Source organism: Toxorhynchites rutilus, chromosome 3, assembly GCF_029784135.1.
Source record: "Toxorhynchites rutilus septentrionalis strain SRP chromosome 3, ASM2978413v1, whole genome shotgun sequence".
Lineage (NCBI taxonomy): Eukaryota > Metazoa > Arthropoda > Insecta > Diptera > Culicidae > Toxorhynchites > Toxorhynchites rutilus.
Window position 1 is genome coordinate 195,767,857 of NC_073746.1, and position 227,833 is coordinate 195,995,689.

The 227,833-nt window shown below is 39.3% G+C and overlaps 2 protein-coding genes and 3 pseudogenes across 6 annotated transcripts; 3 read left to right on the plus strand and 2 right to left on the minus strand.

Moving 5' to 3' along the window:
- The first annotated feature begins 33,230 nt into the window (after positions 1-33,230).
- On the plus strand, positions 33,231-34,737 carry LOC129779529 (uncharacterized; annotated as a pseudogene).
- LOC129773797 (uncharacterized) lies at positions 34,340-36,036 on the minus strand. The gene is made up of 2 exons (XM_055777447.1): positions 35,965-36,036; positions 34,340-35,688 (listed from the first exon to the last, which is right to left on the minus strand). Exons 1-2 carry the CDS (start codon positions 36,034-36,036, stop codon positions 34,630-34,632), a joined length of 1,131 nt encoding a protein of 376 aa, XP_055633422.1. The 3' UTR covers positions 34,340-34,629.
- Positions 36,037-46,510: 10,474 nt separating this feature from the next.
- On the minus strand, positions 46,511-211,903 carry LOC129779525 (calcineurin-binding protein cabin-1-like). Of its 5 annotated transcripts, XM_055787058.1 has the most exons (22): positions 211,607-211,902; positions 211,443-211,556; positions 210,745-211,368; positions 207,667-207,805; positions 139,256-139,381; positions 127,862-128,042; positions 120,868-121,030; positions 120,514-120,767; positions 120,296-120,461; positions 119,942-120,238; positions 115,966-116,122; positions 114,901-115,045; positions 96,488-96,619; positions 87,381-87,659; positions 86,971-87,318; positions 82,621-82,779; positions 63,049-63,742; positions 62,794-62,931; positions 62,483-62,731; positions 62,261-62,424; positions 50,998-51,403; positions 46,512-47,111 (listed from the first exon to the last, which is right to left on the minus strand). In XM_055787058.1, exons 1-22 carry the CDS (start codon positions 211,691-211,693, stop codon positions 46,722-46,724), a joined length of 5,412 nt encoding a protein of 1,803 aa, XP_055643033.1. In that variant the 5' UTR covers positions 211,694-211,902; the 3' UTR covers positions 46,512-46,721. The 5 variants fall into 5 exon arrangements, with proteins under 5 accessions (XP_055643037.1, XP_055643033.1, XP_055643036.1 ...); XM_055787062.1 differs by lacking the exon at positions 87,381-87,659 and having other exon boundaries at positions 46,511-47,111; positions 211,607-211,903; XM_055787061.1 differs by lacking the exon at positions 96,488-96,619.
- Positions 191,089-191,217, plus strand: LOC129780801 (U4 spliceosomal RNA; annotated as a pseudogene).
- LOC129780802 (U4 spliceosomal RNA) lies at positions 197,006-197,134 on the plus strand (annotated as a pseudogene).
- Positions 211,904-227,833: the final 15,930 nt, after the last annotated feature.

Sequence of the window (227,833 nt, forward strand, 5' to 3'; positions counted from 1 at the left end):
GAGCCTGATTATCAAATACACTTCGAATACACTTCACGCTGGAAACGGAATGAATCGTATCTGCGATGACAACGATACGGTGTCGACATCTGGATACGAGATTAGTTTCCCACTGAACTCATCATTATAATATCAAATCATCTTCAGATGAAATTTTTATATGAGATTATGATATCACATGAAGAAAACAAAGTTTTCCACTCACATTGAATACCAGTTTGATACGAAGAAGTTAATTTTCATTAATAATTAATTTGCTTTATTATAGAGATTTTCAGCCGTGGGCTGGTTCATCTCTTTATTCTTACAGTTTTGGTTCTATTGATTGTTTGTAACGTTGTCTGTTCATGCTTCTAGCTTCTTTTCCCAGCTATTTCAGATGTGGTGGAAGAGACCTGCGTCCTTGAGGAAGCAGATTAATGTTGCTGATGAAGATTTGTCATCTTGGAGTACATCGGGGATGGGGCTTGATATTGATTGGACTGCCCCACGTGAAATGATGGCCGTTGACGTCGCCAAGGAGCACCACAGGTTTTTCGATAGAATCAATAATTTGCAAAAGTTGATTCCGGAGGTTGGGTATTCTCCCACAGGGTAAATAGATGCTGACGATCGACATTGGAAATGGCGATTCGATTCTGACTGCAACGATAGGTAGGTCACCACGGATGTCTATGGGAGTATATGGTATTGGTAGCAGGATACCGATGGCTACCGAGTGGTACACATTTTCGTTACACTTGTATATCCAGCGGTATCTCCCCGATAGCGATTTGTTAAGATGGTCGACGGTAGTTTTATGTATTTCTTGTAACACCAGTGCAATAGGGGGATTATCTCCAAGCAGTATTTCTAGATCAGTGACATTTCTATGGAAGCCATTTATATTCCACTGGATAATGCGGTTGAAATCGTCACTGGTGACGTTGTTCGCTGATCTTGGCTCATTATTCGTTCTATTTGGTCTGCGGGTGTTCGACGATCCTTCGCCAGATGAACTTGGTTGAGATGATGCTGGGTGTGGATGGAAAGCGGCAGAGTTTGTAGAGGATGAGATAAAGTTATTACTAACCTGTGAGACAACTTGTCCCACAGTGTCAACCGCTGTCGTATTGATTGTGCTGTTTCTTTGAATAAGTTCGACTGCGGTCGACACTGGGGAAAGGCTGTGTCTGATTCTGCTGTTGAGTATTGTGGTTCTTCGCTGTTGTTCACTGGTGTGAGTATTTGTGTTGAAACACGCTGATGTGAGGTCGGGTGTTGCTGTCGGTGAGTTGAGTGATTCGCGGTTCGATCGACGGTCGGCTGCACAGGAGGTTTCACCATCAACGGGTTGGGATATGACGTCCCGGATAGCTTCACCATCCTGCTGCGCTTCTTCTAGAAGTGAGGGGGGTACTACACTTTCCCACCCCTCAAACCGACGATTTGTGTTGTTGTTCAGCATTTTGTTGTAGTAGGTAGGGTGAGAATTGGACTGTGGTGTGCGGTTGTTATTGCTTTGCAGGTTCATTATGGGTCATTTTAGGCGGCTTGGAAACATCTGAGTCATGTTCGGAGTCTGTTAGGTCTACCTCTTCGTATGAAGGTTGGTTTGTGGTTCTTCTAGTTTTGATCGGACTTCTTGCGTTGGAAATTTATTTTGGCGGTGGTGACATATCTGACGGTTGATTAGAATGCGTTTGGTGATATTGGCCTGTTCCTCATTTTGTTTTTTTCCTACTTGTTTCCGGTTCTGTTTCGCTGGTCATTGAATTCGATCGTGTTCTAATCTGTGTGGCTTCAATATATTTCTTCATTTTCTGGTTTTGCGCCTCAAGCTTTGTAAGTTTTGCATCTTGATCTTGGATCAGTTTTAAAAGTTCGTTAATTCTGTCTTTCTGTTTGTTTTGCTCAATGATTATGTTCAGTTTCTCTTCAATTGCTTGTTTTCGTTGGATTTCCTTTGTGAGTTTTGTTATTTCATTATCTTTCTCCGCAACCTGATTTGATAATGCCGTCAACCTGACATGATCAATACGAGGTTGTGCAGCTTCCTGTGCGTAACTACCGCTTCCAATTGCGACCCGTTTCCTTGCGTCTACATATGACAGATTAAAATCTATTTTTGTGCGGATTACAGCGACTTCTGTTTTGTAGATTTCGCATTGTCGACTGCTAGGCCTATGATTCCCTTTACAATTACGGCAAAATGGTTCTTCCTCGCACGCGTCTCTTTCTTCGTATTCGTTGGAACAATTATAACATCGTTTGGGGTTTGGGCAGTTAATTCTTGGGTGACCGTACTCGTAACACTTGAAACACAGCATCGGATTTGGATAGTAAGGTCGTGTTCTTACACGTAGAACGCCGACTTTGACTGTTTCCGGATATATGCTTTTGTTGAAAGTTAACACTATAGCTGGGGTTTTCTCCTTATTGCTCTTCAGAATTCGTCTTGCTTTCATAACACCTTGTTGCGCTAGATGGTCTTCGATCTCCACCTCGCTCAGTTCCAACAAATCAAAAGAGGATATCACGCATCGACTAATGTTGAGCGTTGGATGTAATTCAATTGATATCTCTGTCCCATCATACAGCTGAGTCATTTCCAATAGTTTCTCCACCTGGGAGGCTTTTCGAGTTTTTAACACGTACCGGGTGCACTTCGCTTCACTTTTCGCATGCTCGATCGGCCCAGCAAAATCTTCAAGACTTTTCCCGATCAAAAACGGGTTTTGAGGTAAATTATTACCATTTCTTCCAGTTAGGAGAAGAGTGGTAACAGCTCCAAACTCATTTCTTGGATCCATATATCTCGGAACCCTCCTCCCGAATGACCCCCCAGGGTCATTCCCACACGTGGACACCATGTAGTACACACGAAAGTTAAACGCTAATTTTGAATACTTTCTCACTCAGTTGTCAAAACTACTCTTTTCTGCTATCAAGTTCGTCACTTTTACTTAATTGGGGTACGTAGAATTTATGGAGCAACTGGGTTTTTCTCTAACACTTTTCGAATTTTTAAATCAGGTGGAGACGCCTGTCACCCTATATTTAAATTTTTGATTTTGATGGAGACGTTAGGAACTGGTTTAGCTCTTTCTCGTTCATGTACCCTAGTACACCGATGCGTGCTTGAAACCGGAATTAATGACTTCACCCGCGACTACGTAACAATCGTGCGGAAAAAAGGTAGGGCCGGTGGCAGAACACCATACTGGATGTTCTGGGTGGGGTAGTTTCACTTTTAAGCCAAGAACGATATATAACTTGGGTTTAGAGAAACTCAGTAAAGCGACCAATTGCTCTCGATGCTCTACGCGAACTGTAATTTTCATTAATGATTCATTAATCCTTCATGATGGTTGTACTCAGAATTATGGTTTTCATTATCATATGAACAATTTTAATTTCGACTAACCCTAACTTTTATCGAAGAATCGTAGCTCTAAATGTAAAAGTCTAATTGAAATATAAAATGCGGCAAAGTTGTTGAAAAATCAACAATTCAACTTTGCCGCAAATCAACAACAGTTCATATGAACTGTATACTCAGTTCAGAACGAACTGACGGCTGACTGAACTGTGTATACAGTTCAGTTCAGAACGAACCGTGTACGGTGAACGATGAACTGTGTATGCAGTTCAGAACCAGTTCAGAACGAACTGTGTACGATGACCGCTGGCGGAACTGTATATACAGTTCAGAACGAACTAACCGCTGGCTGATCTATGCATACAGTTCAGAACGAACTGTGTGGGGTGATCGGTGTATAAGGCTAAGGTTACTTTGGATAGGAGTACGCATGAAAATTTGATTGTACGAATAGAAACAAACAATTTTGTTCGATAGAACGAGTGATAGATGAATGGTGCTGCAAGGTAAATAGTCCTCAAATTAACGAAGGGAAACAAACGATAGCCCCATGAAGCAATAAAAGACGGGTGGGTAATGTCGGGGACATAACCGGAGTGACGTAGGACTATACAAAGGGGACAGCTTTTGTTAAATATATATTTCAAATATATTGTTTTATTTTCTTCTCCTACGTGAATACCTACCTATCTACCTGAAAAATGGATTAGTTTACTGTTTAATCACTCGATATCCCCATCTTGTTCGGTTAAACCTTCCTGTTTAGCTTTTGCGTTTGCCACTCGCCACAGCTTTCACAGTTGGAAAATTTCTTCCCATCCAGCTTGTGACATGTTGGTCAGCAGTCTTCCATGTTTCACAAAAAACACTGCGTCCGGAATAAACATGTCCACGCTGCTGTTCACAGTTTTGTGTTTGAGTACAAACATGATTTTTTCGTACCTATGTTAGAAAATGTGACATGTTTGTATTCGTGGTATGTTTGGACATACGATGTTTAATCCCAATGTTTCACATGATGTTCGAACATGGTGTACAGTTTCTCTTGCATTTTCACCCCAAGCACCGGCAGTGCGTAGAGTAGAAGAAGCGAATCGGACACCACACCACCACCAATCAACGCGTGGTGTGTTGGTATGTTGACATGGAAAAAATGCTTTCCTTTCATGACAATGGGTGCTTCATCAAAAATATTGGGCAAATAAAATAAACCTCTTTTTCTGTTCTGAACAAAATAAACATCGATTGATATGAGAGTTTTTCACATTTGATATCATTATTTAGTGCACGCATCAATTTATATATTGAATTCATGTAACATTCGCTATTATTAGCCATTTGAACAAGTACTAAAATTGAATTATTCAGCAGTGACATGTTAGGCGTGACGCTAACCACTCGACCACGGGAGCAACTATTTTGGCTGGATCTTTGAATACAAATGGCCAATACTGCTTGTTCGCGACGATCGCGACCCGAGCTATAAAACGAGCGGAGAAGAGGAGAAGAAAGGATGATGCAATCGCATGCACACATAGCATATGTAGTGCAGCGTAAGTGTAGCTTTTAGTTTTTTCCTTCATTCAGTTTGTGATAACATCGAGAAATTAATGGTGTGTTTTAGCCGCTGAAATTTCTCTGCTGGTTCTACTGTGTGCCGCTGAAGGCATCTAAAACAAATTTTTGGGTAATTTTTTTTTTTTTTGGTCAGCATTTGTACGACGTCGCCCGCTATGCAGTCGGCTCCTCAGACTTTAATTGCCAACATGCACGCAAAAAAAATAGAAAGCTTAGAAAGAAGAGAATGTTGATGATTCAACAAGAGCCAAAGGTTGTACCGCTCATGACAACTCTACACGAGCTGATGATTGCGCCGGCTAGTGATCATTCTATCCTGGATTCCTCGAGTCGAAAAAAACGCACCACGCTAGATATGGGGTGCAGACTAGGGGGGCGTTGCTGATTAACGGTCAGCTGCATCCCAATAGGAAGTATCCCATGTCGGGCACACGTACAGAGCACTGAAGACTGCAACATCCCAATTATGAGAACACGGAAGACTGTTGGTCAGTAAATTAAATTTAATGCGACGTGCCGGAGAAACACTCAGTGTCACATTTGAGGCGATTTAAACCTGTAATTGAACATTTCCGATGACAGTGGTACAGTGTCGACTTTCAATGTGGGGTCATAATTTGGACCCCGAACTCTATGTTTACAAAAATGTCGCATTACAGATCCATCCAATTAGCTCAATGTCGAGCTAAATATAAATTACTGTACTTTCAATCTAGAAGCAAATTAAGAATTGGTGAAAATTGGATAATCGGGAAAGTCCCCAACCATCAATAAGCTCAGAACAACTGCCAAATTCACATACTCATCATATACTGGCAAACAAATTATAAAAAAATCAATTTGTGTTTTATTATTATTTTGGATATTATTTTAGAATGCATTGAACTGTATTCCGTAAACTCTTTTTTGAAAGGTTTAAAGGCCCTGATAAGCGCCGTGTTTTATGGAATGGTTCCAATTTAGAAAACTTAGTACTCGTGGTTTAAAAAAAACCATTTCGAACGCCCTCGATGCCGCCTTGTTCTAGATTTGCCGCCAAAGCAGTTTGTATAAAGAACAAACTTTTTTCTTCTGCTACCTGATGCCGTTTTGCGATTGCGTTTGCCACTCGCCACTCGCTGCAACTGCCTGTTGTCTTGATGTCCACCGAACCGAATGTGTTCTGTTCCGAATGCAGGTTTTCTTATCGTCGCGAGCAGCTTTGTCAGCTAACTCGATCACTCCGGCGGCCGAAACTATATAACGCCGGCTAGGTGGACTGGTACACAGGCACTAACGCGCTCGGCCTAGCTACCCTTCCGGTGCAATTGGCGGATACACTTACGGGAAATTGCAGACCACCACGGTTCGAGCGGGATTTTGCCTTTCCCTTCTCTTTTCCTCCTTTGTTGAGTACACGATGCCGATGCCGTACAACCACACGGGTTTACGGTTTGAAAGAAAATAAGATATTTTTTTGGGGTCCGCGTGTTTTATACTCTAGCGGTACACACTCACAGGATAGAGACAAATCGGCAGAGTCAGCCAAAGGGGCGAGTCCAACGAGACGAACGAATGAGCGTTAAAAGGGAGCGATGGCAAAAAAATACATTCATTACGATTTGTTCGCTCGTTGGATTCACATACAGGCTAAAAAGGGTCCTTTTCAGGATCACAAAAAGTCTAAAGAGTTTATTGTTTTGTTATCACTCGATATCCCCATCTTGTTCGGTTAAACCTTCCTGTTTAGCGATTTGTTGCCACAATCCACAGCTTTCACAGTTGGAAAATTTCTTCCCATCCAGCTTTGTGACATGTTGTACAGTAAATTACATTCAATGCGACGTGCCGAAGCGCCACTCAGTGTCGCATTGGAGGTAATTTTAACCTGTAATTGAACATTTGCGATGACAGTGGTACAGTCGACTTTCAATGTGGGGTCATAATTTGGATCTCTATGTTTACAAAAATGTCCAACTAAATAAGTCGCATTGCATGTCAGTCCAATTAGCTAAATGTCGAACTAATTGTAAATTACTGTACTTTCAATCTGGAAACAATTTAAGAATTGGTGAAAATTGAATAATCAGGAAAGTCCCCAACTATCAATAAGCTCAGAACAACTGCCAAATTCACATACTCATCAGATCCTGGCAAACAAATTATGAAAACATCAATTTGTGTTTTATTATTATTTTGGATAACGTTTTAGAAAGCATTGAACTTTATTTCCTAAACTCTTTTTTGGAAGGTTTAATGGCCCTGAAAAGCGCCTTGTTTTATGGAATGGTTCCAATTTAGAAAACTTAGTACTCGTGGTTTTGAAAAAAACCATTTCGAACGCCCTCGATGCCGCCTTGTTCTGGATTTGCCACCAAAACAGTTTGTATAAAGAACAAACTTTTTTCTTCTGCTACCTGATGCCGTTTTGCGATTGCGTTTGCCACTCGCCACTCGCTGCAACTGCCTGTTGTCTTGATGTCCACCGAACCGAATGTGTTCTGTTCCGAATGCAGGTTTTCTTATCGTCGCGAGCAGCTTTGCCAGCTAACTCGATCACTTCGGCGGCCGAAGCTATATAACGCCGGCTAGGTGGACTGGTACACTGGTACTAACGCGCTCGGCCTAGCTACCCTTGCGGGGAACTCCAGATCAACACGGTTCGAGCGGGATTTTGCCTTTCCCTTCACTTTTCCTCCTTTACCATGTCCAGGCATGGCTGCTTGGGTTGGTTTGTTGATGTGTTGTGATGCGAACCGATGTGGTGTACGGTTTGGATGAGAATGATCGTTACGGCAGCGGAGCGGGGATTTTTAAGCTGACTGGCTGGCTCGAGAATTACGCGACCAATGTTTCCCTCATTTTTTTCTTTTTCCTTTCCAATCGTGCTTCATTCTATTTCGCTGCTGCTCTGGTTGCCCGTTTTGGTCGGTACGATTTGAGGAGCACAAAATGGACCAATCAAAAATGGGCACATAGTGTATTTGGACAATGCTTGATATTTCACAATTATTCAATTATTTATCTCAAGAAAAATGAAATGTTATTCGTTATGATAGATGCGTAGATATATTTCCTATCAATTGATGCAAAAACCTTTGCGATCTATTGATAAATGCTCGAGTTATAAGCGTTCCAAATCTTGCATTTTTTCCTACTTGTTCAGTGCCTAGATTTCCATTTCACCCCCTATATCTTCCGGTTAGACGTAGTTTTCATAATAAAACGCAGCATTTCAGGATACGATGGTTTTTAAATTCAATTGTTTGATTATTGATCAAACAAAATTATAATTTCATATTTTTAAGTTGAGAGTAAATATTTCAGTAAGATGATATGTAAATCGACCTCACCAAGAAAATACAGTCGAAAACGAAATGTTCCAAACAGTCTTGTTAAACAGTAATTGAATATCGGGTCGCTGATATGAAACATTTTTTCTATCATATAATATTGTGCTCCATAATTTTGAGATAAGCGTTCGCGTTTTGGTATAGTTTTACTTTAGCAGTTATTGCCAAACATCGTAAGAAGAGCACGCAAAGCTAGTTTGTGCTGGAAAAAGTAAATCAAGGTTCAAACTAAATCAAAATTTCAATATCAAAGTTTGATTTGAGATATTTTTCACAAAATTCGGACGAATAATTATTTGCTAATAAATATCGTTTTATGAATGAACAGAACAGTCCTACATAACATCCCACACTTTTGTATACTTGCTTTGACATATCCCTCTACTGTGCGAAAGAGTGAGTGAACTGCTCAAAAGAACTAGTTCTTTTAAGTGAACGGTTGGTCAGTGAACGGTTCATTAAAGTGAACCGTTTTGCCCACCTCTAGTTTCGAACCCTCGAATCCATGATCCCCACGCATTTCGAATTTCCGATTGTGGCAAATGCTTGTATTTAAAATGTGGTAAGTTGTATGAGGCGGGACTGAAGACCGATAGGTTTTGTTGGATTATCGAAGTGTTAGTTGCACCTTCGATCAGTTCTGGATCATCCATGTTGACTGTATCTGCCAATAATATATACAAAATATTTTTAATTGAGAGCATTTGCTTTTTCTCACATGAAATCCAAAGATACATATTTAAGTTTATTTATTTATTCATTTATTATATATTTCGGTTCAGAATCTACTCGGCATAATCCAATAAACCCTTTTATTCTGTAACTTGCCATAGGTAATATTAGTAATTCATTAGAAATCATAAACACAGTCATACCTGTTATTTATTGCAGCATTTAAGACCATACACCTTGTCCTTTCAACGATCAACAATCATTCATTTCATCATTCTCGCTACATCCAAGAGCAATTATGGATTATTCAAATAAAATTCCAGTGGCCGACACATTTGTGCCTTTGTTCTTTGAATTTATTTCAAATACATCTTTTAAATTTACAACAACATAATTCATAACTCCATATTGATTTTAATTCCCTTTTTCGCAACATCCAAGATCGCCATACATACACTTAGTGATCCCCGATTTTTGAAATTAATCGTTCATCAGCTAATCGAATACTTTTCAGCAGTTTGTTATTCGATACGATTAATCACCCCAAATAATCGATTAATCGAATAATCGTCACACTGAGAGAAATAATTACTGATATTTCTCATTTGCTAGAAAGCTATCTGGAATCAAAAAAGGGTTCATACGACCTGAAAATCAATTATTATCTTTCTTCTTCTTCTTCTTCTTCAATGGCACTAACGTTCCTAGAGGAACTTCGCCGTCTCAGCGTAGTATTACTTGCGTCATTTTTTATTAGTACTTAGTTGAGATTTCTATGCCAAATAACACGCCTTGAATGCACTCTGAATGGCAAGCTCTAGAACACGCGTGATCACAGTGCAAGTCGGAGGAAATTTCTTTGACGAAAAATTCCCCCGACCAGAACGGGAATCGAACCTGAACACCCGGCATGTTAGTTATGACGCTAACCACTCGGCCACGGGAGCACGATTATTATCTTTTACGCTCCCCAAAACTCGTAAACGAAACTCAATTCGCGTTAACGGCATTGAGATAATGATTGATTTTCAGGATGAAATTGCAGCGGCCGTACGTTTTTCTTCTCTGGATTTGGATCGATTAATCGACGTAAATTATTCGTTCGCTTCGATTATTGGTTGCGCAGTATTCGTTCGATTAATAATCGATTTTGGTAGGAAGTATTCGATTAATCGATTAATCGAACGATTATCGGGGATCACTACATACACTCTTGTGTGTATGTATGTACCATTTATTCACATAACAACCTTATTTCTTATTCCTATCGGTATCGATCCATAAGTGTGAAAAAAAAATTATATTTTTTTTCCAATCAATCACATTCGAATACCATTTGGTAAAGGGTATGTCACATCAAATTGCATCACGGAAAAAACGCTGTAGAAATTTGCCCAGTAGACCGATCCTTTTGAAAATTTTAGACAGTAAAATAAAAACTATTAAACAACTTTTGGCATTTTCTTTTTATTCATATTTCGAGCCCAAGCCCGTATGCTCGCACCTTCCTCTTTACCCCGTCCATAAGGTTCTGTACAACGTCAGGTTGTAGTTTTTTGACGTAGGACTACGTCTAACCGGAAGAAATAGGGGGTGAAATGGAAATCTAGGCACTGAACAAGTAGGAAAAAATGCAAGATTTGGAACGCTTATAACTCGAGCATTTCTCAATAGATCGCAAAGGTTTTTGCATCAATTGATAGGAAATATATCTACGCATCTATCATAACGAATAACATTTCATTTTTCTTGAGATAAATAATTGAATAATTGTGAAGTATCAAGCATTGTCAAAATGCACTATGTGCCCATTTTTGATTGGTCCATTTTGTGCTCCTCAAATCGTACCGACCAAAACGGGCAACCAGAGCAGCAGCGAAATACAATGAAGCACGATTGGAAAGGAAAAAGAAAAAATAAACGAAACATTGGTCGCAGTCTCACACATGAGTAATTCTCGAGCCAGCCAGTCAGCTTAAAAATCCCCGCTCCGCTGCCGTAACGACCATTCTCATTCAAACCGTACACCACATCGGTTCGCATCACAACACATCAACAAACCAACCCAAGCACCCATGTCTGGACATGGTAAAGGAGGAAAAGTGAAGGGAAAGGCAAAATCCCGCTCGAACCGTGTTGATATGGAGTTCCCCGCAAGGGTAGCTAGGCCGAGCGCGTTAGTACCAGTGTACCAGTCCACCTAGCCGCCGTTATATAGTTTCGGCCGCCGAAGTGATCGAGTTGGCTGGTAAAGCTGCTCGCGACGATAAGAAAAACCGCATTCAGAACAAAACACATCAAGACAACAACAGGCAGTTGCAGCGAGTGGCGAGTGGCAAACGCAATCGCAAAACGGTAGCAGGTAGCAGAAGAAAAAAGTTTGTTCTTTTTACAATCTGCTTTGGTGGCAAATCTAGAACAAGGCGGCATCGAGGGCGTTCGAAATGGTTTTTTTTTCAAAACCACGAGTACTAAGTTTTCTAAATTGGAACCATTCCATAAAACAAGGCGCTTTTCAGGGCCATTAAACCTTCCAAAAAAGAGTTTAGGAAATAAAGTTCAATGCGTTCTAAAACATTATCCAAAATAATAATAAAACACAAATTGATGTTTTCATAATTTGTTTGCCAGGATCTGATGAGTATGTGAATTTGGCAGTAGTTCTGAGCTTATTGATAGTTGGGGACTTTCAAGATTATTCAATTTTCACCAACTCTTAAATTGTTTCCAGATTGAAAGTACAGTAATTTACAATTAGTTCGACATTTAGCTAGTTGGACGGACATGTAATGCGACTTATTTAGTTGGACATTTTTGTAAACATAGAGATCCAAATTATGACCGCACATTGAAAGTCGACACTGTACCACTGTCATCGCAAATGTTCAATTACAGGTTAAAATGGCCTCCAATGCGACACTGAGTGGCGCTTCGGTACGTTGCATTGAATGTAATTTACTGTAAAATATGTCACAAGCTGGATGGGAAGAAATTTTCCAACTGTGAAAGCTGTGACGAGTGGCAAACGCAATAGCTAAACAGGAAGGTTTAACCGAACAAGATGGGAATATCGAGTGATAACAAAAACACAACACCAAAGGTTCTTTTCAACCCTCAACATATTCATAAAGAGTAAACAGTAAACTAATCCATTTTTCAGGTAGATAGGTAGGTATTAAAGTAGGAGAAGAAAATAAAACAATATATTTAAAATATATATTTAACAAAAGCTGTCCCCTTTGTATAGTCCTACGTCACTCCGGTTATGTCCCCGACATTACCCACCCGTCTTTTTTTTGCAGGACTCGAGCCTGCCTTCCTCTTCTTCTTGCTCATCACACACTACGCTAAGCGTCCAATTTATGACGCGGAAAACAAAACACACGATACGAATAACGCGAAAAACGAACAGAAAAACCAAACGACAATATCCAAGTTGGATTACTACTGGTGGGGTCCAATCATAGATCGAGGCGCAGCGAAAGCAAAGTGAACTGGATTGCTCAACAGTCCGATGCCGAATGAAAGTTTGCCTCAGCGAAATCCACTGTTTATACTGTAGGCAAGTATTCCCCTTCATTCTTCTACCTTTTCCTTTGTTCACGGAGACTTTCAATCCTACGATTTCGCCTCCGTCGGTCGTCGATAAGTTGCTCGTTATTGACAGCTCTGTTCGGGAAAGCACACAAATGGCAGAACAAATGTATGAGAAAATGGAAACGCTTAAAGTTTTCATGAATTTCAACCATCTACAAACCAGAGGATTCTAATGTATAGCGTATTAAACAAATCTTACGGAATTTCCGATTCGTTTAGTATGTAAATCTCCAAAATCCGTTCCCGACAAAAATAGTTATTAACGTTATTAACTTTATTTCATAAAAACGTGACCTGTTTTCTGATTTGGCCCCCTAATGAAAGACGTAGTTCTACGTCAAAAATACACAGTAGCAATATTACATAGAAGTTCAACTTTCATTCTGTGACACCTTGCGATAGAAAACGAGTTATGATTTTGCGCGCGAGTACAAGAGGGTCAACCAAAGATCGAATGCATTCATCCAATCGAGGTCAATTGAGCTTGGAAACCGTAGAAGTTGACGGACACATATCTCGTACGGCTCTGTACATGTTTCAGTGACTGAATCATGCTCATTTGCGTTTTCTTGCCTTCCTTGCTGACTTGTCGTCTGTAGACGTTGGCGCAGAAGATTTCGTATGCTTGGAGGACTGGCAATGCTTCAGCACTTAAATGGAGGAGTTTTACCGTCTGTTGCTGTTGGTTTTAATTGATTGTTTCTTGATCTACCAAACCGCCTGAACTGAAGCTGAATAATTCTTCTCCATCAACGCCACATCATTCTTCAAGTTTAACAGGCCCTGGCATTCGGTCATCAAACCATATATATATATATTCGTATCGGATGTATTGGAGCTTCGATACGATATCAGTGTCTGTCGTCGTCGGCGCTGCAGATGGACACCAGGATCTTGAAGTGTTTCTGCAGCTCAAATGCCTCGTCATTCAGTATTCCGCCATCCTGCCTGAAGAGGTTTCGTATTTTGAAAGCCAATGGTCGAACGTAAATATATTTCCTGGTTCGGAGTGAAACTCCATTATAGCAGTGGAAAAAGATACAATAATGTATTTTTTGAACAGAAATCCATTTTCTCTTGAAGTCCGCCTCCAATTTGACAACTTTTGGGTTCTTCCGGAGGGCCTGCTTCATAAACGCCCAATATTCCTCTATTGGGCGAAGCTCCGGCGCGTTGGGCGGGTTCATTTCCTTTGGCACGAAGGTGACCCCGTTGGCTTCGTACCACTCCAACACGTCCTTTGAATAGTGGCACGAAGCGAGATCCGGCCAGAAGATGGCCGGGCCCTCGTGTTGCTTCAATAGTGGTAGTAAGCGCTTCTGTAGGCACTCCTTAAGGTAAACCTGCCCGTTTACCGCGCCGGTCATCACGAAGGGGGCGCTCCGCTTTCCGCAAGAGCAGATCGCTTGCCACACCATGTACTTTTTGGCAAACTTGGATGGTTTCTGCTTGCGAATCTCCTCCGGAACGCTGAATTTGTCCTCTGCGGAGAAGAACAACAGGCCCGGCAGCTGACGAAAATCCGCTTTGACGTAGGTTTAGTCGTCCATTACCAGGCAATGCGGCTTCGTCAGCATTTCGGTGTACAGCTTCCGGGCTCGCGTCTTCCCCACCATGTTTTGCCTTTCGTCGCGGTTAGGAGCCTTCTGAACCTTGTATGTACGCAGGCCCTCCTGCTTCTTGGTCCGCTGGACGAATGAACTTGACAAATTCAGCTTATTGGCGACATCCCGGACCGAACTTCTCGGATCACGTCTAAACTGCTTAACTACGCGCTTGTGATCTTTTTCACTGACGGAGCATCCATTTTTGCCGTTCTTCACCTTCCGGTCGATGGTTAGGTTCTCGAAGTATCGTTTTAGTACTCTGCTGACCGTGGATTGGACGATTCCCAGCATCTTACCGATGTCCCGATGTGACAACTCCGGATTCTCGAAATGAGTGCGCAGGATTAATTCACGACGCTCTTTTTCGTTCGACGACATTTTTCCAAATTTACGAAAAATTGACAGTGAAGCATGGCCAACGTGATCTATACACTCTTATCTGATTATAAGCGAAAGCTGAAGATATAATACCTAAAAATTAAATTTCTACAGCGTTTTTTCCGTGATGCAATTTGTTGTGACACACCCTTCATCTTCATTCCAATTGTTTTTTTTTTCCACTCAACTGATTTCACCTTTTGTACTACATATGTGCTTAATGGGAGGCGATCTGGCGTAGTGGTAACATCCATACCTCTCACGCAGAGATCACGAGTTCAATTCTCACTCCCGACATTCTTCCAAAAATGGAAGTAAAAGTGACGAACCAGCCGAAATGTGTTGAAAGTCACTATAATAAAGAAAAAAAAAAAAAAAAAAAAATATGTGCTTAATTTACTGTTGCAGTCCATTGAACTCACTTTCATGTACCCGTGCCCATGACCGTGGTTCCAAAGTTCACGCATGAAACTTTCTCACACAAACACAAAGCAGTCTAGCGATCCTGCTTTCACGCTGGCAATATTTTCTTCGGCAATCACACGCCTACATACTAAGCTAGGTCGCTATACACTAGAGATGGGCAAACCGTTCACGAACGGTACGAAAGAACTAGTTCGCATAAAAGAGCGATCGTTCTTTGAAAAAGAACGATAGTTCTCCCCAGGAACTGATTGCGAGCGAACCGTTTGTGAACGAACTGATTCCGTAAGAACGGTTTGCGAGTGAACTGTTTGAGAGTGAACTGTTGAAGAGTGAACTGTTTGTGAACGAACTGTTGGCGAGTGAACTGTATGGAAAGAACTGATTGAGAGTGAACTGTTTTGGAACGAACTGTTTGAGAAAGAAGTGTTTGCGGGCAATTTGTTTGCGAACGAACGAGTGCAGCTGAACTGATTTGCGCTGGGCGGAATGGATAAATATAACGAAAACGCTTGTAAGGAAATAAAACGATTTGTCATTACCCCTCCTGTACTCGCGTGCAAAATCATAACACATATACTCGCACACGGTGTCACAGACCGAAAATTAAACTTCTCTGTAATGTTGCCATTGTGTATTTTTCAGGCTTTATTGGCATTTATTTGAAGAAGAGGGTATGATTGAATGAAAAAACTCCAAAAACTATGTTTTCGTCTTTATTATGTTTCAATAGTCATCTAATTCAGCCTCAAAACAGAGTAATTTTTGATACTCCAACACAAATATCGAAATTCGAATTTTTCACTGTTATTATAAAAAAGTAAGCAACTGAATATAATTCATGGAAGTATAAAGAGCTATAAAATAACATAAAAACGTATTAATCGATTGTGGTTTCATTGGAGTAAGAAACAGAACGTAGCATAACTACATGCTCGGAACAAACATATTTTTTACATTTCATGCAGTTGTTGCGTGTTTTTCGGGTTTTTTTTATCAAAGAGAAGAATGTATAACGTATTCTAGATAATTACCAGATGATAAAGGTTCTGGAATATAAAATTTGCATATTTATAATATTCTTTGTCTCTGTATTCTTGGTAAACTAAGATATAATGCCTTTTTTAGATGAGGCATAAAAAGATTATATAGAAGGATTTCTAGGAACTTCCTTTTCTTTTTCTTGTTTTCTTATATCCTTATATAAATCCCATACGTACACTATCCAATCCAACGATATCAATTAATAGCTGTCTATTGATGTTGGGTTCCAGCCAACATTCTATGTTATTCTTAATATCGCTGAACGAAAGAGCGAAAGAACGGTTCAAAAGAACTGATTCACTTAGATGAACGGTTAGTGAGTGAACTGTTCAACAAAGTGAACTGTTTTGCCCATCTCTACTATATACTATGAGTGAAGGAAGCAGTTTGTTATAAATATTTACGACGATCGTGCAGTGTTCTGAGCAGGGTGTTAATGCTCTTGCTCTCACATGTATCTGGTTGAGTAAGAGAGAGGAGATTATTTCTCCCCCCCATGTTCTCTTACACGTACACGTATATATATATATATATATATATATATATATATATATATATATATATATATATATATATATATATATATATATATATATATATATTCATGCTCGGCCTACCTCGTCGGAGCTTCCGCAAATACAATTTCACCACCTCAGCATTTCAATAAATAGAAGAATTATGGATTATGATATGAATATATGTATCGGTTTGAGCACACAACATCAATACGAGCAGAATTTGTGTAGAAAATATTAGTATGTAAAAGCAAAATACATTTGTGCACAAACTATAAACACTCCGCACACGAGAGCGAGATTATTATTTAAATTGTAGATAACGTAGCGTTTCCTTCATCAGACCGTAATTGATCCACTACCAGGCACGGCATCCCTATATCACATTGTCAAAATATTGAGAGAAGAATGACATACCTTTAATCCATAGAACCCAACTTGGACCTTACAGCTTGCTAATCCATCATGCCTCACATCAACAAACACACTCTCACTATTTTGACGTAGGATTACGTCTTTCGGGAACATATTGGGGTACAAATTGAAAAATGAAAATCGATCGCATCGTTAAAAATGTCCAATTTCAAACGCTTGTTACTCATTCATTTCATGATGGATTGATGATATTTTTGCATCAAACGATTACGGCACTCCATAACAATTTTTCACATTGAATAAAATAGTATATATCATATAACTAACTATCGAACAATTGAAAAAATTCAACCCCTATCCAAACAGAGATACCCAGTCCTGATTGGTTGAAATTGACGTCATTTCTTTTTCGCGCCCGCTTCGTTCTCTCACCGGCAAGCTGCATTGCAATCGAGTAGGAGGCGCCTACTTCACACATACCAAATGATATAAAAGGAAGGAGCATTCGTGGATCTCATTCATTCTTACAACGGACGTGGAACGGACAACAACAAGTGGAGAGCAGCAGCAGTGAAAGCGGCTAATATATAGGCGAGCTTAGAAGTTGAGCGGTCAAAATGCGAGCTGTGTCTCACATCGAGCTTCTATGGCAGCATAAGCAGCGGCAAACAGTAGCAACGGTTGTTGAAACCGATCTACTACTAGTGGCAGCAGCAAGCATCACGAGCGGATCGTTTCAGGAACGCTCTCTCCGTCAGAAGTGCGAGAACGTTTCTTGGCATCGTGAAAGTGCAGTATCGAATCTGAGCGGCCAACAATTGAGCTGTGTCTCACATAAGTGGCAGTAGCAGCAACAGCGGCGGTAAACATCGAGGCTGAACCTCGATGCTGTGTCTCGCATCGGTCCACTACTGTTGGCAACAACAAACATCATGAGTAGAGAGTTTCAGGCATGCTGTTTCTCTACTGCTGCTGCTGCTGCTGCTGCTACTCAGTCAGATTTCTCATTCTTGTTGGACGCTCAGATCGATAAACATATGTACTTCTAGTGTGCATTGCTGGTACTCCTGTTCACATCAACCAATACAATTGGATGCGGTTATGGAGGTAAAGGAGACAAAGGATCCGGTTGAGGAAGAGTGTATCGCAAAGTTCCACATGACAACATCCAGTGTATCAAAACCGCTATCCGTTGTTTAGCTCACCGTGATGTTGTCAACGAAACCCTTGCAAACCGATGCACAGAAGCCGAAGATGCCAAAACCAAGGAAAGCAGCAGCGACTCCAAAAAAACTACCGCTGCCAAAAAGTTAACAACTGCTACCGACTGAAACCTCACACTAGCACGCAGCAGATTCCGTTCCATTTAACCAACCCATTTAACCATTCCAGTCCTTTTCAGGACTTTCGATATTGCTTTGAAACGAAAGAGTTTAATTTATTGTTTTCCACTTAGCACAAAAATGATATAAAACTACGATCAAAAATACTGTTTACTTTTATATTTTCTTTGATCATGTGCAACTAACAGGAAACTTATCACGTCAGAAACATACTTTCCATCAACCAACCTGACTGGATGCGGTAAGGGAGGCGAATGACATATGTATGCATGTATATATATATATATATATATATATATATATATATATATATAAATATATATATATATATATACATATATATACATATATATACATATAGCGAAACGGCTCCGGTCATGCCTCAAGGAATTTTCTAAAATAATATTTTGCCGATGTCTTTGCGCGAACTACACGGGCGAGTAGCAACATAATAGCAATTCAAATGCCGAAATTCGTGATATGGGTGCGTTCATCGCTGTTCGGTTCGGCGTCGGTTTAACCCTTTCATTACGGCAGTGTGCTCCGCCGAAGTGCTACCCTTGTACGGAGCACTGCGCCGAACAGTATGCACATCGCGCTGGTGTCATCGAAGAGCAGTATGAATTTCATGTCGTCTAAAGACGACGCTCGTACACACAGCTCGTCGCGCGGATGTCGTCTTTAGACGACGCTCGTAACGGAAGGGTTAACCATCAATAACTACGCTTGGCAACATTGACATCTGGCAATTTTCATATAAGATTTTTTCCTCGCATGTTAAAAGTGGTTTTTTATGTACATAAAAGCGCAGCGTAGTATGTCAGCTGCTTCCCGGTTAGAAAATAAATGAACGACCCGTCCAATTTCAAACGTTTATTGCTCATTCATTTCATGATGGATTGATGAGATGTTTGCATCATACGTTGTCGGCATGATTTTGCACATTGAATAAAATAATATATATCATGCAACTAACAATCGAACAATTAAAAAATCTCAACCACTATCCAAACAGAAGATACCTAGGCCAGATTGATCGAAATTGACGTCATTTCTTTTTCGCGCCTGATTCGTTCGTTCACCGGCAAGCTGCATGACAATCGAGTAGGAGGCGTCTACTTCACACATACCAAATGATATAAAAGGATGGAGCGTTCGTGGATTTTATTCATTTTCAGTATTCATTCTCTGCTAGCGTGTTGAGCAGTACAGTTCGTGAAAAAGTGAAAGTAAAGATAAAGTTGAATTTTAGTCCGTGCTGGAAGTTGACGTATCTATTAACCCTACTATGGATAAATCGCGCTCTGATTCGAGCGCCAGTTCATCCGGGAAGCGATCCCGATCGATCAACGATGTCGATTTGGTAAACCCTCCCGCCGACCCGTCAGCAAAAAGGGTGCTGGCCAACAATCGTTTTGCCGTTTTGGACAAAGGTGCTGAGCCGAATAAACTAGAAAAAAAGGAGAAACTCCCGCCGTTTTTCGTGAAAGGGTTCCCTGATGAACTTCGGGAAAAAATCATATTCTTCATAGCGAAAGGCTTGAAGTGTATCATCCGTTACTGCTCTGAGGGGTACAAGTTTATGGTTCCTTCTAGGAACCATTACAACGCCGTCAAAGAAATCCTAAAACAACAGGGCTGTGAATATTACAGCCACGACATCGAAGCTGACAAACCTTTCAAGGTAGTGCTGCGTGGACTCCCTGACATGGATGTGGAAATTCTGTTGGAGGAGCTTACGCAAAATGGTCTCAAGCCGGTCCAGATATATAAAATGAAGCGACATGACACATCCCGTACATATAGAGATCAACTATATTTGGTCCATCTAGAAAAATATTCAACATCACTGAAGGATCTGCAGACCATTCGGGTGCTCTCGCACACTTCGATTCAGTGGGACCGCTACAAGCCGGTTCACCGGGAGGTTACACAGTGTATGAAATGCTACAAATTCGGGCATGGAGCAAAAAACTGCCATATGGCTAAGCGCTGTATCCAGTGTGGCAAAACCCATGAGAAAAATGCATGTGATCTAATCGAAACCGCTGATCCCGTCTACGTAAACTGTGGAGCCGCACACAAAGCTACCAGCAAAGCATGTCCAAAACGTGCCGAATTCCGGAAAAGAGAGATCCGGAAAAGAGCAGCTGTCAGTCATCAACGTGGTCGAAATCGCACCATGCGTCCACCAGACTTTTCGGAATTCAACTTCCCATCGCTCCCTTCACGGCCAGTGGTCCCTAACCTGGCTCCTCTTCCTCTGAATCATCGAGTCCGTAGCAATGGTGCTGTATCTTTGGTAACCAATCAAGCTAGCTCCAGCAGTACTGCATCTCAGCAGCAGGACTCCTCTCCTCCTCCGGGCTTCTGGGGAAACCAGCACGGTCCCATCCCGCCTAACCAGTCAACGGAAGGTATGTCGCAGATCATCGTCCATCTAACAACGCTTGTTACCGACATGCAAAAAATGATGGTGCAAATGATGCACTTCATGACAAACTTCAGCGTTCATCATCAACGTTCTTAACTGGAATGCCCACTCTGTGGGTAAAAAACAGCTTGAAGTCATCGATTTCCTGCGACACCATGATATTCCCATTGCGTTTTTGACTGAGACACACCTCAAGCCGGAGAAATCCTTTAGCCTGCCCGATCACACATTCATTAGACTCGACCGAGTGCAACAAGGTGGTGGCGTTGCCATTGCTGTCAAGCGAGGTCTGGTGTATAGGATGCTGCCTGACTTCCGCCTAACACTTGTGGAAGCCGTCGGAGTGGAACTGGAGTCATCCAATGGTCCCATCACTTTGATCGCCATCTACTGTCCAGTGCAGTGTAAACAGACGAACGGTACAGCTGCGCTTCTTAAACGAGACATTCAGAAACTCACTCGTCGGGAGGGAAAGTTCATTCTTGCCGGTGATCTCAACGCACGCCACTCTCTTTGGGGTAACCCAAGGAGAAACGTGAATGGAGCGGTGCTGGCCGAGGACCTCCAGGCTGGCCACTACGTGATCCTCAATCCAGAATCGCATACATTCTACTCACCCGTTGGAGCTGGATCTATTCTTGACATTGTACTCACTAACATGGCGGATGTTTGCTCTGCACTACGTGTTATCACCGACATGTCCTCTGACCATATACCAGTAGTGTTCTCACTGGATGATGCAATCGATCAGGGCCACTTGTATCGACGACGAAACTATCACCGTGCGAACTGGCCCCAACTTCAGCGGTTTGTAGAGGACCGTATAAGCGAAAATCCTGTGCTGATAACTACAGATGACATTGATGTTGTGCTGCAAGCCCTCTGCGATGACATCGGCGAAGCTGAACAGCGGTTCATTCCGGCGACCCCGATATTACGTAAGTTTTCCAATCTTGACGACGAAACCAAACAAATGATTTCCCTCAGGAATTGCATTAGACGACAGTTTCAAAGAACCCAGAACATAGGAAGGAAGATTCTTTATAAACAATTGAATAAAATTATTGCCGCCAGGGTGGAAAATTTAAAAAATATTCAGTTTTCGAGAGATATTGGAAAGCTACCAAATTATTCCAGGCCCTTCTGGCGACTATCAAAAGTGCTCAAAAATAAACCTAAGCCCATCCCTCCTCTTCGGGTAATGAACGAGATTCATATCACACCTGTTGAGAAGGCGAATTGCATATTACACCATTTATGGCTTCGCACAATTTGGGTGGGGATATTGTCAGTCCGTTGGAGGACGAAGTTTTTGAGAACATCATTCAGCTTGCTGCAGAACCTATCGAGTTACAAAATAGCTGCAAAATAACAGTGGATGAGCTGGTAAACGCCATCAAATCAACTAGCAACATGAAGGCACCAGGCTTCGACGGTCTATTCAACATCGTCCTTAAAACTTGGGGCCGAAATCGTACACCTTCTTGGCGAGCACCTTCAACCGTTGCCTAGAGCTCGGTTACTTCCCCACCGCTTGGAAACGATCCAAGGTAGTACCGATACTGAAGCCGGGTAAGGATCCCACCAACCCGTCAAGCTATCGTCCGATTAGCTTGCTCTCGTCGCTCAGCAAGCTCTTTGAGAAACTGATATACACTAGACTCCTAGAACACACCGTATCGAACAACATCATCCTTGAGGTACAATTTGGTTTCCGCCGAGGTCACTCCACGGTGGATCAGCTCAAACGGATCACGAACTTAATTAAACGGGCCAAATCAACCTCGAAGACAACGGCTATGGTATTTTTAGACATAGAGAAGGCGTTCGATAACGTTTGGCATGACGGGTTGGTGCACAAACTTCGCAGATTCCACTTTCCTAACTACCTGGTGAAAATAATCTCGGATTATCTGGACGTGAGGTCGTCCCAAGTGTGTATAGGCAGTGCACTCTCCGAGTCGTATGCAGTTCCTGCTGGAGTTCCCCAAGGTAGCATCCTGGGCCCGTTACTCTATAATTTATACACATCAGACATCCCGCCTCTGCCGCACGGTGGAACACTCTCGCTGTTTGCTGATGACTCAGCAATCAGTTATCAAGGACGAGTCATGCGGCCACTTGTGTCAAAACTTCAGATCGGTCTGGACGCCTACATCGATTATCTCACCGATTGGAAAATTTGCGTGAACGCGGGCGAAACCCAAACTATCATATTCCCACACCGCAACACATTCCGGCTCAGACCCACATCAAACATCACGGTTTCGAATACACAAATCGAGTAGTCTAGCGAAGTTCGCTATCTGGGTCTGGTCCTAGACAACAAACTCCTTTTTCGTTCTCATATAGAAGACCGCATAAATAAAGGCATCGTAATGCTGAAGCGTCTATACCCGATTATTAATCGCAGATCGAAAGCGTCCACTGTCAACAAACTGGCTGTTTACAGACAGGTTGTTACGCCTATGCTGGAGTATGGGTCCCCGGTATGGCACGAATGCGCTCGAACACATCGTAGGAAGCTACAAGTTCTACAGAATAAATACTTAAAGATGATTTTCAACCTACCAACACGCACCTCGACAGCTCAAGTTCATCGGCTGGCAAATCTTGACCTGATCGATACCAGACTGCTTTCGCTCGCTAATCGGCATGAAACTAGGGCTCAAATTTCAGAGCACGAACATATTAGAAACCTTTACCCATAATTTTTGTATTTAGTAGGTTTAGATAGTTTGTAGGTAGTTAGGTAGTTAACGAATTTTTAATTGAATTCATCATGAGCAGAAAGTTTCAGGCATGTTCTCTCTTTCTGCTGATGCTGCTGCTCAGTCAGATTTCTCATTTTGTTCGATGCTCAGATCGGTAAACACATATGTTTTTAGTGTTTTAAGTGTGGTCACATCAGATCAACATCAACCAACATGACTTCATGCGGCAAGGAAGGCAAAGGAAGATCGAAGCGTATCGCAAGGTTCTACATGACAATATCCAGTGTATCAAACTCGCTATTCGCCCTTTAGCTCGACGTGATGGTGTCAACGAAAACAACCAAAATGAAAACAGAAATAAGCAGCAGCGGCTCCGAAAAAGCTACCGCTACCAAAAAAAAACAACAGAAGTGAATTGTTGTTTTTGTTGCTCCATAAAGTTTTACGCGAGTAAATATGTCGGAATATATGTTACGCAATATGAGCGCCAATCTCGTAAACGTGCCTCGGAGCTGAAATAACTTTCTATCACTGATACCGAAAGCTCGATTGTAACACTGGTGAAATGAACAAAAAATACCCAACAACCAAACCAAACGGCCCTTTTCAGGGCCATCAGATCATTATCAAAGAGTTTGACAATTTATTTTTTCAAACATCCAAAATCAGCCTGCGACAGATAGCCTAACGTAATCCTACGTCAACTATGCGGTCGTGTCTCGGACACAACCTTCTGTGACTTTTTTTTCCAAACACACTATAATTTCCGCTCTCGATATTTTGGATTAAATACACACGCGCGCACACTCAATCGTTCTCTTTCAACTCTGGCACACTCCCATAAATTTCACCAAACTTCCCAATATGGCGCCTCCAACGGCATCTCTGCACCTCCACGGTATAACACGTGTTCTATTTGGTAGCCAAAAATCAATCTTTTGGCACTTTTCTGCATATATTGCATATCTAAAATTGCACTAGCACAGCTCTTCGATATAAAAGTAAACAGCACGTTCCCTTAATTATTTCTATTAAGCTTTTTTTTATTGAACTATTTGCTTCTGCCGGGGTAGATTCTGAGAACACTTTTTTCCATTTTTTTTTACCTGAATATTTCACATCACTGCAGTTTTACCTTTTTTTCTAATTAAAACCAAAAATTCCACTGCTTATATTTCTTTTGTTATTCTTTTGACGTAGGACTACGTCTAACCGGAAGATATAGGGGGTGAAATGAAAATCTAGGCACTGAACAAGTAGGAAAAAATGCAAGATTTGGAACGCTTATAACTCGAGCATTTCTCAATAGATCGCAAAGGTTTTTGCATCAATTGATAGGAAATATATCTACGCATCTATCATAACGAATAACATTTCATTTTTCTTGAGATAAATAATTGAATAATTGTGAAATATCAAGCATTGTCCAAATGCACTATGTGCCCATTTTTGATAGGTCCATTTTGTGCTCCTCAAATCGTACCGACCAAAACGGTCAACCAGAGCAGCAGCGAAATACAATGAAGCACGATTGGAAAGGAAAAAGAAAAAATATGAACGAAACATTGGTCGTAGTCTCACACATGCGTAATTCTCGAGCCAGCCAGTCAGCTTAAAAATCCCCGCTCCGCTGCTGTAGCGATCATTCTTTGTGTGGACACCGACTGGACAACATCGTTGCTGGACGAGCTGGATGGCTAGGGATCGAGTGCCTCAAGGCAATGGGGGCGGAGGTGTAATGAAGGAGTTAGAGTAGAGTTTTAAGGGCCTTTCTCAAGGCTAGAGACGAATGAACTAAAAAGTTTAAAGTCTCTATAATACAAAACCACCACCACCACCACCGTAACGATCATTCTCATCTGAACCGTACACCACATCGTTTCGCATGACATCACATCAACAAACCAACACAAGCAGCCATGGTTGGATATGGCAAAGGAGGAAAAGTGAAGGGAAAGGCAAAATCCCGCCCGAACCGTGTTAGTCTGGAGTTCCACGCAAGGGTAGCTAGGCCGAGCGCGTTAGTACCAGTGAATCAGTCCACCTAGCCGGCGTTATATAGTTTCGGCCGCCGAAGTGAAAAAGCTGCTCGCGACGATAAGAAAACCCGCATTCAGAACAGACCACATTCGGTTCGGTGGACATCAAGACAACACAACAGGCAGTTGCAGCGAGTGGCGAGTGGCAAACGCAATCGCAAAACGGCATCAGGTAGCAGAAGAAAAAAGTTTGTTCTTTATACAATCTGCTTTGGTGGCAAAACCAGAACAAGGCGGCATCGAGGGCGTTCGAAATGGTTTTTTTCAAAACCACGAGTACTAAGTTTTCTAAATTGGAACCATTCCAAAAAACACGGCGCTTATCAGGGCCATTAAACCTTTCAAAAAAGAGTTTACGAAATACAGTTCAATGCTTTCTAAAACAATATCCAAAATAATAATAAAACACAAATTGATTTTTTCATAATTTGTTTGCCAGGATATGATGAGTATGTGAATTTGGAAGTTGTTCTGAGCTTATTGATGGTTGGGGACTTTCCCGATTATTCAATTTTCATCAATTCTTAAATTGCTTCTAGATTGAAAGTACAGTAATTTATATTTAGCTCGACATTGAGCTAATTGGATGGATCTGTAATGCGACATTTTTGTAAACATAGAGTTCGGGGTCCAAATTATGACCCCACATTGAAAGTCGACACTGTACCACTGTCATCGGAAATGTTCAATTACAGGTTTCAATTGCCTCAAATACGACACTGAGTGTTTCTCCGGCACGTCGCATTAAATGTAATTTACTGAACAACATGTCACAAGCAGGATGGGCAGAAATTTTCCAACTGTGAAAGCTGTGGCGAGTGGCAAACGCAAAAGCTAAACAGGAAGGTTTAACCGAACAAGATGGGAATATCGAGTGATTAAACAGTAAACTAATCCATTTTTCAGGTAGATAGGTAGGTATTCACGTAGGAGAAGAAAATAAAACAATATATTTAAAATATATATTTAACAAAAGCTGTCCCCTTTGTATAGTCCTACGTCACTCCGGTTATGTCCCCGACATAACTCACCCGTCTTTTTATATTTGATATGTGATCGAAATTACTGAGGGTTCACATCTCTCATCGCCATCTTGTAGTAATCAATAACTTGCACACGCGATTGCTAGAAGCCGAAAGATCGGACCGATCACAATGACCGACTGAGTGAGTCTGACTTTGCTATGACGAGAGAGCATAGCGAGAGCCGACGCATATGATGGACATTCATGTATGTGTGAATCATTCTAGCACAAGTACTACCCCACAAAGTGTGATGAGCGTTGACATCACAGCCGATGTTGAAGTATTTGTTGATTTCTCTGCAATCATTTACAAACGCGTTATTTACGCTATTAATATAAAGAAGCGCGTAATTTTTATAACTATTTCCCTAAAATAATTATTCAAACAAAGCTCAATCTTGTCGATCCATATAAATCCCGTGCAGCGATCATTTTTGCCTGCCCAACAGATTACTAACACATAACAGTTCGGCTGAAAAATTTATAAGGTAACACAGTTAAACTATTTTTTTTTTTGCAAAATTCAATTTTATTATTCAGCAGTCAGTTTGGAATTAAACCAGTTTCAAAAATGAATTCTCTGAGTTGCTGCATGCACACAAGGGACCATACGACAGACATACATTTACATGCTCACTCACCTTTGAATCCGATGCGTGATGCTCTATGAGTGACTCCGTAAGCGCTCTTTTTTTCTGTCAAACCTTTTCTTCCAGCCTCTCTGGCTTTTCCTCTCTGCAATCGCAAGGAAATGTACGATCTACCCAAGCTGAAGCTCAATTTCTTATTCTACGTTCAAACAATTTCTCTAAAATTATAATCTCCGTACGTTGTACCATTAAATATTCATTCATTCCATTCCTTTTTCATTTAATTCTGACTCGTTTATTGTGATGACTTTTTTTTACCATCTATGGATACATTATTCGGGCTAATAGTTGAAAATGCATTCAAGTACATTTTTGGAACCTCAGACACTGATATCGAGCTCCCGAAACCACCTGATAAATTTGATTTACTTGGTGAAAATGCTGAGGTTAATCCATGGCATGTACTACTCGATGCAGATATTTCCGCTTGAATCACATTTAATACGTTAACAGGTGTAATTGTTAATCCAGGCAAAGAAGATGAAACAATTGTTGAAGGACCTGTAGGCACATATTTCGAATAGGACGTTGGAGCCGCAATCTCCGGCGTTAAAATAGTTGGCGTTGATGGTTGATGTTTGTTCACATTTACCTTGCCTGATTTAGTTAATCCTGGAATATAAGACTGAGAAATTTTGATATTAAAGGGTGTGTCACATCAAATTGCATCACGGAAAAAACGCTGTAGAAATTTAATTTTTAGGAATTATATCTTCAGCTTTCGCTTATAATCAGATAAGAGTGTATAGATCACGTTGGCCATGCTTCACTGTCAATTTTTCGTAAATTTGGAAAAATGTCGTCGAACGAAAAAGAGCGTCGTGAATTAATCCTGCGCACTCATTTCGAGAATCCGGAGTTGTCACATCGGGACATCGGTAAGATGCTGGGAATCGTCCAATCGACGGTCAGCAGAGTACTAAAACGATACTTCGAGAACCTAACCATCGACCGAAAGGTGAAGAACGGCAAAAATGGATGCTCCGTCAGTGAAAAAGATTACAAGCGCGTAGTTAAGCAGTTTAGACGTGATCCGAGAAGTTCGGTCCGGGATGTCGCCAATAAGCTGAATTTGTCAAGTTCATTCGTCCAGCGGACCAAGCAACGGGAGAGCCTGCGTACATACAAGGTTCAGAAGGCTCCTAACCGCGACGAAAGGCAAAACATGGTGGGGAAGACGCGAGCCCGGAAGCTGTACACCGAAATGCTGACGAAGCCGCATTGCCTGGTAATGGACGACGAAACCTACGTCAAAGCGGACTTTCGTCAGCTGCCGGGCCTGTTGTTCTTCTCCGCAGAGGACAAATTCAGCGTTCCGGAGGAGATTCGCAAGCAGAAACTATCCAAGTTTGCCAAAAAGTACATGGTGTGGCAAGCGATCTGCTCTTGCGGAAAGCGGAGCGCCCCCTTCGTGATGACCGGCACGGTAAACGGGCAGGTTTACCTTAAGGAGTGCCTACAGAAGCGCTTACTACCACTATTGAAGCAGCACGAGGGCCCGACCATCTTCTGGCCGGATCTCGCTTCGTGCCACTATTGAAAGAACGTGTTGGAGTGGTACGAAGCCAACGGGGTCACCTTCGTGCCAAAGGAAATGAACGCGCCCAACGCGCCGGAGCTTCGCCCAATAGAGAAATATTGGGCGATTATGAAGCAGGCCCTCCGGAAGAACCCAAAAGTTGTCAAATCGGAGGCGGACTTCAAGAGAAAATGGATTTCTGTTCAAAAAAAACTACAACCTGACGTTGTACAGAACCTTATGGAAGGGGTAAAGAGGAAGGTGCGAGCATACGGGCTTGGACTCGAAGTATGAATAAAAAGAAAATGCCAAAATTTGTTTAATAGTTTTTATTTTACTGTCTAAAATTTTCAAAAGGATCGGTCTACTGGGCAAATTTCTACAGCGTTTTTTCCGTGATGCAATTTGATGTGACACACCCTTTAGTCAACAAAGCGTATATATTTTGAAACCAAATTTTAGGAGATCCGCCCAAAAATAAATTCGGTTTATATTCCCCTTATTCCGCGCGGCTAATGAGGTGAGATGACAAAGTTTCTCGGTTTATTCTGTAAGTCACCTTACTCCTAGCTCTAATTTGATACCAGACTTGATAAAATATGAACAATTCGAATCTAGCCTCTCATAAACTATAGTCACCCCATTCGCTTTCGGGAACACCGTGACTTGAGACATCTCACGTCATTCGCCACGTAGAATAGGGGGAATTATCTTGTAGAGTCGAAAGAGAGATGTGACCATGCTAACAATTTGGTCGATTGGACTCAGAGAAGACCATCATTTTCGAATTTATTATCAAAAAGATGCTTATAGTTTGACCTCTGCTTTTCTCTTTTGGCCGAGTAGTTAGCGGCACACATATCATTACTTCAAATACAATTACAACGGTACCCTTCTACGGTGCACCCGTGGCCTAGTGGTTAGAGTCACACCTGACATGCCGGGGGTTCGGGTTCGATTCCCGTTCTGGTCGGGGGAATTTTTCGTCAATGGAATTTCCTCTCATTGCACTGTGGTCACGCGTATTCTAGAGCTTGCCCTCAGAAAGCATTCAAGGCGTGCTATTTGGCATAAAAATCTCTACAAAGTACTAATAAAAAATGACGCAAGTCATTTACTACGTTGAGACGGCGAAGTTCTTATAGGTACGTTGGTGCTATTTAAGATGAAGAAGAACCATCTACGAGTCTGGGAGATCAACACAGCTTGAAACGGAATGCCAACGGACATATTAGGATCGAGACTAGTGAGATTCTAATTACGACATACTTAAGGCGTCGTGCACAAATTACGTAACGCTAAAAATCCGGATTTTGGACACACTCCCCCCCCTACGTAACGCAATTTCCTATCTCTAATACACAGAAAGTAACGCAACCTCGACCCCCCTCCCCCCTCATGTTACGTAATTTGTGCACGACGCCTAACAAGGCCATACGATTTGGAATGATTTGGAAAAGACACTACAGGAATGTGAGCCGTATTATTCCGTTATGCCAGTAGAGCAGTGTGACTCCTGAAACGGCTAGCGGGTTAATGATGCGACTGCCCCCGTCCCGGTAAAACTCTGGCAGGCTTCCAGGTACGTTCAAAACTCGTTAATCATGAAGGCTCTGATGTAGCATTCCCAATTAACGTTGATCAGGTTGATCTGCTGAAACAATCATCAGCAATAAAAACATGTAGTAATACCTCCCCCAAGGAGCTTGCAGCAGCTGTACGGGAACAGCAGTTTTGTAGCAAGTTGGAACTTGGAACAGCAGTCTTGGAAAGCAAGAGCAGAAAAGGTGGAGACTGCATTGTAAGAGGCTGTACGCAGTAAGCCAAAAGAAGTGATTTCAACACCAACAGGAGGCTCAACTCCGTTAACAGTAAAGAGGAGAAAACAAACTACAGAGAAACAGAAAGAGGGCTGTGAAAGTATTAGAGATGAAAATAAGCAACACCATGATGAACCAATGAGTGGCAAAAGGGTCGCAAGAATTAAGGTAAGGAAGCGAAAGACAGGCCAAAATTCCTGAAGAAGAGGCTGAAATCAGATGCTCTGATCATGTCCACATCCGGGCATTACGACCTATACCGATATTTTAAGGATTAAAAATGATTCGTCCCTGGAACATCTCGGAGAGAATGTAGTGAAAATAAGGCGCACTCAGAACGGCGAAGTGTTGTTTGAACTAAAAAAAACGACGATAAAGAGTTTAACGAGATATTGTTTGGGGAAGCAACGCAAAACTATGTCCCAAGAGACAGTGATCGAATGCAGGAATATGGATGATCACGATAGAGGAGGAACTGAGAAAAGCCTTAAACGAATAGTTTCAGCAGAGAGATGTCGCGTCGAACATTCAACTAGAGAAAGCGTTCGGAGACACGCAAACTGCATTAATAAGACTGTAGAAAATATAGCTGCTCGAGACAGGGAATATAAAAATAGGATGGGCGGTATGCCCTGAGAGTTACCCGAAAATTAGTAAGGTGCTTTAAGTATATGGATTTTGGCCACCGAGCTAAGGTTTGCATGAGATTGGATATATCAGGCCGCTGTATAAGATGTGGTAATAAGGGATATATGGCAAAAGATTGCATCAAGCTGCCGAGATGCATGCTCTGCCTAACAGAGTCAGAAAGTGATCAAACTTCAGGATGCCCGAGATGCCCGGTCTTTAGAAGGGCGCTAGCTGCAATGACTAAATGGAGGTAACGCAGATAAACCTTAACCACTCGTGTCGTAGTTGCAGCACAACAATTTCTAGGGCCGGCTACAACAGAAACAAAGCGATCATAGCAGAGCCGTACCAAGTCCCGTTGAACGATGGAGATTGGCTGGTCGATAAAGCCAGGATAGCCGCATTGGTAACAATGGTATCCCATATAAGGAATGATATCCAATGCATACGAAGGTTTCGTGGTTGCCAAAATCAACGGAATCTTCGTGTTCAGTTGGTATGCATCCCCGAGAGCAATTCGACCGAATGCTAAACAATTTGACAGAACAGCTCATCGGACGGAAGCCTGTTGTCATCGGTGGGGACTTCAACGCCTGTACACTGGAGTGGGGGAGTAGACTAACCAACGTTCAGGTTCAGTTCACTTGAAGCTTTGGCAAAGTTGAGTTCCAGCAGTATCACCATGAATTAGGGAGTCTGCGATAGTTATACATACAGTGACCACCAAGCGATTCACTACACCATTTGTATTCGGATCCCACCAATAAGGCGAGGGACGAGGGTAGACGACCGGAAGTGGAAGACAAAGTTGTTTGATAAAAATCTTCTCGTGGAAGCACTCCAAATGGAACGACCAATAACTTTATTGCAAGCTCATTGACAGATATTATTGTCAGAGCATGTGACATCAGCATATCACGAAAAGTAACAACGAAGAACGAACGGAGCCCAGTCTTTTGGTGGAACGAAGAAATTAATTCACTTCGGAAAAGTTGTATCCGAGCCTCCGAGTGCAATCAAACAGAAGAAACAGCAGACCATGTGGTCTTCGACTATCCTCGATTTGCTCGGCAGAAAAGAGAAATGAACCTACGGGTTGCGGAAAACATTGTAGAGAAAATGGGCGAGAACTGTTGAAATGCAGTGAATAGAGATATAATCGAAATAATGACGGAACTCCAACGAAGGTGGAAAGTAAATCAAAGAGAAAACATAAGACACATTGAGTAAGGAGTGCATAAACCCAACCTCCTCTCCGAAGTAATAATAAACAGTGGTTCCTCAGACCAGACAAGAAGCATAAGGGGGTGGTTTCATGAATAAAAATTTCACACTACGCTGTCAACAAAATGTCTGTCACCTTCTTCCCAAAAAACAGAGATATACAATTGAGATGTTGGCACTTTCAGAGCAATGTCAATACCCTGAGTATAATGGACCCTATTATGTAAGTCGAATCGAGCGATCCATACGATCCCTATCGCCATCACACCGACCCAAATATTGTAAGTCGAGATTATCTTATCGAATCGAGTTCATGCTCGAACTTCATGTGTTGCGAATTGCATATTTTAAAGCGTTTCTCTGAATTGTTTCCCAAAGCAAAATATCTGGGGTATAAACCAAACAGCTGGCAAAAATTATAGCCGACAGCTTTTACTCAGAATATTTATAATAGCAAAATAAAGCTAAAACGTTAAATTCTGCTCGACTCAGATTACAAAATGCAATCATCATTACTCCGAAAATTTCGCTGATATCGCTTTCGAAATTTACTCTGAATAATAGTATCGGCCATCCGGAGAAAAATTGGAAGCGAACATCGTTCGTTTGACTAACGAAGTTCCATAGTTTCTAGATGCATGGTAGTCCTTCTTTCAAGCATGAAAAACGGCAATTATTTTTGATTACTCTCAAATTTTGCTTTTAAGCAACGGAATTAAGATTTTTTTAATCAAAACTCATGCAGCTAAAAAAACGTAGCAAAATCTTCTTTTTACACTATGAATGTTTATGCGAAATGCTCATCTGTTGACATTTATTGATCTTGTACAATAAAAAGACGACTACCACAAACAAAACAACCTGCATGGATTGGTGCACCATGGTTAGTTGTTTACCTCAACGTTATTGTTGTTGTTTACGTTTTCGTTGTTTCACCTCGTTGTGGTAAATAAAAAAAAATGCTTGAAGAACATTAATCCTCCAGTTCCAGTTTAACATGGATAATAACAAGGACAAGTAAGTAACAAACTATTAAAAAAATAGGATGATCTTCAACAGAATTGAACTATTTGCAGCTACGACGGAATAGAGTTCCTGGAGCAGGAAACAGCGGGATCTCCGGTGGCTGGATCGTCGGGAACTTTCAGATTCTCGAAATCCTTGTTGGATACGACCCAGGTCTCTGACGATGGGAACTCGAGGAATGTCGAATTCTCATTGTTGCCCGATAATACGACGGAGGAAGCTGAAAACGAAGAAAGTGGTGCATCCGAGGAAAATGATGTGACTTTGTTGCCAGATGATGCTGCGAAGAGTTTGGAATTCTTCTTTAAAGGGACCTTTCTTCGACGACTTTTTCGCAGTCAAATGCGCCCTCGAGAAATCGGAACCATGAATGTCGGTGGAGATACAGTGCCGGAAGTGATCGGATTCATGTGGAAACTTGCAAAGAAACACGTATCTCGGCAAGTTGATTTTGACAATGACGTTCCGACATGGTCTGAGAAGCAAATGCCAGATGAAGAAGACATTGAACGATTCATCATGACACGACCAAAAGGAAGACCTACAATGTTTCTGCCATCACTCCACGAATCCTTGCTACATGGAAGGATAAAAACATCAAAGTTTTTGTGCATCCATATGCGACCAACGTGGAGACGCATGCCCAGCACCAAATGGTACTGAAGACGCTCATTACGCCAACAAACTCAGACCGAGCCGGAGCCCACTCGACCCGTGATTGTGCTGCTTTGGCTAAAGAGCTTAAGGAAACTCACTTGGATTTAGAGGGACATCAAAGCTCGTGGATGTTGTGGGCCAACTTCATCCACTCTTCGCCTGCTCACAAGCAAGAGCAATTGAAAATTGATCCCGCACCGCCTTTGGAGCTCGCCAAATACTTCCGATGGACAAATGTGTCAGAAGCAGCCCGCCTGCAGTCAGTACATCGGGGTGTCACAGTGGCTCATACTGTGAATGCTGGTTGGGTGAAAGAAGCGGCTGAAATAAGGGAAGAAATTTCAGCAGCACTTGGAATACTTAACAACGTTTCCCGCAAGCTCGAAGCAATGATAACAAAAGGATTAGCCGCTGTAGATTTTATCACCGCAGTGCAATCAGCAATCCGACCAGAAGAGTCCGAAGTGAGCCAAGTGTTGGCGGAGAAAGTAACTGATTGTCCCGATGTTGATCACTCTTAAAGTGTTTTTCTTGTTTTGATTTTACGGTTTTGAATAAATAAAATAAGTTTTATTTGCAATAGTTTCACGGTCTTCATGAGTTTTATTTATTTGTTTCAGATAGTTCATTATTGTTAACAGTAAACGTTTCAAAACTTGCTCTTATATTAATTGGGAACAATATTCAAATCGACCTCATTTGGATCTTGCGTTAAGCCTTTCTCAGGGCTGAAAAATCCTCCAGGGAAGTATCCACAGTGTTCAAACAGTTTCTGGCAAGTATAAACTTTGAAGTAGTTCATAGCTTCACATACTTCAGCCAGAATTTGTTCACCTTCCCGGTGTACTCTCTGAAGACGTTTTTTCACGAGGCCAAAGATCACCTCGATGGGATTGAAAAAGGGGCAGTACGCCGGAAGGAATATGGGTATGATCCCAATGGATCGAAGATAGCGAATGAGATTAGCGTCGCAATGAATCCTCGCACCGTCCATGATCCATACTGAATGGAATCCTGGATATCTTTGAACCTTAGGATTCCGCAAGGCAAACTCTCGGCAGCATTCGAAAAACTTTAGCCTGTTAAAAGTGCCTTCAGTCCAGAAACTATCCAGGATTCCATCAGCGCCAAGGAAACATAAGAACGATGAACGAGCACGGCGACAAAATTCTCCTCTGAAAATTAACTTTTTTCCTACGACACCATATCCCTTCTGACGTAACGTGCCCCTATTGTCAATACTCACCTCATCGAGGAAAACTAAATTGAAAATATCCCATGGTATGGCGAGGAGCTCATTCACAAACCGCACTATTTCTTCCATACGAATTTGAATAGCACTTCTCTCAATGGTTTTCCACGACAGGCCTGCCTCGTGCAGAATAGTACAGACGGATGAAGTACTTATTGTCATCTGGAAATGTGCCTGGAACATCTCCTTGGCTTCGTCCAAAAATAAAAGAGGATGCTTGCAATAAAGCTCCACCAACCATTGTCGCATTTCCGACTGGAACTTTTTGAAGACCTGAGCTCGTTTTTTCCTTCGGTAAAGTCCCTCGCTTTCAAACTTTTGAATCCAACCATAAATAGTGGACAGGCTTTTTCCGTAAATGATCGCCAAATTCTTTTGGGAAATACCCAAAAAGTAGTGTCCATAAAGGGCGTGGTATACGGTTCCAGGACTGGCCTGTTGTTGGCGAACGGAATGAATGATTTCAGCATTCAACTAAGCAGACAAATTTTACCTTCAATTACGTCTTCAATAATGACTTTTGGAACAGATTGTAGAGCAAAACTAACCGAAAATGCTTCTAATCGCAAACTACTTCGAAATATTTTGCTTTTTTAGAAAGTAAACAAAAACAAACTGAATATCAGCACATCGACTGGCCTGCTGCTCATGACATCGGTTGGTTATTTGACATGTCGTTCGTTGGAAATTTCGTTCGTTGAACTGACGAACGAATTCCAAGATAGTGCTGTGGCGACAATAATAACTTACCGCCGGTATGGGTTGCATAGGTGTAACGATTGTTGTGGCTGTTTCTACCGTTGCTGGGATGCATTTGTTCATACTACTTATTTTCTCTGTTGTTTTTCGATAATTTATTTCGTATGTACATAATTTTATAGCCAAGTCTAGGATGTTTGCATTATTTGGTAATTCGGCTTTACCCTGGTTTTATACAAATGTACTAGAATAGTTGAGAACATTCGTTCCTAGATTTGCATGTGCTTGATAGTTTTTCTATAAGCCTTGAAAATGCTAACCATTAGGTTTAACATTTCATTGTCATCATTATTCTGTACATTTTTTCCCAACATTTGCTGATAAACTTCAATACAACAAGAAACTGCTACTTCAAATAATTTCTCACGGTCAGTGTCGTTCAGATATTTCCTATAACACAAAATATTTACTGAAATGATGGGCCTGATTATCAAATACACTTCGAATACACTTCACGCTGGAAACGGAATGAATCGTATCTGCGATGACAACGATACGGTGTCGACATCTGGATACGAGATTAGTTTCCCACAGAACTCATCATTATAATATCAAATCATCTTCAGATGAAATTTTTATATGAGATTATGATATCACATGAAGAAAACAAAGTTTTCCACTCACATTGAATACCAGTTTGATACGAAGAAGTTAATTTTCATTAATGATTTTTCATTTGAAAAGTGCTCATTTTGCCTGAAAACTCATTACTATCTACGACACTTCACTAACTCGTAAAACGTAGTTCAATGGCGTACCGTTCATTTCGTTTCCACCGTGAAGTGTATTCGAGAATCAGACCCGATATCACAGATTATATATATAGCAATTCCACGCCGAATTCAGCCGGTCGCTGCTTGGATCCTCCATGATGGTTGTACTCAGAATTATTGTTTTCATTATCATATGAACAATTTTAATTTCGACTAACCCTAACTTTTATCGAAGAATCGTAGCTCTAAATGTAGAAGTCTAATTGAAATATAAAATGCGGCAAAGTTGTTGAAAAATCAACAATTCAACTTTGCCGCAAATCAACAACAGTTCATATGAACTGTATACCCAGTTCAGAACGAACTGACGGCTGACTGAACTGTGTATACAGTTCAGTTCAGAACGAACCGTGTACGGTGAACGATGAACTGTGTATGCAGTTCAGAACCAGTTCAGAACGAACTGTGTACGATGATCGCTGGCGGAACTGTATATACAGTTCAGAACGAACTAACCGCTGGCTGATCTATGCATACAGTTCAGAACGAACTGTGTGGGGTGATCGGTGTATTGGCGATCTAACGCAAAACGTAAACGATCGGTGAGACATCTGGATTTTGTTTTTGAACTAAGAAAATGATGCTAATGTAACCTAAAACTCAAAAACAAATCACGTATATTTTACTTCCGGACTTTCCAACGTAGTTCTCACCTGCAGGAATCGTACATTTTTCCACTTGTGTTTGATTGTACTCACGAATTTCCTTCTTTAATTCAACCATTGTCAACATTTTTATAGTTTTCACTACTGAAAGAGGTAAATAAATAACATGTTATATATAAAATTGCGCAGAATTAAATTTCTTACAAACTCATCGCAATCGAATAATCTTTTATGATTATATGTAATTTATGGAAAGAACTACAAACCTTCCATAAGCTCACATGGCAAAATTTAAAACAATCATCATATTCACCGCAGCGCCGCCTAGGTGTAGATTTGTACGTTAGATCGCCAATAAGAGGAAGAAAACGAACGAGTGATAGATGAATGGTGCTGCAAGGTAAATAGTCCTCAAATTAACGAAGGGAAACAAACGATAGCCCCATGAAGCAATAAAAATAAGATATCGGTATTGTCGTTTTCATAATAAAACGCAGCATTTCAGGATACGATGGTTTTTAAATTTAATTGTTTGATTATTGATCAAACAAAATTATAATTTCATATTTTTAAGTTGAGAGTAAATATTTCAGTAAGATGATATGTAAATCGACCTCACCAAGAAAATACAGTCGAAAACGAAATGTTCCAAACAGTCTTGTTAAACAGTAATTGAATATCGGGTCGCTGATATGAAACATTTTTACTATCATATAATATTGTGCTCCATAATTTTGAGATAGGCGTTCGCGTTTTGGTATAGTTTTACTATAGCAAAACTATATTGCCAAACATCGTAAGAAGAGCACGCAAAGCTAGTTTGTGCTGAAAAAAGTAAATCAAGGTTCAAACTAAATCAAAATTTCAAAATCAAAGTTTGATTTGAGATATTTTTCACAAAATTCGGACGAATAATTATTTGCTAATAAATATCATTTTATGAATGAACAGAACAGTCCTACATAACATCCCACACTTTTTCATACTTGCTTTGACATATCCCTCTACTGTGCGAAAGAGTGAGTGAACTGCTCAAAAGAACTAGTTCTTTTAAGTGAACGGTTGGTCAGTGAACGGTTCATTAAAGTTAACCGTTTTGCCCACCTCTAGTTTCGAACCCTCGAATCCATGATCCCCACGCATTTCGAATTTCCGATTGTGGCAAATGCTTGTATTTAAAATGTGGTAAGTTGTATGAGGCGGGACTGAAGACCGATAGGTTTTGTTGGATTATCGAAGTGTTAGTTGCACCTTCGATCAGTTCTGGATCATCCATGTTGACTGTATCTGCCAATAATATATACAAAATATTTCTAATTGAGAGCATTTGCTTTTTCTCACATGAAATCCAAAGATACATATTTAAGTTTATTTATTTATTCATTTATTATATATTTCGGTTCAGAATCTACTCGGCATAATCCAATAGACCCTTTTATTCTGTAACTTGCCATAGATAATATTAGTAATTCATTAGAAATCATAAACACAGTCATACCTGTTATTTATTGCAGCATTTAAGAGCATACACCTTGTCCTTTCAACGATCAACAATCATCATTTCATCATTCTCGCTACATCCAAGAGCAATTATGGATTATTCAAATAAAATTCCAGTGGCCGACACTTTTGTGCCTTTGTTCTTTGAATTTATTTCAAATACATCTTTTAAATTTACAACAACATAATTCATAACTCCATATTGATTTTAATTCCCTTTTTCGCAACATCCAAGAGCGCCATACATACACTCTTGTGTGTATGTATGTACCATTTATTCACATAACAACCTTATTTCTTATTCCTATCGGTATCGATCCATAAGTGTGAAAAAAAATAATAATTTTTTTCCCATCAATCACATTCGAATACCATTTGGTAAAGGGTGTGTCACATCAAATTGCATCACGGAAAAAACGCTGTAGAAATTCGCCCAGTAGACCGATCCTTTTGAAAATTTTAGACAGTAAAATAAAAACTATTAAACAACTTTTGGCATTTTCTTTTTATTCATACTTCGAGCCCAAGCCCGTATGCTCGCACCTTCCTCTTTACCCCGTCCATAAGGTTCTGTACAACGTCAGGTTGTAGTTTTTTTTTGAACAGAAATCCATTTTCTCTTGAAGTCCGCCTCCGATTTGACAACATTAGGGTTCTTCCGGAGGGCCTGCTTCATAAACGCTCAATATTCCTCTATTGGGCGAAGCTCCGGTGCGTTGGGCGGGTTCATTTCCTTTGGCACGAAGGTGACCCCGTTGGCTTCGTACCACTCCAACACGTCCTTTGAATAGTGGCACGAAGCGAGATCCGGCCAGAAGATGGTCGGGCCCTCGTGCTGCTTCAATAGTGGTAGTAAGCGCTTCTGTAGGTACTCCTTAAGGTAAACCTGCCCATTTACCGCGCCGGTCATCACGAAGGGGGCGCTCCGCTTTCCGCAAGAGCAGATCGCTTGCCACACCATGTACTTTTTGGCAAACTTGGATAGTTTCTGCTTGCGAATCTCCTCCGGAACGCTGAATTTGTCCTCTGCGGAGAAGAACAACAGGCCCGGCAGCTGACGAAAGTCCGCTTTCACGTAGGTTTCGTCGTCCATTACCAGTCAATGCGGCTTTGTCAGCATTTCGGTGTACAGCTTCCGGGCTCGCGTCTTCCCCACCATGTTTTGCCTTTCGTCGCGGTTAGGAGCCTTCTGAACCTTGTATGTACGCAGGCCCTCCTGCTGCTTGGTCCGCTGGACGAATGAACTTGACAAATTCAGCTTATTGGCGACATCCCTGACCGAACTTCTCGGATCACGTCTAAACTGCTTAACTACGCGCTTGTGATCTTTTTCACTGACGGAGCATCCATTTTTGCCGTTCTTCACCTTCCGGTCGATGGTTAGGTTCTCGAAGTATCGTTTTAGTACTCTGCTGACCGTGGATTGGACGATTCCCAGCATCTTACCGATGTCCCGATGTGACAACTCCGGATTCTCGAAATGAGTGCGCAGGATTAATTCACGACGCTCTTTTTCGTTCGACATTTTTCCAAATTTACGAAAAATTGACAGTGAAGCATGGCCAACGTGATCTATACACTCTTATCTGATTATAAGCGAAAGCTGAAGATATAATTCCTAAAAATTAAATTTCTACAGCGTTTTTTCCGTGATGCAATTTGATGTGACACACCCTTTATCTTCATTCCAATTGATTTTTTTTTCCACTCAACTGATTTCACCTTTTGTACTACATATGTGCTTAATTTACTGTTGCAGTCCATTGAACTCACTTTCATGTACCCGTGACCATGACCGTGGTTCCAAAGTTCACGCATGAAACTTTCTCACACAAACACAAAGCAGTCTAGCGATCCTGCTTCCACGCTGGCAATATTTTCTTCGGCAATCACACGCCTACATACTAAGCTAGGTCGCTATATACTAGAGATGGGCAAACAGTTCACGAACGGTACGAAAGAACTAGTTCGCATAAAAGAGCGATCGTTCTTTGAAAAAGAACGATAGTCCTCCCCACGAACTGATTGCGAGCGAACGGTTTGTAAACGAACTGATTCCGTAAGAACGGTTTGCGAGTGAACTGTTTGAGAGTGAACTGTTGAAGAGTGAACTGTTTGCGAGTGAACTGTATGGGAAAGAACTGATTGAGAGTGAACTGTTTTGGAACGAACTGTTTGAGAAAGAAGTGTTTGCGGGCAATTTGTTTGCGAACGAACGAGTGCAGCTGAACTGATTTGCGCTGGGCGGAATGGATAAATATAACGAAAACGCTTGTAAGGAAAATAAAACGATTTGTCATTACCCCTCCTGTACTCGCGTGCAAAATCATAACACGTATACTCGCACACGGTGTCACAGACCGAAAATTAAACTTCTCTGTAATGTTGCCATTGTGTATTTTTCAGGCTTTATTGGCATTTATTTGAAGAAGAGGGTATGATTGAATGAAAAAACTCCAAAAACTATGTTTTCTTCGTCTTTATTATGTTTTAATAGTCATCTAATTCAGCCTCCTCAAAACAGAATAATTTTTGATACTCCAACACAAATATCGAAATTCGAATTTTTCACTGTTATTAATTAAAAGTAAGCAACTGAATATAATTCATGGAAGTATAAAGAGCTATAAAATAACATAAAAACGTATTAATCGATTGTGGTTTCATTAGAGTAAGAACCAGAACGTAGCATAACTACATGCTCGGAACAAACATATTTTTTACATTTCATGCAGTTGTTGCGTGTTTTTCGGTTTTTTTTGACGTAGGACTACGTCTAACCGGAAGATATAGGGGGTGAAATGGAAATCTAGGCACTGAACAAGTAGGAAAAAATGCAAGATTTGGAACGCTTATAACTCGAGCATTTCTCAATAGATCGCAAAGGTTTTTGCATCAATTGATAGGAAATATATCTACGCATCTGTCATAACGAATAACATTTCATTTTTCTTGAGATAAATAATTGAATAATTGTGAAGTATCAAGCATTGTCAAAATGCACTATGTGCCCATTTTTGATTGGTCCATTTTGTGCTCCTCAAATCGTACCGACCAAAACGGGCAACCAGAGCAGCAGCGAAATAGAATGAAGCACGATTGGAAAGGAAAAAGAAAAAAATGAACGAAACGTTGGTCGCAGTCTCACACATGCGTAATTCTCGAGCCAGCCAGTCAGCTTAAAAATCCCCGCTCCGCTGCCGTAACGATCATTCTCATTCAAACCGTACACCACATCGGTTCGCATCACAACACATCAACAAACCAACCCAAGCAGCCATGTCTGGACATGGTAAAGGAGGAAAAGTGAAGGGAAAGGCAAAATCCCGCTCGAACCGTGTTGATTTGGAGTTCCCCGCAAGGGTAGCTAGGCCGAGCGCGTTAGTACCAGTGCACCAGTCCATCTAGCCTGCGTTATATAGTTTCGGCCGCCGAAGTGATCGAGTTAGCTGGCAAAGCTGCTCGCGACGATAAGAAAATCCGCATTCGGAACAGAACACATTCGGTTCGGTGGACATTAAGACAACAGGCAGTTGCAGCGAGTGGCGAGTGGCAAACGCAATCGCAAAACGGCATCAGGTAGCAGAAGAAAAAAGTTTGTTCTTTATACAAACTGCTTTGGTGGCAAATCCAGAACAAGGCGGCAACGAGGGCGTTCGAAAATGGTTTTTTTCAAAACCACGAGTACTAAGTTTTCTAAATTTGAACCATTCCATAAAACAAGGCGCTTTTCAGGGCCATTAAACCTTCCAAAAAAGAGTTTAGGAAATACAGTTCAATGCTTTCTAAAACATTATCCAAAATAATAATAAAACACAAATTGATTTTTTCATAATTTGTTTGCCAGGATCTGATGAGTATGTGAATTTGGCAGTTGTTCTGAGCTTATTGATAGTTGGGGACTTTCCTGATTATTCAATTTTCACCAATTCTTAAATTGTTTCCAGATTGAGAGTACAGTAATTTACAATTAGTTCGAAATTTAGCTAATTGGACGGACATGTAATGCGACTTATTTAGTTGGACATTTTTGTAAACATAGAGATCCAAATTATGACCCCACATTGAAAGTCGACACTGTACCACTGTCATCGCAAATGTTCAATTACAGATTAAAATCGCCTCCAATGCGATACTGAGTGGCGCTTCGGCACGTCGCATTGAATGTAATTTACTGTACAACATGTCACTAAGCTGGATGGGAAGAAATTTTCCAACTGTGAAAGCTGTGGCGAGTGGCAAACGCAATAGCCAAACAGGAAGGTTTAACCGAACAAGATGGGAATATCGAGTGATAACAAAAACACAACACCAAAGGTTCTTCTCAGAACCATCAACATATTCATAAAGAGTAAACAGTAAACTAATCCATTTTTCAGGTAGATAGGTAGGTATTCACGTAGGAGAAGAAAATAAAACAATATATTTAAAATATATATTTAACAAAAGCTGTCCCCTTTGTATAGTCCTACGTCACTCCGGTTATGTCCCCGACATTACCCACCCGTCTTTTATCAAAGAGAAGAATGTATAACGTATTCTAGATAATTACCAGATGATAAAGGTTCTGGAATATAAAATTTGCATATTTATAATATTCTTTGTCTCTGTATTCTTGGTAAACTAAGATATAATGCCTTTTTTAGATGAGGCATAAAAAGATTATATAGAAGGATTTCTAGGAACTTCCTTTTCTTTTTCTTGTTTTCTTGTAGATAATGTCCATTATAAAAAAAATATCCTCGAAACTGTAACTGATAAAAATTACAATAAGACCGATTAGTTTATAATGTACTGTTTACAATTCTTCCACAAGTTAAATTCTTTCACAAGTGTGTATATTTATGACCATTATATTTTGCGAATAACTCTACGAAAGTCAAACATTCATATTTTGCTTTTGAACGTATGAATCTAACGACGAATATATCGACGAATAGTTAATATATGGATCCGTTCAATCCAATTACAAAAGGGACTGAAATGAAATAGAATAGTCCGGTAATGATCTTATGCAATATATTCAATAAATATTCCACGCCGCTAACATAATTTTATACATTTCATTCAACAATATTCTAGAATATGAAAAATGGCACTTGTCCAAACAAGTTACTCCTATACTCGCGTCGGTGTGTCAGACCGAAAGTGTTAAAAAAGTGGCACACGTCCCTTTTGTACCAACACATGCGATACGCTAAACGATGACGAATGACGAATAACGAAGCTAGAGAGAATCGCAAAGTCGTAGTGTTGATATTTTCTGAGAAATGAACGAATTATTGATTTCTCGGTCTGACAGACCAATGCGCGAGTATAGGAGTGTTAATGAGCAAAATGCATGTAACGCAGGGTTTATTTTGTTAAAGTATTCTCAATTTTGGGTTAAAAATTAAATTACATTTTCGTAGTTTTAAAAGCAAAACTTCATATACATATCATATACTTTCTGATTATCAGAAAAAATCTAGGGGATTAGGTAAATATAAAATTTTATAGTGAGGGCGTGTTGAGAAAAAAGTTTTTTCGTTGCTTTCAATTCATTGTTTGGCCTATTGCGTGTACGTGTTATCGTGATTATTTGTATGACTGATTGTTAGTGAAAATTGCTGCTGATTTTTTTCCCTGAATGAACATTATGAAATATGATCTTACATGGAACCTGTGTGTTGTCCAAAAAGAGAATATGAAAAATTGCACATATTTTTGGCACATCAAATTATTACATAAACTTTTGTCGACCGATATACATATTTTCACATGCAGTTTGCGACTTTCAATGAAGCAGCTTATCTTTCCCCACTAAATTTCAAAAATATAAATCCCATACGTACACTATCCATTCCAACGATATCAATTAATAGCTGTCTATTGATGTTGGGTTCCAGCCAACATTCTATGTTGTTCTTAATATCGCTGAACGAAAGAGCGAAAGAACGGTTCAAGAGAACTGATTCACTTTAATGAACGGTTAGTGAGTGAACTGTTCAACAAAGTGAACTGTTTTGCCCATCTCTACTATATACTATGAGTGAAGGAAGCAGTTTGTTATAAATATTTACGACGATCGTGCAGTGTTCTGAGCAGGGTGTTAATGCTCTTGCTCTCACATGTATCTGGTTGAGTAAGAGAGAGGAGATTATTTCTCCCCCCATGTTCTCTTACACGTACTGTTATTCATGCTCGGCCTACCTCGTCGGAGCTTTCACAAATACAATTTCACCACCTCAGCATTTCAATAAATAGAAGAATTATGGATTATGATATGAATATATGTATCGGTTTGAGCACACAACATCAATACGAGCAGAATTTGTGTAGAAAATATTAGTATGTAAAAGCAAAATACATTTGTGCACAAACTATAAACACTCCAGCTCCGCACACGAGAGCGAGATTATTATTGAAATTGTAGATAACGTAGCGTTTCCTTCATCAGACCGTAATTGATCCACTACCAGGCACGGCATCCCTATATCACATTGTCAAAATATTGAGAAAAGAATGACATACCTTTAATCCATAGAACCCAACTTGGACTTTACAGCTTGCTAATCCATCATGCCTCACATCACAAACACACTCTCACTATTTTTTTTTCCAAACACTCTATAATTTCCGCTCTCGATATTTTGGATTAAATACACACGCGCACACACTCAATCGTTCTCTTTCAACTCTGGCACACTCCCATAAATTTCACCAAACTTCCCAATATGGCGCCTCCAACGGCATCTCTGCACCTCCACGGTATAACACGTGTTCTATTTGGTAGCCAAAAATCAATCTTTTGGCACTTTTCTGCATATATTGCATATCTAAAATTGCACTAGCACAGCTCTTCGATATAAAAGTAAACAGCACGTTCCCTTAATTATTTCTATTAAGCTTTTTTTTTTTATTGAACTATTTGCTTCTGCCGGGGTAGATTCTGAGAACACTTTTTTCCATTTTTTTTACCTGAATATTTCACATCACTGCAGTTTTACCTTTTTTTCTAATTAAACCAAAAATTCCACTGCTTATATTTCTTTTATTATTCTTTTTATATTTGATATGTGATCGAAATTACTGAGGGTTCACATCTCTCATCGCCATCTTGTAGTAATCAATAACTTGCACACGCGATTGCTAGAAGCCGAAAGATCGGACCGATCACAATGACCGACTGAGTGAGTCTGACTTTGCTATGACGAGAGAGCATAGCGAGAGCCGACGCATATGATGGACATTCATGTATGTGTGAATCATTCTAGCACAAGTACTACCCCACAAAGTGTGATGAGCGTTGACATCACAGCCGATGTTGAAGTATTTGTTGATTTCTCTGCAATCATTTACAAACGCGTTATTTACGCTATTAATATAAAGAAGCGCGTAATTTTTATAACTATTTCCCTAAAATAATTATTCAAACAAAGCTCAATCTTGTCGATCCATATAAATCCTGTGCAGCGATCATTTTTGCCTGCCCAACAGATTACTAACACATAACACATTTGCAAAATACAATTTTATTATTCAGCAGTCAGTTTGGAATTAAACCAGTTTCAAAAATGAATTCTCTGAGTTGCTGCATGCACACAAGGGACCATACGACACACATACATTTACATGCTCACTCACCTTTGAATCCGATGCGTGATGCTCTATGAGTGACTCCGTAAGCGCTCTTTTTTTCTGTCAAACCTTTTCTTCCAGCCTCTCTGGCTTTTCCTCTCTGCAATCGCAAGGAAATGTACGATCTACCCAAGCTGAAGCTCAATTTCTTATTCTACGTTCAAACAATTTCTCTAAAATTATAATCTCCGTACGTTGTACCATTAAACATTCATTCATTCCATTCCTTTTTCATTTAATTCTGACTCATTTATTGTGATGACTTTTTTTTACCATCTATGGATACATTATTCGGGCTAATAGTTGAAAATGCATTCAAGTACATTTTTGGAATCTCAGACACTGATATCGAGCTCCCGAAACCACCTGATAAATTTGATTTACTTGGTGAAAATGCTGAGGTTAATCCATGGCATGTACTACTCGATGCAGATATTTCCGCTTGAATCACATTTAATACGTTAACAGGTGTAATTGTTAATCCAGGCAAAGAAGATGAAACAATTGTTGAAGGACCTGTAGGCACATATTTCGAATAGGACGTTGGAGCCGCAATCTCCGGCGTTAAAATAGTTGGCGTTGATGGTTGATGTTTGTTCACATTTACCTTGCGTGATTTAGTTAATCCTGGAATATAAGACTGAGAAATTTTGATATTAGTCAACAAAGCGTATATATTTTGAAAACCAAATTTTAGGAGATCCGCCCAAAAATAAATTCGGTTTATATTCCCCTTATTCCGCGCGGCTAATGAGGTGAGATGACAAAGTTTCTCGGTTTATTCTGTAAGTCACCTTACTCCTAGCTCTAATTTGATACCAGACTTGATAAAATATGAACAATTCGAATCTAGCCTCTCATAAACTATAGTCACCCCATTCGCTTTCGGGAACACCGTGACTTGAGACATCTCACGTCATTCGCCACGTAGAATAGGGGGAATTATCTTGTAGAGTCGAAAGAGAGATGTGACCATGCTAACAATTTGGTCGGTTGGACTCAGAGAAGACCATCATTTTCGAATATATTATCAAAAAGTTATAGTTTGACCTCTGCTTTTCTCTTTTGGCCGAGTAGTTAGCGGCACACATATCATTACTTCAATTACAATTACAACGGTAACCTTCTACGGTGCACCCGTGGCCTAGTGATTAGAGTCACACCTGACATGCCGGGGGTTCGGGTTCGATTCCCGTTCTGGTCGGGGGAATTTTTCGTCAATGGAATTTCCTCTCATTGCACTGTGGTCACGCGTATTCTAGAGCTTGCCCTCAGAAAGCATTCAAGGCGTGCTATTTGGCATAAAAACCTCTACAAAGTACTAATAAAAAATGACGCAAGTCATTTACTACGTTGAGACGGCGAAGTTCTTATAGGTACGTTGGTGCTATTTAAGATGAAGAAGAACCATCTACGAGTCTGGGAGATCAACACAGCTTGAAACGGAATGCCAACGGACATATTAGGATCGAGACTAGTGAGATTCTAATTACGACATACTTAAGGCGTCGTGCAAAAAATAACGTAACGCTAAAAATCCGGATTTTGGACACACTCCCCCCCCCCCCTACGTAACGCAATTTCCTATCTCTAATACACAGAAAGTAACGCAACCTCGACCCCCCTCCCCCCTCATGTTACGTAATTTGTGCACGACGCCTAACAAGGCCATACGATTTGGAATGATTTGGAAAAGACACTACAGGAATGTGAGCCGTATTATTCCGTTATGCCAGTAGAGCAGTGTGACTCCTGAAACGGCTAGCGGATTAATGATGCGACTGCCCCCGTCCCGGTAAAACTCTGGCAGGCTTCCAGGTACGTTCAAAACTCGTTAATCATGAAGGCTCTGATGTAGCATTCCCAATTAACGTTGATCAGGTTGATCTGCTGAAACAATCATCAGCAATAAAAACATGTAGTAATACCTCCCCCAAGGAGCTTGCAGCAGCTGTACGGGAACAGCAGTTTTGTAGCAAGTTGGAACTTGGAACAGCAGTCTTGGAAAGCAAGAGCAGAAAAGGTGGAGACTGCATTGTAAGAGGCTGTACGCAGTAAGCCAAAAGAAGTGATTTCAACACCAACAGGAGGCTCAACTCCGTTAACAGTAAAGAGGAGAAAACAAACTACAGAGAAACAGAAAGAGGGCTGTGAAAGTATTAGAGATGAAAATAAGCAACACCATGATGAACCAATGAGTGGCAAAAGGGTCGCAAGAATTAAGGTAAGGAAGCGAAAGACAGGCCAAAATTCCTGAAGAAGAGGCTGAAATCAGATGCTCTGATCATGTCCACATCCGGGCATTACGACCTATACCGATATTTTAAGGATTAAAAATGATTCGTCCCTGGAACATCTCGGAGAGAATGTAGTGAAAATAAGGCGCACTCAGAGCGGCGAAGTGTTGTTTGAACTAAAAAAAACGACGATAAAGAGTTTAACGAGATATTGTTTGGGGAAGCAACGCAAAACTATGTCCCAAGAGACAGTGATCGAATGCAGGAATATGGATGATCACGATAGAGGAGGAATTGAGAAAAGAAAAGGTTTAACATTTCATATGGATGATCACGATAGAGGAGGAATTGAGAAAAGCCTTAAACGAATAGTTTCAGCAGAGAGATGTCGCGTCGAACATTCAACTAGAGAAAGCGTTCGGAGACACGAATACTGCATTAATAAGACTGTAGAAAATATAGCTGCTCGAGACAGGGAATATAAAAATAGGATGGGCGGTGTGCCCCCTGAGAGTTACCCGACAATTAGTAAGGTGCTTTAAGTATATGGATTTTGGCCACCGAGCTAAGGTTTGCATGAGATTGGATATATCAGGCCGCTATATAAGATGTGGTAATAAGGGATATATGGCAAAAGATTGCATCAAGCTGCCGAGATGCATGCTCTGCCTAACAGAGTCAGAAAGTGATCAAACTTCAGGATGCCCGAGATGCCCGGTCTTTAGAAGGGCGCTAGCTGCAATGACTAAATGGAGGTAACGCAGATAAACCTTAACCACTCGTAGTTGCAGCACAACAATTTCTAGGGCCGGCTACAACAGAAACAAAGCGATCATAGCAGAGCCGTACCAAGTCCCGTTGAACGATGGAGATTGGCTGGTCGATAAAGCCAGGATAGCCGCATTGGTGACAATGGTATCCCATACAAGGAATGATGTCCAATGCATACGAAGGTTTCGTGGTTGCCAAAATCAACGGAATCTTCGTGTTCAGTTGGTATGCATCCCCGAGAGCAATTCGACCGAATGCTAAACAATTTGACAGAACAGCTCATCGGACGGAAGCCTGTTGTCATCGGTGGGGACTTCAACGCCTGTACACTGGAGTGGGGGAGTAGACTAACCAACGTTCAGGTTCAGTTCACTTGAAGCTTTGGCAAAGTTGAGTTCCAGCAGTATCACCATGAATTAGGGAGTCTGCGATAGTTATACATACAGTGACCACCAAGCGATTCACTACACCATTTATGTTCGGATCCCACCAATAAGGCGAGGGACGAGGATAGACGACCGGAAGTGTTGTTTTATAAAAATCTTCTCGTGGAAGCACTACAAATGGAACGACCAATAACTTTATTGCAAGCTCATTGACAGATATTATTGTCAGAGCATGTGACATCAGCATATCACGAAAAGTAACAACGAAGAACGAACGGAGTCCAGTCTTTTGGTGGAACGAAGAAATTAATTCACTTCGGAAAAGTTGTATCCGAGCCTCCGAGTGCAATCAAACAGAAGAAACAGCAGACCATGTGGTCTTCGACTATCCTCGATTTGCTCGGCAGAAAAGAGAAATGAACCTACGGGGTGCGGAAAACATTGTAGAGAAAATGGGCGAGAACTGTTGAAATGCAGTGAATAGAGATATAATCGAAATAATGACGGAACTCCAACGAAGGTGGAAAGTAAATCAAAGAGAAAACATAAGACACATTGAGTAAGGAGTGCATAAACCCAACCTCCTCTCCGAAGTAATAATAAACAGTGGTTCCTCAGACCAGACAAGAAGCATAAGGGGGTGGTTTAATGAATAAAAATTTCACACTACGCTGTCAACAAAATGTCTGTCACCTTCTTCCCAAAAAACAGAGATATACAATTGAGATGTTGGCACTTTCAGAGCAATGTCAATACCCTGAGTATAATGGACCCTATTATGTAAGTCGAATCGAGCGATCCATACGATCCCTATCGCCATCACACCGACCTAAATATTGTAAGTCGAGATTATCTTATCGAATCGAGTTCATGCTCGAACTTCATGTGTTGCGAATTGCATATTTTAAAGCGTTTCTCTGAATTGTTTCCCAAAGCAAAATATCTGGGGTATAAACCAAACAGCTGGCAAAAATTATAGCCGACAGCTTTTACTCAGAATATTTATAATAGCAAAATAAAGCTAAAACGTTAAATTCTGCTCGACTCAGATTACAAAATGCAATCATCATTACTCCGAAAATTTCGCTGATATCGCTTTCGAAATTTACTCTGAATAATAGTAATAACTTACCGCCGATATGGGTTGCATAGGTGTAACGATTGTTGTGGCTGTTTCTACCGTTGCTGGGATGCATTTGTTCATACTACTTATTTTCTCTGTTGTTTTTCGATAATTTATTTCGTATGTACATAATTTTATAGCCAAGTCTAGGATGTTTGCGTTATTTGGTAATTCGGCTTTACCCTGGATGTACGTTTTATACAAATGTACTAGAATAGTTGAGAACATTCGTTCCTTGATTTGCATGTGCTTGATAGTTTTTCTATAAGCCTTGAAAATGCTAACCATTAGGTTTAACATTTCATTGTCATCATTATTCTGTACATTTTTTTCCAACATTTGCTGATAAACTTCAATACAACAAGAAACTGCTACTTCAAATAATTTCTCACGGTCAGCGTCGTTCAGATATTTCCTAAAACACATAATATTTAATGAAATGATGGGCCTGATTATCAAATACACTTAGAATACACTTCACGCTGGAAACGGAATGAATCGTATCTGCGATGACAACGATACGGTGTCGACATCTGGATACGAGATTAGTTTCCCACTAAACTCATCATTATAATATCAAATCATCTTCAGATGAAATTTTTATATGAGATTATGATATCACATGAAGAAAACAAAGTTTTCCACTCACATTGAATACCAGTTTGATACGAAGAAGTTAATTTTCATTAATGATTTTTCATTTGAAAAGTGCTCATTTTGCCTGAAAACTCATTACTATCTTCGACACTTCACTAACTCGTAAAACGTAGTTCAATGGCGTACCGTTCATTTCGTTTCCACCGTGAAGTGTATTCGAGAATCAGGCCCGATATCACAGATTATATATATAGCAATTCCACGCCGAATTCAGCCGGTCGCTGCTTGGATCCTCCATGATGGTTGTACTCAGAATTATGGTTTTCATTATCATATGAACAATTTTAATTTCGACTAACCCTAACTTTTATCGAAGAATCGTAGCTCTAAATGTAGAAGTCTAATTGAAATATAAAATGCGGCAAAGTTGTTGGAAAATCAATGAATTTGTAGGAAAAATAAAATTTTAGACGTAAACCAATTTTTTTATACTTTTGTATAAATTGTATAATTTCTATACGATGTCGGAACCTCAGTTGTAATGTTCAACAAACACATGCATTTTCTTTTATCTCAAGAACGCGTTTTTTTTTATTTTTTCATTAGGTTGTCCATTTCCATTTACCAAAAGTGGTTTTTTTTTCAAAAAAACATAACTTTTGATCTACTTAATCGATATAGATGATAGATGATGAATTAAAGCCAATTAGCTATTTTTTCGAAAAATACTACTATTGCAAAAAAAATGTTTGTATTTGTTGTTTACTCTTTATATGGCTTTGGAGTAGAGGGAGCTATATTAATTTATATTTCTTCTTGGAAGTTGCGTTTTTTTTACATAACATATTCAAAAATCAGAGAGGTTTTTTTTCTCGTTATGATTATGATTATGATTTTTCGAAGTATATCGGTGAACCGGAAAATCATTTTTAATTTCTTTTCAAGTGGCTCGGAACACAATGGTACCCAACTAACAAGTGTAACGTTTTTATGATAGTTTTGCTTAAGCACTATGCTTGAAAACCCTGAACTATTTGTCATAAAAACCTCTATTCAGCCCTTAGTCACGCAAGTTATGAGAAATTACTGAGCTGTAGCTCATATTGTTCGTTGAATGCAATTCGAAGTCAATTAGAAAACGTTCATTCAACTACCGTTCTGAATCACACGGACACTCTTTAAAATGCTTGATGCCCTGATGATATACTATAAAATTAATATCACAATTGATTCTTTAGAGTAACCCTTTAGTTATATCATCAGGGCACTAAGCATTTCAAGTTATTATTACAACGTGCCCTAAATATGAAGCTATCCGAGATATGATTCAGAACGGTATAAGGTGTTGTGGAAACGAATATTCGATCGTATTTTGATTTGTATAGCTCTACTTAGACTGCACTATCAAAGAAGATGAACTTTGTCTGACTGCATTATTTTCATTTACCAAATTTCCATAAAAAGAATTAACTTTTTAGCACTTTGACAGACCCTTGCTAGATTATTTTACAGCTAATAGGTTAATAGGTAGAACGATTATCCTTTATCGAATTATATGCTCCGTTAGACCAAATGTAATGCCATCAGGCTTCTTGAGTTTCAAATGCTTGCAGCAAATGCTCATTTAAGAAGCCCGTAAGGTGTTATAGAGAAGCTGCTTTGCAGTTGAAAAAACATTTTCAAAACTTTTCTCTGGCATATTATTCAGGCAAATATCAATGGTTGAAAACAGATTCAATCCGGTCTAAATAATCTTTCATACAACGTATAGCTTAGCATATCATTTTTTCTTTTTTTTTACAGCTAATGCTCGTGCTGGTTAGGCAGAGAATCAATTGTCTTTTCAAGAGTCATGGGCAAATGTTTCACTGACGTATTATCCATTTTTTTGGTTGAACAAAAAATTCAATCTAGCCAGAATAATCTTTTTTAGGGGAAGGGTGGTAAAGACGGACACGCTAAGTAAAAGTAGTTTTTCTCTTCTTTTATAATAGAATTTTAAAATAAAATTTGTCATTGAGGCAGAAATTTCGCGAAATTAATGTAACCGGCATTTTTGAAAAAAAAAATAGATTGAGTCGGGAAAGACGGACACTTGGCAGGAAAGATGGACACTAACTGGAAATTCTGGTACTCGATAAGTTTTGGAGGTCTTCAAATATATCTTAAAAATGATTAGGCTGAAAAAGGCTAGGCTGAAATCACCTAGAAGCTTGTATTTTTTCTCATTTTTCCATGTCTAAAGCGGCTTCCAGCATTCGGAATGACAAATTCGAATTAAAAAATTCGTTTTTAAATCCGCTCTACTGATTTGTCCATGATATGTGGTTGCACTTGCAAACGTAGTTAGTGGGCATCTGTTAATAAAAGAAGGAAATAATCAAATTGTTTTCAAAACAAAATGTTAGCCTTTTGTCGGTGGAGTATCCGTCTTACCCGACTTGATTAGTATTTTATTTTCGTCATTATTTCGGGAGTAAAAATGAGAAAACTTCACAGCTTCTTCGACAAACTGGAAGAGGAGTGATGGTAAAATATTCACGTAACGAAAACTACCTCGAAAAATTACACGATTGCAATGAGAACCTTTTTTTCTGCAGACGAAACTCTACATCGAGCTACTCTTTGTAGATTTCTTTATGTTTTTATTTGCAATTTCAACATAAACCCAGCTAGGTGTACTATGTACACAGATAGTGTCAAAGATATTGATACACTGTATTGCAAGTTTATACGTCATTAAAATTTAAAATAAAAAAATAATTTATCAATTATACAGGGGTGTCCGTCTTTCCTACCCTGTCCGTCTTTCCCGACTTTCCCCTACAACGTACAGTTCAGTAAATCGTTTTATGAAACACTCAATGCTATTGTTCGGTCATTATTCAGCTGACTAGTTTAATAACAGCTAATGGTTTTTTGTTTGGTTATTCAAATGGATGCTGAATTGGAATAGGCAAAAATCCTATATTTTAACTGAACAGTCAAATGGCCGAATATATCGGCATAACTGAGAGACATGAATACCAACATAACGTCTAACAAAAAAAACCAAAAATGCAATATACAGTCATTCCATGCCAATGCGATAAAGTGGTTCTCAGATTTCCAAGAAAATTGCTTTTCTTCCTTATCGCCAAATATTAGACTAGTATTTTTTTATTTTATCATTCCATTTTAGGGTTGTCCGAAGAATCAATTTTTTATCATTTTTTCCACAGTTGTCTTTGTTCAAAAATTCATAACTTTTGAGCTATTAGACCGATTCAGAGAGCGGTTAATGAACTAGATGTAGAGTGAGGATTTCTATCAGTGTACAAGTAATAAACGCACCCCTAAAGATAATAGAAAATGCAACTAGTGAAAGGCACAGTCAGTCTAAGCCAATCCCTTGTACAACCAAGAAGCAAATAAATGTTTTCCAGAATATAAGAGTAAACGGATCACTCTTGTTAATTCCGGGCTGGATTCTCGAATACATTACACTAGACTTCTTTGAAAAAAATATTACAGTTGCAAAAAAACTGGATATTGTTTTCGTAATTATTGATTGTGTCTGTTTTTTTGTATACTTTACTCGGTTTAAGATAGAGGGCGCTATATATTTTATATTTTTTCTTGAAAGCTGGAGTTTTTTACATGACATATCCAAAAATCAGAGACGGTTTTTTTCGCTTTTGAGTTATGAATTTTCAAAGTTTACCGATGGTTTGTTTTCCCCTTTTTCCACTTTATCCAAGAATGCTTTTTTCAAATTCTTATCTTTTGAACTACTGAGCCGATTGAGATGATTGACATATCAAATTGAAGCTTCATTTTTAGTCCATTACAGGGCGGACTCGATTATATTGCGGATTTATTTTCACTGTATATGGTCGGGGTTCTGCCAAAACGAATCAAGCGCCTTTTTTTTCAATTGAGTTACTTACACCATTGGATGCAGAAAATTAAAATTTATGAACTGTAAAATGACCATGCCATTCGGACAATTGACAACAGCTCCAAAAGAAAAATCCTGTGTAGCAAACTGTAAAAAAAAGAAATTGCTTTCACCCAAAGCATAAACCCACAATATGGCATCGGACGATAGTGATCGTTTTCTCCAAGAAGGCAGATCCGAATCTTTAACAGATTTTTTTTGTTTCGGACAGCTCCTGGGATCAGATGTCGTCGAGATCTTGTGAGTAAGACAGCCTAAGGGCTGAAGTGTAGAAGCGAACCAAGTATAATGCATTCCTCAATCAATTTGTTTTCATCTATTAAGATATCATTTTGTAAAAAATAACCAAAAGTGAGTCAATATATATACCATTCATGAAATTAGTCAAGAGCCGTTGCAAAATACTGATATGTTGTGTCATGATATTATGTTATTTGTTAACATGTGCTTGGTTCACTCTGGCTGCAAAGAGAACGATGTTTTGCGTGTCAAGCAGAAACATAGTTTTGTTTTTGACGTAGGACTACGTCTTTCATTTCTATACCGGGGTGTAAAACCAAAGTTTCGAGAACGAAAGCGTTACGCTGGAGACCGAGATTTTGAGCGTTAATAGCTCTTAAACAACTGAACGAAATGGTATGATAAACACTTCATTTGAAAGATAAAATGTCTACGCGTCATATAATTGTTACTTTTTCATCCAAAAACTTGTTTCAATAGTCTTAAAATTGCTTTCAAAACAGGCTATTGAAATCAAAAATCGGTATATAAGCGAGCGCCGCTCGTAAACCCACTCAGTTATGATTGAACAGCGATTGGAGCATGTTGTCGCTGTTGTTGTGAAGCTAATTTCGTTTATCATGAAAGCGCTGATGAACGGTGTCACCAAGAGCCTGTTTGTGCACCTAAGGCCAAAAGGGAATCCATCAGGAGGAGAGTGATGCCACGGTTCCGCTTGAAACATCGGAGCAGCCGCCACACACACACACACATACACACGCGGAATTCTCGTTGCTATCATCGTTGCTGAAAAATAATCTGCCAGTTCCCCTGGGAATTGAAAAATACATTCATGCGAAATAGTTTATTTTAATGTTTTCTATCCATATAACACTGCAACCAAATACATTTGGTTTTGTTATTTTTCAATCAATCGCAATTAACAGGAAAGCTTCTGAATATTTTTTTCCCCATCAGTGGAAATTTTCGTATCCAATATTGGATGCATAACATGAAAAACGGAAAATGTTTCACATCGCGAAAATCAAGTCATTTTCGAGCGATTATTTGTTTTCTACTCATATAATGCTTCGACCAAATACATTTCGTTTTGGATTTTTTCAATCAAGTGCGATCAACGTAAGACCACGTCTTTCGGCAATTTATTAGAGGTGCAATGAATCTTTAGGAATTCCCGCTCTACGCGCACTGGCAAACAATGTTTACTCAACAATTTCTCAAACTAGAAATGGGTGTTGTGAGAAAGGATTAGCGAACGCGAAAACGACAAACGGGAGAAAGATACGTTTGGAGGTTGAAGGAAATTGGCAGAAAACTTCTTCATTCTATCATTCAAATAATGTGATTCATACCACATCGTTTTGCCAGAAAGAGATTATTAATGCTCAAAGGAGGAATCGAGTCCTCCGAGGAAATTACCCAGCGCAAATTAGAGTCGACTATCGATTGCGGCATTCGTACACAAATAATTTTATAATGCAGTTTCACCAAAGTGATTTCTTCGGATATATTCACTACATCATGTCATGTATTTCATATTCTTCATAAGGAAATCCATATCCATGGCACCTATCGGTAACGAATTATAATCGAAACCACGATTTTCGCTAAATGCTCCTTTCAGTTCGGCCTGTAAAAAACTTTTCTGCACTCTAATCCATCAAATTTGGAGCCCTGAAAAGGGCCGTTGATTATATGCTAAGCTAATATAGCACGCTCTCCTCGGATACGATGGGCCAGCTGGATGTCCTTGGGCATGTTGTGACGCGTTTTGCATGGATAGCACACAAATTGGTATCTTCGAATAAGCCTCCTGCAGCGCCATAACCGCGGAACTTTGGAAGCGCAAGTCGGTTTTGAAGTCCTGAGCAATTCCACGAACCAAATGCTGCAAAGGTAGCTTGCGGATCAGCAATTCGGTCGATATCTGATAGCGACGAATTTCATGCGAAGTTCCCGGTCGATAGCGATGTGGCTTCTCCACCTATCCTGCTACTGGTGCGCTTATCCGAGCTGACTTCGTGTGCCTTACCACCGAATGACTAACGAGCTGTCTGCGAAAGACTAACGAGCTCGAGTCCTCACGGTGCGAGAGTAGAGTAAGAAATGAACGAAAGCAAAGGAAGCGTCATTTTATAAACCATAAAAGTATAGAATCTTAATCCCACCCTTATTATATTCGTGAGTATACAGTAAGCTTATACAATAAAGAGGGTGGGGTTTACATTCGATTCTTTTACACTTCCCTTGCTTTCGTTCATTTCTTACTCTACTCTCGCACCGTGAGGACTCGTTTCATCGGGACTAAGCAGACAGCTCGTTAATCTTTCGGTGGTAAGGCACCACGAAAGCAGCTCGGATAAGCGCATCAGCCGCAGGAAGCGTGAAGAAGCCACATCGATATCGACCGGGAACTTCGCATGGAATTCGTCGCTATCAGAAGTCGACCGAATTGCTGATCCGCAAGCTACCTTTGCAGCATTTGGTTCGTGGAATTGCTCAGGACTTCAAAACCGACTTGCGCTTCCAAAGTTCCGCGGTTATGACGCTGCAGGAGGCTTATTAGAAGATACCAATTTGTGTGCTATACATGCAAAACGCGTCACATCATGCCCAAAGACATCCAGCTGGCCCATCGTATCCTAGGAGAGCGTGCTATATTAGCTTAGCATATAATCAACAGCCCTTTTCAGGGCTCCAAATTTGATGGATTAGAGTTCAGAAAAGTTTTTTACAGGCCGAACTGAAAGGAGCATTTAGCGTGGTGTCGATGATAATTCGATACCGATAGGTGCCATGGATATGCATTTCATAATGAAAAATATGAAATATATGACATGATGTAGTGAATATATCCCCATATCGAAGAAATCACTTTGATGAAACTGTTTACCGTTTGTCGTTTTTAATTGTTGGGAAAGGGCATTATTTCTGCTGACTAAATTCCAAGAAAAAATCCATTCCTTCTTTAAGCGTGATTCATTCTGCTTCGGATCAACGGAACAGTATGATAATCATTTCATACAAAAGATAAAATGTCCAAGAGTTATATGATTGCTATTTATTGAGTCGAAAAATTGTTTCAATAGCTTAACACTACAGACTTTTTTTCTCCGTACTGATTAAGAAGCCGACCGAACTATCGGTCGACAAGTCAGTCTGCAGTCGGCGGGGGCTCTTAATTTCGTTTTTGCAGGCCGAACCGAAAAAATTTCAGTCGAGTTAACTCTTTTTTACAGTAATGCTTTTGAATCCGGACACTTTGCATTACATTCAATATCATACCACAGCCATAACATTTTTTTCATGTTGAATTTATGCGATTAATAGTTGCTAATATAGTTACTGATAGTTTCTTGATAGTTACTTATCAATCGCATTAATTCAACATGCAGAAAATGTTGTGGCTGCGGTAATACCATACTGTAAATAAATGTAACGCAAAGTGTCCGGATTCAAATACATTACTGTATACTTACTTCGATGTTATTCGTTTCTCTCTCAGGGTAAGCAACGAATATAATAAGGGTGGGGTTTAGATTCTATACTTTTATGGTTTATAAAATGACGCTTCCTTTGCTTTCGTTCATTTCTTACTCTACTCTCGCACCGTGACGACTCGTTTGTTTGGGACCAAGCAGATAGCTAGTTAGTCTTTCAGTGGTAAGGCACACGAAAGCAGCTCGGATAAGCGCACCAGCCGCAGGATAGGTGAAGAAGCCACATCGCTATTGACCGGGAACTTTGCGTGAAATTCATCGCTATCGGAAGTCGACCAAATTGCTGATCCGATGATCCGATTAGAGTTTAGAAAAGTTTTTTGCAGGCCAAACTGAAACGAGAATTTTCGTTTGGATGCCATACAGCATCGAGAAAATTCCGGAAAGATCTAATTGTTGCTGAAAAATAATCTGCCAGTTCCCTGGGAATTGAAGAATACATCCATGCGAAAGAGTTTATTTTAATGTTTTCTAATTATATGGCGAAAACAGCGACCAACTACATTTGATTTCGTAATTTTTCAATCAAGTGTAATTAGCTGGAAAGCTTCTGAAGATTATTCTTTCCCATCAGTAGGATATTTTCGTATCCAATATTGGATGCATAACATGAAAAACGGAAAATGTTTCGTATCGCGAAAATTATATAATTTTCAATCGATTATTGCTCAGTCGCCGAAATTTTCATACTCAGAGAGTTCATTCTCCTCTAGTTTGTCTTCCAAATTGCCATCGTAAACCACACCTTCTCTCGATTCAATCACGCACGAAAAGCATACTGAAATGATATTCTGGTGGTGAAACCGATTCATTTTTCGTGAGGCGTCGTGCACAAATTACGTAACGCGATAAGGGGGGAGGGGGTAGATGTTGCGTTACTTTCTGTTTATTAGAGATAGGAAATTGCGTTACGAAAGGGGGGGGGAGAGGTGGTTCAAAATTCGGATTTTTAGCGTTACGTAATTTGTGCACGACACCTGAGGACATCGACAAGACAACATCGTTACTGAACGAGCTGAACGGCGAGGGATCGAGGGATTCATTACCTGGCCTGACCTGACCTGAAATGCAATCAGTTTGTTTTAACTGTGAGGGAGCGCAGAAAAGCCGATGCTGATACTCTCGTGACCAAGAGAGTATCAGCATCGAAATACGGTTCCTCGGGAAGACATAGAAGCAGCCGCCACACACACACATACACGCGCGCAACTCTTTTCGTTTGCTGGTTATCGAGAGGAAACCTGGAAAGAAATGATCGTTGCTGAAAAATAATCTGCCAGTTCCCCTTGGAATTGAAAATTACATTCAAGCGAGTTTATTTTAATGTTTTCTATCCATATAATACTGCGACCACATACATTTGGTTTTGTGATTTGTCAATCAAGTGCAGTTAGCAGGAAAGCTTCTGAAGATTATTCTTCAGAACAAGGTTTTTTGTATCCAATATTGGATGCATAAAACCTTGAGTCTCCAACGTAACACTCTCGTTTTTGAAGTCACCCAAATATTTATTTATTCATTCATTCAGGATGGATTTAGATTCAACTTCAAACAAATGATCTCTAAATCAACGATAGTCCTACGTCACCCTTGCGGTTATACCATAGATATAACCCACTTCCTGTTTTTTTCATATTTCTAAAGGTTCTGAATCAGAAATTGGCAACGATGTATGCTTACAGCATGAAAAGAAGTATTATGTTTGACATCCTGTTTGTAGCACGTGAGCGATGAAATGATAGCTTTGATCCGACAAAGTGGGAGCCCAAACTTCAAATTATGTTTTTGGCGCTTGGTTCGTTTTGGCAGAACTCCGAATTACACAATATCATTACACATTACAATCGAGTCAAAAAAATATATTTTAAATCGTTTTTTATGCATATATTTTTTGTTTTTTGAATATAAAAGAAAAATTCAATTTTTGATTCATCCCCTAAAGTCATAAAATACTTTTCTCATATATAAAAATCCTAAGTCTTTCAGGAGGTGATACAGGATCATATTTGATGAAAAAATCCTTTTACGCATAAGTTCGAATTTCAACAATTACAGAGTTATTGAATTTTTTGTTTGTTTCGGACTCTGTTTCCTCAAACTGGCGATACATAAAAAAGTACGCTGCAGAAGACAATTCTGTTGATTCCATTAGAAAGATGAGAAAATTTAGCACAGTATTTGTTCTTTGACACCCAACTTCTATCTATCTTAATTTCTCTGTAAATCGCTATATACAATTCCTGGTGAAAATTCAAGCAAAATCTTCCAAAATCAAAATTTTGACCCCAATGTACATATAAAAGTCACATAAATTTTACCTTAACGTTGAAAGGCAATTTTTGTTTTGTGAGATAAGTCATATTTAATATATGAAAGAAAAAAAATTCTTTTCAAACTGTATATAATCGAGTCCAAAATTTTATATATTCGACACATATAATCGAATCCGACCTGTATTTAATCGAGTGAGACCTGTATTGCGTTACCCGCGATTTTCGTTATTCGCGGTGACCTTGCCTGACTATTCCGCGGATAATCAGGGTTGTATTTGAAATGCTTTTTTAACCCTTTCATAACGGCAGTTTGCTCCGCCGAAGTGCTATCCCTGTACGAAGTACTGCGCCGAAAAGTATGCACATCGCGCTGGTGTGATCGAAGAGCAGTATGAATTTCATGTCGTCTAACGACATGTCGACGACGCTCGAACACACAGCTCGTCGAGCGGATGTCGTCTATAAACGACACTCGTACACACAGGACGTCGCGCGGATGTCGTCTATAGACGACGCTCGTAACGAAAGGGTTAAGAATGTTTCCATGATTTATCAACAGTTTAGTCGATCGAGCGATTTCCTGGAAAAAAGGTCAATGATTTTGACGTCCTCCTTATAAAAAAAAACTGTTCTATTTGAAATTGCCCATATGATAATGAAAATAAAAAAAAACAGGGAGAGTCGCATCATAATCTGCGTGGAATTGCTCTATAGATACTTACTTATCAACGTCAGGTGATCGATAGAGTTGTAGTGATAGCTCCAGAAGAGTTTCATGCTCATAGGATAATTTTAATACATCAATAAGGACAATCACACATTTTGAAAGATGTGATGCAAAACTACCAGGTCTATCTATGTCTGGAGATGGAATCCTCCAGATCCCCTGAAATGAGACAGATGTTACTAAATTGCGAAACATCAATGTAGAGGTGTACTATTACATTGAAGAAGTTATTATTTTTTCGTTCTGTAAACAATCCATTTATCTGGTTACCCAACGTCGTTTTATAAACACCCAAGAGTAGTTCACGGCAGCGCTCAATGGACTTGTGCGAACCAGAAGTATTTAAATAATGATACGCTAGACGATAAACGGATTTATAGTGCTCGGGAAACCTAGTTATACATTCTTCTAAGTTTTTTATGCAGTCTTTGAACATCAAGTCACGATCATCAGATGATAGTGGACCCTGGAAAACACAATTATATACTGTAAAAATAAAACGATCTAAGTTGCATACAAACACTTTACTTCATCATCAGTCGTGCTCTCAGTTTCAGAATCAGAGCTAAAATCCAGAGCAGAATTTGGAGAGTCAGAATCGGATGAAACAGAGCTTGTTCCAATACTAATGGTCGCAGTAGTCGTGTTACTCAATGGAGTGTCTTCCTAAAAGCAACGATTATTTATATAAAGAACAAAAAATCACCAGGTCCGCTTATTGTAAAAATATTATGTTTGTTTTTATGTATAATAAAACATGGAAATTCTTTGGATTACAATTACCTGTGATATCCTTCTAGTTAAGCATTTTTCGTCATTTCTGTGACACTCAACATTGATTTCCATCATATTATCGAAATTATCAAAAGCAATTGATTCCTTTTCATTCTTAGTATGTGAATTTCTGTCCGCTTTGCCTTTTTCTTCTTTTTCTTTCTCGAGATGACCAGTGTTATTTTTGGTTTGTTTATCGACGACTATATCATTATTTTGTTCTGTTAATTTACGTTTGAATGCGGCATCATTGATTTTTGCTCGATTAAAAGCAAATGGACACGTTGCTAGCTCTTTCAATATTTTCTTCAATAATCCTGCTATTTGATTGCAAACCGATGGATGCTGTTCAAGATACTTTATGATAGCAGCGTTTGTTCGGTAAAACAATTCTAATGCTTCTATTGAAAGATGTGAAGGATTACTATGGTTTACTTTTATAGGATATGTGGCATTACAATCATATAAAAATTTGGCTGACTTCAAATAATGTGTCAAATAAATAACTGGCTGTTCCTTTTTTTTCTCTGCTATTTTCCCCAGCATATAATGATACAGCCATTTTTCATCCTCATGGATTCCAGCATCTCCACGTCCAAAATGGTCTTCTTTTAAAATTCCGTTAGTGGGCTCGATGTTCACTTTATTGAAGCTTTCAAATGCTATATTCAAATAGTCATTCCGCTGTATCTCGATAGAGTTACTGTAAATAAAAAATACATAAATATTTTATTTATTTCATTGATCGTATAAAATAAAGCGTTGAAGTTTCGAAAACGAAAACATAAAACACAATAGAAAAATAGTTGAGTAAAGGTCTGGGCTTCGTGTTTTATGTATTCAAGTGTCATCAAGTAATACATTTCATTCACATTTTAGCTATTTGAAATTGGCTTCGGGCCTGCTGTACTGATAAAGAATAAGTTGCTGCACAGACACGAATCCAAACTGCTCTTCTCTTCAATATGCCGATCGAAGTTCCCACATTTGCTCGATGTACAACTCGGTTTTTCCCAGGATAGATTCGGCCCATGTGGCCGCGTGTTTCACAGATTCAGGATCTCATCGATCTGACCTGAATGTCACGTATTATGTCGTGTATGATGGGAATCAACGAGATCAAGGTGCATTAAAAAATATCGAATTGGCGATAAAAAAAAACATCAAAATATAATTCAATGAGCAGTAATCAATCCCGCGTACGGCGAATGGTCTGGTCGGAGTAACTCGGGGGCGTTGCCGAGTCTAACACCAACTAGGACGACACCTTCCTTGCTGACTTTCGGTTACAACCACTTCAATGGTGACGATGTAGGAATGCGGTCTCCGGAGATAATATTGGACATTTCTTCTGGAAAAGATTCGCGCTGGGCTAGCCGACAAAAGGCGATGTTTGCTTCACGGAGGTCGTCAGTTGTTAATGACTTGAATGGTTCGACGATGGTCTTCTTGAAGGCGGCTTTCAGGGCACGCATTTCACGCTTTCGCATCCAGTATGCAATAGATCGACGAAGTTTGCTGAAGCAGAAGTATCGGCTGAATAATTTGTCGGAAAAGTTGGACTTGAGTGTGGCTGTAACCATGATAGCCACACTCAAGTCCAACTTTTCCGACAAATTATTCAGTTGGTTTTGCCATGATAGCCACACTCAAGTCCAACTTTTCCGACAAATTATTCAGTTGGTTTTGGTCTCCGACAACCAATGTGGATAAAGGGATGGCATTTCGTTAACAGGCCACTCGGATGGTGGCAGGGATAACCAGTTCGGACCGTTCCACAAAATGGGATGTTGCTTGAGGTCGATTGGATTGACGCCACAAGAGAGAGAGAGGATCAGCTGAATTGGATGTTCCGGAAACATGGTTCCAGTGGCAGGATTCTGTAGCTTTTTGAATCATAGCCACCTGATTAGCTACAAAAGTTTTCCATTTGGACGGCGAAGACTCCAACCAAAACAGTTGACGAATCTGTTCAACAGAAGACTTCAGCAGATTTCGGAATGGAATGGGCCACCTCCTGACGTGCGATGCTTTGTTGTTTAACCAACGGCGCAACTTTGGATTTTGGACTTTGGACAGAACCCCAGCGGATTCTGAGCGAACATAACAATTGTATGAGGCATCGGAAATTGAGTTGGAATAAGGTTGCGTTTCCCAGTCCCTTACCGCTCACATTACGATCTGCTGCATCGGTAATTGGTGCTAATTCTAACACAGCAATGGAAGCCTCATATCAGCAGTCCCGTTGTGAACAGTCCAACTGTGAACATTCGAACAATAGGAATATTCTAACGCCGAAAAAGGCGGCATGTGTTGTGTATCGATAGAAATGGAATACTCGGCATGTGTTGTGTATCGATAGAATTGGAATATTCTTAGGCCTAAACAGCTACTGTGTTATACATAAAAAAAACAAATGTTTATCGATGGATAGGAATCTTAAGCCTAAATAATATACAACAATAGTTATCTTAACATAAAAATGTATACGAATAAATTCGGCTCTGTGACAGCTGAATTGCTAAATGAGCCTAATAAACGGATGGGATAAAAAAAAAGGTTGCGTTTGCTACGGATACACGACGTGGTATTCGAAGACATGTGATTGTACCTAACGTTTCGTGGAACTCCTTCCACTTTGATCGCAAACGTAGAGGAAGAGGACGATCCCACTCATAGGAATCTCCAGCTTCGGTTTTCAATGCCCATAGACGCTGCATGAAGATTTTAGCGATGACTATGATTGGTCCCACCAGGCCATGTGGGTCAAACATCTGCGCACGTACGACATAATCTTCCGCTTAGTTAGAACAGATGCTGACAGTGAATGTTGAACCTTGAAATTCATCATGTCGATTCTCGGTTCCCAGATGAGTCCGAGTGTGGAAACGGATTGATCGTCCTGGAGATCGGTGCAAAGGCTAGGTCTTCTTCGGGGATAGCAACAAGAATTTCTAGTGAGTTTGAAGCCCATTTCTTCAACGGGAAACCTGTTGCTGAAAGCATGGCAGTCATTTCTTGGCGTATTTGGATAGCGGATTCAAAGGTGTCGGCACCAGACAGGAAATCATCCACGTAGAAATTTTCCTGGGCTACCACGGATGCGGTCCAATCTCTACAAAAAGGTGGCCCATTCCATTCCGAAACATGCTGAAGTTGATGAACAGATTCGTCAACTGTTTTGGTTGGAGTCTTCGCCGTCCAGATGGAAAACATTCGAGCTAATCGGTTGACTATGATAGATATCACTTGCGTGCTGCGCGATTATCTGGTGGGTGCGTGTAGCTAAGAATGATGATGACGCGAAAACGTACGTTACAGTGTTCAGTCAGTTCGTGCGTTGCAATTGGCTGATTCAGACTGGGCGCCAAAGGATGAGCTGATATCGACGAAACGGCTGATGCAATAGGATCTGTCGATACATATTTTCGACGTCGACGACGAATGCAAATGGATGGATGCGGAATCGGATGTGTATCAGCAGTAGATTTTCTTGAATGACAGGTCCAACTAGTTGCAGGTTCACGATAATCCAGGAGACGTCTTGTAGATGCATCGAACACAACTCGAACCTTCGTAGTGGCGCTGATTCCTTGAATACCGGGTGGGTGGGAGAAAACAGTGTGGCTTGGTTTCACGATCCACGATCCTTCTTCATGTGGTTTAGGCGTTCGTATTCCTCCATGAAGCAGCAGTAGGCAGCTTTGGTGATTGGATCTCGCTCAAGTCGTTTTTCAAGGTTCAAAAAGCTTTGATTTTCTTCTGGAAGTTTCTTCACGGAAAAATAATGGCATCCGACTTCTCTGGATTTCCAAGCGAATCTATCCTCATAGCCTACTTGCAGTTACAATATTTGAAAAACGAAAAATTCATGGCATACTTCAACATGTAGTATTCAAAGAAAATTTGGTCCATTACCGTGTAGTTTTTTTTCATCGTCACCCCAATTTGTCTATTTTTCAATGCATACGTAAAAATCATTCCAGAAGTATGTGCGTTTGATCTTGACCGAGGAAAAATCCTCAATGTTTACATTTCCAAAAGATTGATCGTGAAGCAAAAAAATCTTATTGGAAGAACATTAATTACTGTGGCTAGGCTCTTTTCTCCGATGGCTTCCAGAATTAAAGATCTGTTTACACCCAATTACGTATGCGAAAGCCTGCTTTCTAGTAAAAATCTGATACCTCCAATTGGACGTCTTACTCTTCTGTGTCGACGCTTTCGAAATAGTCGTCGACATAATGTTTACTTTTGATTGCTGCTGCCGCCGCTTCAGGGAATGCTTCAGGAAATTCTCCATTGTGTTCCGGTTTTTCACGTATTGTGTCTGTGCCGAAGAACATGTTGCTTCAAAGATGCCCAGACTCGCTTTTTATAATTATATTTATTTATTTATTAATTTATCAACAAGATGACATTTAAGCCTAATGTTACAAGCTTCTTATTTATTGTCTTAATCTAATTTTAATTGAGGTTGGGTTGTCTGAAACGACATTTGATGGTTTTTCTGAATATATGAAAGTGTATGCGCTGCAGTAATTGACGGTTAAATATTCGAGCCATGCTAGCAACAGATACATGATATACAAAATTAGTGTGCGCAATTGAAAGGCGGAGAAAATCGTGATTTCGCAGATTCTGACGTTGAAGTGACAACGCTTAGTAATTAAGAGCAATCGAGGTTGGCTTGGATGAGATCGTATACGAACATTGCTTTAGCTGTATCACGTTGTTCGCCTAGTCGATCCAACACCAGAAGCATTCATCGATCTTCATACATAGAACCTCCCCACTATCTGTATGCTGTTCTGATACTATGGAGCTCAAACAACCAAAGAATACTCCAAAATCGAGCGAACACAAGAGAACAGTACAGCACTTTAAGACACTATATGTCGGTGAAGTATTTGGTTGTGCGAAATATGAGTTCAAGAGCTTTAGAAGCTTCTGAAACTGTGTATGCCACACATTCGCTGAAGGTGAGCTTGGAATTTTACCTATGTCATGGAATGGTTTATTTGGAAGACGTCAACAAATTGGCGAATTATGGAAGACGAACAATAACGAGCTTCGATCGCTCTTCCTAATACCCACTTGCAGGAACATTTCTTGAATATCGCCGAAAAAGGCAACTTCTCTTTCGCGAAATTTAAGCCTTACCTGAAGCTATTGTGTAAACAGGTCAGTAATCTTGGAAAGCATACTATGCGCCCACATCCCAGATGACCTTCTCCAGGTTTGTTCAGATTAAATTTACACTTAACGCAAAGTACCAGATGCGTCGCGGATCGAATCCTGTCTTTTCCTTTGTCTTTACTTCGTGGATGTAGCCTTTCGATACTATAACAGTTCGGCTGAAAAGTTCATAAGGTTGACGTCTAGATGGCGCCTCTTGCAAAAATCTACTTGATTATCACAAAGCACCATCTTTATGGATACGTGTCAAAATTTGACAGCAATTGGTTCGTGAGTTACAGCGTTGAGAGTGAAGCAACTTTTGTTATTGTGAAAAAAAAATGGAAAAATGTATTGAGGAGGATTGCTTTTTGATGGAAAAAATACAGTACAAGCCAAAGCATGGCTAGACAAACGTTATCCGCACTCTGCTCCAGCAGACACGGACTTCAAAATTAATGTTCTGGGGGAATCCACTATGCAAATACAAGCAATCAGGGGTATTTTTCTTCCCACCGAAATGTGTTTCCCTAGGATGGAAAAATGCTTGGTGGAATCCGCATTGCGAATATATGCAAGCTGCCGGAATATGTTTCCCTAAAACGTACTTCTAAACTGAGAAGCCTGAGAAAATCTTAATTTCAGAATGAATGAACTTTCGTGGTTCGAGAACTATGTTAACATGAGAGATGCAATAATTTCAGAGGGAAATGTAAAATACAATCATCGTTTTACAATTCTTCCGTTCACATACTTTCGTAGTTCTGGGCATCATATCAAACGTAAAAGGACGGTCATCAAATTTACTTGTAACGAAGAACATAATCTATTACAATGGATGAATCGATATTACATGGCAACTGTTCAAACTTTCTACTTACAAAGCAAATATGTTGAATTCAATTGAATTCGAAAATTGTTTCTTTCAATAGATTATTGATTCAATTCAATACAAATGTTTTTGAGACAACGGTATTCCCACGTCCAAATTGCGGTTATATCATAGATATAACCCACCCATTTTTTTCAAAATTAAATTAACATTAACTCATTACTCGATTTCATTAACACTTTTATTATATATTTTTGAACCGACCAATTACGCTTTGCCTTGAACACACGACAAGCTTTAGAGGGTAGTCTTTCTTTGTAAACCCTACTGTAAGGATCTGAAAGATAAACTCTAGCAAACCATGGCAATTGGGGTACTGTTTAGAGTTTCATGACTATCAAACGTAAGGAACGTAATTGCGATCCATTCAAAATGTTTTCGCATAACAGTCGATTTCGTTATCATGTTCATTTGCCACTTCGTTGAAACTGTCTCAAAAGGTGTCGTGAGCTTCGCGTATCAGGTTTAAATAAGATTCGTCTCGTTTACATCGTTTAATTTGATTTGTGTCGAAGTAAGTGTACCCTCTCTCAGATTATCACTCTGAAGACAGTTTTTTAATCTAGAATGAAAATAATTGACTGATGTTCTTTGCTTGTTTGAATTCACATTACTTACTCTAACTCGACTAGTATTAAATTATATTGAAATGATTAATGAAAAATAAATGAAATAAATGAGCTTGAGCTTGGGAAGACTGCACAATTTCATAGTTGCTCTCCGTAATTGAAGTGGCAAATCATTCTCATTGTGCAAGTTTCGGTGATTCGAACATTAAATAGTCAATAACGACGCCGGCCACGTCATTACAGTCACCAGAGGAAGGGAAGGAATGTTAGTATGATATTCACCGCCCGAAGAGTCGCCTCTATAGCATGGTTCCCTAGCGATTATCATCGCTACCATCCCGCCATGATCGATTATATCGAATATCTTTGAAAACATCTTGAAACAATAGGAAAAGACATTTTCTAGTTCAAAAACATGTTTAAGGACAATTCATATTGATAAGTGGATTAATTCAATATTTCACAACGATTCTGAATTTCCATCGTGGAATCGAGATGTTGGTGAACTCACCATAGTTCACCGACTTCGGTGAACGTGAACGTGAAAACAGTGGTGAATATATACGTCAAAATACTTCCCCGTTTATGTTCACGTTCGAATGTCCCAAGGCATTCTGAAAAATTATTTCACCGTGAACTGTAAAAGGATATGTTTAGCAATTATCAAGTTTTCAATGAAAATTTCAACTTCGTTGCTTCGGGTTGATTCGTGAACAACTGTATATTTTATCCGAACTACTTTATTGAAGATGGACGCTTATTTACTTCACGTTTACTGCCGAACTTTTAATTTGAACGTGAACAAAATCATTCTATTTACCATGATTTTTTGAGTTGTTTGTTCGCAATGTAGTTCACCGTGAAATGATCGTACTATTCCACCACCTGTTCAAGTCCACATTCACAGGAACTCTAAACCACGCTTTCAAAGGTAAAGTGCTGCAACAAAATATCAAATACTTTTACTAGCAGTACTTTGCAGAAAATGATGGATGGTATCACACGTAAAGTTCAAAAACAACATCAACAGCCGATCATCGGGATGGGAGGTTTTCAAGTTAGCCGGCACTAGCTGCATCATCATGGCAAAGAGGTATAACTTTCGGACAGTTCGATTTCCGACATACCGCACCTCCTAGACAAATATTTCGGTTCCAGACAACATCAGGAGAAACACCATCCCATTGACCTTGAGGCAAAGTTTAATTCTTCTATTGACAAACGACTCACTTGGAAATTCCGAAATACACCACACTCCTCCTCATCACACGCTAATCCATCGACCCCGTTTGACTCTACATACAAACTCAGCGCTAACAGCGCTGTATTATCAGAACGTATGTGGCCTCCGCACCAAAACAAATGAGTTATTTTTTGCCATGTTCTACAGTGATAGCGACGTCATTGCGTTCACTGAAACCTGACTAAATAGTATTACACTAAATTCAGAGCTGGTCACAACAACTACACGATCTATCGCTGCGATAGAAAACCAAGCACCAGCAGTTTTCTGCGTGGTGGAGTATTGATCGGTGTGAGAAACGAATAAATAACTCAACAACGATCAATCAACTGTCTCCGCTGTCCGGTGGTCCAACTGGATAATGGAAGAACAGAAAGAATACTCTTACGCCTAAATGGCTACTGTGTGAATGTACCATATGTATACTGGCGAATGACAACTGTGTAATGTGCTAATTATAGATATGATAACCATGTGACATGTACACGATTAAAAATTCAGCTCTGTTACATCTAAAATGCTAATGAGCCTTAAATAAATAAATGGGATAAAAAAAAGACGGGTGGGTAATGTCGGGGACATAACCGGAGTGACGGGACTACACAAAGGGGACAGCTTTTGCTAAATATATATTTCAAATATATTGTTTTATTTTCTTCTCCTACGTGAATACCTACCTATCTACCTGAAAAATGGATTAGTTTACTGTACTGTACTCGTTATGAACATGTTGAGGGTTCTGAAAAGAACATTTTGTGTTGTGTTTTTGCGTTTTTTTTTACAAACTTGATTCTTGATTTTTTTCTGAAGGCTTTGTACTTATTAAATGTTCAACGCCGGGCACCAAGTATGGTTTTGTGAAAACTGAATGATCAATTTAAAAGACCTCAGCCACCAATAAGCTCAAGAACAAGCATAAACAAAATAAATCGATTTATATTATATGTCATATTATGTCACTTTAGAATGCACTGTGAAATGTATTGTGTAAAACTTTTAATAACTCTTCTTTGAAAGGTTTAATGGCCCTGAAAAGCGCCGTGTTTTACGGTGGCTGGATTTGCCACCAAAGCGGTCTGTATAAACAAACTTTTTCCTTCTTCTACCTGCTGCCGTTTTGCTATTGCGTTTGCCTCTCGCTGAAACTAGTTGTTGCCACCAAACCGAATGTGCTCTGTTCTGTTGGCGGGTTTTCTTATTGTCGTGAGCAGCTTTGCAAGCCAACTCAATCACTTCGGCGGCCGAAACTATATAACGCCGGCTAGGTGGACTGGTGCACTGGTACTAACGCGCTCGGCCTAGCTACCTTTGCGGAGCAATTGGCGAATACACCTACGGGGAATTGCGAACCAACACGGTTCGAGCGAGATTTTGCCTTTCCCTTCACTTTTCCTCCTTTGCCATGTCCAGACATGGCTGCTTGGGTTGGCTTGGGCTTGGGTTGGTTTTCAGGACCACAAAATCATCTTTAATCTAAAGAGTTTATTGTTTTGTTGTCACTCGATATACCCATCTTGTTCAGCTAAACCTTCCTGCTTAGCGATTGCGTTTGCCACTCGCCACAGGATTCACAGTTGGAAAATTTCTTCCCATCCAGCTTCGGACATGTTGGGTCATAACTTGGACCCCGAACTCTATGTTTACAAAAATTACAGGTCCGTCCAATTAGCTAAATGTCGAACTAAATGTAAATTACTGTACTTTCAATCTGTAAGCAATTTAAGAATTGGTGAAAATTGAATAATCGAGAAAGTCCCCAACCATCAATAAGCTCAGCACAACTGCCAAATTCTCATACTCATCATATCCTGGTAAACAAATTATGAAAAAATCAATTTGTGTTTTATTATTATTTTGGATAATATTTAAGAATGCATTGAACTGTATTTCGTAAACTCTTTTTTGAAAGATTTAATGACCCTGAACAGCGCCGTGTTTTATGGAATGGTTCCAATTTAGAAAACTTTGTACTCGTGGTTTTGAAAAAAACCATTTCAAACGCCCTCGATGTCGCCTTGTTCAGGATTTGCCACCAAAGCCGTTTGTATAAAGAACAAACTCTTTTCTTCTGCTACCTGCTGCCGTTTTGCGATTGCGTTTGCCACTCGCCACTCGCTGCAACTGCCTGTTGTTGTCTTGATGTCCACCGAATCGAATGTGGTCTGTTCTGAATGCGGCTTTTCTTATCGTCGCGAGCAGCTTTGCCAGCCAACTCAATCACTTCGGCGGCCGAAACTATATAACGCCGGCTAGGTGGACTGGTGCACTGGTACTAACGCGCTCGGCCTAGCTACCTTTGCGGAGCAATTGGCGAATACACCTACGGGGAATTGCGAACCAACACGGTTCGAGCGAGATTTTGCCTTTCCCTTCACTTTTCCTCTATTGCCATGTCCAGACATGGCTGCTTGGGTTGGTTTGTTGATGTGTTGTGATGCGTACTGATGTGGTGTACGGTTTGAATGAGAATGATCGTTACAGAAGGAAGGTAAGGAAGGTCTTGTATTATAGAGACTTTAAACTTTTGCAGTTCATTCGTCTCTAGCCTTGAGGAAGGCCCTTTGAAAACTCTACTCTACTTTTACTCCAGCGCTACCACCTCCACCCTCTTGCCTTGAGAAAGGCACTCGATCCCTCGCCGTCCAGCTCGTCCAGCAACGATGTTGTCCAGTCGGTGTCCACACAAAGAATGATCGTTACGGCAGCGGAGCGGGGATTTTTAAGCTGACTGGCTGGCTCGAGATTACGCATGTGTGAGACTGCGACCAATGTTTCGTTTATTTTATTTCTTTTTCCTTTCCAATCGTGCTTCATTCTATTTCGCTGCTGCTCTGGTTGCCCGTTTTGGTCGGTACGATTTGAGGAGCACAAAATGGACCAATCAAAAATGGGCACATAGTGCATTTGGGCAATGCTTGATATTTAACAAATATTTAATTATTTATCTCAAGAAAAATGAAATGTTATTCGTTATGATAGATGCGTAGATATATTTCCTATCAATTGATGCAAAAACCTTTGCGATCTATTGAGAAATCCTCGAGTTATAAGCGTTCCAAATCTTGCATTTTTTCCTACTTGTTCAGTGCCTAGATTTCCATTTCACCCCCTATATCTTCGGTTAGACGTAGTCCTACGTCAAAAAAAAAGTACGACACCCATGCCCAAATTTAATACGACCGCAAAGGGTTAAAGCATATTTTTTCCCATTTGGAAAACTCTTGCGTCTATTTATGCGGACAATCAATCGTTTCAATGAACATTTGTTCGCATAGCTAGACGTTATCACCAGGTTGCTCTGTCTGTAGCGTTAGTATTTACATTTCCGATAATAATCAAAACGTCTCCGTCGGTAGTGTCAGTCGTTATCGGATAAAATCATAAAGGTTTGGAAGAAATATAGTGAAATGTCTGGAAAAGGTGCTCTGGATTTCTTGCAAGTCTATGATAGTACTTTTTTCCTGAATACTCTGGGATGTGATAAGAACAGCAGGCACTATCACTCGCATAAAGATGGTGGAGTGACTTACACCAACGGTTTGAGCAAATGCTGAGTATGTAGAATAATTCGATGTCGCATTTGACGAGTTATAATGCTAGGAACGAATATTATTTTGATTTTAATACTGATCTGATTGTTTCATTATCTGAACTATCTTCATTATTAAATGCAGAAATTTAGATAATTATAACATTAAAAAACATAACTGCTTGTTCATCGCAGTGCAGTGTACAGAAAAAAGTAATTATATGAGAAGCGTTTCAATGGTTTCTTATATTCAGCTATTAGGAAAAACTAAGTTATAAGACACTATCTGTTTGGCATGTTTGAACTGTACAAAGAATGTGATTCAAATGTAGATTTAGCTTATAGCACATAATACTATGAAACGATGTATGAAACCTGTATGGAACTAAAAAAAAAACTGTAAATTGCTCAAACAAAAAACGTTTGTTTGCATGTAGAGCAAACATTGCGTAAAATGCATAACGGCGAAAAAGTCGATTTTGTCCAATTTGTCGTTTACGTCTCCTATACAAACATGGGCAGAACAGTGTTCATCCGTTGTCGCAGCTGGGTGTGAACGACTAGAGATAATCGTCGTTCGCATTGTGGTACCCAAATTCATGTATGCGCTGTTTATGTCCTGGTCGTGTATCGATTTTAGGGGATTAAATCATCCCCACTTGTGTTGGTTGCGTGATGAAGACATTAACTATTTGCTGCCGATAAATTCTTCCTCCGAGCAAGAAAATGCTCTAGTAAAGTCGGTTGTAGGCTGCGGCCTTCATCACAGCAATGATGCATGATGCATGATGACTAACATGCATGGGAGGCTGCTTGATTTGGCGTTTGTAAATGAGGAGAAGAATGTCGATTTATTCGAGCCAACGCACAGTGGTCCAAAAGTGCAAAAACGTGATCGTGAGGGATTTCTCCAAAACGGTTAATTTTACGTATATGATGTCTTCGGAGAAATTTGAAAGCACAACGAGGGCCATCTTTTGAGGGCTGCCATTTTGAAATGAATCCCCCTAAAAGTGAGATCCAAAATCCATTTTTTTCAGCCTCAGAGATAAGAAGTTGGTGTCTTCATAAAAATTATAGCTCTTATCAAAACAAACAATTTTGCTGAAAACATCAACTTTCTATCTATTCAGGTAAAAAAGTTATGGGACATTTTTGGTGAGAAGCACCAAAAAATCATATTTTCGTCCTAACTTTTCCTCTTGATTTTTTACAATTTTACAATGTTTAGAGAACTTTTTTGCCTAGTCAAAATACACATTTTTGACGCACGTTGTTTTTTTCTATCTCTTATACATTTGGAGATGTTGGAGTTTTTATGTTAAAATTGACCTATCTTTGAACTAGGATATTTCATAAAGGGGCAGATGGGGCAGAACAAACCGATTACAAATTAAAGCACAAGCAAAATGCTGCAAAACCACACTTCAAGTGTCTGTATCCACCTGTATCCTCAAAAGTTACACTTAATTTAAAGGAAGGCCTCCATCTACGTTATCCTGTTAAAAAAAAAAGTTATTACTATTACAGTGCACTGTAATAGTAATAACATAACATAACATAACATAACATAACATAACATAACATAACATAACATAACATAACATAACATAACATAACATAACATAACATAACATAACATAACATAACATAACATAACATAACATAACATAACATAACATAACATAACATAACATAACATAACATAACATAACATAACATAACATAACATAACATAACATAACATAACATAACATAACATAACATAACATAACATAACATAACATAACATAACATAACATAACATAACATAACATAACATAACATAACATAACATAACATAACATAACATAACATAACATAACATGTTATATGTTATAACATGTTAACATAACATAACATAACATGTTATGGTAGCAGCCCTCAAAAGGTGGCCCTCGTTGTACTTTAAAACTTCTCCGAAGACATCATATACGTAAAATTAACCGTTTAGGAGAAATCCCTCACGATCACGTTTTTGCACTTTTGGACCACTGTAATGCCAAATGAGATTCGAGACTTAGAGAGCGAATATAACACTTTGTATGCGCGATGCTTTAGCAGCTATATTCATCGCACAGAAGAAAATATAAACAGGATCTCTAATAAAGGAATAGTAAACAGACAGAAAGAGTTTCCCAGCATGTATTTTTCAACGGAATTGCAACTGAAACCCCACTGGACTCGGCAAACTTGTTCTCGTCTTTCTTTCGTAGTGTGCTACGAAAAGAAAGAGCAGGGCTCTGCAGTCATACTGAGGATAGTCAGCTGACTGACTGACTATATCCGTATTCAGTTAATAATGACTTTCGGCTTATTCACGCAGTTTCTCCGCCAAAACGACCAAACAGTCAGTCGGGCGTTTAGTCGTTATCTCCCTCTACCGACTCGACTATAACATTTCATTCTTCTCAGTCAAATTGTCCTCATTGCATTTTGAAATGACTTCCCCCAAAATGAATTCGTTTCTCTTTTTCTCTCTCCCATGTACGTGTGCATGCATCGATGTTTGAGTTCAACGTGGCATACGCTAGATTCTTTTGTATCGTACACGAAAACTACTCACACGTATAAAATAGCGTGCAGTGTGTGTGCGCTATTTACTAATACTAACGCGAGGACCTTTATAGCATACTTGATACATACTTTATAGCATACTTGATACTAAATTCGTTGGTTTGAGTTTACGATGGGTAGACAATAAACCGTCCATTGATCGGGTAACTTCTTTTTTGCATCAGAAATCATGTTTTTCCTCTTTCCGTTCCTCTTTATATGGACGTAAAAATAAGATTGCATACGCGGGTATAAATTTCGTTCCCAGGGGAGTAGAATTGTGGATTGAAGTCAGTTGAATGAAGAGGCAGATTTGTATTCATTAGTCGAGTCAGTTAAAATAACCACTGACTAGACTAGTTCACCAGTCATCCTCGCTAGTCATTTTCTTTTCAAGTCACTTCTTGTTGTGGGCGACTGCCGAAGCAGGTCTATTCGAAACGAAGCTACTGAGAGTAGAGTCGGTCTTCATTTTTCATCTTCGAAGATTTCGGGCCCTGGTGCTAAGTAATAAACGATCACCTTCGACTGAAGCGTACCTGGACAGTTTGCCCCGATATAATTTAAACGTGGCGCCTTCCAATTTTTCTTGCGGTGATGTGCTGAACAAACTACAACGAATAGATGTTACCAAAGGCGCGGGTCCAGATCGTCTATCTCCGCTATTCATTAGGAATTGTTCCGACTTGTTTACCGTACCGACGACCATCCTCTTCAATCGCTCCATGAGAGAGGGAATTTTCACAAGTTTGTGGAAAACTGCTGCTATCACTCCTGTACATAAAGCTGGTAGTATACATACTGGTCATTTCAAATTTCAAAACCCGACCATGTACATTTTGTTCATTGGCCCAAAAAATGACCTGTGCAAAGTTCAGCTCAATCGGACATGGTTTAGGGGTGCCTCAAAGCGCTCAAAGTTTCGACTTTTTTTTCGATGCCAAATGACTTCGAGAAAGTCGAGATCTGGCGTCATCTCAAAAAAAAAATTGACCGAAAATCGACTTTTCTGAGAGGCCATAAAGGTATGGGAGAAAAAATAATTATCGAATTTAATTAATCGACCGTGTACGCTTTGTTTATTGATCCAAATGACTTAAAAATGCACAAAACGTTGAGATCTGGTGTTATCTCGAAAAAAAATTTGGTCGGAAATCGACTTTTCGAGCTTTTGCCTGAATGTCCAAAAAATCAAAACTTGGAGTGCCTTGAGGCACCTCTAAATACTGTCCGATTGTGCTGAAATTTTGCACAGATCATTTTTTGGGCCAATTAACAAAATGTACATGGTCGATTTTATAAATTCGATAATAATTTTTTTTTCCATTTCTTAGTTGCCACTAAGGCTAAGTCCCAAAAGGATTTTCGACCAAAATTTTTTTTTCGAGATGACACCAGATCTCGTTTCATGCATTTTTAAGTCATTTTAAGGCATCGAAAAAAAAATTCGATTTTCAAAATTTCAATTTCCAAATTTTCGTGGATCAAAAAATCAAAACTTTGAGAGTTTTGAAGCACCTGAAATTTTGGAAGATGTTCGAGGATAAAAAATTAAAACTTTATGCGCTTTGAGGCACCCCTAAGCCATGTCCGATTGAGCTGAAACTTTGCAAAGATCATTTTTTGGGACAATAAACAAACGACATGGTCGGTTTTTGAAATTCGATGAAGAATTTTGTTCTATACAGCCATTACCACCCTAGTATACATAACGTCGGCATCTCTATTTTGAGTTGTTTGCCTAAAGCCTTTGAGATCGATATACGATTCTCTTTATCCGCACGTGCATCGAATCATTTCTGAATACCAGCATGGACTTGTGAGACAACGCTCGACTACAACAAACTTGATGGTTTATGTTTCTAGAAGCGGCAGCAAATTGACGCCATCGACTTTGATTTTATGCGGTAGACAAATTAAGCAGAATGGATCTACCCATTTGGTTAACTCTGTCATCCAAGCTGATATCGATGCTGATAAAATGTGCACAACCAGCATCGCTAAAGCCAGCACTTTAAAGGACCTCGGTGTGCTTCTTGATAGTAAGGCGAATTTTACTCAGCACATAGCAGCAACAACAGCCAAAGTGTACTCAGTGCTTGGTTTCATTGAATGGAATACGCAGAATTTCAGGGATGTTTGTTGTCTGAAGACGATCTTTTGTGCCCTAATACACAGTGTACATGAATATGGTGTGCTTGTGTGGGCGCCATATTATTCCGTTCAGATCAACCACATTGAGCGAATCCAAAGGAACTTTATTCGCTTCGCTTCCATCCGTGGAATGATCCGATTCGCTTGCCACCGAATGAGCAACGTTGTGCTCTTATACACCTTCCGAGCTTGGCGAGTAGACGAGCTGCAGCGTCTATTTATTTTCGACATTCTTTGCAACAATGTGGGTTGCTCTGAGCTACTGGAAAACATTAACCTCAACATCCCGCCCAGAACAACGCGGCGTGCAGTTTTCCTTCGTCTATCAGTTCATCGTATCGCAGGATAATGAAAAAACGGAGCAGAATGAAAAAACGTAGTTACTCTCTAAGTGACGAAAATGGAATGAAAATTTTTATTTATTACCGTATACATAGCAACGAGAATGTGTGTAGAAATGTGTAGAAATGGGATAAATTGTCTGGGCCGAATTTGCATCGGTGTCACACGGTTGTGTAACCCGACACTCCTCCTCAAAGATGCTGGTTCGATGTCTCGTTTGGATCTTTGGCAGTTCGGTGCCTGTTCGGAGGACATACCATCGTTTCGAAGCGGGCGGTGAAGTACCTCGGAGTCATGATCGACGACCGGCTGAACTTCAACCAGCACGTCGACTATGCATGTGGGAAGACGTCAAAGGCCATCAACGTGGTGGCGAGGATCATGCCAGATAGCTTTGGCCCAAGCAGCAGCAAGAGGCGTCTCTTGGCAAGTGTATCTTCGTCGATACTGAGGTATGGTGGCCCTGCCTGGTTGGCGGCTCTGGAAACCCACCGAAATCGGAGGAAGCTGAACAGCACATTCCGACTCATGGCCATGCGAGTCGTAAGTGCTTATAGGACCATTTCGACAGAAGCTGTGTGTGTAATCGCCGGAATGATTCCCATCTGCATCACTCTGGCGGAAGATAGCGAGTGCTACAAGCGACGGGAAAGCAGAGGTATCCGGAAATTGATGAGAGCGGAGTCGTTGGACAAATGGCAGTATGAATGGGATACGGCAGAAAATGGTAGATGGACGTACAGGCTGATACCGGTACTTTCGACCTGGTTGAACAGGAAACACGGTGAAGTTAACTTTTACTTGACGCAGTTTCTGTCTGGGCATGGCTGTTTCAGGCAATATCTACACCGGTTCGGGCACGCAGTTTCATCCCTCTGTCCGGAGTGTGGAGATATGGAGGAAACACCGGAGCACGTCGTTTTTGTCTGTCTTCATGTTTTGTTTTGTCTTCATGTCGGGAATATTGTGGAGGAGATGTGTCGCGACGAGATGATCTGGAATGCCGTGAGCAGTGCAATCACACAAATCATGTCGGAGCTGCAGCGAAGGTGGAGGGCTGACCAAAGTGCTGACAACGTCCGACGGTGAAAGGTGAACAACGGCGACGGCTGTTGCAAGAGATGGTACCTCACGAGAGTAGCTGTGACGGGGTGCGCGTTGTGTTGGAGGGCACCACCTAATCGGCTCTCCGCTGGGAAGAGAAATCTTGCGAGGGTGACTGTGACGGGGCGCGCGTCAAGTTGGAGGGCGCTTCCTAATCGGTGCACGTCTTGACAGGTAAACGGATGCCGATTTAATAACTACGACGGAGTGAGTGTCAAGGAGGGCGTCTTCAAACTGGTGTATACCCCACGAGAGCTGCTGTGATGGAGTGCGCGTCATGTTGGAGGGCACTACCTAATCGGCGCTCCGATGGGAAGAGAAATCCTGCGAGGGTGACTGTGACGGGGCGCGCGTCAAGTTGGAGGGCGCTTCCTAATCGGTGCACGTCTCGACAGGTAAACGGATACTGCCGCGGAGAACAGCAAAAGGCCTGCCTGACAACGCCTGATCGTGGCCTGGATGGAGGAACACCGCGAACATTTCGAAGGAACGAGCATCAAGGATGAAGCCACGATCAAAATGGTGAATACCCCACGAGAGTAGCTGTGACGGAGTGCGCGTCAGGTTGGAGGGCACTGCCTAATCGGCGCTCCGTTGGGAAGAGAAATCCTGCGAGGGTGACTGTGACGGGGCGCGCGTCAAGTTGGAGGGCGCTTCCTAATCGGTTCACGTCTCGACAGGTGAGAAACCCCGCGAGGGTGGCTGTGACGGGTTGCGCGTCAAGTTGGAGGGCAATTCCTAATCGGTTCACGTCTCGACGGGTAAATTCAAAATGCCTGCGAAGAGGACATCAGCGTAGTGGAATTAATAACGAATGGAAAGAAAAAAATATTGAGAAAAAGGGAAGGACAACGCTAGTTAGCGTTGAAAACTCGAGAAGTGCATGAGCACAGCCGCCCCCTGAAGTAGTCGCCTAGATGTGGTCCCAGGGGGAATAAGGCAACGAGTAGAGGGCTTGGTTTTTGTGGGTGCGATCCCCACTCGACGTCTGGGTTAACCCTTCCCAGGTAAGGCTGGTAGAGAGTTCCTCACCTCTTTAAAAAAAAAAAAAAAAAAAAAAAAAAACCTTCGACGTTAAACTGGTTTTTTGGTAGTGGTTTTGAAGCGCCGTCCATACGACTTTGGCCGTCGTCGATCCGCGAATCAGTCCGTGTTGTTATCTTCGACGGTGGCCCTTGCCTTGTCGTCACCTGCATCCCAAGTTGCTTGTACCGCCGTTTCCGGTGGGATAAATTGTCTAGGTCGAATTTGCATCGGTGTCACACGGTTGTGTAACCCGACACATCGTACTACTTACGGACAAAACTGTCGTCTTTTTAACGAAGTATTTGTAAATTTTGACTTCAACATACCCAGGAACAATTTTAAAAAATACGATTAGTTAATCTGTCTGTACGACCAATTTAGAAGACAAGTAATAAATGAATAAATGGAAATGTGGTGGAACAAGATAGCAAATACGGTTACCAGCAGTAGTGTGCAGAGAATGATGGGTGGTATCACAAGAAAAGTTCGAAAATTCATCCGAACAGCTGACGAATAATTTTCATGTTTTTTTCCCTTAAAGTTCATTTAAAACCCTACAAAATGACTTCCTTCCCTTTTCTGAAAGTTATTTTTATGCTGAGAAATGTCCTACTTTATGCGACCAAATTATAACTGAAACAAGCTTAAATAAATAAATAAATCAAGGCCAAAATAAATAAACGGACTGCTATGCATTTATGTTAGGGGTTAACTTAATTCTTAAAACATATTTAACCTTGTTTCGGTATGTCCCATTGTGCATCTTACAAGGAACGAATGTTGCATTTGTTTTTGGTCAAAATATAACGCTTCAAATTCGAAAATATACTGATATTTCAACAATTTAGATGAAAACTATAATATAACCACACCATTCTCGCAATACATGCATAACTGACTGATCATTGTCATGCATTCAATATTTCTGATCAGATCAAAAGTTGCCTACCTCTGGTTTCGGGATTTCAGGGCCCTGGAGCAATAAGAATGAACGTTGTATGCAAAAGATCCATATTCGACCCATAATTGAAGATGTAGTTCATTCAGCATTATACACTGCTCAAAACATCTCATGGTACTTTTAGTTTCACGAATAAATGTCTCAAATCTGGAATACACAAATATTGAAAATGAGTTTTATGACATAAAATGTAACATTCTCAAAGTTTATCTTTGACATTATAGGTTAGGGTAAAGGGTAAAAAGTATTTGAAATGATATACAGTCAACTCTCCCTTACTCGATGTTCTGTAACTCGTTCTGTAACTTTTCTCTAACTCGATGAATTTCATGGCACCTTTGATTTTACAAACATTCTTCTTTCCATAACTCGATACATCCTTAACTCGATGAGTTTTGATTAATTTTTCCATGGATATTCACCTCCCTAACTCGATTAATTTTCGCGTAGGGGTAATGAGGGCAAATTGGTCATAGGGAGCAAAGTGGTCACGTCACCAGCTTGTTTGATAGTATAAATATTGACTATTGACACCAGATTGTTAGTCACCTTATGTTTGAAGAATTTAATGACTTAATTTTTTTAAATTTAATTTAATGAAATTAATGACCATGTACTTCAGTAGTACTGTCACATGTCAAAATATAAATAAAAACAGAAAATGCTCTCACGATAGCCATTCGGCTGTAGTTCTGTGCGCATGCTATCTATCGAATTTCTCGTGATAATTAGGTTATTCAATCTGATATGTTGGACAAATCATCAGTTTGGACGACTGTTCACATATTATAGGAGAGATGAACAGATATTTTGTTCAATCTAATTAATTAACATAGAAATTACTTTGATGTTTGGGGGCAAAGTGGTCATAGGTGCATAACGACTTACAATGTTCTGTGTACTAAAGCTAATATATCTCATAAAATTCTGCTTTTGAAGAGGTTTCATTTGTGGCTTTGACCCTGGAAAAATATGCCACTCCAACTAAACCAAGCCTTATTTTGCGGAACGTTATGTGTTTCTTATTTTATACATGTACCAATGTATGTATAGGAAAAATTTCATAAACCGACCATGTACATTTTGTTTATTGGCATGAAACGCATATTGATTTGATTTTGATTTTTTGATCCTAGAAAATCTTCCAAGGAGGGAGTAAAGGAAATTTGGAAAATCGATTTTTTTTTTGATACCAAATGACTTAAAAATGCATGAAACGTCGAGATCTGATGTCATCTAGAAAAATGTTTTTGGCCGAAAATCGACCTTTTGTGACTTAGCCTGAGAGGCAATGAAGGTACGGAAAAAAATCGAATTTAAAGAACCGACCATGTACATTTTGTTTATTGGCATAAAACGCATAAAACGTCGAGATCTAGTGTTATAACGAAAAGACAATTTTTTTCCGAAAATCGACTTTTTGGCATGAGTGGCCAAAAAATCCAAATTTGAATGCTCTGAGGCATCCCTAAATCTTGTCCGATTGAGCTGAAATTTTGCACAGGTCATTTTTTGAATCAATAAACGAAATGCACATGGTCGGTTCTTTAAATTCGATTTTTTCCGTACCTCCTTGGAAGATTTTCGAGGATCAAAAAATCAAAACTTTGAGCGCTTTGAGGCGCTTTGAGCTGAAACTTTGCACAGATGATTTTTTTGTGCCAATAAACAAAATGTACATAGTCGGTTTTTGAAATTTTGCATGACCATTTTCGCTGCCACCCTAATGTACCTACTATATCGATATGAATTGAACAAATTTGGACGAAAAAAAACGCATAAATCTATCATATTTAGCTTGATATGTGCAAATGACCACTTTGCCCTCACTAGGTGACCACTTTACCTCCAAACAAAAAAAAAGATCGATTTTTCACCTTTTTTTCTAATGATGAAAAATGTAGTATTTTGAATTTTCATAGTAATAGCCGAATGCTATCTTGAACAACAATGAGTTGAACTATAATATTCTAAGAAAAAAGGGAATTATAGCGGTATGTGGACGCTGAAAATGGGCCTATTCCTTAGGGTGACCACTATACCGACACTTCCTCTACATGTTTTTGTGCCATTTTCATTTTTGTGTCATGTAATTTAAATTGCTCTTGGAAGTGAAGATGAAAAACTTTCAAGCGAACGATTAAAGCGCTAAAGAGAACTGTACAGCGCACCCGAAATCTCTCCGACCAAAGATGAAATCGATAAGTTTACAATTTTTCCAGAAATCTTTACTTCCCTAGCTCAGCAGCTGGACTTCGACATAATCATGAACCTGAATCAGTACTATTGCCATTTTCGATTACAGGCAAACCTTTTTTTGTGCATGGGATAGAGACCGCATGAAAAAAATCATGCAAAACTTCACCAGTAGCTTTAAAAACCCGTGTTCGGTACACATTTTAAAAAAAAAAAACTTTTCTTGTGCGGTGGATAGGGACCGCATAAAAAAAGATTCCCCCAAGAAAATAACTCAAATCCATGCCATTCACCATTCGATTTTCTTTTAGTTCCTTGCTTTGCGATGGGACAGTTTGCCTCTTCGGTTGCCCGTGGCTGTTTTGTGCTTTTAGTTGCATGACGAAACGTGATGCTGTTAGATATCATGTCATGCGAAAACTTAGAAAAACTTAGAGCATTTGATGGGAGGAGGGGAATGATTTCAGAAGTGGATAATTGAGACGCAAATATGCTTTTTTCGCACTGAAATGCATATAAACCATTTAAAAAAACTAAATGGACGATAACTTCGTCAAATATGCTTATTTTCATATACAGAAAACCGCACAAAAAATCGCACAAAAACAGGTTTTACTGTAATTTGTTCCATTAGTTAAACAATGACTGCAACAAATGGAGGATGTTTGTCCTTTTTAACCTTCATGTTATTCAGCATTGTTATTGTATTCAAATGCTCTCTAGAATCCTTCAGATAAACCGGTATTGAATGCAATTGAAATACTTTCACCCTCTAATATCAATAAGGTTAAATCTAAGACTTTTTAAAATTGCTTAGGGAAAGCCAAATTTTCCTTCAATGATAATGGCGTGTACAGTACCGTTCGATTTCTCTACGTCCTTTAATGATTAGTGCGAAAAGGACCAAAACGTGATTTGCTGTGATCTGATGTCAGATACCGATATACTGGAAAGTGTTGAAAGGGCTGAAAATAGTAGTCCTATCGAGTTGGAGAATGTTCAGGAAGGTTCAGATGATTCTGTCAAAACTACACCCTCGAACGTTAAATCAAACCTGAAGAATATGTCCGGAATATTGAAATCAACAGAAAATGTTCCTGCGAAATTATTTGAACTTTTCTTTCTGATTGAACAGTTCCTGCGTGATCGTTACAATTTAGTTTGAATAACATACCTAATGAATATTTTCTTTGTTAACCTAGTTCCTTATGCAGGTCGGACTCGATTATAAATAGACTCGATTATATATAATTTTAGACTCGATTATATACAGTTTGAAAAAAAAGTTTTTTTTTATGATTCACATATGATTTATTTCAAGAAAAAATGTAACCTTTCAACGTTATAGTGAAATTTAAGTGGCTTTTATAAGTACAGTACATCGCGATTTTTGAAGATTTTGTTTGAATTTTCACCAGGAATTGTTTATATCGAAAATGCAGTGAAATTAGGAGAGCTAGAATGATTGATTGATAGAAACAATCAAGTTTTGTATGATTTTTTGGAATAAAATTAATAATTACAAATTCAAAATTATTAACTTTTAAATTTTCCACTTCCAAAATGTTATTTTAATTCACTAATTTAGATGTTATTCTACTATCCTGTGCTAAATTTTCTCATCTTTCAAATGAAACCAACAGAATTAGCTTACGTAGCGTACTTTTTAACGCAGAGCCAGTTTGAGGCAACAGTTCTATAACTCTGTCATCGTTGAAATACGAACACATGCGTAGAATTATGTTTTTCGGCGAATATAACTGTCTATCACCTCCTGAGAGATTTTGAAAATTATTTTTTTTTACATGTGAGAAAGGTGTTTTCTGACTTTAAGGGGATGAATCAAAAATCAAATTCATATAATAATTGGGACACTTACCCTAATATAATATATTTGCAATTTGACATAAAAAAATTATGGAAAAAGTGTTCTGTATCTCGATATCTCCCTAACTCGATGGTCCCGAGTTAGGGAGAGTTGACTGTATTCACATTCAATAAATTAGTTCCGTTCTGAATGTCCAAGCTTTTTTTAATTTTCGTAAGACCCTTCTCTAGGCATGCAAAGTCATGCTAAGTCGAAAAAAATAGAATCATTGTTTAACATAACGTATTATTTAGTGAGATATATAAAAAAATTACCTTATCGTTTCAGTTGAATTTAACGTTGTTTCACATTTGCTGGCTTTTGATAACGAAATACCTGCCCATGAATCAAACCGAATTGGTTCAATGGCCAGATCCATGACATAATATTTAATGGCTTTTGTAAAATCTCTGCATTTGAAATAATAGTCTGCTAAAAGATAATATATCGAACTAATACTGAAAGGCAGCACATCCTTTCTATAGGCTCTCAGAATTGCGGTTTCATCTCCGTTAATGAAATTAGTTATTGTTGTAGTGTGCTGCGTTACATCACAATTCACTGGCATTATTAACAGAATGTGTTGCAGTAATGCTTCCATGTCAGCAGAAATTGAGTCAATTCTGTAAATATACATACATATATTAATAATGGTAATTATTATGTTCGATTCGAAAATTAATACTTATATGAATTAAACTCTGGGAGTATATCGGGACGGTAAATGTCGAATAGTTGAATTGCTTTTTCCCAGGTCAACTGACTTGAAGTGGCTTCGTGATCTTGAATATGACGCGTTCTACCTTTTCTTGGAGGGTACCCATATAAACAATATGTAGCTTGTTCTAAACATTCATTGATGATGTCGCGATATGCTTCGAACAAGGGAGAGCGCAATTTAGGAACGATAACATCCAGCATCATGAATAGTAGCTCGTTATTTTCTTTTGAACACCATTGTCGCCTTGAAAAATTATTACAACCGTTTTTGTTGAATTATAGTTAATGTGATAATATTTATATTAATTGCTAAATTTTTGTCATTGTGGAAATCAGTCATCATTTGAACCATTATGTATACTGCTGTTCTACGCATAGTTGTCCCATGTTACTTTTTTACTATTTTCACTCTTTCAAATAAAACGATGTTTTTATGTATACTTTCCGGGAAAAAAACACAAAAACACTTATTGTTTGTTTCCAGCTTTTAAGAAAAACAACGTTAACTTCAAATGTCCCATGTTGATATTCTAGGCACCACTTTCTCACCATGAATTTTTAAACCCGTAATCAAGCTTGATTGATTCAGTGAGGGGAACTTTTCACATTTCATCAAACATTGGGGTACTGCTTGTAAAAAACCGGTGTATTGATAAATTGAAATGCTTAACCCTCTCGCTACGAGCATCGTCTATCAACGACAACCGCGCGACGACCTGCTGTGTGTACGAGCGTCGTCTTTAGACGACATGAGAGTGATACTGCACATCGATCACTCATTGGTTGCTGATTTTCTCAGTTGCTGATTTTGGAACATAGGACAACTATGCGTAGAACGGCAGTATATGTTAGTAAAATCTCATTATTATTACTATGACTTTCAATAAATTTATTGATACCATAAAGTGTATACACACTATATATACGTTATGAAAAGTCCCTCCCACACATTCATTTGAGCCCATAGTAAGAACATGCAACCGAGCCTGGCCCATTGCACGCGCGCCAGATTAACGATGATGCGCGCGAGAATTCGCCAGAAAGGAAAACAAGGTATCACCTTGCATAAATACCAAGCCACCGGGATGAACGCAGACTCAGCAGTCTGTAGTCTTTATAATGGGTTCGATGCAAAAATATGGTTTTCTATGTTAACCAGGGAAAGAAGACTCTAACTGAGTTTTACAACCAAGTTAAGAAAATTGATACGTCAATTAAGGCGACAGCAGCTTTGATGGACGACTACAAATCATCCACTAAAGCTATAAATAGTTTAATAAGTCTTATGGCTTTAACAAGATTCATCGACGGGCTAAATGACGAGCTATCAATGCACGTTAGGAGTTATAGACCGCAATCCCTTGAGGACGCTTACTCCATAACTATGCAATATTCTAATGCAGCATATAGACAAAGACTCAACAAACAAACAATAGATCAAAAGACGACCAAAGCAAACAACTTTAAACCATCCGATAGCACCAACAAAAATTCCAACTTGTACCTCAACCCGTTCAATCAAAAACCAAACACTTTCAACAACGGTGGATCTTCGAATACGAAACCATCCTATCCAATTGCAAAGTCAAATGGGTCCGGTAGATTTAAGAATAGAGAGCCGCTACCAGACGACGATGTTTCCATGAGAACAGCAAAATCTCGGACGGAGGTTAACAACCACGAAACTGGGCAAAGACAAAAAAGGGACGACGGCAAAAATTGTGGGGATGAACACGACACCTCCCAACAGCTCGAAGAGTCAATCTTAAACTCGGAGGACGACGATTATTTTGTCGACGAGGAGCCCTTATCTAAGGTAACCAACATAAAAGGAACACACACAATCGACAGATCAGCATCCTTCGATCCGTTTTAACTGAATTTGACTTTGAAATAATTTATAAACCTGGCAGAGAAAACGTCGTAGCCGACTCCCTGTCTAGAATAAAACCAGCAGAAATAAACTCCAATGACATACAGGAAAATCAAGACGAACCTGACACCGACGGCATGACAGTACATTCAGCAGACACCAGCAACGATCATTATATTTGGACAACAGAAAGACCAACAAATTCATTCAAAAACCAGATCATATTTAAAATTTCTCCTACAGACATAGAAGCTCACGAACAAATCTTCACAAAATACCACAGATTTATAATCTCAAAACCAAACTACACAGAACAAGACATAGTAACTATTTTTAAAGAAAAACTTAATCCAAACGGTATAAATTGCATCTATTGCCCTTTAATGCTAACACAATTAATTCAGGAAACATATCGCAAACATTTTTCTCATAACAAAATCTTCAAGCTCCTTATTTCACAGGTATTACTCCAGGACATAAGGCTACCAGAGGAACAGGACGAAATCGTGCGCAAAACTCACGACTATGCCCATAGAGGGATCAAAGAGAATAAAGCTCAAATCCTGTTAGAATTTTTCTTCCCCGAAATTGATAAAAAATTGAAAGTTTATATAAATAACTGTCCTACTTGCAAAAAATGTAAGTACGACAGAAAACCTCCGAAATTGGTTCAAAAAACTAAGCCCGCAGAAAATACATTTGAAAGGATCCATATGGATATATTTTTTATGAGTGGAAGAAAAATGCTAACTATAGTAGACGCTTTTTCCAAATTTGCAAACGTGATCGCTCTTGAAACAAGGACTATCGTAGACCTTAAAAGGGCAATCACAGAGCACATCAGAATTTTCGGCAAACCAAAATCGATAACTTGCGATCAAGAACCAAGCTTGACATCGCTCGCCTTCATTGGATTCATGCAGGATTTGGATATTGAAATTCATTTTGCGAGTTCAAGTAACTCAAACGGAATAGTGGAACGATTCCACTCTACACTCATTGAACTATATAGAACTTTAAATTCGAAATACAAAGACATGGAATTCTTCGACAAAATTAACATTCTTGTGGATATTTATAATAACACAATTCACTCAGCGACCGGCTTTAAGCCAAAGCAAGAAGTCTTTAACCACCATAATGAAACAAGCGCGGAAGAAATTTTTCAAAATTACAGTAAAATTCAGTCTGCCATTAAGGTCCTAATGGAAAAACGCAGAAAGCAGATAGAAAATGAAAACAAGGTAAAAACCTTGCCAAAAACTTTAGAACCAGGAGAAAATGTATACGTAAAAGTTAATCAGAGAATAACAAAAGACAAAGACCCATTCAAGGTTTCAAAAGTCGTGGACGATAACGAATTGACATTTAAAGATACTTACGGAGTAAAAATTCATAAAAATAGGATCAAAAAATGATTTTTTTTCTTTTTCTTTTCGGTCTGTTTCAGGATCATTCCACTTACTTCAGCGACATTTTACCACGACGTATCGACAAATAACGGACTTTTGACCTTAAAATTAGACTCGGTTAAGATAAATTAGGATACGACCGTATAATACATAAAATTAACCTAGATGAAATAGGACAAAATATAAACTATATCGAAAAATTAGCAAATAACCTTAATGTAACGGATCACTTACAACAAAAAATCCAGTTTAAAATTAAAAAGGCTTATGAAAAGTTGACAGGATTTTACCCAAAACGTGCAAAAAGAGGACTTATTAATGCTTTAGGAAACGTGATGAAATTTATAGCAGGCAACCCCGACCAGGAAGACCTCGACTTAATCAATCAAAATTTAGAGATGCTTGAAACTAATAGCAACAAAATCATAGATAATCAAATAAAACAAGTAAAAATCAACAATGTACTTCAAGCTACTATTAATAAAGTCTCAAAAACCATAAGATCAATTAAGGAACATGTACAATCTCAAGACACGATAATTAGAAAAGACTTGGAACTCATAAATCTTATTTTGAATACTGATATCCTGATAAAAACCTTAGAAGACCTCGAAGAACAGATTGCCTTTTCAAAATCTAATAGCTTGAACAAAAACATTCTCAGTATGGCTGAAAAAGATTATATTTTGAAATTTTTAGAAAGCCAACATATTGCTATTAAATTTGAAGATGAAATTTATAAATTCGTAAGATCAGTTGTATCGCTACAAAATAATCAAATAATCATTATAGTCAAACTCCCCATCATTGAACCGAACGAGTACTCATTGATGCAGTTAGAACCTGTCAACGTGAATGGAACCAGAATCGACACGAACATCCGCTATGTGGCCAAGTATCAGCAGTCATTATACGAGCAGAGTGAGAGGTGTTTCATTTGCGACAATAACTTGCCAGTGAACGACGGTTGCATCTCCAATATCCTGACAAATCAAAAAGCCAAGTGTCCGATGCATAAACAACCAGAACGTCCAATAATCAAGGAAATCAGTGTCGGAACAATTCTCATCGACACAAATAAAGCAGTCTACATTTTAGACTCATGTGGAGAATCACAAATCATTTCCGCTCCAACTATTATTGAAACAGGTAACTGCACAGTTACAGTGCAGAATGTAACCTTCAGAAGCAACTCTAAAACTATAAATAAATCTGAATATCTCACACCCATATTTGGAAAAGAGATAGAAACCATTAAACAAAAACCAGACATCGAAGAAATACACCAGATGAATATCGAAAATTTGGAGGAAATTCAGAGACTTAAGCTTCACATGATCAGCTCTCAAACGCTCGGAGGACTAGCGATAGCCTCTACCATCCTGTCAATAGTAATCATCTTATGCATTCGCAGATACAAATCCCAAACTAGAAGTCAACCCCAACAGGATAAAAAAGAGGACATCGTCACCTCACAGATTACCAACAAGAAGTTCGACATCAGCTCCCCGGAAAACAATCAGAAAGGAACAGTAACCGATATCCTGAAGGACGAGCCAACCTGCCTAACGAAATCCTTCCTTCCGGCACCCAGATTTGTCCTTACCAAGGGATCCAGAAAATCAACCGAGGACGCTTGACTCTTAGGGGGGAGACGTTATGAAAAGTCCCTCCCACACATTCATTTGAGCCCATAGTAAGAACATGCAACCGAGCCTGGCCCATTGCACGCGCGCCAGATTAACGATGATGCGCGCGAGAATTCGCCAGAAAGGAAAACAAGGTATCACCTTGCATAAATACCAAGCCACCGGGATGAACGCAGACTCAGCAGTCTGTAGTCTTTATAATGGGTTCGATGCAAAAATATAAGTTAGTTCTAAGTATGATGTTATAGCGATAAGTGAAATCGTGAATAAATTTATTTTTTATGCTTTCCCGTACGGAAGCTACATAACTTATATATATATATAAGTTATATATATATATATATATATATATATATATATATATATATAAGTTATATATATATATATATATATATATATATATATATATATATATATATATATATATATATATATATATATATTTATATCAAATCTGTGGTGGGAAGACATCGAACAGAAACTTGTGAATGTGAATTGCAAGCTTCAACTCATTTTCATGTTCCGCGTGATATGAAGAAAGAAAACAGAAAGCAGCATCAAAATCGTCTTTACTTAATCCACTACCGTGAGGGAATGTTAGGGAACCGTCACCATGTGGGCCCTACTGACTATACAAGCCATCCGGGGTGCGAAGAATAACTTAACCCATTCTGGAAGATGCCTGAATTCCAGACACAACTCGAGAATCTTCTGTCCAAAAACGACGTCGCATTCTCTGCAGTCAACCCCGAGCCACTACTGACTGTCTGATGCTGCGTTTAAGTGTGCCAACTTCAAGGAAGACCACCACGGTACGGGACGTGTTCGTTCTAAAGGACTATTCTGATAAATTCGCAGGAATACAATATTGTTAACCATTCGCTACGAGCGTCGTCTATAGGCGACATCCGCGCGACGACCTGTGTGTAAGAGTGTCGTCTATAGAAGACGACGTTTATAGATGACGGTTCGTACACACAGCTCATCGCGCGGATGTCGTATCAGGGTGATACTGCACATCGATCACACCAGTGCGATATGCATACTTTTCGACGCAGTGCTCCGTTCAGCGGTAACACTATGACGGAGCACACTGCCATAATGAAATGGTTAAATATGGGTAAGGGGACAGACATATTAACACGTTGGGTACTGACGTTGACGTTGAGCCCCGTTTCGGTACTGACGTTGAGTATTTCGTTAGAAAAGTGTCGATCACTGAGACTGACAGTTAAAAAATAAAGAAATAAAAAATAACATGGTTTGTTTTTCAATGTTTTACAATATGTGACCACTTTCTAGTGGAACTTCTGACTATTTCCTTTTTGCATATACAATCAATAACTTTTGGAGCGAAGACCGACACTGATATTATGCAAATGCTCTTAATGCGGACTAAATGGAAAGGCAGCAAGAAAAAAAATACGGGGTTGTATCCAGGACACGACCGCTTAGGACGTAGGTCTACGCATTTGATTTATTTAATTTGCTTGTTTGTTATTTCAGATATCATGCAAAATGTAAAAATATAAAACACTTTTTATAAGAAAGTTTCGGTGAACCTGCGATTCTTTCTTGCCTTTGCGAGAACAATACACAAACTGGTCATTTATCGTGCTCCCGGTGGGTTTTTTAGCATTTGACATACACACTCGCCCTCATGCGATTAAATATTTATTCCAACAGCACCCGCTGTTATTTCACATTCCATAACCTCTTTACTATATATTGGCAACCCTTAAAACAACAAAAGTGACAATATTTGCAAGTATCAAGTATCGTGCTTCAAGTTGTTCAGTGTTGCCACAGTGGTATCGCACCTATGACCATCTTTCGTGCATCGCCATTCAACCAGAACCATACAAGCGTTCCTCAGAGAACGCACGGTAACACACAGATGTATCGATAAAAATGAGACATCGCGAGAATGACCGTTACTCGAATTCTCAGTCAAACCCATTACCAAAGCTAAGAGATTGTTGCATCGGAGCGGGGCCGATACGCTAGAGATGGGCAAATCAGCTCATCATGGTGAGCGGCTCAGAGCCGTTCAGCTCATACAAGAGAGCTGCTCATTTGGAACAGCTCTTCAGCTCAGTTGAATTTTGCGGTTGTCCACACAATTGCATAACTACCATGGGACATTTTATAGTGTGCATTTTCACAATGGACGGAAAGCAGAAAAATAAACGAATTTAATATATAATTGTACACAAACAAAAACTAATATGAATTCTAATAATATGATATAAAACAAAAATTGAATGCTGCAATCCAACATAGAAGATGCTTAGGATATGCTGAACTTAAACAACAGAAAAACCAGCAGTAGCCAAATAAAATGCCTTCAGAAATATTGGCCGACACAACGTCTTTTGATAAAACTTCCGAGATATTTTTTTGCATCCAAGTATATAAAAATAAATCCACTAATAGGCGCAACGAGAAATAATTCTTCGCGATGACAAAGGTAACAAAAAGACCATTATAAATCATTAGCATTTATACCGGGTTGTTTCTGATGTGTTTCGCTGTTTCGATTCAGCACGCGGAAATAAGTTTATGTGTTTCAACAGTCATGTTTAAATAACAACATAATATAGTAATTTCATTTACAAGCATATAATAATGTTTATTATTTTGTTTGGTAACGAACGATTGAATATCTTCAAAACAAAAACCTTTTTCCTATCTGGCATCTCTGCTAAAGCTAAAGAAGAAGAGGGACACACGAAAACAAACTGACGTCATATCATAAAACGCGGGAGACGAAAAATTCTTTCGCGTCTCAAAATTCACACTCTCTGCAGCTTTTGCGCTCCACAGCTATGCAGCTCAGCAGCTCATCCTCTCAGCTGCTCATCCGCTCAGCTGCTCATCAGCTCAGCTGCTCGTCAGCTCAACAGCTCAGCAGCTCAACAGCTCATCAGCTTAACAGCTCATCAGCTCAACAGCTCATCAGCTCAACAGCTCATCAGCTCAACAGCTCATCAGCTCAACAGCTCATCAGCTCATTAGCTCAACAGCTCCGTAATGAGCTGATGAGCTGCGTTGTTTTGATTGCGAACCGATCCGAATCCGCTCACTATAGTGAGCGGATTCATTATAATGAAGCGATTCGAATGAACAGCTCATGAGCGGATGGCACATCTCTACGATACGCACGAAAGCAATTACAAATGGCAATTAAAAGTAGCAAAGGTGCGTTATTACGTTTCATTCATAAGTTTCGCGTGTATCGTTTTTTGCGCAATGAACGAGACAAACCGAAATCGAAGAAGCAACTGCAACGAATGAACTCACGACATAGGCTCGACAAAGGCTCGCTGTAGCCATTGTTTGTACAAGAAAATGGTATTTGGAGACCTATGAAACCTCAGGTCTCTTCTTTGTATATTGAAATTAACTTCGTTTTGTTAATTCGTCGATTATGAGGGTTACTTTACTGTAGATGACACAAGACATACCTCATGAACTAGCAGAATGATTTCGGCAGAATGGTGTGCAAACAACAGAAGCTCACATGGAGGAACTGCATGATGTTAAGATCCCTACACATTAAAAAGCATGATGGATATGGTATGAAAGAAAATTACTTGAATATTTGGATATTATTTATTTAGATCAGAGATCGAAATCCTCGCTCGGATGCACGATAAATATTCAGTCAATCAATCCAGTTTTCGATGAACCGATGAACGATGAGGTGTATTGTTGATATTTTCGTCTCTTCCTTTTCACCAAAAATTCTTTTTCAGAGAGAAAAATATGTGGAAAATTTCTATCTCGGAAGTTCAACGAGAATGCTTTTTCGGCTCTCATTTGGTACTGAAAATATGGAGCGAAAAATCATAGCTAACTTTACCAACGTTAGTCTGTTAGGACAGCGTCCAAACGATCTGCATTTGGACAGCGTCTGAATTGTACAAATATTAATCCATGTCATGTTCACTTCACGATGAAACCCAATATTGCCGCATATTTTCCTGCAATGTATTTAGCTGTACTTAAGAAGTTGATTTAGATACATAATTATGACAAATGAATAAAATAGTAATGAAAGAATAAAAAAAATGTTAAGAGAAATATATTTGTAAAATCAGCTACTCAAATTTTTACCATCAAACTCCGTACCTACCTTCCTAGTAGTTCATGTGCAATGAAAAACATCATTACTGAATTCAACATACTTTCGTCTTCAATCCCATTACTCGACACATCATTTACAATCCAACAATTTTTACGATAAATCATATTTCTATCATCTTGTCTGAAAAAAGGGGAAAGGATTATTTAGTCAATTTTCGATAACTTGCAAAGAAGCACTAAATCTAAGGTGAATAACGTTGGCATAAACGATATGTTAGTGTGGTAAAAATTTGAGGTTTGGTGGAATTTAAAAAAAAATAAGTTGAGGGTCATATAAAAATGACGCGAGAGGCAATCTCCCCCTTGAAGCGATTGATAAACATAGACGGAAAGTATTAAATGAATACACTCCGACCAGACTACACCCAAACTCAGGGAAGCAATAGATTTGATGATAGCCTCTCATAATATGCCTAACAGTTACTTATGGAGAACTGACACAGACACAAGATGACACACTACCAAGCAAACCATTTATCATGACAATGTCATGCGAAAATGCGAAAACAGAATAGAAACTGAGAGAGGTTGGCGTCGACATCATGCCTCATACCGTATGGGTCATACGGTATGAGGCATGATGTCGACGCCAACCTCTCTCAGTTTCTATTCTGTTTTCGCATTTTCGCATGACATTGTCATGATAATTGGTTTGCTTGCACACTACAAAAACAAGATCAAACTGTAGTACATTCTACAAGAAGAAAACGATGGGTAACTGAAGCAGCTGACTGGAACAAATATGAGAGTGAAATCGAACGTGCCTTAACAGATATAGAAAGTATAGACCCCATGGGACTAACAGATATAATAACAACTGGGGCAAGCAAAAGTATGAGGAAACAACTGGTTACAAACCAAAGAGAGAGGTTCCATGGTGGTCCAGCGACGTACACCAAGCTATGAAAAACCGTAAAAAGGCACTCAGGAAATTAAGAAATTCCAACCCTTCCTCTCCTGAATACCAGGAAAACGCGAAAGAGTTCCGAATAGAGAGGGATATACTATTAAAAACACTTAACGAAGTATTTTGTAGGTCGTGGAGGCTACCAATCTTAAAGCAAATGAAAGTGTGGGGATTTGACGGTTCGATTCTAGGTTTCGTCAAAGACTTCCTGACGGATAGGAAAATCAAAGTGTTTTGCAAAGGAGCATTGAGCTCATCTAGAACCCTACAAAACGGCAAACCGCAAGGGTCAGTAATGTCCACAACGCTATTTCTAATAGCTATGGTGTTCATTTTCGAAAGGGTAAATAACGTGTCTCTGGTGGTATACACAGATGACATTACACTAATTAACTACTGCGAAAGGCCAGGCTGGAATAGAAGGAAAACTCAAAGGGCAATCAACCACATACAATGTTGGGCCAACGAAAGGGGATTCAAGATCAATCCCCAGAAATCAAAACTAGTACATATATGCGGAAGACGAAACCATAGAAAGGCCCCCACGCTCCATCTGGGAGAACGCGTAATCCCACAAGACAGAAAAGTGAAACTATTGGGAGTAACTATAGATTCAAAATTAACTTTCAGACACTCTGAAGAAGTCAAGAGAACAACACAATGTTATATAAGAGTAATGAAAATAATAGCAGGAAGGTTCAAACCTAGCAACAGAAATACCCTAATAAAGGTGCTACAATATTAGCCAAAATACTACATGGAGCTGCGCTGTACTCAGGAGCAGGCGATGAAGCTACTAAGACTCTAGATACTATATACAATGAAGGAATCAGAATAGCATCAGGTGCTTTTTGCACCAGCCCAGTACTTTCAATTTATGGCGAGTGTGGAGAGTTTTTTCTCAAATATCAGATCATTAGAAACGTCTGTACAAAAGCATATCAACTAAAAGATAAAATCGCAGCAGACCAATGGGAAACTCTCCCCCTATTGGAAAGAGTGAAAAACAGTTTTAAACAGCTCACAAATCAATAACTACCTCACACCGTAACAAGTGTACCCACAAAGAACATGGGTACACCACTGTCCAATTATTGATTAGTCAATAAAATCCAATATTAAGGCAGGATGCCCTAATAATATCGCAAAAGCGAACTTTAGAATGTACACTCATAAATACCCAGAAAGAAGCCTCATATACACTGACGATTCGAAAACAAAAAATGATGTGGGGTATGCTACGATCCTCAACACAAACGTGTGCATAAACGGTAGACTACCAAACCAATGTAGCATATTCTCTGCTGAGGCATATGCTCTCTTTAAGGCAACCCAGACAACCAGAGAAGGTTCAATAATATTGACGGACTCGGCAAGCTGTCTAGCTGAGTTAGAAAACGGAAACTGTGCTCACCCATGGCTGAAGCAAGCCAAAGCAACAGCTTGGGAAAAAGGTATCAGATTTACATGGATTCCCGGTCATTCTGGGATAGAAGCAATGAAAAAGCGGACAGTTTAGCCAACGGCGGTCGATCCAAGCCACTTGAAGACAGAGCCCTACTAAAGGAAGATACCATCAGGTGGATCAAAGAAGAAAGAATGGAGAATGGAACAAAACGTGGTCCTACTGCAGAGAACATAAACTCAGAAAAATCAAATACAGCAAAGAGAAATGGACCGAAGCAGAAAACCCTAGGGACCAGAAGTTACTTACTAGACTCAGGATAGGCCACACCTGGATGACGCACAGCTCAATCATGAGCCAGAGGCACCAATATGGACTTACGTGTGAAATCTGTGGTACAGCTATGACAGTAGAAGATATACTTGAGTAGTGCAGAAAACACGACACAACATCCAGGAGATACTGAAAAATAGCACCGAGAAAATAAAAAGAACGTATGATTTCATAAGAGACTGTAAATTAACGAATATGATTTGAGTTAGGGACTAGAGATAGGCCCACTATATCACAAATACTCAAAAAAGACAAAAGGGTGAACAGAGCAAAAAACGCCTGCTCAAAGTGATGGTGAACAGGAGCATAGGAAATATAGGGAAAATGTAAAAAGAGATAAACTTAGGCGAATGGCAGAGCAGCTAGTTACTGTATAATAAATGTTAAAGCCTAATAAACAAGATATGCACACACACCTCGGTCCTAATATTCATTGGTTTGTAACCGGATCCAGTGGTAATAATTAACAGAAGTAGTTGGGGCATTAGTACTACGACGCGAGACGTAGACCGTCGTAAGACTAACTAAAGCGAAAGCTTTTGCCATGGATGCTTGCATTAATCAAGAACGAAAGTTAGAGGATCGAAGGCGATTAGATACCGCCCTAGTTCTAACCGTAAAGTATGCCAATCAGCAATTGGGAGACGCTACTGTATGGTGCTCTCAGTGCACAATGGTCCAGGAGATGCATATAAGTGGAAATTAGCATTTAGAGCTCGACACTTACTCTCTAGACAAAAACTGTTTTCGACAAAGTTGTTACACATAAGCGCTCATTATTATGTTACCAAAAATAGGGTGACCATAATTGTCGAAGAAAGAAAAAAAACTAACTTTCTTATCTTTATAGATAGAATTAAACATAATTCAACAATATTGTAGGCCCCTTTATTTAAAACATCTTTGTAGAACAAAGTTTTTTTTCTATCTTTTGAATTAACCGACATAGCGCCTTTCTTCTATGTTGCGCTAAGGTTACCATGAAAAAAACTGTTTTTTTCCTCTAACTTTTATATTTCAAATTCTACAGGCAAATTATCTTCGAAAAACTTTTAGAGCTTACTAATACGAACATTTTGCGATGCAGAACTTGTCAATATCTCAACTTCACTCAAATTTATTGATATTTCTTTCCAAAAAATACGCTCTCTGTAATTGTTTGTCATGCTTTCTGGGGAAATCATAAACAAAGTTTATTGGCGACATTTGAAAGTGCAAATTAAGACAGTTTTTGTCTAAAAAAACATAAGCCACCATAGAGGTTCGAAAACAACCAGACCCCTCTTGTGTGAAGGTCTCAAAACATACGCTAGCGTAGCGGTTCGAAAACTACCAGACCAGTCTTGTGGGAAAGTCTCAAAACATGAGCCACCGTAGCGGTTCGGAAACTACCAAACCAGTCGTGTGGGAAAGTCTCATAACATAAGCCACCGGTTCGAAAACTACCAGACCAGTCGTGTGGGAAGATCTCAAAACATACGCCACCGTTAGAGGTTCGAAAAAGCCAAAGGTTAAGCCGATCACACGGTCTTTGGACCAATGATGACAAAAATATGTCCCAAGTAACGAAATTCGGCGAGATGTCCATTCTGCAAGTGCGATGGGTTCTAAGAACCCAGGAGTGAACTGTACATCGTATGTTTACATGCGAACGTACTGCGTACAATCGTACAATCATTGTGCGATGTACACATTTTTGAGTGCCTATATTTACCAATTTAACTATATGTGCTGCATAAGTAGCGCATATGCGTAATTGTGTTTTTCGGCCTTCAGTGGTGGAAGAACATTAAACATAGTCAAACGTGCGAAGACCCCGGCGCACGGCTTGATGAACACACGTCACAAGATGAAAGTCTTTGTGTGTTCCATCTTCTCCATACATGAGATAGTTCTTGTAGGCCTCAAATAATGTGTGACTACCTCCTCAATTTAAGTACAGTTAACCCTCCTATAACGCGATGAGTGCGTTCCGTGTTATATGGAAACCACGCTATAAGAAACTCAGAATGAGTACAAATCACATCATTCGTACCGTGTAGTATGGTGACCAATGAGAGATCATAAAAGGAAATGATGAAAAAATAAAACAAAAAGTAGAAGGGTCTGAGCCTAGGGGCACGGACGGAAGTTTAACGTAGGACTTTATTGAGAACAGTTGTTTTTATTTTAAATGCAATTCTTTCCATTGTTCAGAAATTTGTTAGTTTAATTCTTTTGAAACTCTAAATAGTAGTCCTGAAAAGGCCAGAAACCATCAAACGGTTTGTAACGGTTTGAACTCATAATCGAGAGCAGTAGCTTTTTCGGTGGAATAATGCTCGTTTGCAGACTATCACAATCGAATCGTATTGGTTGTACTGCTCAATCTATCATAGAAGGAATTGAGTCATTAAGAATTATGAATATGAGTCATGAAGATTAACCCTTTGTGGTCGTTTGTCTGCTCTCCATCACCACAGCAAGGTATCATACTAATATATCATTAAACGATGTTATAGTTTATTTTTTTCTAAACGAATTTCAATTTCTAGTGAACTTTTTACGAAAGTATACGGAGTTTCTGTGAATAATAGGTAACGGTACTTGATATTAACAAAATATTGTAAGCGTGGAAAGATAAGAGGATCTCTTTCAAGGGAAATTAATTCCGTCCGCAAAGGGTTAGCATTTCATTTCGATTCATGTTTGTGATGCCATGTAATGACGATCTCAATAGGTCCTCGCATGATAATCGCTACCATCCTCCTAGTATTGATATCATTTTTCGCCGTACAATTGCCCATGTTGCTACAGCCCGGAAGACACTCGCTTATGATGTTCGTCATCCCGTCATATACAAAAGTCATTCCCTAACTGGAATATCTTTAACTGGACTTATCTATAACAGGGCATACGTTAACTGGGATACGAAGCAGTTATGTATCAATAATAGATGTTATCTTCAATTCGAAGTATTGTTTTTGCTGTTTTGCAGTCCAGTTAGCGGGTAAAATTCGATAAGTGATATTGATTTTTCGGCCCAATTAACGAACCTTTTTTATTTGTTAATTTGTACAAAAAAAGTGTTATTATTTTCACTGTTGTTGTTTCAGGCGAAAAATTGCTGAATAAATTTGATGTCTAATGGTATATATTATAACAGATATCGTAAGAACGATTTAGCGTAATGTGCATTTGAAAACTCTTAGACAAACATTACATTTTTCGTAGGGTGACCCCCTATATATAAATCAAAGACGTAGTCCTACGTCAAAATTAAACTAAAAATTTTCATTTAAATGTTAAAATTTCAAAACTGCCTTCGGGTGTTCTTCTCTGATCAAAGTGGATCCCTACCTAGATAATAAGGGGAGGAAAAGAAACTAACAAGTATTCCCTGATTAGCTGCGAGCGAAAAGGGTTGAGCCCAGCACGTAGAGGTGATGCGTGTTTGCGTGTCCACCTGGTTCCGTGTACTGGAAACGCTGCCCTCCGCCATAACCGGTGCGTCTAATTCAAGTTCAACTAGAATGTGGCTTTTGCTCCCACAGAGGGTGATAGGCCTGTAGAACGGTACCGATGGTGGACGGCGTTTCCGTGGAGTCGTGTTGCTTGATAGTGCAGCACAAAGTGGGAGGTAAACTCCTTCTAAGGCTAAATATCGCCACGAGACCGATAGCGAACAAGTACCGTGAAGAAAGGTTGAAAAGCATTCTGAATAGAGTAAAAAAATACGTGAAACTGCCTGGGGCCACAAACCCGTTGAACTCGATTATCCGTAGTGGAGACACTCACCAGCAGTTGGCCGGTAACGGTTCGCTGTTGGGCATTTGTCTCCACATACGCGGACATTGCGATCCATTACGAACGACGCTCGTCTCTCGGGACGGGCAAGGCTCGGCAATTGCCCCTGGTGCGGTGGCTAGTCCCATAGTAGTGACACTTAGTTCTGAAGGCCTGTGTCACTAGGCGGGGCTTACCGTGCGTGGTGTGCAGCAGAGCGCATGATGGATTCAACCAGCATACCGTCAGTGGTATACTCGTATACCAACACTATCTTGGTGGACGGATTGTCGATCGGCAATGATCAAATCGAGGTACCAAAAAGTCTATCTTGCGCACAAGCCAATAGTGGTAGAAACACCATAGGCGTAAAAAACATGACTTGAATTTATGCGGGATTACGAGCTAGACTGTATGCTCGTTTGTCCATCCCCGGGTGTTATAGCCGGTAGCCGGTGCTGCGGTGCCGTATAACATACCGCGAGTGTGTAGAATGTGACCCGAAAGATGGTGAACTATGCCTGACCAGGTAGAAGTCAGGGGAAACTCTGATGGAGGACCGAAGCAGGCATGTGGATGGTAGCATTCGACTGTTACACGGTGCGTGAGCGAAGATATGTATGGGTGGACATATCCGTCGCGTGTAGGATAGCAGATGCTGAGCAAATCATAAAATTTCGAAACAGCCCAATACAAAGTCACAAACATACCGTTTTATAAATGAGTGCAAATCATAATTATATTACGTTCACCGAGAGAAAATTAATTTCTTTATGATTCGATTATCCGGAGGATTCGATCCGGAGTGAAAAACAAATCAATACTCCGGATAATTGGGTCCGACCTGTACTTAATTTTCTGATAATTTTTCTTGATACACCGATGCACATTCAGTATTTTTTTTTTCAAATTTTTATCTCGAAGCTTTTGAGGATGGCGTGAAATAAACGGAAAATTACGTTTTTCACCATAGACCCTACGTTAAACCACATAGGGGTTTAAAAAAAACCGCCAAAATTTCGTATTTGATATCCTTTATAATATTTGCCATACAGCTGGTGATTTGGTTTGGTATATATTTGCCATACAGCTGGTGATTTGGTTTGGGGCACTTTTTACTCCCCTACCCGGCCAGGCCTTTGACCTTGAAATATTAACGAAAAAAGAACACATTAAAACATTTTTAAAATAATGTATTTTTTTGTATAAAATAATGTATTCATTTGTATAGATGGATTCTGGAATTGGGAACAATCTGCTAGAGTTTTCAGCACTAACGGAATCCATATTCTATTGTACGCTTTTTCCAGGTCCACTAACATCGCCATGTGCTGACGGTTCCTGTTGGCTTCGGCTATCACGTTTCCGAGGATCGCGAAGTAGATTTTGGTGTCCATACCCGACCAGGATCAAGGATTCTTTGGATGTTTGTTGGGTAAACTCGATTTATCGCTTGGAGTGCGATGATAGACAGCTCTCGGGTCAGGGATCTCCAGTTCTCCTGAATTGTTGTACAGCCCATTGACGTTCCATTGGTAGGCAGACTCTGCTGCTGGTGGGCGGTGTGTGGAAAATCGGATGTTTAGACTGGAATGGATGCGACGATTCCCCGTCGAACTCTACTGACAATAACAGGTTGAGCGGCCTTGCCACTCGGAGCCAGCCGAGGAAACGTGGTGGTTCGTTGGGGAGTTTGAACTCCCGGCCATAGCTTGCGTGGAATCGTCCTCGGCTTCTCAATGCATCGTAGATATCGGCATTTGACCGGGCTTCGACTGGCATAGGCGAAGCAGGTCTGACATGGACTTCCAGTGGAATTGTTGTGGCGGTCGACTTAGCCCTGATGGTGGAGCGCGGATCTTTGGCGGATTGGGACATCAACTCTGGATGGTGCTGTGTTGGCAGCTTGAAGGTCCGCAGTGGCTACGAGGAGAGGTGTTGTCGAACGAGACAGCGGTGCGAGTCAACCGGGAGTAGAAGTCGCAACCAGCGTTCGCTCACTTGACTCGACGACGGGAAAAACGGTTCAACGTCACTGCAATCTTCTGTGCTACTTTGTGGCTTGGTGGTGGATACTTCGGTGATGATGATACGGGGTAGCGGGAATCGGAAAATGTCGGCAGAAAGAAGTTCACCGAGATCGATCAAGGGTGGAACGAGTTTTTCCACCCATGTGCGTCTCGAGATCTAATGCAGTTTCCACGCAGTCCTTCGGGCAACAGGCGTTACCACCTTTGTGCGTCCCGATTTCTGGTACTGGTCCCACGTGGTCCTTCGGGGAACAGGTGTTGCCACCCTTGTATGTCCCGAAAGCTGGATCGTAGACACCGCATCTCCTTGGCGCCGGGGGGTAGTCCGCCAGTACCGGTGGGGTGTCCGCAGTGACGGTGCTACGACTACCAGAGAATATTGCTGGGTTCCGACTATCCCTACCGGAGAAATGATTGGTGGAGTGGTGGCTGGTGACAGGACAGGTTGGACGAAATACTATTTGGACTGACGGTCCTCACCATTGGTCGGCAGTGGGTAAGGAGAGTCTGATCGCTGATTGGGTCGAGAGGTATCTGGAGGTAAGGAGGTTTTCTTGTCTACTGTCAGCGATCTCTGACGAATGTCCTTCAGTGGTTGGGTAAGCGGGAATTCGGGGTTTCTTTTATCCGAGGGCGTTGCATTTGTAGAAGTTCAATTTCCAGGCTGTACGGTATGTGATACTGGTGTAGACGGAGAGGATGTTTCCGTAAGTGTGTCGTTTTGTTCGTTGAATTCTATGTCGGAGTCGGAGGGAATTATCAAATACAGGTCGGATTCGATTATTCGGAGTATTTTATTTTTGATTTTCGAAAATTTTGAATAATTTATATAATAATTCTATATTGAATAACTAATATGGGTATCAAGAGAAAGGGCTTGTTTAGTAGAATGCAGTTATTTGTGAAAAAAGCAAATCCAAGATGGCGGCCACTACAAAATGGCGGATTACATATTTTCTCAGAACCCCATCAATATGGGTATCAAACGAAAGGGCTTGACTAGTAGAACACAGTTATTTATGAAACATGCAAATCCAAAATGGCGCCCATTACAAAATGGCGGATTTCATATTTTCTCAGAACCCCATCAATATGAGTATCAAATGAAAAGGCTTGGCTAGTAGAACACAGTTATTTATGAAAAATGCAAATCCAAAATGGCCGCAACCGCAAAATGGCGCCATATATATTTTTTTCACAACCCCATCAATATGGGTATCAAATGAAAGGGCTTGACTAGTAGAATACAGTTATTTATGAAAAATGCAAATCTAAGATGGCGGCCACTCAAACTGGCGATTACCTATTTCCTCAGAACCCCATCAATATGGGTATCAAATGAAAAGGCTTGCCAAGTTATTTATGAAAAATGACCAGAAATGTATCAAAAGAAAGTTCTCGGCTAGTAGAACATAGCAGATAATGAAACATCCATTTTCAAGATGGCCACAGTCCTCACTAATTACTTTTTGAATGGTTACATTCAGCTTGACCTGTTTCTATGTATGTTTGAATGTTTGTTGGGTTGTCCCACATTAATAGAAAATTGACCCCGTTCCTGTTGTATGATTGATCTGTAATTTGGAGCGTACATTTAATTCTACTGTCATTATAAAACTGCGTATTCCATGATCTTGGAAAATTCAATTTGGCCGCCGCAAAAAAAATGGCTAAATGGCTTGATTTGGAGAATAAACCACACTATGAACAACATAAATCCGAAAAGGTCGCCGCCACAAAATGGTCGACTATGTATTTTTTGCAATTGCAATATTGTATTGGTATCAAATGAAATGATTTGACTAATAGAATACAGTACAGGTCGGACACGATTATATGCAGACTCGATGTGATTCGATTACATACAATTTTGGACTCGATTATATTCAGTTTGAAAAGAAATATGTTTGTATGTTTCAAATATGGCTTATTTCATGAAGAAATGTAACCTTTCAACGTTAAGGTGAAGTTTAAGTGGCTATTACATGTACAGTGGGGTAAAAATCGTGATTTTTGAAGATTTTGCCTGACTTTTCACCAGGAATTGTTTATATCGATATTGCAGCCCAATTAAGAAAAATAGAAGTTGTGTGTCAAAAAACAAATTGTGGAGCGGTTGAAGAACTTCATTTTAATTGATGGAAACAATCTAATTTAATATAAATTTTTAGGATAAAATTAATAAAAACACATTAAAAATTATTAACTTTTAATTGTTTCACTTCCAAAATGTTATTAAAATTCATTAATTTTAATTTAGTTGTTCCACTACTATATCCTGTACTAAATTTCTCATCATTCAAATGAAAGCATCAGAATCGTCTTCCGTAGCGTACTTTTTAATGTAGAGCAACAGAGTCCGAAACAAAAAAAAAAGTTCTGTAACTCTGTCATTGTTGAAACTCAAACATATGCGTAGGAGGATTTTTGTCATCAAATATGATCGTCTATCACCTCCTGAGAGAATCTGGATAAATTATTTTTTTCATGTGAGAAAGGTGTTTTCTGACTTTAATGGGATGAATCAAAAATCAAATTCCTCTTCTATTTTCAAAAAACGAAAAATACATGCAAAAAAACAAATAAAGAAAAAAAATGTTTTGACTCGATTATCCGGAGGATCCGATTTTCCGGAGTGAAAAAAAAAAGTATTCTACGGATAATCGAGTCCGACCTGTATAAGTTTTTTTGTGATGCACTTCGGTGCGGCTTGTGGAGATAATGTGGATTTGGCCGATCAGGAGGATGTAGGGGTGTTTATCAGGGAGGGGTAGCTGGAATGAGTTACCCCGTATGTTTCTATCCTTTTTGTTTGGGGCAATGATGACCTGGCTTTAGATATTTCCTTCTGTCGCCGAAGTGTTTTGTCCTTCTGAGCCAGTCGTTGCTCCAGGACCGCTAATATGTTGGACATCTGGTCGATTTTATCCACGACTTCAGTTTGCGAGGGACCATGTCAAGCTGGAGTTCTGGAAGCACGTTACTTGGTCGGACGAGCTGTTTAACAGAAAAATGCGACTCCGAGTATGGCGGAAGAGCGACGAGGGCCTACATGACCGGCATCTACAATCGACTATGAAGCACGGTGGTCGAAGCACCATGGTGAGGGGCTGTTTATCGTGGGCTGGGGCAGGAAACTTAGTCAACGGTATTATGACTGCCGTCACATCGACATTTTGTGCAAGAATCTGGGAGAATCCATGCTGAAAATAGGACTGGAGGACAACTACACCTTCGAGCAAGGCAATGACCGAAAGCATACTGTGAAGAAAACAGCACCATTCTTCCGATCGGCGCAGATCAAACCAATAATGTGGTCACCCCAAAGTCCCAACTTGAATCATATTGAGAACTTATGAGCGATTTTGGACAATAAGGTGGAAAACGAAATAAAAAAAAACTGTCGTTACGAACAAGCGAAACTATTTTTCTTCGTTGAAGAAAAGAACTGGAACCCCAACACCTCCGGAATCTCGTGGAGATTGTACCAAAGCATTGCACAATGGTTCAGGAGATGTATTTAAGTGGAAATTAGTATTTAGAGCTCGACAGTCTATCTCTAGACAAAAACTGTCTTGTTGTTACATACGATAGAGCGCTCATTTTTATATTATCAGAAATAGGGTGACCAAAATTGTCGATGAAATAAAAAATCTAACTTTCTTATCTTTATAGATAGAGGTACATATAGTTCGACGATGTTGTAGTACCAGTTATTTGAGAAATCTTTGTAGAACAAAGTTTTTTCATCTCTAACCGATATAGCGTTAGGGTTACCACGAAAAAAACTGTTTTTTTGCTTTAACTTTTAGTTTTCAAATTCTACATACAAACTGTCTTCAGAAGACTTTTTGAGCTTACTAATACAAACATTTTGCGTTGCAGAACTTGTCAATATCTCAACTCCACTCAAAGTTATTGATATTCCTTCCCAAAAAATACGCTCTCTTCAATTGTATGTCATTCTTTCTGGGGCAAACATAAACGAAATTTATTGACGGCATTTGAAAGAACATATTTCACTCTACATGATGTGTGATTTTCAACACTATGTTATTTTTTGTGTTTGAGTAAATTAAAATTGATTTCAGGGTTTTTGGGTGAAAAAACATCACTAACTTTAAGTATGATTAAGAAATTGACAAGTTCTGCATCGCAAAATGTTGGAATTGATAAACTCTAAAAGTCATATGAAGACAGTTTTGAGGTAGAATTTGAAATATAAAGGTGAAATCTAAAGAATCCGTTTTTTCATGGTCACCCTAATGCAACTTAGAAAAAGCGCTAAATCGATTATATTAAAAGATAAACAAGGCTTTGTTCTACAAAGATGTTTAAATAACTGGGGCTACAACATTGTCGAGCTATGTTTATCTCTATCTATAAAGATAAGAAAGTTATATTTTTTATTTCATCGAAAATTTTGGTCACTCTATTTTTGATAACATAAAAATGAGCGCTCTATCATATGTAACAACTTTGTTGAAGACAGTTTTTGTCTAAAGAACAAGTATCTTCCACAAAGTTGTTTTTGACGCTTTCTATCTAAGTTGCATTAGGGTAATCATGAAAAAACGGTTTTTTTGCTTTAACTTTTATATTTCAAATTTTAGATCAAAACTGTCTTCGTACGACTTTTAGATCATATTAATACCAACATTTTGCGAGGCAGAACTTGTGAATATCTTAATCCTACTCAAAGTTTTTGATGTTTTTTATCCAAAAACTAATGATTTCAATTTCATTTTACAGGGTGTCGACTCAAAATCCGAAAATAAAATCCCTGATATCCCCTGATTTTTCAGAAAAATTCCAGGTGTATTTTAGCTGTAGCTCCTAAAACATTTAGTTAGCTAAAACAATGAAATTTAAGAACGTCTGTCGATATTAGGCTGTCAAAAAAGTTCTGCGGTATTTCCGCGAGGTGTCGTTGTAAGCGCGTAGTTCTAGTTGTATTCATTGTATCGAGTCATACTATAGCTTGTTGGAAAGGTATTTTTGTGCGCTATAATATAGTCCTTGACAGTGTTTTATTTTGTTAAGTCGTTCGTGAGTTATAGTGTCGCAAATATGGAGCAAAATAAAGAGAAAATCCGACATATTTTACAGTACTACTATGACAAATGCAAAAATACAAAATACAGCACTCATGAAGAAGAAGCCATCTTTGATAAACAGAGGCCGCATTGTCTTCCATCAGGACAACGCCAGGCCACACACTTCTCTGGTGACGCGCCAGAAGCTCCGGGAGCTCGGATGGGAGGTTCTTTTGCATCCGCCGTATATTCCGGACCTTGCACCAAGTGACTACCACCTGTTTTTGTCCATGGCGAACGAGCTAGGTAGTCAGAAGTTAGCAACAAAAGAGGCCTGTGAAAATTGGCTATCCGAGTTTTACAAATAAGGAAGCGAGCTTCTATAACAGGGGTATTATGAAGTTGGCATCTCATTGGGAACAAGTCATCGAACAAAACGGCGCATATTTGACTTAAAACAGATGATTGTAACTAATTTTATGAACAAATGAAAATTCAAAAAAAAAAATACCGCAGGACTTTTTTACAGCCTAATATTTTCCAATAAATTAATTGTTTGTGATTTTTAATTGAGTTTAACGACGACTGATAAATGTTGTCGAAGATTTTTTAAAATGGATATACTAATATAGTTCAGAGTTAGTCTCAGATACTAGTACAGAATGAGACATTTTCATTTCGATTCGGATCAATTTCATGAAGCTGTTACGATTTTAACGAAATGCTTTATCTCGCAGTCTTTCCGCGCCCGTCTGTACGTTTTGCGAAATTTTCCCCGTTTTACCTCCAGAGATTCCACTTCTGTTTCCCGTAGCCGTTTTATTGAATTTGATTCGTATGACGATAAAAAGAGCTCAACATCTTTATTGATGCTATCCTTCCAAAGTGAATTATAGCATCATAAACTTGTCGCATAGCACAACTTTCATAAAACATTCGCGGTTTCTAACGAGAGACAGAAGACCATTTTGGGTAAAAATTTCCGTAAAACTGTCCTTTTCAAAAATGGTCCAGTCGTTCATTTGTCGGATCATAGTGAGCAAACTTGTTTATGTTGCTAGCAATATTCTTTCAATGCTAAATGCTTCAATGCTGGAGCTCCACTGATACGACCAAAATCCGTCAAATATCAAAAAGCCAATAGTCAAAATCTTCTCGAATCATTTCCCTCCATTTTCTATCGGAATCAATGATGGAAACATCAACATCAACGCAGTGCTTCACATCTCAGACGAAATTTCAAGATTTGTCAGTCGTCAAATTTTGGCGAGTTTTTTTAATCCTTTGATGAACCGTGTAAAATATGCAATCCGAAGCTGCTTATTTTTCTTCATTTTGAAAAATCAGTTGCAGCTCGCGTAATATGACCAATTCACGTTTATACCGTCCATCGACACAAAAATAAGTTTGTTCAAATATATAATTGCCTTCTTCAAAAGCTGCAAGTTCATTCCTGATAATTGAGAATGTCCCAAGAACATTGACGTCATGTAACGATTCACCAAACCCAACCTCTTCTTCATCCCAAAATCTGACACTCAGATCCATCTGTAGCCTCTTTGTAGACTCGCCGAAACCAACGACAATGTATAGCTTACAAAGTTTCATCGAACCAAAAATCATCATAATGCTCATTTTATCACGCCCTAGTTAGTCCTTCTCAGCATCCTGATTGTCATGAAATATTCTACTCTATACAACCATGTATTTTTCAGCAGTGTGGAGTGATTTGTGCTACATTACTGTTTCCAGGCACCACATGAACTCAGCTATCGTAGTATGATTTTCAAGCATTAATTTATCGATAGTTTTCGAAGAAGAAAAGAAAGAGAATTGGTGGAAACTAAATGGCAGATACTGATGCCAAAAATGCCAGAAAAACATCGCGAATGTAAAAGCCGTCTACTTTTGCGCTGTTCACCCTTCGGAAGGACTACAGACCTACAGACAAAAGCAAACTGAAAAACCTACAGAGAGTCGAACTAGTCTAATACAACTTCTTTGGTATCATTAGCTTTCTATTTACTGCAATAATCAAAATTCTAACTGACGGAACTTCATTTTTTCCAGATTGGTGACGAACTTCCCTGATATTCCCTGACTTTCCCTGACATTGTTTGAATTCCCTGATATTCCCTGATTTTCGAGGATTTTCAAGGTAGTCGACACCCTGTTTTACTCAAGCACAAAAATTATATATAGAGTGAAATCTGTTCTTTCAAATTCCGTTAACAAACCTTTTCTATGTTTGCCCCAGAAAGAATGACAAACAAATGAAAAGAGCGTGTTTTTTGGGAAGAAATATCAATAACTTTGGGTAAAGTTGAGATATTGACAAGTTCTGCATCGCAAAATGTTTGTATTAGTAAGTTCTAAAAGTCTTCCAAAGACAGTTTGTATGTAGAATTTGAAATATAAAAGTTAGAGCAAAAAAACACTTTTTTTCATGATGACCCTAACATAACTAAAAAGGCGCTATATCGGTTATTTCAAGAGATAGAAAAAACTTTGTTTTACAAAGATGTCTCAAATAACTGGGGCTACAACATTCTAGAACTACATTTACCTCTATCCATAAAGATAAGAAAGTTAGAATTTTTATTTCATCGACAATTTTGGTCACTCTATTTTTGATAACATAAAAATGATACATTTTTTAAATAAACGATGTGGATTTTTTATGTCATATCCTAAAAGTACCCATTTAGGTACAAAAGTAATCTTTCGTTTTTCTAAAAAATCTATCAACGATACTGAAATGGCAAAATTGTCTACTGATAACCCACTTTTAAGTAGTATTGACTGGAATACCGATAAGTTTGAAAAAAACTTTTAATATTTTTCGTTGTTTCCAAATGAGGATGGATTTTGTTTTGCGCCCATCAGTGTACGTCCACGCAACAATCATCAATTTAGGGGAAAGAGCTGGACCCCTAACACCTCCGGAATCTCGTGGAGAATGTCCCAAAGCACTGTCAGTTGCTTGTCGAGGCCAATGCCATTAACTTTTAATTATTATTATTTTTTAAATGAATCATGTGGATTTTTTATGTCATACCCTAAAAGTACCCATTTAGGAACAAAAGTATTGACGTAGGACTACGTCTTTCATTTCTATACCGGGGTGTAAAATCAAAGTTTCGAAAACGAAAGCGTTACGCCGGAGACCGAGATTTTGAGCGTTAATAGCTCCTAAACAACTGAACGAAATGGTATGATAAACACTTCATTCGAAAGATAAAATGTCTACGCGTTATATACTTGTTACTTTTTGATCCAAAAACTTGTTTCAATAGTCTTAAAATTGCTTTCAAAACAGGCTATTGAAATCACCAATCGGTATATAAGCGAGCGGCGCTCGGAAATCCACTCAGTTCTAATTGAACAGCGATTGGAGCATGTTGTCGCTGTTGCGGTGAAGCTCTTTATTTATCATGAAAGCGCGGATGAACGGTGTCACCAAGAGCCTGTTTGTGCACCCTAGGCCAGAAGGGAATCTATCAGGAGGAGAGTGATGCCACAAACGGTTCCCTGGGAAGACATCGCTACACACACATACACGCGCGGCTATTAACAGGTGGTTATCGAGTTGGCATTAACCACTGGTGGGCTTCCAGTATCGAGGAAAATGTGGAAATATCTAATCGTTACTGAAAATAATCTGCCAGTTCCTCTGGGAATTTTCAAAATATATTCATGTGAAAGAGTTTAATTGAATGTTTTCTATCCATGTTACACTGTGACCAAATATGTTTCAATCAAGTGCTATTAACAGGTGGTTATCGAGTTGGCATTAACCACTGGTGGGCTTCCAGTATCGAGGAAAATGTGGAAATATCTAATCGTTACTGAAAATAATCTGCCAGTTCCTTTGGGAATTTTTAAAATATATTCATGTGAAAGAGTTTAATTGAATGTTTTCTATCCATGTAACACTGTGACCAAATATGTTTCAATCAAGTGCTATTAACAGGTGGTTATCGAGTTGGCATTAACCACTGGTGGGCTTCCAGTATCGAGGAAAATGTGGAAATATCTAATCGTTACTGAAAATAGTCTGCCAGTTCCTTTGGGAATTTTCAAAATATATTCATGTGAAAGAGTTTAATTGAATGTTTTCTATCCATGTAACACTGTGACCAAATACATTTGGTTTTGTGGTTTTTCAATCAATCGCAATCAACAGGATAGCTTCTGAAGATTATTCTTCCCCATCAGTAGGATATTTCCGTATCCAATATTGGATGCATAAAACCTTGTGCCTCCAACGTAACGCTCTCGTTTTCGAAGTTCTCCAAATATTCATTCATTCAGAATGAATTCAGATTCAACTTCATACAAATGATCTCTAAATCAACGATAGTCCTACGTCACCCTTGCGGTTATACCATAGATATAACCCACTTCCTGTTTTTGTTTTTTTTTTTTCTAAAAAATAAATCAACGATACTGAAATAGCAAAATTGTCTACTGATAACCTACTTTTAAGTAGTATTGACGGGAATACCGATAAGTATGAAAAAAAACTTTTAATATTGAAACATGTTGTTTCAAAATGGGGATGGATTTTGTTTTGCGCCCATCAGTGCACGTCCACGCAACAATCATCAAGTTAAGGGAATTCAACAAGAAACATCGAACTATTTGTTCTATCTTCATAACACAATGATGGTTAAAAGTAATACTTGCATATCGCTTTGCGAGTACAAATATGCAATGTACCAAGATGGTAAATATGTAGACGATTAAGTCTGGATGCTATAGTTGCTAAATACCAGATGAAATAAACGAATGAGATTTCAAAAATCGTTCTGCACGTTGTCACGTCGCGTAATACGAGGAAAAAAAATAAAGAAAAAACAATAAAAATTGATATTCTGAATGTAAAGGCGAAACAGTATAAACACAGCGAGTTCAACGACGTACCTTTCCAATAGATAGTAGACAACTTCCCAGATCTTCCAACATTGAACTGTGTATTGATGACTCTGGTATTTATCGGAAGGATCTAACTGAACAGTTAAAATCTTATGCATGGTTTGCACCATTCGAGATACACTTTCGAGCCCAACTGTAAATTGAATATAGTTTTATATTTATATATATACAGAGTTTTAGATAACTGATCCGTAACCTTTCAGGATGTGATATGATGAAGCATTGCATAGAAACGCTTATGACCATATCTTTACAGTGACAAAGTTATTGAACTTTTCTTTTTTGGGCTTCCTCTGCCTTGAACTGGCTTCAATTCGAAAAAATCGTTATCTAGAGCAATTCTGTTGGTTTCTTTAAAAACATGAAAATTTGGCACTGAATACATTTGGAGAACATTTTAATTACTGGAATGAGTAGCATTTAGAAGCAAAAAAAAAACTCAAAATTAATGTTGTTGGCGTGACTGGAAAAAAATCTCGACAAAATAAGAACAACAGAAATAACCACGGAGAAAAAAAAAGTAATGTCACAACAGCCTACTTAATATAAAATTTTCTGACGCGGAAAAAACATCATAGGTATAAAAATGTCACACGGAAAAAGCGTAATTTTTATAATAAATTTATTTTTCCGTAATGGAGGTCAATATGGGGGCGAAGTCCCCATTCAACGACAGTAAGGATCCTGCGACGGCGAGTCGACCGCCGACCCGCCGTCGCAAGCAGCGTTTCTCGCAAGCAAACCTGTATTCCACTGATTGCTCGGATAATTTGTAACACAGGATATGACTCTTCAGTAAGAATCGGCCGAGCTTTAGCGAGCGTCGAACGGCAAACGTTTGTCAGGTGCATTTTTTTGTCTGTCAGATGCGTTTTTCGAAAAAGAGCCAGACAAAAGCAAACAGAAAAAGTTCAACTACTCTATCACAGCTGAAATTTAATAATATCCGTAGATGTATTTTTCTCATCAAATATTATCGACTATAACATCCTGAAAGATTCCGGGCCAGAAATCTAACACCCTGTGATTGGGTGTAATTTGTCATTTACTTACGTATATCGATGCTTCCTTCCTTAATGATCGAAATGATATAATCAAGTATGAAGTTAATAGTTTTCCCGTATTTTTGTTGATGATTTGCGTCATGTGGATGCAACGTAAAAATATCCGTTGTGTATTTTAGACTTTTTTCTGCCCATTTGATGCAATCCTATAAAGATATAAATGTCGCCTCATTTTATGGTTTGGTCTATATTAATGATGAAATAGATAGTAGTTTGGCCGGATACCGGATACCGGATATTCGGCTTTTTATTTGTGAAAATGAAACTGGAAGAAACTGCATGTGTGCATGAAACCATAAAGAGGATTACATTTTAGAAAGAAGGATCAACATATTTTTCTTTCATATGTGTCGCCTAGTTGCAAATACGGCCAGCTCCGAAAATAAAAAAAATACAGGAAAGACGATTTTTTGTAGCATCATGCCACCGGTTTTGCAGCACATCATGATTTTTAAACGCGTATTTTATAGGGAATTGATCGATATTGGTGCTGTTTCTCACTACCAATAAGTGGAAAAAATGTATCTAAGGTCTAAAATCCGAAAAAAAACTAATTTCACAAACTTGTGGAGTTGGTTTTGCAACTAGATGACATATATAGTGAACGATGATAAAACTTTCCGTTTAGAATGAATATCGTTTGATAGAGGAATCTTGAGCAGATATTTTTCTGATAAGAATTTCCTATCACAATGATGAGATTTTTGTAGCGTTTTCTTCAGAGATGATAATTTGAGCGACTTTACTACAAAACATGACTTGATGGAGTAATACGTTTGTCTTCTGGTTTCTTTCTAGGAAATAACAAGAATTATAAGTTCTAGCCTCTCCTGTATATCATTTAGCTGCATAAAAAGCATTTGGATCAAGACGAAATTGCACATATATGCGACGGGTTCGAGAAAAATATTCCAATGCTAACGAGATCGATTGTTATGTGTAAACACTTCGAATCGATCGCAATCACGATCCTTACATTTGAAGACCATTCTAAGTATCGTCAACTAACAAGATTTGCTAGAATTAATAATAATTTAATTTTGAAAAAAAGTCTAGCATTTCAGTATCATCATTTCTTCATTTTCCTAATATCCGGTATCAACCCGGATATCCGTTCCATCTCTAGATATGTCGTAGAATGCTTATGTTAGAAGCATTTGTACAATAGTTTGCCCGGAGAATAATGTAATAATCTTAAATAGTGTAATAAAGAAGAATGTTCCTGTCTCAAAAATCTAATTCAAAATTAATATCATGAAATTCCGAAAGGTGAAATAGGGACATATAGTTTCTTACTACCAGGAATGAACGACGATATTAAAATTTTTCTGTTGGTTCAGAAAATTACTAAATCACTCGCTTGTGGACCAATTGAACATGAGCCAAAATGCTCTTTAAACAACAGAGAATTCAAACTACAGTAGAACCCCGATTATCCGCGAAAGCGAGTTCCATAGTAATTCTATAGAGTTTCCAGAAATTTGTCAGTGAGAGGTGGGAGCTTGCCCTCTTATTTTTTGTCATGACTTACACATTATCTGACCACTGATGTACAACTCCTTTGAAATGGATAGTTTAATGATTTCTATATTAATATTGGTTTCGCGTTGAAATAACTTTTTTCCGTGTTTGCACTTCATTTTTAGTCCTTTATCGCATTATCCGCGATTTTCGTTATGCGCGGTGGCGTAGCCAAACTACTGTAATTCAATAATTACGATTCACGTCTGTTGGACTATTCAGATTCGAGATGAAATTTTCAAGCTCAATTGTTTCACGACAAACATGATTTGTAATCTATAGTCTAAACCAGCGATACTCAACCTGCAGGGAGCATGCGGCCCACTAGGCTCATTTTTTTGATATATAAATGATTTAAATTAAGGAAAATTGGAAGAATATACATTTTCCTATCGTGTTCTTGTGACCGAGTATGTATGAGGAGGGTACAATATTCAAATATCACTGCTGATAAGACAGGCGTAAAATGGTCGCTGGAAATGCAATTGCATTATTCGTTCTACAGACAAAGTGGATAGAGATAATATTGCAATCTTAGCTCCCCCATATTCTATTCATTGAGCATAAACAAGCCATTCGCGATCTTAAACACAGTATTCATAATCATCAATCAGCCGAGTTTTTGAATGAGTTTTCCAAATTGGTATTTTTCAAGGTTTAATTCCATTCTTTGTTTTAACACTTTGACATCCGCACGTTTCGTAAAAAAATATTCACTTGGCGCCGGCAGCGCTGAATCGGATTACTTGGCTTGTCGCCGTCCATTCTTGACATTATCGGGAAATTATAAATTGTTAAGTTTTACCAATCTGATCGTTAGTTTTCATAAGTTCTCAACCCTGTTCCCCCCGTTCATGAAATTTAGACGATATGCATACGTAAGTATTACATACCTGTCCATATTTTCCCCACTATATGTCCATGCGGGTAATCATTGAAAATATGTTCTACTTTTCGGTCTGTTTTAATTTTAGTAAAATTTATTTAAAAACATTCGGCCGGTTGATTCAAAAAACAATATATTGTAATGCAACAAACTGCATTCAAGTTTCGAGAAACATGAGTTTCGAAAGATATGATTGAAGTTCTTCTTAATATGTCCGTATTTCCCCACCTCCCCATACTTATAAAAACATAAAACATGTTGGCATGTGTAAGTTATTATTACCTAAACGAAACCTCAACAGAATGCAAATGATACTAAAGTGCTATCGCCGGCCACAGAGATACCGGCAGTCAGCCGCTAGTTTTCGTGCGTAATTACTGTAGTGTCGCCGGACGCCAAAGGGTTAAAGAGGCTTTACACTTTTTAGTTCATTCGCCTCTAAGGATTCGAGGCTTAAGGCGAATGAACTGATGAATTCAAAAGCCTCCAACTCCAGCTATCAGCTGTCTGATGTCACACGCAATGGTTTTGCTCGATTCTAAGGAAGAATGAATGAAATACCGTAAAACCCCGTGTTCGAGCCGTTCGCCACGAATAAATTTCTCCCAGTGCATCAACAAATGCACCCCGCTGAATTTATCAACACAGTACCATCTTGACAGCGAGAAACTGCAGCCGCACGAGGCGAAGAGGAAAAGTAGCCATTTTAATCAAGGGATTGCTAAGATGGCCGCCTTTTAGTAGCCAGCATAGAAAATCATGAGCATAGAAATCATAACCTAAAATTAAAAATGAAGTGCTCCGCGCGATTCTTCAGCTGTGATTTTAATTGTAAATCGTCAAGAATGCTTCCGGATGAGTAACCAAACATCGCTTGCCAAAGGAAACTATCTAACGTAATCAAATATTAACATATATGACTCCAAACATTAAACAATACGTGAACCCGCTAAGCGCGAGCCCTGTTCTATGCTGCCTACGCTCAATTTGCATTGGATGGGATATGGTTGCCAGAGCCCCGATTTTAATATTCTTCACTGTGCTTCCGATGCGTATAGACGTGAATTTTATTCAATCAAATAAGTCAAATGTAGTTTACTAAATATATAGTTATAGCCAGAAAAGAAAGTTGTTTTCCATCATAATGTGTGATTCCGTATTAAGTTCCGTGTTAATTAAGGACAAATGTTATGTCGTGAAAAATTACAGTCCACTCGTTAATTAAGCAACACCCCGTTTATCCGCGAAAGAGTCGGGCTAGCTCACCGCGGATTACGAAGTACATGAATAATACGTAAACACATAGAGCAGTTCCACGCCAATTGACCCAAAAACAAACAATTTTAAACTAGTTCTCTCCGATGTTTGATGCCTTGTATATAATCAGTCGCAATAAAAATTGACAATAATATAATGAAAATTGTAATCTTGGGTAGTTGCCACCTTATGTACAAAGTTTAAAAAAAATTGAAATGGTCGGGCAGCGGCCGGCGATGAGTTGCTCCATTCTAACGGAAATCAGTATTCCACATACCAACCGAATATTTTATATATTTACCGTAAAATCTGCCATATTCCAAAGACACTCCAGCAATAACTCTATCTGAGTAGGTACACTTAGTATCGAATTATCGTTGGATTGTGTTCCCGTTACATTAATCAAACTATCCTTCAAAATAGCAACTAACTCCGGATAATTACGTTCTCCGTACATATTTCTAACACAACCAAGACATATTCGACGGCGTAGTAAAATTATCGAATTATGGATATAATCTGAGTCGTATATTTTTCTCAACTGCTGATTCGATATAGTTTCGGATTCTTTGGAATTTTGTGCAATGAGTTTTTCTATCTAAAAAAATAATAATTTGATTAAGATGTGATGTTAAAGGAAATCGACCTATCCAACCTGTTCCAACCTATTCATTGCAGATTGAAGATCGTTTTTAAACAATGAAACAATGCAGTTCAACCAATGATACCTGCACTGATAGAGAAAATAGTCTTCCTCTGGTAGATGCGAGCCACACAATTGCAAGTTATTCAGAAAATTAAAGAATTCGTCATCCAACTCACTAAAAAAGAACAAATATGTGTCGTAGTGTAACGTATAAATTAAAAATTTACCTCTCTCCATAATCGACTGTTACTTTTTCGACTCGGTCAAATTCCAGCTCTAAAAAAAATAATGACATCCGATAAAGTGTTGAAATTTCTGAATTAGAAAGTTGATTCCAATATTGAATAGAGTTGTGCGTTTTGAAAGAATTGAAAAGATCCAAGTAGACCGTTCGTATTTCCGATGGTATGTATTCATTCCAATAGAATGACAAATGTTGGAGGTACCGATAAAGCAGTCCATATGCATCGAATTCACAATTCTGTAAGATGGAAAAATAATTACCCAATTATATAATTGAATATCAAAGATGTGACTTTAATTTTTTATTAATAATTTGAATTAATTATTCAAATACATACCTGTAGCTCGGAAATAAGTGTTTCCAAACCATGTTTACTAGTATCACAAAAATAACTAAGAGAACATTCAGGATTTTTCAGCATTATGTGATGATTACAGATGTCATCTCTATTTTCATAAACCTTCCCAGAAAAGGGCGACAATTCATCCTCGAATGATTCTCTGAAATATGTGAACATTTAATGTGTTATAACGACGACAGCAACTTTTCATGAGGTAGGAAAAATTAAGAACTCTCTTAGTTTTCTCTTAGTTTTTTTTTAACACGCATCGAAAATGGACACCAACGAATTAGAGATGCGCAATATTGTACACTTTTCCTTCTATGAACCCCAATACGCAAGCCAGGCAACTGGAAGTGTAAATAGAGTTTATGGTTCTGAACCTGTAACATTCAATCACGCGTGGAACTATATCGAATGAAGTGAAGGCAGCAAACACATCTCATCCGGGAAGAAGCGTCGCCTTGAAGAGAAAGAGTGTGAGGAGATGGGGCTGCGCTCTCGTTTTCGAGAATTTCGGTAGTTCTTCAGGAAACTGAACGCCTCGCACAAGGACTTTGTGCCGCGGTCAGAAATGTGAAGGAACAAAGAAGGAGGCATCTTGACGAGCGGACGCGAGGTGATTGATAGGTAGAAGCAACTATGCGATGAACACCTGAACAGCGCGCAGACAGGAGATCAAGACGGCGTTGAAAATGTCTAAACCGGTGTAGTGAACAACAACGACATGTCACCCCTGACGGTGGATGAAGCTAAGGAGGCCATTAAACAACTAAGCAGTTGATAAGAATGGGCTGTTTGGATATATGTCAACATCGAATGAACCACAATGTGTCATACCCATTCAAATATATAACGGTAAATGAGTGGATGATCCAGATAATTGGACGAATGAGTGTATTCACTTTTGTTGTATATACGAAACGAGAAACAAAGCCTGTTGATTGCATATCCGAGCTGTAGCTAACGCCACACACCACAATGTTCTCCCTTGACATTAATTGATATTAATATACAACTCAAGTAATCTTGTTTCCGTTTCCATCAACCGACCATTCGACGAAATGAAAATCTGAATATCTCATGTGTCACAATATGCGACAAAAATTATCTTTAGATGACCTGAAAAGGGAAACCTGTGCAATTAATTGGACCGGTATATATCCTATTATTTATCGCGTCTTTTTCAATCGAAACCCCATCACGACGGTGGAACGGTGGACTGTGGGGAACCTGAGAAGGTAACCGAGAGAATTCCTCTAAAATCAATTGTCCCGGCAATAGCCTATGTTATTCATAGCGTATACACTAGGGTGCCAAAATATCGACTCTAAAATTTCAAAAAGTTACCCTATACAAAATGACCACCTCGAAAAAAACCCCTATGCCAAATTTCAGCTCAATCGGACTTAAGGGAGAGTGGCGCAAAGCGGTCAAAGTTTGGGTTTTTTGAAAATCGAAAAATCACCCAAGGGGGGAGTAAAGGAAATTGGGGTTTTCGAACATTTTTTTTGATGCCAAATGTCTTAAAATTGTATGAAACATCGAAATCTAGTGTCATCTCGAAAATTTTTTTTTGCCAAAAATCGGCACTCTGGGAATTAGTTTTTTTTCGGCATACGAAACGAAAAGTAGGGTGCAAATAAAAATAGTTATCTCCGTTTTTCACTCGGAATTTGCTACGAAATGTTGATTTGCACAATAATATACCCTATGCAAAATATTAGCTCATTCGGACTTCATTTACTGGTGTCGTAGACCCCCGAAAAATCGTAGAATACTAGGTATTCAAACAGGTTCATGTAAGTTGTTCTACAATGACAAGCATGACTCCTCAAGAGCTGCTGTCTTAGTAAATGCAAACATTAAATGCTTTCCTATTACTGAGCTCATTCAAAAGGACATGGTCGCAATCAGAGTGGAAGTACCAACCGCCAAAGGAAGATCCGACATTTTAATTGCTTCGGCTTACTTTCCCGGCGACGTTTCTGAGGTTCCCCCACGAGAGGTAGCGAAATACAAAGCAGCGCTTCAGTGAAATATCTAGGTGTTATCTCAGATGCTAAACTAAACTGGAACGCGCGCTTAGATTCAATAATCAGCAAGGCCAATTCAGCCCTATGGGCATGCTCTAAAATTATAGGAAGAACATGAGGCCTTAAACCAAAAATGGTTAAGTGGGTCTTCACTGCAATTATGCGGCCTAGGATAACCTATGCCTCACTTGTATGGTGGCCAAAGACTAAGGAGACTGTAGCTATAAAAAAGCTAAACAAACTCCAACGACTAGTATGCGTTGCAATTACTGGAGCAATGCGAAGTACTCCTTCAAAGGCATTGGAAGCTATCCTTCACCTGGTACCTTTGAACCAGCTAGAGGCTAAAAAAGTCTAGGTCTAAATAAAAAATGTCACATTGTATACTGAGCTACACTTGTTTTCTCTCAATAAATAATGTTCAATCATTATATAAAGCTTCAATCTACCAAATATATCATAAAATAAAAGAGATGATCTTTGGACATTAAAATTTGATGCGGGGTGATGCCAGTGTATGTTTCATCTAGAAAAACATATTTATGCTTATGTGAAGTATTTTGGAATAATGTTACAATCAGTAACAATGTTTTGGAATTGATACAAGGTGTCTTGGCCAGATGGAATCAATTAGACCAAAGAAAAGTCTCAAACCTGAAGGACCAATTCACCCCACAGAAACGTGTCCATGTCACCCCACACAACACGCAAAAATTAAAATGCAATTAATTTCATTTATTGTTATCAAACTTACAGTTTCGCTACATCAAATTGTTCCTTTTCTGTAGGCGAACAGAACTTTACTACACAATACACGAAAAGTTTGTTTAATTAGCGGGAAAAACCTTAAAACCACTATCGGAAAACTCACATTTTTTGACGATCAAAGTGCTTGCTGTGTTTATGCTACCGTTTCCCTCTACTTGTGAAGTTTTACCAAAGTGTTTTGACGTAGAACTACGTCTTTCAGGAAGGGTGCCAAATCAGAAACAGGTCATGATTTTGTGAAATAAAGTTAACGTTAATAACTATTTTCACAGCGAACAAATTCTGATACTTTGAACACCAATGGAATCGGAAACTCTCTATGATTCGTTTGATACACTATACAGTACTATCCACTAATGCCTAAACAGTTTAAATCAATGAAAACTGGAAGAATTCTCATTTTCCCATACATTCCTTCTGCCGATTTGTGTACATTCCCGAACAGAGCTGTCAATAACGAGCAAATGATACATTCTTTTCTGCCGCGATTTGAAGTCACACCATTTCTAATTTGGTGGTCATCGAAGCAACATGTTTGCCGCAGAGCGTTGAGCGGGAGGGAATTGTTTTCTTATCGAGTGAAGGAGGAGTATGGAATATGTGCACCCGTGGTCGAGTGGTTAGCGTCTCACATTATCATGCCGGGTATCCGGGTTCAATTCCCGTTCTGGCCGGGGGGATTTTTCGTCAAAGAAATTTCCTTCGACTTGCACTGTGGTCACGCGTATTCAAGAACTTGTCCCTCGGAATACATCCAAGGCTTGTTTTTGGCATAGAAATCTCAACTAAGTATTAGCAAATGACGCTAGTTGGTGAATACGTTGCGACGGCAAAAGTTCCCAGGGAACGTTAACGCCATTCAAGAAGAAGAAGGAGTATGGAATAGAATTTCTTTCCACAAGAGCCTTTCTCAGGGCTAGAGGCGGAAACAAAAAAATAGAATAGAATGAAAACACAGATGCGAGTGAGCATAACACAACGAGCGGTTATCATTCATGCCTAATGCTGATTTCACACACATACACACACAGTTCTATATAAGGAGAGGAGGCCCTCTGTATCAAGGTGTGCTACGACAAAGAAGAGCAGCATATGAGAATCTTTTGTGCTAATGCGGATATGGAAGAATATCCAGAATTTTGGAATATAGATATACACTGCATTTATTTAGATAATCGTATATTTCATGAAAGTATGCTTTCAAATTCCAGCAGGGTAACCTTACTCTTGCATGTTGTGGAGTTCGATCATATCTCAAGCGGAATATAGGGTTAATAGTTTTTGATCGATATCTGAGAAGGAGAAAGTCTGATGTGAGTTGAACCAAATAAACGAGAAGTACTGGAAGCTTTCGACTCTACTCGATTTATTGGAATCTACTTAAGTAATAAAAAATTGAATAGCTAAATATATATTACAAAAATTTCGATGCATTCTAAAATAATATCCGAAGTGATAAACAAGTGGATTGAATAATATAATTCCGAAGTTATACGTCCAAAACTGCGGACGTGTCCTAGATACAACCCATTACAATTTTTTTACTTTAGGTTAAAGTGACCAGATGGTCAGAGGTCTAACGCGGGACACAAAAAACAAAACGTTATGTATATACGTTATGTGAACATAAACCATAGTTTAGCGAGTCTAATCTGATCGGTATTATTTATTTCTAAGTATCGACACCCAGTTGTGTATTTTTGGTGGTTTAGATTTTGTTTACGCCTGAAAACCACACGCTCAGCCAGAGCATTTACGCCTGGCAAGCAAGATTCAAATTCTACAATTTTCTTCAAATTACCGTATGGAATGCTCGAAAATTCCAATTCATTTTTCATCGATTTTAGTGTTAACGTATGCATTCAAAAAATGGACTAATTTCGGATGGTGGTGAAATATAATTTTATCGAACAAATTTTCGTTGAATCTTACGATTATTAAGCCTACAAAATAAATGATTCAAGGCTGTTGATTCGCAGCAGCAGCAGCACTGTCAAGCAACTTAATGATTTTTTCATACTGCAAGCTCCACCCTACAGCGAAAAAGTTGGACATCCTGAGGCACTTTGTGTCCACCACATATAGCCGATCTGGTATTTACAACATCATTTCCCTGCCGCTCCTTAAGCCGGTAGCTCGAAGCAACCGGCCAAACGGTGAAGGAGAATCTGTCCAAAATGGACATTTTAATGCGGAAGCGCCAAACGAGACCGGCCGTATCTGAGCAGCATGCAATCACCCAGAAGGAGTAGCATGAGGCATGAGAAAACTTCTTTCCTTGTTCATAATGAAAGATGAGACGTACTTGATGCTAGAATTCAACGAATGGCAGGGGACCGGGTACTTTACGTCCTCCAGGTAACGATGACGTCGAATATATCATCCACATCAAGTTCTCGAAAAAGGTTCTTCTCTGACAGACGTGAGAGAATGGTCAAACCGCTCTTCTTTCGAGTCATATGATGTGCTTGCCGGAAGTGGCGAAGGTGATGTGGTCTTTATGCCGAACCTGGGATCAGCCCATTATGCCAAAAGATCACTGGAGGATGGATCATCTGGAGATAAACATTGTCGCGAAGACGGCCAACCTTCCCAACATTCCCCAGCTGCGACCGATAGAAAACTTTTGGGCGAATGGCTAAAATGGAGAGACAGTCGACCACCAAAGCTACGAAAAGGTAAAAGAACACGTCGGCTTACATCTTTTTATCGGCCATGGTTGCGGTTCCGGCCAACTTCCGTAAGACCTCTTCCTGTCGAGTATACACTAGTTCTTTCGGCTTATTTAAAAGGTTAAGCCCTGACTGCTAGTTAGGGGACCAAAGATGAACCTTTCGTCTGACTCACGTTGGTCCCTGCGGATGAAAGGGGACTTTTATAAAAATCATTTTCTAATTTTGTTGCTGTCGCTTCTAGTCGACACTCTCTAAACAAAAAGCCCACTGTCGGTGTGATGGAACCATCTCAACGTATTAATCTTTCGATGCATTAGAAGCGCTCTTGAACACTCTGCCAAATAAAAGTTTTTTTTTTTTGATGTCATCCGTTTAAGAAAATCAACATGATCAAAATGTGATATTGAAATATATTGATATCGCGGGACATTTTCGTTTCTTCTGCCAAATGCGGGACGTTTCGCGGGACGCAATCTCACACGGGACATTTTGTTGAAATGCGAGACTGTCTCGCGTCCCGCGGACGTCTGGTCAGTTTACTTTAGGTACATACGGTTCAACAATAGAAGGAAATGACATTATAAAAAATCCAAGTTGAGCCGTTATTTTTGAGATAAAGGGGTGGTCCAAATCACCCCATACGACCAAATCACACCATGTCACCCTACTATAGAAGCACTTGCCTTCGTGGAGCAAATTACTGCTGCGATTTGCACACAAACCGAGTGGAAAGAGTCATTCGATTCTCCTATCTAGATTCCGTGAAGCGACTCTTTAGACGACCTGTCGTCTAAATAGACGACATCCGCGCGATGAGCTGTGTGTACGAGCGTCGTCTTTAGACGACATGAGAGTGATACTGTACATCGATCACACCAGCGTGATGTGCATACTTTTCGGAGCTGTGCTCAGTACAGCAGTAGCACTTCGGCGGAGCACACTGCCGGGTTGAAAGAGTTAATAAACTCAGAGTTACCAAGAAAATATCATTTTGTTGGGAAGGGAGAGGCGCTGAAAGCAAGCTTAAACATGCGAGGCACGATTTTCAATAAATCCAGTAAGTTTATCTGACATGATTGAAAGAACGCATGTGACGGCTGTGAACGTGTACAGGAAATACAGAGGCAAAATCAGAAATACCGTTTTCGAGATGTTTAAAAATTGTAGTCCGAAACCGACCACTTATTTTGCAGCGAATCTACTCTCAATTGGCCGGAAAAGACGCGCACCCTAATGAAATAGGAAATTGTTGAGAATAACTCAAGAGTTCGGAGTTCGCTAATAGATAAAAAATGTAAAATTGAGTGCAAAGGCTTTGCCAACCTTCATTTCTACAGCAATGGAAGAAAAAATGAAAATGAAATGGAAAACAACTTTTTGCTAGAAAAAAATAACAGTTGCTGTAGAGAAGTAGAATCTATTTGAACTGAAATAACTCAGGGCGAATTATTCCATCCATGAGCGGAACGACGATATCGCGTCTATATTATTAGAATTTACGAAAATACTCACAAGAAATATTGACCTAGAGAACGTCTCAGGAATCTATCCGCTGTCGATTCAATTGGATCAATTGCTTCATGAATACTTTTCTTTCGCGAAGATCGACGATTTTTATGCCATCCCCATTGTTCGAGTATCTTCAATTCGCTTCCACGTCGACGATTTTTCGTTTCACAGTCAGCTACATTATCTGTATATGAATGGAAAATGACATTTAATGAATCTTACCATCAATTATTATTCAACGAAAATTATATAATTGCACATCTGTGATTTATCGAATCGGATGGAACCTATCAAGAAGAGACTCTACTCTGGAAAGCCTAAAAATGAAGGATTTTCGTGATGTTTCTCGTTTCTCGAAATGAAAACCTAAAAAACCTATCAAGAAGTGATTCTACTCTGGAAAGCCTAAAAATGAAGGATTTTCATGATGTTTCCCGTTTCTCGAAATGAAACTTGATTGGGTAATGATTGGGTAAGACATATTTGAAGATACTTTTTTATTTTTTGTTATTATTAATTATTAAGCTGTTGGCAGCTGTGTGCATGAATGCACGCTCTAAAACAGTTCCTAGCTGGTGGTCCGTTTTTCTCAGAATCAAGTGAATCGAATCTGGCTAAAAAAAATTTCTGCATGTGAAAATGAATCAACAGAATTGAAGAAGAAGAATGAGTGAAATTTGAATATTTTTTTATCCTATATGTTTATTTTAAGCTCATGAGCAAATTGCAAAAAAAAAATCATTTGTTTTTCTGTTTTTGTCGAGTTTATAATAATAAACATATTACGTCAGATTTCGGAGGTAAATTGCAGTCCCGCATATCATAAAATTCACAGATTCATCATTTCAGATGCTGCATTTAAAATTTTGAACATTATGTTCAGGTTCCTGATATTGGATATTCTCGAATTTCAGTATTCAACTTCTTTACAAGCCGCGGATATTATACAGGTGCTTTTACTACATACTTGGATAATACATTGTGTTTGTAGTTAGTAATTGCCATATATTTGTGTTGAATTTAGGTTACGTTTGAAAATTTCAACAGGAACACGCAGAACATCTCGGGTTCAGCCTTTTCTTTCATATTCATTATTTGTTATCAATTTTCTAATTGAATATTGTGTTTTGTATACTAAATTTTTTTTAAATGTTTGTCAATAAAAATGAAATCATAGTTTATCAAAACAATCCTTTCCTTACAGTTACTAATGTGACAACGAAGGCCGGAGCGCATTTACACCATTTGATTTGGTATCATATAATATTACTAATCAATTTTCTTCCTCACCAGAAACCATTTGCACTAGGTAATAGTAATATTAATAGTGGTAGTAATAATAATAGTGATAGTGCTGCTAATAGTAATAGTAATAGTAATAGTAATAGTAATAGTAATAGTAATAGTAATAGTAATAGTAATAGTAATAGTAATAGTAATAGTAATAGTAATAGTAATAGTAATAGTAATAGTAATAGTAATAGTAATAGTAATAGTAATAGTAATAGTAATAGTAATAGTAATAGTAATAGTAATAGTAATAGTAATAGTAATAGTAATAGTAATAGTAATAGTAATAGTAATAGTAATAGCAATAGTAATAGTAATAGTAATAGTAATAGTAATAGTAAGTAATTATTAGCAATAACAAGCCCTGCCAGTAACACCGGCTGAGTGTATCCTATGGCACTCCTAAATTCCCGAGACATTTATGAGAGGTCGTAGAGTTCTCTGCATCTCTCTTAAGTAAATGTTGAACTAACATTCCTTCCCTTTCCTTAGCAGTTGCAAGGACGTGACCAGGACAATTCTCAACTGTTGGAGAAAACATGCCTTCATCTAAGAGATATTACCAATCATCAGCAACGGATGGAGGCTAGTTTTCAACTTAACAGTTCTGAATTCGTACCACCTACGATATTGTGCAACTTGCTCAATGCTAATGCTAATGCCAATGCTAATGAGCAAATTGCAAAAAAAAAATCATTTTTTCAAAGTAGATTCCCCCCTTAATTGTTCGCGGAGAGGGTATAGATAATAGATACGTCAAAATATAAGGTAGATACATAATTATCCGCGAGGGAATGAGCCGTGGCGCGGATATCAGCGAACGAGACTTTCACAAAAAAAATTGAACTTCTTTTCTAAAAAAAAACAATTCCAATGGTTGCGCCAACAAGAAAAAAAATATAGGAGGTTGTGTCCAAGACACGAGCCCATTTTTGACGTAGAACTACGTTGTTATTTTATTCAAGTCGCTTGTCAATAACTTCGCACATCAATTTAGAATGCTGCGAAATTTTAGAAATAACTGTTTAATAGAATGGTTTGGTCGCCCTGAATTGTTTTTTTTTATTGCAATAATTTTATGGTTGATGATAATTGATTGATGGTTCATCCTTGCTCTCGCAGAACAATACACAAGCTGTTTCTTTCAAGTAAATGCATTGAAAATTTACCTCAAACATACACTCGGCTACAGGCGATTATATGCTTGTTGCACCAGCACCATTATTCCACATCTCATAACTTACATCAATCTTTCTTTGGCACCGCATGGAAACAACAACAATGACAATACTTGCAAGAATCAAATATCATGCTTCATGTTATTTAGTACATTGCACAATGGTCCAGGAGATGTATTTAAGTGGAAATTACCATTTAGTGCTCGACAGTTATTATCTAGACAAAAACTGTCTTCGACAAAGTTGTTACATACGATAGAGCGCTCATTTTCATGTTATCAAAAATAGGTTGATCAAAATTGTCGATGAAATAAAAAAAAGACGGGTGGGTAATGTCGGGGACATAACCGGAGTGACGTAGGACTATACAAAGGGGACAGCTTTTGTTAAATATATATTTTAAATATATTGTTTTATTTTCTTCTCCTACGTGAATACCTACCTATCTACCTGAAAAATGGATTAGTTTACTGTTTACTCTTTATGAATATGTTGAGGGTTGAAAAGAACCTTTGGTGTTGTGTTTTTGTTATCACTCGATATTCCCATCTTGTTCGGTTAAACCTTCCTGTTTAGCTATTACGTTTGCCACTCGCCACAGCTTTCACAGTTGGAAAATTTCTTCCTATCTAGCTAGTGACATATTGTTCAGTAAATTACATTTAATGCGACGTGCCGGAGAAGCACTATGCCACTCACTGAAACTAATTGTTGCCTTGATGAGCGCCGAACCGAAGCAGCTCTGTTCTTGATGCGGGTTTTCTGATTGTCGTGAGCAGCTTTGCAAGCCAACTCGAGCACTCCGACGGCCGAAACTCTATAATCGCTGTTAGGTATACTGGTGCTCCGGCACCAATCCGTTCGGCCTAGTTACCCTTGCGGAGCAATCAGTGAATGCGACCAGAGAACTGGAGACCTGCACGGTTCGAGTGAGACTTTGCCTTTCCCTTAACTTGTCCTCCTTTGTTACGTCCACGATGCCGATGCCGTACAATCACACGGGTTTACGGTTTGAAAGAAAATAAGATATTTTTTTGGGGTCCGCGTGTTTTATACTCTAGCGGTACACACTCACAGGATAGAGACAAATCGGCAGACTCAGCCAGAGGGGCGAGTCCAACGAGACGAACGAATGAGCGTTAAAAGGGAGCGATGGCAAAAAAATACATTCATTACGATTTGTTCGCTCGTTGGATTCACATGCAGGCTAAAAAGGGTCCTTTTCAGGATCACAAAATTATCTTCAATCTAAAGAGTTTATTGTTTTGTCACTCGATATCCCCATCTTGTTCAGCTAAACCTTTCTGTTTAGCGATTGCATTTGCCAATCGCCTCAGCTTTCACAGTTGGAAAATTTCTTCCCATCCAGCTTGTGACATATTTTACAGTAAATTACATTCAATGCAACGTACCGAAGCGCCACTCAGTGTCGCATTGGAGGCGATTTGAACCTGTAATTGAACATTTGCGATGACAGTGGTACAGTGTCGACTTTCAATGTGCGGTCATAATTTGGATCTTTATGTTTACAAAAATGTCCAACTAAATAAGTCGCATTACATGTCCGTCCAATTAGCTAAATGTCGAACTAATTGTAAATTATTGTACTTTCAATCTGGAAACAATTTAAGAGTTGGTGAAAATTGAATAATCTTGAAAGTCCCCAACTATCAATAAGCTCAGAACTACTGCCAAATTCACATACTCATCAGATCCTGGCAAACAAATTATGAAAACATCAATTTGTGTTTTATTATTATTTTGGATAATGTTTTAGAACGCATTGAACTTTATTTCCTAAACTCTTTTTTGGAAGGTTTAATGGCCCTGAAAAGCGCCTTGTTTTATGGAATGGTTCCAATTTAGAAAACTTAGTACTCGTGGTTTTGAAAAAAAAAGACGGGTGGGTAATGTCGGGGACATAACCGAAGTGACGTAGGACTATACAAAGGGGACAGCTTTTGTCAAATATATATTTTAAATATATTGTTTTATTTTCTTCTCCTACGTGAATACCTACCTATCTACCTGAAAAATGGATTAGTTTACTGTTTACTCTTTATGAATATATTGATGGTTCTGAAAAGAACCTTTGGTGTTGTGTTTTTGTTATCACTCGATATTCCCATCTTGTTCGGTTAAACCTTCCTGTTTAGCTATTGCGTTTGCCACTCGCCACAGCTTTCACAGTTGGTAAATTTCTTCCCATCCAGCTTGTGACATGTTGTTCAGTAAATTACATTTAATGCGACGTGCCGGAGAAACACTTTGCCACTCACTGAAACTAAATGTTGCCTTGATGAGCGCCGAACCGAAGCAGCTCTGTTCTTGATGCGGGTTTTCTGATTGTCGTGAGCAGCTTTACAAGCCAACTCGAGCACTCCGACGGCCGAAACTCTATAATCGCTGTTAGGTATACTGGTGCTCCGGCACCAATCCGTTCGGCCTAGTTACCCTTGCGGAGCAATCAGTGAATGCGACCAACAGGGAACTGGAGACCTGCACGGTTCGAGTGAGACTTTGCCTTTCCCTTAACTGGTCCTCCTTTGTTACGTCCACGATGCCGATGCCGTACAATCACACGGGTTTACGGTTTGAAAGAAAATAAGATATTTTTTTGGGGTCTGCGTGTTTTATACTCTAGCGGTACACACTCACAGGATAGAGACAAATCGGCAGACTCAGCCAGAGGGGCGAGTCCAACGAGACGAACGAATGAGCGTTAAAAGGGAGCGATGGCAAAAAAAATACATTCATTACGATTTGTTCGCTCGTTCACAGGATCACAAAATTATCTTCAATCTAAAGAGTTTATTGTTTTGTTATCACTCGATATCCCCATCTTGTTCGGCTAAACCTTCCTGTTTAGCGATTTGTTGCCACTCGCCACAGCTTTCACAGTTGGAAAATTTCTTCCCATCCAGCTTTGTGACATGTTGTACAGTAAATTACATTCAATGCGACGTGCCGAAGCACCACTCAGTATTGCATTGAAGGCGATTTTAACCTGTAATTGAACATTTGCGATGACATTGTTACAGTGTCGACTTTCAATGTGGGGTCATAATTTGGATCTCTATGTTTACAAAAATGTCCAACTAAATATGTCGCATTACATGTCCGTCCAATTAGCTAAATGTCGAACTAATTGTAAATTACTGTACTTTCAATCTGGAAACAATTTAAGAATTGGTGAAAATTGAATAATCAGTAAAGTCCCCAACTATCAATAAGCTCAACTGCCAAATTCACATACTCATCAGATCCTAGCAAACAAATTATGAAAAAATCAATTTGTGTTTTATTATTATTTTGGATAATGTTTTAGAAAGCATTGAACTGTATTTCCTAAACTCTTTTTTGGAAGGTTTAAAAGGCCCTGAAAAGCGCCTTGTTTTATGGAATGGTTCCAATTTAGAAAACTTAGTACTCGTGGTTTTTTTTTTTTTTTCCAAAATATATTTTTTATTAAGGCACATGTGGCGTTAGCCTGACAGGGCCGGGAGTCCAATATTTTGACAATTTTTGTCTTACAACTATGTTACTAATATGTAACCGATTACTCGCGGTTGGCTCGAGGTTAGTATTACAAGTGTTCTCATAATTGGTATGTTGCAGTCTTCGATGCTCTATACGTGTGCCCGACACGGGCTACTTCCTATTGGGATGCAGCTGACCATTAATCAGCAACGCTCCCTAGTCTGTACCCCATATCTAGCGTGGTGCGTCATTCTCGACTCGAGGAATCCAGGATAGAATGGTCACTAGCCGGCGCAATCATCAGCTCGTGTAGAGTTGTCATAAGCGGTACAACCTTTGGCTCATGTTGAATGATCAGTGGACTGCACAACCTTTGGCCCGTGTATCTGTAAAGAGTGTGTGTATGTATTGCCGCGACTAAGTAAAAGTTTATCGTTTGGATAGGAGGGATATGAAACGGGGACACAATGAAGGAAACATCATTAAACGTTGACATCGGCGTTTCTGAGGAACAGGTATAGATGAAGCAGAAGATCAGGATCACGGCTACCTAAGATATCCCGGACGGGGATATCCGATTGTCTGCCTTGTGCTCTCAGTACTCTAGAGAGCTGAGAGCGAGCAGCATGGAACCGGATACACGACTAGACAACATGCTCGATGTCGTGGTAGCCATCGCCACAATCACAAAGATTGTTTGCTGCGAGCCCAATGCGATAGAGATGCGCGTTTAGGTTGTAGTGATTGGACATAAGCCGAGATATCACGCGAATGAAATCACGACCTACATTCAATCCCTTGAACCATGCACTCGTCGAGACCTTAGGGATAATCGTGTGTAACCAACGACCGAACTCATCTTCACTCCACATGCGCTGCCAACTTACGAGCGTATTCTGACGAGGAATGTGGAAAAATTCATTATAAGCAATTTGCTTTTCAAAAATTGTGCCTTCTGAAGCGCCCACCTTAGCTAGCGAGTCCGCTTTCTCATTCCCCGGTATCGAGCAATGAGAGGGAACCCATGCTAAGGTAATCTTGAATAATTTTTCGACCAAAACACTCAATAGTTGTCTTATTCTTGTTAGGAAATAAGATGAGCATTTATCAACTTTCATTGAGCGGATTGCCTCTATTGAGCTGAGACTGTCTGAAAAAATAAAATAGTGGTCGATGGGCAATGTTTCAATGATCCCTAATGCGTAATATATCGCACCCAGTTCAGCCATATACACGGAACAAGGATCTTTGAGTTTGAAAGAGGCACTGGAATTTTCATTGAAGATGCCGAAGCCAGTGGACCCGTTTATGAATGAACCGTCAGTAAAGAACATTTTATCAGATCTAACTTTCCCATATTCTGCCGAAAATATCGGCGGAATAGAATCGGAGCGTAGGTGATCTGGGATTCCATGGATTTTTTGTCGCATGGACAGATCAAAAATGACAGAGGAATTGCAAAAGTATGGGAAGCAAACTTGGTTGGAGATGCCTGGTGAAGGGTGCACGTCGTGGGTAAGGTACTCATGGTATAAAGACATAAAACTTGACTGAGGAGTCAGTTGGAGTAGATTTTCGAAGTTATCAATCACCAATGGATTCATGATCTTGCAACGGATGAGAAATTTGTAGGATAATTCGGTGAACCGAAGAGTAAGCGGGGGAACTCCTGCCAAAACTTCGAGACTCATCGTATGTGTCGAATGCAAACACCCCATTGCTATACGCAGGCAACGATATTGTATTCTCTCCAGCTTGAGAATCCTGGCAGCTGATCGGAAGCAAAAACTGCCATATTCTAACACTGATAATATCGTTGTTTTGTATAACTGAATGAGGTCTCCTGGATGGGCACCCCACCATGTTCCGGTTATTGTTTGGAGAAAATTGATTCTTTGCTGGCATTTCTGTTTCAAATACGCAATGTGTATTCCCCAGGTACATTTAGAGTCAAAATATACTCCAAGGTATTTGAAAAACATCGAGTGCTTGATCGTTTTGCCGGATAGGTGAAGCTGGAATTGGGCGGGTTCGTGCTTCCTAGAAAAAACGACCATTTCGGTTTTCTCCGTAGAGAATTCGATACCCAGCTTGAGAGCCCACGTGAACAGGTTGTTCAGGGTATCTTGCAACGACTTTTGCAGAACGACGGGATTAGTACCCGTGATGGAAATAACTCCATCGTCTGCAAGTTGTCTCAGCGTGCAGTCTCTAGTTAGACAATCATCTATATCATTGACGTAAAAACTGTACAAGAGGGGGCTTAGGCAGGAGCCTTGTGGTATGCCCATAAAACTGTATCGAGAAGATTTCAAGCTGCCATGATTGAAAAACATGTGCTTTTCTGACAGTAAATTGTACAGGAAATTATTCAGAATTGGTGAAAGTCCACGATTATGAAGTTTCTCTGAGAGAATTTCCATGGAGACTGAATCAAATGCCCCTTTGATATCGAGGAAAACGGAAGCCATTTGTTCTTTGCGAGCAAATGCGATTTGGATTTCAGAAGATAGCAGCGCGAGACAATCATTTGTCCCTTTACCTCGGCGGAAGCCAAACTGCGTATTTGACAGCAAATTGTTCGCTTCAACCCACTTGTCCAAACGAAGTAGAATCATTTTCTCTAACAATTTACGAATACAGGATAACATTGCAATCGGCCTATACGAGTTGTAATCGCAAGCCGGCTTGTTGGGTTTTCGTATGGCTATCACTCTCACTTGTCTCCAGTCATGTGGGACAATATTGGTCGGACAAGTTGAATTTAATCTTGTCCGACCCCGGAGCTGAATTGTTACATGAGAGGAGGGCAATTGAGAATTGTACCATCGAAAAATTCTCAAAGTCGCATTGGAGCGGAATGTCGCGTACGACGCTTTGTGCAGGAACGGAATCGGGACAAACCTTTCTTGCAAATTTGAAAATCCAACGGTCAGAGTATGGTTCCAGCCACGCATTCTCCTAGCCGTATTCCAAAGAGTGCTCATAGCGGTCTCCCTTGACAAACCATTGACGAACTTTCGCCAATATCCACGCTTTTTTGCTTTAATCAGACCTTTTAGTTTGGCTTCTAGAGCTTGATACTTTCGAAACTATTCCACTGATCCAGTTTTCCTGAATTTTTTGAAAGCGGATGATTTTTCAAGGTAGACCTTTGAACACTCCTTGTCCCACCAAAGTGATGGAGGCGACGTCGGAAAGTGGTAGCAGGAACACGTTTCTTTTGAGCTTGAAGTGCGCTTTCGTAAATCAAACTCGATATAAAGTTATACTCTTCGAGTGGAGGAAGTTCATGCATTGAAACAAGTGCTTCAGATATTATTTCTGCAAATTTTCTCCAGACAATATTTTTCGTGAGGTCATAAGCAATATCGACTGACTCACGAGAACCTGATTCATTGGCGATCGATAAAATTATTGGCAGGTGGTCACTACCGTGGGGATCTTGGATTACCTTCCACGTGCAATCCAGGGATAACGAAGAAGAGCAAAGTGATATGTCTAGCATACTTGCCCGTGCAGGAGGGTTGGCTATTCTAGTTGCTTCCCCAGTATTCAAAACTGTCAATTTGAAGTTGTCGCACAGATCATAAATCAAAGTGGCACGGTTGTCATCGTAGAGTGAACCCCATGCTGTTCCATGGGAGTTGAGGTCACCTAAGATAAGCCGCGGCTCCGGCAGTGCCTCGATGATATCAAAAAACTGATGGCGGCCAACCATAGTTCTTGGAGGAATATATATCGAGGCAATGCAGAGGTCTTTGCCATTGATTTGTGTCTGGCAAGCGACAACTTCAATGCCTGTCATCGATGGGAGAGTGACTCTATAGAAGGAGTGACATTTTTTGATCCCCAATAGTACGCCACCAAACGAGACATTTCGATCGAGGCGAATAATGTTGAAATCGTGGAAATTCAGCTCGTCGGCTGAAGAAAGCCATGTTTCACAGAGGGAAAATACATCACAGTTAGAACTATGAATTACAAATTTAAATTGATCTAGTTTAGGGATGATGCTTCTGCAATTCCACTGTATTACAGTGGTCAAATCCAGGAGGTACTTGCTTCGGTCTATTCTCAGCACGTTCGATACGAGGTTTCATTCCAACTTGGGAAGTTTCGGTCTTCTTTCTGGGGAGTGATGGAAAAGAAGTAATTTTTCTTTTCCTAATGGCACCCTGCGATGTACCGGAACTTCCTGCATTGGGAGCGTCAGCAACAGGCTCGTCGTTCTGCGGAATGGAGTAGGGATTGTCCTGAGTCGTTGAAGCGGAACTCTTAAGCATTTCTGCATAAGTCCGCTTGGAACGTTCCTTTAAGGAACGCTCGAGTTTTTCCCCTCGTTGTATGTACACCGGGCATTGAGAAAGATCATGTGGAGTCTCGTCGCAATGAAGACACTCTTTTGAGCAAGAAGTCCCATCATGACTCTCTCCACAATCTGCGCAACGTTGTTTATTGCAACAATAGGCGGCCGTGTGACCGAGTTGCATACATTTGTTGCATTTCATTACCCGGGGTACAAACAACCGAACAGGTAAACGAAGTGCACCTATTGCAACATAGTTTGGAAGAGCGGAACCCTCAAATGTCACACGAAAAGAGTTTGTCCGATTGAGAACTCGTTTGTCATTTTTAAGTGACACAGACTTCAGTCGATCGCATTCATGAATCTTCACACTTTTAAGTGAGGAGTTCTTGAAGCGACCGACACCATCGAGTATCACTTTTCGAGTCAAACCCTTTTCGTTTATTACACCGTCTATTTCAACGTTGCAACAGGGTACGTATACGCGATACTCAATCGCAAAGAGATCACAGCGCGTTATTACATTCGCTTGGGTTCTGCAAGAGACGACAACTCGTAATTTGTCTGGCCCCATCCGAGTAATTTCAGTAACTTTCTGCGTTAGTTCTATTGAGATGCGAATGACATTAAGAGGTTTTGATTTTCGTCTAAAGTATACAATGAATGGACCTTTGAATCCCTCCGGGAATTCCTTTAGACGAAAATCATGTTTTTCATCAATTTCCTCCTCAACGTCTGCTTCATCCTCCTGCTCTTCAGGAGGTGGGTCAGCATCAGAAACATTCAATAACGTGGATGGGGGATCCTCCCCGCCCTCAGCCATAATAATAAATTAGTCACCTGTTCGATGTTAACAGTATAGAATAATAATAAAAAAATAGAAAAAAATAAATGAGTAAATAAATTATATTTGTATTCAAGGTATATATAAATGATATTTATTTAAATTTTTTATTGTATAAAATTCAAAAATGAAAAAAAGTTTCAACAAAAATTTCAACGGTAATGTTAGAAAAATGTACACCCCTAATGCCAACGCTTGCCGATTTAGTAAATACAATGTTGGACAATGGTGTAAATCGTACACAGGAGGTTGAAGGAATGATAAATGGAACAATAGAAAAATAAACTTCTACTTGCCGCTGCTGTGTAGCGTGTGATGAATGTGTGTTGATCTGAACTGGATCCTCGGCGTCTCGATCGTGCACCACTTTTTATTGAGCTCGCTTCCCTCGCAAGCGCTGATGAAAAAAGCACAATATAAATCTGCGTGAAAAAAAACACCGTTATCGGATCGATTCTCAAACTTGTCCGATCAGCTCGCGTTGTCTTTCGGCTTCATGCGCGAGGTTATCCTGGAGAGAGAAGTGATATGACGGTCGATAATACTGCGATCATTGACCAGATCCCGTGGAATGTAAATAATACAAACGAAAACAGTATGATCAGCAAATGCGACTTCCACCCACAATTACTCTAATGTTGACCAATTTGACGATTGCAGTTCACGTGATTGTAAATTGGAACGAATGGCTATAAAAACACCGCACCCTGAACGCTTATTGCTATTTGTTAGCGATCTGTCATGCCGATATACATTGTACGAAGGTCCGAAAATTTGTTGGGATAAAGTATTCTCGTTGAGCCAAGTTTCGGTGAATGCGTATGCATCATAGCATGTATCGGTACAAGCGAGATGATACAAATTTGCGTTGGACGGACTCAATTCTTCGGATGCTGTTGTCGTAATAAGGAGCCCAAACTACGGATGAGTACTCCAGGATCGAGCGAACCAGTGAACAGTATGAATCTTTGAGGCATTGTATGTCGGTGAAATGTTTGGTGATACGAAACGTAAAACCAAGAGCTTTTTGATGCCTCGGAAACAACGTATGAAGTATGTTGTTGGAGCGTCAGTTTCGAATCTAAAATGATTCCTAGGTCCTTAATGTTTGTAGTTCTATTCAACAGCGATCCATGAAGCTCATAATCGAATCGAATCGTTGATCGTTTCCGAGAGAAGGAGATGACAGAGCACTTTGAATCGTTAAGAGACATACGATTGGCTTCACACCAACCGGCAAAAATTGTTAATTGTCCTAGTAAAAACACTGCATCTTCGTAGTTCTTCACGCGCATAAAAAGTTTAAAGTCATTCGCATAAGAAAGCTTCTTGCATTCTAATATTAGGTTGACATCGTTGAGGTACAGTAGGAAAATTAAAGGTCCTAGGTGGCTTCCCTGTGGAACGCCCGATGTTACTTCGAATGGGGGTGATATGTGTAATAGTTTTATATTCGACCACTTGGTTCAAACCCACTAGCGGGCTTGATATCAGAAACAAACAACTGTTCTCGATCATTCCAATGTATTGTTTATATTACACTTAAAAGGACTAATAAAGTGGAACGGAGTGAGTTAGAAGATGACAGCCAAACTCTGAAGTTCTGATTTATAATTTGAAAGAAAATTAAAGTGGCGACGAGGATAAAAGTGGAAAGTGAAAGTGAAAGTGAAATTTGGTAGCAGTGTTTCATCTTGTCACCAGAGTTTGGGGTAAGAGTTGTTTTTTTTTGTTCCTGCCTATATTGTTTGCGCTGCCCATATTGTTTGCGGTGCCGGCATAGTGATTTTATTAAAGTTTTATTCAGCCCTATAGCCATTTTTTTTTGTTGCTTAATTCGACGGACATTGTGTTCTGTAATATTATTGTTTTCTGACAATTCAATCAGTTCCTTTGGAAGACTAATTTTGTTTTGTCTTTCGATTTTATCAGGCAAAATTTGTCGATTGAGCGATTTGTAGATGGTTGCTGTTTGTGCTCCTGTGGTTGCTGGTATCTGCTGCTGTTGCTGGTTTTTGCTGCTTTTGCTGAGTGTTTTTGCCTGCCCGAGCCAGATTTTGGGCGGTCGATTTGATTCTCTTTGATTGAACAACAGAAAATAAGGTACGTGCACCCATTTTTGGTCAATGATAAAAATAAAAGAAGTTCCCTTAATTTATTATCAATTTTTTGGAAACACATATATTTAGAAGCATTAATATTCAGACGTTTTGGTTTTTGCACTCATTATTATTCATTTTATTGTACTATCAGATTAACAATGCCGCTAATAGGCTCCATTGAAGCGTATATTCCTGGTTCAACCAGTTTCGCGCAATATGTTGAGCAAATCGAATGGATCTTTAAGATTAATAAAATACCAGTGGAGGAGAAAATTGCATATTTCCTTGCGCTGTGTGGAAGAGAAACATTCAGTGAGCTAAAGCTATTACATCCAGGTGTAGATTTATCTACTCTGACTTATGAGGCCATTATTGATTCGTTAAAGCGACGGTTTGACAAGGCAGATACAGATATGTTTCAGAGATACAAATTTTATATTATGATGCAGGGAGAATCTGAAACAGCAGAAGATTTTATTCTTAAAGTAAAATTACAAGCAGAAAGCTGCGAGTTTGGTGCGTTTAAGGAAACTGCCATTAGAGATAAATTAGTAATGGGCGTTTTAGACAAGCAGGTTCAGCAAAGACTGATTGAAGAGGAAGAATTAACTTTGGCTAAAGCTGAAAAAATTATTGTCAACAGAGAAGTTGCTGGCGTACGCACAAGAATGATGAACGATAATAGACTAACAGTAGTGGCGAAAGTAGACAGCAGCAAGCGGAAGGTTTACAGTTCACATCGTCCCAGAAGCCGAGAAAGGAGAAATAGACATGATGAAAGCAGGAGTAGTAGTCGTAGTAGGTCGTTTTCTAGCCAAAGAAAATCATACTTTTGCAATTTTTGCAACAAGAAGGGGCACACAAAAAAATATTGCTACGAACTGAAAAGAAAAAAAAAAAAGATGCATGTCAAATTTGTGGATGATACTGAAGTTTCTCCGGCTCAAACTGCTAGCAGGACTGATTATTTTAAACGTCTGAAAGAGGATCTTAAAGACAGCGGGTCCGAATCAGAAGAAAATTGTATGAAACTGTCTTCTGCCAAGCATCTGAATGAGCCCTGTTACATAGAAGTCTTTATCGAAAATAGGAAAATGCGCATGGAAGTTGATTGTGGTTCTGCTGTTAGCGTCATTGACGAACAGGAATATAATAGTCGATTTGGACATATAATGCTGGAATCATACAACAATCGCCTTGCCGTTGTGGATGGAGCTAAATTGGAAGTTTTAGGAAGCATTTTGGTATCTGTAAGCATAAATGGAATTAGTGAGCACAATATGGAATTGGTGGTTTTGAAAAATAATAAGAAATTGCGCAGAATTACTCCACTTTTTGGCAAAAAATGGCTCGATTTGTTCTTCCCGGAATGGCGTACGCCATTTTCTTGTGCGAGGATAAATCAGATCTCGGAGAGGGAGATTGAAAGTACAGTGGAAAATGTGAAGAGTAAGTTTAATCACATTTTCAAAAAGAGCTTTTCTGATCCTATAGTTGGGTTTGAAGGAGACTTAATTCTGAAGGAAGATAGACCTGTTTTCAAGAAAGCCTATCAAGTTCCCTTGAGGCTCAGACAAAAAGTTATTGAACATCTTGAACTTTTAGAAAGAGATGGAGTGATTAAGCCTATAGAGGCAAGTGAGTGGGCTTCGCCTGTTGTGGTTATTGTAAAAAAAGATCAAGGAATTCGTTTGGTAATTGATTGCAAGGTTTCAATCAACAAGATGATCGTATCTAATACTTATCCTTTGCCAAATGCTCAGGATCTTTTTGCTTCTTTGGCGGGTGCTAAGGTTTTCTGTTCATTAGACCTTGCTGGAGCATATACTCAGTTGAAGTTATCAGAAAAATCGCAGAAATTTATGGTAATCAATACTCTTAAAGGTCTCTACACTTATACAAGACTACCACAAGGTGCATCATCCAGCGCTTCGATTTTTCAAAAGGTTATGGATCAAATTTTGAATGGTTTACCTTTAGTATTTTGTTATTTAGACGACGTTTTAATTGCCGGGATTGACTATGAAGACTGTAAAAAAAATCTTTATTTGGTTTTAGACCGTCTTTCTAAAGCTAACATAAAAGTGAATCTAACAAAATGCAATTTTTTTGTAAAATCATTGCCTTACCTGGGACACATTATTTCAGATAAAGGATTAATGCCATGTCCGCAAAAGGTAGAAACTATTCGTGCAGCGAAACCACCACGAAACGTTTCAGAATTAAAGGCATTTTTGGGACTTTTGAACTTTTACGGAAAGTTCATCCCCCATTTGTCATCCCGTTTGAGTTGTCTTTACAGATTACTGCAAAAGGAAGTTCAGTTTTATTGGTCTAGCGAATGTCAGAAAGTCTTTGATGAATGCAAGAATTACCTTTTGAATGAAAATCTCTTAGAATTTTTTGATCCAAGAAAACCTGTAGTAGTGGTTTCTGATGCCTCCAGTTATGGTATCGGTGGTGTTATCGCTCATGTGGTTAATGGTATAGAGAAACCAATTTCGTTTGCATCATTTTCTCTTAATAATGCCCAACGCAAGTATCCCATATTATATCTGGAAGCTTTAGCAGTGGTAACCACTATAAAAAAATTTCATAAGTTTCTCTATGGCCAGAAATTTACAGTTTACACTGACCATAAGCCACTCATTGGCATTTTTGGTAAAGAAGGTCGTAATTCAATGTATGTTACCAGATTACAACGCTATGTTATGGAACTTTCAATATATGACTTCGACATAGTTTATCGACCGTCTACAAAAATGGGGAATGCCGATTTTTGTTCGAGATTCCCGCTATCGGACGAAATTCCTCAGTCATTGCAGCGAGAATACATTAAAAACTTAAATTTTTCAACGGATTTTCCCATGGACTATCGACAGATAGCACGAGAGACAGGAAAGGATAAGTTTTTGCAACAAGTGCAGACATTTATCTCAAACGGTTGGCCAGATAGGATTGATACATGTTTCAAGGATATTCGGGCACATTATCAGGATCTTGAATTAGTTGATGGATGTATCTTGTTTCAAGATAGAGTGATTATTCCGAAAGTTTTGCAAAACGTTATTCTGAAAATATTGCACAAAAATCATACAGGGATTTCAAAAGTTAAGCAATTGGCTCGAAGAAGTGTGTATTGGTTTGGGCTAAACAAAGATATTGAAAATTACATCAAATCTTGCCGTACCTGTATAGAGATGTCTATCGTGCCAAAACCTAAGACAAAAAACGCTTGGATACCCACAACACGTCCATTCAGTCGCCTGCATGCTGATTTTTTTTATTTCCAACAAAAAGTATTTTTAATTATTGTTGACAGCTATAGTAAATGGTTAGAATTGGACATAATGCCACAAGGAACCGATTGCAAAAAAGTTCTAAAGAGATTTACAACATTATTTGCACGGTTTGGGTTACCGGATGTGGTTGTTACCGACGGAGGACCTCCTTTCAATTCATCCTCATTCATCAAGTTTCTAGAGAATCAAGGTATAAAGGTTTTGAAGAGCCCTCCGTATAACCCGCAAAGCAACGGACAGGCTGAGAGGATGGTGCGACTAATCAAGGAAGTATTTAAAAAATACTTACTAGACCCACGGATGCAAAAGATGGACACAGAGGAAAAAGTTAACAATTTCCTCTTTAATTACCGTAATACTTGTTTGGGTAATGGTCAATTTCCTTCAGAGCGAGTTTTCACTTTTAAACCAAAAACAGATTTGGATCTCATTAACCCTAAAAAACACTACAAAAAACAATTGACTAATTCACAGCATGATGAAACATACCTTAAAGATCGAACTAATATCTCAGTGCATGATCCTTTTATAAAACTGACACCAGGTGATCCTGTATATTATAAAAACCACAACCCTACTGATATGCGTAGGTGGTTGAGAGCAAAATTTATTAAGCGACTATCTACAAATATTTTCCAGGTTTCACTCGGCGGTCGATTGTTTTCCGCCCATCGACATCAATTACGTTTGGTGGAAGAGCCTTTTGATCGAAAGTCTACAAGAATTTTATTCGATCAGATCTCACCAGAGTGCCTAGTGAACCAAGATACCGAAAATGATTATCAACAACAGCAGGCAATTCAAAGCGACGAAGAAGATTTTTACGGGTTTGTATCGGACTCCAATTTGTTCGATGCAGCCGTTCGATCCAGCTCAACTAGTGTTCCAAACAGCCCAGTTGAAATCGAACATTCTGAACATAGCCGACAGGAAAGAAAATCCGGAACGCGAAAGCGTAGACACCCTCAGACGTCTCCATTAAGACGATCGAAACGAAGTAAGATCAGTAGTAAACGTAGTGAGTTTGTTTATTTTTGAATATATTAATACTATTGAAATAAGTGATTGTTCTGAGACATCAACGAATTAAGCATAACATTGTAGTATTTTACATTTGAATTTAATCATTCTATCAGAATCTTAAGGGAGGAGAATTGTAATAGTTTTATATTCGACTACTTGGTTCAAACCCACTAGCGGGCTTGATATCAGAAACAAACAACTGTTCTCGATCATTCCAATGTATTGTTTATATTATACTTAAAAGGACTAATAAAGTGGAACGGAGTGAGTTAGAAGATGACAGCCAAACTCTGAAGTTCTGATTTATAATTTGAAAGAAAATTAAAATATGAAGTCACTTATTTTCATACACATCGTACGACCGGTCAGATAAGACTGCAGCCAGAGCAGCAACGATCCATTAAAGCCGATTCGATGCAATTTGGCAATCGTGATCTGATGGTTAGGTTTATCGAAGGCCGCTGAAAAATCAGTGTATATTGCGTCGACTTGATATTTAGATTCAAGTGCTTTATATATAAAAGAACAATTACTTCGAAGAGTTTGGAAATGGCACATAAGCAAGCAATTCCACGGTAATTTTTGACAAGTTTCTTGCTCCCTTTCTTAAACACAGGAAAAACATAGGACTGTTTCCAGTCTTTGGAGAAAACTCCGCATTGTATAGAGCGGTTGAACAATGTTGATAACGGTGAAGACAAACTATCAGCGCAGCGTTTTAAAACAATGGATGGAATTCCATCAGGATCAGGGCAAGATGATGTTTTCAGCTTCGAGCAGGCGTTGTGAACAGTTACAGCGTCAATCACAGGATTGCTTTTTTAATGAGGTTGTTACTAATCGTTTCAGTTTCGGAAACATGACTGAATTGTTGTCGGAATAAGTTAGCTATGTCAGGTATCGTAGAGGCTTCGTCTTGTTCGTCAGTCATGCAGATGGTAAACCAGATTCGTTGCTCTGTGTATCAACATGTCTCCAAAAATTTCTCGGGTTGAACTTTATTTTACGCTGAACTCGAATTTGATATTTACCAAAAAGCTTCTTATTCAAAATTTTATAATATTTACATGCATTTGCATAAAGAGATTTCCAAAAATCATTGCGATGTTTCGAGAATTTCCTCAGTAAACCTCATTTGATAGTCTTCAAACGACGCAAGCTAGGGTTCGACCAGGGCGGGTGAACAGGGTCTCTCATTGTGGCTTCGGAACAAATTGGTCGATAGCATACAGTAGCACATGAGCAGTGCTTGTGGCATTGTTCCATGGCTTCGAGGAAGCGACTCATTGATGCAAAGTCCGCAAACCATTACTTGTAATAAATTGATTCAGCGGTATTTGTAAAGCTTTCTCTCGTGAGCTGGGTAGAGGCCATAAGTAGTGGAGGATGGTTCAATAGATAGCATCGGAGGACCTGACAAACGAGCGTTGTGATAATTATAATTATAATCTATACGTTGGGCTATTGGTCTGGAGTTATATGCATTTTGGGATACATGCTAAGAAAGCTGGGTGAAGCAAAACTTATGACATATGAAGTAAAGAGATTCATCAAACATAGAATCGTTTGATGAATATCTGGGATGAAATGCCGATCGAAGTCGTGCGTGTGGCTTGTGATCATTTTGAAAAACATTTGCGGACTGTAATCAAATCCAAGCAAATGATTTGAACTGAACTAATTCTACTGTAATTTTACTACTCTATCATGGTAATAAAAAAAAAAGAATCAGAGAAGAAATCTCGCGCAACTTTTGAAAAAGTCCTATGTAACATTTACATCAACTCGAGAAAAGCGAAGTTGAAATCGCGAATTGTTTCAAAAGGAATCGATCTTTATCACTACTTTTACCACTAGCAGTCAATAGTAACTCGTGACCAATCGTAACTGTTGTTATGCGATTTTAGTTTGGAATTGGAGCCTACGAGTGAAAAATTTACATAGGACGTTTTTACTGACCGCTTTGTACATTGGAAAAGTTACGTTGCACGATGAGAATTTGAAAACAACTACTGAACAACGTTCCAAATACAGGTAAACTTCGATATAACGTACCCTCTTTATAACGTCACTCGATATAACGTACATTTTACCTCGATATAACCTACACATTCCCAAGGTGTTGAATGGTGGTGAATTTTTTTTTGAATATTTTCTTTTTTCTTAAAGAACAATGAACTATCTGTATCGTAATGTTATAACATGTTTTGTACCTTTGATCAATCCCGAAATATAGCTGGTTTTGTGACTCCGGATTCTAAATGAATCAAGCTTTAATCAACAGTACGAAGAGAAACATCATGAGAAAGGCTGGCTTCGTCTTCTAGTTGAATTTATTTATTAACTTTACTGACACAGCAACACAATAATGTATTATAGGCTACGTTTGTGAGTCCTTTATTATGCTTCGATATAACATACAATTCGATATAACGTACAATTTTGAAAGTGAAATGTACGTTATATCGAAGTTACCCTGTACTTGCACTTCGTGCTAAAAGCATATAATTATTGTAATTGCTCGTTGAATTGCACTGCAAACGATAACAACGCACGAAAGTAACAAAATATTAAAACGACCGAAGTGTTGTTTTAACCCTTTGCGGTCGGAATTAAATTCCCTTGAAAAAGATCCTCTTATTTTTTCATATTATTTTTTTTTACATCGAGTACCGTTATCTATTGTCCATAGAAACTGCGTATTAATTCGAGAACAAGTTCAATAGACCTTAAGAATCGTTTAGAAAAAGTTATACTAATACAAATGGTTAGATAAAGTATCCAGTATGATTCGTTGCTGTGGTGGCTGAGAGCAGATATACGACCGCAAAGGGTTAATTGCTTTGTTATTTCGGAAGTATCGAGGAAAGAGGGAAGTGGCGTCCGAAGTAACAGTCGAGTGCTGAAAATTCGAATCTGTACAGATACTTAACCCTCTACAACCCAACCTCGCCTTTAGACGGACTTCACGGATTTTCTTTTCAAATTATTCAGACATTATTTTCAATGCTCACCCCCACTAGAACGTCTTTAGAATATTTTCATCTATCACACATACACATTGGTTTTATGCTGGCAGCTTTCTGGTAGGATGTTATGTTGAAAGTCAGAAATTCGAGATAGAAATGGGATGGGTTTTTAGACAAATAAAAAATTTGGATCTTAGAGGGTTAAATGATTGTTTTCGCAATGTGTTACGAAACCACAGAGCAGTTTCGTCTGACAGTTGAGTGAATTCCGTACAACCCTGTTTTTCATCGCATTTGTCATATAGCATAGCGGATAACTTCACTCCGAAGTGACAAGCAACAACATAGTCGAAAAAACGTGCTAGTATCTACAGCTAGGATATTTTCAAATTCAATTTTAGTACATTGCCATTTCTAATTACTCTTTAGTTAAATTAAAGTCTGCAAAAAGGTAAATATGGAACCTCCATCGATGAAATATTGATCAAGTTCAAGTTAGAATTTTTTATCAAGGTCGATCCGGATCCAGTAAATGCTCTTTACGGGTGGAGTTGAGCCTGCAAATGTTGGAGGAGCAGAAAGCCTTGCGGATGAAGAGGATAATGGAGGAAGCCGCTGTACAACGAAAGCTACGAGCTACTTATTGCCGAAGCAGATAATGCGGAAGAAGAAAGCAGTAGGAATACTAAATTGAGTAGTCGAGCGAGTAGAGTAAAGGTTCAATCGTGGCTGAGTAAACACAAAACCGGCACAGTTCAACAAGTCGCAGCTGAGCCGTCCAGTAGCGTGTTGCCATCGATGGTTGAAACAGTTCACCAGTTTTTTTCCAAATCATCTCTTCCCATTGCTGAATCAACAATGAATACTACGATTCTGGCCTCGGATAAGTTAGAGCCGATGACGTTACCCTCGATTCAAACCAGTGGTCCATTTGGTGGACATACAGCGGTGTGCCTGATTCCATTACTGTTCCACCTCCGTTTGTTGTCAATCAAATCAACTCAGTGACTGGTGGTATTTCTGCGTTGCGTATGTCCACTGCAAAACCGATGCAGGAGTCGCAGTATCCGATCCATAGCCAAGGATTAAGCAGGGTGCAGCAAGTGATGACAAAACCTTCTTCGTCAATTTCAGTTATGGGTGTGCCGGCAGAGAGTCTAGTTCCATCTTGGACAAATCGGAACCCCATTTGTTCATCAATCCAGACTCAACCAATCAACAACTTTACCGGTCCAACGAACATCTATCCTTCGGTGTCATCTGGCGTTCAACAGTATAGTGGAAACATGAAGCTGCCGACAGGAATACCTAGTTTTCCAACGATGCAACCAGTCAGTCAAGCGTTTCATCCGTCGGTGCCGTTGCGAGGTCTTGGTCCGTTAGGCTGCGAGGCAAGCAATGCCAAGGGAGCTTCCATGCTTTTCTGGAAATCCTCAAGAATGGCCGCTTTTCTATAGCTCAATCTGCAATTCAACGGAGGCATGCGGTTACTCTGATTCCGAAAATTTAGCTAGGTTACAGCGATGTTTAAAGGGGAATGCACTGGAAGCAGTCAAAAGCAGGTTGTTGATGCCGCAGTCGGTACCATCTGTGATAGATACGTTGCGGAGTTTGTATGGTAAACTGGAAATACTGATTCACTCGCTCCTTCAAAGGCTGCGTACAGTTCCGTCTCCGAAAGTCGACAATCTCCATTCGATGATCACATTTGGGCTGGCAGTGCAGAATGTAGTCGATCATATGTGCGTCGCAAATCTCAATGATCATTTGTGGAATCCTACACTGCTTCACGAGCTGGTGGAAAAACTCCCTTCCCAGCTTAAAATGGATTGGTCCCGGTTCAAGAGAGGCAGCACAAATGTCAATCTGGCGACATTCAGTGCATTCATGTCCGAACTAGTAGAGATGGCTTCGGATGTGACGCTTCCCATAGATAGTCTAGGAACACAGTCTAAATCCAACAAAGCTGAAAACAAGTTGTATGTACACTCCGAGAAAATGCAGAGTGAGAAAGTTGAAGTCCACGAGAAGAAACCGTCAATAGAACCGGCGAAAAAAACCTGCACGTATTGCGGCAACGAAAATCACGTAATCGTGAATTGCGTCCAGTTTGAGGCGCTGAATATGGATGAAAGATGGGAAGTTATCAGATAGAAAAACTATGGAAGGGTTATACCTATGATATAACCGCATGGTTGACGTAGGACTGCTATTGGCTTAGTATTCATTTGTGTTTTTTCGCATCGCATAAATAATCGATGTTCCTCATTGTGTGCGATATCGCCGCTGCGCAGAGCTAGTTTTTGTACGTATTGATTAAATTATTGATTAAACTAGTGAATGAATGAAACAATTTACGAATTCAATTGCAAACAAACTTCAATTTAGGTCAACTCATGCATAATGGTAGTCATTATCGCAGCAAATAGTTATCAACATTTTACCTAATCATCAAACGGTATGCGTAGAAGTTCAGTGTGCTGGCGACATGAGGGGACATGCAAATGTCGATTTTCCCAACTTACTGGTTTCGGAATCTGTGTTGGGAAAACACATTCCGGTTTGCAAAAATACAAGCGAGTACAAAAGTACTCGCAGCTTGCAGCTCATTTGCAATGCCAATTTCCCCACGCTCCATGGTTTTGAAATCCGTGTTAGGGATACATTCCGAGTTGCAGAAATGCAAGCGAGTACAAAAGTAACCGCTTCTTGCATCTTATTTGCAATACAAGTTTCCTCAGGCTTCCATGGTTTTAAAGTCTGTGTTAGGGAAACATTCCGATTTACAGAAACGCAAGCGAGTCCAAAAGTACCCGCTGATTGCATCTAATTTGCAATGTCAGTTTCCCCAAGCTCCATGGTTTTGAAGTATGTGTTAGGAAATCGTTCCGATTTGCAGAAACGCTAGCGAGTACAAAAGTACCCGCTGCTTCTATCTATTTTGCAAGGCGGATTTCCCCAGGCTCCATGATTTTGAAGTCTGTGTTAGAGAAACATTTCGATTTGCAAAAGGGCAAACGAGTACAAAAGTACCCGCTGATTGCATCTAATTTGCAATGCCAGTTTCCGTTGGTTCCATGGTTTTGAAGTCTGTGTTAGGGAAACGTTCCAATTTGCAGAAACGCAAAAGAGTAGGGGAGATGAGGGTAAGACGGACATGTCAAGGATAACTTTAATTGTATCTTTGGAAACTCATGTTTCCAAAAATTTAAAATCAGTTTCTTACAGTTCAACTGGTTTTCGAAATAACTGGCCAAATGTTTTATAAAAATGTGTTTTTCCATGCTTTTTTTACTACAACACTTTTTACTTACAACAAGCCGAAAAGTACAACATTTTAATCGGTGCGGGTATAATGGACATGTAGTGGGGGGAAATGGACAGGTTCATAGTATACGAAGCGTAGAGGTTCATCGCTCGCGAGAGGAATAATTTCGCTCTCTCTCAGTGTTTGTGCGTCCAGTAACTGAAATAGAACAGAAAGAGAAAGCAATATACAAAAGTGTTCAATATTCTTCCCTTCACTTTCCGTCATGCATTGCATGTGATTATTGATGTGACTGTCCATTTCATTCTCTCAGTGCAATTATTTCAATAAATTAAACCACTTATGAATAAATTAACTTTTCCGTACATGCCTAATATCGCTTCTCTGTCAACTCACAAACCGAAATATATACCCACCAGCGAATTCAATTTTGCAATTAAACCACTCAAAATGCTTAATATCTAAGATGCAAAAGTTACATCCACACGCGGAATCATGTTCGATTTTCGGTTTTTGTTTCTCTATTCCACTTTTGATCAGTATCCATTGTCATAGGATGGTTTGAATATTATAAAGTAGCATGTAGAAGGGTTTCCCATCAACAGAAATTTGAAATTCATAATGCAACTATACAAATCAACCACCTATCCATCATACTCCCACTGTCCGTCTTACCCGCGGCTCCCCTACAAAAATATCCGTTGCTTGCATCTATTTCACAAGACCGATTTCCCCAGGCTCCATGGTTTTGAAGTGTGTGTTAGGGAAACATTCCGATTTGCTAAAGGGCAAACGAGTACAAAAGTACCCGTTGATTGCATCTATTTCACAAGGCCGATTTCCCCAGGCTCCATGGTTTTGAAGTCTGTGTTAGGGAAACATCCATTCATTTCAGCGATGGTACCTCAATCGTTGCGCAATCATAATTGAGTCGATTTCCGAGCGACACTCGCTTTTATACTGATTGGTGTGATTTCAATAGCTGTTTTGAAAGCAATTTTAAGGCTATTGAAACAAATTTTTGGATCAAAAAGTAACAATCATAGAACGCGTAGACATTTAGTCTTTCAAATGAAGTATTTATCATACAATTTCGTTCAATTGTTTAGGAGCTATTAACGCTCAAAATCTCGTTCTCCGGTGTAACGTTTTCGTTTTCGAAACTTAGAACTTACACCCCAGTATAGAAATGAAAGACGTAGTCCTACGTCAAAACTTGTGTAGATGTTGTCTCATACCGCATCGAAGATGGCCTTGCCGTTCCAACAAGGAATGTGGTGTCGACGGATGCAGAATTCACCATCACAAGTTTCTACATTCAGCGAAGAGTCCTTCGCAGAATAGTATGGGAACCGCATGCTCAGTGCAGTCTACAAATAGTGCCGAGAGTGTCGTGCATCAAAATCTCCACTCTTCTGTCGCATACACTCTATTCCGATATTTACCTGTAACTATTCACGGCAATGGTCAGAAATTCAGCACCTTTGCTCTCTTAGATGACGCATCGGCGCTGGGTGTTACTGGACCAACCGATGATCTTTGCTTGAACTGGACAGGTAATATATCGAGGGAAGAGAAGAGATCTCAACGAGTTACTGTGGTCATTTCCGGAGATAGAGAGAAGTATAGACTCAACAACGTGCGGACAGTGCAGAAGCTCCGACTGCCGAGCCAAACAATGCAGTACGAACAGTTGCAGAAAAAGTATCCTCATCTAAAGGGTCTGCCGGTTCGCAGTTATATGGAAGCTACTCCGGGAATCATCATCGGACTGGAATACGTTCGACTTCTAACTTCGTTATGAGTACGAGAAGGCGGAGAAAATGAGCCTGTGGCAGCGAGTACACGACTTGGTTGGTGTATTTTTGGAAAGAATTCCGACAGTGGTGTCATGTTGGAACAGCTCAACTTGCATATGGTTGGTGAAATGGGAAATCGAGAGCCAAATGAGTCGATGAAACAATGTTTGGCTGTCGAGCAATCGAGCGTGACTGTCATGTCGAAAGCTGAAGAAGACGAGCGTGCGCGTGGTGCAATAGAAACAACGACTCGTCACGTGAACATGTCTTCCGAAGCGGGATTGGTGAGTAGTGTTCTGACATCCCTAGATCTGCATTTGACGAAACGAGTCCGGCCAACCGTACTGCCTTGTTTGAGATCAGGTAGTCGCAGGTATCTCCAATTTGGGGCTTTCCGAATAGGAGAAATTATTACCTCGACCAGCGTGGATGACTATGTACCATCCAAACTCAACATGGCGGATACCGTTATCAAGTGGAAAAATGGGCACGGATTCGGCAGTAAGAACCCTTGGTATAACGTATCAGATTTCCTGGACAAGTCACCGGAACACTGGCCACCAAATAAGTTCGAGATAGTCTTCCTATTGCGCGGTACAGTACAGCAAATTGTGATAGATGTTTCCAGATTCGCAAACTGGAACCGATTATTGCTAGCTTTGTCATACAGAGTGTATATTACATGAAGGTTGCTAAGATTCCGAAACCGAAATTGTTGAATCAGAAGGAGTTTGAGTGTGCTGAAGATCTTCTTTGGAGCACCAAGTTGTTTGAACCAACGAAACCGTTCGAACCTGGCCATTTCGTCTCAGTCGTCGATGGAAGAAAATGGAATGAGTGGATCAAAGGTCAAGTAGTAGACGTAATCAGTGCAGCTGACGGGCAAATACAGCGTACGGTGGTGCAGACTAAAAACGGACAAGTAACTGTAAAGCAAGCTCCTCTAGATCTTAAGGTATGTGGGTTCTCCGGAACTACACGGGCGGGGGAATGTTACGAAACCACAGGGCAGTTTCGTCTGACAGTTGAGTGAATTCCGTACAACCCTGTTTTTCATCACATATGTCAAGTGCAGCATAGCGGATAACTTCACTCCGAAAGTGACAAGCAACAACATAGTCGAAAAAACGTGCTAGTAGCTACAGCTAGGATATTTTCTAATTCAATTTTAGTACATTGCCATTTCTATTAACTCTTTAGTTAAATTAAAGTCTGCAAAAAGGAAAATATGGAACCTCCATCGATGAAATATTGATCAAGTGAATTCAAGTTAGAATTTGTTTCCGTTTAAGTTCGACCAGATTAGTCGTAGCGTACAGGTAGTCAGTAAGGTAGAACATCAAAAAGTAACACGACAGAACGTCTTTTCGTCTGCCTGAAAACCTATCCGAACACAATGCATTCAATTATTGAGAACTGATAGTGTGCACCCATTAACTCGATTTGTCATACATCATTTACATTTGTTACTTAGGACTTTTTCAAAAGTTACGCGAGAAATATTCATCTGATTACTTTTCCGGCATAAATGAAGTGTATCACTTTCAAGGTGACACCCTACAATCGGGAACATTCGGATTCACCGGAGTAATTTTTCGCTTGGAGTCAAAATTTAAATTAGTGCTTAGGGGGAGTAAAAATAAATTGAGAAATATAAATTTCTTGAAGAAAAAGTTTGAACGTCACTAAACATAGTGAAGAATATCCAGCTTTTGTCTTTTCGTAAAAGAGAAAGTGCATTTAAGCTGAGTTGTGTCACACGTGGTGCAAGTTAAGATGGAGAAGTTTAAAGATCCTCCAAATATTAATTCAAAAAGGAATTCAGATGAAATCATGGATGCAAGCACTTCGCAATCCATCGCCGACCATCAAAGTTGTAGCTTAGACGTTTCGATCAGCGCTTCTGGTAAAACATTGTCAAAAGAAGCATCTCAACAAAAACATCAGGAGAGTTACACATACACTTACCAGGACCGTGCACCTTACAGGATCTATGTAGAACTACGAAAGAAAGATGATAACATGAAAATAAACAAGTTTTCGCATGGCTCGATGATCAGAGGAACTAACGAGTATCGACATCATGTAACAGACATGAAGTACGTTGGTAACAACAAGATATTGGTGTTTACAAACAGCTTTTATAAGGCTAATTCATTGATGGAAGCCCTGAACAAAACAGAAGGATTGTACAAAGCGTACGTACCTCTGCATCTCGTGACAATCACAGGTGTCATTTCTGGTATCCCTGTGGACATTAAAGAAGCAGAATTCGACGGTTAACGAGATCTTTCAACGGAGAAAAATTGCCCACCACAAGAGTAGGCATCACCTTCAGAGCCCATGAACTATCCAAGCAAGTCAAAATCTTCTGTTGTCGGAGTTCGGTTCGGCCGTTCTTCCAAAATGTAGTGATTTGCACTAAATGCCTTCAGTTCAATCACCGCGAACAGAACTGCAGAGGACAGAGACGTTGTCACGAATGCACCAAGCAGCACGAAACACGCGAGGAGTTTGAAAGATGCAAGGAGGAAGTTAAATGTGCTAGCTGTAGGAAGCCAGGACATAACACCCTGGACCCCTGCTGCCCAGAGAAGCGAAGACAAGAAACAATTAAGAACTTTATGGCACGTAAATGCGTTACCTACACGGAGGCTTGTGAAATGATTCCAGTAGTCATAGAGAACATATACGAGCGACTGAGTGATGCGGACGAGTTCCCCACTTTGGAACAATCTTTTGCAAACGTCACAGGAGATAGTATCAAGTGGAGGAATCCATTGAGAGAACAATGGATTGAAACCAACATGGAGCGGAAGGCAGTTCAAACAGCGGTCAAAATTGCAGCAGAAAAGGAGAAAAATGAAAAAACAAAGAAGAATATTAACAAAAAGGCCAGAAGTTCGGAAAATACACCCAACGATGCACAGCGAACGTCGTACGAACGCAACCAGATTATCACACAGGAGACTGCAAAAAACAATAATGAAGCAGGTTTGAAAAATCCATTCAGCGTGAGCAAGAAAGAAAGATGGGAAGCGATCATCAATGAAGCGAACACAAAAGCTGAAGCGAAAGCGCAAGCTACTGTTAAAGTAGCTGAAGAAAAAAGACAAGCGGAGCTAATGTCGTTCTATACGGATTTCGTGGAACAATTGGGATCAGGAGAAATAGCAAAAAGATTCAAAATAGCAAAAAGAATGTACGGTAAAACACTTCAACTTAACGAAACTGTAGTACATAACAGTAACAACAAGTAAAAAGACTTTGGAGACGCCTTATACTGTATTTCGATTAAAAAGATTTAAATTATCAGTATCTTCAATGTCATACAGAGCAATGTACAAAGCTTGAGCAAGAATAGATCGGAAATTCAAAGGATATTAATAGGTAATGAAGTACAGGTGGCTATTTTATCAGAAGTGTGGACTAAAATCACAGAAGAAAGTACGAATAAGTACAAAATTGGGGGTTATCATACAATCCTCAAATCGCGTTTCGATGGGTATGGTGATGCCGCAATATTGCTGGATAATACATTCAACTATCTAGTCATCACATTGCCGATGTTATCAGATAAAACGCAAGCATAAAAATCCTGCCAACAAAGGTTGTAATCATGTCTGTCTACATAAGTCCATCTATAACTATAAGTGATTTCAAAGAAGACACCACGAAGCTTTTCGATGTTGTTGCGAGGTTGCGAAAAGTAATCATAGGAGGTGACTTTAATGACCATCACTGGGCATGGGGTAACGAAACATGCATAATGACCATCATGGGCATGGGGTAACGAAACATTATCACAAAGGCGAAATTCTACTTGACCGAATAAATAATTCTAATTTGATGATTTGCAATGATGGGTCTCCAACTTTCATACCGACACAGTTAAACAGACGGTCAACGGCTTTGGATATAACATTAGGAAGCGCGGACTTCTTCTCCAGGATCACTTGGGAGGTAACAGATTACAGCATCGGGAGCCATCATATGGCGTTTCAGATTGTGCTGGATTCTAGGGAGGAACCTAGACCATATTACTAAACGAAAGCAAGTACAGAAAGAAATAGCGGATTTAAAAGATACCGAGGTCAACTCCATATATATAGAATTACAGTACAGCATTAGAGCAGTCATCAAAAGAAATTGCTACAAAAACACAAAAAAACGAAATTTTGGTGGTCTTCTGAAGTCGCTTCGGCGTGGAAGGCTAAAACTGAAGGTCATTCAACAAAATATCTAGTCAAGAAACCCTAATTAATTTCAAAAAGAAAGCTACTATCTTTCAGAAGCGTAAAAGAGAGGAAATGCGTAAAAAATTTGATGAACTTCATGAAGGAGTCGGTCCTTTCACAAGCTCAAAGGAACTCTGGACAAAAATCAGACGTTCAACAGGACACAAACTTCGAAGGAAGGAAAATTCAATAGCATTAGACAGTAGAGCAGATGCAGAGAAATTCCTAGACATTCATTTTGGCAAAAACGACGTGGTGCCTATATAAAATGCAACAACATTAGTAAATTATCCAATCATGACTCTGGAAAAATGGTATGATATACTTTCCAAAAAAAAAAAAAGAAAACAACAGCACCTGGTGAAGATGGCATCAGTTACGACGAGCTCCGCAGTTTACGACCAAACGTTATTAAGAATATTATCAAAGACATCAACGACATGTGGTTTAACGGATGCATACACGAAGAGCTAAAAATCACCAAAGTTGTCGCTATTCCTAAGCCTGGGCGCGACCAATATTCTCCGGAAGGTAAAAGACCTATATCATTGGTACCAACAATAACCAAAATCACGAATACAGCAGTGTTAGAATTGCTACAAGAACATTTAGATAGGAATGAAACACTACCCGATATCTCATTCGGATTTAGACGCGGCATGTCAACTTCTACTTGCGTTTCTTATGTGGTGAATGAAGTGAAGCGTAATAAAAGAGAGAAGAAATTGTCAGCGCTTATCTGTATTGACCTGTCGAACGCGTTTAACGCGGTCAAAACTGAAAAGTTAAACGAAATTCTATCACATATAAATGTGCCTCACGAAATCCAAGCATGGATAGAATCTTTTCTGTCAAACAGGAAAATCAAATTTCACATGACGAATGAAATCGTTTCCAGAACGGTAAGCAATGGGCTTCCCCAGGGAGACGTCCTATCACCGACTCTTTTTAATATTTACACGCTTCCGTTGCACGAGGTCAAGGTAGAAGGTATTGCACTGGTTCAGTACGCTGATGATTTCGGAATCTTAGTAACCATAGAAGATAGTAATACGAACGGTCAACGTTTTTTGAATGAGTTTGAAAGAATAGCAGCGGATCTGAAATTCAAAATCAACCCTGCAAAGACTAAAGTAGTATTGTTTCAAAAGAGCAATAACGTTCTCACTAGAGATGGGCAAGCCGTTCACGAATGGTACGGAAGATCTAATTCGCCGAAAAGAGTGAACGAACGGTCGTTCTTTTTCAAAGAACGATAGTTCTCCCCACGAACTGATTGCGAGTGAACGGTTCGTGAACGAACTGATTCCGAAAGAACGGTTTGCGAGTGAACTGTTTGAGAGTGAACTGTTTGTGAACGAACTGGTTCAGAACGAACTGTTTGCTAGTGAACTGTATGGGAAAGAACTGATTGAGAGTGAACTGTTTGGGAACGAACTGTTTAAGAACGAAGTGTTTGCAGGCGAACTGTTTGCGAACGAACTAGTGCAGCTGAACTGATTTGCGCTGGACGGAATGAACAAATATAACGAGAACGCTTGTAAGAAAAATAAAACGATACTGTCATTTATTAACAAAATGCCTGTAACGCAGGGTTTATTTTGTTAGTACATACTCAATTTTGGATTAAAAATTAAATTAAATTTTCGTAGTTTTAAAAGCAAAACTATATATTTTCAATTTCATGTATTCTTTCAATTCCGCGTAACATTCAGATATATCCTGATTATCAGAAAAAAATCTGGGGGAAGCTGGGGCGATTTATGTATTAGGTAGTCATAAAGTCTTATAGTGTTGTCGTATATATGTTGAGAAAAAAGTTTTTTTGTTGCTTTCAATTCATTGTTTGGCCTATTGCGTGTACGTGTTATCGTTATTGTTTGTGTGATTGAACTGAATGAACATTATGAAATATGATCTCACATGAAACCTGTGTGTTGTCCAAAAACAGAATATGAAAAATTGCACATATTTTGTGCGCATCAAATTATTACATAAACTTTTGTCGACCGATAAACATATTTTCACATACAGTTTGCGACTTTCAAAGAAGAAGCAGCTTATCTTTCCCCACTAAATTTCAAAAATATAAATCCCATACGTACACTATCCAATCCAACGATATCAATTAATAGCTGTCTATTGATGTTAGGTTCAAGCTAACATTTTATGTTGTTCTTAATACCGCTGAACGAAAGAGCGGAAGAACGGTTCAAAAGAACTGATACACTTAGATGAACGGTTAGTGAGTGAACCGTTCATCAAAGTGAACTGTTTTGCCCATTTCTAGTTCTCACTCTCCGAGTAGATAAACAAATAATCGAGACCGTACGTAGCACAAAATATTTAGGGGTCACCATAGACAGATCGCTTAGTTTTGGAACACATCTGAGATATGTGGCAGAAAAAGCAAGAAAAACAATGAAGGTTTTATCAGGAATAAAAAATGGTGCTCACCCGAAAAGCATGCTGAAGCTGCATAATGGACTAGTCAGAAGCGTTATCGAATATGGGAGTTGTATTCACAACAACGCGAGACGAACAACTAGAAGAATCACCGAGGTACTTAATAAGTCTACGTAAAGCCACTGGAACAACGAAAACAACACAACAAACAGCATTGATTGGCTTTGGTTGGTCTAAGCGGTCAGGAGCTGATTCGCATCCGATTGGAATATATTGCTGCTAAAGAAATAGTCAGAAACGTATCCAAACGTAACGCACTGGGTAACCAATTGATATCTTTGTCAACGACAACACACAAGGACATTTTTGATGCAATATCTCCGTGATCAAACTATCCGTCACACCAGAACTATTCATCAATTCTTCTTTGGAGGGGATGGACAACTCCAAGAAGAACAATAATCCGATTCGTTTGAAGCAGCTTGTACTATTTGCAATGCATGGAAAGTTTAAAAACCGGAGGAGAATATTCACTGACGCCTCGAAGGAAGATAACAAATGTGGTACAGGGAAACTTCGATATAACGTTCCCTCGTTATAACGTACCCTCGATATAACGTCACTCGATATAACGTACATTCTACCTCGATATAACGTACACATTTCCAAAGTGTAAAGAAAAAAAAAATTTCTGATAGAACAATAAACAATGCTAAAATATTTTTTTTTATCTGTATTATAGTGATTTTCAACTCATTTGGCTGGTTCGTCACTTTTACTTCCATTTTTGGAAGAATGTCGGGAGTGAGAATTGAACTCGTGACCTTTAGCGTGAGAGGCATGGATGTTACCACTACGCCAGATCGCCTCCACAGATGCTAAAATATGTTTTGTACCTTCAATCAATCCCGAAATACAGCTGGTTTTGTAATTCCGAATTCTAATTGAATCATGCTTTAATCAACAGTACGAAGGGAAACATCATGAGAAAGGCTGGCTTCGTCTTCTGATTGAAGTTATTCATTGACTTTACTAAAACAGCAACACAATAATGTATTATAGACTACGTTTGTGAGTACTTTATTATGCTTCGATATAACGTACAATTCGATACAACGTACAATTTTGAAAGTGAAATGTACGTTATATCGAAGTTTACCTATATCGGTATATTTATGGAGTTTTCGAATCAAAGGATATCCCGTCATCTGGAAAAAGAGACCCGTATTACTAGCGCGGAACTTATAGCTATTGAAGTGGCAGTACAATCAATCGAAGAACTCGAGCTGCAGGATTGTGTCATTTACACTGATTCGAAATCAGCATGCATCATGCTGAATAATGCACTGGAAGCTGGGAGAGGTGAAATGCTGTTGGTGTACATCATCGAAGCGGCAGCAAAATGGAATATAAGTCTGCAATGAATACCCAGTCATGTAGCCATCGTCGGAAATGATTTAGCGGATCAATTGGCCAAGCAAGGCGAAAAACAACTTGTAACAACACTGGAAAACTCTATACTCGCGAATGATGCTTTACAATATTTCAAAAAATGTAAACAGGAGGCAACTGAAAAGTGGTATGAAGAATACTCTAAAACGAAAGGAAGAATTTTCTTCGCCTTTCAACCCAAATTTTTAGAAAAACCATGGTTCATGGATGTAGACATGAAATGCCCGGATATAAGACTTTTAAACCGTTTAATGACGGGTCATAACTATTCGAAGTACTGGCTAAGCAAAATGAAGATCGAGAACGACCCAGATTGCGATATCTGTGAAGAGACCGAAACAGCAGAACACTCAATTTTGTTCTGTCCCAGATTCAATAATATTCGAAGCAGTTTTTCTTTTGATGGTAATTGCCGAACTTTGGAGGATATATTCAAAACAAAGGATATAAAGATTTACGAAGAAATTGCACAATTTGTCCGAGCAACTCAGCATAACCTGTAATAAACGTAATGTAATAAGCGATTACAGGGCATATAGACACACAAGGCGCGTAGAAGCATATCCTAAGGTGGGCCAACTTGCAAGAACCACTCTTCAGCCATCTTGGAAGTCTACTGTGTTTTGTTTGTAAACAAAACACAATACGCTTGTGCCCAAGCTCGCTCGTGATCAGTCTGTCTCTTTCACGCTTCAAGGAAATAATTCCCCTTCTGCTTTCTTCCGTACTGTTTTCATATAACGATACGGCCTCACCTAGTACCATAGACCCGTCTTGATAGTCACATTAACTGGCCCCAGGTGTATGACACGATTATCGCTATCTCACTCTACCTACCGTCACTGCCTATCTCATTATCCCTCTGCTGTAAAAGTTCATCATCGACATCACGATATGTCAGATGGTGGTAAATTGGTAATTCGCGATAACGTCGACGTCTGGTGGCGACTTCAAGTTTGAGTCATAATTTGGGTCCCAAAATCGTTAGTGTAATCTCTACCAGATTAGAAGACACGAAGCCAGTTTTCAAATTTTAAAATTTGAATGAAAATTTTCACATTATGTTATTTAATTATTAGAAACACGTATTTCTGACTTTTATTCAACCATATGGTCATACAATTCCAACATTGTTGCTGTTTTTTTTCTTTATAATATAAAGTTGTCTTCATAAACAATTTTCGTATGAGACTTTTTCCCCACCTGCAAACAAAAATGTTTTTAATTTAAACAGAATACTAATTTGATATGGGAAAGCTAATTTTCATTCATAATTTTAATTTTGAAAACGTTCACTCCGACTGAAAATCAGCTGTTCTTTGACGCTCCCCTAAACTAGTAAACGAAGCTCACTGCCGTCAACGCGGATCGCTGTTTTGAAGAAAACAAATACTACTGACGTGTGAGATGTTGGCATCAAAAACATGGCGGGTGCCATACGGTTGACTGTTCCTCAAACATATGAAACTGTCAGTGACAGTTCAAAGTAGATAGAAGAAGAAGAAGACACCCTACAGGGTGTCACTTGTTTGCTCTACAGTGTTTTAGGACGTTCTTTCGAGCTCCGAATAAATTAAACAAAGAATTTTTAATTACTTTTAATAATAAAACAAAAATTGAACGGGAACAAATATTCATAACTAGAATAATTAAAAGTTGATGAAGTGAGAGGGTTCAAAAAAAGTTGTGCCATGGCCTACACGATTCCAGCTCTTCTGGATATCTGAACAAAAAAAAAATCGAACAGATTGTGAATCAGTAAAGGATGCCGCTACGCACGATCCTCGGACAAGTCAAAAACATGTTTTTTGACAAAATGGCAGCAGCTTGAAGAAAAAAATGCAATTTTTAACGTGTTTTCCCCTGTTTCCCGACTTTTTGATGCGATAGAGAGACGCGTACAGATTGTGTTCATATAATATGACATAAATCGGTTCAGTAGAACTTGAGATGTCGTGTACGCCAGTTTGGAGAAAAAACTAGTTTCAAGAAAAACGCTAAGTTTAAGTTAATTTTTATGGCCGTACCAGGTTAGAAAACGCATCACTTATATGGCTATAACTCGGTAAATAATGAGATTTTCGAAAACGTCATTTCTAGGGTATATTCTTGAATGCCTAAACATCAGAAATATACAGAAAAAAATTAGATTTTTTTCGAATTTCTAGACTAGAATACTGCCTTAATGCATCACGAATATCGCGTTAATTTACCGGATCATGATATTATCTTGGCTGCTAAACATAAGCTTATTCCGGCTGTTATCGCAGGATGCAAAATCAAGCTAGGGCCCTCGGTAATGCTGTAACAGTCCAATACAGTGGTCCAATGTGCATAGCAATTCGTTCTGGAAGACACTGTACTTCGAAAGCATTTTCTCATGGGCTTGAATTGGAGAATTGGAGATTATTCGGTACCAAAGAATAATCAAGCCAGTAGCCATAATAATTGTGGATGGAGGACCAAACGAGAACCCTCGTTTTTAAAAGGTCATAGATATCTTCGATCTATTAAAATCAATTGAATCTTGATGCAATATTAGTTGTTACAAATTCTTCAACATGCAGTGCATTCAACTGAGTTGAAAGTTGGATTGTCTCTCTTTCCCGGTAGATTAAATTCTTCTTCGGGATCATAAGGGATCTAACTTAGATGAGAAATTGGAAAACAAAACAATTCTAGTATGCAGGGAAACCGTTAGCTGATTTGTGGAATAACCTAGCGATCGATGGATATCCCATCAAAGCAGAATATATTAGGTTCGCAAACTCCCAAATCGACGAAGCGGAATTAGTACGATACAGTAATCGCTCACTAACTGGTCCTGGTGTAACTGGTCTGCTTTTCGCATCACAAAAACATTGATTTAATTACAGAAAAATAATTTCCTCAAATTATATTTCATACCTGTTGTTGCATTCAATGCGAAACTTCCATTGGAATCATTTTGTTCATCCAATTTCATGATCAACGCGAATTAAACAATTCATTGAAGTTCCCCTCGATTTTATTTGACGTTTTACATACCGGACCAGTTAAAACGCGAATGTCGATAACTGGTCTTACCTCTTCGCCCAGTTAGCGAATGTTTACTGTATTAGGCCGAGTAGTTTGCTTGACACGAAGGACAAGACCTTTTGCATTTTGTGAAATGTAACGACAGGAACTGTTGCATTGAACGAAGGAGTAGTTATTTTTGTGTAAATCAACATCAATTTATACTAGTCCATGTTCCTTACAGCTTAACGCCAGATGGTTTAAAAGCTCAAATCCTAACAGATGTGAGCATTAATTTTCCGTCTCGGTTTGCTTGAAACTTTAAGAACTTGACGAAAGTTCTTCCGAAGTCACTACTTGTATATAAAAAACTTCCGTCTTAATATTTGATTCCGACTTTTGCAGATATCTGATTTTGACGTGGGACTACGTCTAACCGGAATATATGGAGGGTAAAATGACAACCTAAACACAGAACATGCAGGAAAAAATGAAAGATTTCGAATGCTTATAGCTCGAACATTTCGTACTGGATAGGAGAGATGTTTGCATCACTTGATAGGGAATATTTCTACGCATCTATCGCAACTAACAAAATGTTGTTTTTCATTAGATAAACAATTGAATAACTGTAAAATATTAGGCGTTATCTAAACGCCCTAACTGCATCGTTTTGATTGACCCGATTTACGGTTTCCCTAACACAGCCATCAAAACCAAGCAGCCTTGGGGAAATCGGCATTGCAAATACATGAAAGTAGGGGGACTTTTGTTCTCATCGAAAAATGTTCCCTAACACAGACTTTAAAACCAAGCAGCGAAATCGGTATTGCAAACACACGAAAGAGCCTAGAGGCGAGTGAACTGAAAAGTTTAAACCCTCTTAAAGCCAAAAAGAAGAAGAAGAACACACGAAAGTAGGGGGAGCTTTTGTTCCCACCGAAATGTGTTCCCTAATAGAGATTTCTAAACCAAGGTGCCTGGAGAAATCGGTATTTCAAATTCATGCAAGTCGGGGGTATTTTTGTTCCGACTGGAATGTGTTTCCCTAACATAGACTTCAAATCCATGAAGCGTGGGGAAATCGGCATTGCGAATTCATACAAATCGGGGGTATTTTTGTTCCGATTGAAATGTGTTTCCCTAACACAGACTTCAAAACCGAGGTTTCTGGGGAAATCGGCTCTGCAAATAAATGCAAACTGCGAGTACTTTTGTCCTCGCTTGCCTTTGTGCAGAGTGGAATATGTCTGTCCTAACATGATCTTCTGAACTTAGGAACCTGGGAAAATCGTGCAGCCACTAGAAGCGAATGAACTTCCCAGTTTCAAGCAAATTCGAGATTCGAGAAGTATGTACACTTTTGGGATGTAAACATCAGAGGGAAATGTAAAATAAAATAATCGTTTGATTTTTTTTTTTGTCTTTATTGGAAAGATTTTCAGCCTTAGGCTGGTTCATCAAACGTTTGATAATTCTTCCGCACATATATTTTATTCTAGTCATCATACCAAACGTAAAAGGTCCGTCATTAAATTTACTTGTAACGAAGAACAATCAATCACAATAAATGAATTGACTTTACACGGCATTTGTTCATTTTGTTCACTCACAGAGCAAATATATTGAACTCAATTGAATTTGGAAACTGTTTCATTCAATCAAGAATTTAATCAATACAAACGAATGATTGCTAAGCTAAGGTAGTTCCACGTCAACCTTGCGGTTATATCATAGATATAACCCACTCATTTTTTTGACGTAGAACTACGTCTTTCATTAAGGGTGCCAAATCAGAAAACAGGTCACGTTTTTATGAAATAAAGCTAACGTTAATAACTATTTTTGCCGCGAACGGATTTTGGCGATTTACATACTAAAGGAATCAGAAATTCCGTAAGATTTGTTTAATATGCTAAACATTAGTATCCCTTGGTTTGTAAATGGTTAAAATTCATGAAAACTTTAAGCGTTTCTATTTTCCCATACATTTGTTCTATCCATTTGTGTGCTTTCCCGAACAGAGCTGTCAATAACGAGCAACTTATCGACGACCAACGAAGGGGAAATCGTAGTATTCAAAGTCTCCGTGAGCAAAGGAAAAGTAGAAGAATGAAGGGGAATACTTGCCTAGAGTATAAACAGTGGATCTCGCTGAGACAAACTTTCATTCGGCATCGGACTGTTGAGCAATCCAGTTCACTTTGCTTTCGCTGCGCTTCGATCTAAGATTGGACCCCACCAGTGGTAATTCAACTTGGATATCGTCGTTTGGTTTTTCTGTTTCTGTTTTTCGCGTTATTCGTATCGTGTGTTTTTTTCCGCGTCATAAATTGGACGCTTCGCGTAGTGTGTGATGAGTAAGAAGAAGATGAATGTAGGCTCGAGCCCTGCAAAAAACGAACGCATTGTCAGGGGCAATAAAATTTCGAGGCAAGCGTCATCTAATGATGCACGCGATGTTGGTGCAGTGAAAAGCGCTCGCACTGAACCGAGCCCTCGTGAGTGGGACACCGCATCGAATAACAGCGGAGTAGGCGATTTCGACGCGTCGGTCGAAAATGTAAACACCGTTACCCAGGCAGCAACCAAAATCAAGCTCCCCCCGCTGGTGGTGGAGGCGATCGCTCTTGACAAACTCATCAGCGAATTCGCATTGATGGGTGTTACAGCAGAATACAAGCTGTGTGGCATAATTCAGTCTTTTTTCCAAGCAGTTAACATAGTTTGTTTTCCCTCATCATAAGGGCTTCGTTGGTGCCTTTGAGAATGCATCAATGCATTAAACTGACGTTATGGCGAAGCAAGCGTTGAGGTTGTGCGCCGAAAAAATTATTATACCAAGCATCTTGAATGTCTTACTGGAATGTTATAAGTTATTTGGGTTCGCGTGCCAGTCGCAAAACTGCCTTCAACTAGGATTGCATTTGCGCTAATATTGATCATAATGAAGCATTGCTACTATTTTCGAGGTTGTTATTAACAAAAAGAGTTTATTTCTCTTGTTTAGTCATCAAGAAAGTAAATGTTCTGGAATTTTGTATGTGATTAGGTTTTGCTTGCCAGTAGCGAAACTTCCTCCACTAAGGGTGACAGCAGCGCTTCTCTCGAGCATGAGAAAGTAATGCAACTTTTTTCGATGCCAGTAATATTAACAGAAGCGTTTCTTTTGAGAATAGCGTAAAATGATGAGAAGTATTCATATTCCTAGTAGTTTCAAGCCACCAATGTATGGCTCTGTATGCATGCTATGGCGAACGCTTGTTTGGCGCTTGGTTTACGTTGTACGAACGATGCCTAGAGGTGCGATTACTTTGAGGCAATACTAAATAACATGTAGCATGATATTTGATACTTGCAAGTGTTGTCATTGTTGTTGTTTCCATGCGGTGCCAAAGATATATTGATGTAACTATGAGATGTGGAATAATGATACTGGTGCAACATGTATATAATCGAGTCTATTTCAATTGCGAAAAAGGCCACCGAAATAGCGTTCGAGGTATGAAATAAATTGCGACATACGATCAGCTAGTATATTGTTTTGCGAGGGCATGGATGAATCATCAATCAATTATCGTCAACTGATTCGACAATGAAAAATCCATTTCAGAGATTATTCTACTAAGCAGTTGTTTCTAAAATTTCACAACATCATAGAATAATATCCGAAGGTATGAACAAGCGACTTATATAAAATAACAGTGTAGTTCTACGTCAACAATGCGGTCGTATCTTAGACATAACCTCCTATAATTTTTACGCGTTACTTTTTGTTACATAGGGAGAGGGGGTCCAAAAACCTCATTTTTAGCGTTACCTAATTTGTGCACTACACCTTAGTATATCTTGTTTTTCTGCTTGAAAAACTGTACAATTCCAATGGAATAGTGGAATTGTCATGTCGAAGGGAACACTGAAGTTAGTCTTTGTTTTCATCCAGTCTTTATTCATGCTAACTATAGTGTTCCGATGAAAATCTTTCAGGATTTGTAAATGCCCTGTGAGATCTCCTTCTAGAATATGTTTTGCACGCTTCAGCCTAAGGGCATCTTTTTCTACTTAAAGTTGCACATATTGGTGCAAGGTAGAATGTATAAAAGAGCATCTTGGGCTTTGGACGGTGCGCTGGGGATTGCTCCAGTTATTGATAAGCATCCCAGACGTTGTAGTTTATCGAGCTTTTTCTGAGCTTATATTTGCGTAGTTCCCCGAAATACTACTACAAGCACTTCCAAGTTGCACCATTCGAGTGTGCAATTAAGGACTGTTTGCATTCTATTGGAAATAGTATACACCCAGTTTTTTTTACGCGGGGGATACGTACCTCGTAAAAAACCTCGTTAATTGGAAAATCCGCTTAAAAAACCGCGTTAATTTGAAAACCCGCGTTAATTGGAAAATCCGCTCAAAAAAAGACCATGTCACCTAATGATAGATATCAAATGGGACTATCCTTACGTAAAACGGAAATAAAAAGATGAGTGTTGCTCGCTTCCGGAAACCTGTAGTTTTTTCCTGCAATTTCGTTGGCTACTGATAGCTATAGTTCGGTTTTCCTCCCAAATGAGGTCATCTGTTGTTGCTGGTTGATTCCCTTGGGATTTGTACACTCTACTGCCGTTGCACGTGCAGTACCACTGTTGGACTGTCCAGAGTTAAGTAGACAGGGAAAGACATTCACGAATCGCTGCCCGTAAAAACCCCGTCCCGTTGTACCGACCGGTGAGCTCCCCGTTACCCAACACCTAAAATCCACGTAAGAATCGTGATAAGGTGCGGCACTAATTTCCTTCATAAGCGAGGGAGTATAAGAAAGAAATATGAGATGAGGGAGAGATGTGATATTGCACTGGTAATAATTGGAAAATCCGCGTAAAACCTCGTAAAAAACCGCACAAAAAATACGCGTGAAAAAAATCTGGGTGTACTCACATTTAACCCTCACTAAAATAATTAAGTCATCACCGTCATGCGGCCTCTGTTTATCAAAGATGGCCTCTTCTTCATAAGTGCTACCTTCAAGTGGTCCAGTTGTTGGCAGTACAGGTCCGAATTGAGCGTTTGGCCATAGGGAAGCAGCTCATAATAGATTATTCCTTGACAATCCCACCAAACATACAGCAGAACCTTCCTGGCCGTTAATGAGGGCTTGGCCACCTTCTGAGCCGCTTCAGCGGGCTTCGACCACGACCGTTTGCGCTTCACGTTGTCGTAAGTGACCCACTTTTCATCGCCAGTCACCATCCGCTTCAGAAACGGGTCGATTTTGTTGCGACTCAGCAGCGATTCACATGCGTCGATACGGTCAAAGATGTTTTTTGCGTCAACGTGTGTGGCACCCATACATCGAGCTTCTTTGGGAATCCAAGCTTCTTCAAATGGTTAATAACGGTTTGATGACTTATCCCCAGCTCTTGGCCAATGCTACGGCTGCTACTATGCCGGTCTTTCTCGGCTAATTCAGCGATTTTGTCGCAATTTTGGCCTTCCGGAGCGTGGTGCATCTTCGACGACCTCTACACCAGAACGAAAACGTTGAAACCATCGTTGTGCGGTGGAAATGAAAACTGTATCGGGTCCATAAACTGCACAAATTTTATTGGCAGCTTGAGATGCATTTTTGCCTTTGTCATAGTAGTACTGTAAAATATGTCGGATTTTTTCTTTATTTTGCTCCATATTTGCGACACTATAACTCACGAACGACTTAACCAAACAAAACACTGCCAAGGACTTGTAGCGCACAAAAATACCTTTCCAACAAGCTATAGTATGACTCGATGCAATGAATACAACTAGAACTACGCGCTTACAACGACACCTCGCGGAAATACCGCAGGACTTTTTTGACAGCCTAATAAAGGGTGTGTCACATCAAATTGCATCACGGAAAAAACGCTGTAGAAATTCGCCCAGTAGACCGATCCTTTTGAAAATTTTAGACAGTAAAATAAAAACTATTAAACAACTTTTGGCATTTTCTTTTTATTCATACTTCGAGCCCAAGCCCGTATGCTCGCACCTTCCTCTTCACCCCGTCCATAAGGTTCTGTACAACGTCAGGTTGTAGTTTTTTTTGAACAGAAATCCATTTTCTCTTGAAGTCCGCCTCCGATTTGACAATTTTGGGTTCTTCCGGAGGGCCTGCTTCATAATCGCCCAATATTTCTCTATTGGGCGAAGCTCCGGCGCGTTGGGCGGGTTCATTTCCTTTGGCACGAAGGTGACCCCGTTGGCTTCGTACCACTCCAACACGTCCTTTCAATAGTGGCACGAAGCGAGATCCGGCCAGAAGATGGTCGGGCCCTCGTGCTGCTTCAATAGTGGTAGTAAGCGCTTCTGTAGGCACTCCTTAAGGTAAACTTGCCCGTTTACCGTGCCGGTCATCACGAAGGGGGCGCTCCGCTTTCCGCAAGAGCAGATCGCTTACCACACCATGTACTTTTTGGCAAACTTGGATAGTTTCTGCTTGCGAATCTCCTCCGGAACGCTGAATTTGTCCTCTGCGAAGAAGAACAACAGGCCCGGCAGCTGACGAAAGTCCGCTTTGACGTAGGTTTCGTCGTCCATTACCAGGCAATGCGGCTTCGTCAGCATTTCGGTGTACAGCTTCCGGGCTCGCGTCTTCCCCACCATGTTTTGCCTTTCGTCGCGGTTAGGAGCCTTCTGAACCGTGTATGTACGCAGGCCCTCTCGCTGCTTGGTCCGCTGGAGGAATGAACTTCACAAATTCAGCTTATTGGCGACATCCCGGACCGAACTTCTCGGATCACGTCTAAACTGCTTAACTACGCGCTTGTGATCTTTTTCACTGACGGAGCATCCATTTTTGCCGTTTTCACCTTCCGGTCGATGGTTAGGTTCTCGAAGTATCGTTTTAGTACTCTGCTGACCGAGGATTGGACTATTCCCAGCATCTTACCGATGTCCCGATGTGACAACTCCGGATTCTCGAAATGAGTGCGCAGGATTAATTCACGACGCTCTTTTTCGTTCGACGACATTTTTCCAAATTTACGAAAAATTGACAATGAAGCATGGCCAACGTGATCTATACACTCTTATCTGATTATAAGCGAAAGCTGAAGATATAATTCCTAAAAATTAAATTTCTACAGCGTTTTTTCCGTGATGCAATTTGATGTGACACACCATTTATTAAGAAGAGCTGTGAGTGAGATATCTTTATCGTCAAATCTTCTCTGTTTTTTGAAATTAACGTATGAAGCGCTTCAGTTGATTTATTTGCTTGGTGGGCATATTTAAATTTGTTCGATGATCTCCTGTTCACATATGATGATCTGATATGGAGATCAATGATCTTTTCCATCATTTTGAAGATGACAAATGTTGGAATAATTGGTCTATTCGGTAAACTTCCAATCGCTTCTCTTATATTCACGGATTTCTTCGTTATACTACTGTAACGTACTGCATACTTATCGATATTTCTAATGCGCTCGGTAAAATGAGCAAACCCATATATATGAGCCGTTATACGAGTTAACGATGAAATGTATCGGATGATAAATAATAAATTAGGGTCATAACAATTAGTGATCTGGAAGCTAACACGTATATTTATTCTCTAAATTTATATTCAAACTCCGAAGTATATCGTGAAGTGTGAAAACATAAAAACTGGCGACGAGGAAAAGTGATTCTCATCCGAAATAATCGCTGTAGCAAGGACATTTCAGAGTGAGCTGAGTAAATAGATAGCATAGTTTTTGTAGAGAGTGGTAAACTCTAGGTGCTCCCTTGGCCGAGTGGTTAGCGTCATAACTAACATGCCGGGTGTTCGGGTTCGATTCCCGTTCTGGTCGGGGGAATTTTTCGTCAAAGAAATTTCCTCCGACTTGCACTGTGATCACGCGTATTCTAGAGCTTGCCACTCAGAATGCATTCAAGGCGTGTTATTTGGCATAGAAATCTCAACTAAGTACTAATAAAAATGACGCAAGTAATACTACGTTGAGACGGCGAAGTTCCTCTGGGAACGTTAGTGCCATTGAAGAAGAAGAAGAAGAAAGAAGAAGAAGGTAAACTCTAGAAAACTTGTGCAAAGGACAGTGTGCTTGAGTATTTTTGTAGAGTACAAAAAACCCTTGAGCAAATAAGAGCCACTGTTGTGAGCAATTCGTAATATATATTTGGCGTCCAGTTTGACGTGTAATTCGTTTGTATAGCCATATTTAAAACATACGATTTCTTTTGTTTGATTGTTTCATTAATTGGCTTTAGCCATTTTATTTATTTCCATTATTCACAGATATCTTCCCCGTTTCCACCGATTTAGCCATTTTACATTCTGCCGTAGGACCATTGTTCGAAATCGCATTATTGTCATCATTCCCGAGTGTTGGCAACTCACAACACTGAGATACCATCTGACAAGTGACAAGTGTTACCATTCGTGTGAGCGGAGAACTTCAGAGTGTGAGCTAGTGTTTGGAGAGACGGGAGAAACGTCAGGCTGGATGAAATATTTCTCGTGAGTTGTGAGAAACGCTTCACTGGCTATGTCTCACTCACCAATGTAAACAACAATAGTTAGTGGATAAGGTGGATAAGTGCAACTGTTTGGGTTCTGATATCGGTAAAAACAGAAAGAGTGCATCAAGTGAGTTGTTTTTATTTCCTTGTTTTCCGTTGTTTGCGAATTTCGCATCATTTACGTGCAAGGTACATCCTTAACGAAATATGTGGAGCGTTTGGAGCATCTTAGCTCTTTTAACAGATGGACGGAAGAGAACAAGAAATCGGTTTTGATAGCTCTTACCGGCTCTGTTGTTTACGATGAACTTAAACTTATTTTTCCGACTGTTGAGCTCGCGACTTTGAAATATGAGGATATGGTAAAAAAAATTGAAGGAACGTTTTGACAAAGTTGACCCCTGCTGAGAGTTTTATTTTGTCGGTGAAGATGAAAGCATAGCTTTGCAATTTCCAACAATTTAAGGAAACTACAATTAGGGATCGTTTAATTATGCAAAAAGCGCAAAATATATTGCAAAAAGCGAGGTCATCTGAGGAGGGACTGTTACAGTTTAAGAAATCGGAACAGAGTGCACCATGTAGAAAAAGAAGAAAAGGACTCGAGTTAGAATTTTAAAAGGTCAACTGGTGGTTGTGATAGTTCTGGTGATGAATCTGATGGAATGGAATGTTCAATGATTTCTTTGGTTAATAGACCGTGCCTGATTAAGGCAAAGTTACAAAATTTTTTGATCGAAATGGAAATAGATTCGGGATCGGCTGTTTCCGTAATCAGTGAGGCCAATTGTAGGAGATGTTATAAGGGAATCTCAATTTGTAGCTTTAGTAGACAGCTTGTTGTTGTTGATGGGGCTCGATTGAAGATTCTAGGAGAAATTTATGTTCAAGTAGAATGGAATGGCAAAGTAGCGCAGCAAAAACTTGTCGTTTTAAAATGCAGCAACAGTTTTGTTCCTTTGATTGGAAGATCATGGCTTGACTGGATGGAGATGCTGTTTTACGAATACTACTTTGGTGAATAGTTTGAATGAGAAAACAGGTATTGATGACATAGTCGAATGTATGAAACAAAAGTACAGGAAAATTTTTGACAAAGATTTTTCAGAACCCTTCGTAGGCTACGAGGGCAAGCTGGTCCTTAAACACGACCAACCAGTTTTTAAAAAGGCATATACGGTATCTTACAAATTGAAGGACAAACTGGCGCAACACTTGGGGATGTTGGAACAGCAGAAGGTAATCACAACCATAAAGGCTAGCGAATGGGCATCGCCTGTGATAGTGGAAGTAAAAAAGGATTAAAAGTATCTATCAATAAAGCGATACCTAATACATATCCACTACCATTAGCTCAGGATATATTCGCTTCGTTGGCAGACTGTAAGGTATTTTGTTGCCTAGAGCTGGCCGGGGCATATACACAGATTCCTCTTTCTGAGCGGTACAAGACATTGTGAAGCTTTTGCACACGAATCACATCGGTATAGTAAAGATGGAGCAATTGGCACGCCAAACAGTGTTTTGATCAGGAATGAATGTGGACATCGAAATCTTTGTGAAGAAATGTGAGGCGTGTATAAAAATGAATACAGTTCCAGCCAAGCCTATATACAGCATAGCAAATGGATACCTACGTCTAGACCGTTTAGCCGTTTACATGCTGATTTCTTCCATTTTGAAGGGAAAACATTCCTGTTAATCGTAGACAGCTACTCAAAGTGGGTGGAAATAGAGGTCATGTTGCATGGAATGGAAGCAAAACGAGTGATTGATTCACTTATAACTCTTTTTGATAGGTTCGGGCTTCCCGATGTAATGGTTACCAACGGGGGTACCTTTCAACTCGAGAGAATTCGCATCATTTTTGGAAAAAAATAATTCAGTGAATTTTATGTGTAAATAACACATTCGAAAATGTAGTTAGTAAACTTAAAAAGAAAACTAGTTAAAGCTATTTTCGAATTAGAATTTTGTCAGGTAGGGGAGAGGGAGGCAAGTTGGGGAGGGAGGCAAGATGACGAATTGGTATTTAGACCCGTTGTAATGAAGGTAGCGCCACCTACTTTCTTCTGAAGATGCATCATAACGAGGCCAAACTTTGTACTCGGTAACTCTGCTGAAAACGTTATCACAAAAAAAGTGAAAAAAAGACGGGTGGGTAATGTCGGTGACATAACCGGAGTGACGTAGGACTATACAATACTTTTGCTAAATATATATTTTAAATATATTGTTTTATTTTCTTCTCCTACGTGAATACCTACCTATCTACCTGAAAAATGGATTAGTTTACTGTTTACTCTTTATGAACATGTTGAGGGTTCTGAAAAGAACCTTTGGTGTTGTGTTTTTGCGTTTTTTTTTACAAACTTGATTCTTGATTTTTTTCTGAAGGCTTTGTACTTATTAAATGTTCAACGTCGGGCATCTTTCGGCGTATACACATATCGTACAATCAAAATGATGGCTGTGATAGGGAATGCATAGGTGGTCATCAGCTCATTCACTATCATATATTTCACTATTGAGCACATTACCGTACCTTAAGCTGTGGTTTCGGAGACGAATGAATTGTAAGATTTGTAGTCTCCGCAAACAAAGTAAATAAAAATGAAAAAGAACTGAGGTTTTGGAGACGAACTCTACGATCTGTCGAGAAATAAACGTGCTATAAGCGTTTCGAAAAACCAACAGTAAATACAGGGACGGATGACCTTCGGATTAAAGCCCTTTAAAATAAGAACAGAGCAGCAGGAAATACATAGCTCATCGTGTTGCTCCTTAGTTATTTCTCTATGCAATGCATATGTAACGTCAGTCAATTTTCAACATCAGTTATCAACCAAAGAAAGCAGTTCTTGCTACCGAGAAAATTCGTTAATGCCATCCTGCATACAATGTGTTGTAATTTGAAGCCACTTTTAATTCGGAAACCATACATGGGTTTGTAAAAAATGAATGATCAATTTAAAAGAACCCAACCACCAATAAGTTCAAGAACAAGCATAAACAAAAAAAATCAGTTTATATCATATGTCATATTATGTCACTTATAGTGTATTGGTATTGTGAAAAACTTTTAATAACTCTTATTTGAAAGGTTTAATGGCCCTGAAAAGCGCCGTGTTTTACGGCGGCTGGTTTTGCCACCAAAGCAGTCTGTATAAACAAACTTTTTCTTTCTTCTACCTGCTGCCGTTTTGCGATTGCGTTTGCCTCTCGCTGAAACTAGTTGTTGCCTTGATGAGCGCCGAACCGAAGCTGCTCTGTTCTTGATGCGTGTTTTCTGATTGTCGTGAGCAGCTTTGCAAGCCAACTCGAGCACTCCGACGGCCGAAACTCTATAATCGCTGTTAGGTATACTGGTGCTCCGGCACCAATCCGTTCGGCCTAGTTACCCTTGCGGAGCAATCAGTGAATGCGACCAACTGGGAACTGGAGACCTGCACGGTTCGAGTGAGACTTTGCCTTTCCCTTAACTTGTCCTCCTTTGTTACGTCCACACGTCCACGTTGCTGCTTGTTTTCTTTTTATGATGTGATGCGATGCGATGTTAAACGATGCCGTACAACCACACTGGTTTACGGTTTGAAAGAAAATGAGATATTTTTTTGAGGTCCGCGCGTTTTATACTCTAGCGGTACACGCTCACAGGATAGAGACAAATCGGCAGACTCAGCCAAAGGGGCGAGTCCAACGAGACGAACGAATGAGCGTTAAAAGGCAGCGATGGCAAAAAAATACATCAAGGTGCTACTGACATTCAACCGATTCGGACGTGTTTTTAGCGCCCTTGTGAAAGAGTACGGAAAAATAGGAGTTTTCTCGCACAACTAATCAAATGTTCAGAGCAGCCTTTCTGAAGGCTTGATTAGTCCTAAATACAACTTGATTTTCAGCATCGCAACCCGAGGATAGCAGAAGAGGATATCAGCAAACGTTCACTGCGGTGGCGGTGCTCACCGGTTCGCCGGAAAAAGCGCGCGCTTTTTCGGCATCACGCCCCTTTCTGGATCGGCGGAAGCCGTTCGAAAGGCATAAGCTGTGTGATAGTGACTAGTTTTTGGTAGTGATAATTATTAATAATATTTTAAAATATATCCGCATACTGACGGTGAAGTGAAGAAAAATTCTAAAACGAAAATTTTATAGTCGAATCGCTTTCGAGCACATTGGTGGTTCTTATAAGTGCTTTCAAAAACATAGTGCGAATTTCTTGGTACATATCCGCAAGTGATTAGCCCAATATTCAATTTTTCATAAAGTGCTCTGCAAAAGAAAAATCTTTTCTCCGGCTACACCTAAGGTGTAGCCGACAATCAACATGGCTTCCAGTAGCTCAGGGCCGAGAGGCCGGGCTACAAACCTCTATGAAGGTAAGCCAACCGAAGCCACCGCTCCACTTTGGGCGGACCCATCGAATGGCAACCTGCAGATACTGCTCTTGAGGGCTACAGGAGACAAGGCTCTCCCATCCAAACCCTTCGTAGTCAGCAAGACTATAACGTCGGCAATCAAAAACTTCAAAAACTTCAACAGTGCCAAACCACAGAGAGACGAAAAAAAGAACCTTCAATATATTCTTACCACCAGGGACGAGGAATCAGTAGGTAAGCTTCTCCAAATTAACAAACTTATTGACAACACACCTGTAGAGATTATTTTCCACACCACCCTAAACCAACGCAAATGCGTGGTTACATGCAGAGACGTGATTAATATAACCGAAACCGAATTGCTGAAAGAGCTTTCCGATCAGAAAGTGATCGATGTCAAGCGAATCATCAGAAAGGAAGGAGAAGAAATTATTCCCACAGCTACACTAATCATAACGCTTCGTGGAACCGTTGTTCCCGAATTCATTTATTTCGGTTTCATTCGCGCTGGGACTCGGAATTACTATCCGAATCCAATGCAGTGCTTCAAATGTTTCAACTTCGGACACACCAGCAAAAGATGCAAGCGTGAGAATCCGCTTTGCAGAAATTGCAGCAAAGAGCACCCCAATGATTTTGATTTTAAATTGTGTAATACACCAGCACTATGCATTAATTGCCAAGGGAACCACTCCTTTTCCAGCAGGAAGTGCCCCGTATGGCTAAAAGAAAATTAAATCACAAAAATAAGAATCGATCGTGGTATCTCTTACAAAGAAGCAAAAAGCATTTCCAACACCCAAAATGGTCCAACTTTTTCGAGCGTCTTGCAAGATAGGCTCAACATTCGAGAACCAGAAGCTGGCTGCAAGTGCAAATGCAGCTGCGCCTCGGCCGTTTCGGCCGCTTCTAGTCGCGAAAGCACCCCCTCAATCATAGACACAACCATGACAGAATCGTCTACCGAAAGTTCAACAACCGAATCCGATAGTGAATCGGTAATTTCTATGAATACCTCTGAAGGCCCGAAAAAAAAACAAAAGAAAAATTTCGAAAGGTTCATCCTCAGATTCAGATCTAAAATCCGAAGATGAAACCCAAACTAACAAAGACAAGAAAAGAACAAAGAATGAACAGAGACAGACACCACCAACAAATAACAATACAAGCCCAACAAAAAACAACAACGCACATTCAACAAAAAACAACAACAACATACACACAACAAACACTCCAAAAACCTCTACACCAAACAAGAACGACACCAACACCCCGAAGAAAGCTTCTCTTCCCAAGGGTAAAAGATCATCGAACTAATCCTCTTTGGATAGTTCAAGCATACACACAATTAAGACTTAGCAATTAGAGTTAAAAACACCAACACATTCACTCCAATACAGAAATTCGGGATACAATGGAACATCAGAAGTATCCGACAAAATATTTTAGAACTAAAAATTCTTATTTCGAGCTCTAATCCCACAGTCATAGCCCTTCAAGAAACTATGACACCAAACAATTTCAACAAACACTTGATCCCAAAGTACATCACATACTTCAAAGAGGGTCCCAACCCCTCAAAACACGGAGTTGCAATCGCAATCAAGGATGGCACTCCACATGATCTTCTTGCAATTACCACCGACCTTCAGGCAGTGGTAGTACGCATTAAACACCCCTTTCCAATCACTGTCGTCAGCATCTACATCACTAATAATTCTAATCCGGCCACTCTACGAGGCCAACTGGACCATCTGTTCTCCCAACTTCCCGCCCCAATCATACTTATGGGTGATTTCAACGCCCACTCATACGCCTGGGGAGGCGCATACCTCGATCAAAAAGGATCTATAATCGAAGATTTTATCTCCGACCATTCCCTACTCCTTCTAAACAACGGCCAACACACCAGAATTCATCATACTGGTACTACTTCGGCCATCGATCTTACTATGGTATCACACAAACTCTCTTCAAAACTTTATTGGAACATTCACGATGATACCTGCGGCAGCGATCATTTTCCAATTCTCATCTCCTTCGGCCAATCTTCTCCAGAGTTTCCAACAAGACCAAGATGGAAATTTGAATATGCTGACTGGGCTGGCTATCAATTTGATATTGAAAACCGCCTTTCCGCTAAACAAGACTGGACAGCCGAGGAATTCTCCAAAGTTGTCCTTGAGGTTGCAATGTTGCACATCCCTAGAACCAGTGGCATCCCTGGCAGGAAATGCGTCCCATGGTGGTCGCCTGAGGTGAAGGCAGCGATCAAAGGTCGACGTAAGGCCTTGCGCAAACTAAGAAAGGCCCATCCGGATAAACCCCATAAGCCCACTCTGCTCACAGAGTTCCAAAGGGCTCGCAACGAAGCTCGAACTGCCATTAATTCAGCCAAACATAATAGTTGGGCTAAATTCGTCAGCGAAATTAAACCTAACACGTCGACAAAGGAGTTATGGAGTAAGATTGGTAGGCTTCATGGCAAGAAAAGAAGCAAAGAGTATAATCTTCTTATTAACGGTCAATACACCAATGACCGGAAAATCATCGCCGAGGCGTTCGGAGATTTCTTTGCATCTGCCTCCTCCAATCAAAATTACGACCAAACCTTTCAAACCCACAAAACGGAATGCGAAATAATTCCTATCGATTTTCATACCGATGTGGAATTTGACTTCAACAAAAACCTCTCCATCAAAGAGCTCGATTGGGTACTGAACAAAGTCAAACAAGGATCCACCGGACCCGATGACATCAACTACCCGATGCTAAAGAAACTACCCCATCTCGGGAAAAAAGCACTTCTGAAGCTCCTCAACAAAGTCTGGGACAGTGGAACCCTCCTCAGTTGCTGGAAAGAGGGTTTAATGATCTGTATCCCGAAACCAGACATGAACAATCATCTTCTCGACAATTTCCGCCCCATCACTCTTCTAAGTTGTGTTGGGAAAGTCGTGGAAAAAATAATAAATCGACGCTTAACGACCTTTCTCGAGTCAAATAAGCTGATTGATTCCAGACAATTCGCATTCCGCCCGTAAAAGGTACAGAAGATTGCCTCGTAGCAATCGAAAAAATCCTAGACGACGCAACTGAAAAATTACAGAACATAGATATCGTTTCACTTGACCTATCCAAGGCCTTCGATCGGGCATGGAGATACCCAGTGCTGAAAAGCCTTTTCAACTGGGGGATTCGTGGGAGGTTAGGCCTCTTCATAAAAAGTTTCCTTGAAAACCGGTCTTTCAAAACCATCATCAACAACCATAGGTCTTCTTTAAAAATCCCTGAAAACGGTTTCCCCCAAGGCTCAGCACTTTCACCTACCCTTTTCAACATTGCTATGCAATCCATCTTCGAACTAATTCCCGATCACATAAAGATCATAGTCTATGCAGATGACATAACTCTTATCTCTACGACCTGCTTCGGCTTAAATCAGAGAAAGAGGCTTCAAAAAACCTTAGACTCCATCCAAAACTGGGCTCTAAAAACAGGTTTTAAAATTTCCCCGGAGAAATCCAAGCACATGTACATTGGAAAACATCTCAGTAGGAGAACCTATCTTCAACTTAACAAAATCCCGATCCCCACAACGAGGACATTAAAAATACTAGGAGTTACTTTTGATAAGAAACTCAACTTCTTACCACATTCCCAAAAGACCAAAATAGCCACCAGAATGAAGCTGAACATCATCAAGGCTATTGCAGGCAACCTAGCCTCTGGTCACAGAAAAACACTGCTGAATATTGTAAACGTTTGGTTGGTCCCAAAAATCCTATACGGAATAGGCACCTTCAGCCGCGGAGGGGACGGTGTGTTAAACACTATTCATCCAGTTTACAATAAAGCAGTCAGGATTGCAATCGGAGCTTTTCCCACTAGCCCCACTCTTGCCGTAATGGCTGAAAGTGGTCAACTTCCCCTCAAACACCTGGCGACAAAAGCCATCACAAATAAAGCCATCCGTCACTTGTCACTTCCCGACAGTGACCACAATGTCCCACTAATACGCAGGGCCAAAACATTATTCAACAACCTCACAAACAAAGACCTCCCCAATATTTGTGAACGACCATCTGCTACGGGAAGAAATTGGAACGTCAAACCGCCGAACATTAACCTTGATCTTCTTAAGGCTGTCCGAGCGGGAGACCCTTCTCCAAAAATCAAAGCTTGCTTCAATAACCTCATTGCATCCAATTTTCAAATTAATCACCAGGTATATACAGATGGTTCAGTCAATCCGATGGAGTTGGATGTGGAATTTTTGAGAGTAGATAGGTAGGTAGCTTTTCTCTTCCACCGCAATGCTCCATCTTCAGTGCGGAAGCTTTCGCTCTTTTAATAGCTACCCAAGAATGCACCCATGATTTCCTTCCTACCACAATATTTTCCGACTCAGCTAGCTGTCTCCATGACCTTCTAAGTGGAAACAGCAAACACCCATGGATAATACAAACAGAAGAGGCTGCTTCAGATAAAAACATCTCCTTCTGCTGGGTTCCTGGTCACTCAGGAATCCGCGGAAACACAGCCGCCGACATACTGGCCGGCAAGGGCAGCAAAATGGAACCCCCAGACATGCCCTGTCCTCCATCTGACATTGTCCGCTGGGTAAAACAGCAAGTCCGTGAAAGTTGGGACATAGACTGGATAAACAGCCGTCCCACTCATCTTCATAAAATCAAAAATTCCACTCTCCCTTGGGAGGACCGTCTCAATAGTAGGGAAAGGCGAGTCCTTACCCGTCTTCGAATTGGGCACACTAACTTCACCCACTCACACTTGTTCTGCAGAGCCGAAAAACCCCAATGTGCTTGCAACGAAGCTCCGGTTTCCGTTAGCCATCTTTTACTTGAATGTCAACATACCAAAGATGCTCGAGTCCGACACAACATAGGTCAGAGTCTCCGAGATATCCTCAGTAGAGACGAGACCCAAGAAACCAATCTTATTGCGTTTCTGAAAGAAACCGACTTCTTTGGTAAAATCTAAATCGAAACATTAAATACTTTTGAAATTGTTCATTTATTAGAGTTCGCCACTTCACGGTCATGTATGCGTGTTCATGTGTGTATATACATGTATGTACCTACATACATATATATACACGCATCTATTAATACATATTCTCACATATATATTCCATTTATTACATTACTTAACTGATTTCCTAACTTTACAGACACACTCACCAAGGAGGATAAATTCATTAAATAAACCTCTCCATTTTTCAGCTCTACTATATACCATTAAATTCAAAACCACTATATTTTATTCAAACTGTATTTCAATTCATTTCACACCCACCCCACACCCCACTCCTCCCCTCTTTCCTTCCCATACCACTCCCACCCCCTTCCACTCCTCTAATCCCACCCAAATCCTTTCCACTCCTTTCCTTCCCATCCTCCTGAGAAGGGCCTTTTTTGTGTTTTTTTTGTTTTTGGAACACGCCCTGCACTTGGAGTCTAGGTCATTTGTGCTTCGTCACTGCTTCGGTCCTCGGATCATAGGATCCCTTCCTACCTTCTTCTTTAACCGAGAGTCGAGCGGACAGATCTGATGAGTGATTTTTTTGGTTTCCCTTTCGCCAGTCCCCTCTGGACTGGTTTTATTGTGGCCCTTCACTGGGCTAGAGGCAAATGAACTGCAAAGTTTAAAGCCTCTTAAAAACAAAGAAAGGAAGAAAGAAAAATACATTCATTACGATTTGTTCGTTCGTTGGATTCACATGCAGGCTAAAAAGGGTCCTTTTCAGGATCACAAAATTATCTTCAATCTAAAGAGTTTATTGTTTTGTTATCACTCGATATCCCCATCTTGTTCGGCTAAACCTTTCTGTTTAGCGATTGCGTTTGCCACTCGCCACAGCTTTCACAGTTGGAAAATTTCTTCCCATCCAGCTTGTGACATATTGTACAGTAAGTTACATTCAATGGCACGTCGCATTACCACCACTCAGTGTCGGATTGGAGGTAATTTTAACCTGTAATTGAACATTTGCGATGACAGTGGTACAGTGTCGACTTTCAATGTAGGGTCATAATTTGGACCCCGAACTCTATGTTTACAAAAATGTCCAACTAAATATGTCGCATTACAGGTCCGTCCAATTAGCTAAATGTCGAGATAAGTGTAAATTAACGTACTTTCAATCTAGAAGCAATTTAAGAATTGAGAGAAAATCAATAAGCTCAGAACAACTGCCAAATTCACATACTCAATATATCCTGGCAAACAAATTATGAAAAAATCAATTTGTGTTTTATTATTATTTTGAATATTGTTTTAGAAAGCATTGAACTGTATTTTCTAAACTCTTTTTTGGAAGGTTTAATGGCCCTGAAAAGCGCCTTGTTTTATGGAATGGTTAGAAAACTTAGTACTCGTAGTTTTGAAAAAAAACCATTTCGAACGCCCTCGATGCCGCCTTGTTCTGGATTTGCCACCAAGACAGTTTGTATAAAGAACAAACTTTTTTCTTCTGCTACCTGCTGCCGTTTTTCGATTGCGTTTGCCGCTCGCCACTCGCTGCAACTGCCTGTTGTCTGGATGTGTTCTGTTCTGAATGCGGGTTTTCTTATCGTCTCGAGCAGCTTTACCAGCCAACTCGATCACTTCGGCGGCCGAAACTATATAACGCCGGTTAGGTGGACTGGTGCACTGGTACTAACGCGCTCGGCCGATCTACCCTTGCTGAGAAATTGGCGACCTTGGATTCACATTCACATGCACATGCTAAAAAGGGTCCTTTTCAGGATCACAAAATTATCTTCAATCTAAAGAGTTTATTGTTTTGTTATCACTCGATATCCCCATCTTGTTCTGCTAAACCTTCCTGTTTAGCGATTTGTTGCCACTCGCCACAGCTTTCACAGTTGGAAAATTTCGTCCCATTCAGCTTTGTGACATGTTGTACAGTAAATTACATTCAATGTGACGTGCCGAAGCGCCACTCAGTGTCGCGTTGGAGGCGATTTTAACCTGTAATTGAACATTTGCGATGACAGTGGTACAGTGTCGACTTTCAATGTGGGGTCATAATTTGGATCTCTATGTTTACAAAAATGTCCAACTAAATAAGTCGCATTACATGTCCGTCCAATTAGCTAAATGTCGATCTAATTGTAAATTACTGTACTTTAAATCTGGAAACAATTTAAGAATTGGTGAAAATTGAATAATCAGGAAAGTCCCCAACTTTGGCAGAACAACTGCCAAATTACATATTCATCAGATCCTGGCAAACAAATTATAATTATGAAAAAATCAATTTGTGTTTTATTATTATTTTGGATATTGTTTTAGAAAGCATTGAACTGTATTTCCTAAACTCTTTTTTGGAATGTTTAATGGCCCTGAAAAGCGCCTTGGTTTATGGAATGGTTCCAATTTAGAAAACTTTGTACTCGTGGTTTTGAAAAAAACCATTTCGAACGCCCTCGATGCCGCCTTGTTCTGGATTTGCCACCAAAGCAGATTGTAAAAAGAACAAACTTTTTTCTTCTGCTACCTGCTGCCATTTTGCGATTGCGTTTGCCGCTCGCCACTCGCTGCAACTGCCTGTTGTCTTGATGTCCACCGAACCGAATGTGTTCTGTTCCGAATGCGGGTTTTCTTATCGTCGCGAGCAGCTTTGCCAGCTAACTCAATCACTTCGGCGGCCGAAACTATATAACGCCGACTAGGTGGACTGGTGCACTGGTACTAACGCGCTCGGCCTAGCTACCCTTGCGGGGAACTCCAGATCAACACGAGCGGGAACTCCAGATCAAGGTTCGAGCGGGATTTTGCCTTTCCCTTCACTTTTCCTCCTTTACCATGTCCAGACATGGCTGCTTGGGTTGGTTTGTTGATGTGTTGTGATGCGAACCGATGTGGTGTACGGTTTGGATGAGAATGATCGTTACGGCAGCGGAGCGGGGATTTTTAAGCTGACTGGCTGGCTCGAGAATTACTCATGTGTGAGACTGCGACCAATGTTTCGTTCATTTTTTTTTCTTTTTCCTTTCCAATCGTGTTTCATTCTACTTCGCTGCTGCTCTGGTTGCCCGTTTTGGTCGGTACGATTTGAGGAGCACAAAATGGACCAATCAAAAATGGGCACATAGTGCATTTGGACAATGCTTGATATTTCACAATTATTCAATTATTTATCTCAAGAAAAATGAAATATTATTCGTTATGATAGATGCGTAGATATATTTCCTATCAATTGATGCAAAAACCTTTGCGATCTATTGAGAAATGCTCGAGTTATAAGCGTTCCAAATCTTGCATTTTTTCCTACTTGTTCAGTGCCTAGATTTCCATTTCACCCCCTATATCTTCCGGTTAGACGTAGTCCTACGTCAATAAAAATTAGAAAAATCGTGATTTTGTTATTTTTTCCGTTTTTTCAAATTTCATTATCCACATTAAAAGAAAAGTCAAAATTTCAAAATAATTTTATACATGATAAATGTGCTCTATTGTACATAATCTGTTTGTTTCCGGCGAGTTTCAATCATGAATTTTTTTTCAGCTAAGATTAATGGCGTTTAATAAAGACAATTGTGACTTATTTTTTCGAACTTTGGGAGATATACGAGCTCAGTATCGTTTTTCTGTGTTTTACAGTGTTGATGAAAATGGCATTTCCACTGTTCCAATCAAGGATAAATAATTTTTATTACATTTTGTTGATTTTTAGGTGACCAAACCAGTTTTTTTGCCCTTCCAATAGATAATATGATAGAAAACACTTCAGGCTATATGAATCAGCATCAACATTAAAAAAAATAATAATTCCAAGATCCAGAGCACGCCAAAGCTTAACGTCGCCAACTTGCCTCCCTCTCCCCCTAAATAGCAAGGTACTTGAGCAGGAAGCACTGTAGCGTACTTATCGATATTCCTAATGCGCTCGGTAAAATGATCAAACCCATAAGCCGTTATATAAGTTAACGATGAAATGTATCGGAAGATAAATAATAAATAAGGGTCATAACAATTAGTGATCAGGAAGCTAACTCACGTATATTTATTCTCTAAATCTATATTCAAACTCCGAAGTATATCGTGAAATGTGAAAACATAAAAACTACATGGATTTTTCAACAGAAATGAACAAATTTCATTTCGAGAGGTTCATCTGTCACTAGCTTATGTGTGAAGTTTCATGACATTTCGTTTATTTGTTCACAAACTACAGTTGTTTGAGTGTCACTACGAATTATAGAAAATGGAAAAAAGAAGAATATCGTATTTTGATCATACATTTTTTTATGGGAAAAGCTCCTGAACAATCAATGCAATGGTTGACGAAATGTTAAGCCACTTCTGCTCCTTCGAGAACAACAGTTTATCGGTGGTTTAGCGAATTTAAAATGGGCAAATCCAGAAATCGTAAAACAAGTGCATCGTCTCGGTTTGAACGATCGTAAAGTGAAGGCGTGTTAGCTGAAGCCGTAGGCATTTCAAAAGAACGAGTGGGATTAATTTTGTACGACATTTTGGACATGAAAAAGCTAACCGCGCGATGGTTGCCGCGTTTGCTGACCGTCGACCAAAAACAGCGGCGCGTTGATGATTCAACAACCGGTTTGGCGTTGTTGAAGCGTAATCGAGTGGATTTTTTCCGACGTTTTGTTACAATGGATGAAAAGTAAATCCATTACCACACTCTTGATTCCAATAGGCAGTCTGCAGAGTGGCACTGAGGCATATTTTGAAGACATAGACGTTTCGTACTACAGAAAGGGAATCGAAATGTTGGAAACTCGATGTACCAAGTGTATTGCCCTCGAAGGAAACTATGTTGAGGAATAAATACAGCTTTGCCCCAAAAACAATTGTTTTCATTAAATATCCCGGGACTTTCCAACCCATGTAGTATTCTGTTAGACAGTTTTTGTAATCTGTCCAATCAAAAGTAATTTCAACACCATTGAAAGGATACGGTGCAGAAAGGATGTTCGAACTTTAAAGCGAACGGTGTTGACAACAAAATATTCCAACTTTGATTCGCTGCGCGTTGATTCGTCCGGACGCAGGTGTGCGCAAGGAGTGAGAGTTCAACTGGGTGCAAAACAAAAAGATGCACATCAGCACCGTGTTGCGTTCCAAAAACTGTCTGCAATTATCCAATTTACTGGTGAACGGGGTTTACCATTGAAAGCGTAGGAAGTCAAACAGTTGATTTAAAACTAGGTGGAAGACAAAAATATAAATACAAGGTTTGTCAACAATCTTCCCGGTAAGAGACGAATGAACTCTCAGAGTTTAAAGTCTCTCTAATTCAATACCGATACCGAATCTTCCCGGTGATGATTGGATTTCCGGATTCATGAAACGCATGAAGACAACGCTCTCATCTCGGATGACACAAAACATCAAAAGAAACCGCGCCAAGGTAAGCCCAGCTGACGTTAGCGAAAATTTCGACAATCTTGCAAAGACAATAAGCGACATTCCGGCGAGAAATATCATTAATTTTAATGAGACTTACTTTACCGATGACCCAGATTCGACAAAAGTGATTGTTAAGAAAGGCAAGAAGCATGTGGACCGCATTATCGATCATTCGAAGAGCGCTTATTCTGTGATGTTTGCCGGAGCTGCTGACGGGAGGATGTTACCATATATGCTGTAATATCCTACCTGGACAGGGCTCGACCGAAGGGAACTCGTTACAATCGCACCAAGTCTAGTACAGTCCTATAAATTTCTACATGAATATTCACACAAGATATCCTTTGATTTCAGGCAGGTTCGAAAGGACATTTGAGGATTGGTTTGCCTCAGTTGCATTAACAGAGTGCAACGGTTTGCAGAATGACTATCAGAAGGTTGTTATAACGTAAGCTCGCATCTGTCATCGAAAGTGATTCAAAGATGTCTGGAAAATAATATAAAACTGGTTTTCTTCCCTCCAACCTGACCCACCTATGTCAGCCTCTCGACGTTAGTTCCTTCAGACCAGCGGCGTAGTGAGGGTAGGCGGCGCCCCGGCGAACAATGCAAATGGCGCCCAAACAATACTACTTTTTTTTCGATTTTTTCACTAGTTTCGAGATTTTTATATTTTGAGAAAATTACCTATACCAATGTTAAGTAGTTTATCCGTATTTTGAAAGCTAGAAATATCATTATCAGTTTCCCTTATGCTTTAGTCAAATCTCTGCCCACAATTGGATCTAATTCAAGGTCTGCTAGCGATTCTATCTCGATCGAAAGAATTTCCAAGCCATTACCGACTGCTTAATGGCTGCTTGGTTCATTTTAGAACGCAGATAATTTTAAAACAGTTTAATCTTGATGAAACTGCGTTCGCACGCGGAAGCGTCAGGAAAATTCGTAGCGCCGTCTCGATGTTGGCATAAACTGCTTCGAGAGAATGTTTGAGAATAATGTCCAAGGTGCCTAAAGACGTCGAACAGTTAAGGTCACAGAATGGGTCCTTCTTCTGCGTCTTGAACACTTCCATTTTTGATACAAGTTCCTCTGTATCAACGTCTGAAAAATACTTCCGTCCGAAATTTGACGCAACCTGTTTCGATTGATTCATGCTCATAGATGTTAGTCCGTCTCCCGTGCGACGTATGTTTTGCCCTAGATCAACATATTAAATCGTTCGTTCCAGGCTGAAAAACCTGAGTTCACGATGGTACATGAAGAGCTGAAAAATTTTTATGTGATCATTCTCACTAATATCTGCGAGGAATCTTACCTTGTTTCAATATCCAATTATATTAAAATTAAAGATCATTTGAAAAGCGGCAAGAGTTTTTTGTTTGGAATAGGGCAGAAGAAACTATCGGAACAATGGACAGCCAAAGGCAGATCATTTTCAAGGATATTTGTCGCAGTTTTTTTACGAGGAGCTGATCAAGCAAATGAAAAAATAGCGACACTCAAGGCTGCGGCAATGTTAAATCCCAGAAACTATTTCAATTTGGCAAGCATTAACGTTGTGTTAGAGGCGTTTCCAGGTTTATACGCTGGAAATATACAAGATCTGGAATATTAATTCGGTACCCTAAAGATAAAATTACTCCGTAAGCATGTGCAGAATTGATGGACAAAAATTGGATGCCTAAAAAAATGACAGCTCACTCGTATTTTCAGCGCTCGATGTCTTGTTTGTAACGTCCTCACTATGCCTAGATTCAAAAGACTATGCATAAGTATCATCAAACACGCGAATGACTTGCAAATGTTTTTGTAGTAAATAAATAAAAGTTTTTTCATGCTGATAAATTAGTTTTTTCTCTACAAGGAAAATTATCGATGGTACTGATTTTTGGAAGAAAAAGTACAGATGAGAAATATTTTTAACACCTCCGTCACAGATGAAAATGTGGCAAAATACTACTTAAATTCTGCTTTGTGTTGATGTGATGTTGTGTGTTTCAATTTTGTGAAAATCAAGAAGAGTTTCCAAACAATCATTAGCTGTTATTAAACTAGTCAGTTGAATAAAGGTTGAGCAATAGTATTGTGTGCCTAAAAAGCCGATATGCTGGAAAACTCCATCTAAAAAATACGTTTTCTTGAGGTCTGCAAAGTTGGCCTCCGTGGCCGCGATGACCTCTTTTTTCCAAAATATATATATTTTTATCAAAATATATATATTTTTATATAGCCTCACGGGGCCGGGAGTTCAATACTTTGACAATTTTTCTTATTATCTATGTTAGTAATATGTAACAGATTACTCGCGGCGCGATGACCTCTTCATTCGACTCAAATTTCTGCTCGGCGAGTGACTTTTTCAAGTTTGGAAACAAAAAAAAAATCGCACGGGGCCAAATCTGGCCAATACGGTGGATGGGGCAGCAATTCGACCAATTTAGCCGTGGCGACGGCGGAATTTACATTTTTGTCCATTTTTGTAAAATCCGCGGACACGCCCGCTTCCACACACGGTCAAAACAAAACTACGAGTCCGACTCGGCTGGAATTTTGACAGTAGCCGTTTACGAGAATGTACTACACGATAAGTAATCTCTCTTGCGATACTGACACCATCGGGCGATGAGACTAAGTACTTATCGGACCGCCCTCGTATGTTGTATAAAAGCATATTCAGACCAAATTGAATTGAAGCAAATTGAGAAGTTTTGAGAGTGCTTCATTTGTACAACAACTCATGAAAAAGCTGAACAGACACAATTTAGGAATTAATATCTTTATTCGACTATTTACACTCTGCCCTACCGACACAAACCGATCATTAGCTGTAATAAAATTAATCAGCTTAACAATGGTCTAACAATAGTATTGAGTGCTCAATGAGACAATATGCTGAACTATACATTGTATAAAAGCTTATTTAGACCAAATCGAAGCTTTTGTTCAACCATTGATGTTTCCAGGTAAACGATTTGAAAACGTTTATTCAACTGCAAATCAGCACATGACGGACTACCACAATGAGCATTTGCTGGCAGTGTTTTTAAGCTTATGTTCCAACTGCATGACATTACATTTTTACAACTCTAACAAGCGTCTGTCAAAGTGGTAGAATTTTGGTAGAAGAAAATAATGCAGTCGGACAAAAATCTTCGATATCGCAGTCTAAGTAGAGCTAATAGAATCAGAATATGGTTGTCGCCGCACGGATCATGCCTTTAGAGCGTGATTCATGGCGAGAACGATAGAGCGGATGCTTAGATCGCGCTCTATCCTAAATACACAGAATAGCTTGCGCAGTGGCTTTATCGTAACTAATGAGGTTTTTCCGAAGTGCGATTATTGCTAGCTGAAAACCTAAATATCATAAAACTCCTCCGGCCAGCGATAACCCGCCGGGAAGGAGAACAAAACAAAAATAAGCAAAACGACGTAATGTGTTTACGATCAGAGCCTATCTCCGATCGTAAATACCGAAGGACGGGAGAAATCCCAAAAAGAGAGCACTATGGGTGCTATAAACGGAGCCTATCTCCGAGCTAGGACAATAAGTAATAAAACGGAGAGGAAAAGATAACACGCCTGCGAGCGTGTTAATAATCATCCCTCGTTCGCCCGTCTGGCTTAGAATAAATAATTGTAATTTTCTCTCTCTTATGCTACGCCCTTCTGGGGTAGATAAGAAGGCAATGTCTGTATATAAGAGAAAACTTGAACAGAATAAAGCACTCTCAACTGGACACTCTCAACCATACCACGGACGTAGGAGCGTCGTGGCGAAGTACCGAACCCCTCTTTTTTGTCATAAACGTATCACAACCCTGGACATCGCCCGAGCATCCTGGACACCATCGGGAGCACCCTGGACATCATCGCCGGCAGATCCCAGCGCAACAAGCGCTGGTAAGTATTGAACACCCCTCCTCCAAAGATCCGAAATTCCAACCACCCTTCCTCTCCCTTTTCCTTCCCTTGGCTCCGCCCGGCCAAACTCCCAAGTGACGCGGTACTACCGGATCGCACCAGTAGGCGCATACTCGTTATGCGCTCTACGTGATCTGGCCTACCACATAGCGTCCAGTAAAGGGCTTTCCCTTCGTGTCATCAGCACGATCTCGAACTGCAGCCACATTTGGTGGCTCCAGAGAGGATCTTTCCTCCAGCGTAATCAGCACGATACCCTGCAGCCACATTTGGTGGCTCCAGAGAGGATCTTTCCTCCAGCGTAATCAGCACGATACCCTGCAGCCACATTTGGTGGCTCCAGAGAGGAGTCTTTTCCTAAAGACACTGTACGAACTCACAACACGCTCGGTTGAGTTGAGAATCCTGTTAAATTGATTTGCGCCCGTCGTTGAACGGAGAGGTTCGGTCTTGTAAAGACGAACAAGGTGAGGTTGTCTGTGGACATCACCATTTAGCCAAGAGGCAAATTGCGCATTTCAAGAAACAGAAATTAGGTCCTGAAAGACGGACAAATTAGGCCGTAGAAATCGGCATCTTGTTGAAACAAGTCCAGCTTTATAAACAGACCGATCGCCAGTCAGGCATAGTTGGACGAAGGCAACCAGGCGCCTCGTCAACATCAACTGTAATCCGGTCACGAGGGCCGGAAGACGAACATTGATCAACGTTTGAAGTACTAAATCAGCGTAGGCAACTAGGCGCCACGCTTGGTTTGAGACAAGGCTAAGGCAACCAGGCGCCTCGCCACTTGCGCATCATAAGACAGTTTAAACATCGAGAGACGGCAACCAGGCGCCTCACAAACAAAATGACATCAAGCTTCACGAAATCATCACGCCCATGCTGTGAGGCATGTGGCAAGAAAATTGAACCAGACAATCTGGTCCAATGCAGAAAGTGCAAAAGGAATTATCATTATTCCTGTGCGGGTCATACACCCACCGAAGAAGAAACCTATTTAATATGCTTGCTTTGTTCCCCTACCAAAACAAACGAAAGTGAGGGAAAGGCACAGGCACCTGCAGCGTCTCATCCCTCAACTAATTCGAGGGAACAAAAACAGATAGAGGAGCTGACGAATCTAGTTACACAACTAGCTGAGATGCATGTTAGCGAACGCAACAACATAACCACATTAAAAAAGGAAATAGTAACAATGCAGGCATCACTCAACGCTTTAGTCGTGGGCGCAACGACAATAGCAACACAGCGACAAACAGAATTACCATGCTCTCCGGCGCAAGCGCAGTCAACTGAACCCCTAATCAATATCTCCGGGCAACAACGTGACCGAGCAACGATTCAAACACCACTACCAATGAGATCCGGTCCATCAATTGGCTGGGAGCAGAGTGCAATGATGCCAGCTCCACAGCATGGAGATTTTACGATTCTAATGAAGAGGCAAGCTTTGACTCCCTTGCCAAAATTCAGCGGGTCGCCCAAAGATTGGGCTAAATTCAAAAGGATCTACGAAGTCAGCACGAGAGAATGTGCGTTTTCCAATCATGAAAATCTCTCCAGACTTGAAGCTGCCCTTGAAGGACGCGCAGCTAGAAGCGTGCAGCAACTATTTATAAACTCGGAAAATGTTCCGAGTATAATAGAGAGACTAGAGGAAAATTTCGGAAACCCTAAATTCATATATGAGGAACTACTGCACGATCTACAGAAGCTTAAAAGAGAAAGTAGATCAATAATAATCGAAATGTCAGATGCTTTAGAAAATATGGTGGCAAACATGACGATCATAAATCAAAGAGGTTACCTACTAGATGCGAGGTTAATAGAAGACCTAGTTAAGAGACTACCTTATAACCTGCAAATAGAATGGACACGCCATAGAACGACGACTGGTGATGCCCCATCTTTAGAAGAAATGAGTAACTGGCTGAAACCTCACGCCAAAATAATGAGGAATATGGCTTCTCCTCTACCTTCTACAGTTAGAAGCCAGATACATGTCCATCAAGAGATGCCACGCATGAAATGTCCGGTTTGCTCGAATAACCATAAAATCTTCGATTGCACGGAATTTAAGAACTCCAACATCCAAAAAAGATGTCGATTGGCAGTACAATGTAAAATATGTTTCGGATGTCTAGGCACCGGACATATGGTTAAAGATTGCAGACGATCTAGGAGGTGCGGCTTGAGTGGATGTAACAAGCACCACCACAGAATGTTACACTCGAATCCAGACATGGAACCAACACCTCGTAATACGTCCGCTACAGTTCCGCTTGAAGCCAACTGCAATATTCACAAGTCCTCAGCAAACGAGATATACTACCAGGTGATTCCAGTAACACTTCAACACGGAAGGCATTCAGTCGATACATATGCCTTCCTAGACACAGGGTCTTCCCTGACATTGCTAGATGAGGAAATGGCAAACTCCTTGGACCTATACGGCAGAGAAGAACCACTACAATTAAAATGGACACAGGACGTGTCTCGAAACGAGCTGAACAGTAGAAAAGTACAAGTTCGCATTCAGGGGTCGTCCAGAAGGTCGTACCGACTTGACGGTGTAAGAACCATTAAAAACTTACAACTTCCGACTCAGACAATGAACTACAAAGCAATGGCTACAAAATATCCGCATTTGGAAAACCTTCCGATCGAAAGCTACGAGCTTGCAAGGCCAACAATTCTCATAGGGCTGAATCAAAGCCATTTGCTTACCGCCATGGAAACAAGAAGGGGAAGTGACAATGACCCAATAGCAGTCCGAAGTAAGCTTGGATGGTTTATTTTCGGTAATGTCAGATCAATTTATCAAAACGATCATGAACTATTGCAACACGATAAAGAACTACGAGATATGATGGCTGCGCACTTCTCAATCGATGAATTTAGCATCAGACAACCAATAAGAGTCAACGACAACCCCTTGCCCTTAGAACCGGTCAACAAGTATACCACCGCGAGTTCTAACAACGTAATGCTGATAACCTCGACCGAAGATAAATCAAAAAAATCAACGCGAAAAAAAAGACGTAGAAATAAGACTACAACAAAAGGCATTTCTAAATCTTGGTTCAACATCTCACGTATATTGAAAATAATGATGTTGTTCGTAATGTCGTTCACGTTGATCAACGCTATATCCATAAAACCCGTTGACAAAGACGGTCTAATGTTCGACCACGAAGGAACGTGCTTATTACATAGAGGCACATGGCAAACAAATATACAAACCAACGTAGTGCCCGATGAAGACATTGAAGTAATTAACTCGATACGGAATAATGTGACAGTAGCGATGAAAGACATGGAGTTTGTCATCGAAGACTCTCTCCTAGAGCAAATTGCAACATCTGTTGAACGTTTATGCGATGATGCGATTGATGAAATCAAGCAGACAACGAGAACTAAACGAAGCAGAGGGTTCTTCGGTTTTTTGGCGGACTTAATATTTGTTATCGATGGAACGTTGAATAGATATAGGAAAGTTCGAACGTTTCCTTTGTCCGTCGACGAACTAGCCCAAACCAGAAAAAACATTTCACAAGCGTTGCCAACTGGTTACATTGTCCTGGATCACCCATCAGCCGTAAAATACAACACGCGCGTAGTCAACGGCTCCCTCATAATTACCATGACGAGTGTTGTCATCAACAAAGTTGAGTTCGAGGTATTTAAGATAATACCGATCCCACGGGCTGAGAATGGCTCAATTATTGTAACAGAACATGATCGCATCGCGGTAGGCCACAACCAAGACTTCTTCTACCCATCGATCGAACTAACAAAACTGAATGATACGCATTTAATTACGGTTCAACCAGAACTGAGTAAGGAAGTGGATTGCGTAGCGGCTGTCATACTGCATATCGCAAGTACCCGCAAATGTGCAACAAAACTGTTAACCACGCCTTACGCTATGATGGAGACACTGTCCACTCCTAATACCGTTTTATACTATGCATCCGATACAAAGGCAATAGTTATACATTGCGACAACGTGGTAATGTCACCACCTTATGAGGCAGCAGTAGTAACTCTCCAGCCAGATTGCCGTATACAATCCAACAACAAAACGATACATGCAAGTTTAAATGGCATGAACAAGAAGATTGCAACATACTTCAAATCTAAATACCAGGTGGCCGATCACCTATTGGACGAATTCAATGACACCGTAAAAGATGTGGTGGAGCCGAAGCCCGATAATCCCTACGATAACAACGCTATGATAACCGTGTACAACAGTTTGGATCCCTTCCATCCGAAATCGAAGTATCTTTGGAGGAACGCCGCCCTTTTCGTAAGCATACTAATGATTATAATCGGGATCATTTATCTACGTTGCTGCAGACGAAGATGCTGCACCAGATCCAGAGCCACAGCAGGACCCGATGTCCATATCCGAATGGACAACCTATTGAACCGGCAACAATTAGAAGACACAGCGCTTTAAAACCAAGCATTGGAGGGACGTTCAATGAAGCAAGGCGGCATGCCGAAGAATTGAAGAGAAAAAGTGATTTAAAACTCTGTTAGACCATAAGTACACAAAATGTAAAATAGAAGAAAATAATTGAATATGAAATAATTGTAGTCAAAATGAGGAATCTGACAATGAATAAGAAATATAAGCAACAAAGGGTTGCATAAACTGACGAGAAGATATGTCGTCTAATGTAATAGTAAAAAAAAAAATATAATTTGTTCAGTGAAAGAAGCAATTAGGCGCCGTTGTATGGCTATTAAAGTACATAAAGTTGAAGACTCTTCTATGGATAGAAGAAGTATTGAATTTGAAAATTGAATACTCCTGCGAGAGTAAAATGAAGTGTAACACAAAGCTAAAATGAATAGGATTTGCATTGTAAATGAATCTGAAGGCAAAGTGGCTAATAAATTGTAACGAAGCAAAGAATGAATTTATAACACACCATGTATGAAGAATAAACGGAAGTCATCCGCTCATAGCAAACGAATTGCATTGTATAACTTCAGGTTAGGAAATTGAATGTAAGAAAAACATAATATTGAAAAGAGAATATAAGATGAAACAATTGCGAATTATACAGTAATAAAAGATACAGCATCAGAAGCATAGAAGAAAAAATTATTAGAAACAGATGCGGCGTAGCTCAATTGGTAAATCTGCCTTACGCGATTTACGAGGGCCGGTATGTCGCCGCACGGATCATGCCTTTAGAGCGTGATTCATGGCGAGAACGATAGAGCGGATGCTTAGATCGCGCTCTATCCTAAATACACAGAATAGCTTGCGCAGTGGCTTTATCGTAACTAATGAGGTTTTTCCGAAGTGCGATTATTGCTAGCTGAAAACCTAAATATCATAAAACTCCTCCGGCCAGCGATAACCCGCCGGGAAGGAGAACAAAACAAAAATAAGCAAAACGACGTAATGTGTTTACGATCAGAGCCTATCTCCGATCGTAAATACCGAAGGACGGGAGAAATCCCAAAAAGAGAGCACTATGGGTGCTATAAACGGAGCCTATCTCCGAGCTAGGACAATAAGTAATAAAACGGAGAGGAAAAGATAACACGCCTGCGAGCGTGTTAATAATCATCCCTCGTTCGCCCGTCTGGCTTAGAATAAATAATTGTAATTTTCTCTCTCTTATGCTACGCCCTTCTGGGGTAGATAAGAAGGCAATGTCTGTATATAAGAGAAAACTTGAACAGAATAAAGCACTCTCAACTGGACACTCTCAACCATACCACGGACGTAGGAGCGTCGTGGCGAAGTACCGAACCCCTCTTTTTTGTCATAAACGTATCACAACCCTGGACATCGCCCGAGCATCCTGGACACCATCGGGAGCACCCTGGACATCATCGCCGGCAGATCCCAGCGCAACAAGCGCTGGTAAGTATTGAACACCCCTCCTCCAAAGATCCGAAATTCCAACCACCCTTCCTCTCCCTTTTCCTTCCCTTGGCTCCGCCCGGCCAAACTCCCAAGTGACGCGGTACTACCGGATCGCACCAGTAGGCGCATACTCGTTATGCGCTCTACGTGATCTGGCCTACCACATAGCGTCCAGTAAAGGGCTTTCCCTTCGTGTCATCAGCACGATCTCGAACTGCAGCCACATTTGGTGGCTCCAGAGAGGATCTTTCCTCCAGCGTAATCAGCACGATACCCTGCAGCCACATTTGGTGGCTCCAGAGAGGATCTTTCCTCCAGCGTAATCAGCACGATACCCTGCAGCCACAATGGTCGAATAGACGTTTCCATCACACCTTGGAGTTGGATAAACGTCTTTTTATTGGCATTAAACTGCAATAAACGAACAATGTTGGCTAATGTTGGTTAATAATTTCTCCTGATTTGCTTGAATAGAGGATTTGATGACAATTGGTTCAGGCATTATTGAGCATGGAGCTGAATAAAACCTAGGTAGTGCGGACTGAATCAAAACGGCTGTCAAAAAAGATCCAATTGAAATGTCAAAAGAGATCCAACGATCAGGAGTGTTATTTTTCTTATGATAATCAACACTATAAAAGAGGTATTGTTGTCAAGGGCAAAAATAAGTAAAATTATAAAATGAACGAACTACATTTTTCCGTCAATTGTTTAATTAACCATTGCATCTCTGAAAGAGCATCTCAGCCTTTCACTGAGCAACTCATTTTTAATGTCCCCTCTCTTTGTCATAACGTTTTTCCGAACGAAATAAAAACAAACAAAGTCAGAGTCACGTAAATGTTTACTCCTGCGATTTGGAAATATTCGATAAAAAGTGGAAGGAAAAGCTGCCAGATGAATTTTTAAAAAAAGTCTGTAAAAACATGTGAATGTCTGTTAAAAATGTGGAAAAGTCTGTAAAAGTGTGCAGATCTATAGAAATGTCTTTTAACGTTAATTTTCACATATTCATCAATACTTAATACTTAATACTTAATACTTAATACTTAATACTTAATACTTAAGATTGTATTTTGTATATATACAGTCATTCCATGCCAAACCAATATAGTGGTTCTCAGATCTTCGTCAAAAGTGGTAATTTTGTTCTTTATCGCAAAACATTAGACTCGTATTTTTCTATTTTGTCATTAGGGTGCCCATTTACATTTTAGGGTGATCCCAAAAATCATTTTTTCCACTTTTTCCCAAAATGACTTTTTTCAAAAATTCATAACTTTCGAACCACTTAACCGATTTAGATGATCGACATATCAAATTGAAGCCAATGAGCTTTAATTGAGAAATATTGAACTTGCAGATAATATGAGTCCTATTTTTAATATGGATTGAGAGCTGAGAATTTTTTACATAAAATATCTCGATAACAGAGGTGCTATTTTTTTCGTTTTTGAAATATGATTTTTCAAAACTAATCGATGGTTCGAAAAACAATTTTTCCCCATTTTTCCCACTACAAAAAGTCATAACTTTCGAACTATTGGACCGATTCATATCATCAACATATCAAATGAAGCTTACGAGTTATTTTTCTTTGAAAAAATATTACTTTTGCGAAAAATTTGAATTTTTTTTGTTGTAATTATTGATTGAGTTAGTTTTTCATAGTTTTCTCGGTTAAAGATAGGAGCGCTATATTTTTTATATTTTTTATGGAAACCAAGGATTATTTACCTAACATATCCCGATATCAGAGATGCTATAATTATCGTTTTTAAGTTAGAATTTTGTAAATTTAACATGTTTCAAGTCTTCGATCAATGTTCATATGTGACTAAACTAGACCTATGCTACTAGAATCCAATCTTCCCGCAAGTGTGATATTTTTTTCAAATTTTGGTTATTGGTTATTTCAATTTAATTTATCGATCATTTAAATCGGTTCAGTAGTTCAAATGGTATGATTTGTTTGCAGAAAGTTATTTTTGGACAAATGGGGAAAAATGATTTTTTTTGAAAAATCATATCTAAAAAACGAAAAAACAGCAACTCTGATATCGAGATATGTTATGTAAACAATCCTCAGCTTTCAAGAAAAATATAAAAAAATATAGCGCCGTCTAGTCCAAAGTCTCAAAAAAGTAAAAAACGACTACAATCAATAATTACTAAAATATAATAATTTTTTTCGCAAGTTAAATATTTTTTAAAAAAAGGCTAGGTCAATTTTATATGTCGATCATCTAAATCGATTCAGTGATTCAAAAGTTATTAATTTTCATTTGTCATTTTTGGGAAAAAGTGGAAAAAAACGATTTTTCGGACCACTTAATAAAATATGTGCTGTAAGTGTGTTTAAATGTTTCAACGATCTACACATACATACATACACATACATACGCGTTGTTAATTTTTATAAAAATCAGTATTTCTTCGTTGATATATTGGACATCCACCAAGGCTTGCGGTCTTGTTGATGAAATTTATAAAAAAATGCAGTGTATATTTTCCATCCGCCATGCAAGACTATACAAGTTTTAGATCACCACACGGCCATGAAACATGTCTGTGATAACACTATCGTACAGTAACCCATATTTCGTCATAAGCAGACCCGAAAGCAAATGTAAGTTGTTGAAAATAGAATGAAAATGACATAGTCCTGACCTTAACATAACTATTTTTCAATAAATCTACTTGCATTTCAGCAAAACAATCTTATCTAGAACAGAAAATAATTATCAGAGACAATTTTCGTTCAAGATTTTTCCTTACCTGCAGAGAATGCAATTTTTCATTAATTGTGAATAACTGTATCCTCTCTTTCGTCTGCAATGATGTCAAGGCAAAAGTACTTATGTGTATGAGTTCCAAACTTCATACACACCAGATAGGCCAACCAGAAAGGCTGCCGGGCCGCAGGTTGAGTATCGCTGGTCTAACGTCATTTGTATTGATATAAACTAAATATAATAACTTTTCTGTATTAAAACTATGGAAAAATGTCATATGGTGAGTCAAATATCTTTGATGTGATGAATAGAGCCTCCTATTTTTCAAAAACCTGTGAAATATTGTTATATCCAAAAAGTCAACAAAAAAAAAGTGTTTTACAGATATGTCTGTAAATTTACAAACATATTTGTATTTGAATTTTTTTTTTTGTAATTATTGATTGAGTTAGTTTTTCATAGTTTTCTCGGGTTTTGTTAGTTGGGTTCTTAGATTCATGTACGGACTGAAGCAACTGCTCATGATGGATGTTTTTTTACTCAATTTACAAATTACACGGGGAAAAATGACTACTGAAAATTCTTGGATTTTGGCGCCCCAAAAGGTCACCGCCCCCGGCAAATGCCGGGTTTGCCGCCCGCTGCTGCTTCAGACCATTAAAGATGGCGTGGAAGGAGGTTACTCTTGAGGACTGAAAGAAGAGAGGAAAAGGTGTAGTACCGAAGCATAAATTCCCGAGTCTTTTGAAGAAAAACGACACGTAGCCCCACGAAGCTCCGCTAATATGAAGTCTGGTTTTCAACAGGAAAGCAGGAAAACTCTTTTCCGGAACAAACTATGCTAAAGGAGGAACGTTTTGCCAATCGACGCCAATCGACCGTACTATTCCGAAAAGGAAGCGACTAATAGATATACAGTAGAGTGCCAATGGATGTATGGGAAAAAAGTGACCCTCGAATTTTCAAAGCGAACTTGATTAAAAATGTTGATTCTCACGAAAAACTACCCTATGCAAAATATCAGCTCAATCGGACTTCATTTACTAGTGTCGCACAGCGGTCAAAGTTTGAGTTTTTTGAAAACCGAAAAATCAAATCGGGGAAATCGGGGTTTTCGAAAAAAAAAATTGATGCCAAATGTCTTCAAATTACATGAAATAGTAAATGAAGTCCGATTGAGCTGATATTTTGCACAGGGTAACTTTTCGTGAGAATCAACATTTTTAATCAAGATCGCTTTGAAAATTCGAGATGGCCATTTTTTTCATTGGCACTTTAACATACAGCCAGGAGAGAGTGTCATGGCAGAGTATGCACTGGATTCGGATGAGAATAAGGAATCTCAAAAGAAGAAAACGAAAGCGACAAAAAAGGAAGCATAAGCTAAGTGCTCAAATGTTGTATTGAAAAGCGCTAGCAATTCCAGAAATAAAGCTCTGCGTTGATTAGTAAAAAAACATCTGCAACAATTAATCATAAGATTATGTTATTTTTGCCTTTTCGTATACGAACTGACTGACAAACTGAACTAACGGAGCGAATTAGACGCGAACAGTTTCATTCGAAAGAAACCTTTAAAGTTTAATCTGAATCGGATTCCGGGGATACGGCCGGAGCAATTTTCAGCGCCTTAGATTCTAGAACCCAAAATTAAACAGAACCCACCATTTGAGGGATCAAATTTGCTCATTCATTACCATTTGGAGAGGTTCTGACTACCCCGGATGGTCTCCAAATGACCTGCATATCAAAATTTAGATCTAGATATGAGAGAGGCACGACTGTATTTTTAGGTAGACTAAATCACGTTTTGGTATCTCCAAATTATTCGTTTTATCGAATTATCGTTTAAATGAACGTAGATAAAGAAATCAGTGCATTTCTATACGTTTGTGCATATTACACTAGGAACTAATGAAAAAATAGATTCAATAATTGTAATGATGTAATCGTAGAGAGAAAACCGTTGACTCAGTCAGTTGTCAATGGAGTTGAATTGTAGACGCAACGTTATACAAGAAAAGAATAAACATTATTATAATTAACGCTTTAAGTATCCTTATTTCCGTGGATATTACATTGGCGACGAGTGAGGGATCCGGAAATATCGTGAAGCAATGAAAGTGACTATCTGGAAGCAGTAAAACAAAAAACACAAAAGCAACACAGTTTCAGTTTGTTACAAAATGGCGTCTTCGGCGAGTTTCCGATATTTCGGATGTGAATCCGAGGAATGGGAACTTTACAAAGAACAATTGGAACAGTTTTTTGTGTCCAACCAGATTCCAGAGGCGATGTGGAAAGCGGTGCTTATAAATCATCTCAGCGCAAAGGCGTATAAGTTGCTAAGGGATTTGTGTACACCGGATCAACCGAAAGCAAAAACATATGATTTCTTGTGTACAGCTCTATCAACTCATTTCACCCCTCCGGTAATAGTTCACAAGGAAAAAGGGTATTCCTTCGAGCTCAACGTGGAGAAGGTGGACCGGAAACTGTAAGTGAATGGATCGTTCGAATAAAAAATCTGGCTTCTAACTGCAAATTTGGAGACAAACTGCAACATAACTTGATTAACAAATTTGTGGACGGGCTAACTGGTAAAGCTTTCGACCGAATTTGCGAAGAAGATGAAAAGTTAACTTTGGAAAAGGCACAGGAAATAGCACTGAAGTATGAGGTAGAAGCCTGTGCAGAGGTGAACTACACGAAGAATGAGAGACAACGCGAGCTGTACCGAGCAGGAAAGGATTCTAAACAAACACGTTGGTCGGATAAATAACAGCCGTCCAGCCAAATGAAAAGATGTCTAGTTTGCAATAGGGTTGAACACCAGAGGAACGACTGTCGTTATAAGCATTTGACATGTCGGAAGTGTAACACGAAATGTCATCTTCAAGCAGCATGTAGCAATCAGAATGCCAATTATGTGGCAAATGTGGAAGTAAGCGATCGAGAGGACAACGATAGTAACGGTGGCAAAATTGAATTGGAGCAGAATTTTATAAGTGAGTTGAGCTTACATGTGAACAAATTAATGTGTAATGAAGGAGGATTCAAGGTTGATGTCAGGATTGCCAAATCAGCACACAGAATGGAAATAGATTCAGGTGCAGGCGTATGTGTTTTTCCGAACTCGTTATATAAAAAATGGTTGAGCAGTTGCAAGTTGGAAAAAACATCCTTGAAGTTAATGCTCTATTCAGGTGAAAAGTTAAAAGTAGTAGGAGTGATACGACCAGTAATGGAATACAATGGTACCTGTAGAAATATTTTAGTAGCAAGGAGGAGGATGGATAGGAGGGCCAAAAGGCAAAAATTTCATGCAGGCTTTCGGCATTCGTCTTGCCTTAGTGAACAAAGTGATATCTGGCACTGAAACAAACTGAAACAAACAAACGGACGGCTCAAAAGGACCATCGGGAGTTGGATTTGGGATAAGCGATAATAATAATAGTCTGATTTCCAGCAAGAAACTCGCGGACATCTGCCAGGTCTTCTCGGCCGAAGTGGCCGGCATCTTCGAGGCAACTACAACTTCATCTTCCAAGCCGTTGTTGGTCGTCTCCGACTCGGCAAGCGCCATTGATGCCATCGGTGCGACCAGGTCCAAACATCCATGGGTACAGGCCATCAGGAAGAACATATTGCCCGACACTGTGCTCATGTGGGTCCCCGGACACAACGGCATCTCAGGGAATGAAGCGGCCGACCAGTTTGCCGGAATCGGTCACACCAGACCGTTCTTCACTCGGGATGTGCCGCTTGACGATGTGAAGTTGTGGATCACCAACTCTTTCCGCACCTTTTGGACCGAAAGGTGGTTTGCAGAGAGGGGGCAGTTCCTCAGAAAAGTCAAGGGCACGATTGTCAGGTTTGACGATGTTAAAGGAATGAGAGAACAACGAATCCTGTCCAGATTGAGGACCGGTCACTGCTCGGTCTCACACGGATTCAATAGAGGACCCTTCCATCTACTCTGCGACCTCTGCCAAATCCACAACTCCGTCGAGCACTTCTTGTGTGGATGCCCGAAATTCGATGATCTACGAAACCTGCATGGAATCAGCGGGAGTGTAAGGGACATCTTGAAGGACGATCCAGCAAGAGTAGCAGCGCTTGTCTGCTACCTAAAAGATGCCGAACTATTTTTTAAGATCTAGCGTCTGAACAATGGATCAGTCAAGAAGATCCTTGTTCCTTCCCCTCCACGATGAAGGGGAATAAGAACACGCCGGCATCTTCAACGGCACGGCTTCCTCTCCACTGGCCTGGAGCCATGGTCCGAGGACATCCATGCCATCTGGTCCAACAAGCAAACAGCAAGTTCTTTGTTAAGTCATGTCTCGCAAAAGGATTTATATGTGTTAAATTTTTACGTCCAATTTTTATGTGATAATTTATGTGCAATCTGTTCCTAACGAAACCTTGCGGCAATGCCGTCGATAAAGAGGCGAACCAGCCCAGGAGGCTGAAAACCTCTCAAATAAAGAATAAAAAAAAAAAAAAAATGAAACAAACAAAAAATATTGAAGAAGCATGAACAGCTTTTTACAGACAAATTGGGACATTACAAGTACCAAACCATTTCTCTCGATGTAGAGGATGGAGCGCAACCGATTTTCAAAAAACCTCGCCAAGTTCCTTTTAAATTTCAAGAGCAGTTGATCACCGAGTTGGACAAAATGGAACAATCAGGTATAATAACCAGGTGCAACAGTTCACCGTGACGCACCCCGTTAGTGCCTGTCCTCAAACCGAATGGTGGGTTAAGACTTTGCGGGGATTATAAAGTGACTGTCAACAAACATATCAAGGATGTCAGGCATCCTTCACCAACAGCTGAGGAAATTTTCGCGAAGCTGAATGGAGGAAAAAAGTTCTCAAAGCTGGACTTGTCAAAGGCGTACAATCGATTTGAGTTAACGGAGTCAGCAAAAGAGCTGTGTGCAATTTCAACCATAAAAGGAGTGTACAAAATGAATCGTTTGCCCTTCGGAGTAAAACCGGCATCTGGTATCGTTCAGCGTGAAATTGAAAAACTGCTTTGTGGGATCCCGGGAGTACAACATTTTCTGGATGATGTTGTTATCACTAGAAACTCAGATGAAGAACAGCTGGAAAGGCTTCAACGGGTATTTAAAGTGATTGAAGAATCCGGTTTAAAATTGAACAAAGAGAAGAATTTTTTAAGAGTGAAATTAACTTCTTGGGATATGTTATTGACAAAGACGGATTAAGGAAAACGGACGAGCGTATTAGAGCAATTCGAGATGCGCCCGAACCAAAGAATGTTAGTGAAGTCAGAGCTTTTGCAGGGTTAGTGAACTACTACGCCAAATTCGTGAAAAATTTAGCTACTTTGATGAGCCCAATATATAAATTATTGAAGGAAGGTGTCAAATTCCAGTGGACAGACAAATGTAGTGATGCGTTCAAGAAAGTAAAGCTGGAAATTTGTCGTGACATCACCTTGGCTCACTTTGATCCGAAGGCTGAATCGCTTTTAACGTGTGATGCATCAAATGTGGGAGTTTCGGCTGTGCTAAGCCAGACTATTAACGGAGTGGAAAGACCAGTAGCATTTGCTTGCAGAATACTCCATGCGTCAGAAGTGAATTATAGTGTGATAGACAGGGAGGCCCTTGCAATAGTGTACGGTTTGAATAAATATTTTTTATACTTGGTGGGTAACAAGTTTGTCATTCGAACGGATCATAAACCGTTATTGAGTTTGCTTCATCCGCGTAAAGGAATCCCCACTATTGCAGCCAGCCGTATGCAGAGATGGGCGTACTTCCTATCTGGTTTCAATTATGAGATCGGTCATGATAGATCACAGTTGATGCTAGGACGAGATATTAGAACGACACTGGACTTACTCAATCCGTACAAGGAACCTCAAAGTACAGCATCTGCGTCTTTAGCTGCTCGTAATATTTGCAATCGTCAACAATCCCAAATTAAAAATTTCCGAGGCACTAGAACAACTACTTTTAAAATCGGTGATAGGGTCATTGTAAGAGATTACAGGAATCCAAATAAACCTGCTTGGACTCCGGCTGTGGTACGTGAGATCTTCGGAGAAAGAAATTATGGAGTTCAGTTATCGATGTCTGGGCGAATAATCAAGCGTCATCTAGATCAAATGAAGGCGGATACCCGTTCCATAGTTGATACCGGGAAGCAAGCTGGAGCAGGGGGTGTATCTACCAGTCAACCATGTCGTACTGGTGCTGATAGAAAATATTCGGTTCCAGTTAAACGACCTGTCAAGATGAACTCAAATATTGCCGTTCAAGACATTGATAACCAGCCAGGTTCTGAGGTTAATCCCAGCGTTCCCGTTAAAAACATCGAAGATAAAGTTAATTCATCGGCCATGGTGAACTCTCCTGATTATGCGGTAGTTGACAAGGAAAGAAGCGCGTCATATGAAGCAGATACAAGCGTTACTGATCGTGATTCTGACCAAGCGGTGTGTTCATTTGTAATGTCAGAATCAAGCCTCATTGAACAGCAAATAGATAATCTTTCAAACAGCCTAGATAGTTTACACCTTCAGTCAGGTAGGTCAAGTATAGACAATGCTGATAATCATGAAGTCAACTTATCAGATGATAGTGAGGAGGATTTGGCAGTGAGTGGTTTTGATAGAGGGTTTTGGCGGCTTAGAGATTGGAGAGGTAAATTTTTTAAGAGATAGATGATTAACTACAATATTTATCTTTCAGACATTGAATTCTAACATTTGCCTTCGAGTATGTCTTCAAGAAGATCATAAAAATCTCAGATTGGGGATGTAATGATGTAATCGTAGAGAGAAAACCGTTGACTGACCCCTCAGTCAGTTGTCAATGGAGTTGAATTGTAGACGCAACGTTATACAAGAAAAGAATAAACATTATTATAATTAACGCTTTAAGTATCCTTATTTCCGTGGATATTACAATAATTACACCCCAAAGTAATGTTTTGAAATTTTCGCCACAAATTTTCCAAACTAACGCTCAAGGAAATTTAACAACAAAAATTATCAAAACTTTCTGTGACCTTAGCACCAGTACTGGTTTTAAAAATAATTGGGTGTAAATTGAACAAAAAAATCGGAAATATTTTTTTCTGGAAACCGTGAACAATTTGTGCCTGGTTTACGGTACCTGTATAGTATAGATGTTATTTTGCCTAGTTAATGAATCTGCGGACAACTAAGTGACCGGCATGGCCCGAACGGAAATGAAATGTCTCAAATTTGAAAAGTACATACAAAAACGATTTCTATAAAACATTTAACGTCATCTTACAAACCTGGTTGTTTCTGATTATTTGATTCCCCTTCGATTATTTGATTTGATACGAAAGAAGACGTTTTATCATTGTTGCTCTCTGGTTTGCTCGACTCGCATTGTGATTTGGAGCTAGATAACTTCAACATTCGCAGAAAGTCCTGTACAATTACAAAGATATATATAAATATGTATATATATATATATATATATATATATATATATATATATATATATATATATATATATATATATATATATATATATATATATATATATATATATATATATATATACAGCCATTCCATCATGCCAAACCGATGAGAAATTATAAGACCCGTATTTTTTTATTTTTTGTTAGGGTTACCATTTCTTTTTTAGGGTGGTCTAAAAAACCTTTTTTTCCGCATTTTTGCCAAAAATAACTTTTTTTCAAAAATTCATAACTTTGGAATAACACATTTGCCAATTAATTGGATTATAATCACATACATCCAGTGCAGTCGCATACAAATGTTGAACGAAAACTTAAATTAAAATTAACATTGAAAAATCATAAAATCATAAAAAAGAAAAATACACCTTTCTGGTATTCGGATATATTATGTGAAAAAACCTCAGCTCTCAGGAAAAAATATAAAAAACTAAGGCGCCCTTGATCCCGAAACGATGTAAGCTATAAAAATACAATATTATCAATTATTACGAAAACAAAATTCACTTTTATTCAGAGTGTAATGTTTTTTCAAACAAGACTAGTTCATTGGCTTTTATTTTATATGTCGATCATCTGAATAGGTCCAGTAGCTCAAAAGTGATAATTTTTTGAAGAAAGTCATTTTTGGGAAAAAGGGGGAAATGGTTTTTTGGACCATCGGGTAACTTTAAAAATCATAACTCAAAAACGAAAAAAAAACGCCTCCCTGGTTTCGAGATATGTTATGTGAAAAATCCTCAGCTTTCCAGAAAAAATACAAAACTATAGCGCCTCTGATCCCTAGACTAAGAAAACAATAAAAAACGAATACAATCAATAATAACTAGAGCGGAATTCAAATTTTCTGCAGGTACAGTGACCATTTCCATTTCAGGGTTCCGAAAAATTAACTTTTTCCTCTTTTTCCAAAAATGACTTTTTTCAAAAATTCATAACTTTTGAACTACTAAACCGATTCAGATGATCGGCATATCAAATTAATGCCAATCACCTGGTCTTTTTGACACAATTGCGACTAAATGATTTCTGGTTACATACATCCAATCAAGTCGCATAGAAATATTGAACGAAGACTGAAAACATTTTAATTTTGAAAATAATAACCTAAAAACGAAAAATAACACATCTCTGATTTTTGGATATGTTATGTAAAAAAACTCAGCTTTCAAGAAAAAATATTAAAAAATGCAGCATCCTTGTTCGGGACCATGTAAACTATAAAAAAAACAGTAAAATAAATAATTACGAAATCAAAATCTATTTTTTTCGCAAGTCTAATATTTTTCAAAAAAGACTAGCTAATCGGTCCAGTAGATCAAAAGTTATGAATTTTCGTGTTGGAAAAAAGAGAAAAAAAATATTTTTTAAAATATTACGCCCCTTTGGTTTCGACATATGTTATGTGAAAAATCTTCAGCTTTTCGGGAAAAATATAAAAAAAATATATCGCCCTTGGTCCGGAGACTATGAAAACAATAAAAAAAATCAATAATAACGAGAACAGAATTCAAACTTTTTGCAGGTTTAGTAGGTTTAGCACTTTTGGAAAAAGAGGAATAAGTTGATTTTTGCGATAGAGAACAAAAAAACACTTTTCACGAAAATCTGAGAACCACTATATCGGTTTGGCAAGGAATGGCTGTGGATATTATTATTATATATATAAAAAAGTTGACTCCCACGAAAAACTACCCTGTGCTAAATATCGGCTCAATCGGACTTCATTTCATACCAAGGGAATCGGGGTTTCCGAAAAAAAATTTTGATGCCAAAAGTCTTCAAATTGCATGAAACGACGAGATCTATTGTCATCTCGAAATTTTTTTTGGTCAGAAATCACTCTGGGACGTTTTTACTGAATACGAGCCAAAACATATGGTTAGGTGCCAATTAATTTTCAAAGGGGGAGTAAAGGAAATGGGGGTTTAAAAAAATGTTTTGATGCTAATTGTCTTATGTAATGAATATATTCATACTTTCGGTGAATTTATTCACTTGAAATAGAGCTGCATCCAACTTTAGTGATTTCTCAATAGTAAGAAATTCACCAGTGTTTACATATGCCTGAATTTATTCTATACATTCTATATATATATGGTTACACCTCGAAGAAGTGTATCATATATATTCTCACCTGTTTACATCTATTTTCAGGTGAATAAATCCATCTATAGCTGTAGATCTCCCTAATGTAAACCCGCCATTAGAATTGCATGAAACGTCGAGATTAACTGTTAAATCGAAAAAAAATTGTTGTCAAAAATAGACTTATCAGACAAAAACGACCAAATGCCGAAAAGTCAATTTTCGACAAGTTTTTTTTTGGGTTAACAGTAAATCTCGACGTTTCATGCAACTCTAAAACAAAACCCCGATTTCTTTTACTCCCCCCTTGGCTGATTTTTCGATTTTCATAAAACTTAAACCTTGAGATCTGCGATAATAGTAAAAGAAGTCCGCATGGGCTAATATTTTGCAAAGGGTAATTCATCGTGCAAATCAACATTTCGCAGGGAGTCCCGTATAAAAAATCGATATGACGATTTTCATTGGCACCCTAAACCATACGTATTCAATCCCAGTGTCCATTTTTGACAAAAAAAAATTCGAGATGACAATAGATTTCGACGTTTCATGCAATTTGAAGACATTTGGCATGATTTTTTTTTCGAAAACCCGATTTCCTTTTTCCTTTCCTTCAACCCAAATCCACCACCAACCCCCACCCCCTTGGGTGATTTTTCGATCTTCAAAAAACTCAAACATTCACCGCTGTGCGACACTAGTAAATGAAGTCCGATTGAGCTGATATTTTGCACAGAGTAGTTTTCCGTGGGAATCAACATTTTTAATCAATTTTCATTGGCACATACCAATACATACCTGGTGTGAGTTCTCAATGCTGTTACACAATTGTAAAATCATTTTCCCCAACACAACCCAATCCACAGTCTGCAACTCAAACGGTTCATATTCCATAGTTTGAGCATGCTCTGAGCCAGTCAAATCATCGTGAATGCCAAAGTTCGAGTTGGTTTTGCCACCAAACGTCAATGCATGAACATGTCCTTTTAACGGAAAAGCGTACATCTCTTCCAAGAAAGGAAGAGTTGACGTGAATTTTCTGTGCATCTCGGCAAATGCATCGGTGGTACGTTTGTATTGATTATCTTTATTGAAGCAATGTACCGCCCAATGAAATATTTCAATAATGTTCTCCGATGCACAATATACTTGTAACAATCCATCCAAACAAGGCCAATAGTTTGGATTCAGTTCAAAACATTTCTCATAATACATTCGAGCAACATGTGTTTGTCCTGTGTTGAAAGCTAATTTGGCAAGAGAGTACATTGTGGAAACATCTGTGTCGTCCAATTCGATTGCTTTGATCAAATATTCCAAGGCTTTTTTTTCTTCACATTTTTCTTGATATATAAAGCCGATGTTACGGTAACAATTGTACTTCACCATGACTATTTTATTATCTTTGGACTTGCTTAATGCCTGAAACAAAACAAAAAAGAATGAGTATTCAATTTGAGTAATAGCAATTTCAATACTTCTTTTGGATATTATACCTTTGACAACTTTTCCGTTTCTAGTAACTCTAAGAATATAATCAAAGCATCGTTTGTCTGATTAGCATTCTGAAACCTCAGCGCTCTGAGATATTCCGTAACAATTATAGTTTCCTGGAACAAAACTTATTTTAGTATTTATAATTTGTGCTCTTGTTTTTTACCTCTGCTTCTCCTGTAACTTTAGGGTCTGCTTCTACACTGCTACAGCTATCTTCAAAATCCTCGTTCAGCGCACGAATCGGAAGCATTTTTACCACAATTTAAAACAAATACTGACCATTCGGAGAAATAAAAAAAAAACAAATAACTCAGTGTGACGAATTGATTTCTCCCAAGTATTCTTAACCTCGGTAATAATAAATATGGACGCACTTTGCGCGCCGTTTTTAAACAGAAAATTGACACCACATATAAAACGGCGGATCAGTAGGCGAAGTATATTTGTTTTGGTAAACAGAAACAGGAGTTGGTTAAGATCAAGGCGTTGTACTATAGGTGGACCGCAATGTCAAAATTGCTGTTCGGCAATTGCTCGTGAAAAAACAAATTTGTTTACAAAACAAATCGTATCTTTTGGTGACAAATGCATTCATTGGCAAAATAGCTGCTCGCGCTTTATTGTAGAATCATAACAGTGCAGAAGGATGTTTTAGTATATCTTTTCGCCTTTCTTTCTAAGCAAAATGTACTTCTGTTTGGCTCCCATCGGCGGGGAAAAGAGTACTATCACCTTACGGCGATGATTTTCCTTAGCGAGTTGACATTGAAATCATAACCACACACCCAAACAAAAAGTAAATATTTCTGAAAGTTACGTCTCGCTACTCGTCTCACGTCATGTCCTGAAAGTCCCAAAAACGAAACACCTATAGTTCAGCATTTGGGTTAAGATAAAGTATATAAGGTGAGAAGACAAACGGGTTTTGACTGTGTCAAATTAGCTGATAAGCTATTTGACCCAGGGGTTAGACATCAATTGAATATAGGCTACCCAAAATCAAAATCAATATGGCGTCATTTGTTTACCAACATACCATTTGCGAGGATTGAAATTGTTTAAATCACGGAAATTGCGCTGCTTTATTTCTAACTGCATAAGCGATTTTCATATTTCGGTTTCACATGGAGGTGTTCACATTCAATATGGAGTTTAAAGTTAGCCACTATTTGACTATATAGCCGGACCGAGTTGTAAACAACAGTAATTGTCAGGACCAAAATGTCAGTAAACCGCAGCAATATTGGGTACACTGGCAATATGAGGGATTTGACGTTTTAGTCATACCCCTGATTTGACCAGGCCCCGGCCAAGAGGATATGACAAGCGAGTGAAGATGTGTCGCAAATTTAGCCGTTATTGCCAAACTATCAAACATCTCGGTGAGCTCAAGGCAGATCTACGTAACAAGGTGCGCCCATTCGCTAATCATATTTAACTCGAACCAATCGTCAAATTCGCGATAATTTAAAGAAGGCCGTTTTGCCATTCTAAAATTCTAAAAGATTCTTAAGTTACTCGATTACTTGAAACACGACGCTCTCTTAACCATTTGGCTATATATTTCACAACACACAACATTACAGAAACTCGCCATTATAATATAAAATCATCATCAGAAACAATTCCAGTTCAATATTACGTAATACTGTATTGCATAGAATACATATTCGAAATAGAAAGGTAAATTTTCATTCATTATTTGACGTAGGATTACGTCTTTCGGGAACATATTGGGGTACAAAATCAAAATCGAAAATCGAGCGCACCGTGAAAATTGTCCAATTTCAAATGCTTATTGCTCAGTCATTTTATGATGGATTGATGAGATTTTTGCGTCATTCAATTTCGGCACTCCATAACAATTTTTTACATTGACTAAAACAATATATGTCATGACACTAACTATCGAACAATTGAAAAATCTCAACCCCTATCCTAACGGAAATACCCACTTCTGATAGGTCGAAATTAACGACACATGCGGCGGGTCCCTAACAGAGACATCAAAACCAAGCTGCCTGGGGGAAATCGGCATCGCAGATACATGAAAGTAGGGGGAGCTTTTATTCTCACCGACATGTATTCCCTAACAGAGATTTCAAATCCAAGGTGTCTGGGGGAAATCAGCATGTAAATACCCTCGTGGTCGATAGTTTAACTAACGACGCGCACAAATGGATAGTGCTCATTGTAACTATCGTGGGCATTGCTGATTGCATACGTGCTGGCGGATAAGTTGGGAGCGATGAACGAGTGTTTTTTTTTTGTTATTTTCGTTCCAATAAGAATCTTCCGATGGGTAGATTGAAGAATGATGTTTCAATGAGCTGAATAGAACTTATGCTAGATGGAATATAAATAAAATTAAAATTTGGAACTTTTATGTTGGTTGTTTCGTGAAATTTCATATCAATGACCGATCATGTATTTTGAAACTTTTAGCAGAACTGTAAGCGTAAAATTATGAATGGTTGCTATTGTGTTAAAATGACTTGAAATATGAAACTTTTTTTTTTCCCAAGGAAAGTTCATGCGACGAGCAAAATTGGAAAAATAAAGGAGTATTCGAAAAAGTGATTTCACATATGCTCTATATATCGTATTGGGTGCTGTTAGCTCAATTGAAATTCGCCTTGAGGAATGTAGCATCGTGTTTCGTTGGGTTTAAAGCAAAAAGGAAATGGGTTGAATAAACACTCTGAAAAAAATTATAAATGAAATTACCTTTTCCATTTCATATATATTTTCTCTATACTAAAGTAACACTTTTTTTCTGGTGAGAAAACTTGTGTTCGATGATGATTGATGAGCTTTTTTTTCTTTATTTCATCCATACATCACACAGGAGCCATCTCGTCCAGGAATACAGAGGGCGGCTTTGGTACGTGATACGCACTATCTAATGACTAATCACCATCCTTTTATCATTATCACTCGGTTATGGACACTGGTGGAGTGAACAAACAGTACCTAACAACCAGACAAAACGGACCCAAATCATTATCGAAGAGTTTTACAATTTATCCAAAATCAGCATGCAGCAGATAGCCTAACGGAATCCTACGTCAACTATGCGGTCGTGTCTTGGATACAACCCTCCAGTGACTTTTTATTTTAGAAGTGTGTTAATGTCATCCTGTAAATTAATGGCTGTAGAGTAGATTTCAGATTTTGACCCACCTGGTAGTATGTTAGGCGCCTTGATTTACACCAGCTTGAGACAGGATACGTTTTTGAAAAGGTAGTCTGGACCTAAGATCTTAGATAAAAACTACTCAATAAAATGTTATTCCTTAGTCATAGCGTTTCATGTCATGAAAATCAATAGAATAAAATTTTATTGATATCAATACAATTATTATTTTTACGTTTAATGGGTGTATAATGTAAGTTTAAGCAACTTTAACATTGGGTAAGAAAATTGTATTGCAGAGCTCGGAACACTGCCACGGCTGCCTATGCTTTCAAAAATAGTAAAGTATTACATTACATCAAAATGCCTCGGCCAACGAATATGTTCGAATATGCTCTCCAACGTGAATAGGTTCACAACAATACGATCAACGAAGGAAAATATTAAGGAATTCACCTCTATTCCGGATCCCGAACGGGTTGAAATTGGCAAAATAATGCATTTTGTAACCCGTTCGACTTCGATTAAGCACATTTATCAATCCGTTCGTCTTCGAATTATTTCGAAATTTGTTTATCATCATTGCAAGGATGCCAAATTTGCAGACAAGTTCGCAATTTTACTGATATTAAATTTTTATCGGAGACTCTATTCTGTTGCAGTCTACAGGGCTATCGTATTTCTTTTCTATATGTCTTGACTCAATTCCCTGCAGTTTTTCAAACATCACTTTACTATTCTCACGATTACAAAGGTAGCTGGCAGGTATTTATACACATCAACATTTCATATTTTCGACGAAGACCTTCTGCTGGCATCTCTGGAGGTAATGATATTTACTAAATTCCTAAAGGGCACTGTTTAGATTTGGTGCGCTCTATCGCATTTGTGTACAAAAAGATCAATTCAAAAACAAAATTTGCAAATGAGAGTCCATCTGAGGAGGATATTCTAAAAAAAAATGTAAGATTGTCATTTGTTTCTTTCTTAAATGTAACAGCACTATTCGCATTTCCGCACATCGGGAAGAAAAGATAGCATTATATTAGATCCGCCATTATGAAGGTCAGCAAACTCAAATCAATGTGATATCTAATGGACAGACCAATCCACCAACATTGATTCCAAGTGCCCCAGCAAACTTGCAATGACAGCTTCACCAATGTAGAGCCCTCCGCCAAATCTATCAGCAGCTAACATCCCTCCAAATCCAATATTCGCACATACTTTGTCGAACCTAGCATACTACCCATACCTCTCGCCAATGCCATCAGCCGGTAGCATTCCAGCTTCGATAACTTCGAATGGGGCGATCCCGGACCAGCGCCAACACCTGTCAATCAAGGATCATCTAGTCAATCCATGATACCAAACAGTGCAAGCTCTCCAATGCCATCATCACCTGCGATTGGAGTGGGCGCGGAAACTTCACCATCAGCAGCTGCTTCATCAAATGTACCCTCGGGCACTGCCACTGCCATTACCGCTGTTGGAACACTTAAAGCACAACCTGCGACAGTTGCGGAGGCGGGCGCTGCCCGGCTAGAAGGTTTCCTAATATTGTGGTCGAGGAGCAAGAAAACCGTGACTGGTTGGACATTTTCTTTACCTTGTGTCGGGTGTGAATTCTGATGACCGTGGTACAGCGCGGACTCGATTATATACAGTTTTTGATTTCTGTTCACTGTATATAATCGAGTCAAATTTTTTTTTATTTGTTTTTTTTACATGTATTTTTCGATTTTTGAAAATAAAAGAGGAATTTGATTTTTGATTCATCCCCTTTAAGTCAGAAAACACCTTTCTCACACGAAAAAAAATAATTTTTCCAGATTGTCTTAGGAGGTGATAGACGATTATATTTGATGAAAAAAATACTCCTACGCATATTTTCGAATTTCAACAATGACAGAGTTATAGAACAGAGAAGAGATAGTTTTTTTTTGTTTCGGACTCTGTTGCTTCAAACTGGCTCTACATTAAAAAGTACGCTAAGGAAGACAATTTTGATGATTTCATTTGCAAGATGAGAAAAATTAGTACAGGATTAGTAGTGGAACAACTCAATTAGTGGATGTTAATAACATTTTGGAAGTGAAAAACTTCAAAGTTAATAATTTTTAATGTGTTATTATTAATTTTATCCTAAAATTTTAAATTGAACTACATTGTTTTGCAACAATTAAATTGAAGTTCTTTAACCGCTCTACAATTCGTTCTTTGACGCCCAACTTCTATCTTTCATTATTTGGCTGCAATATCGATCTAAACAATTCCTGGTGAAAATTCAAGCAATATCTTAAAAAATCCCGATTTTTACCCCACTGCACATGTAATAGCCACTTAAACTTCACCTTAACGCTGAAAGGCTCTCCTTTCCTTCTTGAAATAAGCTAGAAAATTTTTGTTTTTCCAAGCTGTATATAATCGAGTCCAAAATTGTATATAATCGAATCACATATAATCGAGTCCGACCTGTATATCTATACTCGTCTCCGGCAAGATGCTTAACGGTAGTTTTCGTAGGAGTGTTGCTCTATCTATATCAACTCGGCTGTTTCCGCAACAATAACACCGATCGGTTGGAAAAAGCTCGCAGAATTGTCGTTCAGCAGATCAACAATGCTTACGGAGTGAGACCAAATATCATTCCTCGGGCACGAATGGTTCCTCCCAGGCCGGTTGCTGCGGATGTGGCAGTTAATTATCTTTAAGCGGCACAAAACCCGGTTCCAGCACCTCCAGCTGAGTAACCTCCTGTGGCCGCTTACCTCTTTAAAAATCAATGAGAAAAATTATAAATTGAAATCTATATAATTTTACAAGGTTTTACCTTTAATTCGAATGTAGACGAATGCACAATAAATAATTTGCTGCAGAAACTATAACTTTTAAAACCATTTGCCGTTTTGACGTGGGACTACGTATAACCGGAATATGGAGGGTAAAATGAAAACCTAAACACAGAACATGCAGGAAAAAATGAAAGATTTCGAATGCTTATAGCTCGAACATTTCTTACTGGATAGGAGAGATGTTTGCATCACTTGATAGGGAATATTTCTACGCATCTATCGCAACTAACAAAATGTTGTTTTTCATTAGATAAACAATTGAATAACTGTAAAATATTAGGCGTTATCTAAACGCCCTAACTGCATCGTTCTGATTGGCCCGATTTACGGTTTCCCTAACACAGCCATCAAAACCAAGCAGCCTTGGGGAAATCGGCATTGCAAATACATGAAAGTAGGGGGACTTTTGTTCTCATCGAAAAATGTTCCCTAACACAGACTTTAAAACCAAGCATGAAGTGTAGATATTGAAAAGAATTGGTCCCAAGATGGATCCTTGAGGAACACCTGCATTCACAATGAATTTCTCTGATGAAATATTGTTTATAGAAACATTGAACGCTCTATCAGAAAGATAATTTTTTATAATTTTTATCAAGTATGTAGGAAAACCAAAGTTCTGAAGCTTGTAAATGAGACCATTATGCCAAACATTATCAAATGCTTTTTCAACATCAAGAAGTGCCATGGCAGATGATTTTGAAACTGACTTGTTTCGTCTGATTATATTGTATACTCTACGAAGCTGGTGAATTGTAGAGTGACCTTTTCGGAATCCAAACTGCTCATCCAAAAATATATTGTGCTCATCTGCAAAAGCAAGAATGCGCGTTAATATAATTTTTTCGAATACTTTCGAAAATGCTGGGAGAAGGCTAATTGGTCGATAGCTCTTTGAAGAAGAAGGATCTTTTCCGGGTTTTAGTATCGGGATCACTTTTGCCAACTTCCAACTCGAGGGGAAGTAGCCAAGTGATAGACATCTGTTGAAGACAGAAGTCATAATTTCATATAAGTTCTTACTAAGATGTTTCAACTCAATATTAAATATACTGTCGAAGCCGGGGGCCTTCATATTCTTCAACGAGCGTATAACCGAGATAACCTCTGCAGTCGAGATGATTTCACTCTCTTGAGGTACAGAATGGATATTGTCAATAGCCCTTACAGTATCATTCGCCGAAGCTTCAAATGGACTTGTAATGTTCTGGCCAAGATTGTGTGAACTAGCGAAATGGTTGCCAATTGCATTAGCCTTTTCGGCAGGTGTTATCAATCGTTCTGAATTGTCAGGTTGAAGAAGAGGAGGAATAGGATTAGACTTGGTCTTGAGAATTTTAGCGAGCCTCCAAAAAGGCTTGGAGTTATTCGGAAGTTTACTAATATCTTTTGCGAATTTTTTGTTACGGAGATCAATCATTCTGGCCTGGATAACCTTGGTTAACTGATTATACTGTCGTTTCCTCTCTCGAATACCAGTACGTTGGTACTGCCTTCGATAGAGGTTCCGAAGCCTAATCAAATGTTTAGTAATGGAATCAATTTGAACAGAGTCACTCACCTGAATCGTTTCTGGGATGTGGTTTTGGCGAGCCTGAATAACTGCAGTTTGAATAGAGCTGACTGTTGCTTCGATATCTTCGGGAGATTCAAGAGGCTGATTGAGATCAATGTTGTTGTCAATAAGCTGCTGGAATTCCACCCAATTCGCACGATGATGGTCCCGTCTACATTGTGGCCTCCTGACTACGACATTCACTCCCAATTCAACCATCACTGGGAAGTGATCCGAACTCAACTCGTTAAGGGCAATAGGATCACCGATGTGGCGATCCATGTTGGTAATGAAGAAATCAATTATGGAATGTACTCTAGAACGAGAAATGCGAGTGGGGGTCGCTGGACTAAGAATCCTGTAGCGCCCACACTGTAGATCATCATTTAGAGTCACTCCATATTGATTCCTCCTTTGGTTTCCCCAGGACTGATGTCGAGCATTAATGTCCCCGCCGATGACGTATTTCGACTGCCTTCGTGTTAGCTTGATGATATCGTTTTTAAGAAGCAACGCTGAGCCATCTCTGATTGACGTCTGTTTGGGATAGTAGACCGCAATGACGATAATAGACCCAATCGATGTTGTGATTTCCGCCCCAATAGCTTCGATGATGTTGAGTTTCAGACACGGCAAAAGTCGATATCTGATGTTATTTCTGATGGCTAAGGCAACACCTCCTCCACCAGAACCAGCACGATCCATTCTCAATAGACGATAATTCGGGACTCGAATATTAATATTCGGTTTAAGATGCGTCTCAGTAACGATAGCTACGTCGATGCTGTTTGTCACCAGGAAGTCAGTGAACTCGATGAGCTTACTCTTAAGAGAGCAGGCATTCCAATTAATTAGCCTTAGAGATGACCGATCCATGGTTATAATAAAAATGTAGCATAACTTGTACTTGTTCCTGTTGGTTGCGACAACTTCTAGTCTGTCGATCTAGTTCAAGAACAGGGTTGCAAGTTCTTGCATGCTATAAAGCTCCTCAGTAGAAGAGGAATGAGGTGAAGGTTTTGGTGTAGGTGATAAACCAATAGCTGCAACCTTACTATAGCTCGGTTGCTCCTTTTTTGGCTTTTCGCTAGAAGAGGCCGTTTGGGGGCGACCTGTAGGAAGTGGAAGAGGAGGAAGAACAGGAATCGTGCGAGAAACCATTGGAGGGAACTCTTTGTCAGTAAATTCTGGAACCTTCTTCCTATTCTGTGTTTTATCAGTAGCTTGCTTCCAGATACGTTTAAAATCCGCACGTTTTGTGCAGCTACGGCTGGTGGCTTGGTGACTTTCGCCACAGTTAACGCATTTGCGAGGTTCTTTTTCTGGAAGGCTGCAAGTGCTTGTTAGGTGGTCAGCAGCACACTTGCCACAACGAGTTTTCATGTGACAGTTTCTTGTTCCGTGTCCGAAACCAAGGCAATTTGAACATTGCGTTACATCCCGATGTTGAGGTTTGTATCGGTCCCATTGTACCGAGATGTTGAAGATCTCACTGATTTCTCTTATGCGAGTTATGTTGGCTGATCCTTTCTTGAAGTGGATCAGGTACAAAACATTGGAATACCCATTGTCTGGCGTTTTATGCCTAGTCATCCGATATACAGCTAACGGCTGAATATTGTATGATTGTTCCAGATCTTTTTTAATATCCTCCAACTCAATAGCAGGAAGACCTCGCAACACCACCTTAAATGGTTTTTCAGACGGCGTATCGTGAGTGTAAAACTCATGATTTTTTGATTTCAGGTATGATCCAATTATTTTATATTGCTCCAGGTTGGGACTAGTGATTTTAATCCCGATGCTGCATATTTTAAAAACGTCTGCAATTTCAGCGCCAGCAGTTCAGACCTCAAAGTTCCTATATCTCTCGATGTTGTAAAATAAGGTGGTACTTTCACCTTTTTCTCTACATTTACTTTCTCGGTAGTTGGTTCCTCCTCGGTATGGCCATCCAATAAAGCATAGCGGTTTCTTTCTAATATTGGCTCCTTGCCGGTGTCCGATCGATGTCGTTTGTTGGTGCCATGTGGTAGGCCTGGGTCGGTTGACCGGGTTTTCCCCATTGTTGTAGTCCTCAAGGGCAGACAGGTAGTTGATGAATCGCAGGTAGACAATCTGAAAAGAGAAATAAATAGCTTTTTAAAAATCAGGTAATGAATGGAGCTCGAAACACGTCCGTCTCTGTCGACGGTCGGAGTGGAATGATAAAAGTTTGCCTCAGCGAGATCCACTGTTTATACTCTAGGCAAGTGTTCCCCTTCAATCTTCTTCTTTTCCTCTGTTCGCGGAGACTTTAAATCCTACGATTTCCCCTTCAATGCTCGTTATTGACAGCTCTGTTCTGGAAAGCACGCAAATGGACAGAACAAATGTAAGGAAAAATGAAAACGCTTAAAGTTTTCATGAATTTTAACCATTTACAAACCAGGAGATTCCAATGTATAGCATATTAAACAAATCTTAGGGAATTTCCGATTCGTTTAGTATGTAAAACGCCAAAATCTGTTCGCGGCAAAAATAGTTATTAACATTAACTTTATTTCATAAAAACGTGACCTGTTTTCTGATTTGGCACCCTTAATGAAAGACGTAGTTCTACGTCAAAACGGCATGTAACGCTTTAGATAATTAATTTTTAAATGCTGATAAAAAATATCAGCCAAATCGGTCGAGTAGATCCTGATATATTGATACCACCAATTGAAAAACATGGTTTTGAGAAAAACGCGTTTGAAAATTCGTACAGCAATACTCTGTAACTCCTTCTATTCTCCTTCCTCCTTCTATAAGACCAGGTGATAATCTTGCAGCTTTATGTCATTGTAAACAAACAATGCTTCAATTTATATTCTACTGTGTAGATATTGGTGACTAGTGATCCCCGATACAGAAATCAATTATTAATCGAACGAATATGGTGCAACTATCGCAATAAACGAAGCCTGAGACGAGACATGACAATAGGGGGCCGATTCCGGACCACCACTTCTGTCAAACTCGGACCACTTGCAACTCGCCTTCTGATTGGCTAATGAGTAAAATAATTAACAAAGATAAATATGTTGCCAAATATATTCAAAATTGAATAATTGTTGCATTCACATTTCAATTTAGCGATAATTTCTATAATGGATTTTTTTTGTATATTTTCGTTTCTATTACGTCCGGTGTTCCCGAAGAGAAGGAAACATTGCATCGGAATTTCCACCCTACATCTTTTCGGGATTATTTTGCCATCTAGCATAGCATAATAGCAGCGACCTAACAGAGAAGAGCATTCAATTATTTTCCAACCGTAAAGCAGTTAGCAATATAATTATAATCTAATAACAAATAACAACCAACGCAGCAGAAAAGTATTTAAAATCATATTGGAACTTGAATAAACCATACATACCTACAGAAAAAAAACCTGAATAAACGCTATGTTATTATTTGGGAATGTATGATTTTATCAATATTTCAGTACTGTTAGTATTTGAACGATATCAAAGTTAAATTATAAGGCCTTATTTCCGTATACACTCCACGGTAAAAACGAATTGAAGTTTATCCGCGATGACAGAGATACGGTATCGATATCTGGAAACGAAATAAGCTTTTAACAAGTCTTACTACTCGGCCCGAAGGCACTTTTAAATTGTTAAAACCTGAATGAAAATTTTTACTTGGCGTTATTTATTTACTTGAAGAACGTCTTTCTTACCCTAACTTGACCTGTTTTCTATACACTTTGCGATATTCTCACTAAAACTACTCATTATAATATAAAATTATCTTCAGATACAATTTTTGTACGAGATTATTTTACCAAATGAAGAAAGCAAAGTTTTCCATTCACAATCAACACTAATATGATACGGAGAAGTTAATTTTCATTCATAATTTCTATTTGAAGAGTGTTCATTCTACCTGAAAACCCATCATTTTCTCTAACTCGTAAAACGAAATTTCATGGCGTGTCGTCCATTCCGTTTTCATCTTGAAGTGTAAACGGTAAGGCCCGTAATCTCTTGATAAATAAAATGAACTTTGAATTTAATTCATATATGTCAACATATCATACACCTACTATCAAATCTACGTTTTCTAGTTTTCTTTATCTCTTCACATTTTATTTTTTGGATACCAAAATAACAGGAAAATACTTATTGTTTAAAATATGTGATATTCGGTCGGAAGATTAATACAAAAAAAAATTATGCAACTCAGAAAATACATGATACGAAGAACACATGTTTTTCATGGGAAAATAATCTTCCGAAATTTTATAACATTTGGCAACCTTCACATCTCGCTTCCCTGTTATCTAGCACTTGGTCGAAGAAAATGCAGAAAGAAGAGTAAGAAGCCAGTTGTCACGTCTTGTCTTAGGTGATTACATCGTGTTGGCTCAACCGATCCCGCTTCCGTGCTACCTTCAAAATTTTTGTGTGCAGTCAGCCGATTGCAAAATTCCAGCCGTAAATTGCACTCAACCGAGGGCTGTGTGTTTTTGAAGTTATCCTTTGGCTTGTGTAGAGAAAAAGACTATACCTAAAAGTGTGTTTTTGTTTCCCGAGAATTCGCGTGAAGAAAAAATTGTGTCCGATCGGAAGTTCCCGTGTGTTCTTAGATTGACGACGCAGTTTGTGTGAGCATAACTCTGCAACGTGTCCGAAAAAGTTGTAGAAGTAAAACAAAACGTGTATGATTCTGTACGAAACCGACGGTGTGTAAACTAAATGTATGAGTACAAACAAACTGAAGTGTTTTGTCCAATCAATTTGCATTGTAATAGGTTATTGATAACAACTGTGATTAAATTATCTTAACTTTTTTTAATTAAATGAAGTAATTTTCCGGCTATGACTTTCATTAAATACTTTTTTACCCTCATGTATATTTTCAGGTGATTGCATCCAGAAATCTTTAGACGATATCGCACAAAATTCAGCCATTCGAAATGACGTTCCTTCACAACAAACAGGCTCAAAACAAAAGAATTCTGATACTGGAAATACGTTGTCTAGCAATGAAAGCATGTCTGTTGTCGATGAAATGAAAGGTATGTACAATAGAACAATCAATTTTTTTATTCTTCTAATTTGTTGATTCGTATGTTGTAATTTAAAAACCAAAGATTGTTTAAAGCACTGGTTGGAAAACTTATGAAGCGATCGCCGTTGACGTATTCTATGACCAAAACCGCGTTCTCTCTCGACCTCTACGTCATTGGTTCCGATCTAAAATTGATTGGATAACAACTCGACAAATATTTGGATTTTTGAAATATTTTGAGCGTATCAGTGGTGCAATGAGTTTGTTCTCTATGATCGGAAAAATTACCGACTGGACCATTTTTGGATCCAAATGCTATTGGATTACATCACGGGAACACCAAGCCAAACTGATGCTATTGGATTACATCACGGGAACACCAAGCCAAACTGATGCTATTGGATTACATCACGGGAACACCAAGCCGAATGCGTAAATGGGTGCGAATATTACTTCGCTCGGACGCATTCATACGCAAACAATTTTTCATGACTGTTCCATGCGAAAGCAGAACAGAAACCGATGCGAGTGAAAGTACTCACGCCTTGCGTATGTCTGCTTTTCGCGTTGACGGTGGAATGGTGTCATCTGGATACGACATTAGTTTGTATGAGACCAGCTATTCTCTATCAGTCGCCCTTAAAGCAGTTTTAAATTGCTAAAATTTGTATGAAATTTTTTTCTTGGTGTTATTTACCTATTAGACGTACGTCGTTATGACCCTAATTTAAACGATTTTCAGATTTTTCAGATATTCTCACCAGAACATAACATTATAATATAAAATTATCTAGAGACACAATTTTTGCATGATATTTTTTCACTACTTGCAAGCAAAAGTGATTTTCATTTACATAGAGTACTAATTTGGTTTGGGAAAATTAATTCTCATTCATAATTTTGATTTTAAAAGTGTGTTCATTTCTACTGCAACCCCATATTGTCATGCCTACTCCTCCATTCCGTAATACGAAGCTCAATGCCCAAACACTCATGCAAGCGAGCAAAACAAATCACGGTTTCTTCATGTGCCTATATTTTGTGACCGTGTTCGGGAACACATTGCGATCACCAATCATCATCAATGAGCAAGATTGTTATGATTTCAATAGCTTGCTTTCAAAGCAATTTTTAAGCTTTTGAACCGATAAGTGACAATCATATAATTCGTTGACATTTTATCTCTTGGATGAAGTGATTATTATACCACTCCATCCAGCCGGTAAAGAGGTATTAACGTTCAAAACCTTGCAGTCCAGCGTCACTCTCTCGTTTTAGAAACTTTGAACTAACACCCCGGTACAGAAATGAAAGACGTAGTCAAAACCAACATCTTCTATACAATTTTCGACTCTTTTGAGTTGTGTTGGAAAAGTTCTAGAAAGGATAGTAAATCGACGCCTAAAGACCTTTTTAGAGTCTAATAAGCTGCTCGATCCAAGACAGTTCGCTTTTCGTGCGGGAAAATGCACAGAAGATCACCTCGAAGATCTACAGGCTATTGTACATGACGTTATTGAGAAAGATCACCACGCAGATGTGGCATCACTTTATCTAAGTAAAGCATTTGATCAGCATGGAGATATCCAGTATTGAAGAGTCTCTTCGACTGGGTGATCCGTGGAAGACTAGGTTTCTATGTGAAAAGTTTCCTAGAAAATAGAACTCAGAGCCATAGTCAACAACACAAAATCTTCATTGAAAATCCAAGAAAGGGGAATTCCCCAAGGCTCGGTTGTATCGCCAACCCTCTTCATAATTATTATGCAGTCCCTTTTTGCAAAAAATCCGGAAAATGTAAAAATTCTTGTCTATGCGACATTGTGCTAGTACTAGCGACATTGTGCTAGTTTCAGTTAGCGTCACTGCATCAGCAACAAGAAAAACAGGAAGTGGGTTATATCTATGGTATAACCGCAAGGGTGACGTAGGACTATCGTTGATTTAGAGATCATTTGTTCGAATTTGAATCTGAATTCATTCTGAATGAATGAATATTTGGGGGACTTCGAAAACGAGAGTGTTACGTTGGATGCACAAGGTTTTATGCATCCAATATTGGATACGGAAATATTCTACTGATAGGGAAGAATAATCTTCAGAAGCTATTCTGTTAATTGCGATTGATTGAAAAATCACAAAACCAAATGTATTTGGTCACAGTGTTACATGGATAGAAAACATTAAAATAAACTCTTTCACTTGAATGTAATTTTAAATTCCCAGAGGAACTGGCAGATTATTTTCAGTAACGATTAGATATTACCACATTTTCCTCGATACTGGAAGCCCACCAGTGGTTTATGCTAACTCGATAACCATCTGTTAATAGCACTTGATTGAAACATATTTGGTCACAGTGTTACATAGATAGAAAACATTCATATAAATTCTTTCACATGAATGTATTTTTAAATTCCCAGAGGAACTGGCAGATTATTTTCCGGATCTTTCTCGATGCTGAATGGCATCCAAACGGTAAGAATTCCGTGCGTGTATATTTGTGTAGCGGCTGCTTCGATGGTCACCTTCTCTTCTCCTGAAGGATCGGCTTCTCTGTGCTCCCTCACAGGTTCAAACAAACTGCCTGCGTTTCAGGGCAGATCTCGATCCTTCGCCGTCCAGCACCCTCAGCAACGATGTTGTCTTGTCGATGTCCTCACGAAAAATGAATGCGTCTCACCACCAGAATATCGCTTAAGTATGCTTTTTGTGCGTGATTGAATCGAGAGAAGGCATGGTTTACGATGGCAATTTGGAAGGCAAACTAGAGGGGAATGAACTCTCTGAGCTCGGAACTTTCGGCGACTGAACAATAATCGATTGCGGGCGCATACAATATTGGATACGGAAATATTCTACTGATGGGGAAGAATAATCTTCAGAAGCTATTCTGTTAATTGCGATTGATTGAAAAATCACAAAACCAAATGTATTTGGTCACAGTGTTACATGGATAGAAAACATTCAAATAAACTCTTTCACATGAATGTATTTTTAAATTCCCAGAGGAATTGGCAGATTATTTTCAGTAACGATTAGATATTTCCACATTTTCCTCGATACTGGAAGCCCACCAGTGGTTAATGCTAACTCGATAACCAGATTATTTTCCGGATCTTTCTCGATGCTGAATGGCATCCAAACGGAAAGAATTCCGTGCGTGTATGTGTGTGTGTTTGTAGCGGCTGCTTCGAGATCTTCCCGGGGAACAGTTTGTGGCATCACTCTCCTCCTGATGGATTCCCTTCTGGCCTAAGGTGCACAAACAGGCTCTTAGAGACACCGTTCATTCGCGCTTTCATGATAAACGAAGAGCTTCACCACAACAGCGACAACATGCTCCAATCGCTGTTCAATTAGAACTAAGTGGATTTCCGAGCGGCGCTCGCTTATATACCGATTGGTGATTTCAATAGCCTGTTTTGAAAGCAATTTTAAGACTATTGAAACAAGTTTTTGGATCAGAAAGTAACAAGTATAGAACGCGTAGACATTTTATCTATCGAATGAAGTGTTTATCATACCATTTCGTTCAGTTGTTTAGGAGCTATTAACGCTCAAAATCTCGGTCTCCGGTGTAACGCTTTCGTTTTCGAAACTTTGATTTTACACCCCGGTATAGAAATGTAAGACGTAGTCCTACGTCAAAAGACTTCAGAAAGCGATTGATTCTGTTCAAAACGGGGCTGGTTTCGATATATCCCCGAAAAATCAAAACTTCTGCATATATGTAATCCCAAAGCTCACTTCAAAGTTTCCAACCCTAAAATTTTCGAAACCCAAATTCCCTCAGTCAAA

Excerpts from the sequence above, each read along its gene's own strand:
- LOC129779525 (XM_055787058.1), bottom strand. The coding sequence starts at position 211,693 with ATGCTTCCGATTCGTGCGCTGAACGAGGATTTTGAAGATAGCTGTAGC. Across the intron at positions 87,319-87,380 it reads CCAGAGTTTAATTCATATAA|AATTGACTCAATTTCTGCTG; the intron begins GTATTAATTTTC and ends GTATATTTACAG. Across the intron at positions 62,932-63,048 it reads TAACTAGAAGGATATCACAG|GAAGACACTCCATTGAGTAA; the intron begins GTAATTGTAATC and ends CGTTGCTTTTAG.
- LOC129773797 (XM_055777447.1), bottom strand. The coding sequence starts at position 36,036 with ATGAACAAATGCATCCCAGCAACGGTAGAAACAGCCACAACAATCGTT. Across the intron at positions 35,689-35,964 it reads CTATGCAACCCATACCGGCG|TTGAATGCTGAAATCATTCA; the intron begins GTAAGTTATTAT and ends TTGTCTGCTTAG.